The sequence below is a fragment of the Eretmochelys imbricata genome, chromosome 1 (genome assembly GCF_965152235.1).
Source record: "Eretmochelys imbricata isolate rEreImb1 chromosome 1, rEreImb1.hap1, whole genome shotgun sequence".
Taxonomy (NCBI): domain Eukaryota; kingdom Metazoa; phylum Chordata; order Testudines; family Cheloniidae; genus Eretmochelys; species Eretmochelys imbricata.
The window spans coordinates 17,785,795-18,017,612 of NC_135572.1; the positions used below are offsets into that span (position 1 = coordinate 17,785,795).

The 231,818-nt window shown below is 44.9% G+C and overlaps 7 protein-coding genes across 14 annotated transcripts; 2 read left to right on the forward strand and 5 right to left on the reverse strand.

Annotated features, from left to right (window-relative positions):
* Positions 1-5,245: 5,245 nt before the first annotated feature.
* INTS4 (integrator complex subunit 4) lies at positions 5,246-66,577 on the reverse strand. Of its 4 annotated transcripts, none has more exons than XM_077807276.1 (24): positions 66,247-66,576; positions 65,613-65,804; positions 54,265-54,382; positions 52,342-52,448; positions 50,125-50,310; positions 48,163-48,213; positions 47,031-47,119; positions 46,597-46,717; positions 45,936-46,007; positions 44,713-44,887; positions 41,934-42,139; positions 39,831-39,973; positions 33,641-33,756; positions 32,303-32,436; positions 31,349-31,506; positions 27,106-27,199; positions 22,724-22,804; positions 18,896-19,026; positions 17,591-17,650; positions 11,259-11,418; positions 10,850-10,993; positions 9,870-9,990; positions 8,202-8,391; positions 5,246-5,482 (listed from the first exon to the last, which is right to left on the reverse strand). In XM_077807276.1, exons 1-24 carry the CDS (start codon positions 66,298-66,300, stop codon positions 5,470-5,472), a joined length of 2,916 nt encoding a protein of 971 aa, XP_077663402.1. In that variant the 5' UTR covers positions 66,301-66,576; the 3' UTR covers positions 5,246-5,469. The 4 variants fall into 4 exon arrangements, with proteins under 4 accessions (XP_077663402.1, XP_077663397.1, XP_077663410.1 ...); XM_077807271.1 differs by having other exon boundaries at positions 65,613-65,807; XM_077807284.1 differs by having other exon boundaries at positions 5,246-8,391; positions 66,247-66,577.
* An 8,177-nt stretch (positions 66,578-74,754) lies between these two features.
* On the reverse strand, positions 74,755-78,440 carry KCTD14 (potassium channel tetramerization domain containing 14). The gene is made up of 2 exons (XM_077842050.1): positions 78,381-78,440; positions 74,755-75,426 (listed from the first exon to the last, which is right to left on the reverse strand). Exons 1-2 carry the CDS (start codon positions 78,438-78,440, stop codon positions 74,755-74,757), a joined length of 732 nt encoding a protein of 243 aa, XP_077698176.1.
* A 19,068-nt stretch (positions 78,441-97,508) lies between these two features.
* Positions 97,509-97,913, forward strand: THRSP (thyroid hormone responsive). Its single transcript, XM_077842062.1, has one exon. The coding sequence runs from the start codon at positions 97,521-97,523 to the stop codon at positions 97,911-97,913; it is 393 nt and encodes a 130-aa protein (XP_077698188.1). The 5' UTR covers positions 97,509-97,520.
* Positions 97,914-103,223: 5,310 nt separating this feature from the next.
* NDUFC2 (NADH:ubiquinone oxidoreductase subunit C2) lies at positions 103,224-114,254 on the reverse strand. Its single transcript, XM_077842073.1, has 3 exons — positions 114,057-114,254; positions 110,537-110,680; positions 103,224-103,442 (listed from the first exon to the last, which is right to left on the reverse strand). The coding sequence occupies exons 1-3, from the start codon at positions 114,193-114,195 to the stop codon at positions 103,393-103,395; spliced, it is 333 nt and encodes a 110-aa protein (XP_077698199.1). The 5' UTR covers positions 114,196-114,254; the 3' UTR covers positions 103,224-103,392.
* Positions 114,255-116,703: 2,449 nt separating this feature from the next.
* On the reverse strand, positions 116,704-157,508 carry ALG8 (ALG8 alpha-1,3-glucosyltransferase). 3 transcript variants are annotated; one of them, XM_077807372.1, is made up of 13 exons: positions 157,489-157,508; positions 136,222-136,300; positions 134,874-135,067; positions 133,527-133,636; positions 132,157-132,224; positions 131,404-131,530; positions 128,569-128,672; positions 128,050-128,170; positions 127,544-127,683; positions 126,267-126,406; positions 121,217-121,314; positions 119,000-119,072; positions 116,704-117,190 (listed from the first exon to the last, which is right to left on the reverse strand). In XM_077807372.1, exons 3-13 carry the CDS (start codon positions 134,975-134,977, stop codon positions 116,959-116,961), a joined length of 1,317 nt encoding a protein of 438 aa, XP_077663498.1. In that variant the 5' UTR covers positions 134,978-135,067; positions 136,222-136,300; positions 157,489-157,508; the 3' UTR covers positions 116,704-116,958. The 3 variants fall into 3 exon arrangements, with proteins under 3 accessions (XP_077663498.1, XP_077663490.1, XP_077663506.1); XM_077807364.1 differs by lacking the exon at positions 157,489-157,508 and adding an exon at positions 140,461-140,581; XM_077807380.1 differs by lacking the exons at positions 119,000-119,072; positions 157,489-157,508 and adding an exon at positions 140,461-140,581 and having other exon boundaries at positions 116,957-117,190.
* Positions 142,615-157,580, reverse strand: KCTD21 (potassium channel tetramerization domain containing 21). Of its 3 annotated transcripts, none has more exons than XM_077807398.1 (2): positions 157,489-157,580; positions 142,615-146,755 (listed from the first exon to the last, which is right to left on the reverse strand). In XM_077807398.1, exon 2 carries the CDS (start codon positions 146,723-146,725, stop codon positions 145,943-145,945), a length of 783 nt encoding a protein of 260 aa, XP_077663524.1. In that variant the 5' UTR covers positions 146,726-146,755; positions 157,489-157,580; the 3' UTR covers positions 142,615-145,942. The 3 variants fall into 3 exon arrangements, with proteins under 3 accessions (XP_077663524.1, XP_077663517.1, XP_077663532.1); XM_077807391.1 differs by lacking the exon at positions 157,489-157,580 and adding an exon at positions 157,252-157,480; XM_077807406.1 differs by lacking the exon at positions 157,489-157,580 and adding an exon at positions 154,865-154,923.
* A 256-nt stretch (positions 157,581-157,836) lies between these two features.
* Positions 157,837-222,662, forward strand: USP35 (ubiquitin specific peptidase 35). The gene is made up of 11 exons (XM_077807428.1): positions 157,837-157,903; positions 183,426-184,122; positions 186,734-186,869; positions 196,280-196,409; positions 201,963-202,064; positions 204,323-204,481; positions 204,959-205,152; positions 205,263-205,356; positions 216,399-216,505; positions 217,540-218,755; positions 221,463-222,662. The coding sequence occupies exons 2-11, from the start codon at positions 183,441-183,443 to the stop codon at positions 221,631-221,633; spliced, it is 2,991 nt and encodes a 996-aa protein (XP_077663554.1). The 5' UTR covers positions 157,837-157,903; positions 183,426-183,440; the 3' UTR covers positions 221,634-222,662.
* The last annotated feature ends 9,156 nt before the right edge of the window (positions 222,663-231,818 follow it).

Genomic DNA, 231,818 nt, shown 5'->3' on the forward strand with positions numbered 1-231,818 from the left:
CCGTTGCTGCCACGTCCCTCGCCCCCTCCACCTCTGGAGAAGGCCCCCAAGCCAGCGGGGAGGGCCCCACAAAAAAGACCAAGCCCTCCATGGCAGGGGCTGCCCCCCCTGCCGTTGCCCCACCACCGGCTGCGGCGTCCCTCCCCGCTGTTCCCTCCACCAGCTCTATGGGTGCCCCAGCCCCCAGGGCGTACGTCCAGGTGGCGACAGCCTCCCCGCCTGCCACTACTTCATCTCTCCCACCTGCCGCCTCCGCTACCATCTATAGCGGCCGGGGCCCCTTCCCGACCTTGACCAGGAAGCACGGCGTCCGTTGCCTCCTGGTGCCCGCCTCACCCCTGGGGGAGACCTGCGTGCGGGCCTTGGCGAGGGTGGTGGGGCCCACAGCCATCGTGGCGGCCTCCAAAATGTACGGAAAGGTCATCGTCTTAGCATGGGAGGCCGCCGCTCAGGATGCGGTAGAGAAGGGCCTGGCGGTGGGGGGCGTGTTCGTCCCCCTAGAGCCGCTAGAGGACCTGGGCGTCTGGTTAGTCCTGAGCTCTGTCCCTCCTTTTCTTCCCAATGTCGCCTTATTACCTGCTCTCTCCACCCTGGGGAAACCCATCTCTGTTGTCAGCCCTCTCCCGTTGGGCTGCAAAGACCCCGCCCGCCGTCACATCCTCTCGTTCCGCTGGCAGGTGCAGCTTCAACTGCCGCCGGCGGCGCGTGGCGGAGAGGCGCTCGAGGGGTCGTTCCTGGTCCCCTGCCAGGGGGCCCATTGCCGGGTGCACTACTCTACAGGGCACCTCCCCCCACTATACCCAGATGAGCGGGAGAGCCCCGCCTCCGCTGCGTGCAATCTGGCAGGGCCTGTGGAGGAGGGTGTGGTGGGGTATTGCTGGGCATAGGAGAGGGCCCACCCCAGGGGGAATCTTCTCTTCCCTTTGCTGCCCCACCGTTACCCCCTCCCGAGTCCCTGAGCCATCGCCTTTGCCCCCTGACACGACCTCTGCAAGCCAGCCCCCAGATGATGCCATGGAGGGCTGGGCCCTAGTACAGCGGAAGTGGGGCAAGCGGAAGGCTCGAGCTCCGCTCCTCCCATCTGATGCGGAGGCCTCCCGGAAAACCAGAAAGGGAAACATTGATGCCGAGCCTTCTGCCTTGCCCACAGGTGCGACCCACCCACCGGTGCCGGCTGGGGAAGACGTGGCAGCACCTCCTGCCCCTCCTGCCGCAGCATCATCTGAAGCCCCTGTGAGCCCCGAGGTGTCCGTCGCGTTGGGTGCTGGCGGGGAGAATCCCGGGGTGGCGGAAAGTGATCTCCCCTCCATTTACGAGGAAATCGAGGCCCTGGGTCTGACCCTGGTCACCCAGGGGGAGGATGACCCTTTGCCAGCAGGCCTCGATCTGGGCAACCTCACTCCAGCCCCCCTTTCCTCATGCTCCCTCCCCCTAACCGTTGCTTCCGCTCCCACCTCCGAGGAGCCCCTGGACTCCTCCACCAACCCGGCCGCAGAAGGCACCCTGCTGATGGCCGCCGAGCCTGTTAAGGCCACGGCCAGTGCCACGCGGCCAGGACCCAAGCCACAGGGGCACGCCTCGTTGGTGTGGAGCAATCGATCTCCTTTCCGGGTGGGGGCCCTACAGAAGACAGTCCACCTCCTGAGGCCGTGGCTGCCAAACCCACCATAGAGCCTGCGCCCGGCATTGCTGAGAGGCTCAAGAGTTTGGGGGGTGGAGAGGGGGCTGACTGGGAGGTGCCACCACCCAGCTGCTTGGCTTCTGGAGCCCAGACTCTCACCTCTGCCCCTGCCCTTGTCCCTAACCCCGGCCCTACCACGATGTCGACCCTGTCCCTATCCCCTATACCTTCTGCGATGTTATTGCCACTCCTGGGGCTGTCTCCTTCCCTTTTCCAGCAAATGACCCCCAGGGAGCGGCCTTTGTGTTTCTCTGTCCGGACCCACTAGGGGCTGCTATCTTCCCTCCGCCACCCCCTATTACCCCAGGGTTTGAGGTGGGCCGGGTTGCGCCAGCCCATCGAGCACCCCATTGGGGGTCCGCACCTTGCCTTCCCATCTCGATGGGCCACGGGGCTGTGTCAGAGACAATAATCCCACCCCCCACAAGAGCACAGTTCGAAAGTCACTCAGTTCAAAAGGCCCCTTCCACAGTGGTCTGCAGAGTCTCGAGGTGCTCCCCCCTGGTAGATGGTCCTCCTCTTCTCCTCCTTGGGGCTTCAGCAGCTCCAGGCAGCAGACTCCACAGCAGGAACTCCAGCTGGTGGTCCGAGCAGGCAGAAAGGACCCGTCTCAGGTGGTGGTGGTGTCCACGACAGCAACGGCTTGGGCTGGGGGCCTCACTTCCCTCCTCTAGGGAGCGGACCAGCAGGCTCCCCCCTCAAGGGGCTGCAGTTGGAGCAGTAGCAGCCCCAAGGGTGGGGGGTCCAGCAGCTGGCTAGCAACCAGGTAACGGAGAAGGGGAGGGGGGTGTCTGGCCCAGCCAGGGGAGCAGTAACAGCAGCAGTAGCAGCAGGGAGAGCCCAGGGCCTAGCAGCAGCACCAGCAGGAGCAGCAGCCCTCTCCCTCCAGGCCAGAGGGCTATAGGAGAGTGTAAGAAGGCAGATGTATTAGGCCCAGATTAAGCAGGTCCATTTTCCCTGGGTAAGGTAACAGGGGCAGTTCCAGAACAAGGAGGAACTTGCTGGAACAAATTCAGGCAAGCAGGCTAATTAGGACACCTGGAACCAATTAAGAAGCTGCTAGAATCAGTTAGGGCAGGCTGGCTAATCAGGGCACCTGAGTTTAAAAAGGACCTCACTTCAGTTTGTGGCGTGCATGCGAGGAGCTGGGAGCAAGAGGCACTAGGAGCTGAGAGCGAGAAGGCGTACTGCTGGAGGACTAAGGAGTAGAAGTATTATCAGACACCAGGAGGAAGATCCTGTGATGAGGATAAAGAAGGTGTTGCGAGGAGGCCATGGGGAAGTAGCCCAGGGAGTTGTAGCTGTCATGAAGCTGTTCCAGGAGGCACTCTAGACAGTGCAGTCCACAGGGCCCTGGGCTGGAACCTGGAGTAGAGGGCGGGCCTGGGTTCCACCCAAACCTTCCAAATCTTGATCAGACACAGGAGGAGTTGACCTGGACTGTGGGTTCCACCAGAGGGGAAGATCTCTGAGCTGTTCCCCCACACACAGGGTGGATCAGCAGAAACTGTGGGAATTGTTGTTCTTCCTTTTTCCAATGCTGGCCAGTGATGAAATTAGCTGAGTGAACGGCAGGTCTGAGCCACTAGCAAAAGTGGCCAAACTGAGGTCTGCCGTGAATCTCTGAGGCAAGCAAATCCGCCAATAAGCACAGGACCCACCAAGGCAGAGGAGGAACTTTGTCACCCCAGGAAAACCTTCTCCTGCTTGTCTAGCTCAGTGTTACTGTGATCTGAAACAAGTGCCCCTTCTTCCAGGAAGGAGCTAGAGCTCACTGAAAAGAAGGATCAGAGCTGCACACACGTGTGCATGCATGGCCTTTTTGGTTCTCTTTTCCCTCTTATGGGAAGGCTGCTCATCCCCAGAAGAGATCCATCTCTTTTCTTAGCCTGCACCAGGGTAGGGGTCCCTAAACTGAAAGGTCCACAAATAAGGTCGGAGAGCTGACATGACTCCAGAAGTGGTATGGCCAAGTCCCAATGCTTCATGGAAAAGTCTGAATTGTCTCCAGCATATCCCAGGATGAGAGCCTAAATGTCTCAGAGCTGAGGAGAAAAAGGATCCAGAAAAAATTTACCCTGAATAGTATCAAATACAAAAAAAGACATAGAGCCAATATCCTAAAAGAAAGAGTTTGATATGTTAAGTAAGTTAGCAGGAGTTAACCCATAAAATGAACACCCATAAAATGAAAGACATAGTAGGAGGACCTGGACAGCTCAGAAATCTGTGCAGAAAAGTGTAAGATAACATCTGGGTGAAAATAATCCTCAGAACAGGTTAACTAAGAGGGAAAAGCCTAGAAAAGCAACAGCACCAAAAGAAAACGAGGTCTGATAGCAAACTATAAAATAAGTGAGTGTGCAGTGCAAACAAGGCAGTAGGAGAGTCAAAAGTAAAATCACAGGCATGCTACAGTCCCTCCCGCTCTATGATAGGCGATACTCAGTTCTGTCAGCCTGATGCTAGGAAAGACATAGATGCTCTTTTCTAAATTCCAATGTAACAAAAAAGTGTTTGGAGCCACAGCAATTGAGTTGGGTTTTTAAAGGGTGATCTGTGTATAACCAGCCCTAGCTGAGCCAAACAATGACAGAAGGAGATTAGTTGCCATCTGTTTGAATGGCAGAAGACACCCAAGAGAGAGAATTCCTTAGGATTTTGCAATGAGGTGGAACTAGGAGTAATGAAATGAAAGAAAAATAGAAGATGAGCACCAGGAAGACTTTAAGGACTAATAAAGGAATAATCTCACAAGGACAGGGGAAGCCCCATTGGTCAAATCATTCAGAACTGGAGAACATACAGTGGGAAGCAAGGAAACAAACTATTGGATCTTAATTCTCCTTCTGAAGTTTTATGATTTTACAAATCTGTAGTTTTGCCAATGTCTTTCAGGGCCAGATTTTCAAAGATATTTAGGTGCTTAAAGAGACATATTCGGTGCGTTTTGTATATCCCACTAGGCACCTATCTGCATTCCTAGGTGCTTAAATACCTTTGAAAATCTGACCCTTGTTCCTTACCAAGATGGGCAAGGGAGGGAAGGAAAGGACACTTTGGTCTCATATTTTACATACCATGTAGCAGACTGTTAACATTAGCCCAACGTAAGAATAAGGGATTCTCCATCATGTCATTACCTTCCTTGAGTTAATCAGAACATTTTCATTACAATGCTTAGCGATAAGAAAAGGATGCCCAGCTCTCCATTTACAATATGACATTTCCAGAAGAGAGAACCTGATTAATCAATGGTCCTAAACCAGTTGGCTATCCATAGCTCAGAACAACAAAAGTAACGTTTTTTTTCCCCCTTTCTAAATACAGTACTCCTGCAAGGCATCTCACTAACAATGGAACACGATGGTTTATATGAAAGAGGCAGTAGCTGTCAAAAGCTTCCTTCTATTGCCCAACAACAGGCTTCACCCTTACATGGCAGGACAGCTTTTAAGGTTGATTGGGTAGTTCACTCTCCATGGCTCATTCAGTCCTTGGATTCTCAGCTCTGACTGCCAGAGAGGGTATCAATTGTGGTGGCTTTTATAATATGGACATAAATTGAATCCAATTTTTTTATTGGGATGACAAACTATACAAATATTGCCGAAGTGTAAAACAAGTGTAAGAACATCCGTAAGGAGGTAGCTCAATACATCAAGAATTTGCCCAGGATACAGCTTCATAATAAGAGATGTACATCAAACCCTGTCCGCTGGGAACTGAACTTAGGCCGCCATACAGCAGTTAGCTGGTAACTCTGTTGCTACAGACGCAGGCTGTTTTCAAACCAGGGCCCTAAAGGTGAAATATAAAAACAATTTGTAAGAGCAATAATGTTATGAAGTGAGGTTTAATTCAGGAATACCTAATACAGCTAAGTGGTTACAGGCATTTGGCTTTGTGCCTCAACTCCTGAAGCATGCCAATATCTTAGTCTAAACAAGTAGTGACCTCTCATCATTAGCACAAACCCCTACAACAATACATGTTAACTATTATAATAAATAGAAACTGGCTAGGTTGGGGTTTTCAGTTTTATTGTAGAAAAGCACGCTTAAAGGGTATTTTATGCAAAATTATTTATGTTAATTTGTATGCAAGTGAAAAAGCATCTCTTAACAATTCAGTTTACTTGCTACAAATGCACATTTTTACAAATAATTGATGAACACAGGCAACATTTGGCTATTGGGCTAAGTGCTTCCAGTAACTCCTATCCGACACAGCTGGAAATCACAGGAGGCACAGCCCTGTGTTACAGAGCAGTGCAGAGACACCTTCCCAACAGAAGCATCTCTCAGGCAGGTATAGCACCTCCCAGAGCATTGGGCAGTGGACACGAGCCAAGAACAATCCTCCTGCTCCTTGACTGAAGGGTTGCAAACTGTGCCTGTCCCTTAGGTAAATCTCCTTATGCCTTTGATTCCACCACTTGCGTACCTGCTCAAAGGATAGGCACAACGTAGCTCAATAGCACTTAACTGACTATGACCAGCTACTAAAGCAGATCTTAGAGTTCCTTTGTTGGATCATATTAAAAAAGTTCTGTATTAAAATCACAAATTAGTTTGATTCCCCATAGTTTAAATTCCAGGGTATTACTAATCAAGAGGTCTCTTGGTTTTTGGTACTGTTTCTCTGCCTCTATGTGTGAAACTTGCAAGCTACTAATTGTGTTAGTACATTCTAAGACAAAATCTGTTCTCAAAGCAATTCTTTGAAACAACAACTACTCACACAGAGAGAGACTCAAAGCAATACTCTGTAACAACAGAAACAGCACCCAGAGACTCCCCGTCCTTTTGTTGTATTCATCTTGCTTTGTTAACAATTGTGATTAAAATAGAGATAGAGGATGTATGTGGATGGATGCTTGGTGTGGATAATAACTGAATGATCAGGGAGGCACCAGCCTAAGAATCCAGTGTCCATCGGCTAAAGAAGGCGTCAAGTGGAAATAACCAGAGGACCCCCGGAGGGCAGACTGGAATCCACCCAGCAGCCTCAAGAATGGGAGAACCAAAGAACAAGATAACATCTGGCAGCACGGCACCATCAGGAATGTGCAATCTGCTGATTGATTCAGCAACAGCATGATGAAGCAATGCCCATAGACTGGCATAGGAAGAAATTCTTATAAAAATGGACTCTAGAAAGTGAGAACTTTGGGGTCTGATTCTGCAAACCAACTTCCAGGAGCATCAGACAAGGCCCTGCTCCCTCCTCATGTCCAGGCCCCCTGGCCAGTGGCTTGGCATGAGCAACTCTAAGGCTGGTAACTATGATAACAACCTTGCAGAGTGTGTATGTGTGTGTGAGAATAATTATGAAATTGAATGGAATGTTATAGCTATAACTAACTGCTTACTATGATTCTTTCTGTACTTACAATAAATGTGGCATTTTGCCTTTTCCCCTTTAATAAGATCCTGCTGGTTATTATTTTATTCGTATAACACCTTTGACTATCAACACTGATGCAGAGTTGCACAAACTAAAAGGCTAGTTATCTAACCATAGCAAGATAAGCTCAGCACAAGATTCCAGCAACAGTCTGCATTATACTGGAACAAAACAGCTATTAACTCTGAAGCCTGGGCCACTGGCACACATTCTTCATACGGAGAGACACAAAACAAAGTTGAGAAGAAGAGTTTAAGTTCACTGGGTAAATATATATTGCCTCCCTGTCATGTTAGGGAAAGGAAAGTAAGTCACTGATTTTACACGGCTGTTGCATTGCTAAGTTAGGTAACGAACCTAAGTATGCAAAATAAAGTCTCATTGTTGGTGACAGATTTTTTGTTTTAAAAACAGACAACACCCCAAACGTGGCATGGATTAATATTCCATGCAATGCCACTAACTTCAATACGGTGCACAATGTTTAAGCCAGCCCAAGTTATATAACTAAGTACCTCCTGCGCCAGGATGACAGCTCTTTAGAGAAGGATTTTTACTGGACATACAAGGACCAATGCACAAATACACATTCTAGACATTCCTAAAACTCTGCCTGATTTATCGTCATAAGACTGTAATACGCATCTACATCTTTACTATAGATTTGCATAATAAATATTGCCAGCTGTATCTACCACTCACTCAGGAAAAATCTCCCATGGAAGCCACTGGGTGTTTTGCCTAGGTAGGAACTAAGGACTGCAAAATTTGGCCCAGTGAGAATATTAATGGAGGGAATGCCAATCTTAATTAGGAATTGTCTTGTTTTTGTTGCTTTGATTTAGAAATGTCTGTGTATTGAATGTAACCATTTGTGTATTCAATGTAACCATTCACAACCATCTGCAAAATCTGGTACATTTTATAAAAATCAACCAGCTTTTTGATAGGGGATGCCATTCGTTATTTTGTCTTCTTCTGATATACCCTTTTTTTAAATTTATTTAAAAGGTAACACTGTTTTGGTCTGATTCACTATCTTGAACATAGCAATTTGTTTACATATAACCCAACAATCCCGCAAATAAAGTCTATTAGTGATTGACTTCACCGTCTGGCAGGTTTGGGCATTATATACACTTTGACAGGTTTGCTGAATGCTATGGTTCCCTCAATGCCACATTCAGACGGTGGAAGAGCCTCCATGCTGTCAATCCAGGTGGATTTTGAGAGTCTAGTGGACGCCTTGCTCCTACTGGAGTTGTATGCCAGTAGTAACCTCACTTCAATCTGACATGGCTCTGAAAAGAAAAAAACAAACTAACTCACTCATGCAATACACAGTCAGCAGATTACTGGACAACAAAATACCAAACAGAAAGTGAATTTTCATATGATTGATCTTGTATTGGTATCAGACATTGGACACATCCAACCTCTGTGCTGGTGGTCTAGACACTAGAGCCCCGTATTGCCAGTTGCTGAAGCACTTTGCAAATGAAAAGCCAAGTAATAGTGAACATTAATATCAAACTCGCAGATCTCATCAGGGATAAATGCCTTTTTATATGGCATAGAGTAGCAGTTCTCAACCAGGGTTCTGGGGGCCGCGAGCAGGTTTCAGGGGGTCCACCAAGCAGATCCAGTGTTAGACTCACTGGAGCCCAGGGCAGAAAGCCGAAGCCCCACTGTTCAGAGCTGAATCCCAGGGACCCGAGCCCTGCCACCTGGGGCTGATGTCAAAGTCCTAGCAACTTAGCTTTGTGGGGCCCGCTGTGGCATGGAGCCCCAAGCAATTGCCCTGCTTGTTACCCCCTTACGCCAGCCCTGGCTTTTATATGCAGAAAACCAGTTGTGGCGGCACTGGTGGGCCACGGAGTTTTTAATAGATGGGGGGGTGGGGGGGCTCAGAAAGAAAAAGGTTGAGAACCCCCGGGATAGAAAAGTGCAAACATAAATCAGCCGTACATTTACTACGTAGGGTACACACAGTTCCAGAAGTTGTCTGCCATGACCTCGACCAACGAATTACTAGGATCATTTTAACACAACTGCTTGCATTTAAATTAGAATAGGAGAATCCTAGAACCAAAGGGTGAAAAAGGACCACAAGGATCATCTAGTTTAATCCCCTGCCAAGATGCAGGATTTGTTGTGTCTAAACCATCCAAGACAGATGGCTCCAGCCTCCTTTTGAAAACCTCCAGTGAAGGAGCTTCCACAACTTCCCTAGGTGTCTGTCCTACTGTTCTTACAGTGAGGAGATTTTTCCTGAGATTTAATCTTCCCAGGTACTGAGGTCAGGCTGACTGTCTATAGTTCCCTGGCTCCTCCTTTTCCCCCTTTTACAGGCGCTACGTTAGCCCTTCTCCGGTCTTCCAGGATCTCAGTACATTCTGAGGTCTTGGGCCAATGCTCTGTGCTGAGAGGGGTGACCCCAGTTTAGCTTCTGGTGTCCCATTCTAAAGGCTACAAGGTCCGTGAAGGTGTTGTGTCAAACAGCAGCCCCTCTGGTTAATTAACAATAGTATCAGTCACCCAGAGGAGTGCAAGTACCTGCAGGGTCAAGCGGATACGAAGGAGATTCCTCTAGGATGTGGAAGCTCAGTGGGAGGAGGCAATGGCAATTGCAGAATCCACAGCAACCCCCCAGAAAGGTTCTCTCCTGTGTGTGAGCTACACTCTATGTACCAAACCACTGAGGCAGAACGAGATACATTCCTCTTTATAAAGATACAGCAACATTTAAGCATATGAACTCACACGGATTATTCCTTACCTGTCCAGGCAGTATGAGAAAGGTAAACCTGAGTTATCAATCTGTGCCTTCCAGGACCAGGATTTCGAAAGTCAGCTGGTTTAGGGTGGATTAACTGTGCCTGTCCATCTGGATATAATACCTATGGAAAAAGAGGCAAAACAATCCAACATTTACTGTACTTGGAATTTACACATTATGGGGGTACTTTTTGGCTACCACTAGGAAGGCAGGAATGCGTAGCATGCCTTGTTGATGAGATTCCATATCCTCTAGTTTAGCTGGCTGTACACCAGCCACTCAGGACCATGGTATACAAAAGATACAGTGAAGGTGGTACTCTCCCCTGCACCAAACACGGGGGTAACCGTCCAGTAGTGAACACTCTGTAGGGCTATATAATCTACTTAGTATCATTCCACACGCATCCTCTTGGTGACATTTAAAAAAATAAATTCCCTTCCTGCAGTTTAGTTACTTATCTCAAAGGAGAGCAATGGGCTTATATCTTTATATATACACACTTGAGAAGAGCATCTTCCGCTTCCATAATTTCATTCATCCCACTGGGATGTACAGATTTTTCTATTGGCGTTTATTAGTTGTTTCTGCTAATGTCCACAATGTGCTAGGTGCTTTTTGAATACAAAAGGTGGCACCATCTGAAGAGTCTGCAGTCTGAGAGTGGCATGACAGTGTTCCTGACAGACCCGTGTTGTGATCCAACATATCATACATATTTGTTATGTAAGAAGAGATGGGCTCAAACCAAACTCTTACCATCTCTGGGTAAGTGAAGATCTGGACTCTGTGGGTCAGGCCAGTCTCTAAATGTACTGTTGTGTTTAGCTACACAAAAAAATTCCTCACTGCTACTAAAGTACACAATTATTTATAATTTAGAAATACTAATATTGCTATGGTGCGCATCAGGGGAAAATGCAAACGTCTCTTCAAAGACTTTACTTTCTTGTTTCCCTTTAGGAAGGATCAGTCATTACCTGAACTTTAACTGTGCTCTGAGGGTCTTGCACGTGTTCCAGAGTTGCATCGACATCCAATGCCACCACTAGTCCTGACGTAAACCTCAAAGGGTTATCAGATTCACCAGCAGGTTCAATAATAGCTGCAGTAGCTCTGTGGATCTGGGAGGAAAAGGGAGGAGGGTGGAAAGGATAAGACAAACATCTAAGAAAACACGATGTAAACTTTTAAAAATTCCTGACACTATCTAAAAATTATTCAAGCTCCTTAACTTTTTGAGGACAGTCCTAGAAACACTGTGCAATATCTGAAGAAATATCCCTCATAACTAGCCAGCCGAATAGGCCATAAAAGCCTCCTGCTCCACCAGGACAGGGTTAACTCTAGAACCTGGGGCTGCTCTTCATTCCTCTATGGATTACTGACCTGCTCTGGGAGAGGAAGGTGAAGGAAGGTGCTCTGGCGTAGCGTTGTTTGCAGAATCTTCACCGCTTCTGAAGGCTTGGAGGTCACAAGTCTGGGCATTAAATCCAGCAGCTTATCCACAAAGCTGTCTTGCATATGGGGCAGTTCAGAAATAAAACATCTGTGCGTGTTAAAAATATATTGAACAAAAATCAAATGCTTATTACAGTCATTCAATGAGACTCTGCTGCTCAGTCAAACCACTTATTGCTTCAGCTTTATCTTATTACCTCTGTCGTGACAACAGAAACATTCTAAAAATATCAGAATAAATGGACAAGTTTCAAGCTCGGTTTCAGCATTAGAAAAAATTGGTATGCTTCTCAGAGAAGCTGCCTGGGCCCAAGCCCGAGTGGGCTCTAACCTGTCTGTGTGGATCTAATCTAGCTAAGTCATCGCATGACCTAATGCAACTAGATAGTCATTTAAACCAGTCGCTGGGTAGATACTGCCTGACATTTCACCCTATCAGCAAATGCTACAAATCTCTTAGGGGAGCTTCTGTGAATGGTCTTTTCTGTCAAGGTAATAGGAAATAACCCTAACTACATCAAGGGTGAGCAGTTTGGCTTCCCCTTGGTTGGCATGGGGTGTAAGAAAGAACATCTGATTCAAATGAAAAATCAAAGACGATTTTAATAAAAAACCTAGGATGAGGCTTAAGGGTCACTTTGTCTTTTGGACTGGACCAGCCATGAGGGCCTGAATTTCCTCTAGCCTTCAATCTGCTATTACAGCTGCTAAAAAGGCAATTTTCATAAATGGATATTAAACAGAACACATTTCTAGGGGGCTCAAAAGCAGGCTCCATTAACCAAACTAAGACTATATTAAGATTCCACGAAAGGAATGGGGGAGGGCAGGAAGAGACACATGAATATGGTCCTTAAAGAATCTAGTTATTGCAGGGTGGTGGGAAAAAATGGTGTGACTCTGAATAGGAGGATGTGCTGATACTGCTCTAAACGTATCCTTATAGAGTTAATGGATAGCTCTGAATGCTTTCGGGATAGCAAATAAATAGGAATTAGGATTTCTAAAGGAAACAGTGTTGTGCTGCCCAAATAGAGAACCTCTTCTGTTTTCCTGTGCAGGTCAGTTTAGTAGAGTCCTTTCTGCTACGCGCCAATATGTTCCAGACCTCAGCTGAGCAGCTTCTTTTAATAGTAGTTAACCACGCTATCAGATGCAACAATGCTAGGCCTGGATGTAAGAGCTGACCTCTGTTCTGAGAGATCACTATGTGGCAAGACAGGTAATGTTGTCGGGGGCTGAGTTAACAGGTTCATTCAGTCTGAATACTGAAACTGCCAGGGTCAAGTTAGTGGTAGCATGATTATTACTGTTGAATTGTTTGAGTTTCCTTAATCCTCTTGATAGTAACAGGATCTTGGAAGCCACAAGTTATCCCTGGAGTCCAGGAGATGAGTAAAGCATCTGACAGGGAGCCTGGCACAGACCGCACCATGAGCAGAATGTTTGGCATTTCTTGTTCCAGTCTGAAGCAAATGGGTCTACTGTTGGGTATCCCCACCTATGGAAGATGCTCTGCAGGATCAATTATATGATGATCCATTAGCAAGGAAGTTCTGCAAGCCTGGTAGATGCATACCTACTGGCATGATTTGGTGATGAATACACCAGTTCAAGAGATTAACCAGCTTCTTGGCAAAGCAGAGATGACCATGCTCCTCCTTGGCTGTTCACATAAAGCATTGCTATGTGTTATCTATCATCTGTACTGATCGTCCTTGTAGCATGGGTAGGAATGCCATGCACACTAGACAAATAGCTCTACATTCTGGAACACTTTTGTGCAGATGAGATTCTTTGGCAATCCAGAAGCCCTACCTCTGAAGGTGGTTTAAGGTGAGCTCCCAAAGACAGCACTGAGGCATCTGTAACCAGCATCCTGGTTGGCAGAGTTGGAGAAAATAGTACTCTTTTGCACAGCAGCAGAGAGTGTTTCCATCAACTGAATGAGAGGACTCCTTGGGGGAGTGATCTCTGCTGCGTAAATATAAAGATTTCAACTACCCTTTCATGAGAGGCATCTAGTATGCTATGTGATGTAAGTGCAGGAAGCCATGTGATGCAGGAGTCCGAGGCAAATTCTTACTGACATTTGGGGGTGAGCCTACAGCTGGTTGATGAGATCTTCCTTGGTCCTGAATCTCCCCTGTGACACAGAGAAGCCTTTGCCAACATGGAATCTAGCACTGCCCCCACAAACGCCATTCTCTTGGTCAGCAACAGTGACAACGTTTCTTTGTTGATCCTGAAATTCAGTGTGGTGAAAAGATGTAGGATCAGGTGAAAGGAATCAACCACCTGCTGTGGTGACCTTCCTTGAATGAGACAATTGTCAACGTGCGGATATATTGGGATCCCTTGTCTCCTGAGGTAAGCTGCCATGACTGCCAAGTGCTTGATGAATACCCCGGGTGTTGTTGAAAGACCAAAGGGCAGAACACTGTACTGGTAGTGGAAAGTGTCCACTTGGAATCTCAGGTATTTTCTGTGTGCTGGATGCACTGATATATGAAAGTATGTGTCTTGTAAATAGAGAGCAACGAACCAGTCTTGGGGATCCAAGGATGGGATTATGGAAACGACAGTTACTATCCTCAATTTGAAATGATGGACGAACTTGCTGAGACATCTTCAGTGTGGCATGGGATGACAGCCCACCTTCTTTGGGACTAGAAAATAATGTGCATAAAACCCATCTCCCCTCTGAATTCCAGAAGCAACTCTTTCCAGTGCTCTCAGATTTAGAAGGGGTGGCAGGTGGGAAAGGGTACAGATCCTCCAAAGCTCTGTAAAGCTCTTGACAGCAGCATCAATCTTGTTGCTGTAAGGGGGACATGCTGTGTGCAATAGCAGAGGAAGAGGCAGTAGGCCTTCTGCTTCTTCCTCAGTGGTTCTGATGATCTTTGTCAATTATACAGGAGAACCTCAGAATTACGAACACCTCGGGAATGGAAATTGTTCAGAACTCTGAAATGTTCGTAACGCTGAACAAAATATCTTGGCTGTTCTTTCAAAAGTTTACAACTGAACATTGACTTAATACAGCTTTGAACCTTTACTATGCAGAAGAAAAAGGCTGCCTTCCTTTTTTTTTTTTTTAAAGTAGTTTCCATTTAACACAGTACTGTACTTGCTTTTTTTGTTTTTGTTTTGGTCTCTTCTGCAGCTTGACTCTGTACTTCCGGTTCCAAATGAGGGGTGCAGTTGATTGGTCAGTTCGTAACTCTGTGGTTCGTAACTCTGAGGTTCTACTGTAACATGCGGAGGGCCTTTATCTAGAGAAGTTTTGTTACCCAATATGCTTAGGGGCAGCATGCAGACTCAAGGAATGGCTCTCAAATCTTTGAGACTCAGTGGCTCTCAAATCTTTCAGAGACCGCAGGACTTCATCAGTTCTAGCACTGAGCAGGTCACAGCCTTCAAATAAGAGGTCCTCAGCTGTTGTCTGGACCTCCCTCAGTATTCTAGAAGACTGTAACCATGAACTCTTGTGCATGGCAATGAAGGCGGCGATTGAGCATGCTGCAGTATCCGAAGTATCTAATGCTGCCTGCAGTGATACATGAGCCACCCGATGTCCCTCAACTACAAGAGATAACAGTTCCTCCCTATTTTCTTGAGGAAAGTGTTCAGTCAATTGTGATGCCTTGTCCCAATTAATGTAAATCTACTTTTGACAAGAACACCTGGTAATTTGCAGGCTCAATGGGGATTATTTTTTCTAACAGGTAAATCTGATTTTTTCAGATCCTTCTCTTTGAGTCACTTTTGGGGGTCCCTGCTATCTGGATTTTTCACGCACAGCTGCTACTACCAAGTCCCACAAACTGGGTGCACATAAAAATATTCAAGCCCACCTGAAGATATTTTATAGTGCATATCTGCCTTTTTTGAGGAAGGTGCTATAGATGCCAGGATCTACCATAATTTTTTTTTGCTGGTTCCGACATTAATTGGCAAGGCCAGCCTTCTGGGCATGGAGGAGAGTAGAATGTCAAGAAGCTTATGCTATTTCTCCTGCAATACCTCCACAGGCATTCCTACTCTACCTACCACATGACACACAAGTTTCTGAACTGTTTTGAAACCATCAGGTTTAGTGGAAGTAGAGAGGACTGACTCCTTCATCTGGTGAAGGAAAGGAAACCACTCCTTGGGGCAAGTGCTCCTCCACTTGCCGGTGTTCCTCCTAGAGCACTCACAGAGGAAGCCTGTTCAGGCCCAGTAGGCCCTTCTTCTCCATATCTGCAGCGGCGCTTGCTGAGCATCCAGGAGAAAAAGTTAAGATGAGCCTCTCTGACTTTCTGTATCATCTTGAAGGAACAGCAACAGGAGCAAGTTTTGAACCCAAAAGGCTTGATTGCAGCCATACAGGGAAGTCCATAACACTAATAAGAGGGGTTTTATTCATACTAGTGTAACATAATGTAGTGTCTTCTCCCCCCCCCCACCCATTATATGTACTCAGTAAAGTTGCACAGTGTGCAGAGAAGTGGACATTGCAGGGGATCTGTCTTGCAGCCATGGATGGTAACAAGGAACTGAGGGACAGTTGGGCTCATTCTGTTTTTATGCCCATGGGTGTGTGGTGAGCAAGGGCATCCAGGCACAACCCCAAGCTCCAAAAAATCTCATCTGGCACATGCACACCAGAAGTGGAATGCATATGGACAATCACAGATACCACAGTGATAGCCACATTAAAAAGTGGAGAAATCAACTGTCAGCCTATTAGAAGCCAAAAACTGCAGAAGATTTTTAAATCCGTTAGCTAATAATCTGAGATGATTATGATCTTGGGGCATTTGCTACAAGCCATAAGAATCATAGAATATCAGGGTTGGAAGGGACCTCAGGAGGTCATCTAGTCCAACCCCCTGCTCAAAGCAGGACCAATCCCCAATTAAATCATCCCAGCCAGGGTTTTGTCAAGCCTGACCTTAAAAACTTCTAAGGAAGGAGATTCTACCACCTCCCTAGGTAACGCATTCCAGTGTTTCACCACCCTCCTAGTGAAAAAGTTTTTCCTAATATCCAACCTAAACCTCCCACACTGCAACTTGAGACCATTACTCCTTGTCCTGTCATCTTCTACCACTGAGAATAGTCTAGAACCATCCTCTTTGGAACCACCTCTCAGGTAGTTGAAAGCAGCTATCAAATCACGCCCCCCCCCCCATTCTTCTCTTCTGCAGACTAAACAATCCCAGTTCCCTCAGCCTCTCCTCATAACTCATGTGTTCCAGACCCCTAATCATTTTTGTTGCCCTTCGCTGGACTCTCTCCAATTTATCCACATCCTTCTTGTAGTGCGGAGCCCAAAACTGGACACAGTACTCCAGATGAGGCCTCACCAATGTCGAATAGAGGGGAACGATCACGTCCCTCGATCTGCCGGCTATGCCCCTACTTATACATCCCAAAATGCCATTGGCCTTCTTGGCAACAAGGGCACACTGTTGACTCATATCCAGCTTCTCGTCCACTGTCACCCCAGGTCCTTTTCCGCAGAACTGCTGCCTAGCCATTCGGTCCCTAGTCTGTAGCGGTGCATTGGGTTCTTCTGTCCTAAGTGCAGGACCCTGCACTTATCCTTGTTGAACCTCATCAGATTTCTTTTGGCCCAATCCTCCAATTTGTCTAGGTCCCTCTGTATCCTATCCCTACCTGCCACCGTATCTACCACTCCTCCTAGTTTAGTATCATCCGCAAATTTGCTGAGAGTGCAATCCACACCATCCTCCAGATCATTTATGAAGATATGAAGAAAAGAATGAAGAATGAAGAAAAGAAGCTTTTCAATAATCTACATGGTGCATTCATTAATGAAAACGGGGAGGAAGGAGAGATTCTGTTTTTGGAACTGCCCAGTGATTCTCTCCTTACATGGTTCTTTTCTGTTTTTGCTAAAACCCCAATTCTACACAACTGATCTAATTGAGTTCAATAAGTGCAGGATCAGGCCCTATATGCACAGATCTCATTGGTGGCAATAAGAACTGCAAAGAAAGCCAGATATCAAAGACGAAACCCATTGTGTAGATCGAGAGCAGAATATTTCTATACTAGGCAACTTTGGATTTTTTTATTTTTTTAGAATTACATATATCTTAAAAGTTTAAGATTAGTTTGACAGTCTATTTGAGATTATTAATTACATATAACATGTTTATTTTCAGCTTTCTTGAGAAAGGATTTTGTATCAATGTTCTTGATATTATATATTTTAATAGAAAGGGAAAGAGCAATGGGACACTCACCTCTGAAAAGAATCCACTTCCTGTAAAAAATTTTCACACATTCCAAAAAGGGGTTCCACTCTGAAATGAAGATAAAAGGTTCCTTTTATTTTTCTCCCCCAATTAAAAAACTGGCTATAATCCTACCAGCATGATAAAAGTATCTAGAGATTTTGGAACATCTTGTGCTTGTGGAAAGTGAAAGATCTTAAAGATGAGAGGCCAGCATGACAGTTTCATAAAATTAATCTTTGCGTTTAAACAGATTCTTTACCTCTGTGAAGAAAGTATTAACTTCCCACTGTAACATGGGAAACTGAGAAGCAAATAGGTTAAGTGACTTCCCAAGGCAACTCTGTGTTACAGCTGGAAATAAAAACTAAAAACCCAGCCTCCTAATATTGTGCCCTAACCATGACAAACTAAGGCTATGTCTACAGTGCACCTGGAAGGTGTATATGCCAGCTTGAGGAGGCATATCCGCACTAGCTTTGATTGAGTTAGCACACTAAAAATCCAAGTGTAACCATGTCAGCCTGAGCAGTGGGAGGGACTAGCTGCCCAAGTACATAGTTAGCATCTTGAACATGTATGTACTTGGGATGGCTAGTCCCTTCCACCACTCATGCCATGATAGTTACACTTCCATTTTTAGTGCACCAGCTTGATCAGAGCTACTGCAGGTATGCCTCATACACCTTCCAGCTCCAGTACAGACGTAACATAAAGCTCTGATTCTGCAAACACTCAAACTCGTGTGTAACTTTATTCACTTGAATAATCAAATTGAACTAAACAAGGCCACTCATCTGATAAAAGTTATGTACATGCTTAAGTATTTGCAATACTAGTGCCTAAAACATCCACTGCAAAAATAAATCAGTCAAAAGATTTTTTTTTCTTTTCTAACAGAAAAGACTCATTAACAAGCTTATAGGGTAAGCCATTAATATAAACATGTGGGTATTTTTTTTTTTTTTTAATATGCATCTGACATTTTCCTATTTAAATAAACTCCAAATTTTCAGATCTAAAATGAATGATGCCCCATCAAATTAGAAGCGATTAGATATGTATTTCATATCCTTGTGTCAGAGGAAAAAACCCAAATGATTTGTACACTCCTAGCAAGTTCATAACTTGACTTTATGCTGTGTAGCTCAGCAGGTGCTTTGAAGATAAATGAAGAAACCATCTCATTCTCAACACACCCGTTATTTGCATGTGATTATGTAAGTTATCTTTGTCATTTGCAACCAAGCTTGAGAGAACTGGATTTTTACAGTTAACCCAATTCAAGAAGCCTCCCCTGCAGGTAATTCTTACCCTCTAGTAGTACGTGCAGTCACTATAAGTTGTAATGCTTTGGCTTGCAGTCTCATGTGGTGAATAATGACCACTTGTCTATTTTCCACGCCACTGTACATAAACTCCATTTTGTAAGTTTCTTCCATAATCTACAATATAAAAAACATGCGATTAACGGGGTCAGATTTTGTTCAGCTGCTGTGCGGGTGTGGTCACCAGAGTCAGAGACCTTTACTCATGCATCTCAGTCTCATAATTTCACTTGAGCCATTCATGGAATAAGGTAGTACCAAACATGTGTAAGGGGGATTAGAATCTAGCCCTAAATAAATTAAAAGAAATACAATGCATGAAACCTTCCAAAAACAAGGATGTTCACAGAAGGGGTCTATGTGCTGTTTACCCATCCCTCTCTCTTTCTTGATGTCATCTCTCCCTGCATCCGATCTCAAACCACCCACAATGTAAGCTTTTTGTGTCCACTAACCCACTCCTGTAATAACTGTCCTGATACCTCTTGTGCTATCCTACTGTAAGCAGAAAACAGCACCCGCAAAGACCCTGTTCGAGTTTAAGATCTAAATGGGCAGTTTCAGGTTTGTCTGGATTTTGATTTTTAAAAAGTGTCCAATCCTCTTGCAATCAACTTTACAGTCAGGAATGCTCCACGTTCAATTTCAAGCTTCAGCTACAAAACCAAATATACATGTCGTTCTGGATTCTCTAAAATATATAGTTCAAAGTTTAGGCAATAAGTTATCCCATTTGCGATGTTCTACTATAATCAAATAATGTAACATATAAAACGTTCACAAATAAATTGGAGAAGTGCTTAGATTATTAAAGAACGTTGTTAACTTCTCTGCAAGTAGCACTTCATATTGAACTCAAGTACCACCAAGTTACATTATAAGAAAGGTTGCCCTCTCCTCTCATTTTCTGGGAGTGAGCTGCATGTGCAATCAGACCAAGTATCTTAGCCGAGGGGTCTGTGTACTGCTGGGCAGAGCTGCCAGTAAAGTTATTGCCATTAGAAAAGGAGTACTTGTGGCACCTTAGAGACTAACCAATTTGTTTGAGCATAAGCTTTCGTAAGCTACAGCTCACTTCATCGGATGCAACGGATGCTGTAACTCACGAAAGCTTATTGTCAAATAAATTGGTTAGTCTCTAAGGTGCCACAAGTACTCCTTTTCTTTTTGCGAATACAGACTAACACGGCTGCTACTCTGAAAATTGCAATTAGAGAAAGCTATACAAGCCTAATAGACTTTTGTTTCCACCAGTCTCTGGAGACAGCTGTTTATAGCATAGTGGGCTCTGACAGACAGCGATAGCTGTCTCTTTACTACATTTTAATTAACTGGAGACTCAAATAATCAATATCTTCTCTCAACAGGACTAGACACTTGTTTCCGGCTTACGTTTGTTTCCAGGTTGCTGAATAGCTCTCTCTCTCCTCTATTTCTATTTGGAGTCTCCGGTTCTGGCTTTTCTGTGCATGCTCTCTGTCATTTTCAGGGTAGCAGCATCATGGGTCTTATCAAAATTAAACATGGGTAAAGCTTAGATTTGTATTTAGATTTTCAGAAAGCCTTTGACAAGCTCCCTCACCAAAGGCTCTTAAGCAAAGTAAGCTGTCATGGGATAAGAGGGAAGGCTCTCTCATAGATTGGTAACTGGTTAAAAGATAGGGAAAAAAGGGTAAGAATAAATGGTCAGTTTCAGAATGGAGAGAGGTAAATAGTGGTGTCTCCCAGAGGTCTATACTAGGCCCAGTCCTATTCAACAAATATTGAGATCATGATCTCAATAAAGGGGTACACAGTGAGGCGGCAAAATTTGCAGATGATACAGAACTACACAAGATACTGAAGTCCCAGGCAGACTGCAAAGAGCTACAAAGGATCTCTCAAAACTGGGTGACTGGGCAACAAGATGGCAGATGAAATTCAATGTTGAGAAATGCAAAGTAATGCACATTGGAAAACATAATCCCAACTATACATATAAAATGATGCGATCTGGATCAGCCGTTACCATCGAAGAAAGATCTTGGAGTCATTATGGTTAGTTCTCTGAAAACATTCACTCAATGTGCAGCGGCAGTCAAAAAAGTGAACAAAATGTTGGGAATCATTAAGAAAGGGATAGATAATAAGACAGAAAATATCATCTTGCCTCTATATAAATCCATGGTATGTCCACATCTTGAATACGGAGTGCAGAGGTGGTCACCCCATCTTAAAAAAATATATTGGACTTGGAAAAGGTTCAGAAAAGGGCAACAAAAATTATTGGGGTATGCAATGACTGCCGTATGAGGAGAGATTAGTAAAACTGGGACTTTTCAGCTTGGAAAATAGACGACTAAGGGGGGATATGATAGAGGACTATAAAATCATGACTGGTGTGGAGAAAGTAAATAAGGAAGTGTTATTTACTCCTTCTCATAACAGAAGAACTAGGGGCCACCAAATGAAATTAATAGGCAGCGGGTTTAAAACAGTGATACATATGGCCTATACATATTCAAGGCTATTTGAGCTCGACTTTGCTGACAACATCGCTCTTATCAGTGAAGATGCCAACGGACTACAAAAATGCACAAACCAAGTAAAAGAAGTAATGGAGAAGATAGGTTTGAGATAGACTGCAAAGAAATGTTAAGTCATGTTCATGGGGACTAAAGGGAGAGAAATCAAAATTGAAGCAGAGAAACTGGAGAAGGTGGGCAATTTTACGTATCTTGGAAGTACCGTCAGCCAAGATGGCACTAGATCTGAGGAAATAAGAAGACAGCAGGTAATTGCGTTGCTCTATTTGGCACTGGTGAGACCTCAGCTGGAGTGCTGTGTCCAGTTCTGGGCGCCATGCTTCAGGAAAGATGTGGACAAACTGGAGAAAGTCCAGAGGAGAGCAACAAAAATGATAAAAGGTTTAGAAAAACCTGACCAAAGAGGAATAGTTAAAAAAACTGGTCATGTTTAGTCTTGTAAAAAGACTGAGGGAGGACCTGATAACGGTCTTCAAATATGTTAAGGGCTGTGACAAAAAGGACAGCGATCAATTGTTCTCCATGTCCACGGAAGCTAGGAAAAGCAGTAATCGGCCTAATCTGCAGCAAGGGAAATTTAAGCTAAGTATTAGGAAAATCTTTCTAACTGTAAGGAAAGTAAGCACTGGAATAGGCTTCCAAGAGAGGTTGTGGAATCCCTGTCCTTGGAGCTTTTTAAGAACAGGTTAGACAAAACACCTGTCAGGGATGGTCTAGGTTTATCTGGTCATGCCTAAGGCAAGGGGGGGCAGGCTCTGAGGACCTCTCAAGGTCCCTTCCAGCCCTACATTTCTATGATTCTATGGTGACTTCAGCACAGCTGATCTTGTAAGCGACTGTCAGACCAGTTAGACTCAGTTGCAACAAAATCAGCCTACGTAGATCTTCATTTGAAGACGACATGCAGAGAGCTTTTAGTTTCCCACAGGCATTTAAATATGTTGAATGTGGAGTGCTACATAATCATAATATCTTCAATCAGATGGTTGACTCATAATTTAGATATCACCCAATTATCTGCTGTGTGTGTAGTTTTCTCTTTTAAAACAAACAAACAAACAGCATCCAAGCAATCCTGAGTATCTTCGGTACATGTGGAGTTACATACAAGTCAGCCTAGCATTCATCCCACACCTCACACACAATTCACATTGCTTTTGGAATCCAAGATTACTAAAATAGTCTATTTTACTTAAATAGTCGGAGACATATGGCACATCTAAACACATGAGGGAAGGTCCTTGCCCAGAGGACTTGCCCTCATGAAGACATGGATCCTACAATCTCACCTGTTTTGCAGCAGCTGATGCCAAAGCATTCTGTTTCAGGTAGAGAGGAGCTGCCACATTCCAGAGTTTTTCCTGAAGGGCCTACAAAAGAAACCCATGGAATACTGCTAAATGTCCAACCACGATAATTTGAGAGTGAAAATGAAGTTATATTCCTGTGCTAACAGGGCTTGGGAACAACACAGGAAGAGGGAGTGCTTTATGTCTCCCAGACAACCCCTCCTTGCTGCTCAAAAGACAGCATTCACAGTTTCTTCATTCCTGGTGAACGTGTCAGCCTGATGCAGGGGTGCTTTTAAAAATATGAGCAAAATAGAAAATGGAGGAATCTGAAAACTCCATAAAAATAAAATAAAGTAAACACATATGCCTTATCCCCACCATAGGTTTCACATGTAGAAAGCTATACTTCAAGTATGAATTTATTAACTATTTGCCGGAATATCTTTAGTATAAAGTATTCTTTAAAAGATACAGGATATGGATATTGAGAAAACTAGAAACACTCTCCTATCCTGGATGATTACCACTTTCTCAGACCGAGATCAGGAACCATCAGGTTTCAGGCAACCATAACAGCCTGTTCTCAGAAGGCCAGTAATATTCCAGGACACCTCTGTAGGCAGTTCCATCCCCACCAAAAAACAATGGAGAAGATTTGGTGAGTTACTAAGACTACTGGATAATCACAGCTACTGACACTGGAACCAAAGTATCTACTGTTTTCTGTTGATTTGTGACAGAATCAGCAAGGGAGATCCACTGCCATGCTCCACCCCCTACACTGTCCACCTCTCCCAACCCATCTTCCCTTCCATATGACTGCACAGCAACACTCCAGGAGCCAAAGTTCAGAACATGCAAGGTATCCACTATCTGGACCGGCTCTTAAAATCCTGGCCCACCAGCCCCATGCATGAGGGAACAGCTTTAGTTCTATGTCTGAGACCCCTTGATCCCAGAGAGGCTGAGAAGGGACAGGATTTGCTCCTAAGTGCTTCTATTCTGTCACAGGAAATACTTTAGTCGAGTGTTAATTTCCTAATGAAAGGAGCTGACGTGGCACTGGAAGGGTCACTTTCCAATCTGTTTAGGATTTTAAATTGTATGGTCTTTCCAGGTATTATGAAATCATGAGTAGTTTAGAAAGATCACTGCCTTTTCCACGTTGCTTTGCGATGGATCTTCTCACCTCGGCATGAGCATTTCCCTCACTTGAGACAACCTTCAAGTAGAGTCCATCCACCTCCTACAAAAAGGACTTATTTTTGCGAGGAGGACAAGGTAGCATATCCCCTTCTCCAATTTAAACAGGTTCACGCCAATCAACCCTCTGAAGGAGAGGAACTGTCAAGGTAACTCTCAAGCCCCGATACTCTGCATGGGCAGCACATACTGCTTCTGCAAAAAGCTGCTGTCCCAGCTACTGACTAGTGCATTGAGCTGTATCTGCTTATATGTAATACCGTCTTTGGGTTGCAAATTTACTTGAAGATTTGCCTGGCCTAACATTGAGAGAAGCCAAGTGGAAAATTCACACAGAGCAAAGAATGACATTTTTATAACCATCCTCTATTTTACTAGGCAATTTAGTTATTTTTCTGGAAGGGAATCACTCAAAAATCATTCATGCTTTGCACTTATACAGTAGATCTTCAAAGCCTGTACAAACACTAAATTAATCTTCACAACATCCCTGGAAGTTAGGTAAGTACAGTAGCTTAACATTGTAGTTATGTTCTTGAAAAATGCTACTTTAAGCAAAACAGTGTTAAGCAAATCCAATTTCCCCATAAGAATTAATGTAAATAGTGGGGGTTAGGTTCCAGGGAAAATTTTATCACCAGATAAAGACTATATATACACATATATACATATATGTATATATACACACACAGAGTATAAGTTTTAAACAAACAATTTAATACTGTACACAGCAATGATGGTTGTGAAGCTTGGTTGAAGTGGTGGAGTCAGAGGGTGGGATATTTCCCAGGGAACGCCTTGCTGCTGAATGATGCACTAGCACTCAGCTGAGCCCTCAAGGGTTAACACATTGTTGTTAATGTAGCCTCACACTCTACAAGGCAGCATGCATGGAGAGAGAGACACACGCACACTGTGCGAGAGAGAGTGAGAGAGAGAGAGAGAGAGACACACACACACAGCGACAGACACACACAATGTGTGACAGAGATGGATCCACATTGCCCCTTTAAGTACACTCACCCCATCTAAGTACACTGCCTTTTTAAGTAGATAAGCAAGTTCAGACAGCAGCTGCTGCCAGGAAGCTCCCTCCGTCTTGAGTCCTGTTGTATCCCCCCTCCTCTGTGGAGATGGGGGGCAGGTGTGGGAGGAGGGGGATACCCTGATATTAGCATCCCTCTTTCCCCACCCCTTTGCACAGCAAGCAGGAGGCTCCAGGGAGCAGTTCCAAGGCAGAGGGCAGGAGCAGCACACAGCAGTGGGGGGAGGGACACCGGAACTGCCCAGCAATGTATAGCCTGCTAGGTGGCTGCCGCACAGGAAACAGGGAGCTGATGCGGGGCTGCCAGTCCACCCTGGTTCCAAGCCCCCACCAGCTCGCTCCAACGGGATGCTCTTCCTGCAAGCAGTGGACAAAGCAGTCGACTGCAAAACATTATAAGGGAGCATTGCGCAACTTTAAAAGAGCATGTTCCCTAATTGATCAGCAACATAACAACGAAACAACATTAACCGAGACAACGTTAAGTGAGGAGTTATTGTATTATTTCTGTTTTATAGATGAAGAAATGAGGCAGAGAATTTAAGTTCCAGTCTATGCTAAGAAACTGACCTTCTGTTGACAACAGTTGTCCTAGTGGGTGAAAACAGTTTACTTGCTATTGTAAAATGTATGGAACTGTTTTCAATATGATAACAGAGAGCACATCTAAGAGTGCTCCAAGTCTTAGGAATCTTTTCTGTATAGTACTGAAAACAGCTTTGTTCCATCAGCAGGCAAACCACTTTCAGCACCAGTTTCGCTAGAACCATTACCAACGACCATCGTCAGCAAAGGGTCCATGATCTTGTCTCCACTGGGATTTCAAGCCAGTGTAGCTGCACTGTGCAAACCCCTTGTGTACACAAAGTTTCCCCTGGTGCATGGTTTATACCAGTGGAGCCACATTGGTGGCTAAAATCACAGTATAAACAAAGTCTAATTGATTTGCCCAAAGGCACAGAGGGGAAGTAGTGTCAGAGCTGGGCTAAAAACCTTAGCCCTTAGGGCCAGCTTAGCATTGATTTTATCTAGCAGTAACACAAGGAACCTACAGGCCTGCATCTTGTAAAACATTGGCTTAAGCAAATTAGCATAAATGAAGCATAGGCCTATGACCTTTTGCATAGATCAAGTGGCCCAACAGTCACCCTAGAGTTTGGGGAACTAGGAATAGCTTGCTTAAGAGAAAAGTTGGCATAAAATGAGACAAGGCAATCGCAGGAATACTGAACTGATACTAAGCTTGGATATTTTAGGATAGGATCGTTGATAGATGTTTAACCACAAACTTGCTTTAGCAATATAGTAATGAGCAAATAGGGATTAATATGCTAGCCTACCAGGTAAAGGAACCCCACTATTATGAGGGCGAGGAAGTTGGATATGGACAGAGGAGGCTAGGTACTTGTATGACGATTCATGGTGCTTCCCTGGCTCTATATAAGCAAGAACCCACATGAAGAGGAAGCTAGCCCTTCACCCTTCAATATTTTAGAGCTATTATCTATCACCTATCTTCAAGCATTAGGGATCAGGTCCATCAAACCCATTTGGCATGCCAGAAACAGGGCTGGTCCTTTGTCTTTTACCACTTTCTTGGAGATCTGGTGGTATGCGAATATAAGCCTGTGAATATATGCTATGCAAGAGATAACATTTAAGATCTCTTTAATACTCTATTAATGCTATTGGTTTGGGGCTTCCTTTTCTCTATTAACTGTATTAATAAAGATGGTTAAGGTTGCGTTTTGATTCTGTGTGTGAATGCCCTGGCCATACACCCCAGGGTTCCCTAAAAGATATTGACCTTGTCAATTTTGATTCTGTTGTGTCTGATTCTGGGGCAAGAACCATACTACACTCATCTCATTAAATGAGTCACACTGGCAACCATTATAGGATCAGGCTACAAAACTCAAGAGCCCTTTACTCCCCGTCTTATGCTCAGAGCACCATTGGATCCATGATTTCACCATAAATCACTTTTCCTAAAGCAGACTTTGTAAGTGGTTAGACTCACTAGCACACATGAAATATGGAAAGTGCAAGATCTGCCCAGCACTGTGCTGGCAAACCCACACAGCCAATTACAACATAATTCTAGGCCCTAGGAACACAGATGAAGCTTAACCTTGATGAGGAGCAGCTGACACCGAAGGTAAGTTGCGGAGAAGTCTGCCACCCCTGCCAGTTCTGACTGAAGTTCTCCAAGCCTCTGAAGATCACTGGAGCAAATAAGAGAAAATGCAAAATTCAGATACACTAAAACACCACCATAAAGCACTGTAAAAAAGAGACAGTTTGTCAATTGACATATGTCAATTTTAACACATTCCAAATCCTGCAGCAGTGGCAAGGCCAAAGATACCTATTTCTGTATTTTACCTCCGTCCACCCCTATAACCACCCCCATTAACAGCAGCAAAACATGCATGTCAGAGCAGCCTGCACCTGGGGACCTGTTAGCTTCTCTCCCCTTCTTGTAGGCTGACATGAGCAGCAGTTAGTCTGTCATCCTGCATTACTCTGCATCCCTATGGGAACCATACAGCATGGTGGCTCCAGATTTAATGCCAACACTCCAGATATTCGTAGAGCAGCAAACAACCAACTTGTATTAAACTGCTGGGAAATCTCTCTTTTGATGCTAGCTAGAAGAGATACCTTGGAACATATTGGATTCATGTAGCCAATTATATTTGGAACATAGCTGCATTTCTGAAATACAACTTATTTCGTAAGTCTGATGTATAGTTTACGAGAGCCGGTTACTTAATGCAACACACAACAGGTAATCGCTCAAACACCAATAGAACAATCAGCCACATCCACTGCCTAGATTATGCTGACAGGGCAAACTAAAGGCACATCTACAAACACATTTTGTTTAGATAAGCTGGGGTGTAAATTTACCCCATACAAGCCTGCCATGCATTAAATGTCAGTGTGGACACTGCTAATGTGCATAACAGTTCATTACTGCATGTTAATCTACTCCTGTTTCAAAGTGGGATAGATCAAAGCACATGAATGAACTTTCAGAGCGCGTCAGCAGGATCCTCAGGGACACTTAGTGTGTGGCGGATTCACACCCCAGCTTGCTGTGAATTAAATGTTTGTGTAAACAAACCCTAATTGAATATGCAGAGTTTTATTACTCCAGTTTGTGTGGAATTTTAAACAAAATCTGGGTTTCTACTAAAAAAGAAACCTTATCTTCAGCTCTGTAGAAATCAGAGATACAAAATGCAGAGTCCACCTTCTCATTTTTCACTCTGCATTTTGCTTTGTGATTTAGTCTTTCCAATTTTTTAAAAAATCATTGTGTTGTTTTCTTGCATCCCCCTGCTGTAGGTATGCTATAGAAATAAGAAATAACTTATTTGACTAAGAAAGCTTCATCTCTTGTATTTTAGCCAGGCTGCTCCTGTATTTCTGAAGTAGTTCCCAGATTAAAGCTCTACTGAACCTGAAATTTGCCTCAGCAGTCATCAGCCTACAAAGGGTCTGAGAGAATCCCAATCTCTGTACCCAGAGAAGCTACTTCCAAATCAGAGGGGCAGCTTCTTCCTTAGATGCAACTGCAATAAAGCCAGTCAAGTCCCCCCTTCTCCTTGGTAAGGGAGGGGTTAAAGGAGAAGAACTGCAGACTCCCTATTGTCCCGTCACCATGTCACACTCAATTTGTCCCCAACATCCTAATGGGAGGGAAGGGAGCTCTTCCCTGGCTAATAGTCAGCCAAATAACTAGAACACCATCTTCAAAGCTTCTGTGGTTGACAATTCTGTACTTATTTCTGTATAAACATTCTTAAGCCTCCACACCCTTGCAAGGTAAGCATGAGCCCCACTGTACACATAAGGAAACTGAGGAACATATCAGAGATGTTAAGTGACTGGCTAAAAAACCTGTGATACCTCCACTCTCAGTATTGTGCTCTAAGCATTAGGGAACACCACCTCACTGGCTTGAAAGGAAAATTACTTTCCCAGCTAAACGTAGTTACAAGAAAGGAGGAAGCCCACTGCCATGAACTCTTTCCACCCCCACCCCACCCAACAGTCAAGGTAGCAGCCTCTTGCCCACCCCAAAAAAACCCATGAACAGAACAAAGTCGTATCCATATATTTTAAAAAGCACAGAAGTCCCTCCCTCCCTCCCCCCGAAAAAAGCCAAAGGGCAAGGAGTTTAGTACAGTCCTAGGACTGCGGTACTGCCTGTAGTCGCATCAGAAAGGCAGATATGGAGATAATTCCCAATGCTGTCTCCTGATTAAGTTGTCTCTTTGTACAAGCTGCACATGTGGCCCTCTGCCACATACACACCAGAAGTGCATCTCGTCACCAGCTTAGGGAAGCATTCACAGCTCCTATGAGATTTCTATAGCTGTTTTGTGCTTCAGAGATTTCAGATGTTCTGCTAAGAAATCACCTACATACAGCTACAACATTCAATTCCTAAAACATTCCCTAGATAATTTTTATTCTGTGTGCAGTAGCTTCTGAACAGCTGGGGACCAGAAACGCATCATCCACCTTTCACACTCACGTTTTCAATAATGAATACCACTTTGTTTATTCCTTACAATGGGTAGCTGTAAAGGTGATTTATGGCTGCACAGCAAAGATAAGTTGGGAGAGAAAATAAACCTATATGGAAAGCTGCATCCACCTTTGAGATCTTTTTCATTGCATTGTCCAGTACTTTCCTGCCTTTCAACTAAGGATCCTTTTCCAGTCCAAGAGACAAGGCACATGGAAAAAAATTCTGAGTCTTTTGTTCATGCAAAACCAACCAATCAATCAGTAGATGAATTGGAAATGGAAAAGGCAGCACAAAACCTTCATTTAAAAGCCATACTGAATCCTTATCTATACCAAGGCAGACCGTGGTGCATAATAATGTTGCCTATTTGGGGAGAAATCTCTCCTGTGGATTTAGTATTGGTGAAAAGGACCAAACTATTTGATGATTAGGACTGGTGGGCAGAACCCACCAAGCAGCGGAAATCTGTACCCTCCAGTGAGTGAAGGACCACAGAACTCAGAAATCAATGGAGTAGAGGGGACAAAAATTGAATAAAAAGGGACAGGTATGCAGGTCACAGGGTCAAAATGAGTGACCCAGAGTGGGCCACTGAGCAGAGAACTCATGGATATTACTGACAGCCCTAGAGACTGAAGTCCTATTTATCCCCTGCCTGCAGGGCTGGATTAACACTCCTGTTGGCCCAGGGCTATTAGATTTTGTGAGGCCCCTGGGGGTTTAGAGTGGGGGAGTGGGCTCAGGGCTGGGGTGTGGGAGGGGTGCTGCTCCAGCTGGGGGGGTGAGCTCGGGATTGGGGCCAGGGATGGGACTGGAAGTTGGGGCGCAGCAGGAGGTTTGGGGTGCGGGATCTGGATGGGAGTTTGGGTGCAGGAGGGGGCTCAGGGCTGGGACAGGGGGTTGTGGTCAGAAGGTGGCTCCGGGCTGGGTTAGGGGTGCAGGGTGGATGCTCCGGCCAGGAGGCGCTTACCTCAGGCAGCTCCTGGTCGGCGATGCAGCAGGCTAAGGCAGGATTCCTGCTTGCCCTGGCTCCGCACTGCTCTGCTCCCTGAGGTTGCTGGCATGTCCGGCCCCTAGGCAGAGGGGCCAGGCTGCTCTGCACAGTGCCCGCGCCTGCAGGCGCTGCCCCCCACAGCTCCCATTGGCTAGCCAAAGGGAGTTGCGGAGCTGGTATTGAGGGCAGTGGGCAGAGATTCCCTGAATGCCCCTTGCCTAGGGGCCGCAGGGGCACATCAGTGAGATGGTGCTTGCGGCTCCAGCCCAGGGTGGTGAGGGGGGCGCGCTGAGGTTCGGGGACTGGTGTCCGGCTCACAGCACAGAGACTTGCTGCGGGACGAAGGAAAAGAAGCAGTGGGCTACATCCGGCACCTCCCTTAGCCCAAGACCCTGGGCTGCAGGCCCTAAAGCCCCTGCATTAATCCAGCCCTGCCTGTCTGTGCTGCTCCTGTTCTGTGAAGTGCAAGTTTCCCCAACGTTATCCTGTCCTGGAAGGACCTCCTCTCTAAATACAAGATGGTAGTTCACTCTACATGCCTGTTAAAGCTATGGCCCCTGTTGAGACTGTCAAAGGAGCCAGCTGCATCTGAGCAGAAATAGGTCTGGGACCACACATTTCACTTCATATAGGCCTAATCATGTTCACAACATTCTCTTCAGAAGGTTCAGTCTAAGAGCCCAAACTGGGAAATTAAACAACATCTAGAACCACAGTAGGCATTTCAGAGAGCTGGGAATTATAACAATTTTCCTGACAATGATTAGTAATAATAATACTTAGCTCTTATTTTCATCACTAGATCTCAAAATGCTTAAAAGTACACAGCCTTACCGAATGGTGAATTCAAGCAGCTCCTGTGTGCTCTGTGGGTCTAGGTGCTGAAGGTTGTAAACTCTCTCAAGACTCTGCTGCAGGAACTGCTGGGAAGGATCTTCATGAGGGGTAACACTGGGGGAAACAGGGGAGGATACTAGTTTTCTACCTGGCAACTGAGCAAAAGGGAAAACAACAAAAAACAAAAAAGCTAAATCCAGATGACAAAATTCACATGGTCACAATTTTGTGTCACCATTTAAACAAGACTCTACAAAGTGGGAACTACAACATACTTTTCTAGTTCAGAATTTGCATCAACGCCTTCAGTTTCACATCTTCAATATACAACAATTTGCAGTTCTAGAGACCCCTCCCCATCCAAGGATCTCAATGTACTCTACAATTAAACTTCAACCCCTGAGAGGGTGGCATTCTCCATCTATAAAACAGGGATACTGATGCACAGTGCTTGTTGAAGTGTCTTTGCCAAGTTCGCACACAGTGAAATTCTTCCCCATGTAGAGGGGGCACACTGGGGCATACAGCATGAAGGGGCAATCCTACCCGTAACTACAGGGCTTAAGTGGAACAGAAGTCAAGCATGGGCCTTGTTGCAGGTCCTCTGCAAAGGGGTGAATTTCACCCAGTTGCTGCAGAGCTGTGAAAAGAACTCAGGACTCCTGCCTCCTAGTCACCTTTTCTATCCAGTAGATTATACTCTTCTCTTTTGTATGGAAAAATAAGTTGATTATTCTCTCAGACACCCCAAAATATTACAAAATCCATACTGTAATGAGTTAATATTTCGTACACACACACACACACTTCACAGATACAGCAGCATTCACCCCACTGACGGAAAGCCAGTCTTCTGAAAACAAAAAGTTATACCAGTGGCAAGTGAACAATGTTCTCACTAAATATTCACAGCAACTGAGAGAATGATTGGTTACCCCAAAAACAACTTACTCTCAATGGAGGGACAAGATGAGAGAGACTGTCACGAAGATAGGCATAGTGTCTGAAAGTATGATCCGAGAACAATGCTGGCATTGTTGGGCAAGTTTTAGCAGCATTAAAAATGAGAACCAGAACAGCAATATCTATTGAAGTGGGATGTTATGGAAAAAATGGTCATTTTCAGTTTCCTCATGGTAGCAAGTTAAAGAAACATTGAACACTTCCTTTTCTGAAGATTTATAAAGTTCTGTACAACAGGAGAAAAATGCTGAGCAAAAAATCAAAACAGCTCTCTGCCTAGATACTAGGTACTATGTTACAGTATGCTCCACTGACAGGCTGGTGCAAGGAGAGTACCAGCATCAACCAGTTATAGTTAGAAGTAATGTGAAGATGATTTTGTAAATTAACCTATTTTGAACTGCAGTAAGAAACAATTTAACTCAAATGGAGTCCTCTTTACCCAACTTTCTCCAAGCCTTTACTCAAAAGGACAAATGTATTCAATTAATTGCATTAGCCATCTGGTTAGATATAAACCCCTCCTTGCATTCAATTCAGATTCTCTTCAATTCCTAAAAGGGTTATATTTGCACAGGAAGCTCTGGTGGATGGCGCACGAGACAGAAACTATACTTTGCAGAAGTAGAGGGGGAGAGAGAAGTTCCAGTTGAACTGTTGTCAGGCATTTCAAACAAAATTGTGTGTGTGTGTGATTACAGAGATGAGCAGTGAGGAGAATGAACAGAAGAAAAATAGAATTTTATATTTCTATTGCATCTTCCGTTGCCAAGGATGATGACGACAACAACACTTAGCACATACAGTGCTTTAGATGTCCCAGTGCAAACATTAACTTATTCAAGATTTATGAGAGAAACCGAAGTGCCCCACAAACTATAAACTTATAGTTCCACTATAATTTAGTCACCTCTGGAGTGAAAGACACCAGTCAACCGGAACTGCAGAACAGTGGAAGAAGGGGAAGTTTTAGTTAAATGCTCCATGGCAAACCCTCCACTTACTGAAAGGGCTGATGGATCTTTAAGGTTCATGCAGACTTTGGTCTTTAAAGGACTTATCTGACAGACCCATACACAACAAATTACAATGTACCCAGTTTACTCACCTCAGAAAGTTGGTCCTATAAAAGATATTACTATCATCCATCTTGTCTCTCTAATACACTGAGACAAGCATGGCTACACCAACACTGCATACTGAAATAGCTGTAAGAGTTTACTTTAATCTAAAGCAGTATAATGAATCTGATTATTAGAAAACTATGTATAATTATTCTACCAAGTCAGCAAGGACTTTTTGTCAGATAGCAAAAAAAAAGGATACAGGCTGGGTCATCCATGTCAGGTTCTGGGGTGTCAAAAAACGGATGTGTACTCAGCAGCTCTGGGACCAGTGGAAGCACCAGAGTAGGATGCCTGCATCCCAGGAACTTTAAGCACCTGAAAATGCACAGGTTAAGAACATCTCTGAATCAAGGAAGATTTAACAAAACAATGGTGTTATTAATACTATTTCACATTTATATTACAATAGCCCTGAGAGGCCCCAATCAGAATCAGGGCCCCAGAGAGTTAGGCACTGCGCATACACATCCAAAGACACAGTCTAAAGAACTAACAGTCGTAGTTTTGTTGGACCCCAAGTGTTCATGAAACAAAATATAACTTGAAAAACATAACTAGAAAAAAGAGGGAGCAACAATTAACATGGTCTGCTTAAATTGTAATCACTTTGGGAGTAGGAACGTGTCTTGCTACATGTCTGCAAAATACCAAACACTTTGGGGTGCTATGTTACAAAAATTAATAACCATGCCACCTTTACCAATCCTTTCCTTTTTTTCGTTAAATATTCAGAATATACTATAAGAGGCTTTTAGAAAAAGCCATTTAAAATAAATGCTTCTAAGGATAAAAATAGTTAAATTTGAATCCACATTTTCTATAGTATTAACTTGCTTGTTGCTTCCATTTTAAAAAGTGCAAAGCAACTCTCTTGTGTATTGTACATGAAAATCAATGTTTGCTACGGAACTCAAGCAGAACCCTCCCCACGCCCAAAAGCAAAGTGTGTCCATAAACAATATAGCTGTCAACTGGTATAACAGGATCCAAAAACCAAGGTAACAAAGCCAATATTTAGTGGAATCTTTTAACTAACCAGAAACATATGGTTTAGTAGAGGTTAGTTTTTAGGCTGAACTAAACTGTACTGGAAACCACGTGAATACTTTAAAGTGGCTGTTTATAATTTGGTCACTAGGATGGTCCTTAGTGAGGTTCTCCTTTATGCAAGCAGACAAGCACATATGCAGATAGAAAAAATGGCTACTCACCTTCTTGTAATTGTTGTTCTTTGAGATGTGTTGTTCACGTCCATTCCCATCAGGTGTGTGCACGCCACATGCACAGTCATCAGAAAGTTTTCCCTTAGCAGCTCCCGTTGGGTCGGCTGTGAAGCCCCCTGGAGTGGCTCCTTCATGGCGCTCAATATATGACCCTGCTGACCCGGCCCCTCCTCATTTTCTTCTTGCCGGCTACTCCGACAGCGGGGTAGGAGGGTGGATACCGGAATGGACACGAACAACACAACTCGAAGAACAGTTACGAGAAGCTGAGTAACCGTTTTTTCTTCTTCGAGTGCTTGCTTATGTCAATTCCAATCAGGTGACTCCCAAGCTCCACCCCAGAGATGGGGTCGGAGTTAAGGAAACGCAGATTGAAGCACTGCTCTGCCAAATGCTGCATCATTGCTGGCGTCTGGGTAACAGCATAATGAGAGGTGAATGTATGCACCGAAGACCATGTTGCTGCCCTGCAAATTTCTTGTATCAGGACTTAAGCCAGGAATGCTGCTGCTGAGGCCTGTGCCCTCGTGGAATGTGCCGTGAGTGCCAGGGCTGGGACCTTGGCCAGCTAATAGCATGTGCGGATGCAGGACTTGATCCAGGAAGATATTCTTTGAGATGAGACAGGGAGTCCTTTCATCCAGTCTGCTACTGCTACCAACAGCTGGTTTGACTTCCTGAACGGCTTAGTGTGTTGATGTAGAAGGCTAGCGCCCGCCAAGCATCCAGAAAGTACAGCCTCTGCTCATGGTTACTGGCATGAGGCTTAGGATAGAAGACAGGTAGAAAAAGGTCTTGGCTAGTATGAAAGAGTGACACTACCTTGGGAAGAAAGGCTGGGTGAGGCCTGAGTTGCACCTTTCCTTGAGGAAGATTGTGTAGGGTGGACTGGAGGTAAGGGCCTTTAGCTCTGACACCCTCCTAGCTGATGTGATGGCCACCAGGATGGTAGATAGAGAAGGGAGCAAGTCGCTACTGGCTTAAAAGGGGGCCCCATTAATTTGGAGAGGACCAGATTGAAGTCCCACGCTGGGACAGGCTGTCTGGTCTGAGGATGTAGGCATTCCAAACCCTTAAGGAAACTGCCTACCACGGGGTTAGCAAATACGGATCTGCCAGACGCTCCCGGGTGGAAGGCTTAGATAACAGCGATGTGTACTTTGATGGATGACGCTGCCAGTCCTTGTTGTTTCAGGTACAGAAGGTGCTCTAGAATGAGAGGTATAGACACCTGTAGTGGAGGTGTACGCTGCTGGGCACACCAGCAAGTGAATCTTTTCCACTTAGCTAGATAGATATAGGATAGAAGTCCTATTTGCCAAGAGGAAACTCTTACTGGTTCTGAGCACAGAAGCTCCATGGGGTTTAACCATGAACCTTCCAGGCCGTGAGATGGAGGGACAGGAAGTCTGGGTAGTGAAGACAGCTGTGGTCCTGAGTGATCAGATTAGGATGATCAGACTTGAGACTCTACCTGGAGTGCCCCCGTAGCAGCCAGGTGTCAAGGTAGGGATATACCGGAGGAAGGCTGCTACAACCGACATGCACTTGGTGAACACTCAGGGGTCTGTTGACAGGCCAAAGGGGAGGACCGTGAACTGATAATGTTTTTGGTTGACGACAAACCATAGAAATCGTCTGCGTGCAGGTCGAATAGCTATGTGAAAGTACGTGTCTTTCATGTTGAGGGCAGCGTACCAGTCTCCCGGATCCAGGGAAGGAATAATTGTATTGAGGGAGACCATGCAGAACTTCAACATCATCGTGAATCTCTTGAGTCTAGGATGGGTCTGAGACCCCCCCTTGGCTTTGGGGATTAGGAAATAACGGAAATAGAATCCCTTGCCCCTTAGGAACCTCCTCCACTGCCCCTGCTGCGAGAAGCGTCTGCACCTCCTGGATAAGGAGTTGCTCATGAGAAAGGCCCCTGAAGAGGGACGGGGAAGGGAGGTGGGAGGGTAGGGAGCAGCAGCAGAATTGGAGAGAATATCCACTTCTACCATGCAAAGGACCCAGCAGTCCGATGTTATTTGGGACCAAGCACGGTAGAAGTGGGACAGACGATTCATAAAACAGGGGGAAGGATCCAGTGTAACGGCAGGTGCATCGTCCTCGGGCGCACCTTCAAAAGGCCTTTTTAGAGCCTGATGAAGGTTGGTTGGGCCTTGGCCCTGCCCAGAAGGGAGACTGGAAGGTTTGTGCCTGCTCTTCCTGCCCCTACGCTTATAAAAATCCTGCCTCAGCTGAGGAGGATATAGGCGCTGCAGTTGCAGTTGGGGCTTGAAATATTGCCGGGGTGTGCATACCCAATGACTTCATAGTTGCCAGGGAGTCTTTGAGACTGTGCAGCTTGGAGTCTGTTCGCTCCAAAGATAACCCTGTGCCTTCAAATGGTAAGTCCTACAGGGTTTGCTGCAGCTCCGGGGGCAACCCAGACCCCTGTAGCCATGAGCTCCTCCTCATGGCTACTCCTGAGGAAAGGGTGCGGGCAGCTGAGTCCGCCGAGTCCAGTGAAGCCTGGAGGGAGGTTCACGCCACTGCCTTCCCTTCATCAATGATCACCGAGAACTCGGCTCTGGAGCCTGGTGGAATCAGCTCCTTAAACTTCAACATGGAGGCCCACAAGTTGAAGTTGTACCTGCTGAGAATAGCTTGCTGGTTAGCTATCCTCAGCTGCGGGCCCCCAGTTGCATAGATTTTCCAGTCAAAAAGGTCCATCCTTTCCAACACCTTGGATTTAGGGGGCCGGCCCTTGCTGCCCGGGTCTCTCTCTCTCTCTCATTCACCGCTGATACTACGAGAGAACATGATTACAGGTGACAGAACAGGTACTCATACCCCTTGGAGGGAACAAAGTACTTGCGCTCTACCCCCTTGGCGGTGGGCAGGATTGAGGCAGGAGTCTGCCAGAGTCTTAATATTGCTATGGATAGTTTTTATTCGTGGCAGAGCTACCTGAATGGTCGCTCTGGAGCAAGGCTGTTGACCATGGGGTCTTCGGACTCGACCACCTCCTCTGCCTGCAACCCCATGTTACGGGCAATCCTTTGTAGAAAGTCCTGGTGGGCCATGTGGTCAATTGGGGGAGGGCCCGAGGTTGAAGCTCCCATTACTGCCTCGTCCAGGGACGAAGATGAGGAGGCCAGGGGTGGTCCGGGGTCCTCCTGACCCTCCGGCTCCCTAAACTCCTCCTGTTCAGCATCTGTGGCCTCTGTGGCAACCGTAGCCAAAGTGGCAGTAGCCTGGCCTTGCAATGGGTCATGCCTCGGAGGTGACCTGGGCTGGCTGTGGGGCTTGCGCCAAGGTAGCCTCAGAACCACGGGGCGTAGGCCGGTCTCTGGCTATCTGGGGTGGTCGGTGCTTGAGGCCACCAAATGGGAGCCCCTGAAAAGGGAGCCCTGGGCCTGATGGTAAGCCCGGGGGCTCCAAAAGGGCCATTGTGCTGGAGGCTGCCACTGGGCTTGCCATGCCATTGGCACCTCCCTCCGTTGCTTGTTGGATCTATGCCTGCTGCGACGGGAATAGTGCGAGCCACCATCCAAGTCCGAAGACACGGATCTCAGCTGAGATGACCACGGTGGCGCCGCATAGTGCTGCGCTGGAGAACTGCGCCGTGTTGATGATGCAGGGGACAGGTGCCGAGATGTCTGGGCTGGGGACCCAAACTGGGAATCTGGCATCGGGGACCGGTGCCTTAGATCTGGTGCCGAGGACTGGTCCTGGTACGGTGCTGGTCCTCTCTTGGAGCTGGGGATTGCTGCTGCTCCCTCCTTGGTGCCGGGGAAACCTTTGGGGAGTCTGGTGCCGGAGAACGGTGCCTTGAGGATAGTGATCTGGAGTGGTGCTGAGGCAAACAGCACTGGGCCGGAGAGAGTGACTGCGGCATCATGGCCATCTTGCCTCTAGATGGCGTCAATTGCAACGGCACCAAGGGCTTATCTCTGATCACCGAGGGCTGAGGAGCAGTCATCCCTATCAAGTGTCTGGTGGCTCCAAAAAGTGTCTGTGGGGGATGGTAACTCCAACTCCTCCACTTGGCACTGCCCATCCCGGGAGTCGCTGTGCGCCGCACTCAACGGACCCCCGTGGGAACTGAAGTCGACGGTGCCGTCTCTTGTTGCCTAAATGCTGAGGGCTCCCCCACAGGATGCCCTGGTACCGCGCCTGCAGGTCCCGCTGTTTTCTGCACTGGGGAGCGGCCTCTGTCGGCTTGTCTATGCTGGTTGTACGGCATCGGTGAATGCGAGGGGTGCCGGGTTGTCTGTGCCTCCTGCGGTGCCAGACGTCAGTGCCAAGGGTCTCTTAGACTAGAGTCCTTCCTCAGCACCGTGTCATGTACTAATGCCGGGGAATTCCGTACGGACACAGTCGGTGCAGGGTCCTGACAGTCTGCAGCAGACTGGGGACAAAGTGGATTCCATGAACAACTGCTTCAGCCAGAAATCTTGCTCCTTTTCAGTTCTGGGGAGGAAAGCCCTGCAGATCTTGCACCTGTCTGTCTGGTGCGCCTCCCCCAGACACTTCAGACGCGAGTCGTGGGGGTCGCTCGTTGGCATAGGCTTGCTGCAGTTTCCACAGGGTTTAAAGCCTTGGGCTCACGGCATGCCCTGGGGCCCAAGGGGGAGAGGGGTTGGGAAAACCCCGCTCCCAAACGTCTATATTGTATAGACAATAACTAAGACTAACTACAACTAAACTAGGCTAAGCTAACTATATGAAAGAACGCTAAGGGAAGCATTTGTTAAGCAAGCGACGGCAGTTCCATCGACCGTCACTGGCGGTAAGAAGGAACTGAGGAGGGGCTGGGTCGGCAGGGTCATATATTGAGTGCCATGAAGGCACCACTCCAGGAGGCTCCACAGCTGACCCGAAGGAAACTGCTATGGGAAAACTTTCCAACAACTATGCATGCAGCGCGCCCACACCTGATTGGAATGGACATGAACAAGCACTCGAAGAAGAATCTCTATTTCAGGTGTCAGTGTGAAAAATGCTTAGTACCACTTCTGTTCAGAATATTTACAGGATAACAAGAAATCATATAAGTAGCAACTGTACCCCTCAGCTAAATAAAACATTTACTGGCTTTAAGACTTGGTCATTAGAATAAATATGAAAGCTAAAAAAAGTGGACAAGCAAGAAGCACGTAGAAAAGCAATACTTACTTCCATATGGACTCTCTGTCAGTAGGATATTTGGTTAGGTTTTTCAGCAGCTCCACCAGTGCAAGATGGATGCCTTCTTTAGTCGAGACATTGGTGCAGCACAGTAGTTCATGAAGTGCTTCCCGAATATCTCGGGAGGAATCCTAAAAACCAATCACTCTAACTATTAGCATATATATATACACACACACACACACACACACACACACTTTAAAGATTGTAGAATTATTCCCATAGGTTCCCTAAATCCAATGTCTATTTCTAGTAGGTTACAGCAAAACCCAGAGGAACATCAGTCCAGCCCGACTGCTGCAGGCTCTGTCTCTTTTGAACTCAGCCAAGCTGTCTCACTTACACATGTGCTTCCTTTCACGGATGAAAACTTTTCCACTCTTCACTCTCTCAAATGAAAATCACTAGGAGTGATAAATATATCAACTGGTATCCTCAGGCACAAAGGATCTGGTAGATATTTAGAGGTGCTGGGTAACTATTGCATGGCCAAGCAGATGATGGTTGAAAACTACATTTAGCCATTTAGGAAGAAGTGTTCCTTTATTCAGCATTTGAAGCTAGAGCCTGCAGGCCCTTAATCAGGCAAAATTCCCATTCAATTCAGTGGAAGAAGTTATGCCCCAGGCAGCCTTAAATGGGTTTGCAAAGGTGTCACTGAAGGCCATAATCTGGCCTGCAAAATCTATTACTGGAGATGATGTATGGGATGAACAGAGCCCAGCATGACTTAGTTCCTAGGTTGAGTTTGCCAGGCTGGCAGGCAGTGGGGGTATCTTTTTACTTTTGAAGTGCACAAAGCTTGATACTGGAATCCAGTGAGACAATAAATATGGAACCCCACAATGTCATTTTTGCAGTCACCGTTTAAGGCAGAAAAACACTTCAAGAGGCACCTTGCTGCCAGAGAAGTGTCACCTTTCACGTATACTGTAACATGGAGGTCCTATAGCTATTTGTACAAGTGTTTACTATGGTGCCATAACTGAACTCCAATTTGAAAAACTACATTCTACCTGCCTAAAATACACTCTGTAGTTTCAAATGCACACATTATTCTTCCTCTTTACCAGTACTTATGTAGTGTTACTGTGTGCTGTTAAAAAGCTTTTGTGTTCTGCTCCAGAGGTAGTTGCATTTCAGTGGCAGATTTTTTTTTTTTTAAATTTACGATTTGCAGAACACCAACACCATGAGAAGAAACAGAAGCCCTGTTGTTAAGAATCTCAGTCTAACTAAACAAATAAGATAGTGCAATGGGTGATCAAAGGGTGAAAGTATCACAGGGCTGTGCAGAATGTTGAGTGTTTTTTTTTAAATAAACACTGCTGAGTGGACAAATCTTCACAAAAGAAAGTGTGTTCTAAGGAGGGACTTGAGAGAGAGACAATGAAAGCATCGCATGCAAGGTCAGGCATAGGGATTGCAAGGAAGAAGGCATGGAAACAAAAGTGGGAGAAGATTATAAAGGGCTGGATAGGCGCGTGACTTGAGAAGAGGAAAGTCAAGTGTAAGAAGACATGAGAACCAGAGCAGAGTTGTGCAGAGACTTGAAAGCAAGTACAAGGAGTTTGCGTTTGATAACAAAAGCAGCCAGTAGAAGAAGAGACAGACATGGTAGGAGCAGCTGGCGAAAGCAGTGGGGTTAAAAAAGAAAATGGTAAAGGCAAAGGCCAACATTTTCAAACAAGGGTCCCTAAACGAAGTGGCATGATTTACAGAACACTTATTTTGGTGTCCAAGTAGGCATTTAGTTACCAAGTTAGAAAGTATTAGCCAAAGTGCTCAGAAATCCTTCAGGATCAAAGATGCTATATAAAGCATCAATTATCACGTTTCAGCTGACATAACATGAATGATCAATCATTGCAGAAATACAAACAACAAAAAAAGATGTAGGACTAAATTTTCAAACATGATTAGTGATTTTAGGTGCCTTGATTTTTGGGCATCCAACTTCAGCTTTTTTGAAAGTTTAGACCATACTCTGTATCAGCATATATCTTGACTTTTCATACAAAAAATCACAGGTAATAAATTCTAGATCAAAGATAGTGGCCATGGGAAGCTCTTTCCAAAGAGAACACTTGCCTCTAAGACAGCTAGCACGGTATCGAGCTGGTCCTCTCGCAGCGTTATGTTGTTGGAGATTTTTCTCATCGTGTGTATCGACTGCAATCTTACCTCCTCAATCTCATCATTAAACATGTCTACTAGAAAATCAAGACACTTCTCTGCAAAAGAAGGTGAAGATTGAGCCAGCATACAGAGGGCCTCAACTGCAGCAATCCGAACCTCTGAAAGAAAGAAAAAAGAATCTTATTTAGGGTTATTTTTAATACTAATCAAAAGCTATATCACCTAGTGGCCAGACCTCAAGCTATGCAAGAGTAAGAATTTTGATAGGAGACCCCTAAGGAAAATTTGGAATCACCAGAGCTGTCTCTGTTAGGTATCATTCACAGTTATCAGTTCTGAACAGCACAAGCTACCATTTGAAGTGACACTGGAGGTATTTTCAGGTGAGACAAAAAAAACAAGATTATTATTAGATTATTAGAGAGCCATGGCATATTTTGCAGGAGTAGGAGTTCAATAATTACATTCTGCCTGCCTGTACACTTCCTGCCATTTCAATTGTCGAGAGTGTTCTTCACATCCTTCCTTCACTTGCTGTGTAGTTCTCTATAAAAGTTACATTTCACCCCAGGGTAATTGTGTTTCAATAGCAGAAGTGAACCCTGCAGCAGTTCTCAAACTGTGGGTAAGGACCCCAAAGTGGGTCAGGACCCCATTTTAATGGGGTCACCAGGGCTGGCTTAAACTTGCTGGGGCCCAGGACCAAAGCCCAAGTCCGAGGGCTCAGGTTACAAGCCCCATGTCTGGGGCTGAAGCCCTTGGGCTTTGGCATCCCTGCCTGGGGAAATGGAGCTTTGACTTTGTCCCTCCCGCAGGGTGGTGGGGTTTGGGCGGTCTCAGGCTTCGGTCCCCCTCCTGGGGTCATGAAGTAATATTTGTTGTCAGAAGGGGGTTGCGGTGCAATGAAGTTTGAGAGCCCTTAGTTTAGAGCTATGCGATCCCTCAGAAAGGAAGAGGTACCATGGGAATGATTAATATGCATGTTATTGGAAAGACCAGAAGGGATAGCCAAGCAGCCCACATGTATTCATGCTGTAAAAAACACTGTAGGTATTTGAAGTACCTCCACATGTAATCCATTAAATGAAGGCAAAAGACTCTCTCATCCAGTTTCTGCAAGCTTTTCTGAATGGTGATCATAAAAACAACAGAACCAAATCTGGCATGTTATAAGATATTTCTATTTTTCATCCAAAAAAGTTTAGCTTGAAAACAGTGAATTAAAATTTGCAAATGTAGCATGTTAGGCTTATTGTTCTTGAACAACATGGTGTGATTCCAGATGTCTCTGATTAACTTGAAAAAATACAATCACGGTAAGACGCTGCTTATTTAGTTATAGATCCTTTCCCCTCATCCACCAACCTACTCACTCAGTTAAGGCAGCACAGATTAAAACACATTTCACTGACTGCTCTGACAAGGCAGACTAAGATACAGATTAAAAATTAGTACAAGGGAAGGCTGCAGTGCTGGGTATAAGGTGGAACTGTAGCCAGTAGCATTTAAAGTGCAGTAATGGTCAGAGGGGTGACTGTATAAATAATTTCCACATCAGTTCACCAGATCTGTGTGTATTCCGAGCCAATCGTTCTTCATTGATACAAATGCTACCTTTGGCACTGCAGAGCGAAAATTTATGTGACAGCAAGTTGGATATTATGGTATGGAAATCCGAATTGTTTCAAGTGAAAAATCTTTATTATTAAGCCAGAAAGAACCAAGGTTATTTTTCACATCCCAGAAGGATTTTGACAGAAAACACCATGTAATTTTAACTGCAAATTGAGCAAGCCTAATACAGAAGTCATAGAGCAACAAACCAATCTTTACAATGTGATTTTACAGAGCTACTTTTTAGAGCACACCCTGTACTTTCTAATGTTGCTCCATCCACGCTGTAAATTTTAAAAGCAACAATCAGCAATTACAGCTCATAGAAATGTTCATCTTCAAGGCACTTCACTAACATTAACACTCTCAATAGCCCCATGGAGATACAAGGGGTAAGAATTATCCCTATCCACAGATGGGGAAGCTGGGGCATAGAGGTGAAGTGACCTTGGTTAGTCCCATCAACAAGATCAGTGTCATAGCCAAGTTTAGAACTCCAGGGCTTGGGTCCCAATGTTGTGCTCCAAACTACTGCTGGCCAACTCTGTTAAAACTATTTACAGTGAGAGAGGACCAACATGCTTTAAACTGTTGTAAGATGAATGTAGGTTTCCCCTTTCTCTAGGCTCTAGAGAATCTGGCCATTTCCAGCAATAGCAACTAAAGTTTCCAATTTAGGATTCAATCTAGCTTATTGAAGTCAATGAAAACACATCCAGTGGGAGCTGGATCTGATCCTTGAACAGCAGAAGTAGACACTTTTCCCCACACACTTACCTAAATTAACTGTTTTAAAAAATTACTGATTTCCGGGTACCCTAATACAGAATGCTTTGCCTGTCCAAAGTGCTGAGCTAACATTAATTCAATCTTGCAAAATCATGAATATTTACCAACCAGGAACAAAATCTACTTGCTCACCCTCACCGAGATGGTAATGAAAAAAAAAAAAAAACCAACCTTGCAATATATGTCACTTTTTTTTTTTTTTTTTTTGGGAAAAAGGGGATCTGTTCCAGGCAACATGAATTTTGGAAAGCTACGCTATCCAGTATGTTAGGGACTTTACATTCAGATCCTCCTTTCTTTGGTTGCCACATACAAAGTTAACACTTACCATACATTTCATCTTCCAGGCCATGAACAAAAGCCCCACAAGCTCCCGATTCAATCAAGTTCACAGCGCCTGTGTCTATTTCCTCTTTGGGTGCATCGTCTCCCCATTTTCTGCCACTTGAAAACTCCCCAGAGCTGTAGAGCTCTTTGGCTCGTTCATGTGCAGTGCGCTTCCTCTGTGAAAATAAATATTATGTATCATAAAGGCTATTAAATTTTAAAGGAACTACTGGTGCATTAACTGACTTGCTCTGGTTCCATAATAAGGTTATAGCGAAAGACTTCAACAGTGATAGGAGGAAGAGATGTAATTGCTGAGAGACATGAAAGCTACCCTCCTCTTATGTGAAAAATCACTCAATATTTTGTGCTTTGTTTTCACTGGGAAAAGAATAATATCTAACATGTTTTAATTAACATATTGTTGAACACGATTCTGTAGTTACCCCTGTTAAACTGGGGTTAAGCCCTACCACTTTAACATGACTGTGTGTCTATATTAGATAATAACTGGCATTAAACCATGTGTTAATCAAAATGTCTCCACATTTCCTAACACACTTCATTTGCCCAGTGCAGACAAAGCCTTACATTCACTTTCCATCCAACCAAGGATCTCAATACACTTTAAAAAAATTAGCGAATTTAGCCCTATCATCCTTGTGAGACACAGATGAGTTATCCCATTTTGTAGATGGAAAAATTAAGCCAAAGAGAAGAAGGATTTTGCCCAAGGTCACTATGTGAATCAACTACAAAATCACGATAAAAAACAAACAAACAAACAAGAGTCCCAATTCTAAGCGTTAAGTGATTTGAAATGACTGCCAAGCAGATCCTGTAAGATCTTGTATTATAGCATGTTCCCAAAACTGGAACACAATCTTTCTGTTCACAATAAATAAGAGAGAAACTCTAAAACAAGATGGTGTCAAGATAGCATGCTAATCCCACTCTCTCCTCAATGAAACCTGAACAGCTTCAGGAGTGATTTATTACAAGAACACAAAAGCTAATGAAGCAGTTTAGCCTTTGTTTTCTGTTAGATTAAAGTCAACCTGTCACGATCAATCAACTCTCAATTGCCCTGAGGCATGGAAAAGATAAAGAAATATGTTAGACATTAACATACCTGTTGTGCAATTTTAGTGCTAGGTAAGGGGGGGGGGGGGGGGGGAGACGGAACGGGAGGGGACAAAATAATAAAAGATAAGGTTTATGTACCCTCAGATCTGACATCAGCTTCTTGTCAAGTGTCTGCTCCAAGAAATGGGAACTAACTTGCTGCATAGATCCCTGAAAAAAAAAACAAACAAAAAAACCCCACATTAGGTGAAGAACCAAGATGGTTATCAATGTAAGCCAATAGAATCTGCTGAGTGACACACCCTAGCACAGCTACCACTCATTTCTGTATTTCAAGGGGTTTATATAGTGCTCATCACTGCAGTATTTAGGAGCTTTTAAGAGTTTATGAGTGTCCGCATATAAATTCATCACAGCATCCCACTCTCTCCATATAGTTGGTCCTAGCTAGGGATCTAAAAACCTGGCCTTGAAGTTGGGGGCCATAAATGAGATTTTGGTTGTGCTGAGGAGTCCATTCCCCGCAGAGGAGAGAACAGCTGTGAATAGCTGGGAAGCTATTTTCTAATGGATCTGCATATACGCTAGCTCCACCTCTCCCCTCAAAACTGCCTTGAAATTTGGCAGAAATCAATTGATCTAGACACTGATATCATACACAGTATCAACTAGCAAATCCAGTAAACAAAAGTCAGAACATTAATGCTCTCTTCACATCCTTTCTTCCCAAATATAGGCAAAAAAGGCAACATACCGTGACCTTCTACCAAGAAGACATGAAAACAACAAGGAAACTCACCAACAGCTTAGCAGCTTGCACTCTAACAACCCATGAGCCATCACTGACCATATGACATATTTTTCCAAATGCATCATCAACTAAGCGAATTTCTTCATTGGAAGAAGGAATTGGGACAATGCTGAATAAGACAGAGGACACAATGTAAGTCACTGTGCTGAGACTTTGTATAAAACGTGTTATCCTTCGTGGCAAAGGCCAATGAAATAAACAGTGCTGTACTACTGCTATAACACATAAGGCATCTTAGGAACAAAAAAAAAAAATATCATCTAGTCCAACATGTCCACTTTTGGCTTAGGCTATAGGCATTTAATATACACAGCCTTTCAAACCACAATGTTTAAGACTTGTTTAAGACAAAAACCTTCAGAACTAGCATGCTTATTCCTATCCTGTATAACTTTTTGAATCAGTCTGCATACAGCACATACCTCTCAGGATACAGCTGACTGAGGACCCAGATCAACTGAACGGCAGCACTGCGTACCTGTTCATAATCATCTGAGAGCAATTTGCAAGCCTGAAATGAAGGTTTCCAAATATTAATCTTAAACCCCTGCACCAGGTTTACATTTAAGCTTCCATTAAACTCTATTATATGATAAAGTACAGATTCTATACCAGCTAGGTGAGATTATGAATCAAAATGTATTTGGTTATCTCAACCTAGTCCTACCAGACAAACCCAGTGCAGTACTTATCAGATTGGTTAGCCCTGCTCAGGTGAGCTCTAGGACTGGCTGAACTACACAGAGACATGAAGAATGTTGCACAGCACCTTTCCTCGCTACAACTGACTATGATCCATATTATTCTCACTTTCATAGGCCTTGATCCTGAAACCTTATCCATGAAGGTAAACCCCATACTCATGGGAACATCAATGAGACTATTTAATTCTATTCAGGTTCTTATGCTGCGCTCATCACCACAGTATGAGCACCTTCCAGTAGTACATTAAGCAATGCTACTACACACCTGTCACATGATGTTTGTTCACTCACCCTCTCTTCAAAAGGAGAAAGCATGTGCAGTGGAGTATCTTGTTTTGGTAGGGTTTATTTTTTTCCCCCTAATAAATATACCTGTTGCTATGAGTTTACATAATAGAAGGCAGATAAAAAAAATGCACTTTGCACTAGGAGCAGAAAGTGGAGGTGTTGTGATGGTCCTTAGCTCTTGGTGGAGCTCATTCCACAGTCTCAGACCCCAGGAGAAAGTTCTGTCTCCTGCACAGATGAGCTTTACTCTTAAAGTAGAGAGTTCCATTGTGCCAGAGGAGCATAGTTGTCAACCAGGTCTTTGTCCCAGAAATTTAGACAGTATTTTAGATATCCTGGGCCTAGGCCATGGAATGCTTGGAAGACTCTGCATGTGTGCAAGATTCCACTTGCCATAATTACTAAAATGCCTCACCTTTTCCCCAACCCTCTCCCTCCTCCAGTAAAAGTAAGCAAATTACATCTCCACAGCTTCACTGTCTTGAACATACTTCTTTTCCTATTGAACTAGTTTGTCACAGAAACTAAAAAAGAACTTGCACAATATTTAATAAGGCATTACCTGACTGTAAATAGTCTGCTGCAATTTTAATCCTCTTTCATGTAGCTGCAGCTATAAAAGGAGGAAAAAAACAAACAGATGTATCATCACATGGTTTTAAATAAGATAGTCAATTTTCATTACTATTGTCTCTACCATTTGATTACCATTGACATGAATCCCATAATAATTGCTTGCTACAGTAGTTGATTCTCTGCTACATTCAACCATTTCATGGCCTCTGCTGAATTAAATATTCTCATCTTATTATAATAAATAATTATCTAGACTTTGGTATAAAGTTTGTCTCCATCATACTTGGTTTTTACATTAGTGCTACCAATAACACCACCTTTCTCCAGTCTTCTGAAGAGTTGTGCTTCACAACATGAATTCTCAATAAAATCTTGTCCTAAAACATTCTCAACTACTGATCCAGCAAAGCTGTAGACCCTTCTCTAGCAACTACAGACAGTTTCTACACAGAATATGTAGCTCCATATGAGTTTCCGAAGTATAAATAGTAAGACAGAATTATATATGTTCCCTATACATGGGAAGACTATCCGGTAGGCTGTCATCTGAAAGAAAAGCATTTATCTTTTCTAGACAGGCCTCTGCAGACTACAATTTACAAATGAAGAAAAAATATTAGAACAGTAGCAAAGTAGTCATGGGCAAGGTTTTTTGGTGCCTCCAAAGAATGCTTTCTGGTTTCAAACTACAGAACGATGGAGGCTTTTGTGTTGTGATAGTATATTGTCCTGGCAATAAGAGTCTAGGTTTGGACATTCAATTTAACCATAAAAAGTCACATGAACACGTTTAAAAAAAAATATCTGTAAAGAGAGTCATTAAAATACAACAGAAGTGGATGGAAAGAGCAGAGGGAGATCCCAACCAGACCCTACTGAAATCCTGTATTAAATGCTGCCTCTTTTTCAGAAGTTTAACGAGTGTTAATTTGAATACCCTCCATCCCAACATGGAAATGGGTTTACCTTACTAGCAGTTGCTGAACACCCAATTAACATGATTACTGAGCCCTGCAGACATGCTATTTTTAAGCATAAACTTTCTCTTGGATTTTTCCAGTTACTGAAGTATTTCTTCTTCCTTCAGCAACTTCCTGATGCTACATCCCAACAAGCATTAGTTGGAGTGGTCAGTATTGACCATAACGAAAGCTAAAGCAAGGAAAGCATATTTATTGCTAATTGGAATGTGCCTGATTTTGTTATATATACACACACACCAAAAAATCTGAAGTCACTAAAATGATAGGTTTCAGAGTAACAGCCGTGTTAGTCTGTATTCGCAAAAAGAAAAGGAGTACTTGTGGCACCTTAGAGACTAACCAATTTATTTGAGCATGAGCTTTCGTGAGCTACAGCTCACTTCATCGGATGCATACCGTGGAAACTGCAGCAGACTTTATATATACACAGAGAATATGAAACAATACCTCCTCCCACCCCACTGTCCTGCTGGTAATAGCTTATCTAAAGTGATCATCAGGTTAGGCCATTTCCGCCTAACCTGATGATCACTTTAGATAAGCTATTACCAGCAGGACAGTGGGATGGGAGGAGGTATTGTTTCATATTCTCTGTGTATATATAAAGTCTGCTGCAGTTTCCACGGTATGCATCCGATGAAGTGAGCTGTAGCTCACGAAAGCTCATGCTCAAATAAATTGGTTAGTCTCTAAGGTGCCACAAGTACTTCTTTTCTTTTTACTAAAATGATAAACTTCCAAAATATATATTTATCCTCTATTAATCTATTGTACAAGAATCTGGATATTCCCCTCACACTTTTTCAAGGCCAATTTAATTGAAACTTGGGTAACTTTAATTTTCACATTTACCAAAATGACTTAATAAATCACCTTCCTGACTGAGTTTTTCTCGCTCAATTTACAACCACTTACAAGTCTTCTTGAGTGGCTCCTAATACATTTAAGAGTGCAGCAGCACTTACCATAGCTTTTATAGCTGCAGTCCTAACACGAGGGTCCTGATCAATAAAGTGGTCCCCTATTATCTTCTGGACATCTTTGGTAGCCAGGCTTTCAGCTTCTTTTGTGGCACCTTTTTCCACAGATCCAAGATAACCAATCAGTTGGAGGCACTTGTTTCTGACACCATGGGAGGAGTCCGTCAGATACTGCGTAATGGGATAGAATAAGAAATGTTTTTCTTGGTATTTTATCCTTTCAAGCAGCAGACTGTTTCACATGAGATGAAGCCTCCCAAAAGTTTGTGTTTTGTTTTAAAGTTATAACAGTTTTCAGGGATAAAGTCCAATAGTAGCTTTCCTTCAAATATTTGATGCTTACTTTATTCTATATATTATCAATCCTACAGAACAATAATTTCATGAAGTTTAATCAGAAATTTTACACACACATACATTACAGTTCTCTCCATAGAAAACAGCTTTTTCAGCAAAGAATTAAAATAAGCTTTCTCATGGGGCATAATTTTCAAAAACAGTTGCAGATGTAATTTAGGCAAAATACTGCACAGCCTAAGCAGCACACACAAAATGAGTAACTGCTCATGCAGCAAGGATATTTGGCACAACCATCCTCCCCATTTTGCAATTAAGAATAAAAGTATCCAAGTTGGAATTCAAGAGTTCCTAGTTCCCAGTCTTGTGCTCATACCAAAACTGCCTCAGAGTTTATATGACTTAAAAGATATCCTTAAATTTAGTAATCCTACCAAGGATTCCTATCCTGCAATAGATTGACACTGAAATCTCCTATTGATTTGGTACACACACAGAAAAACAATTGTGGATATAGCTTGCCTCTTAATACAATTTGTAGAAAGAAAATCCTCCTCTACAGGTATATTTTCAAGTGGTGAGTAAAATTAGGTAGCATTTCACCAATCAATGAATTACCAATCTTCTGTATCAATGAAACACACACTATTAAATCCCTCCCAAAAAAACATTTTAAAGATCTTTTAATATAATACAATTTCTTCTTATATATTCTCCAATCCTCTACTAAAGTGTTAGAGGAGATCATAAACCAAGGAAAAGCAGAATACTTTAAAATTAAATTTAAAGAAGGGGAGTGACTCACTGACTCAGATAATTTTTTCATTAAAATACCAAAAGAGAAATAGGTAATTATGGATAATTTATTAACTCACATGGCGATTCATTCTGTGATTTTTATTCAACGCTACTCCATGAACAGAATGTACTTTCGTTACCAACATAATTGTAACAAATTGAGAATGGGCAAAAGACTTATTGGTCAAATCAAGCATTAGAGTCAGTATATTTTCTCCCTTTAACAACAAGATTACCTTAGCTATAAACAGACACTGTTTTCTTGAGACTAGATGGGTGTGGTAATATTGTTTATTGGACCAACTTCTGCTGGTGAAAGACAAGCTTTCAAGCTTCCACAGAGCTCTTTATTTCTTTTAATAGGGCTCTTATGTGAGACATAAGTGCTGAGGAAAGAGTTAGCAGGTGTGGAAGTCAGATAACATTAATTACACAAGCTTCAAAAATAATACCCCCTAAATGCTGCAAACTAATGTCAGCTAACATTATCTATGAACTCTGAGCTTCATTTCCTTTGCTTTTTAAATATAAAAGGCAACTGTGGTCTACTGGATTGAGGACAAGCCTACAAATTAGGGAATCTGGATTTACATAGAACTATTGGGATGCTAGGTGAATTGCAGACAGGTAGAAAGACAATATCCATATCCAAATTTAACATCGTTCTATTCACCTGGCTTCTCCACGCACCAGTAATGCCATCAGGAAAACAGGAACAACTTTTAACCACATTTAACACGGCTGCTACTCTGAAACCATTTGTAAATCTGTACATGAACAGGGTTACGTAAGTGGAAAGTATGAAAACTGATATGAATACGATGTTAACAAGTACGTCATAGCTGCTATTTAGAGGCTGCAAGAGTCTCATTAATTCAGATTTAGAGATTTTGAGGGTTTCAGTATACTGGACACTTTTTGTTATGTAGATTTTTTGCATTGATGTTATCAGAATTTTTATGATTGGCATATTTAAAATTTAGAGTGAAACTCTCCTCCCAGATATGTGCAGGCAACTGCCTTTGATTTCAACACAAGCTACACGAGTATCTGGGAGCAGAATTTGGCCTCTAAAGCATATTTACTTCATCAATAAGACTATATTACCTTGCAGGCTACATCTAGCAGTCTCATTCTGACAGCTGGGTTCTCTGTGAGTTTCGTCCCAATCACCAACAGGGTATCCAGCAGTTGAGCAAGAACTTGGTGGGACTCTGTTAAACAAAACAGTGAAAGGTTTCATATCTCTTTACTAATTTCGTGAGCCTACAGAGATCTCACTGTCTACGTTGCAAGTAAACTGATAAACCACTGTGCATATTACATAAATGATGTTCTCATGGGATGGAATTTCCAAAAGTGCCTAAGTCCCACTAACTGTCAATTGAACTTGTGCTTCTAAATCCCACTGGTGACCTGCATCCCCACCTCCCAAGAAATGTTTTTTACATGAAGTGCTTGGAGGGATGAAATTCTTTTAAAATTAAAACAGACTTTGTTACAGCAAGAAATGGGGGATAGTTTGTCCTTCACCCTCTTATGAAAACAGTGCTCGTGGAATGATGTTTTTGTGCAAATTAAAAATAAACTTCTGCCATTATCCTGCAGCTGGGGTGAGGAAAGATTCCATTACAGTGTTCCACTTGCAAACAAGGCTGTCCCCCAACACAGAGCAGTTAAGAAACAATGTCTCTGCCTCTGTGATTTTACAGCAGGAACACATACTCTGTACCGTCTGCTGTTCTACAATGACATTATATAACAAACAGTGATGCTGAAAGATTTTTTTGCCTTGAGAATGTCATGATAGGATTTTACAATGGTCATAAAAATAGAGAATACGGTGGGGGGGAGGAAACAATGTTCCCTCTGAGCAATAATCCCCAATCTTATACTTAGGCTGTTTGTGTTCACATAGGAGTCTTGCCACAGTCCTTAGATCACTGGTCACCAACTCGTCGATGGCAACTGACTGGTTGATCCTGGAGCCTCTGCCAGTCAATCGCAATCTCCGGGGCCGACGGTGCAGCAGGGCTCAGGCAAGCTGCCTGCCTGCATGCCGTGGCCCCACTCCGCTCCCAGAAGCAGCTGGCTGCTGGCACGTCTCTACGGCCCCTGGGAGGAGGGGAGTCAGGGAGCTCTGTGTGCTGCCCCAGCCCCCAGCACTGCCCCTGCAGCTCCCATTGGCGGGAAACCAGCCAATGGGAGCTCCGGGGGTGGTGCTTACAGGAGCAGGCAACGCAAGGAGACCCACTGCCCCCATCCCACCCAGAGCCGACAGAGACGTGCCAGCAGCCAGCCACTTCTGGGAGCGGCATGGGGCCATGGCAGGCAGGCAGCCTGCTTGAGCCCTGCTGCGCTGCTGACCGGGAGCTGCCTGTGGCAAGCGCCTCCCAACCAGAACCTGCACCTCGCAACCCCTCTTACACCCCAACCCACAGCCCCCTCCTGCACCAACTCCCTCCCAGAGTCCGCACCCCTCACCCCCTCTCGCACCCCAATCCCCTGCACCAGCCTGGAGCCCCCTCCTGCACCCAAATTCCCTCCCAGAGCTTGCACCCCTCAGTCCTGCACCCCAACCTCCTGCCCCAGGCTCAACCAATACACTCCCCACAGTTGAGATTGTTACATTGATTTGTGACAATCCCTGAAGGATTTTGGATCTACAAACCACAAATGAGACTAATAAAAAGTAAAACTCATGAAATGTCCAGTGGATTCTATGAGATTAGGTGCAGTGCGACCGTATGACCCCTGCACACAAACTCCCTCCCAGGGCTAGCATGCCTCACTCCTGCACCCCAATCCCCTGCCCCAGACTCAGCCTGGAGCCCCTTCCCACACTCCCAGCCAGAGTAGGGAATGGAGTGAGCAGGGCGGGCCTCGGGGAAGGGGGCGGGGTAGATCCTGGGTTGATCTTAAATTCAAAAAGTGATCTTGTGCGTAAAAAGGTTAGAGACCACTGCCTTAGATGTACAAAGTCTGGAGGATTCTGCCTTGATTTCAAATTAGATCTGAAGCGTGACTTACTCTCATTTTGAAGCGTGTTAATTGCATCATCCATAATGCAGTCTGGAGAAAATCCTGCCGTCTTCGATAACAAACCTAGCAAGGAAGCAATCTTCAATCTCACAGAGGGATCGTTCTCCTAGGGATGAAAGAAATGATGGTCTCCTCTGCTCTCTTTTCGGCTTAAAGATCATAAAATAGTGAAACACAGGCCAGGACCCACATACAGCACAAAACCATGGACACTAAGACTGCAGCCACCCCCTCACCGGCCCTAATTACTGCAGCACAGCAACGCTAAATTCGATGGCATATTGAGATTCCCGTGGTAGCTCCCAGAACATTTCAAAAGAGTTCTTTCACTGAATATGAAATAAGTAATGCACTGAAAGTATTCCCTGTTATTTTGATACTAAATTCAGATGGCTCAAATGGTTTCAGTTTTACACTGTACATTTTCAGTTTTCAGCATGCAGGAGAGTTTTCTATTGACAACACAAATGTATTGTAACAATTATTGACGAGAAAGATGGAGGATTTTAGAAAGTGAGTAGAGGGAGTTGGGAGTTCTGGCACCCAGAACGTATCAAAAAGAAGTCTGGGGTTTAGCACAAAGGAAGCAGTTGAGCCTTTTCGCACTGGGAAGGATGTGCGTCTTGTGCGTCTGCCTACAAACAAAGGAGAAAGCTGCCTCACTGCAACCAAAGATAACGGTAAGTGTATTAGCTATGGATTTCTGCCAATTTATGCAATGGTGAAAGTTTCTGGTGATAATCATGTTGCCATCGTTAGGCATCAGAATCAACATTCCATTTAAATTAGTCCACATCTCTCAGAGTTACTGATTCAGGCTATCTGCAGCGTTAGGAAGACAACTATGTCTCAGGTCATACTTGGAAATTTTCCCTACCATAAGGGTGTAGGAGAAATCTAACTAAGGCCTAGTCTACACTGGCAACGTTAAAGCGCTGCTGTGTAACGCAATACTTGTATAGTCGCGGCAGAGCACTGGGAGAAAGTTCTCCCAGAGCTCTAAAAAAAACCCCCAGCTTCATGAGGGGAGCAGCTACCAGCGCTGGAGCACTCTCTACCCTGGCGCTTTACAGTGCTGAAACTTGCTGCCCTCAGGGGGTGTTTTTTCACTCCCCTGAGCAAGAAAGTTGCAGCGCTGTAAAGTGCCAGTGTAGACAAGCCCTTAGACTGTGGAGACAAGATCTGTAAGAAATAAGGTCACATTATGTGGCCAAGCAATCATGGGGCCCTGAATATCAGAACTGCAATAATATCACACCTTAATGGTGTGACATTCTATACCTTGGGGGAGTGCCCCATATTCATCATTTATATATAATTGTGATTTTTCATATAAAGCACACCATGTGAGGTATCAGGGGAAACGTTATAATCCACTAAAAGCCATGGTTCTATCTAAATATGTGTATCATTAGGGCATATGAAGTTATGAGAATTATGTTGTATGGCTGTCACTAAAATATGCAGTGGATTTGAGAAATGCCCAGATACTAGCTCTCCAGAGACAATGACAAGGGAGGTAATCAATGCCCAGGTGGGTGCTGAACAGACATCACCAGCCATTGTCCAGCAGAAGAGTTACAATTCAATGACTCACTCACAGGAGACACTATGAACTGCAATATCCAGTAGGGTGAGAACAACTGCTTGATCTAGATGTTTCCCAGTCTAATAGGGTTGAGTTTAGATTGCGTGCTTATTAGGGCTGTCAAATGATTAAAAATATTAATCGCAATTAATCGCACTGTTAAGCAATAATAGAATACCATTTATTTAAATATTTTTGGATATTTTCTTCCTTTTCAAATATATTGATTTCAGTTGCAACACAGAAAAAGTATACAGTGCTCACTTAATATTTATTTTTGATTACAAGTATTTGCACTGTAAAAAAAGTAGTATTTTTCAGTTCACCTAATACAAATACTGTAGTGCAATCTCTTTATCATGAAAGTTGAACTTACAAGTGTGGAATTGTGTACAAAAAAACTGCATTCAAAAATAAACCAATGTAAAATTTTAGAGCCTGCAAGTCCACTCAGTCCTACTTCTTGTTCAGCCAATCACTCAGACAAATGAGTTTGTTTACATTTGCAGGAGATAATGCTGCCCGTTTCTTGTTTACAATGTCACCTGAAAGCAAGAATAGGTGTTCTTATGGCACTGTTATAGCCAGTGTTGCAAGATATTTATGTGCCAGATGCACTAAAGATTTATATGTCCCTTCATGCTTCAACCACCATTTCAGGGGACATGCATCCATGCTCAGGACGGGTTCTGCTCGATTACAATCCAAAGCAATGCAGACCGACACATGTTAATTTTCATTATCTGAGTCATCCCACCAGCAGAAGGTTGATTTTCTTTTTTGGTGGTTTGGGTTCTGTAGTTTCCACATCGGAGTGTTGCTCTTTTAAGACTTCTGAAAGCATGCTCCACACCTCAGCCCTCTCAGATTTTGGAAGGCACTTCAGATTCTTAAACCTTGGGTCAAGTGCTGTAGCTATCTTTAGAAATCTCACATTGGTACCTTCTTTGCGTTTTGTGAAAGTGTTCTTAAAATGAACTACATGTGCTGGGTCATCATCCGAGACTGCCATAACATGAAATATATGGCAGTATGTGGATAAAACACAGAGCAGGAGACATACAATTCTCCCCCAAGGAGTTCAGTCACAAATTTAATTAACACATTTTTTTAACAAGCGTCATCAGCAAGGAAGCATGTCCCCTGGAATGGTGCCGAAGCATGAAGGGGCATATGGATGTTTAGCATATCTGGAAATTAAATACCTTGCAATGCCAGCTACAAAAAAAGTCATGCAAATGCCTGTTCTCACTTTCTGGTTACATTGTAAATAAAAAGAGGACAGCATTATCTCATGTAAATGTAAACAATCTTGTTTGTCTTAGCGATTGGCTGAACAAGAAGTAGGAGTGAGTGGACTTGTGCACTTACGTCTGCAAATTTGCCCCAGCTGTGAATCTGGCATGGGATCATGATCTGCACTACAGGGTCCTGCGGAAGCCACTTTACATTGTTTTGGTTTTGAGTGCAGTTATGTAACAAAAGAAAATATCTACATTTGTAAGTTGCACTTTCACGACAAAGATATTGCACTATAGTACTTGTATGAGGTGAATTGAAAAATACTATTTCTTTTATCATTTTACAGTGCAAATATTTGTAATAAAAATATACTTTGATTTCAATTACAACACAGAATACAAAATCTTTGAAAATGTAGAAAAACATCCAAAATATTTAATAAATTTATAAATGGTATTCTATTGTTTAACAGTGCGATTAAACTGTGATTAATTGTAATTAATTTTTTTTTAGTTAATCGCGTGAGTTAACTGCGACTAATCAACAATCCAAGTGCTTGTATTTTATTTTCTTTTGGTAACTAACTCCGACTTTTGGCCTATCACTTAAAATCTATTTTTTGTAGTTAGTAAACTTGTTTAACTGTTTATCTTTACCAGTGAGTTTGCCCAAAGTGTTTGCTAAGGGTGTTTGCTCAGGTTTACAAAGGCTGGTGTATATCCACTTTCCATCGATGAAGTGGTCAACCAATTAATAAATTTGCACTGCTCGCCTTGAGCAGTACAAAATGGTATACTCCTGAGGTACAAGGCTAGGAGCTGGGGTGGGGATTTGGCTGGTGCCTTTCTCAGTGTGATTCATAGAATTATAGGACTGGAAGAAGCCTTGAGAGGTTATCTAGTCCAGTCCCCTGCACTCATGGCAGGACTAAATATTATCTAGACCATCCCTGACACATCTTTGTCTAACCTGCTCTTAAAAATCTCCAATGATGGAGATTCCACAACCTCCCTAAGCAATTTATTCCAGTGCTTAACCACCCTGACAGTTAGGAATTTTTTCCTAATGTCCAACCTAAATCTCCCTTGCTGCAATTTAAGCCCATTGCTTCTTGTCCTATGCTTAGAGGTTAAAAACACATTTTTTCTCCCTCCTCCTTGTAACAACCTTTTACGTATTTGAAAACGTATTTGATCATGCGTGGCTCTGGGAGCATTCATGCAATCTAGCTGAGTGTGGGGCTCCACATGCAGTTGTACTGAGTGATAACAGTGTCTGGAGGGGTTTGCTGCTTGTCACTAGCAAAGCATTATGAGAGAGAGCCCAAGCTGGAGAGTTAAGGGGGCACAGCAGTCCCACGGTCCCAGGCTGCACCCTGGGGATTCCATCACAAATGGTTCACATGGTTTAATGTTCTGCCTGAAACAGTGGCCAATGTCAGAGGCATCCACTCCATAATGCAATAGGCCAATGAAGAGCAATTTCTTCATAATTCTAGCTGGAGAGCAACCTATGCCCTGAAGAATGAAGACTTAGTGCTCTTGCAATATTACTCCTCGGGGAATTCTGCGCTGTTGTGTGCATTCATAATTAATGAGCCATGCATATTTTTAATATTTTGCACTGAAAAAGGCTTCCGCCAAAATGTTGCTGTAGTTCCGCCTTTTGCCCACCAGAGGGCGCTGTGGAGAAAGAACACAGCAGCAACTCCCGGCCAGTAAGGGAAGACAAAGAGCCTGCAGAGCCTTCTTCGCAGCGCCTGTCAGGCCAGGTCAGGAGACAGGGGCTATGGGGAGACAGAGTCTCATAAAGGCTAGTGGGGGAGGCGCTAAATGGGAGTGGAGGCACAGGGCCACGGCGGGAGGGAGGTGCAGGACCACATGGTGATGCGGGAGGGGGTGAAAAGTTACATAGGGACAGAGGGTAGCAGGGCCACATGGGGATGTGGGAGTGGGTGTCTGAGTGGTGGTGGAGGAACACATGGAGACAGGAGCAGATGTGCCTGACTGAATGGGAGAGGCTAGGGGTCAGCCAGGGTCTGCATGGGGGAAAGCTTCCTAACAATCCCACCTTGCGCCCCCAAAAAACTTGTTCCATACTTTTCCCACCCACACCCAACAACCTTCCAAGTTCACACCCAGCAATTTACTCCCCTCTCCCTCAGCTCCTCTGTTACCCCTGACTTCCCCAAGCCTTTGCACTGCTTTTGAGGGGTGCGGGAAATAAAGTTGTGTATTGTAGTTTAAATGAATTATTACTCCGAGTTCTATATTAATATGCCTAGTAAGGAACCTATTTGTCAAAAAACGTTTCCTGAATCTTTTTTGTTGTCATCTGTATTGTTACAGACATACTTGGTGACAGGTATTTTGAAATAAATGACTAAAAATAATTGAAACTGGTGTGATTATATTGTGTTATTTTGACAAATAAAATATGCAGAATTTTGCAGAATTTTAAAATATTGTGTGCCGAATTTTTAATTTTTTGTTGCAGAATTCTCCCAGGAGTACTATATGCAGTACAACTAAACTATTTACCTGAATAACGTGAGGCACAGATTTCCACAGAATACATTATGTGCTTACACAAATTTCCAATGCCTCTGATGTTCTTATATTAAAAGGATATATTAACCTAGATTTAAATGAAATTAACTATTTCTAATAAAGGTATTTTTTTAATCCTACATGAATGAGTCTTGCAGTTTTATTTTAAACAAGTTTAAAAGATTATTGAGGTGTCTCTCTCTCTCTCCCACTTCTTGGCCGTGAGCAGTGGATTAGGGAAACTGACCTTAGCTTCCAGGTCTCGTCATTACCTCATGGACCAGTATAGAGGAGGAACCTCCAGTTCCCTACTCCTGGCCAAGTGGACAAGTCAGGAAAAGGCTCCAAGGATCAGCTCAGCTGTAAATGACTCTGAGTTCTTAAAGACCAAATTTTCTAAAGATTACAATTCCCATTTATGCACTTATTTAAATGACAGGATTCTCAGAAGAGCACACCATGTTGGGCACTCAGCTCTTTGGAAAATCTGGCCAGAAAATCACAATGAAAGCTGTTGGGTCTGAACACTTTTGAAAATCTGGCCCCAATTGTGACAGTGGAGCACTTGAAATATGAGGCTTATATGTAGATTTAACCATGTATGTTATCTTGTATTGTCTTCACAGAATTTCATCTCTGTCTTTTTGTTGTCCAATTATAATTAGATGTTGCCTTGTGGCTCCTATCAAGTTGTCAGTATGACCCTCAGTTGGACAATGCATGGGTAAGACCCTGAAGTATGATATCCAACCCTATTCTAAAGAATGATAATTATTCTTCCCAGACATATTTTCATGCAATTGTTGCCTCTGAGAGATGAGCAAAAGAAATTCACATTATGGGAAATCTGTCCCAACGGCTTTTCTGGGACATGGCCAGGATACGTTAGGTTTCTTATGTTACGTAGTCCTTCAGTTTGCTGGAAAGTCATATTTGGAAAAGAAGTTTCCATCAAGATTTTAGTGAAGAGTAAGGAGAAAGCCACCAAATAGTCTCAATTGGCATGGCAATGCAGGAAAAGTGTAGAAATAAATCTATATGTCTTTAAAATCTTAGATTGAGTTCAATATGGGATAGACTCAAAGATAAAATATAAGAGAATACAGAAAAAAGCATGTTGAGATTAACCACCTAAGTATTCATGAAGCAGTTACCACCTTGGTACGATTGCTAATGTTTTTGAGGACACTGTAGGAACAAGCTAACTCTCAGCTTGTGCACATACACAAAAAGAGGGCAAGAAATAGTCTTCAACCAAGCACTTTGGAAAGGGAGTAACAGCCATTATAACAGGGAACTCCCACATAATTTGATAAAACAGGATGGGATTCACAAAATTAAATCTTAGAAGGATTGTTCTGAATTTCATACCTTGGCAGATATCAGGTTAGTTGGCTGAAAATGACCAAAGCAATTCCCCTTGTGACTTCATCAACAGGGGAAGTAATGATTGCTTAAAAAGAGAACCATCATGAGGATGTTCAGAAGCAAAGTTTCAGTGTGCAGTGCAGATCTATTATTCACAATGAGGTCTGGATGTATAGAACAGACCTGGAAGAGGATTAAGGGGAGGACTATTACCTAGATGCCAAAAAAGTATACATTGTTTCATTATTCATTTATTAGTTAGCTGAGAGCTGGTGACATGGATCAAACTGACAGCCTAGAGTCTAAACTAAAATGTCCACAGACCAGGTACAGCGGGGCAACAGAGCAGCTTTACAGGCTTCCTGCACACTGCCCTGCTTGTATGACACAACCATGACCCTTAAGTAGAGTCCCGTGAACTTGCGGATATCTGCAGACCATGTTTGCGGATGGACGCAGATCCTATTTTACAGCTAAAGCCCTGCAAATCTGCAGATATCCACTTTATATCCACAGACCATGTTTGCGGATTGGATACGGATACCAATTTTGTACCCGCACAGGGCTCTACCCTTAGGGACAATCTGCAGAAACAACATACAGTAGACCCCCGTTTATCCGACCCTCTGTTATCCAGCTCTCCATATTAACTGAACAACCAGCGCACACAGGTCCAGAAGTAAGCAATCTCATCTGTGGCCACTAGACGGTGCTGCAGCCTCGCACCTTCCCATTCTCCGGATTATCCGAATATTGGATTATCCGATCTGGACCCGGTCCCAATTAGATCAGATAAACGGGGTTCTGCTGTAGTTCATCCTGCATGCCAACTTGCTCCTTGGCCTGTCTGCTGAAATTGCCAACCAGAGTGCTAATTAACCACAAATCTGGGATGATGGTTTTATGGGGCTTAGATCAGTGGCTCTCAAACTTTCCAGACTACTGTACTTCTTTCAGGAGTTTGATTTGTCTTGCGTACCTCAAGTTTCACCTCACTTAAAAACCACTTGCTTACAAAATCAGACATAAAAATAAAAAAAAAAGTGTCACAGCATGCTATTACTTAAAAATTGCTTACTTTCTCATTTCAAATTATTCATATAATTTAAAAAAAATCAATTGCCGTATAAATATTGTACTTACATTTCAGTGTATAGTATATAGAGCAGTATAAACAAGTCATTGTCTGTATGAAATTGTAGTTTGTACTGACTTCACTAGTGCTTATGTAGCCAGCTGTAAAGCTAGGCAAATATCTAGATGAGTTGGTGTAACCCTGGAAGACTTCTGCGTACCCCTGGTTGAGAACCAGTGGCTTAGACCACCAACTCTTTTCACATAGGACACCGAGCAGCCCAAAGGAGCAGCAAACAGGAGAGTTTTACAAGGGAGTTCTCCAGGTGAAGGAGGAGCAACTACGCGAACCTTGGGGTGAGTTTGTTGTCTGTCGTTGTGTGCATGCTTGCTTGCTGTGTGCTGATTCATTGAAGTTTATAAGGTGGTGTGTTTGGGGGGCTCTGTGCTGAGCCTAGCTGCCTGCTAGGCCAAGCTGAGAACTTCCTAACAAGGCTCTAGCCTGCCATCCTTTCATCCCTAATCCCTTTAGGATGCCCTGACAAAGGAGTGGGGCTAACGCAGAGACCAGGGGTTTAAAAAGCCAGCTTATAAGTGACCAGAGGAGCTAGCAAACAGGAGGCTTTTGCATGGGAGTTTAGAGAGCAAGCATGGAGAGCCAAATACACCTAACAAATTCTCTAAATTTAGGCCAATAAACACTCTCTCCCCACCCGACTCTTCCAAAAAACCACACACACAAACCCCCCCAGAAACCATACAAACAATGCAGCCAGAAGTCCAGTAACAGAGTGGGGGCTATCCAGTTTACTGCACTGAATACATCATGTATGAGTACCTGCCTTGTGGGCAGGTGGAATGCATATGCATTTGGTGCAAGCAGCTCATGGCCCTCAGATACAGAGTACAGGGTCTTGAGACCAGAGTGGCTGAACTGGAGGAGCTAAAGGAGACAAAGAGGAATCTAGACAAGACTTTCCAGGACACAATAGAGAGAGATCCCACTCCCATTCAAACAACCTCTGTGCCACTGAGGAGGAGGAGGAAAGTCTCAGGGAAGGAGATCATCAATCTAGAGCAGACAGAAACAATCCCATAGTCGGAACCTTCCTTCCAGATGATGTAATGGCATCCTCGCACACTGAAGATAGCACTCTGGGAGAGGGGACCCCTGTTATTGGGAAGCGACCGGTAATAGTAATGGGGGGGATTTGATTATTAGAAATACCGATAGTTGCGTTTGTGATGACCGAAAGAACTGCACGGTGAATTGCCTGCCAGGTGCGAAGGTTGAGGACCTCTCGAGACATAGACAGAGTGACTTATGTGCAATGCTGGGGAGGAGCCAACGGTCGTGGTACATGTAGGTACCCATGGCATGGGGGAAGGGAGGTGAGAGGTCCTGGAGGCCAAGTTTAGGCTGCTAAGTAATAGATTAAAGTCCAGAACCTCAATGGTAGCATTCTCTGAAATGCTTCTAGTTACACGCACAGGCCAGTTAGACAGGAAAAACTGCAGGGTCTCAATGTGTGGATGAGCTGATGGTGTTTGGAGGAAAGATTCCATTTATTAGGAATGGGGAAACTTTTGGGAAAGGAAGAACCTATACAGGAGGGATGGGCTCCACCTAAACCAAAACAGAACCAGACTGCTGGCATATAAAATTAAAGAGGTAGTAGAGTAGTTTTTAAACCAAGGGCTAGGGGAAAGTCAACAGGTGCAGAGGAAAAACACGGTTTGGACAACCACATCCATTGGGGAGGATTAAAAGGGATACTCTATAATCTTAGTAAGGAGAAGAGGATAGAAGTTGATAGAGTACAGATAAGAACTAAAGAGAAACAGTCAAATGAAAAAGAGTTCCATTCAGTTACATCACGTGAAGGCAGATAACTAAATATTGACAGATTTTATAAGTGCTTGTATACAAACACAGGTTTCAGAGTAGCAGCCGTGTTAATCTGTATTCGCAAAAAGGAAAGGAGTACTTGTGGCACCTTAGAGACTAACAAATTTATTTGAGTATATGCTTTCGTGAGCTACAGCTCACTTCATCGGATGCATTCAGTGGAAAATACAGTGGGGAGATTTATATACACAGAGAACATGGGTGTTATCATACACGTTGTAAGGAGAGTGATCACTTAAGATGAGCTAATACCAGCAGGAGAGCGGGGGGCAGGACGGGACATCTGATTTGTGTCCATTTATTCTTTTACATAGAGACTGTCCAGTTTGACCAATGTACATGGCAGAGGGGCATTGCTGGCACATGATGGCATATATCACATTGGTAGATGTGCAGGTGAACGAGCCTCTGATAGTGTGGCTGGTGTGATTAGGTAAAAGAATAAATGGACACAAATCAGATGTCAAGAATTATAACATTCAGAAACCAGTCAGAGAACACTTCAATCTCTCTGGTCACTTGATTACAGACCTAAAAGTTTCAATATTACAACAAAAAGACTTCAAAAACGGACTCCAACGAGAGACTGCTGAATTGGAATTAATCTGCAAATAGAGACTGAGAGTGGATTGGTCATTACACAAAGTAAAACTTTCCTCATGTTTATTCCCCCCGCCTCCCCACTGTTCCTCAGACGTTCTTGTCAACTGCTGGAAATGGCCCACCTTGATTGTCACTAAAAAAGGTTTTCTCCCCCCTCCCCCGCTCTCCTGCTGGTAACAGCTCACCTTACCTGATCACTCTCCTTACAGTGTGTAGGATAACACCCATCATTTCATGTTCTCTGTGTATATAAATCTCCCCACTGTATTTTCCACTGAATGCGTCCGATGAAGTGAGCTGTAGCTCACAAAAACTTAGGCTCAAATAAATTTGTTAGTCTCTAAAGTGCCACAAGTACTCCTTTTCTTTATACCAACACAAGAAGTTTAAATACTAAGGTGTGTGTGTGAACTTGAGTGCCTGGTATTAAATGACAGGTTTCAGAGTAACAGCCGTGTTAGTCTGTATTCGCAAAAAGAAAAGGAGTACTTGTAGCACCTTAGAGACTAACCAATTTATTTGAGCATAAGCTTTCGTGAGCTACAGCTCAGCTCTCGAAAGCTTATGCTCAAATAAATTGGTTAGTCTCTAAGGTGCCACAAGTACTCCTTTTCTTTTTGGTACTAAATGAGGATATTGATATAATAGGCATCATAGAAACTTGGTGGATTGACGAGAATCAATGGGACACAGTAGTACCAAGGGTGCTCTAAAGTTCATCCACCTCCCTACACTTCAGATCCCAAGCAGCAACTTCAAAGCACTATCTATACAGTTATTTTATTAGCAGGAGCCCGGCTAACCCAAGTCTGTCAACCCAGCCTGGGGAAGTTCGCTCCAAAACCCTGTGTCCTCTTAGGGACTCCACATGCTATCTTCAAATGTGTGAGCCACACATCCCTCCAACAAGAGCCATGTCAGGAAATATAACCGTACAAATGGGCTTCCACTTCCCGCTGCTTCGCCTGTCATGCAGGTTGCTCCCCAGACCCTATTTCCCTACCTTGTAGTAATGCTCCAGCAAGATCCTGACAACTCCTTCCACGCTTTCCGCCTCCACTGGTTTCCTGGCAAACTGAAGCAGATACTGCAGAGCATCTGCCGGCGAAGTGGCCTTACACAGATCTACGTGGAGCGCCGCCGATTTACTGGGCTTGGTCAGCCGCAGCTTCTTGGCGGAGATCTCTTCGTGCTGCTGCTGCGGAGCATGACACGGCGTGAGGCGGGACGCCAGAACAGCGGGGAGCCGCCGGGTCTGCGCGGCTAACCCCAGCCCCCGCCGCCCTCTGCCAGTAGGCCCACCGCTTGGAGGGGTCCCTTGGGCCCTCACGGGGGGACCCCCCCACACACACCCACACCCCGAAGGGGTCCCCGGCGGGGCTGGCAGCTGCCCGGCTCCCTTGTGCGGCCCTCCCAGCAAGAGAGGCTCCAGGGGAGCAGTAGCCACCTGCGGGCCCTGAGGCCTCTCCCGGATCCAGGGTTGGGACCGGGAGGCCCTTCAGTGCTAGGCCTCAGGCTTCCAGCGGGCTTTCCTGCAACCCCAGGCCGCCCAGGGGTCGCCCTGCTCGGGCAGGGGCCCGGCCCCGGCCCCCTCCCCCGGGGAGTCCCCCTTCCGTGCTCCAGACTTCGCCCTTTACCTGGACGACCTTAGTGAACTCCTCATACACCCGCTTCTTCAGGTGCGCCGCCATGCTGAGCCCCGCCACCCCCGCCGCCGTTCGCCTTCAGCAGGGCGTGAGCCGCCTCAGCCACCGTACCGTGCCGTGCCCTCCTTCTCCTTTCCCCCTCACCCGGAAACGAAACCATAGAGATGCTGAAGATGACGGGGAAGGGAAACTGTCCTTCCTAGACAACCTGGAGGTCTCCTCTCTATGGCCAGGGACTCTCAGGCTGGGGAGAGCTCCTCCAGTGGCCTTGGTGGGTGCATCTGAAGAAGTGGGTTTTTCACCCAAGAAAGCTTGTGCCCAAATAAATCTGTTACTCCTTAAGGTGCCGCCAGACTCCTCGGGGTTACAGTGGCCTTAAGTCAGTGGGGCAGGCTCAGGCCAGCCCAAGGAGGCGGTGCCCTGAGCTGGCCCCACCCCGGGGGCTGCCCTTCACTGGGAGTGCCTGGAGCTAGGAAGGCCACCCTGCTAGTGGGAGGGTGCACAGTCCCTGGGCTAAAGCACTGGGCCGGGAGCCAGGAGAGCCGGGTGCCAGTCCCAGCGCGGCCACGTGCGGCTCACGCGCGCGGCTGGATGCGACTCACACTGCTCGGAAGCGTGAGCCCCAGGAAAAACAAAGCGACCCCAGCAGGGCTGAATCAGCAGGGGCCAGGGAAGTGGTGACTCCAGCTCAGCAAAGGGAATCATACCAAGCCACCCTTCAATTTCTAAACTAGTAGTTCTCAAACTTTTTTTTTTCCGCGGACCACTTGAAAATTGCTGAGGGTCTCGGCAGACCACTAAATGATCTTTCCAAATGTTTGTACCATGAGCTAACTATTGTAAAGTGCTTTCGATAAAAGCACTGTATTAAAAATAATTAACTTTTTTCTTCTACAAGTAAAAGCACAAAACTCATATTTTAATATCAGTAGTCTTACCTTTCTAATGTGATGGATGTGCCCTCTCCCCCCTGCCATTGCAGCCCCCGAGCTGGGGCTAGGAAGGAGGGCCGTCTCTTCCCGGCAGCCACAGCCCTGGAGCTGGGGAAAGTCATCTCTTTCTCTGGCTGCCACAGCCCTGCACATCCCAAATTCCCCCCACCCTGTCTTCTCACCCCACTGCCCTGTCCCACCTACTCCCTATTCCCCCCAAGGCCACCATCTTACCTTACCTGTGCATCTTTTTCAGGGTCCAAGCATCTAGTTAGTGGAACCCCGCCTGCTCGGCTCCACTAATTAGGTGGGTGACCATTCTTTCATGTGCAGCCTCCCAGGCACACACCTTAGAGGGAACTATCCACGGACCACCTGAATGGAGCTCACAGACCACTGGTGGTGGTCCATGGACCACAGTTTGAGAACCTCTATTCTAGACTATTCGGTGCATCAGTTTTGATAAGTGGCTTCCGTGGGCCCCTGTAGTGCAGATCAGGATCCCATGCCAGATTCTCAGCTGGGGCAAATCAGTAGCACTTAGGATTGGGGGGCGGAGGGAGGGATAGCTCAATGGTTAGAGCATTGGTATGCTAAACCCAGGGTTGTGAGTTTAATCTTGAGGAGGCCATTTAGGGATCTGGGGCAAAAATAAGGGACAGTACTTGGTCCTGATGTAAAGGCAGGGGACTGGACACAATGACCTTCAAGATTCCTTCCAGCTCTATGAGATAAAAAAAAAAATCTAACTTCACATTCACATTTTTAATTTTCTGAAAGATTTTTTTTTTAATTCATTGGGTCTTTTGTTACCACACAAATAGATTTCTATATCTACCCCTTTTAATGTATTGGGTGCTGTGTATGTGTCAGTAACAAATTTATTCCCTTGATGGTCCAAGAGGGGCCCGAATTGTTATTTCCTTCCAGACATTTCTTCAGGCTGTTGCCTTAGTGACATGACCACATAAAGCACTGTCCCCAAACTTTTGAGGAAAGGAGTGGGGCTGTGACTCGGGGGGGCGGGCAGGGAAAGAGGTAAGAGGGCTGAGGCTGGGGCTGCAGTTGGTGGTGAGTCTGGGGCCAGGGAAGGAGCCATGGCCAGGGACCAAGGCTGGGAGTGGGAGCGGAGCCAGGAGCAGAGCTGCAGCAGGGCCACATTCAGGCCATGTGCAGAGCCGTGCCGAGGCTGGGGACAGGGTCAGGCACGGGGTTGGGAGCCAGGGCTGCGACTGGGAACGGGGCTGGAGCAGAGCTGGGGGCTGGGTGGCACTCCCTCCCCACCCCCTGTGGGCACTAGCCCAGCTTTCGCACCACCCCCAAGTGTTCCTCTGCTGCCCCCCAAGGGGTTACACCCCACAGTTTGGGGACCTCTGTCACAGAGTCATAGATTCCAAGGCCAGAAAGGACCATTGTGATCATCTGATCTGACCTCCTGTGTAACACAGGGTGTAGGACGTCCCACAAATAATTCCTGTTTGAATTGAGCAGATCTTTTAGAAAAAACATCCAATTGTGATTTAAACTTTGCCAATGATGGAGGATCCACCACAACCTTTGATAAATTATTCCAGTTGCTGATTATGCTTACTATTAAAATTGACCGGTTTCAGAGGGGTAGCCGTGTTAGTCAGTATCAGCAAAAACAACAAGGTTTCACAAGGACTCCTAGTTGTTTTTACAATTAAAAATGTAAGCCTTATTTCCAGGCTGAATTTCTCTGTAGGGAGAGTATTTCAGTTCAATTTAGTGATATAGAAGGGAAATTCACTCATGTTATTGTTCTCAATAACATGTTTTCATAAGTACCTGCAAATGTACTCTGAGAGTAGCCAGAAGGTGCAGTTAAAAATGCTAAAATATATAAAAAACTGCCTTGCTTCATGCCAAGACTGGTTTTACTGATTTCTTTATACAATATGCCTTTCAAATTCTAGGATAGCAGTCTATGAGATTTACTATTATACTGTGGCAGGAGAACTATCTTTAATTGTGTTTCTTAAGTATTTGATGTAGGTTAGGTAAATAAGGGTGAAACTTATTTGCTTGAGTTGTCCTGGCCTTGCCCATCTGCGAAGGTTCAGGCAGCAATTAGACATACTTAACTATCCGGAGTTTACCCTTTTTTCCCCCAAACGGAAAGATTTGAAGTTATATAAAGTGACTCAAACTTTCCAGAAAAATTCTATCCTGGTCTGAGATGTGGCATGCAAAATGTCATGGGGATGCATTTGGTTTGGCTGAAGTCAGGAGGGGGTGGAAAAAGCTTCCCATTGAAGTTTGATATCTTTAACTGTAGCCTTTTGTGAATACAAGAACTAAAAAGGGACCCAGACTTCAAGTCCCCTGCCTCCCAAAGAAATAGGGGTCAGACATTAGTTCTGGATCTGAGTACGGATTCTGAACCCATTTCTTCCACAAAGTTTGGAGGTGTTCAGTTCTGAGAGGTTGATTCAGGCTCATATCTCTCTCTCTTTCTTTGAAGAGATTAGATTTCTATACACTAGTCATTCCTGTGTGAACCCACTGAAGTCAGTAGAGTTGCACCAGCGATATGTGAATTTGGCCCAATAATGTCTAGAAATAATTTTTCCCCCAAAAAAGCAGTTTTAATTCTGTGTTTGGGATGTGTTATCCCCCAACCTGAGCTGTGTTTTAAGTTTGTAATCAGACCCCAAACTGAGTATGTTTCATGTGCTTTTGGCTTTGGTTTGCAAACGTTTTACTAGCACTGAGCTAGAACCAGAACCAGAGAAGGGTTGAGTGCCCTCAACTCCCATTGACTACAGTGGGAGTTGAAGGAGGGTGGTACATCTCAGGATCGGGTTCTTTGACCATTGAAGTCAAGGGAGGCTGTTATTTCAATGGGCATTGGAACAGGCCTTGGGTACGGAACTCCCCGAGAACTAAATGCATAAGGCAGAGCATAGTGGATCAGGGCAGAAATTTTCAAAAGTGACCAGTGATAGTGGGTGCTCAGCACTTTCTGAGAATCAGGCCCCTTTAAGTGATTTTGGGCACACAAAATCATTAGTCACTTTTAAAAATCTTGCCCAAGCCTTCAGAATTTTAGGGGGCTGAAGCTTCCCACACTTACACCAGTTTTACACAGTGTAACTTCAGTGAAGTCAGTCCTGATTTACACCACTGGAAGAGCAATAACCAGGATGTAGGCCTTTTATACTACATTTCATGAAGATAGATTCTAACCCAGTAGTGTATAAGGAAAGCTTTGTGGGTTTTTAAGGGGATAATAAAGAAGGTAAATTTATACTATGCAAAGAGGCTTTTAAAAGTGTATTTAATTAGTATCCCAAAACACATATTGTCCTTTATAGGAGGCAACCCATATTTCAAGAGCAAAAGTAAACATAACCATGATCTAGAATAACCAATATGATTTTCAGATATCCCTGGAGTAGTAAATAATTGAAAATCATCAGCTGTCTTGAGTATAAAAATGAATAAAAAATAAATTTGTGAATATTAAGGTTTTAAAAAACAATAGAGGACCCAATCCAGCACCCCCTACTCAGGCAAAATTTTACGGAAGTTGAAGGGAGTTTTGCTTTAGTAGCGACTGTAGGAACTGGGCTGTAGTTTGTACTATTGGAAGTACCTTATGAGACTCTTCCATCTAATAATCATTGTGGGGTTTCATTATGTCTCCTGATGCATATATTCATTGGTAGCACTCAAAGAGATGTAACTGATGGCACAAAAAATAGCTAAACACTGCTGCATTAAGAAGTAGAACACCTTCAACTTAAACTGGAAAACCTTTGGGGCAGACACCATCTTTTTGGTCTGTGTTTGTACAACACCTAGCTCAATGGGGACCTGGTTCATGACTGGGGCTCCTAGTGCTACCACAATACAAATAAATAATAATAATAATTAATATTTGCTAGAGAATGGATTGTCAACCTGGGCATTGACACCCTTTTTCTTTACAGCTAGAGGAGAGGTAGGGGTCCTGAAACCTTATCTGTTTTAACACAAGGTCCTGGTATGGACCAGGTTAAGAACCACTGTCCTAGAGCATTGGTTTTCTCAGCAGAGGGCCAAATTTTGCCTTGGCATGAGCGAGCGCAGCTCCCAGTGGGTTCAGTGGCAGCTCATGTATAGAGGGCGTCAGGGCACTGCCCCACCCCCACCAAAGGCTTCAGAGCACTCTGCAGTTATTCAGAGATGGGCAGTGAATTCAGCACCACAAACCCCACTTAAAATCCCCACCACTTTCTTCCTCTCAGATCTTGACTGCACAGTCTGTTGGAGAGAAGCGGCAGGAGAATTTGACAAGGAGCTGTGGGAGGCCCCAGAAAATCAAGAAGAAAGGCAAGAGGCTCAGGAGAAGATCCACTCTGGTGAGTGGGTAAATCTTGTCAGTCACTCCAGGCCTAGGAGGTGAAGAAGCCTCAGGGGCTTGGGACTAATGGGGAAGTGTGGCTGGGGGAGTAAGGAGGAATTCAGGTGAAGGGAGGGAGCAGGGAGGAGACTTAAGAGGCCAGGGCTAAGCAAGGTGGGAATGACGGGGAAGAGAAGAGCACCCAGAGTTCTGGGACTAAGTCGGGGGAGGGGGTGTGGGGGAGCCCTGGGGGTTTCTGCTATGCCCCACTTGCCCCAAAGTTCACCATCAGTCACTGAGTTGCATGTGCTTATATAACTCCTTCAACTGAAGTCATATAATTGATCATACGCAGATGTAGCTGAGAGACCAGTGAGTATGTCTGCCCTGGCAGCTGGGGCTGTGTGATTCCCCCCTCGAGGAGTCATACCTGTGTGAACTCCCACTGAGCTAGTCCACTAAAAACAGAAGGTAGCCATGGCAAGGCAAGCTGCGGGATGGGTTAGCCGCCCTGAGAATGTTTCTAGGGCCTCAGAGGGGCATGTCCTCAGGGCAGTTAGCCCCTTCTGCCATTCTCACTACATTGTACTTCGAGCATGCTAGTTCAATCAGAGCTGGCATGGGTATTCTCCTCGAGCTGGGAATCACACACCCCGTCCCTATCTCCAAGAGCAGAAGTACCCTTAAGAGTGAAGCTATATTCAGACTAAGGACTTGGTGTACTCCCATATTTATTCCTCTCTCAATGACACTTCCAGACCTGATTTGCTGCTTTACAAAGATGGGTTTCAGAGTAACAGCCGTGTTAGTCTGTATTCGCAAAAAGAAAAGGAGTACTTGTGGTACCTTAGAGACTAACCAATTTATTTGAGCATAAGCTTTCGTGAGCTACAGCTCACTTCATCGGATGCATACTGTGGAAAGTGTATAAGATCTTTTTATACACATAAAGCATGAAAAAATACCTCCTCCCAACCCACTCTCCTGCTGGTAATAGCTTATCTAAAGTGGGGGGTGAGAATACCTGGATTTGTGCTGGAAATGGCCCAACTTGATTATCATACACATTGTAAGGAGAGTGATCACGTTAGATAAGCTATTACCAGCAGGAGAGTGAGGTGGGAGGAGGTATTTTTTCATGCTTTGTGTGTATATAAAAAGATCTTCTACACTTTCCACAGTATGCATCCGATGAAGTGAGCTGTAGCTCACGAAAGCTTATGCTCAACCTCAGCCTGGTCCAGTCCACACAAGAGATCCACTTCCTGGACACTACAGTGCTAATAAACGATGGTCACATAAACACCACCCTATACCGGAAACCTACTGACCGCTATTCCTACTTACATGCCTCCAGCTTTCACCCTGACCACACCACACGATCCATCGTCTACAGCCAAGCTCTGCGACACAACCGCATTTGCTCCAACCCCTCAGACAGAGACAAACACCTACAAGATCTCTATCAAGCATTCTTACAACTACAATACCCACCTGCGGAAGTGAAGAAACAGATTGATAGAGCCAGAAGAGTTCCCAGAAGTCACCTACTACAGGACAGGCCTAACAAAGAAAATAACAGAACGCCACTAGCTGTCACCTTCAGCCCCCAACTAAAACCCCTCCAACGCATTATTAAGGATCTACAACCTATCCTGAGGGATGACCCAACACTCTCACAAATCTTGGGAGACAGGCCAGTCCTTGCCTACAGACAACCCCCCAACCTGAAACAAATACTCACCAGCAACCACATACAACACAACAGAACCACTAATCCAGGAACCTATCCTTGCAACAAAGCCCGTTGCCAACTGTGCCCACATATCTATTCAGGGGACACCATCACAGGGCCTAATAACATCAGCCACACTATCAGAGGCTCGTTCACCTGCACATCCACCAATGTGATATATGCCGTCATGTGCCAGCAATGCCCCTCTGCCATGTACATTGGTCAAACTGGACAGTCTCTACGTAAAAGAATAAATGGACACAAAACAGATGTCAAGAATTATAACATTCATAAACCAGTCGGAGAACACTTCAATCTCTCTGGTCACGCGATTACAGACATGAAAGTTGCTATATTACAACAAAAAAACTTCAAATCCAGACTCCAGCGAGAAACTGTTGAATTGGAATTTATTTGCAAATTGGATACAATTAACTTAGGCTTGAATAGAGACTGGGAGTGGCTAAGTCATTATGCAAGGTAGCCTATTTCCCCTTGTTTTTTCCTACCCCCCCCCCCCCAACGTTCTTGTTAATCCCTGGATTTGTGCTGGAAATGGCCCACCTTGATTATCATACACATTGTAAGGAGAGTGGTCACTTTAGATAAGCTATTACCAGCAGGAGAGTGGGTTTGTGGGGGGGGGAAGGGGGGCAAGAAAACCTGGATTTGTGCTGGAAATGGCCCAACTTGATTATCATACACATTGTAAGGAGAGTGATCACTTTAGATAAGCTATTACCAGCAGGAGAGTGGGGTGGGAGGAGGTATTTTTTCATGCTTTGTGTGTATATAAAAAGATTTTCTACACTTTCCACTTTATGCATCCGATGAAGTGAGCTGTAGCTCACGAAAGCTCATGCTCAAATAAGCTGGTTAGTCTCTAAGGTGCCACAAGTCCTCCTTTTCTTTTTACAAAGATGATTTCCCCCCAGTACTGCAAACATGACCTGGGATCTGGAAGCCAAGCAAAGTTCGTTCTGCCTATTATTGTATATGTGTAGCAACCGTAAAAATTCTGTACCAGATCCTCCAATGTGGCTACTTTGCACTGCACTGACAGCTGCTTCTGGCTGTAAAACTGGTTAACTCAGTCCCAGGACGATTGCCCCAGAGCTGTGTAGAGACTACACTACCCGCAGCTCTGGCTGTTTACACAGAATGAGGTCAGAGTAAAGAGGATGACACCCTCTACTGCTCTGGTCCCCTGAATGTGGTTTCAGCCCCTGGGGGCTGTTAGCAATCAGTCTACGGCTGCTCTGACTTACACTGGAAGACCAGGCCTGTACACGATAGACTCAGTTTTGGAATAGCATGGGGGCGGGGAGGATTTACACTCCCGTTGCACACACATCTCAACTTGTGAGGTGTGCCGTTTGGCTAGATTCCAGAATCTGATCTCTGAGAGATTTTCTATATTAAAACAACAGAAGTCTATTTATTTTAATAGCCATTTAAAAACCACTGCCAACCCTTCCCTTTTGCTACCACCAGGTGAACAGGAATTTGTAGAAGAAGACGTAGGATTTGATCCGGAAGCCTTTCTCCGTGACGTGGGGCTGGAAGGAAATCTTGTATCCTTTGGCTTCAATGTCCATTTTAATGCAATCCAACAGGTCAGAAATGCTCGGCGTTGCCTTCCAAGGGCCAAACTTCACCACAGATTTCTTATCCATGTCCAAGCTGTTCAGGGTGTCGTGACACTTGGCTGCATCCTCCTCGGTCCTGACCACACACACTGTGACGCTGGACTGGCGGGAGGCTACCGCCTCTGCCCTGGCAATGCGAATCATCAGCTCAATGTTCTCGCTGTAGTTGGGCACATGGGCCAGAAACTGCTTCCTTGCCACCACCTCCCCAAAAATCTGAGGGGAGTCCTCCAGCTGCTTGACCAGAGGCTCAATGTCATAGAACAATGCCTCTTTATACACATCCTGGATGCACTGGGTGGGCACCTGGTTACTGCGGAGGTATTCCAAGATGTACTTAAAATAGGTGCCTGGCCTGTCAATGAAGAACCTCCCCTCTGAGTCAGTCCTGAGCTTGGGCTGGCCAGTAAACATCTCTGCCAGCTTGGAGCCAGGGTGTTTCTTCAGGGTGCTTAGCGTTGTTGTGTACACCTCCCCGCCAATGTTTAACTCCACGATCGGTGACAGCTGCAATCACAGTGGAAAATACCACACCCATTACATGTCAGAGCAGTGGGGAATTGGAATTAACTGGCTAGTGTGTCACTGCCCCCGAGTGGATGGGCTCAGAACTGCTCACCCCTGCATCTGAGTTCATATCCTGCTAATAGCTAACAAAGAGTCTGTCTAAGATACTTATATGATTCCCATTGCCATAATATCTAAGCAGCTCACATTCTGTAATGCATTTCTCCACATAACACCCCTGTGAGGTAGGGAAGTGCCATTATCCTCATTTTAGAGTTAGGAAGATGAGGCACAGAGAGAGTAAGTGACTTGGCCAAGGTCACACAGGGACTTGAACTTGGATTTCAGATGAGTGCCCTAACTGCTGGACCATTCTGTCTCTGCATTTCCCATTAGCTCACGTGATAGAGGCCTATGCCTTGGGAACAGAAAGTGCTGAGGTCGCTCCCTGCTATTGTGAAGTTTCACTGAGGTGATAGCAACAAGCATGAGGACAACCAAGGATTTGTTACAGTATTAATAACTGAAGTTTTATTTTCCTCTCCCCTTAATTTGGGTTTTTCCTTAAGAGCAGGGACAAGAGCTGTGTGAAATTTTAGTAACAAAACCCCAAATTAGTTTTACCTATTTTGGGGCATTGTTATAAATCCCAAAACTGGACCAGATTAGCTGATCATGCACCACTGAAATGCCGCCATTTCTGGGGTGAAAGATAACAGCTGTTTATCAAGGCAGCCTAAACCTTTCCCATAGCGTTTAGGCCATGAAGTGAAGAAGAATATGGCAACCTAACACTACAGGGGAACTTACTCAAATTTGAATTTCTGCAAGCCATAATGTCATCACTTTTGTGAAAAATGCCATGGGATCCTTGAATGCCCAGAGAGGTCACAATCTTAGGCCTGGTCTACACCGGCAAAAACACCCTGAGCGCAGCAAATTTCCGCGCTGTAAAGCACCAGCGTAGACAGTGCACCAGCACGGGGAGCCGTGCCCCTCGGGGAGATGGTTTTTTCAGAGCGCTGGGAGAGCTCTCTCCCGGTGCTGCGCTGCGACCACACACGCCACGTTAAAGTGCTGCCGTGGCAGTCCTTTAGCGTTGCCAGTGTAGACTAGTTACTTCTGATGGCTCCTCCAGCAGCACAATATCCCCAGTGCTGAGTGATGAAAAAGTGACACCTCCCCCCTTTCTGCAGAGCCACTTTATTCAGTGCTCAGTGCAGCAAAGCGTGTGTGGGGGGAAGGATGGTTTTCTTGTTTATTTAAAAGTCAGGAATGAAGCAGGTTTGTGTTCTCTAACACAATTATTCCTGGAATGCAAGTCATGTGCTCTAAACTGCTACAACCACACCTAGCTGCTGGGAAAGCATCAGGCACAAAACTGATTTCCTGTTGTAGCTCATCTGCTCTTTTTCGTCCACATAGGGCTTGATCATGTAAGGATCAACTCCAGCAGAACTAACTGCAAGCTTAAAGTGCTTTGCTAGGTCAGGGCCCAGGTGCTCAGGATTGAGCCTGTAGCCAGAAAATGTAGGGGGAACATGAAGGTTACATATAAGCTTAGGTCCAAGGAACAGTGAAATAAAAAGGGCCTGATTCTCCATTGCCCTGCACCTTGCACAGTCATTTACACCAAAGCAAAGTGGGTGTACAATGGTGTCATTCACATTGGGAATTATTTTCACCCACCTGACAGAGGTGTAAATGACTGTGCCAGGTGCAGGAAAAGGAGACCAAGACCCAACAATACTTATATAGTGGAACCTCACTTAATGTTTTTACACTAGCCCACAAACTCAATAAGTCCCACCTGAAAACTAGCAATTTCACCCCACTTCCCAGCAAAGATCAAACAGCAGGGCTGGGAAGCGAGGTCTTGTACTGCTGAGCCTTCGCTCTTTTTACAGAAACCTTTACAAAGGGTTGTCATCAATGACTAACAGCAAACTACTCTGTCAAAGGAAATGAACACGTTTTACAACTCACTAATTAGTAACCCTTGGTAATGTGGTCTAGTGGCTAGAGCATTGGCTTTGGACTCAGGAGACCTAGGTTGTAGTCCTGCTTCTGCCACTGGCCTGCTGGTTGGCCTTGGACAAGTCACGTCCCAGCTCCGTGCCTCAGTTTCCTAATCTATAAAATGGGGATTGTGATACTGACTTCCTTTGTAAAGCACTTGGAAATCTCCTGATGACAAGCGTTATATACCAGCTGGGTATTATTATTGGGGACTCTCACTAAGGGCAAGTCTACACTTAAAACACTCCAGCTATGCCACTGTAGCACTTCAGTGAAGAGGCTACCTATGCTGTGCACGTAGGTACTCTGCCTCCCCGAGAGGTGAATTCTCCTGCTGACTTAGCGCTGTCCACACCAGGGGTTAGGTCGATTTAACTGTGTCACTCAAGGATGTGGATTTTTCATACCCTGAGCAATGTAGGTATACCAAGCTAATTTCCTAGTGTAGACCTGACCTAGGTGTCCTTAACATTAGCGTGAATTAGCAAACCTGCTGTTCTAGTCTGGTGTCAATGTTCTGCAAATCTAAAATGCTAGGATAACTTCCTTGCAATTGTCAACTATATAATACCCCATCGAGCAAGAAAAGCTTGCGTTTTTGTTTTTTTAAAATTTTCCAACAAATACAAGTTAAACCCTTCAGTTCAGGAGCAGAAATCACTGCCGAGTGCAGGCCGTGTCATTGCCAGAACTCTTGAGTCTAAGTTGGAGGCACCATTATGCTCAGAATGGACAATGTGATCAAACTGGAACTAAAGGCTTTTCATACAGTCACCTCTGGGTCATATCTCTGGGTGCTGGCTGACCCCTGCGTCTCAGAAATGGCAAGCAGGCTAAAAGCAGCATAACATCCAGAATGGGGCAAAGGAGGATGCTGTTCCCACCCCCAAACTGCTGAGACCCCCACCAGGCAGAAGATTGCCAAGCCCCCTCACCGTTTGTAGACTGCTCGTGACTTGTTTCCCCAGGGATCGGTGCTCAGATGAAATGCTCATCTCCCCCAGGCCTGCAGGGCAAAGGAAGGGAGCGGGAGGCTCAGAGGTACAAGAAGAACTTGCTGCTTGGCACTCAGATCAGGGCTTCTCTCTGACTCTCCCGGCCTCTGCCAAGGGGTACAGGATAGCTCCAGGCTCCCTTCTCTAATTCTCCCTCAGCTTCTGTGCAGTGGCTCAGGTCTGTTCTCGGCTCCTGTGTGTGACTCCAGCCCAGCTGCTGTCCTAAGGGCGCAAGTGTGCTCAGGTGCTGCTGTGCGACAGCTTACAGGTGTGACAGAGCGGGGGGCTGAGCCTGTAAGCGGAAGTGTGTATTCATCAGCCCTCTGGCAAGTCGCACACAACACCTTGTGAGGGGCAGGGTGGACCTGGGCTGAGTGCCCAGTGCATCCGCCTGTGATACAGTGCAGTGACTAAACCCCAGACAATCCCTCCCAATGCACAGAGCCTGTCCGGGAGCACTGCCATGTGTGACAACTCTCTGGCTGAACTGGTTACTCCCTGCTGTCCCTGCCCTTTGGCCTCCTCACTCTGTTTAAAGACACAGTACGTGGGTTAGTCTGAACCTTACAGCCCATAGTTCACATGCGCTTTGGCCAACGTGTCCAGACTCGGATGCCCATACGTGCCTGTGTTTTTCTGGGGTGCTCAGACATTCATTAATTGGTGCAGGTAAAATAAGATCAGAGCCGAAGCTCCATTCAACCCTGAACCTTTTTTGATAGTTCACAAACGTTTGGTTAACAGCCTCGCCTCACCGCATTTTTCATACACCTGGATTCACCTGGGATCAAAGGTGGAAAGTACCAGAAATTCCTTGGTTGTGGTATTGCCAGCCTAGCTGGAGTCAGGCAGCATCAGAAAACTTGGGGGGGGGGAGGGGAGGAGAATCTATGCTAATGAGATTTCCAGCCAGATTTTTAAACCACAGAGGTTCAAATAAGAGTGAATATAAACAGGAACTCTAAAGGAGATAGGGTGACCAGATCTCCTGCTATTATCGGGACTGTCCTACTATTAGGGACTTTGTCTTTTATATGCAACTATTTGCCCTCTATCCTCTGGAAAAAAAAAGTATCCCAATTTTTCCCACTTGCTATCTGGTCACCCTAAAAGGAAGGAGAGTGCTGAATCCAAGACCTGACCCAAAAACGATGCTGAAATTCAGATCCATAGCAGAATCTTGCAATACAGCCTCATCTCTGCTCCAGATTTTTTGAGGTTCACCTGTTACGTCAGAGGCCAGTATATCCTCTCCTTAGTCTGTCTGTCTTTCTCTCTTTGCACCTCATTCCCACAGCTGGACTGTGTCAGTTTGCAAATGTTCATGCCAACTCTTTTTTGGTTTTGCTTTGTGTGGGTTTGCATCCCTCTCCCCCGGCAAGAACCAGGCTTTAAGGTTTGATCCAGAAAGAAGCTTGCAGCACAAAGTGAAAGAGATTTGAATTTGACTCGTGTCACTAGTTTTTGAAATTAAACCCATCATCAGCCAAGGCTTGATCAAAGCTAGGCCAAGATTCCACTGAATGACTCATGCACCTGAATGAACCTTTCAGTGAACTTGGCCCAAGTCTTGATTTTATGATGCAACCCAGACCAGACGAGTGTGACATCCTGTTAGGTTATGTTCAGAGCTTCCTGCACAGCTGTAACCATTTCTCCCCAGAGATCCTCACAAATAATCCATGTCTGAGTTACTATGCATTCTTTTTAGTGCGGTGCTTGGATTTTCTCTTGCCAGGCCTAAAGAGTTAACAGAGCTGAGTGCAGTGAAACCTGAGACGTCCTTGGAGGTAGGAGGTTGTGTGAGCCTCTTAACACATAAACAATCAAGACTCACTGGAAAACAGTGAGGGTTGGCAGGTCTGAATTTTCTAGGTCACTGATTTTTGCAAATCCCATTCTTACATGGGGACAACTCACTTATGCCTTTCGAACATCCTGGATTTAATTCACTTGTAAACCTGAAGCTGTTGACTGATATAAATTCAAAGTTCGTTCTGTACAGTGAGTTTTTGTTACTGGAGTCACCAGCCTCTGTTCCTGCAGTTGCAGGATTGGATGGATGGAACCTCACCTCTCTACCCTTGCAAACTTTTAACTAGAGCAGTGGTTCTCAACCAGGAGTCCGGGAGCCCCAGGAGGGCCTTGAGCAGATTTCAGGGGGTCAATCAAAATAAACCAGAGAGGGGCCGGTGTTAGACTTGCTGGGGCCCAGGGCAGAAAGCCAAAGCCCGAGCCCCACCACTGGGGGCTGAAATCAAAGCCCGAGCAGCTTAGCTTTGTGGGGCCCCTGTGGCGTGGGGCCCTGGTAGGCAACTGCCCTGCTTGCTACCCCCGAACCCTGGTCCTGGCTTTTAATCTACTGGATATGCAGAAAACGTTGTGGCACAGGTGGGGCATGAAATTTTTATAGCATGTTAGGGGCCCCCCAAAAAAAAGGTTGAAAACCCCTGAACTAGAGCATGGCAAATAAAGAGGGGAGAGGTTAGCTTTGTTAAAGCTCATCAATAGGATTTTCCAAAACCAAAATCAGGGGTGCTTATGGCTGCCTCAGGATCTGAACACAGGCCCTTCAACAACACAGCACAGATCTCCCCCACTTAAGCAAAGGTGGTAGCAGTAGTAGGCTATTTCCTCTGGTGGACCAGCCTCTTGAACGGGTTACAGTTCCTGGGCCTCAGCCTCCATTCTCTTACCCCTGCTTTATGCTGGGGTCACTTACACCAGCATGTGACCCTGAAGAATCAAGGCCAGTGTTTGTGAAGCATTTTGAGTTGACTGACTGAAAGGTGCCATGTCTGTGAGCTGTAGGATCGTTGTTGCTCTGCTGCTGAGCTTGCAGAACCCTGCTGACAGCATGGCTAGTTTTAAGACGCTGTTTCACGGTCCTAGTATATGAGCTTCTCCCAGTTGGATTTTTTTTGTTATGGGTTTTTGATTTCCAACTGCCAAATCACTCCTGTTTGAAATGGGTTTAAGAACCCCTTCCCCCCACCCTTTCTCCCCAGGGGGCACGTCACTGCAGAGTTGTGGGCATTGTACACCTGCCTCTGAAGCTGCTAGAACTGGCCCCGGTAGAGACAGCGGGCCCACTGGTCTGGCCTGTTTGGCTGTAGCCCTCCACCCTGTGGGGCTGCAATTGACTCCTGCAAGTAGCTTTGAACTGTCAGTGTCTGACTCCGGAACAAAGTCCTCTGTACTAGCACTGCATGGAAACAGTTGCTCTTGCAGCCTGGTGCTCTTCTCTTTTCCTCCCGTCGAAGGGAGGCTACTGGGGAAGGTGTGGGGAGAGCAAACAATGCCCTGGAAGAGCACAGTCAATGATTTCGGGGGGATGAGAGCGGCGGAGCTGAGAGAGGGCTCTCATCCCCCCCAAAACACTGACTGTGCTCTTCCATAGCTCCCCACAGCCTGCTGGTTTGCGTCTCACTCTCCCTTGGGAAAGGGAAAAAAGGCAGAGAGCTTGAAAGGCTCCATAGTCTAGAGTGACAAGGTTCATGGGTTTCCCACCATCGGCATCTTCATTGTCGCTGCTGTTCTATGTGCCCCAGGAAAAGCCACGGCGACCATTGTTAGGGCAGTTAGTTAGGCTCCTCCTTTAGGGGAAGTATAGCCTAGAAGCCTAGATTTTACCTTGTATTGGACTGCAACGTCAGCCCGGATCTCAGTGTTGGGCTGTGTCTTGGCAAGAAGCACTCGGAAAATCATTGAAAGCTGCTCCTGCACTTCCCCAACCGCCCTGTCCACCAGCCTGAAGGAGAGGAGAATTCTTAGAACTGTTAACTGAGCAGGCCCAATCTATGAGGACCACAAAGGTCACAGCCCAAGCCTCGACAATGATAAATGATCTGGAGAAAGGGATAAAGAGTGAGGTGGCAAAGTTTGCAGATTACACTAAACTGCTCAAGATAGTTAAGACCAAAACTGACTGTGAAGAACGTCAGAAAGATCTTACAAAACTAAGAAATTGGGCAACAAAATGGCAAATGCAATTTAATGTGGATAAATGTAAAGTAATGCACTTTGGAAAAAATAACCCCAACTATACATACAATATGATGGGGGCTAATTTAGCTACAACTGATCATAGAATCATAGAATATCAGGGTTGGAAGGGACCTCGGGAGGTCATCTAGTCCAACCCCCTGCTCAAAGCAGGACCAATCCCCAATTAAATCATCCCAGCCAGGGCTTTGTCAAGCCTGACCTTAAAAACTTCTAAGGAAGGAGATTCTACCACCTCCCTAGGTAACGCATTCCAGTGTTTCACCACCCTCCTAGTGAAAAAGTTTTTCCTAATATCCAACCTAAACCTCCCCCACTGCAACTTGAGACCATTACTCCTTGTCCTGTCATCTTACCACTGAGAATAGTCTAGAACCATCCCCTTTGGAACCACCTCTCAGGTAGTTGAAAGCAGCTATCAAATCTCCTCTCATTCTTCCCTTCTGCAGACTAAACAATCCCAGTTGCCTCAGCCTCTCCTCATAAGTCATGTGTTCCAGACCCCTAATCATTTTTGTTGCCCTTCACTGGACTCTCTCCAATTTATCCACATCCTTCTTGTAATGTGGGGCCCAAAACTGGACACAGTACTCCAGATGAGGCCTCACCAATGTCGAATAGAGGGGAACGATCACGTCCCTCGATCTGCTGGCTATGCCCTTACTTATACATCCCAAAATGCCATTGGCCTTCTTGGCAACAAGGGCACACTGCTGACTCATATCCAGCTTCTCGTCCACTGTCACCCCAGGTCCTTTTCTGCAGAACTGCTGCCTAGCCATTCGGTCCCTAGTTTGTAGCGGTGCATTGGATTCTTCCATCCTAAGTGCAGGACCCTGCACTTATCCTTGTTGAACCTCATCAGATTTCTTTTAGCCCAATCATCCAATTTGTCTAGGTCCCTCTGTATCCTATCCCTACCTGCCACCGTATCTACCACTCCTCCCAGTTTTGTATCATCCGCAAATTTGCTGAGAGTGCAATCCACACCATCCTCCAGATCATTTATGAAGATATTGAACAAAACCGGCCCCAGGACCGACCCTTGGGGCACTCCACTTGATACCGGCTGCCATCTAGACATGGAGCCATTGATCACTACCCGTTGAGCCCGACAATCTAGCCAACTTTCTACCCACCTTATAGCGCATTCATCCAGCCCATACTTCTTTAACTTGCTGACAAGAATACTGTGGGAGACCATGTCAAAAGCTTTGCTAAAGTCAAGAAACAATACATCCACTGCTTTCCTTTCATCCACAGAACCAGTAATCTCATCATAGAAGGCCATTAGATTAGTCAGGCATGACCTTCCCTTGGTGAATCCATGCTGACTGTTTCTGATTACTTTCCTCTCATGTAAGTGCTTCAGGATTGATTCCTTGAGGACCTCCTCCGTGATTTTTCCGGGGACTGAGGTGAGGCTGACTGGCCTGTAGTTCCCAGGATCCTCCTTCTTCTCTTTTTTAAAGATGGGCACTACATTAGCCTTTTTCCAGTTGTCCGGGACTTCCCCCGATCGCCATGAGTTTTCAAAGATCATGTCCAATGGCTCTGCAATCACAGCCGCCAACTCCTTTAGCACTCTCGGATGCAACGCATCCGGCTCCATGGACTTGTGCACGTCCAGCTTTTCTAAATAGTCCCTAACCACTTCTTTCTTCACAGAGGGCTAGCCACCTACTCCCTATGCTGTGTTGCCCAGCGCAGCAGTCTGGGAGCTGACCTTGTTCGTGAAGACAGAGGCAAAAAAAGCATTGAGTACATTAGCTTTTTCCACATCCTCTGTCACTAGGTTGCCTCCCTCATTCAGTAAGGGGCCCACACTTTCCTTGGCTTTCTTCTTGCTGCCAACATACCTGAAGAAACCCTTCTCGTTACTCTTAACATCTCTTGCTAGCGGCAGCTCCAGGTGCGATTTGGCCCTCCTGATTTCATTCCTACATGCCCGAGCAACATTTTTATACTCTTCCCTGGTCATTTGTCCAATCTTCCACATCTTGTAAGCTTCTTTTTTATGTTTAAGATCCGCAAGGATTTCACTGTTAAGCCAAGCTGGTTGCCTGCCATATTTACTACTCTTTCGACACATCGGGATGGTTTGTCCCTGTAACCTCAATAGAGATTCTTTGAAATACAGCCAGCTCTCCTGGACTCCTTTCCCCCTCATGTTATTCTACCCATCAGTTCCCTGAGGGAGTCGAAGTCTGCTTTCCAGAAGTCCAGGGTCCGTATTCTGCTGCTTCCCTTTCTTCCCTGTGTCAGGATCCTGAACTCGACCAACTCATGGTCACTGCCTCCCAGATTCCCATCCACTTTTGCTTCCCCCACTAATTCTTCCCAGTTTGTGAGCAGCAGGTCAAGAAAAGCTCCCCCCCAGTTGGCTCCTCCAGCACTTGCACCAGGAAATTGTCCCCTACATTTTCCAAAACTTCCTGGATTGTCTGTGCACCGCTGTAGTGCTCTCCCAGCAGATATCAGGAAAATTAGTCACCCATGAGAGCCAGGGTGTGCGATCTAGTAGCTTCTGCGAGTTGCTGGAAGAAAGCCTCATCCACCTCATCCCGCTGGTCCGGTGGTCTATAGCAGACTCCCACCACGACATCACTCTTGTTGCTCACACTTCTAAACTTAATCCAGAGACACTCAGGTTTCTCTGCAGTTTCGTACCGGAGCTCTGAGCAGTCATACTGCTCCCTTACATACAGTGCTACTCCCCCACCTTTTCTGCCCTGCCTGTCCTTCCTGAACAGTTTATAACCATCCATGACAGTACTCCAGTCATGTGAGTTATCCCACCAAGTCTCTGTTATTCCAATCACGTCATAATTCCTTGCCTTCACCAGGACCTCCAGTTCTCCCTGCTTGTTTCCAAGGCTTTGTGCATTTGTATGTAGGCACTTGAGATAACCTGCTGATCGCCCCTCATTCTCAGTATGAGGTAGGAGCCCTCCCCTCACAGACATTCCTGCCTGATCAGGAAAGAGATCTTGGAGTCATCATGGATAGTTCTCTGAAGACGTCCATGCAGTGTGCAGCAGCAGTCAAAAAAGCAAACGGGATGTTAGGAATCATTAAAAAAGGGATAGAGAATAAGATGAAGAATATCTTATTGCCCTTATATAAATCCATGGTACGCCCACATCTTGAATACTGCGTACAGATGTGGTCCCCTCATCTCAAAAAAGATATACTTGCATTAGAAAAGGTTCAGAAAAGGGCAACTAAAATGATTAGGGGTTTGGAACGGGTCCCATATGAGGAGAAATTAAAGAGGCTAGGACTTTTCAGTTTGGAAAATAGGAGACTAAGGGGGGATCTGATAGAGGTCTATAAAATCATGAGTGGTGTGGAGAAAGTGAATAAGGAAAAGTTATTTACTTGTTCCCATAATATATGAACTAGGGGCCACCAAATGAAATTAATGGGGAGCAGGTTTAAAACAAATAAAAGGAAGTTCTTCTTCACTCAGCGCACAGTCAACCTGTGGAACTCCTTGCCTGAGGAGGTTGTGAAGGCTAGGACTATAACAGGGTTTAAAAGAGAACTGGATAAATTCATGGAGGTTAAGTCCATTAATGGCTATTAGCCAGGATGGGTAAGGAATGGTGTTCCTAGCCTCTGTTTGTCAGAGGGTGGAGATAGATGGCAGGAGAGAGATTACTAGATCGTTACCTGTTAGATTCACTCCCTCTGGGGCACCTGGCATTGGCCACTGTTAGTAGACAGGATACTGGGCTGGATGGACCTTTGGTCTGATCCAGTATGGCCATTCTTATGTTCTTATGGGAACCTGAGGATGTGGCCAGCTGTTGATGGGTAAAACCGAGTGATCCTTGATAGACTATTGCTTTTGCCTTCTCCCTCCCACAAACTTAGCCCCCTTTGTGCCAGTGTTTGTGTCCTGGCTGGTTCCTTGTCTCTGCACAGAACCGTGAGTATTGTGTGCTAGAACTGTTCTCGGCAGCCAGGTGAGGCCCATTGTGTACATGTCCTCAGGAGACCTGATGGTGCCATGCTGACACCACTAGTCAATTAAGCCAATTCCACTTGCTTTTAAACAGATGACGCCACAAACGAGATCAACTCTATCTTGACTTAGGAACTCAGCCCCCACCTCTCCCCCGGACATTCAGCCAGCTTTTTGTAGGGGAGCAGGAGTTACACAGCGCTGCCTTTGTTTCTATGACCATTGTGTATGTAAAAAACCCACATCATCAACTATCTTGGAGAAGAGGTTAGTGTGTAGCCAGATGGGGAGTAGCCAAAGACTTATGAGGGAACTTTGCTGCTCAGGAGGGTCACAGAGCAGTGAGGCGGAGAAGGGCTGAGATCTCTAGGTTGTGCCCCACTTTCCCCATAGCTCCTTGGAATCCATGGTGCTCATGATGCTTGGAATCATCTGCTCCATGGAGCTGTAAACCCCTTCCCTCATGGACTTTTCACTAGTAGCTTTTCTCTTTTCCAAGGCAGAGGAATAGTACTTAGATTGTAAGTTCTTTGGGGCAGGGAATGTCTTTTTGTTCTGTGTTGTACAGTGCCTAGCACAATGGGGGTTCCTTTTATGACTGAGGCTCCTAGGCACTACCGCAATATTAGAGTAGTATGGCCTAGTGGACAGAGCACTAGATTGATACTCGGGAGAGCTGGGTTGCGTTCCTGCCTCTGGTGTGCTGAGTGACCTTTGGCCTGGGTTTCCCCACTCATAAAACAGGGATAATGATATTCACCGCCTTTGTAAAGTGCTTTCAGATCTTCTGATGAAAACAGATGGGATCCTGGTGCCTATCCAGCGATAAATAACTTGGCAATGCCTTTTATTGTGAATAAATAGGTGGTTTTTATATTGTATAAAATATGCACTTAACAATAAACTGGAACAGCTCCAAGCTGTTATTGTGGGTCTGCTAGGAAAATAACATCAGCTGTAAAAGTGTTTGTTTTTTTTAAAGCAGATGTATTTTTCCAATAGATTGCCTCTTCTGTTCCGGATTTTAACATAAACAATACAGTACAGTAGATGAGTATTTTATAGCTCTTTCTAAAAATAAAATAAGACCTGGTAAAAATTAAATACTTACAGAAAGCTGATGCTGTGACATAAAGTGAAATAAGAAAATTAAAGTATAGAAGAGTGGGTAAACTAGAACTAGGGGGAATTCCTCTCTCTCTCTCTGTAACCACCTGTTGTCTCTTATCTTGTACTTAGATTGTCAGCTCTTTGGGGCCAGAGGACTGGCTTTTTGCCCTGCGTGTATAGTGCCTAGCACAATGGAATCCTGATCCATGGCTGAGGCTCTCAGGCCCTACCGCAGTAGAAATAATAATAATAATAATATATAATAAGACAGCAAAGGAAAACTTGTAGACACCGAATACCAGGAAACATCTTCTACCAGGGAGATCTGTTCGGCTGTACACTCCCCTGAAAAGCCCAGCAGGAGCCCTGTTGCTTGGGTTGTTTTAAGTCGGACTGGACAATAAAATGGACTCTAGGGGAAAAGCAAGGGGACTAGATTACAAGTCTAGCATCCATAATTCTATGGAGGTTATACCTGTTTTTGACTCCTGCTGCTTTGTCTTTTATTTTGACAGGGTGTTCACTAAGACCCCAATTCAGCAGAGCTCCCCAGCTAAACCCAATTCGGATCACAACTCCCCACTTCCTCGGGCCATTTCTAACTTCTTTGAGGCCCCAGCATGTAAATTCAGGGTCAGATTTAAGTCCAGTGGGTCAGAGCGGTGCATACAGCCCCTCCTTGTGTCTGCAGGGGTAGCTGTGCTGGAGTTGGGATTCACCCTGGGGATGGTGGTTTTACATGCTAGCTGGGACTCTGCCATCAAGACTGCCTGGGAGATCCACTGAATCTGCTTATCTCTGGCTGGGCTGCACCTCTTTGACTTTTTCTAAGGACTGCAGGATGGAGCCTTGTCAGGAGGGCACAGTAGAATCGTATTAGTCTTCACTAATGACTGTAAGATAGCTAATGTAACACCAATATTTAAGAACGGCTCTAGAGGTGATCCTTGCAATTACAGACCGGTAAGTCTAACGTCAGTACCGGGCAAATTAGTTTAAACAACAGTAAAGAATAAAATTGTCAGACACACAGAAGAACATAAATTGTTGGGCAAAAGTCAACATGGTTTCTGTAAAGGGAGATCATGTCTTACTAATCTATTAGAGTTCTTTGAGGGGGTCAACAAACATGTGGACAAGGGGGATCCAGTGGACATACTGTACTTAGATTTCCAGAAAGCCTTTGACAAGGTCACTGAACAAAGGCTCTTACGTAAATTAAGTTGTCATGGGATAAGAGGGAAGATGCTTTTATGGATTGAGATCTGGTTAAAAGACAGGGAACAAAGGGTAGGACTAAATGGTAAATTTTCAGAACAGAGAGAGGTAACTAGTGGTGTTCCGCAAGGGTCAGTCCTAGGACCGATCCTATTCAACTTATTCATAAATGATCTGGAGAGAGGGGTAAACAGTGAGGTGGAAAAATTTGCAGATGATACTAAACTGCTCAAGACAGTTAAGACCAAAGCAGACTGTGAAGAACTTCAAAAAGATCTCACAAAACTTAGTGATTGGGCAACAAAATGGCAAATGAAATTTAATATGGATAAATGTAAAGTAATGCACATTGGAAAAAATAACCCTAATTATACATACAATATGATGGGGGCTAATTTAGCTACAACTAATCAGGAGAAAGATCTTGGAGTCATCATGGACAGTTCTCTGAAGATGTCCACGCAGTGTGCAGCAGCAGTCAAAAAAGCAAACAGGATGTTAGGAATCATTAAAAAAGGGATAGCGAATAAGACGGAGAATGTCTAATTGCCCTTATATAAATCCGTTGTACACCCACATCTTGAATACTGCATACAGATGTGGTCCCCCTCATCTCAAAAAAGATATACTTGCATTAGAAAAGGTTCAGAAAAGGGCAACTAAAATGATTAGGGGTTTGGAACAGGTCCCATATGAGGAGAGATTAAAGAGGCGAGGACTTTTCAGTTTGGAAAATAGGAGACTAAGGGGGGATCTGATAGAGGTCTATAAAATCATGAGTGGTGTGGAGAAAGTGAATAAGGAAAAGTTATTTACTTGTTCCCATAATATAAGAATGAGGGGCCACCAAAGGAAATTAATGGGCAGGAGGTTTAAAACAAATAAAAGGAAGTTCTTCACTCAGTGCACAGTCAACCTGTGGAACTCCTAACAGCATTTAAAAGAGAATGGGGGATCTGATAGAGGTCTATAAAATCATGAGTGGTGTGGAGAAAGTGAATAAGGAAAAGTTATTTACTTGTTCCCATAATATATGAACTAGGGGCCACCAAATGAAATTAATGGGGAGCAGGTTTAAAACAAATAAAAGGAAGTTCTTCACTCAGCGCACAGTCAACCTGTGGAACTCCTTGCCTGAGGAGGTTGTGAAGGCTAGGACTATAACAGGGTTTAAAAGAGAACTGGATAAATTCATGTAGGTTAGTCCATTAATGGCTATTAGCCAGGATGGGTAAGGAATGGTGTCCCTAGCCTCTGTTTGTCAGAGGGTGGAGATGGATGGCAGGAGAGAGATCACTAGATCATTACCTGTTAGGTTCACTTCCTCTGGGGCACCTGGCATTGGCCATTGTAGGATACTGAGCTGGATGGACCTTTGGTCTGACCCAGTATGGCCATTCTTATGTTCTTAGTGCCTGGGAGACCTAGTCCAATTTACTGACATCTGCAAATTTCCAGGTCAGCAATAGCAATAGGAGGCCCCCCTACACTGACCCCACTGCAGTTAATTGTCTCCTCAATTAAGGGTCATGCCCTGAGCCATCATCAGTCACCACTGGTAGCTCCTAATCACTCCTGCGAGGTGCTGGCCACACTCAACTCCCACTGACTGCAGCAGTTAGTGAAGGATGCTGGATCAGCACCTTGCATGGTCTGATCCTCAGTGAAACACTCCTAAATTAAACAGAAGCTGCCTCAGCCTGCACAAACATTGCTGTGGGTTCCACCCTTTGCTTCCCAGCCATTTATCAGCGCCACCCTGTAGGTACACAAATCCCATTTGAGGAATGCAAATCCACCCCAAGCAGGTTCTGTGATGGATGCCCTGGAATGTAGGGACTTCACTCCCACAATGGAAATTGCTTATCAGCATCTCCTTGCCAGAGGTCACTGCTTGGTGACCCTAATACAAAGTGCATTATGGTTTCTGATCACCCTTTCGGAGCCGGCTCACCCAGCACCTCCCTTAGCACTTCCAAAATTCTCACCCTTGCCCTGAAGCCCATGGGAGGGGAAGAGAGCATACAAAACTAACTCCTGAGATCAATTATAAATAGCCCCGCTGAGCTATCAAGATGTTCCTGTGCCTGAGAAAACCAGATGAGTTTATTATTGTCTCCAAGTCCTTTCCTGTACCTGCTTCTCCACATGCCCCCTCACTTGTCTCACGTTAAACGTAGTTTGTAGGCGCAGGGTAGTTTATAGTAGTGGTGCAGGGCCCATATCTTTACAACAGATGTGGGGCATTTAGTGTGTATTATCAGGAGTATGCTCTCCTCTGGATTATCTGCTAGGATCTGATGGGATCCCTGACTAGACAGACCATCAGTCTGTTCTGGTCTTGCATTTTCTAGTCTCCTTTGTTTCAACTTTTCCTTCCTTCCCACGCTCTTTCCATTAGTCTGACATACACCATTTTCTAGCAGCTGTAGCTGTGTGGGTGTCATTATTTATAACTCCCCCTAGCACAGCAGCCCTGTTAACTGTGTTGACATGAGCCAACTCGGCTGCTGAAAGAGATCTGTCTCCCTGCCAGCCTCTTTAGGAAAAGCAGGAGTATTCTAACACCCTGGGCTGCCTCCAGTCCCACGTCAGAATCATGTTAATGCTGCCAATCTGGACAGGACTGGGAAAACCCACAGCATAGGGAATAGTGTGCGCCTCAAAATGGTTCAGTCCAAACAGGGGTTCAGCCTGCAGCACAATCCCTGACTCCCTCCAGACCCAATGCAGGCCACTCTGCATTGAATCATAGAATCATAGAATATCAGGGTTGGAAGGGACCTCAGGAGGTCATCTAGTCCAACCCCCTGCTCAAAGCAGGACCAATCCCCAATTAAATCATCCCAGCCAGGGCTTTGTCAAGCCTGACCTTAAAAACTTCTAAGGAAGGAGATTCTACCACCTCCCTAGGTAACGCATTCCAGTGTTTCACCACCCTCCTAGTGAAAAAGTTTTTCCTAATATCCAACCTAAACCTCCCCCACTGCAACTTGAGACCATTACTCCTTGTCCTGTCCTCTTCTACCACTGAGAATAGTCTAGAACCATCCTCTCTGGAACCACCTCTCAGGTAGTTGAAAGCAGCTATCAAATCCCCCCTCATTCTTCTCTTCTGCAGACTAAACAATCCCAGTTCCCTCAGCCTCTCCTCATAAGTCATGTGTTCCAGACCCCTAATCATTTTTGTTGCCCTTCGCTGGACTCTCTCCAATTTATCCACATCCTTCTTGTAGTGTGGGGCCCAAAACGGGACACAGTACTCCAGATGAGGCCTCACCAATGTCGAATAGAGGGGAACGATCACGTCTCTCGATCTGCTGGCTATGCCCCTACTTATACATCCCAAAATGCCATTGGCCTTCTTGGCAACAAGGGCACACTGTTGACTCATATCCAGCTTCTCGTCCACTGTCATCCCTAGGTCCTTTTCCGCAGAACTGCTGCCTAGCCATTCGGTCCCTAGTCTGTAGCTGTGCATTGGGTTCTTCCATCCTAAGTGCAGGACCCTACACTTATCCTTATTGAACCTCATCAGATTTCTTTTGGCCCAATCCTCCAATTTGTCTAGGTCCCTCTGTATCCTATCCCTGCCCTCCAGCGTATCTACCACTCCTCCCAGTTTAGTATCATCCGCAAATTTGCTGAGAGTGCAATCCACACCATCCTCCAGATCATTTATGAAGATATTGAACAAAACTGGCCCCAGGACCGACCCCTGGGGCACTCCACTTGACACCGGCTGCCAACTAGACATGGAGCCATTGATCACTACCTGTTGAGCCCGACAATCTAGCCAACTTTCTACCCACCTTATAGTGCATTCATCCAGCCCATACTTCTTTAACTTGCTGACAAGAATACTGTGGGAGACCGTGTCAAAAGCTTTGCTAAAGTCAAGAAACAATACATCCACTGCTTTCCCTTCATCCACAGAACCAGTAATCTCATCATAGAAGGCCATTAGATTAGTCAGGCATGACCTTCCCTTGGTGAATCCATGCTGACTGTTCCTGATCACTTTCCTCTCGTGTAAGTGCTTCAGGATTGATTCTTTGAGGACCTGCTCCATGATTTTTCCATTGGCTGGGGTCCATTTTGGAGGAGAGTACTGGAGACTGGGTGGGCCAGAGGATGGGCTGAGAGGAAGGGCCCCATCCAGCCCCATGGCAATGAGGTGGAAAGATAATACAGTTCTTCCTGGAGTCCGGGGGGAGCGGGCTATTGCAGCCCAAGGGAGACCCTTGTAGAGCTCCAATGGAGCTGTGCCTCTGTGAAGCTAGGGCCTTCTCACTGATAGCCCTGGGGTCCTCTGTGGAGCAGAGTATCGCAGGCTGGACCAGCCCCCGCTGTGCTCTCTCACTGACTTATGCAGAAAAATACCCAGAAGGATGAAGCAGCTACCAAACCCCACCCAGTTTATTGTGTACGTTCACTGCTCACCCTGTGTGGGGCTCATTGCTATATGAAGGCTTTACACACCTCAGTCCCATTAGCGCTTAGTCCACAGCAGCACAGACATTCCCTATCTGTGCCCATCATCGGGAGAATGTCTTTATGTAACTCTTCCTTGGCCCTGGGCACCTTACATTACCCTCTAACCAGTGGAATAATCCCATACCGGAATATAGAGTGTTAACACATTCCCATGTTAATCCTGTTCCCTTCAGAACTAAATCTTTAAAGGAGCCAGCTATCCCACATACCTGGGACAGGCTCTGCTGAAGGGAATGAGCAACCCAGATCCGCCTGGGGATAGGTTAACTGCTGAGGCAGCTGGAAGACAGTTAGTTAAGCAAGGAGCACCTGAACCTGATAAAAGGCACAAGAGAGCTTAGGTGGAAGCTCCTGAGGAGAAAGGGGAGCTCCCAGGAGCCTGAACTAGGAAGAAGGGATGCCCCTAAAGGCAGGGAGATAGGAGCACCACTTCCGCCTGACTCAAGGGCAGAGAGAGAAAGGATTGCAGAGCTCTCCAGGCAGGGAGGCCAGGGAGAGAGCCTGAGCAAGCAGGGGAAACACTACAGAGCTGCCCAGCCCGCAGGGAAGCCTGTGGCCTTACAACAGAAGGAACTGTTGCTGTCACTCAGGGACTTCTGGTTTGGAACTTAAGTTTTATCTGTGCTCTGGCTTAAAAGGGGCTCCTTTCAGAAGGCTTTATTAAAGGGACATCTGTGTAGAGTATTTGACTTCTTAATCAGGCTGTTAAAGGGACCTCATTGTTACCTCATTGACACAGCACCCGAGCTTTGGTTTCTATTGCAAAGCTGCCCTGTTTCCCTTACCATGTCTGCACCAGACATTAACAGTTGATTTAAAAACTACAGCTGCTCTATGAGTCTTAATGGGCTGCAGAGCAGGCAGCCGAGAGCCAGTTGCTGAGAGCAGGGCTACACTTAACACCCTGTAGCTGTAAGCGCTGTAATAAAGATGCTCCTACACCGGCAGGACAGAACTCGGCCACTGGCACTGCTAATGTACCGCCGTGAGAGGCTGTAACTATGTTGAGGGGAGATGCTCTCTTGCCGACATAATGCTGTCTACACGTGGTGGTAAGGTCAGTATAACTATGTTGCTCAGAGATGTGGATTTTTCACACCCCCAAGTGACAGTTATCCCATTGTTAAGTCTGTAGTGGAGGCAGACTTGAAAGGCACTGAGGCCCAGATTCCCCCATTGAATTCTGTAGGAGTTAGATGCCGAAACACCTTGGTCCGAGTGCCTCCTTGTGAGTGGTCTACACCCTGCAGGCTTGAGCCATTAGTGCATCAAACTGAAAAGTCACCTTGTTTAGTCTTTTGCACCTTTCTTGGGAGGATCTCAAATCACTTGAATATTAGTTATCACCCCACTTTTTCCACAGAAGGACAAATGGAGACACAGAACATCAAGGGGCTTGGCAGTGGCCACACAGCAAAGGAGTGGCAGAGTCAAGAATTGTGCCTCAAAGTCCTGACCCCCACCCCCCTTAAGTGTTGCCAACCCCAAATATTCAACAGCTGTGAGTCAGGCCCCCCCACATCATGAGATTTTAAAATAAATACATGGATGTGTGTGTGTGGTACTTGCCTTCTGCTTTTTGAATTATTAGGGAGCACTTGGGTCCTTTTTTCAAGCTTTTCTTCACAGTTTCGAGGACTGGATATTTATTTTTTAAATGAACGATGAGATTGTTCACCTAATCACATGACTCCAGGGGCTTTAGAAAAGACACCAAGTATCACAAGACTCAAAGCCACAGGAACTGGGAATGCTGCATTCTTGGGCTCTAACCAGCAGACCACACTCCAACAGATCCAATGACCGAGCCTAAGTTACTAAACCTGTGCTGTAGCCAACACCAGTTCATCGCAGGTACGCTTTCCGCAGAGTTCAGTGTGCCTGTGAGGGCCCAGGCCCATCTCTAGTTCCTCTGACAATCAGGATCAGGCCTTCACTTCTGTCAACAGCTGAGCTTTTAAAATTCTGAGGCTTTAGGGACCCCTAGTGGATGGAGTGAGGCCTCAGAACCTCTGAGAATTAGGCCACTTTTATTTAGGAGCCTAACTAGAGACTATGGGGACAGATTCTCAACTAGTGTAAATTAACATAGCTCATTGATTTCACGGGAGGGACAGCAATTTACATCAGTTAAAGATTTGGCCCTTAGTTGCCTAACTTTAGGCTCTCAAGTTTGAAACCGTGGGCTAGAGGACAAGCCTGTCCTGGCAAGAAGGAGTGGGTGACTTGGTAGATCTTTGCATTCTTTAACCTCAGTCTATACGACTATTAAAAAATATTTTTTTATGGCATCTACAACTGGATGGATCCTGTTTTTCCTTTTAAACTGGCATATTTTAAAATCTTTGAGTGCTGGTAATCAGTAAGCATATTTATTTAAGAATACTGGGCCAGATCTTCAGCGGATATAAATTGGCATAGATAGCACCAGTGAAATCGATGGCATTATGCTGATTTATACTAGCTGAGGATCTGGCCCATGAAGAGCACCTGTGCTAGGAAATCACAGGGAAGATTGCTTTGAGAAGAGCACTGTGTCTTTAAATAACTGAGAAAACCTCAAAAGAATGGATGTAATAAAAATTCCAAGAGAATCCTTGCAGGAGATATTTTGGGGACTTGCTGGAGTCATTCATGTAGTGGTTTTGTTATTGTCAGTGAGACCAATCCAATCCAATGCACACAATTCATGTTCATCTGTAAAATTCTTTCCCAGATTAGGACTAAATTTATTAGCCCACTCTTAACACCACAAAGAGAAGGGAGTAACTAATGAGTCAAGCGAAAACAGGATACTGGGATACCATAAGTAAAGAAGAGGCTGTCCATTATGAAAAGGATACCCTTCAAATACAGGACACCATAGAATGCCTCCTAGCACTCCTGTGAAGTGTTGTTATTCCCATTTCACAGATGGGGAAATAAAGACAAAGAAATTCAGTGACTTGCCCAAGGAAGCACTGAATCAAGAATAGTACATACCCAGCCTTCTGCTCTAAACACTACACAACACTTTATTTTCCATTTGTTTCAGTGGGTTTAATTAATGGAGTCCAGGTGGGGCTCATTTCTCCCATGAATTTGGTATCCATATTTTCAAGTTCGTTAGCTCCACTGGGCTGCTTCCCTTTCATCTGCCACTTAAAGATCATTTGGAGGGTTTTTTGGATAGCAACTTAATCTATTGGCTAAGGCACCGCATTGGGAGTCAGGGGACACAAGTTCTATTCCTGGCTCTGATCACAGGCATTTCACCTCTTTGTGCCTCTGTTTCCTTCCCACCCCTCATCTGCCTGCTCTATTTAGACTGTAACTCTTTAAGGCAGGGATTGTCTGATAGCGTATATTTGAACAGGGGCTAGCACCATAGGGCTCCAATCTCAGCTAGGCCCTCACCACACTACTGTAATACAATCCTCAAAAAGTGAGAGTCTCTTCAAGATGGCTAAAAATAAATCCTCTTCACCAGCTGAAAATATGGTTTGCCAGTGTCTGTTCTAACACAGTGAAGTCTAGGACCACCTGCTAATACAGATTTTGACTAGATATATTATTCTCATCTCATCATTCCCCCCCCCGAATCTAGACAAACTTCCAACTCTCTCTCGGCCTCAGCTTAATAAAATGTATCTGGTTTGCTGATCACTTGTGAGACACATCTTTGTTGAGTCTCAAGTTCTAGATATGCATATGGGTTTCAAGGTTACTCAACTCTGCCGTTGCTGGCAAGCTATGTGCAAATGTAATGAATTAGGACAAAAGGGGAAATCATTACTCTATGCAGCCTTCACGTCTTGCATCAGCTTTTCAGACACCAGCTTTTCCAGTTTTTTTTTTTTTTGGGGGTGGGGGGGGAAGGGGGCAGGAAAACTCAGTTCCAAACAGCAGTTATCCTCATGGCCATTTTCTTATCTGGTCATTGAAAGATAATGTGACCTATGAAATTCCTGCTTTAAGGTCAAGTTCTGAAATTTAGTTAAGGATCATTTTGGGGGAGGTCCAGTTTGCAAATACAGACCCAGTGCTGACTCTGAACAGATTATTAAACAGATTTTGAGACCTGCAGAGGCTCAGTGGTGTGATTAGCTGGAAATAGAGGAGTGTCTTTAGCTGGTAATACACACCCCTTCTTTCCACTGTTAAAAACCACCTGTCACCTGTGCTCCTTTCACTCTCATAACAATCAAGCAGCCTGAAAGGCTTCAGCGCCATCAGCCAGCATCCCTGTTAAGACCTGCAGAAGCCAGATTCAGAGCCGGAGAAGCTGTCTGACCACAGCCATGGAAGAGTACTTCTCTGCCATCCACAAGATGGAACAAGCGGTTATGTTTCCCAGCCTCCTCAGAGGCGTCTACATGGAACAGCAGGATGACACATCCACTGGTGATTTTGGCAACAGGGACCTGTATGAGTATTACATCCAACTGAAATCCATCAAACTTACAGTGGAGGGTAGACTGGAGCCTCTAAATGAAAGCAAACACCAAATCACCAGCAGAGAGGAAGTACAAGAGAACGAAGAAGAGGCCGATCTTGAAGAACTGCTTTATCATCACTTTACAGGCTTGTATCGTGTCCTGACCCATCTGACCAGAAAAGCCAATGCCCTGACCAGAAAATACAATGAAATTATAGGACAGATCAACCAGAGTGAAATGACGCATACCTGGTGAAACATCCACCAATAACTTCAAAAGGTGAGACCTCATATGTTACATCTCTGTTGAAGTTTTCTGAGATGCCAAATAGTGTCCACTCCCCTTTCTCCAAAATCTAAGTGATTATCAGTCTAGTTTAACTGATAATTATGTGATCAGCACCTAGAAACAGCAGGACCCACAGGTTCAAATCCTAGCAGGGGGGGATTAATCACTTTCTTCCAGGTAGATAAATTGCGCTGAATCCATTTTACTAAATGGGGGTCTTTTACTTGCCTCTTAAAAATCATTTTAAAGAGGGATTTACTTATTTGTTTTAAGGCAGACACTTCACATTGTCCACCAACTTTCAGATGAGACCTTAATAACTACGGTTCTCTCTCTGTGTGCAGAGAAGAGAGCACAGAACACTTGTAGTAAGACTAGTCTTTTGGCTGAGGATCCTTGGGAGTGCCATATATTGGGGACCCTACTGGCTACTGTATAGTGCTGCTATACATCCTGTAGTTAGCAGAGTGCTTTGGGGTGAAAGCTGCTCTATAAAGATGACAATTTTTCTGACATTAGAAAAATACAAGTACTTGAAATTCTGCTTCAAGTTTGAAATTAACTGATCAGTGAAAAGTTCAAATGCTTCCTTCAATGACAAGCTCTTGGAGGCAGGGACTGTATTTTGTGCATGTGTGCGCATGCTCTTGTACAGCACTAGTACAAAGATTTTGATTCAGGCCTCTAGGGACTCTCACAATGTATGTGGTTAATAGGAACAGAGCTATGCTCCAGCGGGAAACCTCATCTCCTGTACTTCTTGTAATAAATGGAGGGTTAATGGGGGTTAGTATGTGGCAAAGACTTAAGAAAAACAGTACTTTGTACTTTAAAAAGTTAGGTATGATTCAAGCACTGGAACCTAGAAATGCCCTCCTGTGTTGGCTATTTTGAATGACAATACATGCAGTACCAAAATCAGTACTTCCTCAAACACGTACATCAAAGAGAACGTGCCAAAATTGCTAACTATTTTGTGATTATCCCACAGGACAAACTACCACCCCTGTGCTGCATATAGTTGACGTCGTGCGGCAAGTACTGCTGGTGAATTACTTGACTGACACCAAAGATGCTGGCCATCTGATAGCCAATGGTTTTGTAATAAGCAGAATAAATGTGATCATTCCTTGCTGTAACATGAACTCATTGTCCATCTCAAATACATCACGTGCATGTTAATTTCCAACTACCTGGGCAAAAATCATTGTATTATGCTGCTGCTGCTGTGTGAGGTGAAAATCATGGGTAAGGTAATCCTCTTTTCTTACCTGTAACTGTACTTTTAAAAGAGGGCTGCTTCCACCCACTACTTGGTAATAAAACATCACAAACTGAAATGACCTTTTAAGTTTGTTTGGTTTCTTAAAAAACCTGGCCTAATAAAGCCAATTCTTGAGCAATATCAAACCTATCTTCCGCTTGCTATGCTAGCTGCCCATTGAATACCATGTCAAAGTCAAGATTTTGGTCCTTATCTTCAAGGCATCACTGGTTCAGGCCCAGGATACCTGAAAGATCAGAGAGAGTTCAAAGATGAGGAACTAAGTCCATAGTTCCACTCCTCAGGCACATGTAACTTTGTACCTCAAGCATAAAGGCTGTTGGTGAAGGAGACAGGGTTTTCTCAAGGGCTGGTCCAAGGCTATGGAATGAACTCCCCAAGGAACTAAAAACTTCACCAACCTCACCATGTTCCACTCCAAGCATAAAGGTGCATGTTTTCAATCTGCTTCTCTAACACCCACAGAGCACAGGGGATGTAACACATTAAATTACTTATTAAAAAACTCACTCAATTTCTCCTTTTAGAGAAGAGGAGGGAAAGAAAAAATGACATGTGATGGTTGCTAGTCATGACTTCAAGGGGGTCAGCATTTTACTCATGGGAGTTTTTCCTCTCCCTACACCAGTGAAGTCATGGGCAGCCAATGACCCAGCCACTGGGGGAGGCTAGCCCCTGGCCCCTCCCCTTCTACCTGAGGCCTGCCCCTCCTGTACCCCCTCTTCCCACAGGAGCCCAGAGCACCCCACTGTGGCTCCCAGCCCCAGTGCACCGGGCAGCGCAGCAGCCCCAGCCCCAGTGCACCGGGCAGCGCAGCAGCAGTGCCCCCAGTCCCGGAGTGCCAGATGGCCGGCGTGACCCCAGTGCCAGCTGCCCCAAGTCCCTGCGGCAGGCTGGCCAGCCCCAGCCACATCCAGGGCAGAGCACTGGGAACTGCAGCAGGGCTCCTGGGGCAGAGCATGGGCAGGACCACGCCAGGCTGTGTAGGGAGGCACAGCCTCCCGCATCCTATGATACCCGCCACCCATTAGTGAAGGTCAGGTTGTCTGGGAATGAGGCAGGAGGAGAAACACTTTAGCTCTTGGGAAGGAAGGTGATGACTGCTTCCAGCAGAAAGCACAGTGCTAGTTGATTCAGATAAGTGTTACTGGCAGATCTACTACAGGATATTTTTCAGAGTAACAGCCGTGTTAGTCTGTATTCGCAAAAAGAAAAGGAATACTTGTGGCACCTTAGAGACTAACCAATTTATTTGAGCATGAGCTTTCGTGAGCTCACGAAAGCTCATGCTCAAATAAATTGGTTAGTCTCTAAGGTGCCACAAGTATTCCTTTTCTTTTTACAGGATATTTGTCCACTCTCTTGGGTGCAGGATAAACCTATTGTTCACTAACAGCTTTAGCTGGCTGCTTGTACAAAACATACCACAACAGACAAATGGGATAGTCAAAGGAAGGGAATAAAAATAAGGGGCTTCAATCACTTAACAAAAAGTATGCCCCTTCCCTTTCCCCTGCCATGTTTTAAACAGAGCACAATGTACGCCTTGCTGATTTCACCATTTGTTAATTGTCAGTTGGTTTGCTTCTATAAACTCCCAAACTACTGTACATTGCACTGTATACCCCGGCTTTTGGGTTGTGCATCATAATTGTCTGATCTCAACACAGCTCTGGGAATGTTGTTTGTTCACTGCTAGGGCAGAGGCACAACAATTGTTGCAGATCACATGGAAGAAAGTGGTTCTGCTCTCCCATTAGGTGGTCACTGCACGGTAGTTATTATACAATAACCCATATTCCTTCTTACCCAGCATATTTATCATTCAAAATATTCCGCCCTCAAAGTAATGTTTAGAAGGTAAAGAAAATGAACAAAGTATTTTAGTCTCAAAATTTAAAGGTCACTTTTAAGCAGAAACAGTGATGGAGGCAACCTGATTAAGGAAGGTTAATCAAGTCTCTGCCACGTGTCCTCTGGAGGCAGGAAAGATTACTGACATGTTACACTGGAGCTAAGCGACAAAAGCAGAGGGCATGCTACCTCAGCAGAGATCAAACTGTAATGGCTCCTCTAGGCAAGAGGCATTCTGAAGATTAATTTCAGACACTGCAGGAAGTAAAGGCAGTGCCTTAGATAAGATTGCTGTACGTTGGGATTTAGTAGCATTGGAGTAATTTGTTAACAGCACATCTTGGGAAACCAATTTGAGAGATTAGTTTATCAAGTGGTGTTCCCACCAAATCTTTCCTAGATCAGGCATTATTCAGTATTTTCATTAACTATGTGGCTGATGGAGTGGACAGTACACTTATAAAATCTGCAGGTGACACCACACTGGGAAGGGTTACATGTGCTTTCGAAGACAGGATTAGAATTCAAAATGATCTTGATAAATTGGAGAGTGGGTCTGATATCAATAAGCGGAAAGTCAATAAAGACAAGTGCAAAATACTACACTTAGGAAGGAAAAATGGGGAATAACGGGCTTTGCAGCAGTACTGCAGAAAAGGATCTGGGGGTTCTAGTGATCACAAATGGAACATGAGTCAACAGTGTGATGCTGTTGAGAAAAAGGCAAATGTCATTCTGGGCTGTATTAACAGGAAGACTTGGGAGGTAACTGTCCCACTGTACTTGGCACTGGTGGGGTCCAGGTGAGAGCAACAAAAATGATAAGAGGTTTAGAAAACATGATCTATGAGGAAAGGCAGAAAGAATTTGGAATGTTTAGTCTAGAGAAGGATGAGAGGGGACCTGATAACAGTCTTCAAATATGTAGAAGGTTGTTATAAAGAGGATCGTGACCAATTGCTTTCCACATACAAGGGAAGGACAAGAAGTAATCAGCTTAATTTGCAGAAAGGAAGATTTAGGTTAGATATTAAGATAATCGTTCTAATGATTAGGATAGTTACCTAGGGAGGCTACGAAATCCCCATCTCTGGAGGTTTTAGAGAACAGATTAGACAAACACCTGTCAGGGATGGTGTAGGTATACTTAATCCTGCTTCAGTGCGAGGAGATGGACTAGAACAGACAACCACTTGAGGTCCCTTCCAGTCCAACATTTCCAGGATTCTATACATGGATGAAGAAAAGTTGGAACAGTAACAGCAGCAAAATAAAAGGTTTAAATACAGCAACAAATTCTGCACCAAACAAGGGTCATGAGCTTAAAGCATGGCCCAAAAGTTATAAACCAGGATGTGTGCCAAGGGCATGAGAGAGCAGTTTGTGCAAACTTGGAAAAGCTTATTCAGGAGTTAAACTTTAACTAATTTTTCAGATATTTGTCTTGGATCTCAACTCAATAATGAGGAAAGAGACTGGGTCACACCACCCTATAGGTCAACAACTTTGTTTCAATGTCTAATTTTAGAGACATCTGTATTTAGGCATTTAAATAAGTGGCCTGATCTTCAGAGATGCTGAGCCCCTGCAATTCCCACTGAAGCTGAGAAATTGTGGATACTCAGCATCTCTGGGGAAAAGAAAAAACAACAAACGTTGGTGCCTAGATATGGATTTGTGGGCCTAACTTTAGGCACCAAAGCTGGAAAAATTTGGATCCAAGTAATAACAACAGAGAGAAAGCAAGTGGAGAATAGGATCCTAAAGGGGATCAAGTACGGATGCCTTGTCAATACTGCGTTCTCTCTCAGCCAGTATGGAAACCCTTCCTAGCAAGGCTAACTTGGCCCCAATCCTGCAATGAGCTCCGCATAGGCAAGGCCACAGTGTGACCAAGACTCAAAGAATGCGTTAACAATAACAGAAGGCAGGGATTAAATTTCGCTCTCAGGAAGAAGGGGACCTGTATTTTCCTCTACATCAACAGACTAGTAACTGACCTCCACGATTTTCTTTGGTACAGTAGTTCTCATTTCACAATAGTTCACAGGCAACTCAAAACTAACATTTAAATAGAATAAAAGAGCTAAATGCATTGCAAAATACTGAGATAAATATTAACAACAAATGGAACACACTAATTATTCATAGTTTTAATTATAAGAATACAGTAAGTGTGGTTTTTTTGTTTTGTTTTTCAACCAGTGGCATTTGAACAATAACTGACATACAGTCTGCACAAATATATTTGGGAGTGGTCTCACGAAACACGATCTGGTGAACAAGTCTGTAGCTCTTGAGAAGTTTTCAGCGAATTGGATGGAAGTCCTCCAGTACCTCAGCTAGGATTTTCTTATCTACAAAAGGTAATCAAGTACAATTACGAAAGCTTATTCAGCATTTAGAGAGGGTTTGTTATTGATCAATAATCAGTAAATCAGAACATTTGCTACAGGCCAGATCCAAAGTCATCTGAAGTTAATGGGATCCTGTCTTTCATTAACTCCAGTGGGTTTTGGATCAGGCTTTACTACAGTAGCACTTTGCTTCACAAACTAAACATTCCTCTCTCCCCTTCCCAGTGAAGGTTTAGTAGCAGAGCCCTGTAAAGAGGTCTCACTATCAAGAACTTCATTACTTCTACAGAATATTTACTGGCACATAATGGAAAAGCATAACTAAACTCCACTTAACCAAATATATTTTGCTAGGCAGTAAACTTGAGTCCCTCTTCCTATCATTGCTAATTTTCTAAAATTCAGTCACCATGGCTCTCTCAGGCAAAGCTAGTTAGCAAGATTCTATTGTACTATGGAGCCATAACGTTTCTACTAAGGCTTATTTCACCTGGCATGTTTGTCGATAAAGTGAACGTTGCAATCTAGGTAAATTGAGGATTACTGCTCCTGGCCAAATGAAGAATGTTGCACTGAATTCAATGGACTTTGAATCAGGCTTTTAATACCCAGAGATTGGGGAGGAAGTAATCAGGCTAAACTCCACTTAATATCTGATTCGGCTGGGAAATGAAGAAACCCTCTGAAGTGGCAGTTTTCCCCTCTGCTTGACAGGCAGGTTTTGGTGAACATGGCTAGCAGAAGATGGGGTTGTGTTAAGTGGGAAGGGAAATAAAACTATGGCAAAAGGTAGGTCTTGAAAAAGTTACAGGAGGAGTTAAAACACCCCTATCGTCTCCATGACCCTTCAGAAAGGAGAAAACTCAGAATAGGTCTGTCACTAGCTTGATACCTTTTACTTTTGTCTCACACACACACACACACAATGGCACCCTAGTGACTAATCAAGAGCTAAGTTTCCATTCTTGCAAACAAATGTAATTCACCGGGAAAAAGGAGAAGTCTGCTGCTTGCCAGGGGCTAAGATTTGCGATGTGACGGAGAGACTGCCGAGACTCATCAAGCCCTCGGATCGCTACCCCTTCCTGCTTCTCCATGTGGGCACCAATGATACTGCCAAGAATGACCTTGAGCGGATCACTGCGGACTACGTGGCTCTGGGAAGAAGGATAAAGGAGTTTGAGGCGCAAGTGGTGTTCTCGTCCATCCTCCCCGTGGAAGGAAAAGGCCTGGGTAGGGACCGTCGAATCGTGGAAGTCAACGAATGGCTACGCAGGTGGTGTCGGAGAGAAGGCTTTGGATTCTCTGACCATGGGATGGTGTTCCATGAAGGAGGAGCGCTGGGCAGAGACGGCCTCCATCTTACGAAGAGGGGGAAGAGCATCTTCGCGAGCAGGCTGGCTAACCTAGTGAGGAGGGCTTTAAACTAGGTTCATCGGGGGAAGGAGACCAAAGCCCTGAGGTAAGTGGGAAAACGGGATACCGGGAGGAAGCACAGGCAGGAACGTCTGTGAGGGGAGGGCTCCTGCCTCATACTGAGAATGAGGGGCGATCAGCAGGTTATCTCAAGTGCTTATATACGAATGCACAAAGCCTTGGAAACAAGCAGGGAGAACTGGAGGTCCTGGTGATGTCAAGGAATTATGACATGATTGGAATAACAGAGACTTGGTGGGATAACTCACATGACTGGAGTACTGTCATGGATGGTTATAAACTGTTCAGGAAGGACAGGCAGGGCAGAAAAGGTGGGGGAGTAGCACTGTATGTAAGGGAGCAGTATGACTGCTCAGAGCTCTGGTACAAAACTGCAGAAAAACCTGAGTGTCTCAAGTTTAGTAGTGTGAGCAACAAGAGTGATGTCGTGGTGGGAGTCTGCTATAGACCACCGGACCAGGGGGATGAGGTGGATGAGGCCTTCTTCCGGCAACTCGCAGAAGCAATTAGATCACATGACCTGGTTCTCATGGGTGACTTTAATTTTCCTGATATCTGCTGGGAGAGCAATACAGCGGTGCATAGACAATCCAGGAAATTTTTGGAAAGCGTAGGGGACAATTTCCTGGTGCAAGTGCTAGAGGAGCCAACTAGAGGGGGAGATTTTCTTGACCTGCTGCTCACAAAGTGGGAAGAATTAGTGGGGGAAGCAAAGCGGATGGGAATCTGGGAGGCAGTGACCATGAGTAGGTTGAGTTCAGGATCCTGACACAGGGAAGAAAGGGTAGCAGCAGGATACGGACCCTGGACTTCAGGAAAGCAAACTTCGACTCCCTCAGGGAACGAATGGGTAGGATCCCCTGGGGGAATAACATGAGGGGGAAAGGAGTCCAGGAGAGCTGGCTGTATTTCAAGGAATCCCTGTTGAGGTTACAGGGACAAACCATCCCGATGAGTCGAAAGAATAGTAAATATGGCAGGCAACCAGCTTGGCTTGACGGTGAAATCCTTGCGGATCTTAAACATAAAAAAGAAGCTTACAAGAAGTGGAAGGTTGGATATATGACCAGGGAAGAGTATAAAAATATTGCTCGGGCATGTAGGAATAAAATCAGGAGGGCCAAATCGCACCTGGAGCTGCAGCTAGCAACAGATGTTAAGAGTAACAAGAAGGGTTTCTTCAGGTATGTTGGCAGCAAGAAGAAAGCCAAGGAAAGTGTGGGCCCCTTACTGAATGAGGGAGGCAACCTAGTGACAGAGGATGTGGAAAAAGCTAATGTACTCAATGCTTTTTTTGCCTCTGTCTTCACGAACAAGGTCAGCTCCCAGACTGCTGCGCTGGGCATCACAGCATGGGGAGTAGATGGCCAGCCCTCTGTGGAGAAAGAGGTGGTTAGGGACTATTTAGAAAAGCTGGACGTGCACAAGTCCATGGGGCTGGACGAGTTGCATCCGAGAGTGCTAAAGGAATTGGCGGCTGTGATTGCAGAGCTGTTGACCATTATCTTTGAAAACTCGTGGCGAATGGGGGAAGTCCCAGATAACTGGAAAAAGGCTAATGTAGTGCCCATCTTTAAAAAAGGGAAGAAGGAGGATCCTGGGAACTACAGGCCAGTCCGCCTCACCTCAGTCCCCGGAAAAATCATGGAGCAGGTCCTCAAAGAATCAATCCTGAAGCACTTACATGAGAGGAAAGTGATCAGGAACAGTCAGGATTCACCAAGGGAAGGTCATGCCTGACTAATCTAATCACCTTCTATGATGAGATTAATGGTTCTGTGGATGAAGGGAAAGCAGTGGATGTATTGTTTCTTGACTTTAGCAAAGCTTTTGACACGGTCTCCCACAGTATTCTTGTCAGCAAGTTAAAGAAATATGGGCTGGATGAATGCACTATAAGGTTGGTAGAAAGTTGGCTAGATTGTCGGGCTCAACGGGTAGTGATCAATGGCTCCATGTCTAGTTGGCAGCCGGTGTCAAGTGGAGTGCCCCAGGGGTTGGTCCTGGGGCCGGTTTTGTTCCATATCTTCATAAATGATCTGGAGGATGGTGTGGATTGCACTCTCAGCAAATTTGTGGATGATATTAAACTAGGAGGAGTGGTAGATATGCTGGAGGGCAGGGATAGGATACAGAGGGACCTAGACAAATTGGAGGATTGGGCCAAAAGAAATCTGATGAGGTTCAATAAGGATAAGTGTAGGGTCCTGCACTTAGGATGGAAGAACCCAATGCACAGCTACAGACTAGGGACCGAATGGCTAGGCAGCAGTTCTGCGGAAAAGGACCTAGGGGTGACAGTGGACGAGAAGCTGGATATGAGTCAGCAGTGTGCCCTTGTTGCCAAGAAGGCCAATAGCATTTTGGGATGTATAAGTAGGGGCATAGCCAGCAGATCAAGGGACGTGATCGTTCCCCTCTATTCGACATTGGTGAGGCCTCATCTGGAGTACTGTGTCCAGTTTTGGGCCCCACATTACAAGAAGGATGTGGATAAATTGGAGAGAGTCCAGCGAAGGGCAACAAAAATGATTAGGGGTCTGGAACACATGACTTATGAGGAGAGGCTGAGGGAACTGGGATTGTTTAGTCTGCAGAAGAGAAGAATGAGGGGAGATTTGATAGCTGCTTTCAACTACCTGAGAGGAGGTTCCAGAGAGGATGGTTCTAGACTATTCTCAGTGGTAGAAGAGGACAGGACAAGGAGTAATGGTCTCAAGTTGCAGTGGGGGAGGTTTAGGTTGGATATTAGGAAAAACTTTTTCACTAGGAGGGTGGTGAAACACTGGAATGCGTTACCTAGGGAGGTGGTAGAATCTCCTTCCTTAGAAGTTTTTAAGGTCAGGCTTGACAAAGCCCTGGCTGGGATGATTTAATTGGGGATTAGTCCTGCTTTGAGCAGGGGGTTGGACTAGATGACCTCCTGAGGTCCCTTCCAACCCTGATATTCTATGATTCTAATCTATAATGAGTGCACACAAAGCCTGAATCACAGAGAAGTAGTCTATGGTTCACTATGTTAATCTAAGTACAATTTCCAGCCTGCCTCTAATGGGATCACAGTGGGTTCATTAGCCATTTCTCATCAGTTTCTGAAAAGAATGGTCACAGCTGCACACTAACTGCCCTCCTTTCCTACCTCTATGCCAACGGTTTTAGACTGCATGAGGAGACAATATTCCAGAACTATTAAAATTATAGCAGTGGAACAAAGTTGAAGCCATGGGACGATCAAGATGCTAAAAGAGTACTTGAGGGGGATAAGGCCATTGTGGAGAAACTGAATGAATTCTTTGCATCAGTATTCATAGCTGAAGATGTGAGGGAGAATCCTCATCCTGAGCCATTCTTTTTAGGTGACAAATCTGAGGAACTGTGAGACTGAGGTGTCAGAGGAGGTTTTGGAACAAACTGATAAATTAAAAAGTCTCCAGGGCCAGATGGTATTCACCCAAGAGGTCTGAAGGAACTCAATGAGGAATTGCAGAACTACTAACTGGTAGTCTGTAACCTATCATTTAAATCAGCTTCTGCACCAAATGACTGGAGGATAGCTAAAGTGATGCCAATTTTTAAAAAAAGCCTCCAGAGACAATCCTGGCAATTACAGGCCAGTGAGCCTAACTTTGGTACCGGGCAAATTGGTTGAAACTATAACAAAGAACAGAATTATCAGACACGTAGATGAACACAATTTGTTGGGAAAGAGTCAACATGATTTCTGTAAAAGGAAATCATGCCTCACCAATCTACTAAAATTCTTTGAGGGGGTACACGAGCATGTGGACAAGGGGGATCCAGTGGATATAGTGTACTTAGATTTTCAGAAAAGCATGGTAAATATTCATGGTAAATAAGCTCAATGGCCTGTGATGGGATGTTAGATAGGGTAGGATCTGAGTTACTACAGAGAATTGTTTCCTGGGTATCTGGCTGGTGAGTCTTGCCCACATGCTCATGGTTCAGCTGATCACCATATTTGGGGTCGGGAAGGAATTTTCCTCCAGGGCAGACTGGAAGAGGCCCTGGGGTTTTTTCGCCTTTCTCTGTAGCATGGGGCACAGGTCACTTGCCGGAGGATTCTCTGCACCTTGAAGTCTTTAAACCATGATTTGGGGACTTCAATAGCTCTGACATAGGTAAGAGGTTTATTGCAGGAGTGGGTGGGTGAGATTCTGTGGCCCGCATTGTGCAGGAGGTCAGACTAGATGATCTTAATGGTCCCTTCTGACCTTAATGTCTATGAGTCTATGTACACAAGAGTGATCCAGTGGATACATTGTACTTAGACTTTCAGAAATCCTGCGACAAGTTCTCTCAACAAAGGCTTTTAAGCAAAGTAATGTGTCATGGGATAAGAGGAAAAGTCCTCTAATGGGTCGGTAACTGGTTAAAAGATCAGAAACAAAGGGCAGGAATAAATGGTCAGTTTTCAGAATCGAGAGAGATAAATAGTGGTGCCCCCAGAGGTCTGTACTGGGACAAGTGCTGTTCAACATACTCATAAATGACCTGGAAAAGAGGATAAACAGTGAGGTGGCAAAATTTGCAGATGATACAAAACTACTCAAGATAGTTAAGTCCCATGCAGACTGCAAAGAGTTACACAGGGATCTCACAAAACTGGGTGACAAGGCAACAAAATGGCAAAATGAAATTCAATGTTGATAAATGCAAAATAATGCACATTGGAAAACATAAATCCAACTATACATATAAAATGATGGAGTCTAAATTAGCTGTTATGACTCAAGAAAGAGATCTTGGAATCATTGTGGATAGTTCTCTGAAAAATTGGCCAAAGGATGCTGTTGATGCAAACACTGCAGTTCATGGAGATTTAAGTTGAAGTGTGATTCTGTACAAAGGCCTCTGGAGGGAGGCAGGGTCCACATTCGTTCTCTCAATTATTCCAGAACAAAATATACAAAGTCATTTCCCCCTACCTAGTTCCCAGCTGACAAAGTGGATCTGAAAAACAAGCTGGGTTTGGTCTGCCTCATATCATCACCACAAGAGCTGTAGTGGGAATTTAATAGACAGTTCCTACTGGTATCAGATAAGATCAGAGAATCTAGTAAAACCTTTGAAGCAATGGAACAGCCTCCAGAGGAGGTGGTAGATGCCAATTAAATGGGATGTTTAAACCCAGAAACACAAGGGACAACACATATTGTGGAGAACAGCCCCACAATGGATAACCTACTATCATTTAGATGGTAAGCTGTTTGGGTCAGGGGCCATCTCTCACCATAAGTTAGCAAAGTGCGTAGCAAAGAAGGGCCCCAGTCTTGGTTACCAAAATACAAAAAATCATAAACTAGGTCTCCGATATCTCTAACATCTATAATTCAGTTTGCTCCTCCACAGCTATATTGCCTCTGCAGTGCTTACTTTTAAAAGCTTATTTCCTCAGTGAAGTAAATGGAAACAACAGAAAACCACCAAGGCAGCAGATCTGTTGAGTAAGAAAGGTTCATTTCTCTATCATAACTTTCCTGACTTTCTAGATCACTTTAAATTGTGACTCAGTCAAAGAGGTGATACTAGCCAGTTGTGGCCTGTTCTGAAAGACTGTATTCTGACTTGGGCATACCAGAATTTATCACCTATTAACTAGTTTGCAATGTCTTTCTTAAAACAACAACTCAGTATACCTTTTTCCTTAAAATCTTCCGGATGTTGCCTAATGTATTCCATCAGATCTCTGTCCAGTTTAGCATGAATATAGTCTGCACGTTTACTGATATAATATCCAACACACCAGCCCACAGTGGCATACAGGACCTGACGGTGTACTCCTGCAACGTGGAAAAAAAATCCAGAGAAAACGATAATGTTATAGATATCATTGCTACACATGGAAGTTATGATTTTTCTTTCCCCCTGCTTTCAACATGTGTTTGTTAAAAATTCAGACCCACAAAAATAGCAGCCTTAGTCTCATCGGTACTAGGGATGCATTCTGAAGGTATCAGCCTTCAACATGAAGGCTGCAACAGTCACTATATTTAAGATTCCAACTTAAACTAAAGCCACCCAGATTGCTGAATATTTATTACAGGTGACTTCGCACAATCTGATTTTATTATTATTAGAGCCATGGTCTGGAGATTAGTAACTTGGATACAGGAAGAATCCCCAAGAAAAAGACAAATGATTACTTAGGCTCTCAGGATATTGATGGAAGTAGATGCCTAACTAGGATTAGGACAATGCTTGCTCACATGCACAGAACGGATCACCAGGAATGGGGGTGGAGGGAAGGAATTTTCCCATGTACCATCAGGGACTGGGCAGTGGAAATGACGGTGTTACACCTTCATCTGAAACCTCAGTCAAGATCGATAGACATACACCTAGATCCCTAGGACTACAGAGAAGGAGGTCTTGACGGGCTCTGAGTCTGATCACATTCATCTTCCAGAATAAAACCAGGGGTACATGATACAGATGAGACTGTCACTATCAAGTGTTCAGAATAAGCAAAGTGGAAAATGGAAAGATTCCCATCAGAGTCCACACCTGTCAGCTGACAGTAGTTGTGGAAAAAGCCCCCCACACGAAATGGGGAGAGATAGAGGCATTATTGGTAAGAGTCTCACATCTGCCTTGTAGGCCCAGGGGCACTGTCAGGGCTGGGGGTGTATGGGGATTAGATACCTCAATGAGGTGTAGATTCACCCCATCACAGGCATTGGCTTCCTCAAGGCCCCGGGGGTGCTCAACCCCCCAGCTCCGCTCCAGGCCCTGCTCCAACCTGACTCGTTCCTCCAAGTCCCCGCTCCAGCCCCTTCCCACTCCTGCTCTGCTCAAGGCCCCGCCCACACCCAACTCCTTCCTCCAAGTCCCCACCCCTGCCCTGCCTCTTCCCGCCCCCGCTCTGCCCCAGGCCCTGCCCCACCTCCCTTCTCCCAAGCCCCCACTCTGCCTCTTCCCACCCCATCCCACCTCTTCCCACCCAGTTCTGCCCCCTCCCCTGAGCACACCCCATCCCTGCTGGGACACTCTGTACCTCGGATGAACACCCAGCACCCCCATGTTCATCCTTGTAAAATGATTGTGTGGTATCCAACGCAAAGTTTGTCATGTCGGGTGTCTTCAGAAGGCTCACGATACACTGAACACTGTTGGTATAGTGATATTATAATAACTGTTACAGTAATGTTATAGGTTATAATTTCATGTATATAGTTATGAGGCTGAAAATGTATCCTCATGGCTTAAAATGAGCGCAGGCAAAAACTCTCCAAGAGCAGAGAGGCAGTTCACACCTGATCAGGGCAGGTATGAAACAAACCCAGCCCAGCCTCACAGGAACAAAGGACGCTAGCCTAGGCAACAACAAAAGAATCTGTTTGAATGAGTCACCCCCCTTCCTTTGGTCAGTATGGGACTGTGATGAGGTAATGCTCACTTGACTCTGAAGAGGGCAGGGGGGGCAGAGAAGAGAGCAAAGCCAAGAGGGAAGAAAAGACATGATAAAAGGAAGAGATGTTTGCCATGCTCTTCCTCTCTCTTCCACCTACACCTACAGACACCACACCAAGCGACTGAAGCACTGATCAAAGGGGAGAGAGCCTGGCTGAAGAGCAACCAGCCAGCCGGTGGTGAGAAGCATCTAAGTTTGTAAGGGCATTGAAAGTGTGAAGATCAGCTTAGAATGCGTTTTGCTTTTATTTCATTTGACCAAATCCTACTTGTTACACTTTGACTTATAATCACTTAAAATGTATCTTTCTAGTTAATAAAGATGTTTGTTTATTCTACCTGAAGCAGTGCGTTTGGTTTGAGGTGTGTCAGAGTCTCCCCTTGGGATAACAAGCCTGGTAGATATCAATTTCTTTGTTAAGTTGATGAACTCATATAAGCTTGCAGAGTCCAGCGGGCATAACTGGACACTACAAGATGGAGGTTCCTAGGCTTGTGTCTGTGACCAGAAATATTGGCTAATGTCATTCGGTTGCACAATCCAAGGAACAGCTTACATACCAAATGCTGGACGTGAACAGCCCAGCATTGGGGGTTCGCAAAGCAGAGCGGGGTCAGGCTGGCTCCCAAAGTCAAGGATTGGAGTGACCTAACAGATCACCAGTCCAGATAACACCAGAGGGGAACGTCACACTCGCTCCTTCCCCTCACTGCCTCATGCAAGCTGTGGAAAAGCTGTTTGCGGTGGACAGGAGGTGCTGGGATGGAGGGGAAGAGTTGGCTGCCAGTGGGTGCTAAGCACCCACTAATTTTTTTCTGTGGGTGCTCCAGCCCTGGGGCAGGGACAATCTTTTTGTTGTGCGTTTGTACCATGCCTTGCACAATGGAGCCCTGGTGCACAACTGGGGGTCCTAGAACCTACCACAATAAATAAAATAATAATAAATCCCTTCTTCCACAAGGAGTTATTCACTGGTCCCTCCTAGATCACTGCCTACAGAATCCCCTTCCACACACACAATCCCCAGCAGCTCACCCCAGGCATCTTCTCCCTACTGCCTCCCAAACAGTCTCTCCTAAAGCCCAACAGACAATGTCAGTCCTGTCCCCCCCGGCCCCCGCAGCCTCCCTCCAACAGCCTCCCAGCCCCCCCTGCAGCCTCCCTCCTCCCCGCAGCCACCCTGCAACAGCCTCTCAGCCCCCCTCCTGTCCCTCCCTCCAACAGCCTCCCAGCCCCCCCACAGCCTCCCTCCTGCCCCACCCTCCAACAGCCTCTCAAGCCCCCCCCCGCAGCCTCCCTCCTGCCCCACCCTCCAACAGCCTCTCAGCCCCCCCCGCAGCCTCCCTCCTGCCCCACCCTCCAACAGCCTCTCAGCCCCCCCCGCAGCCTCCCTCCTGCCCCACCCTCCAACAGCCTCTCAGCCCCCCCCGCAGCCTCCCTCCTGCCCCACCCTCCAACAGCCTCTCAGCCCCCCCCGCAGCCTCCCTCCTGCCCCACCCTCCAACAGCCTCTCAGCCCCCCCCGCAGCCTCCCTCCTGCCCCTCCCTCCAACAGCCTCTCAGCCCCCCCAGCCTCCCAGTCTCCCTCCAACAGCCTCCCAGCCCCCCCGCAGCCTCCCTTCCTCTACTAGCCTCTCATCCCCCCCACCCCGCAGCCTCCCTCCTGCCCCTGCCGGCTCTCCAGTCCGAGTCCCAGCCCCACCGCAGGCCCTGTTCGCCAGCTTCCCTCCTTCCTTCCTCCCTCACCAGCTCGTATGACCGGGCGCCGGTTGAAGGCGTTGTCCACGAGCGCCGACACCCAGCCCACCAGGCCCATCCACACCGAGTTCCTGTTCACGATGGGCGGCGGGGGCAACCCCCGCGACTCGTCGGGCAAGAACACCATGGTGCCCGGACCGCGCGCAGCGACGCACCCGGCCCCGCCAGCTCAAGGACAACAGCTAGTACCGCCCCGAAAAACAACCCGCCAGCCCGCGGCAGCCGCGACACCAAGGTTCCGCCGCGCTGACAGTCCCCCAGGCAGAGTGGCGCCCTGCACGGGGAGAGAGCGGGGTGCAGTGGAAGGGAGGGAATGGGGTTGACTAGGGTGGGTCCTCGTTTGGGGCCCCATTGCAGGGGAGGGTGTTTCTAAGTCCCCCGAGATTTACTACATGAATCTTCAAACTTCAAGTACCCAGACCAGAAACATCCTCCCCTTCCAATCGCCTTAGCGGTTCAATCCGTGTCCAGATCGCACCTGATCCCGCAGAAATGCAGCCACGGGTCGCTGGATGCCCCACCCAGCTGAAACAGAAGGGGGCGCGGACCAGATACGGTTTAGCTGAATCCCCTACTCCAAAGCATGGCGATTCCGCTAAACTACACAATAATCCCTACAGATCGTGCTCAAATTCCTGAATGTAACCCCCCTTTCCTAAGGCATCAACTTTACCTTTTCTGAGCTGTTTCTGGCCCAACAACTTTTTAATGATCAGTATTAACTGTTTGAGTCATTGGGCAGAGAATTAGTCTGTAACCCAGTGATTAGGGTACGTATCTAGGAGGCAGGAGACTCAAGGTCATCTACTTCACTGGCTATGTATCCACAATGGAACAGCTTCATCAGGAGACTGAAGGGGCCTGTATCAGAATATCCCATAGCTCAGTAATCAGAACACTCTCCTGAAAGCTAGATCCCTGTTCAAATCCTTTCTCCTCCCCCACTCCTGCTGTGGGGAACATTGAACCTCACTCCCACATCCCGAGTGCTCTAACCACTGAGCAAGAAGTTTTAAGGCAGACACCTCCACTTCCAGCCATTTTGTGTGGCATGCAACCCATGCTTAACTCATCACAAGAAATGACTTAGGTGCTTAAACCACCTGACTTCAGAAGCAATTGCTAGTTGTTTGTGAGTTGCTAGCAGAGATAGGCACTTCCCTGCAACCTGGATGAAGGAACGGGTCTAGGGACTTAAGTGACATACAGCTCTTAACAGCATCTCCCATTGGCTAGTTTAGGCAGCTCTCCACCTACCATGGTAGTTTCTGTGGTTCACATACCACTTCCCCCCACCCTGATGCATTGTTTATGGAGCCTAGGTACCCAACGCAGGCCCTATCACAATGCTAGTCCTGTGATTTTTTCCTAACACCTAGCAGGTGTTGTGACAATGAGCATCACAAAGCCTAAACCCTTTTGGGAATCTAGCCTTAAGTGTTAAAAACATTTCAAGACCTATATATAAAAGTGAAGTATTTATTCTCTCATCATATATTAAGATGTGTGTGCTTCTAGTGACTGCTCTGACGTCCTTCCACCTTTATAAAACACACACACACTTTTAGCGATAGCTGAAAAATATCACCTTTACTTACCACATCAGCTACTAACTTAGGTTTCCACTCTAAATAAGGGCCAGAGTCCTCTTCCAGGCTAATTGAAGAACTAGAAATCGGCTTGCACATCCCCAAATCAGGGATTAGGAGATTACAAAGTTTGGTGCAGGGGGACTCTGGTACTAAAATTAGGGTATTTTAGGGAAGGAATAATCTCCTTCCAAGTACTGAGGACAAGCATCATGAGTTAAAAAAAAAAAAAAAAAAGGGGACTGTTTGGCACAGTCCATCACCTGTTTACATACTAGCATCTTCAAGGATGTGAACATATCAGGTTAGATAAACCTGTGCTCTACTACTGCAGAACCACCAGACATCATAAATGCCTTTTCTTTAGGGCAGTACACTGGAGACATTCACATTGTGTGGATACACGTAATCCCATATCTAACATTTTAAAAATTTTCATTTTTATTTTATAACAAGTCACGCAAAATCATGCAACAGCAATAAAGAAACCCAATATTCCCAACAGCATGTTCCTTGTGCTTTTATTGGGATTATGACAACTCTGTCAGAAGAATTGGCTACCATTTGGTGCCTATCATTCTCCAAGATGGTTAAGAATAGCCAGAATGCTGGAAATTACTTGGGAGGCAGGGGTATAAAATGGAGAAAATCAGCGCAGCAGAAACAGACAAGTCAGATAGTGGCGCAACTAGAAGTATCTGATCTTCATAAGATTTCAGCACTGGGTTTCACAAATGTGTCTAGCAAAAAAACCTGATCAGCATACGAATTGCACACTGTATATTAGTTTTACTCCTCGTTTGTACAGATGCCCCTCCAGCTCAAAAGACAGCCAGAAAGAGGTTTTAATGCAGAAATATAAAAAAGTATTTTATTTACATTTTCCACAGTACATGATTATCATTATGTTCTCTTCTATACAGCAGTGATCCCTTATTATAAGTAGCCATACTGGTTTCTGGCAAAATCACTCATTAACAAGGAAACCATACACATTCTCTTCAGAGAAGTAATCTAGACATTTTAAAAAGAATTTTAATACAATATTCTTTTCAATTAAATTTCACAATTTATTCAGGGCAAGTGGCATCTCACCATGTGCTGTGCAATATTTCAAAGAGCTATTGTGATGAGAGGGACAATAGTTGACAGTACAGAGATGCTGAAAAGCAGCATACATAGAGATGAACCGTACACAGTAACACTGCCTTTTCAAAATGTGCATGATCTTAGAAGACAACTCCCCCTAGTGCTGGATAATCCTCCTAAAGGATTTACTTGGAATTGGTCCCAATGCTGCTTTATTCTGCCTTCTGTCTGACAGTTACCGATTCAGTCAAGACAGAGACATACAGTTTGAGCCAAGCATATGTGATGCCTAGAGCACAGTATACAGAAGTAAGCAACAAAGGGATAAAAGGGAACTTCAGTTTCCAAGGGGTCAAAGGAAACACAATTTCACAAAAGATTTCCAGAGGCACCAGTTCAATGAGGTAGATAGTTTCCAGCCAGTTAAGCAGAGGCCCCTCTTTTCTGTGGGGGGAGGAGGGAGAAGAAAAAGAAAAAGATATTAAGTGTGATTTCAATTCAGAGTTTTCTCTTTTTTTCAGTGAACATGAGGCATGTTGCCCTTGTCAAGTCTTTGTCTTGCCCATCTGCTATACACCAAGTCACAACATGTTTTTAAACAGCACAATGAGCCAGTTAGAACTTCAGATATAGCCCCTTACTGAAATACAGTGCTTGATAGCATGTAATTAGCATAACATAAAAACTAATTTCTTTATAATCCTGGATTATAAAACTCAAATACAAGATTCCATGTTTTAGCAGCCTTGAATCTAGACCAGAAATCGCATCAGTAATTATTTCACTTCACTTTGCCCCACACCCGTCCTGCCAACATAAATGAGCCATGAGACCTTCCACAGCCTTTGATGCACATTCACTGCATGCCAGTTCTTCCACATTCAGATAGTGGACATGTCAGGTCATTATTTCTGGCTAGATATTTCCAGATATTGTTGGATCACCATAACAGAAAGAAAGCTTTATGATGGTTCATAATTCCTACATAAAGAGATATTTCCACTGTAAATATTCTTTAAAATATGTTTCTTACTACAGGTAAACCTTTATTTGGGGAGGGAGGTCTCAGGGGACACCATCTTTCTTGAACAAATCAAGGTTTCAGATGATCAGGAGCATCAGCCCCACAAAACTCAAATTAAGCTCTAGCAGAGGCCCTAAATTGTATAGGCACAGAACTTCAGCCCTGAAGAGCTTTGCAGAAGTGGATATTCAGTTAGTACTGTCCTGGAGGGCATACAAACCATCAGTTAACTGCAACTTAGAAAAAATCAAGGTGCTGCTGTGCTCTGTTGAAAAAGGTTACCTCTGGCAACAAGCTCAGTTTTGTACCTCCATACTCCTACAAATGCTGCTTCATCCCATCTGCTAAGGGGATTTCATTAGAACTAAGCATTGTCATTGAGATTATAACAGTTGCCTCTGCTGAAGAGGGTCCCTTGCTACCCAAGACACTACTTCCCCCATAAATCACAGCTTTCCCCTTGGGCCAGAGACTGAATGAAATCTCTCCTCTTCAAAGCATTTCAAAACAAAACAAAAACAAAAAACAAGAACAGAAGAAAGCCTGGCAGAGCATTCAAAGGGTAGAAACCAAAGAGTAAGATGGAGAACTGATTGCCTTTTCCACACAGATTCTTCTGTTTTCTACAGCCCATGTACATCCCTAGACTGTATAGAGATATGCACATTAGAATTGCTAAGAGATATGTTAGTGGCTTGGGAGATACTCTATAGTGGGGTCTTCAAGAAATTAATGTTGATCTCTCTTTGCTGGTATTTGTCAAAACATTCAGCACTTTGACAAGTTATACTGTATTGTTAATAAAGTACCACATCCAAATTCAGTGATTATGAAAGCTGCCATATGACAGCTTTGGAGACTGAAATCCTAATTCTCTAGCTATATAACAGGTACACCTTAGAAGGTGTATTACAATTTTGTACCTGACAACGCATTAACCCCCAATGTGGATGGACTGTTTCCAGGACCAAGTGGATAGTTTTGTTTCTGTGCCCATTAAAACTTTGGCTTCTCTTGCAACAGGAGTGTTAATTTTTGATGTGGACACCTGCCTACTGGGAAAGGGACTGACACCTCACAGTTTGGCCATTACTGACTTGGATCTGAACTAGTAGTATCTCAGTTCCACCCTCCTAAACCATCCAGCCCCACCACTACAGTACAGTACCCTCCAGTAATACAAAAAGTGTTTCAATAGCCTAAACATAAAATATTTGCTTAGTTATTACCTGAACAGAGCCCTCAGTGAAGAGAAGCTATAAACTGTGAACAGCAGCATGAGCAGTATTTTAGTTGTGATTTCTGAAATAAGGAACATTTTTAAAAATTCAACAAACTTGCAATGTTTTTGATTATTATTTTATAAGTTTCAGCATCCTTAAATTACAGATACAATAATTTAAACTACTTAGTACTAAATTTGCATTTTTTATTAAAGGTAATAAGAATCACTCTCTCCAAAGGGGAGTAGCAGAAGTCCCATTTCTTGGAACATCTAAAATTAGACTAGTGAATGTACTATTTGTTAAGGAACAAACTTGCATAGTCAGCATGATGATCAGTGACACAATAGGTCCTTCCCATTCATAACATCTATTGTACAAATTTCTTCATATTGAATCATTAGTTTCAGTGATTAGTGCAATATATATTAGAACCATATAATATAGTGGATTGATACTTAGATCCTGCCTTGTTTGACTAAGAAAAAACAAGTCTACTGGAAAACAAACTATACAAACCCATCCCGCACCCTCCATAAAACCAATAGTGCCCAATTATCTGATTAACTAGGAAAAAAAGTATGTAAAAGGCAAAGTAATAAATAGAAGTAAGAGTGCAAAGGAAATTTCTCACTTCTCAACACAGCAACCCCTCCATTTTAAAGAGCAGCATCACCAGATGTCAAAGGGAGTCCAAATCCAGACCCCACCCCCAGTAGAAGGATGCTTATCATTATGTGGAAACTTGAAGGCATAGAACCTCTGGAATGTGGCAGAACCAGGATCGGATAGCAAAGACAGGCTACATGATTCTATGAGAATTTTCCATACCCATCTTTATTAAAATACTGTAGTAGTCTGATCACTGAAATTTTTGCCCTTTGAAGTAATTCCCCAATTCTCTTGAGGCTTGGGGATTTTAGATTTGAGGAAAGATCACACTTGTTCAGGGTAGATAAAAATCCATGATTTTTTAAAAAGATAAATCAGATTTGATTTAAACTGGATTTTCTAATTTAAATTAAATATAGGTTTAGTTTTGAAAAATAAACCTATTTAAAATTAAATTTAACAGACAGCTTGTGTTAAGACCTAAAACTTATAATTTTTACAATTATTTAAATTAAATACAAAAATATTAAGCAGCATATGTTTGCTGTCATGGCTTAAAGAAAGTCAAAAAACTGAATTGGTGGAAGACACTGGCTAAACACCTGGACCAGAGTTCAATGAAGTGCTAAACCAGCTTTTGACAGCAGTAGTCTCCTCTGCAATTGCAGAGAGCATATTTCAATTTCATTTTCTTCAACTATTTCAGTTAAATGACTAGTTCATTCATAGTTAAGAAACCAAGCAGAAGTTGAAAAAAGCAGGAAAGATTGTTTTCCTCTTCCAATCTATGAATAAAAACTGGGGTGAGAGGATGAGATCTATTAGTTTGAAAATTTTGAAGGACATGGTAACCAGAAACAATTAATTAACAACAGATAATACCGCCTTTACTTAATCAATTGTTTTACATTTAAAACATGTTTTGATAAACTTTTTGATAATTTTTTTTCCTCATGTATCCAGTACATTTAAGATGCTGGTTTTGAGCATTTTTAATTGAATTTCCATCCAAATAGAGCTGGATGCCAATCACAAGTAAAAAATTAATCTAGTAAATAAATGCATTATTCACCATTTTCTAATATAATAAAAAATGGAAAAAAATAAGATTCTGAATAAATGTAAGCTAAGCTATATAATTGCTTAAATAAATGCGTATAGCTACAGTGTATACTCCAGGTTAGCAAAAAGCACCAAATGTATTGTAAAGGTTATATTTAGTTGCAAATCAACATGTTTTAATGGTTATCAACGAATGAGAATTGGCCTCTGTTTAGGAAAATAACTAAAAAGTACAAACATTATTTAAATTAATGATTCCTACCTGCTGATTTAAATCAGCAATTTAAATCATCCATCCTGCACTTATGTGCACAGCCCAAACCTTACACTTTGCTCTTTAGTGTGTTTTTGTTACTGCCCAAAACCCAGTTTCTCCTCCTTCACATGGCACCTTTCTGAAAGTGGCTCTTGGACACACAGTATAATGCCCAACACTGTGTACTTAGACTGTTTCTGGCAGCAGAGCTATCACTGAAAAAATGGAAATAAAATTAAATGAAGTAGGGGAGGAGGGAGAGAGAGAGAAGCAGCAGAAGCATGGGACTTTACCTGGTGGAGTAAACAGCAATGGGAAGAGTGAAAAATGTCCTGTAGTTGTCAGAGTCAGATAAATGCCAGCATGTTTTGGGCTCTCCACAGACAACAAGCTAAAATACAAGAACTTTGATTTACTTTTTGCCTCTTAGAAACCAAGCCTAATTTTACCAAAGTACACAAGTCATAGTTGACAGACTGAAGTCACCACAGCAACACGAGCAGTTTAAGCAGCTACTGCTGTACTAGCGGTAGAGGAAGTAAAATGGTACCCAGCAGGGGCCATTTCTTATACTCGGCAACCCCTAGACCCGAAACTGTGTAAGGGAGACACGCTCCTCCACAGAATTCATATTGCATCTTTCCCCCAAAGCATGTGGGTTTGGGGAAATAAACCACAGGAAGCAGCCAGCCAGAGGCTGAAGCTGCTGAGTAGCTGTATAAAGTAGTTCAAGGACGGACATTCAGGCATTGATGTCAGACTTCACTGAGAGTTCTTTCCTGTGCCAAGTGGTTGTTCATGCCAATCACCTCCTGCCCTCAACTTTGTTTTTCCAGTTACGCAATCTCCACCTAACCCAACCTCACTAAATGGATTTAAACTAGGGCTGTCAAGCAATTAAAAAAAATAATCACGATTAATCACGCTGTTAAACAATAACAGAATACATTTAAACATTTTTGGACGTTTTCTACATTTTCAAATACACCACAGAACACAAAGTGTACAGTGCTCACTTTATATTTAATTATAAATATTTGCACAGTAAAAATCAAAAATTGTATTTTTCAATTCACTTAATACAAGTATTCTAGTGCAATCTTTATAATGAAAGTTGAACTTACAAATGTAGAATTAAGTACAAAAAACATTGCATTGAAAATAAAACTATAAAATTTTAGAGCCTGCTAGTCCACTCAGTCCTACTTCTTGTTCAGCCAATCCTCAGAAAAACAAGTTTGTTTACATTTGCAGGAAATAATGCTGCCCACTTCTTGTTTACAATGTTACCTGAAAGTGAGAAAAGGCATTCTCATGGCACTGTTGTAGCCAGCGTTGCAAGATATTTACATGCCAGATGCACGGAAGATTCATATGTCCCTTCATGCTTCACCACCATTCCAGAGGACATACATCTATGCTGATGATGGGTTCTGCTTGATAACAGTCCAAAGCAGTGCGGACCGAGGCATTTTCATTATCCGAGTCAGATGCCACCAGCAGAAAGTTGATTTTCTTTTTTGGTGGTTCAGGTTCTCTGCATTGGAGTGTTGCTCTTTTAAGACTTCTGAAAGCACGCTCCACCCCTCATCCCTCGCAGATTTTGGAAAGCACTTCAGATTCTTAAACCTTGGGTTGAGTGCTGTAGCTATCTTTAGAAATCTCAAGTTGGTAACTTCTTTGCATTTTGTCAGATCTGCAGTGAAAGTGTTCTTAAAATGAACAACATGTGCTGGTCATTTGTGACACTGCACTCCATAATGCTTTATATAAATACGCTTATGAGTGTAAATATGACTTACCCGAAATATGTTTTATGCTAGATATGCCATGTAACATTTCTTTGCAAAGGTTATAATCTACTGAATATATTCATCCTATTTGTATGCATGTATCGTTTTTATATCTGAAGTTGTGAGCGTTGGCTCTGTGCTTGTATTTAAAGTGTTTGCTGCAGGAAACACATAAGGCAGATTTGGCCAACATAGGGTGAAAGGATCATTCAAGTAACTGGGAGTACTTAACTAACAATGGACTTTGGGAGAGACGCCAATCCACATTTGAGCTTTCCTGGGAACATTCAAACTAACATGTAAACAATGGCGTAGGCCTGCAAAAAGCTGAATCATTCATGGACATGTGACTTGCCCAGGTGGCTACAAACTCCATCTTGTTGCTGTGACTTTGCACAAAAGAACAAAGGGGTTTCCGCTCACTAGAAAGAAAATATAAAAGGCCCCGGAAGCCTCTCCATTTTGTCTTCAGCTGGCTCAAGAGACAGCCTTTCCACCCCAAAGAGATGCGTGAAAGAAACTGGAACAAAGGACTGTAATTACGGGGGTGAGAGTGATTGCTGGACCCAGGCCATAAACTACAACATTGGTCTGAAAAGGATCGGGCCCAGACTAGGAAGAAGTCTAGTCTGTGAAAGAAGCTTATTAGAACATCTCTGAGGGGGAGATTTACCTGTATTCAGTTTCTTAATGTGTTAGGCTTAGACTTGTGTGTTTTGTTTTATTTTGCTTGGAAACTTACTTTGTTCTGTCTGTTATTACTTGGAACCACTTAAATCCTATTTTATACTTCATAAAACCATTTTTTTTATTAATTAACCCAAAGTAATTAATACCTGAGCATCTCTCTATCACTGTTATAGAGGGTGGTCAATTTATGATTTTACCCTATATAAGTTTTATATAGAGTAAAATGGATGGATTCGGGGTTTAGGATCCCAGAAAGACTGAATACTACGTGCTGGGAAAGTCCCTGTTACCTGAGAAGCCCCTGGGCTAAATAAATCTTAGTTTCTGTGAACTGCAGGGGTGTGTGGCCCAACCTCTTGGTCTGTGCTGGAGCAGACTGGTGTGTTTAGCTCAGCAAGACGGGAGTGGAGGGAAGCCTTTTCTGGCGGGGGCGGGGCGGGGGGGAGTTTGTTCTCAGTGGTATCCCAGCATATCTAGTGACAGTCTTGAGGGAGTTTCTATGACTCAACCCATCACATCGTTATCTGAGACTGCTATAATATGAAATATATGTCAGAATGCAGGTAAAACAGAACAGGAGACATACAATTCTCCCCCAAGGAGTTCAGTCACAAATTTAATTAACGCTTTTTTTTTTTTTTTTTTAAACTAGCATCATCAGCATGGAAGCATGTCCCCTAGAATGGTGGCCGAAGCATGAAGGGGCGTATGAATGTTTAGCGTACCTGGCATGTAAATACCTTGCAATGCTGGCTACAAAAGTGCCATGCAAATGCCTGTTCTCACTTTCTGGTGACACTGTAAATAAGAAGAGGGCAGCATTATCTTCTGTAAATGCGAACAAACGTGTTTGTCTTAGTGACTGGCTGAACAAGAAGTAGGACGGACTGCACTTGCAGACTCTGAAATTTTACATTGTTTTGTTTTTGAGTGCAGTTATGTAACAAAACAATATCTACATTTGTAAATTGCACTTTCATGACAAAGATTGCACTACTTACTTGTATGAGGTGAACTGAAACATATTTTTCTTCATCATTTTTACACTGCAAATATTTATAAGCCAAAGTAATATACACTTTGATTTCAGTTACAATACAGAATACAATATATATGAAAATGTAGAAAAACATCCAAAATATTTAATAAATTTCAATTGGTATTCTATTGTTTAACAGTGTGATTAAAACTGCCATTAATCGCAATTCATTTTTTAAATCAATTAATTTTTTTGAGTTAATCAGGTGAGTTAACTGAGATTAATCGACAGCCCTAATTTAAACAGAACCAAAAAACTGAGGAACTAACTGAAGTTTGCAGCCATCATGTTGTTCACTCTGCTTGTATGTTCTATCCTTCTCCCTTACCCTTTACCTTATGCATTTAGTTGTAAGCTCTTTGGGGTCAGATTGTCTCTGTCTGTACAGGGCCTAGCACAATGGGGCCCTGACTCCAATTGGCCTCAAGGCACTGTCCTAACAAACAAAATGATGGTAAACAGCAAACTGCTGTTTCATCTGTCAAGTGACAGTGAGGCTCAGAAGCCAAAAGACTGGCCTTCACAAATATAGCATACTACGAAGTGAATCTCAAATCTTAGCAATTTAAAGAGAAGATCTGCTTAATCAACTACTAATGCTTATGGATAGGGATCCCTGTATTTCATAGCTACAGAATCCACTCCAGGCCACAGAGTTGTGCTACAGAATTTAAACTTTGTAAAAATGAATGTTCAAATCCTGTTTGTGAAGCAAACATGGAAGTAAGTGTAATCCAATGCAGTGATGCATGTCTGAATTTGCAGGCATCCTGAAACAACTGTTCAGAAGTGTGAGCTATCCCAGTCATCTTAATGCATTAATTCTAAAACTTGAAGGTGACAGGCCAAATGTTAATTTCGTTCCTGGTCATGCTTATTCAATAATCCTAAATCACTGACCATGCCTTCTTGGATACCAGAAGTCCCAAATATCCCTGTTTCCAGCTACCAAGATTTCCCCATAACAGTTTCTATGATGCAGGTATGTGTGAATATAAAAACCTGTAGCACACAATGAATGTTATGTTGTGGCTGTAGTATTGATTTTCAGATTTAATCCAACTAAAAGCTCCATTTTAAATTTAATGGAAACTGCCACAGGATTTCCAGTTGAATGCACAAGAGTGCCACTGAATTTAGGTTCAGTTTGCCAGCTAGCATTGCTTTTGGCAACCTGGTTAATTTTTTGTTAACCTACACAAAGTTTACTAAGTATCTGAAGCTAAACAAGTTAATTTATTGTCATGCTATGTACAATACACATGCCCCCAATGTTCAAATGGAAAGAAAGATAGGAAAGCATGTAGTAGTTCTATCTAGGAGTCATGACTCCTGGATTCCACTCTTGACTTAAGCAATTTGTTGAAAGCCATGCAGCTTCTTTGTGCCTCTATGCCCATTTGTAAAGTTAGTATAGTCCTTACCTCAAAGGGCTATTGTGAGGATAAGCTACCATTAGTAAAGCATGATGAAGTCCTTGGATAACAGGTTTTCCATGAATGCAAGGTATCTTTTAAAAGGAGATGAATTGCTAGGAGCACCTGAAAAGTAATGCTACCTTTTAGAGCAGGTGTGTGTTATTTTGCACCCTCGATCAGTTAATATGTTCCACCTCAGAGGGGGCTATATTTAAATGGTGGATGAAATGATTCTTATATGTAAAGTGAATTAGGATGCTTTAGTTTGAGAGGTTTTACATAAGATATGAATTCTCTGAATTATCATACTGAAAACAAAGTGACAATCCTCCTTTGAAAAGCTCCTCAATCATAGCCTGCAACCACATGAATCTGAGCAACTACCACTTAACAGGTCACTTACCTCAAAGGAAGAATAGTGAGGAGTATTGCTTTTTCATGCACATGCCAGCCAAACATGAACGAGCTCAGTGCACAAAGTATCAGGCATTGAAGAAAGCCTCTGGGCCCTTGGGGTTTAAACCAAAGACAGAAAACAGAGGGCTAGAAACAACAGGCAAAAATAAGACTTCAGTGTACAATTTCACAATCCTGTATATAAGCTATTGCACCCATATGAAGCTTTATGATGTTATTATTGAAATACACAAATGAGCATCCAGCTCCTGCTTTTACCACAGCACTGCTTTGCAGCATCCCAGGAAGGTATATATTTCTGGTGTGTATATGTAGTGCTGAAGGAAGCTGTCAAATAGACAACACTGGAGATTGAAGTCTTCCATCTATATAACAGTAACAACATGAGCAGCAGAAATGCAAACTTCACTCACACTGCCAAACAAATGGTGTTTTTCTGATTGTGGGGATCTGCCTCTGGGAATTTAACTGGAACCACCAACCCACTTCACATAAATGAACATCTAATGGCCGTTCAGTATATTGGTGGCCAAAGGATACTAATTGACAGTCTAGGATGAAAGGATTCTATATCCTTTCTACTTTGGTGGAGGGATAGCTCAGTGGTCTGAGCATTGGCCTCCCAAATCCAGGGTTGTGAGTTCAATCCTTGAGGGGGCCATTTAGGGATCTGGGGCAAAAACTGGGGATTGGTCCTGCTCTAAGCAGGGGTTGGACTAGATAGCCTCCTGAGGTCCCTTCCAACCCTGATATTCTATGATCCAGTTACCAGTCACCTGAGCCTTCTGCTCCTCACTCCATTAAAAAAGGTGGGGTGTTGAAAAGTGAGGGACCAACGCCATTATTCCTGTCTCCAGATAATGCTATTAGGAGCTCAGCAAGTTTTCCAAAGAGCTCTGACAATGCATCTCAGTCCAGTCTTGATACATCCCTTGAATTTTACTCAAATCACTATCTACAGAATTACTTCCAGCACAGTAATCAAAGTGGTTTTGACAGAGTTCGTGCTATAGGTCTGTCTGTTTCTGGAATACTCTATAGCTGACAGAGACTATGGATTCTAGGAATACTCAGAGAATGCTTTGTTATGCAAAATTACTACTACCTCAACATCCACCCTAACTGCTCTTTTCCAATACAAAGATACTTACCTAGTTCCAGAGCAAAAGTATATGAATTGGGTACACTTATGTTATTCAATCAAGGGAAAAGGGGACACAGAAATTAAAAACATATCAAAGACTATCATTTTTTTGAAGTTACCAATACGGAGATGAAGGTAAAAATTAGTGTTGCTAGTGGAGTCACAGAAGGAAGGACGGTGTGCTGGAATTCTTGAACCAATCCACCCGTCATTGAGGCTTTAGGAATCTTTTCAGGATCAAGGAATTTATATTTTATACCTGCAAGTGAACAGAATGTTTGTCAAATTGCAAAGGTACATTTTCAGCTATAGATACGTATTATAACTTTTCATAAAAATTAAGTATGTATATAACAACATTTAAATCAATATAAACGGCAACAGTTATGTGAACACAAAGATATGGCAGAGATTTCATGCAAGTTTCAATAATCAAGCTATTCTTCTACAGCAATTGGGAACCTAACACTATGCAATGCATAGAGCTGAAAAGCAAATGATTAAATGAATCTTAAAAACAAGCAACAAAATTTCATTCATTACATGAATTCAGAAAGGGAATTTGAGTACCACAGGGGCATTATATGCAAGTAAGCACTGAAAATACAGAACTAGTTTACTGTACCAACAACTGCTAATGTTTTGTCCACTGCATTGTACAAAGCCCAAAAATTAGGGGCCCAATAAGCATGGCAGAGGCCTCTCTTGAAAGGGAAAAGCCGTGAAATGACTTGAGGCAGTTGGCCCTGTAGGGAACAAAAAGAATAGAAGAGGACCCTCGTTTAGAGACTCTTCACAATTTTTTAAAATTGTTCAACTTTGTTTCTAAGGGCTTATCTACACTATCATTTAAGTCAATGTAACTTATGTCGCTCAGGGGTGTTAAAAAGCCACCCTCCCCACGAGTGACGCAAGTTACATCGACCTAAGCACTGTCCACCAGCATTAAGTCGGCAGGAGACACTCTCCCGTAGACATAGCTTCCACCTCTCATTAAGGTGGAGTAATTATGCTGATGGGAGAGTGCTCTCCCGTTGGCATAATGTGTCTTTACCAGATGTGCTACAGCTGTGCCAGTGTAGCAAAGTAGTGTAGACTAGCCCTAAAAGAAAGGTTAGAGGGCTAGGGAATAAGAAGACATTACCAGAACTGCAAAGGGTCCCAATGAAAGAGCAGAAACAAGGCAGACAATCAATCCCAGCAAAGTAATGCGAAGAAAACTGAAGCTGCTCCACTGGAGGGATCCATCTACAGAAAATTAACATTCGTATTAATAGAGATATTTGGGGAGGTAGAAGAGGAATGGGAAGCAAACAAATTGACTTGAGTAGTAAAGAAGCTAGTGCGAGTATCACCCTTAAGTGAATATCTTCAGTGAGTAATCAGTGTTTTGTTCAACAACTAGGTTTACAAATCTCAAAGTTATACCCATTTCTCAACTGCCAGAGAGCTCTACTTTAATTTGCTAGTTTATTATTTGTATTATAACAACACCTAGGAGTCTCAGTCTTGGACCAGGACCCCACTGTACTAGGCGCTGTACAAACATGGAACAAAAAGACAGCCCCCGCCCCAAAGAACTTACAAGCTTAATATAGGACAAACAGATGGATACAGACAAAGGAATAAAAGGAAATAAAAAGAAAAGGAGTACTTGTGGCACCTTAGAGACTAACCAATTTATTTGAGCATAAGCTTTCGTGAGCTACAGCTCACTTCATCGGATGCATAAAGTGGAAAACCCAGTGAGGAGATTTATATACACACAGACCATGAAAAAATGAGTGTTTATCATACACATTGTAAGGAGAGTGATCACTTAAGATGAGCTATTACCAGCAGGAGAGTGAGGTGGGGGGAGAGAAAACCTTTTGAAGTGATAATCATGGTGGGCCATTTCCAGCACATTTCCAGGAGTTAACAAGAACATCTGAGGAACAGTGGCGAGGAATAAACAAGGGGAAAGAGTTTTACTTTGTATAATGACTCAACTACTCCCAGTCTCTATTCAAGCCTAAGTTAATTGTATCCAATTTGCAAATTAATTCCAATTCAGCAGTCTCTCGTTGGAGTCTGTTTTTGAAGTTTTTTTGTTGAAGTATAGTCACTATTAGATCAGAAATCGAGTGACCAGAGAGATTGAAGTGTTCTCCGACTGGTTTATGAATGTTATAATTCTTGACATCTGATTTGTGTCCATTTATTCTTTTATGTGTCTCTACGTAAATGTTATCCAGTTTAGAACAGATCGTGAAATATATAGATTTGCTATATTTATAGAAAATCTTAGGCAGCTATGGTTTAGAATTAGAATGCCATTACTTTCAGCTTAAAATGCTTACATTTTTTTACACACCACTTATGAAATACTGCTCTAACTGCTGCCACTTTATGAGCTTGCATCTTCAACAGAATAGAAGGAACAGAGATAGTCCTTAGCACTATTTAGTGTATGCATGAGGAAAAGAACACTTATTGCCATGATAAATTCAAATGGACCATTATTTCAAAGTAGGTCTTAGCAGGAAAAATTAAATTCAGTCTACCTACATCTATTCTTTCTGATAACTAACTTGAACTTTATCATCATTGACTTTATTCTGGTAATGCAATATAAATGTCATTTTGCCAGTGAAATGTAAATCTATGACCATTAGTTAGAGGCCAGTGTCAGAATATCTCCTTTTAAACATTTAGACTGTACTTTTTACCAACTGGTTCCAAATAGGCTATTTGATGAAAAAAAAGTCAAGTCTGCAGCAGTTTGGGAAGACAACCAATCTTCATTTTGCTGGTAAAACAGCTCCAACTAAACAAGGCATGTTGTGCATTGACATGGATTTAATGACTTCTTATTGGTTTATTCACTTTTCATTCCTTCTTCTCTCTTCTGAATTTATAGACATCTGCAAAATACAATTAGTCTGTGGATGCCTTAACTCTCCTAGCGCATGGACGCAGTTGCTTTCAAATAAGTCCCATTAACTTGAGGAATTCTGGAGATTAAAGTGAAGAACATTCTTTGCAAGGTTTATATCCTTGTACTTGCTGTTCACTATGCATGAAGCATTCACCCTATTCCAATCTGCGTAGCCAGTACCGTCTCATTTAGATCTTGAAAACTCACCTCTTTGTTACGCCCACAATAAGTGGGTTTATATTTGTTCTCCTGGATCTTTTTTCTCCCCTTATTTTCACTTGCATGAGGAAATATCTTCAATGAGATGCCAGGATATAAAATCATATTGCTTCTAATCTTGTCTCTTACCGCATCCCCGCTCTATTATTTGTAACCTTCATTTGTTGTATAGTATTTAAACTGTAGATAGTCTTCTCTTTGGCACAGGGACTAGTGTCTTTCCTTTTCTTCTGAAAAAGATCTAGCATATCTTTGAACACTATAAAGTGAACAGTAATCCATAGAAATAGGGTTCGAAGGGACCAGCTGGGTCATCTAGCCCAGTGGTTCTCAACCTTTTTTCATTTGCGGACCTCTAAAAAATGTCAAACGACAGTGCGGACCCCTTTGGAAATCTTATACATAGTCTGCAGACCCCCCAGGATCCACGGACCACAAGTTGAAAACCACTGATCTAGCCATCCTACATCTCTCCAAAATAGCTTTCTGTAACACTCAAATTGTTCCTAGTCTTGGCTTGACTTGAGTCGTTAGAAGTACGGAAATGACATGAAGAAAGAGAAGCTTCTACAAGAGCAACTTAAAAAACAGTCTCCAATAAAATACTTTAAGTCAAAGCTTCTATTTCATTTGCATCCACTGAATAAATGTGGACTTATCGCTACCCCATCACCATTCTGCTTCATGCCAAGGTAATATGTCAGACTTATAAAAGAGAATTTCAAGGACAGTAATGACAGGTTAGCACTGAATGTAAATGTCATGTCTTTCTATACCTTCTGGGCCCTCTTCCCACACATCATTAATACAAAACACATTAAGGAAGGATCAGTAACTTACCTGCCTTATTTGCAGTGAAACAATAGGATCGTAGCAAATATACACAATAGGCTGGGGCTACATAGATGTAGATGTGTTTGAAATGCAGGAGAACAGCAAAAAGAAGAGCACCCTCCAAATGCCTTTTCTAAATGAAAAAAAAAAAAAAAAAAAAGTTGTAGAGGTGGAAACCCCACAAGAGCTACATTTAAACTCACCCTACCTTGACACTAGCAGTTTCAAAGACGGCCTTCCTCCATTGCCTAAAGCATCAAAACATTTCATGTATGAATGCAAAGATGGGTATTTTTTCCATTTGCTTAGAATAAACAACTAGGCCAGAGCAGGGTAGATTCAGGTCACAAGATAGTTTCTTGACCTTAAGGGGTGTTTGGAGCCCAGGGGATCCCTCATATCTCCCCAGCCTCAGAGATAAACCCCCTTCCTCAGGGTAATCTTTCCTGCCAAAGGACTGGTAGCTCCCTCCAAAACAGCTGAGTTCCCTCCTGTAACAACTAGGAAGAAGCTGTGTATTTAAACAGCAATACATGGAGCTCATTCCCTCACCGGGTGGGCAGATATGCTGTCTCCACAGCACAGCTAATATTTTATGGCCAAGTGAACTAAAAACTGGAACAAATACTAAGAGATCCAATTCTAGCGGGCAGCAGTTCAGAACTGCTCCCACTTATTACAACAGGAGCAGGACCATGATTAAGGTAAAAGGTTATGTCACAGAACAACAAAAACATTGCAACTTGATTTTATGGTTACCTGAAATAATCGAGCAACAGAAAGAAGCATCAATCCAAATAAAAAGCCATTGTACTGAAAGTGAATATCTGAACTTGTGTCAAGGAAGAAGCTTTTTTTTACCATTGGTTTGCTTGGACAGAATCTGAAGTCCACAATCAGCAAACAGATCAAATGGAACTATAATCAAGGAAACATTCCTAAATTATTACTCCAAGTTGGCTCTAAAATTACCTTTTTGTTATCAGTTCTAATTAGCAAATATAAAAGCTGCAGAGCTTAACCTCACTGAGAAATTCTTGGTTACACGCAGGTAATATAGCAAAGTGTTATGTGTATTATGGAACTCAACAAAAAACGCTATAAACAAGGTTATTATGCTAAATGGATTCAATTATAATCCACTATCCACTTCCACCACCATTTTCACTTGATGAAAAATCCCCCCTTTTTGCTGAAGTTTTAAATGCTAGTCTTTTCAGAAGTGACTTAAATGTTTGAAGCAGACATATTCAGGTGTTTGAGCTGCCTATGGAGACGGCTGGGGGAAAACTGTCACAAATGGTTATTTTCTGCTGTAAAAATAATTACTCCTTCTATATTTCCTCACTACACATATAACTGAAAAAATGGTAATGGCATGTCAGAAACATGGCATGGAAATGGACCTCACTGATGAGTACATATTCATGGTGAAGGGTGGAAAATATCACTTTAATCTAAAGTCATGGATGTTCAAATACTGCAGCTAAAAATATAATGACAGAGTTCATACTTCTCAAGATGCACTGGATTTTCATAAAGCTGCTGAAGTGCTCATTTTTTAATGTATATTAACTGCCACTAACAAGTGCTCCTAGCTAGATCAGTGCACATTTTGCCAAGACTGACTGATGCCTGCTAGATCTGTTAGTTAGCATTATCATTTTCTACTTCCTCTTTTCTTTTAAATGAAATGTTGAAAATTAAAGGCAAAGAAAGTTAATTCAAGTTCTAGGTTGCACACTAACAAATCAAAGTCAAAGAGAGTTTGCTACGCTGACTGCTCCAGAGTTGTGGACCCTCTGAACCCCGGAGAAGTTTAACCGTCTCTGTGAAACACTTTAGGTTTGCCAAACCAGTAAATTCCAACCACCTCTAGCTGTAATCCAACTCTTTGGAGCTATATTATCATGATCACAGAACTTTTACAAATAAACTTTGAATATATTGTTAAAATGAAACTTTACTCAGCTGAGACCCTCCTGAAACCCAAACAGTAACACAAAGGTTGCAATCAAGAGTAATATTAGTTCTGACTAAGATATTAGATAGTGCCAGTGGTTTTTGTGTATATTGTATTTGATTTGTTTAAAGTCTTGCTAGATTTTGATAACTAACTGAAAGGATACGATCCACAATTAATAAGCCAAAGTTCCATAAGAGCAAAACAGCAAGAACAAACTTTGGTTTCTCCAGAAGTTCTTTTCCAGGTCGTTTCCCATTTACACATCTGCAGCATCTGAATGAAGGAAATCAAACAGTAATACAGAATTATTTATTTTAGCACCTATTTATATTAACAACACGGAAAATGATCTCTACAGGGAAGTTCTGCCATATGCCAGTTACTAAAAGTGATAGCAAATTTCTGATAATTCATTCAAATTATCAAAGAAAAAATTAATTTGCAATGACATATTGTATAACTGGAAATATGTTTTTCCTAAAATAGGAACAGTTGTTTTATTTTTCAAACACAAAACTCTGAAGGTCTGACTAATTTCCCAAGAAGAAAGTATCAAACAGAATTTAGAAAATTATAAGGGCTTTAAGGTTAAGAATGATAATTTTTGAAGATTTTTTCCTTGTCTACATTACAATCATAACATTTTGTTATTAAATCAAGGAATTTTTAAAATCTAATTTGTTTTTTGCATTCTCTCACCTTGGAGAAGGAAAATATAATAGTCAGCATAACTTTTATTTACTTTACAGTCAATAAGTTTCATTACCAGATTCTCATGCATTAGCATGTTTGGAATGCAACATGCAAGGTAGTATTTATTTAAAAGTTATTTCTATTGTACTTTAAAAAATACAGAACCTATGACCATACTTTTACTGAGTGGAGTGTTGTTGCAAGACTTCGCTATTTCTAAATCACTCTGGTGGGCAACAGATTTTTCTTCAAAATACATGCTCTCACACCCCGCCCCCAACATGAGAGATTACACACACTCTTTGCCCTCCCCCAAATCCACGGTATATTTAAATATGCTATGAACTTTTATTAAGACTGCTTAACTAATTGCCAATAAAAAGTTAAATTTGGAAGACAAGACCAATAGACAAGAACGGTTTAATATGTGACAAGATGTCAAAATTACATGAATGAGATTCTTTCATGTTTAGAATCATAACAGGGTGAAAAAAGATTTAGGTCATCCAGTCTGAGCTCTGAATTCCTTCAGAATTCTTAAACTGCCAAGTACATTACATATGACAGAAGGTAACTAATGTCTAAAATAAATTTAATTGTGCCCACAACATTAGACTCCCCAGATAAAAGAGGAAAAAAGGTCTCTTAGCTACACCCCCCCCACTTGTTCCTTGAATAGGTTTAGCCAACTGTGTTCTTTCAGACATTTACAAGTCTCTATGTAGACACCTTTGTGATTACCATCTGCCCATTTCTGAAACTCAATACTTTAAACAGACACCCCATTGTCCCCAAAGAACAGAACACTGAGACTTACTCATGGGCTGCATACACAAAGAGAATATCTGTAAAAATGACAGAAAGTCTTTGGAAGAAGACTGTTGCATGACTGGAGTAGTTCAAATTTTGGATAACCAGCATTTCCTGGTCAAAGTATTTGGCAACGTGTGAAAGTGCATATTCAAACCAAGCAAAGAACGGAGGATAATCCAAGGTCCACTCAGAAGTTGCCTAAAAACAAAATAAGATTTACCAATTCAGAACTGAAGATCAAGACAGCTGCTCACAGAGATTTTTATATAGAAAAGTTTGTCATATGGGATTAATTGGTATGTTCACTCCAGCAGCCAGTATCAAACAAACTTTGATTTCAGTCCTACTTCACAATGGAACTGAACATGCTGAATGCTGAAAATGTACAATGCTGAAAATGACTTCAGCAGCTCTCCTATGAGATAGTAGTGTTTATGGAGGAACTGGAAGTCTTTTGGGGTTGGCAATGGGTAGGTGTGGCAGAATTCGCATTTTGTTTTATTTTTTTACAACTGACTGATAATATCATTGTTCATTTTAAAGCATTTTTTTCAATTTTTATCCATTTAAATAACAAAAAAATATTGGGGCGGGGTTGTCAGACAATCTAGTGACAGTAGGCATTGAGATTCAAAAAGTTAAAGCTTTATAACTTAAAACACAAGTTATCAACATCAAATGTCAAAATATACAAAGTAAATATTGTTAAAACAAACTAAAGTTCTCAAGCAGCATTTTTCTTATTTTGCTTACCTGTAAATTTTTATTATCATTGATACTACAGTGATGGCGGTATAAGAACCCATAACAGAACAAAACAACTCTCTCTTCACAAGGGTGCCAATTATTTTTCTGATGTGGACTGATGTTCACTGTGAACTGCTTCATTCAGGTTCTTTCATACTGTTCGTGTCTCTGTTACTCTTGCTTTGTATCACTTAAATCTACACACTTTAGTAATGACCTTATTCTTAGTTTGACTACAAGCCACCTCAGCATATATATCAAAATGAAGCGTGTCCCCTCAGCTAAGCTAACAGACTGGCATGGCAGGTAGCTGACACAGTTTAAGCTTTAGTAAAGCTCTCCCAAAATTTCTGAGACAGAGAGTAACACACTAGCTTATGGTTCTGGGTGCCCTGAGGAGAGAATCACACTAACACAATGGAGTCCTGATCCATGATTGGTATCCCTGGGCATTACTGCAAAACAACCACGAACTACTGACCATCAGTATCCATGATGTATATTTTCTGTAAGAAAGGACTTCATTCGGAATGTCAGACTGGTGTCTCTAATAAGTACAAAACTCACACACAATTAAAAAGCAAATGAACAGAACAAGAACTTACTTCATAGTACCACTGAGAAACTGGTAAATTGTGAGTGATGGCAAGCCAGTTTCTATGTACTTCAAAATCTGTGGAATGACTGCAAAGAATATGGACATTAATAATAAGGCATGTACAGATTTAAAGATTAAAAAAAATCTTTTTCAAAATATTCAACCATTTACAGGTACCACAGAAAAGAATCCGAAAGAAACTATTTGCGTTGCTAGTCCAGTGAATTTAGCTGCATCAAAGCCGTAACGGTAACTAGACAATTCTAAAAAAGCAGCCTGAGTACAGTAGTAACTATAAGAGAGCACGAGTCATCTTGGTTTCTACAAATTGCTAACAAGCAGGAATATTAGGATCCAGTATAGTTCTCAGTTTTGCTTGGCATCAGGAGCTGAAGTTCCTATTTTTAAGTAAAGCAATTTAAAAGTAATAGAATCATAGAAATATAGGGCTGGAAGGGACCTCGACAAGTCAAGTCCAGCTTCCTGTGATGTGGCAGAACCAAGTAAACTTAGATCATCCCTGACAGGTGTTTGTTCAACCTGTTTTTTTTTTTTTTAAACTTTGAATTATAAGGATTTCACACCCGCTGGAAGCCTATTCCAGATCTTAGCTACCCTTATAGTTAGAAAGTTTTTCCTAATATTTAACCTAAATTTATCTCGTAGAAATCTTGCAGATTAAGACCATTACTTCTTGGCCTACTTTCAGATGACATGAAGAACAATTGATCATTGTCCTCTCTACCACAACTCTTAACATATTTGAAGACTTATCAGGTCCTCCATCTTCTTTTCTCAAGACTAAATAAACCCTAAACCTTTAATCCAAATGAGGCCTCACCAGTGCCGAGTAGAGCACAACAATTACCTCCCATATCTTGTACACGACACTCGTGTTAATATACCCCAGAATATTAGCCTTTTTCGCAACTTCCATCACATTGTTGACTCATTCAGTTTGTGATCCACTATAACCCACAGATCTTTTTCAGTAGTACTACCACCTAGGCAGTTATTCTCCATTTAATAGTTGTGCATTTCATTTTTCCTTCCTAAGGGAAGTACTTTGCACTTGTCTGTATTGAATTTCATCTTGTTGAATTCAGACCAATTCCCCAATTTGTCAGGGTTGTTTTGAATTTTAATCCTGTCTTCCAAAGTGCTTGCAACCCCTCCCAGCTTGTCATCATCTGAAAATTTTATAAGTGCACTCTCCATTCCACTACCCAAGTAATTAATGAAAATATTAAAAAGTACTGGACTCAGGACCACTAGATACACCCTGCCAGTTTCACAGCAAACCACTGACACTTTTGGAGTACTGCTTTCACCCCACTGTGCTCCCACCTAATAGTAATTTCATATAGACCACATTTCCCTAGTTTACTTATGAGAAGGTCATGTGGCACTGTGTCAAAATCCTTATTAATATTAACATATATCATATCTACTGCTTCCCCCTATCCACTAGACCAGTAACCCTGTCAAAGAAAGAAATTAGGGTGGTTTGGAATGATTTGTTCTAGACAAATGCATGCTGGCCATTCCTTTATAATCTTGTTATCCTCCAGGTCATATAACAATTGTTAGAAATATAGACAGAAAACAATGGAGAACATACAAAGCTAAAAAAGATCTCCTTTGCATAGGGCTTATTTTAGTTTATAATATTCTACCATTAGCATTAGTACTTATTACAAACTTTACTCTAGTTGCTAGGCAACAGAATCTATTACAAACAAACAATTAGTACTACCAGATTACTTGAATGTGTAAAGAACTTTTTAAAATTAAGTATTGGCATCAGATTTAACCATTTCGATAACACCATTCTTACCTTAACGACACCCATTGCAAAGACTCACTGCAGAGAGTATTCAGAGTAACAGCCGTGTTAGTCTGTATTTGCAAAAAGAAAAGGAGTACTTGTGGCACCTTAGAGACTAACCAATTTATTTGAGCATAAGCTTTTGTGAGCTACATCCAATGAAGTGAGCTATAGCTCACGAAAGCTTATGCTCAAATAAATTGGTTAGTCTCTTAAGGTGCCACAAGTACTCCTTTTCTTTTTGCAGAGAGTATTCTTATTGTACAGGGAGCCTGACCTACTGAAAACCGTCCCAATTTATAGAAAAGCTGACTCCTGTTACTCAGAAATATAAAAGCTATTACAGAGAATATTGGAAGATTCATGTCTAATGTTGTTCTGATCTGATCTGACACAGCTATCTGCCAAATTATTAAAGTTGCATTATAAATATGTAATGCTTTTGGTTACCTCAAGGGTAAATTGTTTTAAAGTTCTGGCTGGGATGATTTAATTGGGGATGGGTCCTGCTTTTGAGCAGGGGGTTGGACTAGATGACCTCCTGAGGTCCCTTCCAACCCTGATATTCTATGATTCTATGATTCCAGTGCTGTTATAAAAAGGTCAGTTTTTAGTACTTTGCTCACGTTACAAAATTAACGAGACGTGTTTAAAAAAAATCAAACCATTCTGCTTTATAATTGCAGAATCAAACCTCATATGAGCATGAGAAAGATTTTATGTAATATGAAAACAGATCTAAGCATCAAACAGCATTAATAATGAGCTACTCCAACAAATACTTATGAACATACTAAGGAAATGAATATGCTCATATTTAGCAAATGACAGTGTTCATACTTAAGTTTTAAGTTTGAGTTAGAAGCACCTGTGCTCCAGTCATTTATAAACTTTTGAAAATCCCACTCTGTAAACATCTGAAACAACTATAAAAAGAAAAGGAGTACTCACGAAAGCTTATGCTCAAATAAATTTGTTAGTCTCTAAGGTGCCACAAGTACTCCTTTTCTTTTTGTGGATACAGACTAACATGGCTGCTATTCTGAAACCTGAAACTATGTAATTTAACAGTAGAAGCATCTTTTGTTTACTGTTAAACTTTTCACAGAAAGTAAGAGACTTCACACTGCATCTTTAAAACAAATTTCTTATTTTGAGAGAGTTAAAAAAACACACCCATAAATGGCCACAGACGGCCTTGAGCAAAACCTTTATTTTGCTCTTCTTTGAGGAAAGCAGACATCATACTTTGATCCTCTAGCACAGATCTGAAGTGAGATTTTTTAAGAGGTGAGAACATCAATCAGGTTGCTTAGGAACATTCTTAATACTCTCTACAGAAGGTGCCAGATAACATTGCTTTCAACTCTCCATCATCATTACAACCCCAAATTTATTCCCAATCAGGACAAAGAAAGAAGATGGATTCTCACTTTCAAAATTTATCAATTCTGAGACAAATTATGATAACTGAGGTACAGTATTAGAAAAACAAACACACCCACAATGCCACATCACATAAGTGCGCAGTCCTATTAAATAGCCTTCCTCCATCTGGGGGCTTGGTAGCTTAGCTGGAGTCATCAGTATCTGTGCTAAAAGCCTAGACATTTTGAAACTCATATGCAAAATTCAGCATCACTTTCATGGGTGACAGATAAGGCCACTAGTGTCAAGCACAAAGTAAACCAAAGCAAAGGTGGGCGTTGGAAAAGATTTTTGACTCTCAGATGACCTGATGCCCTGCCCCTCCAGCAGCACGAAAAGAGGGCGGCGGGGGGTGAGGGGGGGAATCTGCAGCTCAAACCAGCAAAAGCTCGTACAAGATGTAACTCTTTAGGGGTTGCTTTGGCGGGGGTGGGATGGGGGGGGGCCTCACTGCCAGCTGACTTCATAAACCCCGGGGCACCGTTCTCTGGGTGTGAGGCAGCTGCGCTCGACGGCGAAGAGCCATTGCACTAACGCAGGACCCCCGGCAGGAGCCCCTTAGCGGCCCCCACGCGCCAGGACAGCGCCGCGTGGGGAGGCTCGGCGGCCGCCCTGCAAGGCCGCGCCGGGAGGCAGCGGGGCTCCCGCTTGCCCACCTGACGCCACGGCGCCGCCGCGGGGCACCCCGGGGCGTTAGGGCCGCGCGACACTGCGCGGCTGGTACCAAGGCAACCTGGGGCGGCCCGCCTGACCCCTGAGGCGCCACAGCTCCCCCCGCCCAGGGAGTGCAGGTCGGCGGGGCGGGCGGGTCGGGGGACCCGCTGGCCCCCGCGCAGGGGATGGGCCGGGGCTGTCAGCGCGGCTCCCCGGGGACTGGGCGGGCGGGAGGGAGGAGGAGGCGGCGGCGGCGCTGGGCAGGACACGGACACACAGAGAGACGTGGCGGGGGGGGGAAGGGGGGCTGTACCGGCCCGGTTCCGCGGCCCTTACTAGGTCGGTATGAGGAGACATTTGAGAAGGGAAACCCCGAGCGCCAGAGCCAGGAACCAGCGCCCGCCGATTCCGCCCGCCGCCATGACACGCCGCTCACGGACAGCGCCGGTACCACCGCTGCGCACGCGCAGAAAGTGACCCCGCCAGCCCGCCGAGATGGTCTTAAAAAAAAATAACCTTGCGACCACATCGCGCATGCGCCACCGGTCCCCCCTGCTGGCGTGTTCCCAGGACACTTGCAGACTTCGCCCTACGCGTACGTTAGCTCTTGAGTTCCCTCGGTCTCGCGCTGAACGCTCCCTGGGGACAGGTCTACTGCGCAGGCGCTAATGTGTATCTGTAGTGTGGGTTGTGCTTCAGTCTTGAATGAATGGACAGTAGTATCAGGCTGGGGTATTGGTTCAGGCGGGAGTAATAGCTCAGTGGTAAACCCAGGGTTGCAAGTTCAATCCTTGAGGGGGCCATTTAGGGATATGGGGCAAAAATTGGGGACTGGTCCTGCTTTGAGCAGGGGGTTGGGCTAAATGACCAGTATGCATGGAAGGGGAGTGTAAGCAGCACTCTTCAACAGCACGCGGATTTTACCTGGTCTCCCACCCAAGGAATGGTGAGCTGGAGCCAGTTGTTAAAATTTGAAGCTGGTTTAGAACCGGGTGGCCCGGGGGCCTGTCCTGTCCGGCCTGCCTGAGCTGTTGACTGGGGAGGCTCCCCTGAGAATCCCTTTGTAATTTTTACTCACCCCGCGGCACTCCGGGGGCGGGTCCCTCACTTGCTCCTCGTCTTCGGCGGCACTTCGACAGCAGGTCATTCAGTGCTGCCAAAGACCCCGAGCAACTGAAGGACCTGCCCCCGAAGTGCTGCCGAAGACCGGGAGCGACTGAAGGAACTGGTTCTTCAACTTTTGGCAGTTCATCACTGCACCCAAGTACTGTCTTGACTTAGATGAGGATGAGATAGGAAAGGATTTCAGCCATGAAACGTTAGGCCTGCAACCGTTAGAGGTGGGCAGCAGCTATGTAGTCTAACCACACCCATAAACACATCCTGCTGTGATTAGGGCATCTTGTAAGTGCTAATAATTATTACACCTTTGCAAAATTCTACTTGTCTATTGGATTAAAAACTAATTAGTTTTCTCTTCCCCTATTATAATCACTCTCCCTGGGAAAGGAAGAGAATCAATCATATTTTACCGGCTGCCAGTATACTTTAAGGACAATTTTGCAAGGCTGCATTAATAATGATTAATATGCAGCTGCCTCCAGAATTCCAGTGATTGCCCTTCCCAGCAGCAGTGCAGGCTCTGGAGGATAATGATGAGCTGAACTGGGCAGGAGAGCAGCAGGCTCCTTCCCCCGAGCTGGTGGAAAAAACAGCACTTTTCCAACCCAGATAATATCCTATGTGCCCAGAACCATTTACGTGTGAACTCACTGCAGCTGCAATGCTTACAGCTTCCTGTCATCGTTAGAAAGAAACCACTAAGGAATACAACTGTTCAGTTGGACCTGAGCTAAAGAACTTATTCCCAGGAGTTGCAACTAATTGGTACAACTAAAACCCTAGGTGGCTGTGAGATGTTTTTTAATAGGTTTGGAGGCCTACAAGAAATTGCCAACTGTTACAGGGCTGGGTGTGTTTGTGTGAAGGTGACACTTGCATGTCATCTCGTGAGCTCTCTGGAGCAGGGAACCATTTTATTACACATTTAGAAAGCATCTAGTGGGTGCAAATCATATAAATAGTATTTAAATTGACTTCTTTTCCTTCAATGCAACCGCTACATCAAAATAATATAGGTGGTTGTTCAAATTTAGAGACTGTGAAGAGCCATGGGTTGAATAGCAGTGTTGCAGTATCTTTGCAAGAATCAGTGCTAGAGGACAGAATTGTTCACAGTATAATGGATCAAACCTTAGAGGGTCAAATACATCCATACTTGCGTAGATTATAGCCTATGGTTTAAAATGGCTTGTGCTTCTGCTTCATGTCCACACTAGGATTATGCTAAACCAGTTTGGTTGCATTGCCTTCTGGGTAGGTATTGCAGAATTCCTAGTGCAGCTCTCAGAACTAGTGATTCCTGGGTGGTAGTATTATGATAATGTACTATGTAAAGTCCTAGAGAGGGGGAAAAAAACAACAACTTCAGAAAATACCATTACATTTTAATTTGCTAACAAATTTATGTCCCTCACTGAATTTGGTGCACCACTTGTTACATTTTATTTACTTATTTTTAAAATACACTTTTAGTAACATTATTCAGAACATAGCTATAGTCAGAAAAAAGTGAAACAAATTTAAAATTAAAATGCACAATAAACTCTGTAAGAGTTAGAGGAAATAAAACAGATTATGATATTTTTCCGAAAGCAGTAAGTCAAAAGCATAGCTCTCTTAACAAATCTGGGACAAATTCTGGCCAACTAGAAAATCCTAAAGCCAGAAGCAAGAAAATAGGGGAGAGGGTGCCCAGCAGCCCATTCCTAGACTCATAGCTTCCTTTAGAATCCATGGATATATCACACCACTCCACTCCTAATGTTATCTAGCATAGGAGCCATCAGGGAGTTCTTCCCAAGGAGCAGAGGGGTAGCTGTGTTAATCTGTATCCAAAAAAATAATGGGGAGTCCGGTGGCACCTTAAAGACTAACAGATTTATTTGGGCATAAGCTTTCGTGGGTAAAAAACCCACTTCTTCAGATGCATGGAGTGAAAATTACAGATGCAGGTGTAAATATACTGACACATGAAGAGAAGGGAGCTACCTTACAAGTGGAGAACCAGTGCTGACAGGGCCAATTCAATCAGGGTGGACCAGTCCACACAAGAGATCCACTTCCTGGACACTACAGTGCAAATAAGTGATGGTCACATAAACACCACCCTATACCAGAAACCTACTGACTGCTATACTTACCTACATGCCTCCAGCTTCTATCCAGGACACATCACAAGATACACAGTCTACAGCCAAGCCCTAAGATACAACCGATTTTGCTCTAATCCGTCAGACAGAGACAAACACCTACAAGATCTTTATCAAGCATTCTTAAAACTATAATACCCACCTGTGGAAGTGAGGAAACAGACTGACAGAGCGAGATGGGTACCCAGAAGTCACCTACTATAAGACAGGCCCAACAAGGAAAACAGAATCATAGAATATCAGGGTTGGACGGGACCTCAGGAGGTCATCTAGTCCAACCCCCTGCTCAAAGCAGGACCAATCCCCAACTAAATCATCCCAGCCAGGGCTTTGTCAAGCCTGACCTTAAAAACTTCTAAGGAAGGAGATTCCACCACCTCCCTAAGTAACCCATTCCAGTGTTTCACCACCCTCCTAGTGAAAAAGTTTTTCCTAATATCCAACCTAAACCTCCCAACTTGAGACCATTACTCCTCGTTCTGTCATCTGCTACCACTGAGAACAGTCTAGATCCATCCTCTTTGGAACCGCCTTTCAGGTATTGAAAGCAGCTATCAAATCCCCCCTCATTCTTCTCTTCCGCAGACTAAACAATCCCAGTTCCCTCAGCCTCACCTCATAAGTCATGTGTTTCAGTCCCCTAATCGTTTTTGTTGCCCTCCGCTGGACGTTTTCCAATTTTTCCACATCCTTCTTGTAGTGTGGGGCCCAAAACTGGACACAGTACTCCAGATGAGGCCTCACCAATGTTGAATAGAGGGGAACAATCACGTCCCTCAATCTGCTGGCAATGCCCCTACTTATACATCCCAAAATGCCATTGGCTTTGTTGGCAACAAGGGCATACTGTTGACTCATATCCAGCTTCTCGTCCACTGTCACCCCTAGGTCCTTTTCTGCAGAACTGCTGCCGAGCAATTCGGTCCCTAGTCTGTAGCGGTGCATGGGATTCTTCCGTCCTAAGTGCAGGACTCTGCACTTGTCCTTGTTGAACCTCAACAGATTTCTTTTGGCCCAGTCTTCTATTTTGTCTAGGTCCCTCTGTATCCTATCCCTACCCTCCAGCGTATCTACCTCTCCTCCCAGTTTAGTGTCATCTGCAAACTTGCTGAGGGTGCAATCCACACCACCCTCCAGATCATTTATGAAGATATTGAACAAAACCGGCCCGAGGACCGACCCTTGGGGCCCTCCACTTGATACCAGCTGCCAACTAGACATGGAGCCATTGATCACTACCTATTGAGCCCGACAATCTAGCCAACTTTCTATCCACATTATAGTCCATTCATCCAGCCCATACTTCTTTAACTTACTGGCAAGAATACTGTGGGAGACCGTGTCAAAAGCTTTGCTAAAGTCAAGGAACAAGGCGTCCACTGCTTTCCTCTCATCCACAAGGTGCAAAGCAAAGGAGAATCAGGCCCCTGGTCTTTATTGAAGAAAAGTAATTAGAAAACATCATGCATAATCTTATAGAAGTGATGGTTTATATTCCAAAAGGCAAACTATGTTTCGTTCAGCCCTTAATGCTTCATTACCCATCTCCCCTGGGGAGCATGTGCCAAAAGAGAAGCTGTGAGGTATGGGTAGATGTGGTTCAAACTATTTAGAAGACATTTGGGGCTGACACTCTCTATCCTCTTAATTGTCTCCAGAACAAAAAATGTTTTCAACAGTATCCTCCGGACACACACACCATTATGAGAAAGACCAAATCTAGTTATCTTTAATGCATTAGAGCATAATTGGTAAGGGTTTAAGTGTATCCACAGCATGTTTAAACAAAACCCACGTATACAGCACTATTCTGTTTGCCATGGCATCCTTTGTCATTTGTGATACAAATTGCCCCGTGGAAACATGGCTACTCCAACAGAAGAATAGGACTGAGGCTTCATTACAGGGAAAAGAAGACTTCAGTTTAAACACTCTAAGCCAGATTCTCCGCTTCCTTTCATGGTCATTTATACCTGTGTAAAATGTGTGTGAATCCTCTATCCTGCTGACCTGGTAGCATTCTACATCCACTCTGGCCAGGTATAATTGGCGACACAATGTGCAACATGGTGGAGAATCAAATCCACTGCACTTACTACAACTCTGCAGCTCTATAACAGTGCACTGGATAATCTCAAGGCGATCTGTAAACCTCATTAGTTAAGCCTCACGGAATTCTTTTGAAGTAGGTTAAGTATTATTATCCCTGTTTTCCAGTGGGAAAACGGAGTCAGAGAGAAGTTAGTGACCTGCCCACAATCACACAGCGAGTCAGTGGCGGAGGCAGAAATGGAACCCAGGACTCCTTAATTCCTAGACCCTGCTCAAGCCAATAGACAGCATTCCATCCATCTAGACTATAGACATATTCTGAAAGGTCACTGGTAAATTCAGTATAGGAAAATCAGCTCACAGTTAGTGAGTCTTAGTACACATTATCACATGATTTTATATTAGGCTGTTTGTTACAGTGTCTTGAAGCGGGTCTTAAAATGAAACACTGTGTTTGGTTACGTCTATCCTGATATCATAATAACAGGCTATTTCTACTTGTACCGAATTAGTCGAATAATCTTATTATTCATGAAATCAGAGGCATGCGGGTGGGAGGAATCCACACAAAATCCATCACTCATGGCTATTTTTAGCACCTCTTCTACAAATACCTGGAAGCTATTAATTTGCTTATTAGCTGGTACCACCCAAAGTCTCTTTAAGTTCTGTCTAGTGTACTCCTCTTCTGGCAGGCCTTCCACAGTCGCGACCCAATCCAAGGTCAAGTGATTGGGGTCCTGCAGGTAGCTGGATATTGAAGACAGGTTGCCATTGAAGCAATAGTAAAGTCTGGAACCCAGCAGCTTCAAGAACAGAGATGACGTGCTGAATATGTGGGCGCTAAATACTTCCATGTTGGAGGAAGACAGGCTGTAGATCTGGGGCGCTTCCCGAACAGTGAAATGAACTGTCTGTGTCCTCTGATCCAAGGTGATGTTGAGCATGGCGTTCTTCTCAGCTTTGGAGAGCTCCACCTCCTTCTCTTGCAACGCTTCAATCAGTGGCTGGACCTGATAAAAATCTGCCTCCCGTCGTAGCAAGCCCATTTCCTGGAAGTCTTCAGGGAGGTCCAGGTGGGAAGTTCTCAAGAAGTTCAGGATGTAGCGGAACACTTTGCCATCTCTGTCAATGAAGCAGTTGCCTTGGCTATCCCTCTTGGTTGGCATCTTTCCACTGAACATGGCACCCAGCATGGAGTCTGGAAAACTAGTCAGGGTAGACAGGGAAGTGGTGTACAGTTTTCCTCCAACATTGAGAGTTATAGGTTCTGACATGATGAAAAAGTCACGATGCTGGGAATAATACTGGGAGGGAAAAACAAGACAACATGTTTAGGGGTTCAGAACAGCCACTTTGGGGAATATCCTTGATTTACAAGGATATACATCTATTTCTATGTCTATATCATTATGAAAACCACAGAAGCTAGAGATGGGTAAAGTTTTAGAGGTCATCTTGGACATATGGGAGAGAAAGACAATTTTGTTCTGGCTCCCAACAGATATTCACAACGGCTTTGTCCAGTTCATTTTAATAATGGTCTTAAGTGAGGTACTTCCATCACTTCCCATCCAAAATGAGGGTAAAATCCTGGCCCCACTGACTTCAGTAGGGCCAGGTTTTCATCCTGGGTCCACCCAATCCCATATCCCTCATGCACCCAAAACTTCCACTGAGCCACACAGAAGTTTGGGGTGCATAAGAAATAAGAGATCAGGAAACTTGCATATCTTTGGTGTTCCCTGCATGTGCTCCATTTAGAGCGCAAGGGTGTTACCAGAACCACAGAAGTTACCATAGCAGAACATCACAACACTGCTTTGTGTTGTCTTCACCATGTTACACAAGTGTGCGACGGTGACAAGTCCTAATCACACAAACGTCGCAATGCACAGTCAGGATGTTGTGCTGCCAAACATATATGGCTCCATGCAATAATTAAGTTGCTCTCCAGTTCTTCAAGGTTCATTACAATCCCAGTCTAAGAGGTTTCATCGTTCAGAAACATTCCGGACCATGTCTCCAACTAATTTAACCCAGCGTAATACCACTGCAGTCAATGAGGATTTTCAGCAGCTGAGGATCTGGTGCTCAATCTACTGTTTCCTTTCCTCAGCTTCATGTTCCTTCTAGCTGGGGGTTCCCAGTCCAGTCTAATCAATGGCTCCGCCTCCCATCCAGAGATACAAGGTAACTGTCTTCTACAAGCTCATGCTGCAATACGTATGTTCATTCCATAGACAGCTGCCACATTGCTCCCTGTAGAATACACTTTGAGTGGAGGCATTTCAGTAATTAAATATGGAATAATGAGAGATACTGTGCCACCATTATTGGCTCTGTAGTCATATTAATACACATAGCGACAACATGATCTTACACTGTAAACTCAATTCTCCACTGGCTAATACCAAAGACAGTAACTGTGCTCCTCTCTCCTTTCCTCCAAGGATCTCCAAGCACCTGCAGACATTTGTAAGTTAAGGTTCACAATACCCTTGTGAGACAGGTGATTGTGATCTCCATTTTACAGAGGAGGAAACAGAGGCACAGAGCAACTAAAGCCTCGATTTTAAAATGTGTGTGCACTCAACTCAAGACTCAGCCTGGTTTTGGAGAGCCACTGTGCATGCATTACTTCAACAGGGGCAGCCGGCATTCAGCACCTCTGATTAAGATAAGGTGTTAGGGATCTGAAGCTGAGCACCCAAGAAGGGAGACACCCCTCATTAATGGACACTTACATTTTGATCTAAGCAACTTACCGAAGGTCACAGAGGAAGCCATTGCAAAAGCCCAGATCCAATTCCCAGCCTTTTGTCTAAACCACAAGTACAGCCTTCCTCCTCATACCTGACATTCCATTAACCCGTGATGTACATTAACCCATTAATGGGTGGAAGGAATCAGATCTGCTTGAGCACATAGCAGCTCTCTGAGCCTGCGGAGCTCTTTGCGTATAAGATCACTGGTTAGATGCCTGTGTATAGCTCGTAATGAAGGCCTTGAGCTTTAGTACCAGCCCCACACGTATTTAATAAAGTTGGGCAAGAACTCTGGCATATAGACAGACGCAGTTCACTACAAACCCCACAGTACCTGTGGCACATTCCCATTATTAGCTACAATGGAATGTTTCGTGAAAAAAAAATTAGTTCCTAGGATAAAACTATTTTTTCCCCAACCTTAAACCCTGCTCTCCACTGAAGTGTCAGCATATTCCACTGCTCATGAAGAATTCTATCTACAGCTTTCTGCTTATGTAGAGCAAGGAGATGAGTCAAAATTATGAGGGGGTGGCCTGCCCTGGCTCTGCAGTTCAATTGACAGCTCTGAGTTTTCCCAAGAACTGATACTCTGGCTGTAAAAAATTGTTATGAATGAAATGTGACATTCCAGAGATCTGCCCAGGATGAATTTTTTTTTTTTTTAAAGTTTAATCAAAGAATAAAATCACCATATCCTACTATATGGAACACAGAGAACAAGCCCATTCCTTTGTGTTATTACCACATTTCTCACCCTCTTTGCTGATCCTGACTAGTTGGAAAGAGAAAAGTGTGATGTTTTCACTCAGTTTGTGGGACAATCTTCACTTTGGCACCATTGAGTGTCAAGGATTATAAAGTGAAGGTGGCTGGTTCAGATAATTAGCGATAGGATATAGATCCTTTTCTCTCTAGGTCCTGGTTCAAATCCAACCCATGTTTATACTGACACAAAGGCTGTTTGGTACCCTATATAATATGAGGTTTGGGGAGGGTCTCTCAGTCCAGTTCCAATGGACATAACGTAACTGGCCCCTTTGTTGTTAGTCTGAGTGGAAGGGGCCAAAGATTGAATGGAAACTAACCTGCTCTTTCATCCCTGAAGGTAGTTACTTCCAAGTCCACATGAAGAACAGCTATATCCCAAATAGAGCATGTCGGTCTCCCAGGATATTCTAATTTTTGCACACACTGGATTCATTTAAAAAAGATTTCTGGATTGACTAAGACATGAAAATATTTTAAAAACCCCAAAGCGGATTAAGTTTTCAGATTTTTTTTTTTTTGCACTCTGTAGCCAGTTGTCTTGTAAAATTGAATTTGCATACAATAGGCCCAATGTCTGCTTTTGTTTCCACTTTTCATTTCATTTATAAAGCTTCCTATCTTTGCAATGCTGTACAAACAAGACAAATCTGATTATCTGGCAGCCCAGGACAACCAAAAACCCCAGTGCAAATGACATTTAATTAGTTGCTAGCTGCTGGACACACCACTGACTTGACCTTATTGACCAACACATCTGACCCTAGGCTGAGAATGAAAATGGGCCTCTTGCTTCACTTTCCCTGTAAACATTAACTAAAGGCAGATGAAATGGATGACTTGGCAGTCTAGCCTGCTGCTTTGCTGAATTCCTCACCCGGGCATGATGTGTGGGCCCCATCCTGTACTATCAGGATCATGCATGTAGCTAATGTAATAATAAATAATAGCTAGCTCTTATATAGTACTTCTAATGCAGGACTTAACTGCCATTCAGTAGCATTTATGAAGGAAGTGAGGTGGGCAGATGGCACTCAGTCTTGGATCAGCAGCAATTCTCAGCAGATGCACCCAGGATAACTAAGTGCAGATAACTAAGTGACATGCATGCAACGAAGGGGGTATTCATCCATGAAAGCTTATGCTCCAATACGTCTGTTAGTCTATACAGTGCCACAGACTCTTTGCCGCTTAGATTCTCTTCGAGTCAGAGACTTACCACATCACAACTTGGGGCTTGACTATATGGCCACATTGTGCAGGAAGCTGGTATGTAAATCTACAGTGTCATAACCAGCCACACACTCACTGTCCACGTGGACCCTGGTGACACACACTAAAAATTCCATACTGTGCTTTGATCTACTGTGGTTTCAAACAGCAGCAGATTAAAGTACACTACAAAACTTTTAGTACACAGAGTCAATTATTGCATGGCAGGCTAGTGCGCTTTAGAACTATACCTCATCTTGCCATACACTAACTCTCAATGTAGACAAACCCTTAGAAACAGCAACAATTAATTTTAGCAATGACAAAAGAAAATATTCAGTCCAGTCATGTATTTTTGCAGACAATGAAATATGGAACCCAGGTTACCGTGGGACAAGTCACCTTAATAAAGAACTCCCTGCCTGTCCAACTGGATTGAGAAAGGGGCTCAAGATTTCTAGATAAAAACGTAGAGAGAGATTGTCCCCACTGTCTATACACCGCTTTGGCCCCTTAGCCAGGTGGGGGAGCATTCCATCAGGACAGGCATGACAGAGAACAGCTGTTGGCCATCCTGGACAAGGCCCAGAACATGTGGTGTATCAAGTAGAGGGGAATCTCCATAGCAGAGACCATGGAGCAGCCACAGCTAACCTAGGCAAGACTGCTGAAATTTAGAGCAGCTCTCTAGGCTGCCTAGGTCACACCAGCCCAGAACTGGGAAGGTGCAAAGGTGTCTTAAAGCACCTTTGTCTCCTCTTCTCTATGTACCTCAGCAGGTGCAGCACAAAATGTGAGAACAGCTGTCTTGGCTGACATGCTGGGGATGGAGCCTGAGACCTCCAGACCTAAAGTATGAGTCTCTATAGCTTGAGCTAAAGAGCCAGGCTTGGTAGCTGGGGGCTGTGACAGACTCACTATCCTCTGTGGATGGGGGCCAAAAGAGTGGGGTGGGGACACGTAACACACACTGAACAGTGGGTTACACCAGTACAGAATCTCACTTCAGTATATTTAGCCCTTCTATAGCCCCCTGCCATTCAAGGATCTCGAAGCTCTTCACAGTACAATCAGTAACTACCCTCAGGAAGGCAAGTAAATAGCATTATCTTCACTTGGGTGACCAGATGTCCTGCTGTTAGGGGCTTTGTCTTATATATGCCACTACATCTCCTCTCCACTCCCTCCCTCCCCCTAAAAAAGTGTCCTGATTTTTCAGACTTGCTATTTGGACAGCGAGGCAGAGAAAGTTTAAGTTGTGTGACCTTGGGCATGCAGCATTTCAGTAGCAGAAATCTCTCTCTCCCAACTCCTAGTCCTGTGCTCAAGTCACTAGACAGCTTGTCTCTTGGAACAGAATGACTGAGACATGCACTGGATCTGTAGTGCCCATTGTAGGCTGTAATACCGAACTGCAGCCTCTTTGCTGAACAGAGCCAGGACATACGGTATGCATGATCTGCTAATACAAAAAAACCATAGAAGCTCACTCCAGTTCTGCTAGCTCTGATGAGTTTTGAAACGGCATCTTTGATGGGTTTTTATGAGCACTCTTCAGAACACTGACCTCCTTTAGCAAAAACAAATCAAAGTCAAAATCTGTTTGTGGGAAAAGCTTATTAGATAGAAAATGGCCTGAATGTCTCTGTTTTGATATCGTGGAGTTTTCTTCTAGTCCTACTGCTTTTGACTTGGCAATAGTGTTTACAAATGTTGCAGAGGAAAGAGTTTATTTCCCAGATTCCTTTGACTATAATCAGTGCAGTATCAGTTTAATACCCAATACATTCTCCATCAAAGGCCTAAGTCCTGTACTTGCAGGGGGACAGACTCCTTGATCCCATCTTTCCCCTAAAAGTAAGCTGTTTCATTATTTTTCTCAGTGTTTTCTGTGTTGGAGTTTCTTCCCATTCCTTGTGTATGTTTTTTTTCCACTCCTCCCAAAAAATATCCTTTTTATTTCTGTCAGTTGTCCTTTCCTCCCTTCCTCCGCCCCATCCCATCTCTTTTCCCTCTTCCAAAGGTCATGTGACCCTCCCTTCGGTCAAGGTGGGCTTGTCATGGATAGTGGAGCTCCCTCTGCTGCTCCTGCAGTTGGCCTGAGGTAGCTGCAAAAAGGCCCATCTCTTCCTCTCCCCAGCCCTTGCAGTGGTCACAGTCCTTACTGGCACAGGGAGCAAGCTTGGTCTTGAATATGGAAGTGCTGTCATAGACCACCAGGCCAGCCCCACTCTGTACAAGTCTCACATCCCATGCCAGCTATCTTCTATCCTTGATCCTCACTGCTTATCCTTCTGTCTTTTTGCTCCCCATATCTTTGTGTGCTCCCATCTCCACCCCTTCCCTGTATCTCACTTCCCCTCTCTACTCTTGGATCACATCATCACTAACAGGAGCAGAGTGAAACTCATGTGACACTGATGAATATCATTCTACTGCTTGGGAAACAGCAGGGTGCTGAGCCAGTGGAAGATGCACATTAGCTCATCTCTTCTCTCCCAACTGTGTAACTCAGATTGCTCTGTGGGTGGATCACCCCACTGCTCTTTTACTACACTATCCAGCAGGAGCAACAGAGTGAAAATGCCTAGTCTTGCATCAGTTTTACTCCGCTGTTGCCAGCCCCAGTGTGGAAATGCACAGATGGGATGGCTGCCATATTACACCGTGTTCAACCCCCTAGATACTAGCAGACAGCAAATCAAAATGGTTTAAAGCAATTGCATGTAGGATGGGCTTACAAAAAGTACATACTGCCAGACGAATCTGACTGCATTATTGGAGCTTAATTCTAGCAAGAAAAGCATCCTGATCAATGCAGCCAGAGTCTCACTGAATTCAGTAGGACACCTCATTAGCACAAGGGCCTTCTTACATGGGTCAGATTGCACCTTAATGCAGAAAGGGAAAGTGGCACATGCAATCTCGTTGGATTCTGGTAAAGCATTTTATACAGTGTCAGTGGACCACAAAATCTTACTCAAAATTCATTCAAATTAGCTTTGGTAGAACACAGTGATATGGCTTAAAACTAGGTAAAGGACCAGCAAAGGACAATAGTAAAACAGCATGTTATCAAGTGAGAGAAGGTGCCTAGTCAGATACCACAAGATACAAGTCTGGTCCTGTTGAACATCTTCATTGATGCTATGGAGAAAGGTGTCTAGAGAACGTTAATGAAATCTGCATGATACCAGATAGGGAGGAATTGCAAATACCAGTGAGGAGAGACAGAGGCAACCAAACAGATTAGAAAGTATCAAAGTGAGGTTTCAGTCTGGAAAAAAATGCAAATCAGTACCTCTGAGAACAAATATGAGTGTTCACTGGGAGAGAGACCCATGAAAAGCAGTCATGCTAAGAGAGACAAAGGGGGTGATAACATTAGACATGAATTTTCAATGTGTTATGGCAGAGGGAAAAAAGACCACTAGCATTTTGGGCTGCAGAGGCATTGTCTCATAGAACAGAGAAGTAACAGGCTGTGGGCGTCTTCTCACCAGGAGGAGTTTAACACAACTGGAAGAAATTTAGAGCAGTAAAGTAACAGGCATCTGTGAACTGGTGGTATTGGATGATAATGAAAAGTTAAGAGAGCTAAATATGGGTAGTTTAAGAGAAATCTCAGGGTACCAGACAGTCTGCAATGTATACACCAGCAAGGGAAATGAATTATTTAGGGTGGTACAATGGAGTATATAACTAGCGGTTATAAAATGAAAGTAAGAAATGGAACATTTATGCTAAGTATCAGGACAAACATCCGGACTAAGATCTATTAGCCTTTGGAATAATGCTCAAGAGGTGGAATCCCAATCTCCTGGGTCATTTTAAAGAAGAAAAGCGAAGAAATGTATTACAGGGAATAATTCTGCAGTAGCAAGGAATGGATTGGCTCCATCTAATAGGTAGCTGTGGAAAAAATTCTGACCATCTGTTCATGGGCAGCTAAGACTTTAAATGTGGTGGTTTTACAAGAAAACATGGTTGTTCCAATTATTAGGCTCTGGTCTCATTCTCATACTAGAGTACGTTAAAATGAAATATTAGGGCTGTTGCGATTGTTCAAAGGCAATAATTAGAGGCATTATGCTTGTTCTGTTTTGGGCTGTGTGCCAACGTTTCTCATGTTTAGAATGCATTGCTCTCACTTGGTCTTATATGCTTTATTTTGTTGCTTTAGTATTCATTAATTAAAATGTCACTTGCCAACAGAGCTCTAAAACTGTGCATCAGAACTGAGACCATGTAACACCCTATTTCAAATTCAGGTAAAAATTCCCATACTTACAAAATACCTAGATACTATGATCAACAGCGCCCTGCTTTGAAATCTAGATCTGGTTGCTCAGTCTAACCTGTCATTCATGCTCTCTGCTGTTGAGCACTCACCATGACTGTGTCCATCTATGTGCTTTGTTCCCCATCTCCATTCAAAACAGTATTATTATTAGCAATGCCTAGAATCCCCAGTGAAGGATCAGGGCCCCATTGCGCTAGGCGCGCATCAGACAAACACCACAAAAGACAATCCCAGTCCCTAAAGACTTACAGTTTAGGTGCGAGGCAGGGTGTGACAGGTAGACAAGACCAACAAGGTAGGAGTGGGAGAAGTACTCAAATGAGCAGAGTTTAGCTGAAGAATAGAAGTGTCAGCTCACCACTTACCTAACCAATGCCAGCTGGCAGTGATCTGTAGGTATCACAGCAGAGGTAGGTTTTAAGCAAGGATTTAAAACAGCATCTGCAGAGAATAGCTTAATGGGGATGGCAGGCAACTATAGTTGGCCATTCACTCATATCTGCCTCAAGTCCTGAAGTGAAGGCTTTCCCGTATATATTTGCGTGGGCTTAGTTTGATTGAGCTCATTGTGGAAGACTCATGCTCACCCACACCAGTGATGGAGGACAATACGAGCACTATTTCCACCAAGAGCTATCTATCTTGAAAGACAGAGGGTCCCAGTAGTTAACTGCTTCGCTAAACCTGCATGTGCCCTGTCTTTGCTATAGGTCTGATTTTGTGCAAGAGGAATTTTCAAGGCAGTCACTAATTCAGGGCCTTCACCTCTTTCCTTGCTCACTCTGTATCTGGGTGAAATGGCCTAGCCTAGCACATGGGATCTTGACTGGGGGAGGGGAGGAGGAGATCAGAAGATCCCAGCAGGTCCAGGGCTGGTCATGACCATCCTCCCTTTCTTTATGGCCAGACGAAAGGGATGTCCTCAAATTCTATTTTGTTGTTACATAGCGTCACGATTTGGAAAAGGTTGAGATCACTGGTCTAAGAGACTGGAGAGCTTAGAGGAAAATATGGTGGGTATTATCAGGGCCTCATCTTGGAAAGCCCTTTCCCCAAGTAGACATGGAGAAATTTCTCTGCAAAACAGACACACAAGCAACATAAGCACGAATGTTCATTTCATCACATTCCCCAACTTCCTTGCCTTTAGCAGTCAGCTTTGCACCATTCCTCAATCCCTCATCAATGTAACACTGAGGAGTGGCTCAGCATTATCAAGTGCCAAAGAAGTGCATAGAAAACTGCTTTAAAGCATCATAAGCGGTCAGAAGCAGCGCTTGGTTCTCGCCACAGTGCTGGCACTTGTTGCTTAGAGGTAGAGCTAAAGGTAAAGGGATAAAGGTTGTGGATACTGAAACCAAGCAGAGGGTTGCCCTGGGTGGGGGACAAAGGAGAGGAAGACAGGGTTGGAGCCCACTGGGAGTGCGGGGGGGAAGAGGACAGAGGTAAAATAATGGGTCAAATTGAGGCAGAGGAGTGAAATAATCAGTATATGGGGGAGAAGAGGAGAAAGAAATGAAGCTCAGGAATTGCTGAGGGTGTTGGGAGGAGGGCAGGGAGAAGAGATCATGGAGGAGAGAGAAAAGAACCAATTGCAAAGTGATCCGAGGATCAGGGCAAAAGCCGAGTTGTAACTCAGAGCTCTGATGTGACCCACCTCTCAGAAATGGGCTCAGGGGACCATTCCATTTGGTTTGTAAAGTCACATATTTAGGGAGGAAGCAGCCAACTGCCAAACTGAATCTTCGATATATTCAAGAAGCTAAAGCAACCCCCCCCCCCGAATCAACTTAAGCATACTCTTAATAAAGCATTTCACATGCTCTTCAAAGTCCTGGCCAAATTTCCCATGGGGAACTGCATTCCACCCATCTAAAATCCTCCGGGTAGCTACAATGGGATACTATATTATCTCCTGTGCTGAATTGCTCGGTAGACAATTGAGTGTAGGTAGACATATTAAGTTTGTACACCTACTAATTGAGTGGTTACTTAGTTCCTTCCTACCCCAATCATTTCCAGAGGCAGCCCTGCCATCATAGATAAGATTATCACTGACACAATGAATGCAGTTAGAGAGAGAGATGCAGTTTTGTGTTAACTGATGACCAAACAAAAAACAAAACTAACCTGCCAGTTGTCATCAGAAACTAAACCTTACCAACAAAAAGTGCACTTGGTTCTATACATGGACAACATCTCTCTGCCTGTACCTATATGTTATTAACCACCAAAGGTGGGCACAGTCCAGTACTAAGCAAAGCAAACTGAGCCCTGTATAAAGAAAAGGAGTACTTGTGGCACCTTAGAGACTAACCAAGGTGTGAGTCTCCTCACAGACTGGTGTAAATCAAGAGTAATTCAAATGGTGTTACACTGGTTACAAATGGTGTTTACAACTGGTGTGGGTGGAGAATCAGGTCCATAGCTTGGTATATGGAGGCAGCTGCTGCTAACGAACCCCAATCATCATTTCAGTCCACACTGGGTAGTCAGTCACTGAGAAGGGAGATGTGTATAAGGACCCCAAAGCACTAGCGTTATTAGGGAATTAGGGGGTCCCTAGTGCCTTAAGGCTTCCTTCCCACATTACAAACTGCTACTATTACCCAGCAGCAATGCTGTCTGCTTGTTTGCAGAAGGGGCTGGGAGTCGGGCTCGACTCCCCGCTCTGCCACTGGCCCTGGGCGAGTCGCTCCACCGCTCCGCACCTCAGTTTCCCCTTCTGCGAGAGCGGGGTGAGGACACTCACCTGGGGGCGGGGGGAGCGCAGGCCGGCACGGGGCTGTGGCGATCCCAAGGGCTAGTCCAGGGCTGCGGGGCGCCGCCGTCCCCAACGACGCACAGCACCAGCCTGGGACCTCGAGCCCCCAGTCAGTCCCCGCGGGGGCAGAGCCCAGGGCCGGGAGGGGGCCCCGGGACTCACCAGCCCCGCAAGCATCCCGCTCCTCGGGGACACCCCAGCCCGCGGCGGGACTGCGGCACCCACCTTGGCCCCCGCGCTCCGCGGGCCCCTGTCCCCGGCGCGGGCTGGGGGAAGCGGGACGAGCCCAGCGAGGGTCGGCACGGCAGAGGGAGAAAAGCTGGCAGGCAGGATCTGGAGGCCCCGCAGCCCTCCCTGGGACTTGTAGTTCTCAGGATGCCAGGTCTCCAGCCAGGCCACTGGAGCGGGGAACTACAACTCCCAGCAGGCCCCGGGGCAGAGCCGGCAACTCGCCAGCTGGTGTTAAAGGAGACGCGGGCTGTTATTATTGCCTCCGAGCCGCTCCGGCGGCGCCAGAGGCTGCGCGTGGGGTAAGTGTTGGTTGCCGCAGCTGCAGCAGCCCTGGCGCTCTGGACTCTGCTGCTGCTACTGCAGCCGCCGCCGCCTCCCCTTCTTTGCGGATCGTTTGCGGTGCAGCAAGGTATTTATTTGCACGGCAGGCAGGACTGCGGAGGGTGGGGGAATAAGGATGCTGAGAAATATTTCGACTGTGGCGTTGGAAGGGTGGGCGAGCGCGCGTGTGTGTGTGTGTTTTCTAATGATTGCCTTGCATGGCACTGACAGTAGGCAAGGCAGCAGCCAGCTTGAAGTGGGTGGCTAACTTGGGCAAAGGTTTTCATCAGGACAAAGCTTGGGGGGCGAAAGAGGTTGTCTTGCATCCTTTGAGCGAAAGGGGATTGTGGGGAGAGAGAGAGATGGGTGATAGTCCCATTCTGTGGGGTGACACTGGACTCTCTAATACAGTATGTGACAAGTACCCCCTAATGAGCTCTGTAACAACAGCATTATTGGTCCAGATCCAATCTATACTCAGGCTGAACTCTCCTTGGCTTTGATAGGAGTTTTGATGGAGAAATAAAAGCAGGCGTTGGCAAGTAATTTGTTCGCCAGTTTATGAAGGATCTCAAAATGCTTTATGAATTTAGGGATGTACGATGGTTTGTATGTAAACATCTGGAGCCTTTGTAGAGTCCTTTGGGAGAGATGAAGTGAGCTGTAGCTCAGGAAAGCTTATGCTCAAATAAATTGGTTAGTCTCTAAGGTGCCACAAGTACTCCTTTTCTTTTTGTGAGAGATAGAAAAGGCCAAATAGACCATCAGATCTACCACCTTGCCAGGGCTGAAGCTAAAGGGATGTATCAAATATTAATCTGTTATTTTATGTTTTGTCATAGGGGGAACATGATATAGATCTTTTCTGTAGTCTTTATAAAGTTGGCTATGGTCTCCATGTGCACATCTGACTTCTATTGTGAGAGAGAACCCCAGGGTTTGTGTAGGATGGAGGTGAATCTGGGTCTAAAATGAATGACGTAAGTCATTGTTATAAATGCACAGTTTACAGGTGTGTCTCCTCCTCTCAGCCAAAACATTGGAGGCACCTACATCTTAGAGTTTTATACAGATAAAGGAAGACAGAGATTTTAAAGGAAAGGAGAGATGTTTGGTCTATAAATACCTTAAAGAAACGACAAGCATGACAAAGGGGAATTATTTATATTCTCCAAGGACAGTAACAGAGGGCATGTCAGTGTGAAGGTCAGGGCAAAGTAAGGCAGCATCCAGTGACACAAAGGGGTCCTGGGCACGGCAGCCAATCAGAGCAGTTTGATTGGTGCCACTGTTTTGCTTGGATGGGAAGCAAATTATGACTTGGGAATCAAAGGAAAATTAGCCTATCTGGGTGATGTGAGAAAGAGAGACTATGCCAGGAAAGCATAGTCGAGTGGTTAGATCACATTCTGTTCTATATTCTCTACTCAGCCACTGATTTTCTCTGAGACCTTGGGCAAGTCACTTTTGTGCTTTAGTTTTCCTATCTGTAAAATGGGATAATAATCTCTCATAGGGGTTTTGGGAAACTAACTCCATCAACATTTGTAATGGTCCTTTATGAAAAGGTGTGTAAATGCAGAATATTATGTATTATGCGGGGGTTAAACTGAGAGGACATATCCAGGGAGCGAGAGGATGAAATGCTGGTGGATCTGCACTTTATTTAATGTTATCACACCCATGTGGATGAAAGAAAAAGTTTCAGCTAGATGTTAGAACAAAGTTCATAACATCAAGAACTGTAAAGCAATGGGCTAGACTCCAGGTGAGTCACAGTATCAAGGATTCATGGCACCATCACTGCAGAGATGTGAGGTCAGGTTAGCTAAAACATTAGTGGGCCTAATGTAGAGTGAGGTCCTGCAAAATGTTGAAAGTCAGTGTGGATGATAATAATGATGTAACAAATCTCTGACCACCAGGGCCTTTACAATGGCTACTGTGCTGCTGCCCCTGGCATTTTGGAACTTCATGGCACTCAGAGGCTCCTGCTGCTAAAGCTGCACACCCCTGTCGCTAAAAGAAAATCTCCACCAGCTCTTTGCAGTATAGGGCTTATGCTGCACAAGAGCCATTCTCATATAATGCAGCAGAGGGCAGTAAAACATATAAACAATAGCCAGTTCACCACAGCAGTTAGCACTTCATTAGGGCCTTTCATCCAAGGATCTCGAAGAGCTTTGCAAACCTGGATTAATTAAGCCTAGCACCCTGTAAAATAAGTAAAGGCTATATAGGTATTATTTTGCCACCCCACCCCTCCCACTTGAAATGCAGCCATTGTTTGGCATACAACTTTTTAACAGTGCCTGTCATCTCTACACAGACGTTTAGGATGGCAAGTGAAGAATATTGCTGTATCCAACTGAAATTCAAAGGTGAATTTAACAAGGCAGAATGTAATTACATGGGGCAGAATCTGTCCTCTTCTTTTATGTAAAACTACCACTGGATCTTTAATGGCCAGGAACATCAGTTTTATGTCTCACCCAAAGGGTGACCCAGCTGGTCTCTTATAGGCTTACTAACGCTGACTTTCAGCTCAGAAATCTCATAATAATGGGCCTGATTTTCCACCCTGTTTACAACACTTTATGCTGGTCAACGCCCATGAAGTTAATGCATAAAACTTGTGTAGCAAGATGGCTCATCCAGGTTAATTCAGTGGGTCTCAGGGTGGAAAAAAAATCATGATTTAAAAAAATCAATTTTTTAACATTTAAATTCAGGTTTATTTTTAAAAAATCTAATTGAAATTGACAACCTATGTTAAGGTCTAGGCTTATTATGTCTATTAAAATCATTTACGTTAAATACAAAAAATAATATTAAGAAGTACATGTTTGCTGCCAACATTTAAAGAAAGGCAGACCACAGAAACGGTGGCAGCCACTAGCTAAGCACCTGGAAGCAGAGTTAGCTGAAGTATGAACCCAGCTTTTCACAGCAGTAGCATCTTCTGCAGTTGCAGAGAGAATATTTTCTTAATTTAATTTTATTCAACTAGTTCAGATTAATATCTAGTTCATTCAAAGTTAAGAAACTTACTGGAAGTTGAGAAAGAAAGCAAGCTCATTTTCTTTTCCATTCTATGAATAAAAACTAGGTAGGGGCGAGAGGATGAGATTTACTAGTTCTAAAATCTTGAAGGACTTGGTGGTCAGGGATAATCAGTTCAATTCACTACGTAGAGGTAAAGTTCATTTGTTTAATAAATCAGTTAGTTTTAAATGCCTAATGTGTTATGATAAACTTTTTTCTCTGATGTATCCAGCACATTTAAGATAATTTTATTTAATAAAAAAATTAAATGCTGTTGTGACCCAAAGTGCCTAAGGTATCCCACAATGAAAATGTCAAGGTCAAGGCAGGCTACAAAAAGCAGAGCAGATTCTCCCAAAACTGGTGGTTAACACTGTAGTTAGATTCGCCAACCAGTCACAAATTGTGCACTTGATCCCCCACACTGGTTATCAAGAAGCTTGAAAAAAAGAAATCACACAGCCCCCTTTATTGCATTCCAGTCTCTGGCTCTCAATCAGCAAAAAGGTCCAGTAAAATGAGAAGTTATTTAAAACTCTGTTCAATATACAAAACATTCTTCTGATCCCCAAAGGGCCAGCCACATAACCAAATCAATACTAGTTTGGATCTTACCCAAAATACCACACTGCCAACCAAGCCTTAGTATCTAAAACTAAAGGTTTTATTATAAAAGAAAAGAAAGAGAAGAGAGCTGTGAAATGATCAAAGCAATCAGATACATACATGTGACTTCAGAGTCCATATATCAGGTTCTTAGCAGCATTGGTGAGATTGTTGACTTGTAAAGTCCCTCTGGAACACATCCAAACCTTGGATGGGTCTATCAATCCTTTGTTCAGAGCTTCAGTTTGTAGAGAAGTTACTCCAGAGGTGAGAAGAAGGATTGAAGAAAAATGGAAAAGATACAGCTCCCTTTTTATATCGTTAGCCATGTGGCTTGTACATCCTCTGTCCCAAACACAAGCTCACAGCACATGAGTATGGGAAAGCACTTAGAGTAGTCCCCTGTCCAGAGGCATCTCCCTACATGTCCTGCTGACTCATAGACTGTTAAGGAAAAGTTAGCACATGTGACTCCATTTTGGTTTGGGGCCCACCATTGTCTAAAAGCAAGCACATCATGCACCAGGAGGAGTGTTCCTTAGATACTGCATTCCTGTGAAAATCCTCCTCAATGTCTCCAGCCTGTCTTGACTCCTGGTATCTGTTCTTTGTCAGTCCCTAAACTCCCTATCTCCTGGCCTTTGATGTGAGGCCTCCCATCCTGATAATAAAAGTTACTGATGCATGGCTTTAGGACCATGCTGTGTAATTAACATACTAGTTTAGCACGAGAAATGCACCAAGCAGGGATACGTGGTAGATAAGAAAAGGGTTTGTTTACTGGCTAAGGTTTCCAATGCACGAGGGCAACATGCTTTGCTAAAAAGTATATAACCTTTGTATAATCTGTATTCGGGGTCCCCTCCTGGCTAGCAGGGGGGCACCACACTTGAGCGTAATAAACTTGGTGTTTTTTGGGAACTCGGCAGTTGTGGACTTTGTTTATGTGCCTCAGCCTAGATTCGAATTGTGCGTGACCTACCAGGTGTAATTTGTAGCATTTGTGTGCGTGTCCTACCAGGTGTAATTCGTAGCATTTGTGTGCGTGTCCTATCAGGTATAATTCGTAACAAGACATAGCCTGTGGCAGGGTGGATTTGATTTAAATCAAATTGATTTAAATTACTAGTCAGGAAGACTCGATTTAATCATGGATTTCTACATAAAAGTGCATTCTTGTTGGTTGTTATAACCTTAATACATATTCTTCACAACTCAGAGATAGATGTAGGTTTCATTTTTAGAAGGTACACACTACACATTTTTAAAGTGATTTATTTTGAAAACTTTTCAGATTCGTTTTACAGCTATATCAGAAAATGAATGATTGTTTGGTTATTTCATTTACAAAAGGTAATTGAAGCAGATATTTATGAAGTCATTGGGAGATGAACTATCTCCAATTCAACAGGTTAATCATTAATATTTGAAGGATTTTCTTGCCATGCTGTATTAGGAGGAGAACATCACCAGACAGACATTTAAATTGTTTTATTTAACTAAAACAACAACGTTATGTATTCTGGATTTTTTTCTTCAACAGGAAAACATATAATATTTTAACAAAACAAGCATATGCATTTTTGAATTTAGTTAAACATTCAAGTTTTTTAAAATCAGGTTTGTTTTTGTTAAAATTGTTTTTAACTAAAGCAGTTAAATGAAATATTAAAAAAAAATTAAATTGACTATGTCAGCCAGGTCAACATGAGAAACTTAAAATATTGGCTTCTGCAGGTAACTCAGTCGTCTTCACCTTCATTTTCCTGTTTGTTCATAATCTGGAAAAGAAAAACAAGCTTTCCTGCTTTTTCAGGTCCCAAACAATTTCTCAATTTGGAATGAATTAGTCCAAAGGAAGAAAATATTCTTTCTACACCAGCAGAAGAAGCTACTGCTGTTAAAAGTGAGATTATCACTTCAACAGTCTCTGAATCCAAGCGCTTAAGTGACTTCCACCAGTTCACTGGTGTGACTTTCTTTAAAACATCATCAGCAAACATATTTCTTGAATGGTCCACCCTTAGTTCTGAAGTATATTATAGTTGGCATTATGGAGGGATGATTGCCGGATGTCCATATCATAGCCAGCTCCTCTTCTTCAGCAGTTAAGGTTTGACCCTAGTACTGAGTATTGAGAATATTTGCAAGAAAATGAGCTGGAGATAGTGCTTGTCCCACTTGTTTTTTTAATGCTTGTAATTTAACTCTGTCATTGCATATTTCTCTTTTTAAGATCTCACTCAGTTCCTTCCAAATTTCAACAGCATTGTCAATAAAACAGCTCTTTCCCTGCATTTTGTTCAAGGCTACAGAAATAGGCTTCAGGGTCCTCAGCATGTGCTCAACATTCTCTTCAGCCCAATGTTGAGAACTTTGACTGTGACAGTGCCATCTATTTATTTTTTCACGATTTTGCTCACAAACTGTCATCAGATTAGGCCAGTTCTTGATATAGTGCTCAAAACCGTCCACTGCTGCGTTCCATCACACGTCTTGTGGGAGAGTTAGCTTGGTTCCTCCCACTTTTTTCAGAGCAGCTGCTGCGAAGTGGTTGTTATGGAAGTATTTTGCAATTTCAACAACATTTCTGGAACACTGAAGTCTTTGGCTAGGAGGTGCATCAAATGAGCACTGCAACCATATATTATTAGTTTGGGACTCTCTTCGCTTTCTTCTAAATAATTTCTTCTCATCTTGGATGCATTTGTAACCAAGCTGCATACTAGACATTTGCATTTTTTTTCACAGTTTGTTATAGCTTTTACTGCTACTTCTTGTAAGTATTCTGCTGTGTGTGCATTTCCTGATGTATCAATTGTTTCTGTAAGGAAGACATTCCCTTCTTCTGTTGTCACACAAGCATATACAACAGGATCATTGTGGACATTGCTCCACCCATCAAGACTCAGGTTAACAATTTCACCCTCTAGAACAGCGGTTCTTAACCTGGGGTGCACAAACCCCCTGGGGGTGCGAGACATGCCAGATTTTTTTAGAAGGTAAATCATAGAAAACACAAATTAAGCACAGGCACTTAAGTACAACTACTTTGTTTCATCAAACCTATATACTTATTAACATTATACATTTTGAAATGATTACTGTAATATACAAACAGGTTTAAAGAACTGACCTACTTCAACGATTTTTGATAAGGGGTGTGAGAACATATTTTGATTATTGATAAGGGGTGCGAGGACATATTTTGAGAACCAGAGGTGTGCAGGCTGCAGTAAAGGTTAAGAACCACTGCTCTAGACTTTTTGCACACTGCTCAGTTTCTCTTTCAACACTTTATTTAGCAATTTGCCTGTGACATCTGCTCTGTTGGGTGGACTGTATCCTGATCTTAATGACTGAACCATGTTAATGAAGCGTGGGTTCTCAATCATACGGAAAGGACAGTTTGTTGCATAAACAAACAGGGAAATTTTTTCATCAATTACCTCTTTTTGTAATCTGGTGGTTCTTATCACAAACTTATCTATGGTTGTTTTTGGATGATTGGAGTTTTTTTTTCCTTTTTGCTACAGGTGATATACTGTGGCTATGTGACATACATGATGTGACTGAAACACTATCATTGGCAGATAACTCTGAAACTATAGAAAATAATGGTGATCTTGAAAGTGGATAGTCTTCAGAATCCTGTATGTTGAGGACAGATTCTCCTAAAATAAGTCAATGCAGTTATTTAATTATTATTACCATACTGCTCATTTAGTCTTACTCATTGCATTCACTGACACTCTGTACTACTTTAAAGGTGAAATTGTAAAAGGAAGATCTGCCTATTTCAGCTGTTTATTTTTTATCACAACTGTATCTAAAATGATAGCACCATAGAGTAACAACTATGTTTTTTGCTCAAACATGAGGATTCAAGAATAGTCAAGAAGGAAGACAGGCAGTCCTTAAGAAAGAAGTATGAAATAAAAAAAAGTTTACCAACCTGAAGATCCTGAATGTTCAGACATGTTCCTTTCATCATCTTCAACGCAGCTTCCTCCTGAGAAGGAACGCTTCTCCTGATGTTGTTTAATTCTGGCAACCAGGCCTTGTATTTCTTTGTTGCACTGTTTGCATTTTGTGCACATGCCTGTCTTACCCACAGGTAGAGGAACTTCATTAAAATATTCCCAAACTGGGTCTCTTTTACGGCCTGTTGCCATTATAGGTTTTCCCTTCTAGTGAGAGAATGGTATGGTAGATCTCAAACCAATGAAGACTACACTCAGAAAAACCTCAAGGCTTCTGGAATATGCTGCTCAAACAGTTTCACTTTTGTTTGTACTGCCTGTCCCTCCCTTCTCACATTTATCTCCAGACTTCTTCTCCTGTCCAGCTATTCCGCCCCCAACAATTTTCTAATCATTGAACTTTTTGAAACTTTGCACTTTTAGAGAGAGGTAGGGGATTGACTCTGTGTACACAAATTTGCAGAGGGAAAATAGGAGTGAGGTCTGTTATTTCTCCTCTCTATGTTATGTATTTATTTAAAAACATTTTTGTTGTTAACAAGCATGTTATCTCTGGAGATATAAATCCATAGTCTGAGAACTGCAAAACTAAGCATCTCTGATGGTATCTTCTAGACTGAGCACTGAGTCCCATTGGGTAGATAGAAAGATTAACCTAAATAATCTATACAGAAGCCCCTGGAATCCCATAAGATTGGGTTCCTAATCCGTGAACTATTGGAACTCATTTACAACACTTTTCTTAAACATTACATGAATATATTGTCTCATACTAAAGAATTAGAATTTATAATCCCTATTCCATGATGAGATATCTTTGAGCTATAAAGTGTCTTAATTAAAACTATCTTTAGATAGGTTTTTTCCTCAAAAAGCATTTTATCAAAAAAATCTGATGTAAATTAAAAAATCCAATTTTTATCCACCCTGGCCCGTGGCTTCTCTCAATGGGTTCATTGTACAGCTGATTGCCCTTGATGGGTACGACCCTACCAAATTCATGGCTGTGAAAAAAGTGTCACGGACCGTGAAATCTAGTCTCCCTTGTGAAATCTGCTCTCGTCCATGAAATCTGGCTATTGTAGGAGGGGGTCAAGGTGTTGCCATCCTTACTTCTGTGCTGCCTTCAGAGCTGGGTGGCCAAAGAGCGGAACGGTGCAGCTGCTGGCCGTGCGCCCAGCTTTGAAGGCAGTGTCACCGCCAGCAGCAGCACAGACGTGAGGGTGGCATCATATGGGAGGAGTCGTCACTTTTTGCAGGGAGTAGGGCCGGCCTTAATGGTGGGTGATGTGGGCAACCGCTCAGGGCGCTGTGGTCACGCCACCCCGCCCCCCAGCCAGCCCAAGGCCCCTTAACCTCCCAGTGCTGGGCCCAGAACTGGGGAGGGCCAGAGCTGGGACACCCCAGCCAGGGGCTCCTAACCGGTGTCGGGCTCCAGCTGCTAGTTCCGGCTGGGCTGGGGAGGAACGGGATTCCTCTTTTTCTGCATGGGCCACTCCCAGGGCCAGGTCAGACACACTTCCAGGAACCTCCCCCGGCTGCAGGAAGCTCTGTAGCTGCTGGTTGGGAGCCCAGCTCTGAAGGCAATGCCACCACTACCAGCAGCACAGAAGTAAGGGTGACAATTCCGCATCTCCCCTACAGGAGCCTTGCGACCACCCCCTACAACCCACTTTTGGATAGGACCCACATGGTTACAACATCGTGAAATTTAAGATTTTAAAATCATAGAATCATAGAATATCAGGGTTGGAAGGGACCTCAGGAGGTCATCTAGTCCAACCCCCTGCTCAAAGCAGGACCAACCCCAACTAAATCATCCTAGCCAGGGCTTTGTCAAGCCGGGCCTTAAAAACTTCTAAGGAAGGAGATTCCACCACCTCCCTAGGTAACACGTTCCAGTGTTTCACCACCTTCCTAGTGAAAAAGTTTTTCCTAATATCCAACCTAAACCTCCCCCACTGCAACTTGAGACCATTACTCCTCGTTCTGTCATCTGCTACCACTGAGAACAGTCTAGAGCCATCCTCTTTGGAACCCCCTTTCAGGTAGTTGAAAGCAGCTATCAAATCCCCCCTCATTCTTCTCTTCTGCAGACTAAACAATCCCAGTTCCCTCAGCCTCTCCTCATAAGTTGTGTTCCAGTCCCCTAATAGTTTTTGTTGCCCTCCGCTGGATGTTTTCCAATTTTTCCACATCCTTCTTGTAGTGTGGGGCCCAAAACTGGACACAATACTCCAGATGAGGCCTCACCAATGTCGAACAGAGGGGAACGATCACGTCCTTTGATCTGCTGGCAATGCCCCTACTTATACATCTCAAAATGCCATTGGCCTTGTTGGCAACAAGGGCACACTGTTGACTCATATCCATCTTCTTGTCCACTGTAACCCCTAGGTCATTTTCTGCAGAACTGCTGCCGAGCCATTCGGTCCCTAGTCTGTAGTGGTGCATTGGATTCTTCCGTCCTAAGTGCAGGACTCTGCACTTGTCCTTGTTGAACCTCATCAGATTTCTTTTGGCCCAATCTTCTATTTTGTCTAGGTCCCTCTGTATCCTATCCCTACCCTCCAGCGTATCTACCTCTCCTCCCAGTTTAGTGTCATCTGCAAACTTGCTGAGGGTGCAATCCACACCATCCTCCAGATCATTTATGAAGATATTGAACGAAACCGGCCCGAGGACCGACCCTTGGGGCACTCCGCTTGATACCGGCTGCCAACTAGACATGGAGCCATTGATCAGTACCTGTTGAGCCCGACAATCTAGCCAACTTTCTGTTCACCTTATAGTCCATTCATCCAGTCCATACTTCTTTAACTTGCTGGCAAAAATACTGTGGGAGGTTTTCTTCCCCCGTCCCTCCCCCCCGCTCTCCTGCTGGTAGTAGCTCATCTTAAGTGATCACTCTCCTTACAATGTGTATGCTAACACCCATTTTTTCATGTTCTGTGTCTATATAAATCTCCTCACTGTATTTTCCACTGAATGCATCCGATGAAATGAGCTGTAGTTTGTGAAAGCTTATGCTCAGATAAATTGGTTAGTCTCTAAGGTGCCACTAGTACTCCTTTTCTTTTTGCGAATACAGACTAACACAGCTGCTACTCGGAAACCTGTGGGAGACCGTGTCAAAAGCTTTGCTAAAGTCAAGGAACAACACATCCACTGCTTTCCCCTCATCCACACAGCCAGTTATCTCGTCATAGAAGGCAATTAGATTAGTCAGGCATGACTTGCCCTTGATGAATCCATGCTGACTGTTCCTGATCACTTTCCTCTCCTCTAAGCGCTTCAGAATTGATTCCTTAAGGACCCGCTCCATGATTTTTCCAGGGACTGAGGTGAGGCTGACTGGCCTGTAGTTCTCAGGATCTTCCTTCTTCCCTTTTTTAAAGATGGGCACTACATTAGCATTTTTCCAGTCGCCTGGGACTTCCCCCGATCGCCATGAGTTTTCAGAAATAATGGCCAATGGCTCTGCAATCACATCTGCCAAACTCTCGGATGCAGCGCATCCGGCCCCATGGACTTGTGCTCGTCCAGCTTTTCTAAATAGTCCCGAACCACTTCTTTCTCCACAGAGGGTTGGTCACCTCCTCCCCATGCTGTGCTGCCCAGTGCAGTAGTCTGGGAGCTGACCTTGTTCGTGAAGATAGAGGTAAAAAAAGCATTGAGTACATTAGCTTTTTCCACATCCTCTGTCACTAGGTTGCCTCCCTAATTCAGTAAGGGGCCCACACTTTCCTTGACTTTTCTTCTTGTTGCTAACATACCTGAAGAAACCCTTCTTGTTACTCTTAACATCCCTTGCTAGTTGCAACTCCAGGTGTTATTTGGCCGTCCTAATTTCACTCCTGCATGCCCGAGCAATATTTTTATACTCTTCCCTGGTGATTGGTCCAATCTTCCACTTCTTGTAAGCTTCTTTTTTGTGTTTAAGATCAGCAAGGATTTCACTGTTAAGCCAAGCTGGTTGCCTGCCATATTTACTATTCTTTCTACACGTCGGGATGGTTTGTCCCTGTCACCTCAATAAGGATTCTTTAAAATACAGCCAACTCTCCTGGATTCCTTTCCCCCTCATGTTATTCTCCCAGGGGATCCTGCCCATCAGTTCCCTGAGGGCTGGAATTTTCAAAGGTGCCTAAGGAAGGTAGGTGCCTCTCTTTGATTCTTGCTTGCTGTTTGGCTGCACTCATGAACGTTATGATGGTGAAATTTACCAAAAGGGACCATGAATTTGGTAAGACCCTATTGATGGGCCATGAAGCAGGCTGGATAGTGTTGATGCCAATCTGCCTGACGGTGTCACCCAGATACACACCACAAGTTGGAGATATCAATATATCACACATATTTATAACTCACAATAAAAAGATGATACATACATATAAATAAACTTATCATATTTAGCATATCATAACTTTTCCACTGATACCTTACATGGCATATCTTGTATGACTCATTGCAATTTTGTAATGTTGTTATCCATAACATTATAAATGGTGACTCATAGTCCATACAGCGTTACAGCTGTTTTTGTGCATTTTTAATTGAATTTGAATTTCTATTCAAGTAGCACTTGACACGGATTGCAAGTAAAAAATGAATAATTTAGTAAATAAGACATGCATCTTTCACCATTTTCTAACATAATAAAAATTTAAATATTAAAAAATTGCTTAAATAAATATACCGATATAATGTATCCTCCTGGCTAGCAAAAGATTTAGTGTAAAGGGTACATTTAGTTGCAATTCAACATGTTTTAATGATTATAAGCTAGAGAGAATCAACCTCCTTGATGTTTATTCTGTGATTTTTGAGAGCAATCATATCCCCATTCAGCTTTCGTTTTGCTAGGCTTAAAGTACACCTGCAAAATACAATTAAAAGTGATTATTTATATCAAGGTTTCCTGCTTGCTGATTTAAATCACTTTGATTAAAATCAATCCACCTGATGAGTCTTAGGGTCAAGGCACTGGATCGAAACTCAAAAGATCTGGAGTCAATTCCTGACTCTGCAGCAGACTGTCTGTATGACCAGGGCCAAATCACTTCATCTTGCTGTTTCCGATCTGTGTAACAGGGATAATGATATTTCTGTTGTTTGTTTGTCCATTTAGAGTGCAAGTTCTTTGGGGTAGGAACTTTCTTTTCCTATGTGTGTAAACAGTTCCTAGCACAATGGGGCAGGGGCAATGCGCAGAGCTCCCTTCGCCATCCCTCCACCTAGGAGCTGGAGGGACATGTCACTGCTTCTGCGACCCAGGTGGAGCCAGGCAGGGAGCCTGCCAGCCCCGCTGTGCCACCAACCGGACTTTTAACAGCCTGGTCAGTGATGCTGAGCGGAGCTGCCAGGCAGGGGACTGGTGTGCGGGAGGGTGTGAGGGCTCTGGCTGGGGGAGTGGACACCTGGCAATCCTAGTCATAACCTTGTTATATTTGAAGTAGGAGAGCTGATACTGAAACACTGCAAAGTGGTCTAAGGAAACTTTACTGAAAAGCTACTGCTAGAAAGTGGGGGATGGGATGAATATATTTAAAAACAGTCGGAGGGACTTCAGTTGAAATTAATCCCAGTTAAAGAAACACTGCCATTGTGAAAAATCATACACTAAGAGAATCCCTTACCTACGTTAAAAAGATCACCTTGGGTTATTAAAAATAAAGCTGGTCGGGGGGGGGGGCAGTGAGGCTGGGCAAAGAATCCAAGCTTCCTATTCACCACTGATGTTGGTTAGTTACATTATTTTGTTGACAGTCAATTCACCTTTCTAGTTCTGGCATACTATTAAGGTGCAGAGGTGCAGTATTTGTATGTGTCCAGCATTGCAGAGACACATTTTAAGGTAAACAAAGTACATATTTTAAATGTTGGTGAAAACATGTCTATTCATATTAGGTTTCATATAAACCCTATGTTTAGGTCCTAAACCAGGGGTGGGCAAACTATGGCCTGGGAGCCTCATCCAGCCCTCCAGACATTTTAATCCGGCCCTTGAGTTCCTGCCGGGGAGCGGGGTCCACGGCTTGCCCCGCTCTGGCACTCCAGGCGGGGAGTGGGGTCAGGGGCTTGACTTGCTCTGCGTGGCTCTTGGAAGCAGCGGCATGTCCCCTCTCCAGCTCCTAGATGTAGGAGCATCCAGGGGGCTCCGCACGCTGGAGGAACTGCAGCCAATGGGAGCTACAGGGGCGGCGTCTGCAGACAGGGCAGTGCTCAGAGGGGGAACATGCCACTGCTTCTGGGAGCTGCTTGAGGTAAGCATCACCTGGAGCCTGCACCCCTGACCCCGCACCCCGCCCCAGCCCTGATCCCCCTCCTGCTCTCTGAACCCCTTGGTCCCATCCTGGAGCACCCTCCTGCACCTCCAACCCCACCCCAGAGCCTGCACCTCCAGTCAGAGCCCGAACCCCCTGCTGAACCCCAACCCCCAATTTCATGAGAATTCATGGCCTGCCATACAATTTCCATACCTAGATGTTGCCCTAGGGCCAAAAATTTTGCGCACCCCTGTCCTAAACTATGCCCCTTAACAATCTTTTTTTTTAAGGGGGCAGATGTGGGAGTACAACAGACCCCAGTGTGGCTAAATGGGAACATAGGTCTCCAAGCTGCATGGTGCTGAGTGCCCTCAACTCCTACTGATGTCAGAGAAAGTTCAGTGTTTGGCATCTCCCAGGAGTCCCTGAGTAAAGGCTGCATAAAATGTTTAGAATTTGGCTTGCGATCATCTTGATTTGGAGATACATAATTAAACAACATTTCAGGAGCATGTTGGCTGGAGAGATACAGTACAAGGGCTGGAATTTTCAAAGGTGCCTAAGGGAAGTAGGTGCCTCTCTTTGATTCTTGCTTGCTGTTTGGCTGCACTCATGGATGTTCTTGGCTTTTGATCATGCCACCATAAAGAGGGTGGATGGCCAGAGGCATAATTTAGAGCCACCTGGGGCAGACATCTTAGAAATCTGTTTTCCAGGCGTTAGTACAGTGAGTTCTGGGGAGAGCAGGAAGCACAGAAAACATTTTGCAGGCCGTGCCTACCTCGTCCATGGAACATTCTCTATGCACGTCACACCTGTGCTGCTCTTTGCACATTGCCGCTCGCCTGGGGAGCAGACCGGCAGTTCCTATTTTATGTGACTTTTGCTGCAGAGTTTGCATCATGCCCTTTCTCCCTGATGTTGGAGCCGCCTAGCGGAAGGGAACCTCCGGCCCCTATTCTAATAATCATTAATACTTTGTACCTCTGTAGCATCTTCCTTCCACCCCAGGAACTCCACGCTCTCTGCGGCCATGAGTAAACTAATCCTCACAACACTCCTGTTACCACTCCCAGATTACTGAGCAGGAAAGTGAGTATAGAGAATTCAAGAGCCACATTTTCAAGTGTAGCCACTGACTTTGAGCACCTTGTTTTTTGAATACTCAGCTTGAGCGTGCCTCTGAAAATTAGGCCCCAATTATGAGAAGCAGGACATCCTAAAATTGAGACACTCAAAATCAATGGCTAGTTTTTCCCAAAATGACTTGCCTAAGATCATACAGTGAATCAATGGCAGAGCTGGGCCTGAAACCCAGGACTCCAGGCCATCAAAACCACTGTTCTCATTTACCACATCAAAAATCTACATTAAAAGAATGTTGAGGTTGCAAAGTCAAGCACTCAAAAGTTAGGAAATGCCAGAGTTCAGGTTGCCTGTGCAATATTATTTCAACCTCTTGAGCATATGCATTATGATACAGGCTTTAATCGCATGATCACCTGGCCTCTTTCACTGCACAAGAAGGATGGTGCTCCCTGAAAGAGTAGCTGTTTATTATTTATTTTAACCTCCGATGTGTAGCCCCAGGCATTGTTTACTGTACACCATCCAAACTCTATACTGTGTACAGAATTATTAATGTTGTCACGGGCTTGTCTGTGGCACTGATCAGTATTGCATCTGAGTGCTTCACACACATTAACAAATTTATCTTCACAAAACCCCAGGGAGGTCAGAGTGTAGTGTTATGTCCACCGTTGCATTATACAGCGCTTTATAAGTGCAGAGCATGGCTCCCACTGACTTCAGTTGCAGCCGTAAGGGCTCAGTGCTTCTACAGATCAATTTGGGCACCCAGAAAATTAGGAACAGACTATTAGTGACCATGTGGGAAAAGTTTGGTGTAAGTGACTTGCCCAGTATCACATAGGTGCTCAGTGGCATAGGCAGGGAGATAATTCAGTTCTTCAGGGCAGCATTCAACTGCCTTAATTTTGAGATCATCCCTTTCTGTTCCTGCAGGCCCTTTCCCTCATTCACTGCATTGCACACCTTCCAAATGCTGCAATAAATGAGGCAGGGGCCTTGCAGACAACGGCCTCCTTCAGTACGTAACCCTGATTCTTCCCCAGAGCAAGTCCGTTCTGTGCACTGAATGGAGCAGGGGTCCTGTGGGACAAATAGCGCCTGATCATGTAATTAAAGACGACCAAAAGTAGATGCATGAGGGGGGCGAATTAAGTTAGCATAAGCAGCCTTAATTCTGGCATTTCCTATCTTTTGATTGCTTGACATTGCTGCCTGGATAGTCTTTTAACGTAGGCTTTTTTTGGGTGTAATACACAGATAAATATAAACTATTTAAGGACATTTTTAGGTGTTTTCCTGGCTCCCTCTGAGCCCTGTTTTCTTAGCACTCCTGCCCCACCTCTCCTTCCAATATTATCCTTAATAATAATAAGCAATACTCACCTACATTTGCCAGGGGTCTTTCTTGCTGCTTTTTGTTACACTCAGCAATTCCTGACCTTGTTATATAGAGATTGAAAAAATAAGGGACGTCCCTTGTAATAAGGAACTGTTGGCAACCCTAGCTTCAGTTGGACACTAAGGCAATGCTTGTCCATGCTGACTAAAGCGAGTGTTGACAGAGCAGCCCCCAAGGCCAAATACCCTCTCTTCTCTTCCCTTCCCTTGACCAGCAATTCAGCTTGTGATTCCAAGCTGTATCCAAATCTGCCAGCTCCCCTTGCCAACAAACTGAGGCAGAAGGCACCTAATCTGGAGCCTCTGCTCTTGCCCACTATTTTGGCTGTCACAGATTCCAGTGAGTGATAAATCAAACAAACTTTAATGCATCCTGCGCTTCCTTTAGAGCTTGCCAAAGGCAGCATCACCTACCACAGGAACACTTTGTTTCAATCCATTACTCCCTTCCCTCCATCCTCCGCTTCCACCAGCCAATCTCTCCAACCACACTACCAGCAACTTAGGTGGGGGGAGGGAAGCCCCTTACAGTATTTCCCACTAAGCTTGTTCTGAGGAATGGCAGAACTGTTTTAGCTGAAATTTTCCAGAACTGTTCAGTGTGAGGCAGACTCCTGGCATGGAAAATTTCAGCCCAGATGGTTAAAGTCTGGCAAAGGTTTATAAACAACTGAAAATAGGGACTTAGAATGGAAAGTGTTGGATAACCTTAACGACAGGTGTCTGCATTGCTTATAAGAGTTTATATTTCAATAGAGGTTTCAATCCATTTGGGGCCCCATTGTGCCGGGCTCTGTACAAATATACAGTAAATGCTCCAGTGGTGATAATGGTAAACAAAAGTGAGTAAACTAACCTTAGCTGGGGAACATGGAGTTTAGTTTGCCCTTGAGTGCACTCCTGAAATGCTCCAGGGCGCTTATAGTCTAAAGAGTAGACAGGTAGATGAAACAAACAGTCAGGGGACAGGAAGGATGGTGAAAATAGGCGGTTTAGCAGCAGGATCATTCCTCCCTGCTTTTAGTCTCTCTTACCACGAGATGGTCCGTTCCGTCGTCAGAGCCAGTCCTTGGTCTCTGCATCTCTTCCTCTCACTGTAATACTTTCTGTTGAAACACCATCACTTGTGGATTTCTTACTTTCTACTGTTACCCTGTCCCCATTTCCTACAAACTGAATGCATGCTTGATCCATGGACGTGATTCAGTCGCTGAAGGCATTTAAACTAGGAGCAACAGCTACCTGTCTCTTGTTTAGAGTGTGGACTTAGTGGCAAAACAGTACTGGTGCACTAGGGGGAAAAAATCCAGTGTATTTGCAGAGGACAGTATAAAGCAACTAGCACAAAACAGAAAGGCCATGATCACGGCTCAGTGGCCACATTGTAGGGCCAAGCACATTTAGGAATGACACAGTCATGCGCGTGCTGGGACTGCCTTGTATGATTTCACAGAGCAAAACAGCCAGCTTCCAGCAGAAGGGAACCGAATGAGCATGGAGATGTTTCCCGGCGTTTGTGCAGTCATGGGGGTAGGTAATAATTTGGATAAGTGGAATGGTTTGGTTGTTAGTTTGCTGGTTAAGAATTCTGGAGACAGGGTTTTGTGTGTGTGTGTCTTTGAGTTTTGGCTTGGCATTTTCCCACTAGTAAGCAGTCACTCTATATTTAGGAGAAAACATTCTCTAGCTCGACCACAAGATATAGGCTGATGCAGGAATTACTGGGTGGAATTCTCTGGACCGTGTTATACAGCAGGTCAGACTAGGTGATCATAATGGTCTCTTCTGGCTGGAAAAATCTATGAAAAAAATGGCTGTCGTCCAGAAAAAATCCACCGTTCTAATCTGATTCTGTAATATGGCCAGAAAAGATCACTTGGGTCAAACAGTCTGACACCTTTTCTGTGCAATATATAAAAGTTAGAGATGGAAAAGACCTGTTACGTCATCTAACCCTGCCATTGCAGTGCTGTCTTCTAGTCTTCTGTGGCAGAGGTGCTAAACCCTTTTTTTGAATCACACCCCACTTTCGGATTTTTTTTAACTTGGAAGCCCCCTCTCTTCCCCTCTCCCTCCACCAATAGTGAGAAGGACACTGCAAAGATCTGTGCCAGGTTGCAAGACCACTGACTCGAAGGCTCACCGTGCCCTCTGAGGAGATTTGACGTGACCCCTCTCTTCAGAACCTTTGTCCTCTGGTATATATCTGTGCCATTCCCACTCATGTTTTGCACTGTTATAGCATCATTCATTTTAGGAGCTTAAATGCTTTACAAACATTAATGAATTAAGTCTTGCAATAGACCTGTGAGGTAGGTAGTTATTATTATCCCCATTTTACAAATGAGGAAACAGAGGCACAGAGAGGTTAGGTGTCTTCCTCAGGGTCACACAGGAAGGCTGAGGCAGCACCAGGAACAGACTCCGCTTCTTGCTCCCAGATCTATGCTTTGACCAGTAGAAAACGGTTTAACTCGGCTGTGTCATGTAGACCTGTAGTGCTGGGTAAAAGTTGAAAGGAGGGGTGATCTTCCAGTTAGGGGTGGGGTGGGCTGGGCTGGGATGTAAACAATCTAGATTCAGTTCCCAGCTCTGCTACAGATTTCCTTTGTGACCTTGGGCAAGTCGGTTTCTCTACCCTGCGCCTTCAGTTCCTCATTTGTGAAATGAGGATAATTCTTCCTTTCTCCCACCCAGTGTCTGTCTTGTCTGTCTAGACTTATCTCTGCAGGTTGGGGACCGGCTCTTACTGTGTTTGTACAGGTAGCAGCAAGGCACTGTAATAGATTTGTCTTAAAAGACACAGTTATTTCTATCTGTTTGATTAAATAATATTATTCATGGGTTTTCCTGCTCAGTGTTTTCATCCCATGCCTGGCTACAAATCTGACTTTAATGTGGTTCTGAACTGTTCCAGTGAAATCCTTGTTCTTTCAGCAGGTCTCCCTTCTAATCCCATATATGGTGAGTTCAGGCAGTGACAAATGGCAAACTCCACCTGACTCTGCAGTCTCCATCTCTCGCTCTCTGTCTCCCCGTCACTTTGACTGTATAACACAAAAATGCAGCGTTTCCCTGATGAGCAGCCAGGATTTGCATTATTCTCTTCCAGTAAAGGCTGGCTGGCAGCACTATGGAAAACAGAGAATCCACACAAGCTGGGCAGAATCCCATCATAGGCTGCTGTACCTCAGCGGGAGTATATCCAGCGAGAGCTAGAGAGGGCTCTAAACATTGAAGGTAGGGAGAGAGGAAGCCAAAGAAGCTAAACGTAAACAGAGCTGAACTCAAAAACCTCAGACACCTTGTTCTGTAGTTAGGGCGATGATAAATTATTAGGGAGGGGTTGTTTCTAAGTAAGTTTGTTCATGGTAGGTGCTGCACTGACAGCCCAGGAGACTGAAGTCCCCTCCATCCAAGTACCAGGGCTGCAGCCATGTATCTATTTATCTTAGATACTTATACCCCCCTGTCATAGGGCACACCTGCCCTGTAGCACCCCCTGCTGGCCAAGGATGGTGCTGCAGGCACTCCCTGTCTCAGTTTTCCCTCCCCACATAGGTGGGAGCTGGTGCTATGGCTTAATCCTCTGGTCAAACTTAACCCTTTCCAGCATAGCAAAAGTCCAACTAAAAAATCCCAACAAACAAGAGGGTTCTTCTGCCCTTCCACGGCATCTTTAAGTTCAACCCACCCTCTGCACCCTGTTCCCAGCCCTTTTCTGGGCTTTCCGCTACTCAGGTATAGAGTACTGGTTCCCCCTGGAGCACCATTCTCCTGCAGCTCCAATTCAGGACTTTCCACACCAGACTGATGCCCTTTTATTGGTGCAGCTGCCTATTATATCACCAGAGCCCCCATGGTCCTGCCCTTTCAGGCTGGGAAGCAGCTAATTAATTATGCCAGAGGTGGTACTGGCCCCACCTCTCTTTAAAGGGACCAGTCACTCTCTGACACCCCATCACCATAGTATCTGAGCAGAGACATCTGTTAGTCCTGTGTTGATAAGAGGCTGAGTCCACAGAGTTGTTTCCAAATCCCATATTTATAACCGCCCCCCACGAGTTCTGATCAAATGTGCAGAAACTGCAAGACTGCTTGCCTTCAATGGAAATCCTCTGCCTAGTTTCAGAGACAGCTACAGAACATGTCCAGTAACTACTACACCCCTCCTCTCGGTATCTCTGGGCTCCTCTGAGTTTCCCTGCATGTGTGCAGAGACATGGATTTTAGTTGACTCCTCTGTCTTTCTCCCCACTGCTTGTCTCCCTTTTTTTGGACTTACAAAATGAGCATCAAACGGTGCAGTATAACGTCCACGCAGCGATGCCAATTTACACCAATTGTGGATCTGGCTCAGTCTCTCCATCCCATAATCCACCATGGAGTGTCTTGGTGTGTATGCATCTGTCTGTCTCTCGGTGCCTCATGCAAAGTGTTAAGCACCCTCAAGGTCTATTGAACTTTGGGAGTTGATGGCGCTCAGCCCCTCTTAGGATCAGGCTCTAAGTATTTTATCTTGCATTTATTCAAAGGACAAATACATGACCATTCGTAGGAAGCTCTGTTTATTCTAGGTGTTTATTTTAGTTGGATGGTTTTTAAATCTTACAGCCCACCTATTGGTGTCATGCTTGGAATGGAAGATCAAATCCCTCTCCATCTTTCAAAATGCCAGCTTGCTCAGTTTTTTTTTAAATGAGGACAGGGAAGTTGTTTTTAAAGCTACAGCAGCAATCATAGAATATCAGGGTTGGACGAGACCTCAGGAGGTCATCTAGTCCAACCCCCTGCTCAAAGCAGGACCAATCTCCAATTTTTGCCCCAGATCCCAAATGGCCCCCTCAAGGATTGAACTCACAACCCTGGGTTTAGCAGGCCAATGCTCAAACCACTGAGCTGTTTCTTTAGCATGTCTCGCCCTGTCCAGTATGGATGGCGGGTGGCATAGGCAGGGAAAGGCTATGCCTCCCCAAACAGCCTGTCATGGCCAGGGCCGGCTCGACAGTTTTTGCCGCCCCAAGCAGTGGAAAAAACTGCCGCCGTGGATGGCAAAAGGGAGGAGCTGCCGCCAAATTGCTGCGGCCACGGAAACGCTGCCGCCCCTTTCTGACTGCCACCCCACGCACTTGCTTGGAACACTGGTGCCTGGAGCTGGCTCTGGTCATGGCCCTGTCCACATTCCACCCCTGGGAATTCCCCTGCCTGCTTCCAGTTCCCCGCCCTTTGAGACTGGGGTAGGCAGGCTGGGGCCGGTGCACACAAGGCCTGGGGCTGGGGGCTCTGGGGCCAGCCTCCCCCAATGGCGTGTTCACCCGCCGCCCATGCTGTTCAGTCTTGTGTCTTGCTGCCGTCTCCCATTGGATGGCTGGCCATGCTCTCAAACTTCACACGGCCAAAGCTGAACTCCTCAACTTCCCTTCCATGACCTCCTCCTCCATTACTGCGGACAACACCTCTGTTCTTCCCCTCATCCAAGCCTGCAGCCATGGGCTGTGTTTGATTGCTCCCGCTTCTTTTCCTCTGCGTAGCCAGGACAGAACCAAGTCCTGTGGTTTCATCCCTCACAATGGATAGCTGAGCTACAACCTAGTCACCCCCCACCTCGAATACTGCAGTGTCCTCCTTTCGGGTCCATCTAACACTCTGTCCCTCGCACCTCCATCCATCCAACATGCTGTTGTCACAAAACCAGTTCACTTCAACTATGCCACCTTGCCCTTGGACCTGTTATGGCCTGGGATGTAGGCAGTCTGCCCTAGTAGTCAGAACAAGAGTCAGGTCTAGTGGGTGGAGCAGGCGTCCAGGTTGGGGAAACAAAGCCAAGGGTCAGCCCCAGAGTCAACTGCCAATTACCAGAGCCAGGGGTCAAGCCAGAGTCAGAACCAGGCATTGAAGCTGAGAGTCAGAGCCTAGGTCAGATGCCAAATGCAGGAGCCAAGGGCCAAGCTGGAGGCAGGGTCAGAGAGCACCGATCACTGAGGATTGGAGGCAAGGTGTAAGGGCAGGAGGAGATGCAAGGATCAAGAACAGAGCAGGAGCACAGTGGGAACAGGAGCCAGGAGCAGAGCAGGAGGCAGGCACAAGCAGGGTCCAATGCAGCTACAAGAGGCAAACACCTTGTTGCTCAGACAAGCAGCCAGTTTCTTCTTCTGGCTTAAGGAGCGAGGTTGGACCAATTAGTGGATCGGGTGATCCTCCCATCAGAGCTTCCATGGGTGGTGCCTTGGCTGAGGTTATAGCCCTAGTGGCTTCTCAGCCCGCTCAGTTCCAGTATCCATTGGATGTTGCAGCTGCCTGGTGACTCCTGGGCCTGGGTTCGAGACCCAGAACATCACAGAGTCACTCTCTCCACATTGCACTGCCTCTCAGATTCAAATATCTTGGCCTCACTTTTCAGGCCCTACATCAATGCAGGCCACGCATAGGCTTCAGAGCAGGTCTCCTTTCGTGCCACTCCACCAGCAAGGTGGGTTAGTCTGTGTTTTCTCTCTGCAAAAACTTACTAACACTCCTAAATCATTAACTGCTGATCTGTTAGACGGGGGTAGGGAGGGAGTCTCTCTTTGGAGCAGAGGTACCAGCCTCCCTCTCCTGGTAGCTCCTCTGGCTGGTGACCGTGACCTCTCTCTGGTGTACTGGCTGGGAGACACAAAGGAGGAAGCTCCTCACGCAGTCAGAGGGCTGAGGAAGAGGCAGGGATCCATGGAAGGCACCCATAGATGTTTTCCCCACAGGATCAGGGGAACAGTGGGTGGCACGGGAGGCAGCTGGTGGGGGAATGGCACATATCCCGCAATGGGGGGAGGGTAGTTCTGAGAGTGCAGGGCTTGAATATCCATATTGCCCCTCAGGGTACACCAACAGTCCCTGAAATGCTTGCGCTTACGTGGGACAGGTTAACATCCTCAGCATGGATGCCATTGTACTATTTCTTCTGAGGGTCATATCTAGGGTTGCCAGGCATCTGGTTTTTGACCAGAACACGTGGTCGAAAAGGGACCCTGTCAGCTCTGGTCAGCACTGCTGACCAGGCCATTAAAAGTCCAGTTGGTGGGGCTGGCAGGCTCCATACCTGGCTTCGGGCAGCTCCCGGAAGTGGCGACATGTCCCTGCGGTTCTTAGGTGCAGGGGCAGCCAAGGGGGCTCCACGCACTGCCCCTGCCCTGTGCACCAGCTCCGCACTCCCATTGGCTGGGAACCGCAGCCAATGGAAGCTATGGGGGCAGCACCTATCCATGGAGGGAGCGCATACCACGCAGAGCCACCTGGCCACCCCTATGCCTAGGAGATGAGGGACATGTCTCTGCTTCTGGGGAGCCCCCCAAGGTAAGTGCCACCTGGAGGCTACACCCCTCATCTCCTCCTGCAGCCAAACTCCCTCCCACAGCCTGCACCCCCTCCCACACCCCTGCCCTAGCCCTGAGCCCCCTCCCGCACCAAAAATCCCTCCCAGAGCCTGCACACCCCCCGCCCCCGCAACCCTGCCTCAGCTTGGATCCCCCTCTCACATCCTGAAACCCTCATTTCTGGCCCCACCCCAGAGCCCACACCCCCAGCTGGAGCCCTCACCCCACCTGCATCTCAAACACCTGCCCCAGCTCGGTAAAAATGAGCGAATGAGTAAGAATAGGGGACAGTGAGCAACAGAGGGGGGATGGAGTGAGCAGGGAGTGGGGCCCCAGAGAAGGGGTAGGGCTTTGGAGAAGGGGCAGGGCAAGGGTGTTCTGTTTTCTGCGATTACACACTTGGCAACTCTAGTCACCCCCGTGCGTCAGCCACTGCTAAAGCCCCAGGACTGGCTACAATGGGAACTGTTTGTCAGCATCTCTTGGACCCTGTACTGCAGAGAGCGAAAGAAGCTTCATCTTAGTTCAGGTGGTAGAGGCCCATATTTCCGGAGCAGGGAGATCTGGGTTCTTTCCCTGCTGTGACGCTCCAAGTGGCCGCAGTGCCTGGCACAGAGACAACAAGTAGCCATGGATTTGTTATGGTATTATTCCTAACAAAACAAATGGGAGGAAATGAGATCGCAGAATCCAAGCCCAAGCGCAGAATCACATGTGACAGATCTGCAGCTAACAGGCCCTCGCTCAGTCTTGTGCTGAGATTTTCCCAGGCTGACAGCTAGAGACGGGGAGTGAGTCACTGCAAGCTGTACAGGGGAGTTGCGATGATGATCTGGAACAGTCGGTCTGCAGGAATGAATAGAAAATGGCCTCCAATTGTGGGGGCTGGGAGGCTGTGTGAACTCAAAAAGAGTATAAGAGTCTCTAAAATTGGGAGTGTTTTCACCTCTGTCATCCCAGGCCGCTCCTTAAAATTCATATCTGGCAATTTAATCATCTGACACACCCAAAAAGACCGACAGATATCTTTAGCCACAATAAAGACACTTCAGCACAATAACCAGAGCCAGGCACCTCTAGGGGGTAGAAATGACACGAGATCGTCCGTGTTGTCCAGGGAGTAGATGTCGATAGTCATGCAGATTACAGCAGTGTAAATTGTTTGCAGAGCTCTCCAATTCTTGGATCTGGCCGAGCTGTGCTTGCTGCAGGACCCAGGTCACTTTCACAGCTGCCTGATCTTGGGGCCAACTTGGCTCCTGGTAAGAGACACCTCAAGGCTGCTCTTAGTTGCAGCTGGCTGTCCACAGCCCAAAGGGGCTGTTACAGCACCCACGGATTGCTGAAGTGCAGTGGTGCTCTGGCCATGCCCCTTTCCCCAAACCAAACCCCCTTACACCAGGAGCAGGGGAAGGTTTACATAGTGCCAGTTTTACACTCTGCCAGAGGAATCCGCAGGGAACTGATTAAGCCAGCTTTATGGCCCTGCTCTAGTGATACAAATGGGCCCTGTCTAATCTGAGGATCATCCCTGTATCTCAGAATCAGATCTGAGTTGTGTCTTTATTGCTTGATTGTCACCCTGCCTACTGTAGTCCTCTAATAGGACTCTCAACATGTAATATTAAAGATTAACATGGGAGGGAGAGGAGTGGGAGCCAGGGAAGGCACACAGGCTCAGATTTTACAATCTGGCAACGCTGCTCCAAAATTGAGAATTAGGCACCTAAATAAAAGTAGCTGGATTTTCAGAAGTGCTGAGCACCCAATCCCATCCCCGCTGAAGCCAGCAGGAGCCATGGGTGCTCAGAAGCTTTGGGTGGTAAAGTAAAACTGGACTAACATGCTGCTGTTTCACACTGTTTCAGAGTCTAAAAGGTGAAATGGACAAGATACTAGAAGCTGTGATGATGTCTTCCTACCCCAACAATGTGAAACAAGGGCTAGTGAGACGCGTCATAGAGGCAATAAAGCAGCCCATGGACAGCGAACAGTGCTGGTCCATGCTAGAACTCTCCACCAAGCTGTACCTCATGGGTGACACCAAGTTTAAGAGAGAGATCGGCAAAGAGGTTTTGGAAGTTTACGGCCACTACCACCCGGAGGAGTTTGAGGAGTTCTTCAATGTCCGATTCCTCCTGAGTCTCCTCCAGGAAGGTTACGGGCCTGCGGGGAAAAGGAGCCTTTACGTATTAGATTATATCCACCTGGGACTGCAGTTCATCTTGGAGAGCCCGTCAGCTAGTGACATTTTCAGCTTGCTGAGGATTGAAGTGCTCCGCAAAGTCTGCGAGCGGCCTGGGCCCAAGCAGTGTGCTAAGATCAGTAAGCTCTTATCCCAGCATCCTCAGTGTGTTCCCACAGGCAAACACCAGACTTTGTTTTGCCAGCAGCTAATACGGTGCATTGGGCAGTTCCAGTGCATCTCAGAAGGAGAAGATGACATCATGGAGTTTCTAGACCACGTGAACAAAGTGAGCGGACTGTTACAGAAGATCTGGAGAGCTCAGACTTCCTCCATTCTGCCATCCTTGAAGGAGCTTTTTACTATCATTTCTTCGACAGGTAAAAACAGTACAGTGTGTTTTCAGCCGTGTGCTACTAATGAAATAGAATGTCTTACATCAGGGGCTGGCAACCTTCAGCACGCTTCCTGCAGCTCCCATTGGCCAGGAACAGCGAATCGTGGTGACTGGGAGCTGTGGGCGGCTGTGTCTGTGGACGGTCAACATAAACAAAATGTCTCGTGGCCCACCAGCGGATTACCCTGATGGGCTGCGTGCCGAAGGTTGCTGACCCCTATCTTACATTTTACACTGTCCGAAAAGATCTGGCATTTCAGGAACTTAATAAAACAGATTCATAGTTGCACAGGCGATAATAAATAGGAAAGGGATCATCTGCTACTGAAATGCAACAGTAAGTCCACAGCAACCCTACCCAATCGTTTAGGCCAGGAAGTGAAGAATATATTATACAGTTGAGACTGCAGAGGAAACTTAGGCAGAATTTTAATTACGCAAGCTGAAATTTGACCAGCGTGCTGATGTAAACCAGTGATATAGCGTCCAACTCAACTGCAGGCAAAGCCAGTGGAAAGATTGCCATTGACTACAGTGGGAGGTAGAGTGAGTCTTTAAAACATTTGATGATGTCTCCCTCTAGTGGCCAGCCTCAGTGGGTCTGCTACTTACTGATGGCTAACGATGTTACTCCTTCAGTTCAAGTGGGAAGGGCTTGTGCTTTCAGTGCTGAAGCTGTCTGGCTTTAGCCCTAAATTCCATCTCCAGTGTTCTCTGTGATGTCCATTAAGCCATGCTATGTGGTAGAAGTGATTGCTCCAGTGCTTGTGGCCCCCACTGAGTTGTTACAAAAGCACTTGGGGGAGAATTTCAAAGGGTAGTGGGGCTCCCAATTCCCTGTTGGCAGTAAATGCCCATTCTCCACTCCCACAAACTCCAGTGCGAGCTGGGCATCTCTCTGCCCTGGGTGCTTTGGAACCTCACCCTTGGCCTTGTGCCTTGAAGCATGCCCCAGGGGTGTATATATCCTGGATCATCCTGTGATGGGCCCCCCTGGGGTGCAACCTGGAACTGGGGTACTGCTGAGCCCTCTGTCTTACCAATCTCTGTTCCCTCTCACACTGTGACATTGTAACAAGCTACAAAGCCCCGCAAGCTTGCCCTCACACAAACATTCACAGGCAGGGGGCACACCCAGCTGTGTTCATGAATGCTCTGCCAGTCACTGCATGAACCAACAATAGAGAGGCTCCAGCCAAAATACCCCCAGCTCCCCAGCCTAAGACCCCAGAGCTGTACCGTCCTGCCCTGGTCAAAAGCCTGACCAGTATGAATTTATTACCCAGTCTGCCCCACCCTTGATGTGAAGAGGACTATGCACAAGCTTTTGTTAATTGCGGGTTTTCCCTACACTTCAAGCAAACCACACTGTTTTGGGTAAAAAATATAAAATAGATGTATTAACTACAGAAAGATAGATTTCAAGTGCTTATAAGTGATAGCAAACAGATCAAAGACGGTTACCTAAGAAATAAACACTAGATGGGATTTCAATCAAGCAGTGTCTTACCCTGTTAGATAGTATAAACAATCCAGTAAGCTTCCATGCACAGGCAGGCTTCCTTCTTCCCTGCCTGGGACCCTCCTTCCCCAGTTCAGTCTTTGTTCCACAGATGTTTCCAGGTGTTCTCTGGTGTGGGAATTGAGGCCCCGTGGTGATGTCACTTCCTCCTTTTATAGTTTCTTCCATATCACGGGAACCCCTTTGTTCCAAGCCAAGTTCCCAGCCAGTTTGTGGAAAAATACATGTACGAAAATTGCGTTCAGTATCATGTGATCTGGTCACAAGCCCTTGCGTGCTCCCGATGAGTTATGGCGGCCATTGTTCACAGGATGACTGAAGCGTCCCCAGGACAGTTCATCAGATGAAGATTAGCTTTTCTCATGGCTCATTGTCTTTGTTGGTGGGCCGTTCAACTTGAATAGGCCATTCACAGTGTGCTCACAGACTGTATGTAAAGCTTTATGAGTATTACCCAGGTACAACCACATTTAAAACACAAATACATAGCTAATATTCATAACGCCAGATAAAAAAATGATACATTATATAAATATGGTTTGCTGAATATCATTATCCTAACTTTTCCATAGACACCTCACAAGGCATATCTTGTACAAGATGCATCATAATCATATTACTACGGTGAATATGAGGTGCAGAGTGTCACACGTCCCACTGGAGGTTATAGAGAACGAGTAGTGTAAAGCAAGCATAGAAAGAGAATTTGCTTGCATAGGGATCTAGGGGTCGGGACCATATAGCCAGCTGTTAGAAAAGCAATAGCACACTCCAGGGGCTAGCATTCATTTGCATGTGATACCTGCCCCTCTTTCAGCTATGTGCCTCACAAAGCACCCAGGGTGTCTGCCACAACCGCGTGCCTTGTGTGCCGTTAAGAACATAGGAACTGCCATCCCAGAACAGATCAGTGTTGAGTCGATGGAGCTATGCTGATTTAGACTAGCTGATGAGCTAGCCCTTTGTGTAGCTAGAAAGGATCCGACCTTTGCCATAGAGACAGGATAATGTAAATCGGATTTCCCAGCGACTACCAGCTTTAATGCTGTCCGTTCTTACTAATATCTTGCAGAGGAGCAGGAAGCTCCATCGAATGCCTTGGCCAGCGTGGTCCAATACGTTCCACTAGAGCTCATGGATGGTGTCATAAGAAACCTAACCAACGATGACAGCATAACAGATATGCAGATGATGACGGCGATCAGTAGGTAGGAGATGTGGGGAGGTACCGGTTGCTGAACATCCTGGAAGGATTCTTGCTGTGCCTCAGGCCAGAGAAAGACCTGCCCAATAGCTACATTCAACCCTTCCTAGCAATTTCATCCCAGGACTCAGGTTTAGGAGCAGAATGCTCTTTGCTGGTATCCTAGTGTGGTACAGCCCTAGTGTGGAGGTTTGAGGGGTTTGGGGACAGGAGAATTTTGCTATCCCTCCTCACTACCCTCCAAGCATGCAGGACTCTGGGAGTAAGACCAAGATTTTCACCAGGGACTTGTGATTTTTAGGTTCCCCACTTGAGACCCCTTAAAAGGGCCTGATTTTCAGAAAGTGCTGAGAACCTGCCCTCTGAAAATCATGTCCCTTTAAGGTGTGTCAAGCTGGGCACCTGAAGTGGAGTCCCTCAAAATCACTAGGCACTTCTGAAAATCTTGGCTAAGGTGAGTGCAACTGCCGGTGCTTTGGATCTTTATTTAACTGCGTGACATATCCCTTGAACGCCTGGCTGTGAAAATGGCTTCAGCCTGACCTCAGAGCTGCTGTTTTCCCTACGGGGGCTATCAGGAGGGTCTGGGCAGCACAGCTGGCACTTCTGGAGCAGCAGTTCCCTTCTACCCAAGCTCCTGCGAAAGTCACAGCTATAGAACAGGGAGCTCCACATGCTTGGAAAGCCTGGAGCACGGAGGAACTACAGAAGGTGGTGGGCTGGTTAGTGATCAGTTGGTGACATAGCTCAGATACTGTGTAGCACCCAGATCCCACCCCGATGGATGCATTAGAACTACCTAGCTTGAGAGAGGTTATAAAGGAAAACCAAAGTTGTACTGTCTCCCATTTCCTGCCTGCAGTTGAGCTCCTGCTGACCCCGGCCTGCATACAAGAGTGCTTGTCTGGTCTGTCAGATTCTCTCTCTAATTGATGTCCAGCATTCACTCAGTGTCCCAGCTTTGCAGTATCTGGCTATATGGTATCTGCCTATATCCGGGCAAGTTGACTAAATAGCAGTTGCACAAGGGGGGAAAAAAATCAATCTTCCTAGCTGTGTTTATTCCTGAAATGGATTCCAGGCTCCCTTCAGCCAAAGTCTGTATGTAGCATAAGGCTTACAGCAGCCAAGGCTGAAAAGAACAAAGGGTAGAACTTCCCTGTATGTTGCCTGGACATGCTTTTAACTCTAGTTTGCAGATTACATGGTAGGATTTAGCAGAGCTATCTCTTTTGGTTGATCCAGTAGTGGAATGAAGAGGGGCTGGATGGGTAAAATGCCAGAGGACCTTTTTCTCCTGCAGGACAGTGGTACGGATGTGTCCTAATTTGGTGAAATGGAAATTAGCTGTAATCTAATGGTGCTTGGCTGCCGTCTAATGGTGATCGGTGGTGGTCTCAGTGCAGATTTTGGCATCACACAAGAGGTAGCCACCTTGTTAACAGACTCAGTGGAGATGCCAAGGAGTGAATGAGCTGTGGAGGCTTTGATCCCTAATCGCTTCAGCACCCGTTAACCCGGGGGCGGGGCTACTCAGGGAGAACAAGGGTTTAAAGAGCCAGCTCCTAAGTGACCAGAGGAGGTAGAGAACAGGGGCAGCTAACAGGGCTGAATGAACATCAGGCATTCTAGAGGTGGTCCTTCAAGGTCAGGCTTGGGATAGAGTCTCCTCTCTGAGGTCACCAGCCTCCTCTGCAGGCCTGTGTCCAAGTCCCAAAACTCCTCCCTCTCCCAGGTTCCTTGAGCAGGCTTGGCCTAGGAGAGTCTTCATCCTCTGGGCTCCTCAGAGAGGCCACTTCCTGCTTTCCTTTGATACCCACATTCACCTTGTCCTTCAGGTTGCGTGTGTGCTCTCATGAGTCCAAGTACAAACAATCCTCCATAAAGGGCAGGCTGAGCCGGTTCCCTTAAGTGGAGCTGGTCTTCTCCCTGGCTCCCTATGCAGAGCATGAATCCCTTCCCTACCTGTTTTAGTGCTGCGTGCATCCATCCCATCCCAGGCTACATGTTGGGAGCTAGCACCGTTCACTGGCATAGCCGTTATACCTGGACTGTGGAGAAATAAGAGGCTTCCGCATATACGTCCCTTCCACCAGCACAAAATTATCTTTGACTTGCTGGGGTGGGGTTTGTTTTCATAAAATCTAAAGTGATCCGAGTCAAAGCGCGTCTGTATTTCAGTGCCGTTTCCAACCTCCATGGTCTTTTCTTTCTTTTCATGGGGAGCTAATCCCAGATGCCGCTGTGGACTCTAATCGATAATTCCACTAAGAGCATCTGCTTCCAAAAATAGCCATCGCAAAGTCAATTGCCTCTTTCCTTTAAAATCCTCTGTTACGATGAATGATTACTCATTGCTACCGAAGCATTAAGCAGAGCTTGTGAAATGTCATTAGGCTCACTTAGGAGCCAGCGGAAGTTTTGGTGGACTGTTTATAAATTGATGGCACTCCAGAGAGCTACATTAACATCATTCTTTCTTCAAAGTGGAATTACTTTGAAAGTCACATAGAGGGATTTTATTTTTGTGCATGGAACCATCTAGCTCAACACATAGCAAATATAGTAATAGTTTACATGTGTATACAGCCCCTTTCATCTCAGAATGCTCTAGAAACTACATACATAGCAAAATCTTTCCGTGATGGGTGAAGGCAGCCACCTCTGGGGTGGGAAGGTTGTAGCTAGAGGATAATCAGCACACAGTACAACAGCAAAGTGGGGAGTGAGGAATGGGATATTTTGGCCAAGGACATTGGAGAGAAATGCCTCTTACAAAAATTGTCCTTGGATCTTCAGTGCCTGTAAGGACTTTTGCTCCTCCGGTTATACAGTGCAGTTCAGTGGATCATTTCTATCTCTGTCCACATAAGTGTTTCTGTGTGGCTGCCTTTCAGTGGCATTATATTTATTCCATCTGTAAAATGCGGTTCACGATACTGACTTCCTCTGTAAAGTACTTTGAGATCTACTGATGAAAAGTGCTGTCTAAGGGTATGTCTACACTACGAAATTAGGTCGAATTTATAGAAGTCCGTTTTATAGAAAGCGTTTTTATACAGTCAATTGTGTGTGTCCCCACACAAATGCTCTAAGTGCATGTAGTCGGCGGAGTGTGTCCACAGTACCGAGGCAACCGTTGACTTCTGGAGCATTGCACTGTGGGTAGCTATCCCACAGTTCCCACAGTCTCCACCGCCCATTTGAATTCTGGGTAGAAATTCCAATGCCTGATGGGGCAAAAACATTGTTGCGGGTGGTTCTGGGTACATATCGTCAGGCCCCCCCTTCCCTCCCTCCCTCCATGAAAGCAACGGCAGACAAATCGTTTTGTTCCTTTTTTCCTGGGTTACCCATGCAGACGCCATACCATGGCAAGCATGGAGCCTGATCAGCTCACCGTCACCATATGTCTCCTGGGTGCTGGCAGACACGGTACTGCATTGCTACACAGCAGCAGCTCATTGCCTTTTGGCAGCAGACGGTGCAGTATGACTTGTAGCCATCATCACCGTACTCCTGGGTGCTCTTTTAGCCGACCTCGGTGAGGTCAGTCAGGGGCACCTGGGCAGACATGGGAGTGACTCAGCCAGATCATTTCCCTTTTTAAGTTTCGTCTCATGGAGATTCAGTCCTGCCGGCAGTCGTACTGCACCGTCTTCTGGTGAGCAGCCAGGAGTCGACTATGTCCAGCAGTCATACTGCACCGTCTTCTGCCGAGCACCCAGGAGAAGACGATGGCTAGCAGTCGTACTTCACCATCTGCTGCCAGCAAGATGTATAAAGATAGATGAAGTGGATCAAAACAAGAAATAGACCAGATTTGTTTTGTATTCATTTGTATTCATTTTCTCCCCCCTCCCTCCCTCCCTCCGTGAAATCAACGGCCTGCTAAACCCAGGGTTTTGAGTTCTATCCTTGAGGGGGCTGTTCCGTTTCTCCTTGGTGCAAAGCCACCCCCTTTGTTGATTTTAATTCCCTGTAAGCCAACCCTGTAAGCCATGTCGTCAGTCGCCCCTCCCTCCGTCAGAGCAACGGCAGACAATCGTTTTGTGCCTTTTTTTCAGCGCAGACGCCATAGCACGGGGAACATGGAGCCCGCTCAGATCACCGCGGCAGTTATGAGCACTATAAACACTGTGCGCATTATCCAGCAGGATATGCAGCACTACAACCTGCAAGAAAAGTGAAACCAGGCGAGGAGGAGGCGACTGCAGCGTGGTGACGAGAGTGATGAGGACATGGACACAGACTTCTCATAAAGTACGGGCCCCTGCAATGTGCACATCATGGTGTCAGTTGGGCAGGTTCATGGCGTGGAACACTGATTCTGGGCCCGGGAAACAAGCACAGACTGGTGGGACCGCATCGTGTTGCAGGTCTGGGACGATTCCCAGTGGCTGCGAAACTTTCGCATGTGTAAGGGCACTTCAATGGAACTTTGTGACTTGCTTTCCCCTGCCCTGAAGCGCATGAATACCAAGATGAGAGCAGCCCTCACAGTTGAGAAGCGAGTGGCAATAGCCCTGTGGAAGCTTGCAACGCCAGACAGCTACTGGTCAGTTGGGAATCAATTTGGAGTGGGCAAATCTACCATGAGGGCTGCTGTGATGCAAGTAGCCAACGCAATCACTGAGCTGCTGATATCAAAGGTAGTGACTCTGGGAAATGTGCAGGTCATAGTGGATGGCTTTGCTGCAATGGGATTCCCTAACTGTGGTGGGGCCATAGACGGAACCCATATCCCTGTCTTGGCACCAGAGCACCAAGCCAGCGAGTACATAAACCGCAAGGGGTACTTTTCAATAGTGCTGCAAGGACTGGTGGATCACAAGGGACGTTTCACCAACATCAACGTGGGATAGCTGGGAAAGGTACATGACGCTCACATCTTCAGGAACTCTGGTCTGTTTCAACAGCTGCAGTAAGGGACTTACTTTCCAGACCAGAAAATAACCGTTGGGGATGTTGAAATGCTTATAGAAAAGGAGTACTTGTGGCACCTTAGAGACTAACCAGTTTATTTGAGCATAAGCTTTCATGACCTACAGCTCACAGACTAACACGGCTGTTACTCTGAAACCTGTCGAAATGCTTATATTATCCTTGGGGACCCAGCCTACCCCTTAACGCTAGGGCTCATGAAGCCATACACAGGCAGCCTGGACAGTAGTCAGGAGCTGTTCAACTACAGGCTGAGCAAGTGCAGAATGGTGGTAGAATGTGCATTTGGACGTTTAAAAGCACGCTGGTGCAGTTTACTGAGTCATTTAGACCTCAGCGAAACGAATATTCCCATTGTTATTACTGCTTGCTATGCGCTCCATAATATCTGTGAGAGTAAGGGGGAGACATTTATGGCAGGGTGGGAGGTTGAGGCAAATCACCTGGCCGCTGGTTATGCGCAGCCAGACACCAGGGCGGTTAGAAGAGCACAGGAGGGCGTGGTACGCATCAGAGAAGCTTTGAAAAACCAGTTTCATGACTGGCCAGGCTACTGTGTGAAAATTTTGTTTGTTTCTCCTTGATGAAACCCCCCGCCCCTTGGTTCACTCTACTTCCCTGTAAGCTAACCACCCTCCCCTCCTCCCTTCGATCAGAGGCAATAAAGTAATTGTTGCTTCACATTCATGCATTCTTTATTTATTCATCACACAGATAGGGGGATAACTGCCAAGGTAGCCCGGTAGGGATGGTGGAGGAGGGAAGCACCAGGTGGGGTGGTGAAGGAGGGAAGAACAAGGCCACATAGCACTTTAAAACTTATTGAATGCCAGCCTTCTGTTGCTTGGGCAATCCTCTGGGGTAGAGTGGCTGGAGGCCCCCCCCACCGCGTTCTTGGGCGTCTGGGTGAGGAGGCTATGGAACTTGGGGAGGAGGCGGTTGGTTACCCAGGGGCTGTAGCGGTGGTCTGTGGTCCTGCTGCCTTTCCTGCGGCTCAACCATACGCTGGAGCATATGAGTTTGATCCTCCAGCAGCCTGAGCATTGACTCCTGCCTTCTTGCAGCAAGCTGATGCCACCTACCATCTTCAGCCCACCACCTCTCCTCACGGTCATATTGTGTTTTCCTGCACTCTGAGATTGTCTGTTTCCACATATTTTGCTGTGCTCTGTCAGTGTGGGAGGACAGCATGAGGTCAGAGAACATTTCATCGCGAGTGCTTTTTTTTCGCCTTCTAATCTTCGCTAGCCTCTGGGAAGGAGATAATAGTGGGAGCGTTGAAACATTTGCGGAAGGAAAAAAAGGGAGAGTAGTATTTAAAAAGACACATTTTATAGAACAATGGGTACACTCTTTCACGGTAAACCTTACTGTTAACATTACATAGCACATGTGCTTTCATTACAAGGTCGCATTTTGCCTCTTACTGAGGATATGCCGGTTTGGTGTGAGAGATCACTCACGCAGGGCCGGGCAACAGAATTCGGCTTGCAGGCAGCCATGGTAAGCCACAGTCTTTTGGCTTCTTTAACTTTCACAACATGTGGGAATGGCTTCAAACAGCAGCGCCCTCATTTCCCATACGAAGTAGCCATTGCGTTAGCCATTTAAAATGGGTTGGCAATTTAAAAGGAGGGGCTGTGATTTCCGGGTTAACGTGCAGCAGAAACCCAACTAGCCCCCCCCCCCCCCACATGCACACAACCAATTCTCTGGGATGATGGCTTCACCCCTCTCACCACCGCGTGGCTAACAGCGGGGAAGATTTCTGTTTAGCCACAGGCAAACAGCCCATCAGGAACGGGCACCTCTGAATGTCCGCTTACTAAAACCACCCTATTTCAATCAAGTGACCATGAATGATATTACTCTCCTGAGATAAAGAGATAAAGAATGGATGTTGTTTGAATGCCAGCAAACACTGGGACCATACACTGCAATGCTTTGTTCTGCAATGATTCCCAACTATGTGCTACTGGCCTGGCGTGGTAAAGTGTCCTACCATGGAGGACGGAATAAGGCTGACCTCCCCAGAAACCTTTTGCAAAGGCTTTGGGAGTACATCCAGGAGAGCTTTATGGAGATGTCCCTGGAGGATTTCCGCTCCATTCCCAGACACGTTAACAGACTTTTCCAGTAGCTGTACTGGCCGCGAATGCCAGAGCAAATTAATCATTAAACACGCTTGCTTTTAAACCATGTATAATATTTACAAAGGTACACTCACCAGAGGTCCCTTCTCCGCCTTCAGGGTCCGGGAGCCCACCTTGGGTGGGTTCGGGGGGTACTGGCTCTAGGTCCAGGGTGATAAACAGATCCTGGCTGTTGGGGAAACCGGTTTCTCCGCTTCCTTGCTGTGAGCTATCTACAACCTCCTCATCATCATCATCTCGCTCGCCCCAAAACCCACTTCCATGTTGCCTCCAACTCCTTGGATGGAGTCAAAGCACAGGGTTCGGGTAGTGGTGGCTGCACCCCCTAGAATGGCATGCAGCTCATCATAGAAGTGGCATGTCTGGGGCTCTGAACTGGAGCGTCTGTTTGCCTCTGTTTTTTTGGTAGGCTTGCCTGAGCTCCTTAATTTTCACGCAGCACTGCTGCGGGTCCCTGTTATAACCTCTGTCCCCTTCATGCCATTGGAGATTTTTTCAAATATTTTGGCATTTCGTCTTTTCGAACGGAGTTCTGCCAGCACGGATTCGTCTCCCTGTACAGCGATCAGATCCCCTACCTCCCATTTGGTCCATGCTGGAGCTCTTCGGCAATTCTGGGACTGCATGGTTTCCTGTGCTGATGGGCTCTGCATGGTGACCTGTGCAGGTGAGCTCGCCATGCTGGCCAAACAGGAAATGAGATGCAAAAGTTCACTGGCCTTTTCCTGTCTACCTGGCCAGTGCATCTGAGTTGAGAACGCTGTCCAGAGGGGTCACAACTGAGCACTCTGGGATAGCTCCTGGAGATCAATACTGTCGAATTGCATCCACGGTACCCCAAATTCGACCCGACAAGGCCAATTTCAGCGCTAATCCCCTCGTTGGGGGAGGAGTAAAGAAATCAATTTTAAGAGCCCTTTAAGTCGAAAAAAAGGCTTCGTCATGTGTACGGGTGCAGGGTTAAATGGAGGTAACGCTGCTAAATTCGACCTAAACTCGTATTGTAGACCAGGCCTAAGAGCTAGGTGGAGTTCTATGTAGAGCTGGCTGAAACTTAGAATTTCTAGTTGGCGGGAAATTTCAAAAAATTTCATTTCAGAACCACAGACACATGGTGTTCTGAGACAAAATGTGTTCCTGTGGGACCTGTGGCCGCTGACTGAAATTTACATGATTCTGCTCCCTTTCACCGCTGCTCAAGTGGGGTCTCTCAGGGTTTTTTTGGCTCCAGGTTGTGACTATGGGGACAGAGCCCAGTTAGAGCTGGGGCTTCTGTGCTCCTCAGCTCCATGGCAGGAAGCCAGGAAACTCTGCCATGGTGGGGCTGCCCCAGAGCTGTGAAACCTACAAACCTGGACTCCCCATCACCTGCCAGGAACCTATGCAGGGTTCCATCGGAAACCTGCCTGTGATTGGATGAAAGCTCATTGAACCCAAGATGGTTTCACGAACACACACAAATGATGATAAAATATTTCCATTGATAATAATCTAAATTTACAAATAGGCAAAGCAAGAAAAATGCTTCCTGAGAATTTATTAGTTTGATTTAACGATATTTGTACTGTATACTTCGACACGTGATATTGACCATTGATGTTTTAATACTAACAATTGTAAAGCTTCAACATTTTGAATCTTAACAGATACTGTCATTAAATAATTAGTCTGTGCCGCACATAATTTTCTGCAACTATACAAAATTAAATAGATAAAAATAGAAAAAAATGCTTCAAGAAAAACATCAATATTATCTGTCGACGTTATAATAAAAAATAATGAAATTCCGCCAAGCCCAACTGTAAGCTGATCCTAAACTCATTGAAACCCAGCACAGGAAAAATGTCCTTACTGTAAGAACAGTAGGACAGTGGAACAGACGCCGAGGGAGGTTGTGGACGCTCCTTCATTAGAGGTTTTCAAAAGGAGGCTGGAGAGCCATCTGTCTGGATGGTTTAGACACAACGAATCCTGCATCTTGGCAGGGGATTAAACTAGATGATCCTTGCGGTCCTTTCTCACCCTGCGGTTCTATGATTCTATACGATCACCACTGTAAAGACTCCCCATCCACTTTAATAGGTTTTGGATCAGGCCTTCTTACCAGCTATGTAGTGCTGACTGAATTACCAAAATCCTAATCCAGCAGTCACTGGTCTTGGTGTAAAACATGGGATGATTTATTTGGGGCAGTTTCTTCTTGGGTTGTCCCAAGCTCCTGGATAGGATTTTGGAGGGGACGGGGTTGTCCGAGACATCATGGATTTTATAATGCATATTTTAAGTCATTATTCCACATATTTGTTTTCCATTGTAGGATGATTGACTGGGTCTCTTGGCCCCTAGGGAAGAACATAGACAAATGGATCATCGCTCTACTGAAGGGTTTGGCTGCAGTGAAAAAGTTCAGCATCTTGATTGAAGTCACTCTTTTGAAAATTGAAAAGGTCAGTGTGCCCTTCAGACATGGCTGCAGTCAGAGTCTCTCCTTCCCCTTTAGTACTGGAGCTTCTCTGTCCTGCCTTTTGATCAAATTTGACTGAGACCTATATTGACATTAGTGCTGCAACCAGGTGATTAAAGGGGTCATCGTAGAATTGGATATTTGGTGCATTGGAGCTGTGCTAGTGGCTTGTACCCACTGGAGTTTGCACCCACCTTATCTTACTATCTACAGAACTGGTAGACTGGAGTCTGCCTTGTAAGGCTTTCTAGCTAGCAGTTCTTCCCTCCATATACAACGGATCTATAGAACTGCGAGGCAGAGCTGCCTAGTCATTAGAGCAGGAGACTGCGAGTCAGAAGCTCGTTGTCTGATTCTCATTGGCTCAACGTGTTTCCTCAGACAAGACAATTACAGCCACCTCTAAAGTGACTATGGATTTTGGATACCTCATTGTTGGAGGGCCCAACTTGAGACACTTAAGACCTGATTTTCAGAAGTGCCAAGCATCCGTATTTGCTATTGATGTTAACTGTTGTGGTGGATGCCCAGCGCAGTATGAAAATCAAGCCCTGGGTGTCTCAAGTTGGGTACCCAAAATCAATGGCCACTTTATAAAATATTACCCCTGCATCTCTCTGCCTCAGTCTCCCCATTTGTATGATGGGGGACTGTGACGGGCTTGGTCACAGAGACCCCCTTGGAACTGTCACCTGATGTGCTGAGACTACCTTTGTAACTCCCTTTTCCCTGCCAGCTTGGGTCTTCAGAACCCTGTCTTGTTGAGCCAGACATGCTAGCCTGATGCAAATACAGACCCAGGGTCTGAACCACATCCTCAAAGCTGCAGACTTAACTGAAAATGTCTTAGTAAGTACTCCTGTCTTCAGCACCCAGACACCCAGCTTCCAATGGGATGCAAACCCCAAATAAATCTGTTTTACTCTGTATAAAGCGTATACATGGTAAACTTATAAATTGTTCGCCCTCTATAATACTGATGGAGAGATATGCACAGCTGTTTGCTCCCCCAGCTATTAATCACTTACTCTGGATTAATTAACAAACAAAAGTGAGTTTATTAAGTATAAAAAGTAGAATTTAAGTTGTTTCAAGTAATAACAGACAGAACAAAGCAAGTTACCACGCAAAATAAAAGAAAACACGCAAGTCTAAGCCTAATACATTAAGAAACTGAGTACAAGTAAATCTCACCCTCAGAGATGTTCCAATAAGTTTCTTTCACAGACTAGACTCCTTCCTAGTCTGGGCCCAATCCTTTCCCCAGTACAGACCTTGTTAGTTCCAGCAGGTAGTTTACATGAAAAGCAGGGGTCCACATGACTGGGTATGTTCCACCCCCTTTTATAGCTTTGGGACAAGGCAGGAATCGTTTGTTTCTTTCTGGGTTCCCACCCCTCCTTCTAAATGCAAAATCACCAGGTTTAAGATGGATTCCAGTATCATTTGACATGGTCATATGTCCTGTGAAACCCGTAGTCTCCATTCTTCCAAGGCTGGCCAGCACGTACCCAGGAAGTTTTGCAAGTAAACAGAGCCATTTACAACCAATTGTCCTAGTTGATGGGAGCCATCAAGATTCTGAGCCACCATTAATGGCCCACACTTTGCATAATTACAATAGGACTTCAGAGTAATACTTCATATTTCTAGTTTTAGGATACAAGAATGATACATACATACAAATAGGATGACCATACTCAGTAGATTATAAGCTTTGTAATGATACTTTACAAGAGACCTTTGCATAAAGCATACTCCAGTTACATCATATTCACACTCTCATAAGCATATTTCCATAAACATATGGAGTGCAACGTCAGAGGGACAATACTTACCTACCTTGGAGAATCAGCCATGGAAGGCACTTTTCAAGTGTAAAGTGTTATTGTTAACTGCAAATACTTCTTGAATGAACCAAACTGAGAGTGGCAGGGGCATATTATTTCTCCTGCTGCTGCTTTTGTTCTTTCCTTCCAATGTCAATCCATTAGAAACTGACCTGACAGCCATTTAAAATTGGCTTGTGTTAAGCTTCCTTCCCCACTCTGAACTCTAGGGTACAGATGTGGGGACCTGCATGAAAACCCCCCTGAGATTATTTTTACCAGTTTAGGTTAAAACTTCCCCAAGGTACAAACTATTTTACCTTTTGTCCCTGGACCTTACTGCTGCCACCACCAAGCGTCTAACAAAAATAACAGGGAAAGAGCCCCCTTGGAAACGTCTTTCTCCCCAAAATCCCCCCAAGCCCTACACCCCCTTTCCTGGGGAAGGCTTGATAAAAATCCTCACCAATTTGCATAGGTGAACACAGACCCAAACCCTTGGCTCTTAAGAACAATGAAAAAGCAATCAGGTTCTTAAAAGAAGAATTTTAATTAAAGAAAAAGTAAAAGAATCACCTCTGTAAAATCAGGATGGTAAATACCTTACAGGGTAATCAGATTCAAAACATAGAGAATCCCTCTAGGCAAAACCTTAAGTTATAAAAAGACACAGAACCAGGAATATACATTCCAGTCAGCACAACTGATTTTATCAGCCATTTAAACAAAACAGAATCTAACGCATATCTAACTAGATTGCTTATTAACTCTTTACAGGAGTTCTGACCTGCATTCCTGCTCTGGTCCCAGCAAAAAACAACACAGACAGAGGGAACCCTTTGTACCCCCCCACCCCCTCCCGCTCCAGTTTTGAAAGTCTCTTGTCTCCTCATTGGTCATTTTGGTCAGGTGCGAGCGAGGTTATCTTAGCTTCTTAACTCTTTACAGGTGAAAGGATTTTTCCTCTGGCCAGGAGGGATTTAAAGGTGTTTACTCTTCCCTTTATATTTATGACAGCTTGTGATGCATTTAGCTGCTGGGATTATGGTAGCGATGGGTTATAGATTAGCTTCGGGAGTGTTGGCATTTTTTGCCCGTTACCTTGTGAGATGCCGATCTTGAAAGAGGAGGATATGGTTGCTAGCCCTCTGCTTTCAACGCACAGCTTCCAGTGATTTGTCTGAGGGGCTGAAGACGTTGGAAACGTCATGGCAAAGAAAGTGAAGACTAATTTAGAAACGGTAACATGGCTTTACACTTGTTTAGCGCCTCCCATCTGAGGAGCTCAACTCATCTTGGCCTTGTGGCAGCACTTCCAGCCCTGATGAGGGATTGGGCGAGGCACACTACACGTGTGCAACAGGGAGTCTCTGCCCCAAAGAGCTCACGGTCATGGTGGGTGGAGAGACCCAGCAGGTGCACGCAACTGGCCACGGGGGGCAGGGCAATGTGCAAGCGAAACAGTTATGTTTGGCATCCTGAGTAGCAGCACCAGCACCTTGTGGAGTGGTGAGCCTCCAAACACTCCTGTGAGCTGGGAAGCTGTTATCCTCCCCTTACAGAGAGGGAAATTCCTGGCCCAGAAAGGTCCGATGACTTGCCAGGGTTCAAGCTTCGAGTCCATGGCAGAGCCAGGAGTAGAAGGTGGATCTCCTCACTCTCACGCATGTGCTGTAACCACAGGCTCATTGTGTTCTCTTTTTGCGAGAGACTCCTCACCACAGTATGAAAACCTCTCAAAGAGCTTTCTGTGCCCCTGCCCTGACCTGTCCATCAAATCTATTTTTGCGGAGCCTCCCACATGGCAATCCCAGGAACAGGGGATTCTTGTCTCAGGAGTATCCCTTCCCACTAAGCCTATCCAGTCTAGGTCCTGATGACAGGAAGCCCCGCCACCCAGACCTTCCCTTTCTCTTGCCTTGTACCTCTCTCCTCTCCGTCATCTTCAGCATTGAAGGTGTCTTTCCCTGCCATGCCCAGGGCCAATACATGCTCCTCCTTCCCCGCTTCGCCTGCCTGCCAAGTGAGCCATTCCCTGTCTGGTACTGGAGAGAGACAGGGTGCTCTGGAGATGTGTTGGCTCAGCAGCAGCCACCGCTTCAGGGTTGGCAGGGCAGCCAGGAAAGGAAGCCAGGGCACTCCCTGTCCTCTGGGGTTGCTGAAGCTTGGGGATGCGGGATTCAGCATCTGTCTCGTGGAGAGGAGGATAAAGAGACCGGCCACACCCCGCTGCTCTGTGTGCCTTGCTTTGCTGCCACTGAGCGGAGAGAGCAGCCTCTATCTCATCTCACCCAGCCGCCGTCAGCCGACGCACCTAGAATCACAGCACTTGGGACTAAGTCGGGTGTGCTGGCAAGGCTGCTTCTGCCATAAATACACTTGAACTTGACTTCAAGAATTGCTCCAGTCCAGCAGTAGGAATCTGGAGGGTGCAGGGAACAGAAGCTGTTTCCTCTTGGAGCAGCTCTTAATTACTGTGCCCAGGGAGCTGGCGAGACGTTAATGGGATCCCTTTTAGTCCAGCTGTGCTGTAGTCACCATTTGTGCCTTTGTCTCCCCTCACGGTCTCCCCGGCGCTCGGCTCCCCATGCTGCTGCCCCACACTGGCTCAATGCAGAGAGGTCTCCACGTCAGGACGGCTGTCTTGATTTTTAAAACTCTCCAGTCTCCCTCCGGGGCCTTGTCTCTGTTTTCATCACTCCCCTAATAATGACTTCTGCTGGTCCAAGAGCCTTGTGTTCGTGGCTCTGCCACAGATTCCCTATGACATTATTTCCCAAACAGTGGGTCCTGACCCACCATTGGGTCGCAGGACAGTTGCCAGGTCCAGGGCTGGATTAACCCATCACAGGGCACTGGCCTAGGCAAACGTACACTTCTGGCCCAGTACACAGGGGAGGCTGTGGGGTGAGAGGTGGGGTTTGGACAGCGAGCCTGCCCTGCACTCAGCTGACCGCGATGGCTTCTGTTTCATGGGGTTGAGCCCCACTCTCCTCTCCAGACACTGTGGCCAGGTGCTCAGGGTCACAGCATCACACAGGTCTGGCCCAGCCAGAAGTTGGTGTCTGGTCGCAATACCACTCACTCAAATTTGGCCCTGCCTCCCTCCTGTTAGTTTGGAGGGTTGGCCAGGCCGAACCTGAGTGGCTCTGCGATCCCATCATGCACCTGGTCGTAGGGAGCCTGCCTGGCTCTGTAAGACAGAAGCTGTCCCTGCAGGGTGCATGCAGGGTGGGCCCACTCTCCAAGACTCCAGTCGTCCTCCCGCAACTCTCCTCCACACCGGGATTAGCTGGGATTAGGCTTGCAATACTGGGGTGGCACGTACATATCGTGTCTGTTTAGAATGTAAGCTCTTCAGGGCGGGGATTGTCTCTCAGCCTCAACTAGCCCAAGGAGTCTGGGTTATGGTCCTTCATCATCCCAAACTGGAATTATCCCTAATCTTCCTGGCCTGCGCCTCCAGAACATCCCTCTATCTCTGCTGTTATTAGACGCTGTACAGTCTGAAGTTGTATTCCATGGCACTCTCCCCATCCATGCACCAACCAAGCCTCACCCTACTTGTCTTAAAAGAGCAGATCAGAGAGCTTCCTGAGTCATGCAGAGGTGTTTCCACTAATCTTAATAAGACGTGAGGCCACCATGTTTAATGTGGTGCCTTGGTAGTGTGTGCACCTTGCCTTTCTGTGCTTTTCCCTCCATAGGTCTTTTCCAAGTTGCTGTACCCCATTGTGAGGGAGGGAGCGCTGTCCGTTCTGCTGTACATGCTGCTGAGTTTCCAGCACTCGCATGAAGCATTCCACTTGGTAAGGCTAAATCCAGACTTAAACAAGTGTGTCATACGGAACGTATCATACCTCAGTTCAGTACGATGAATGTAATAGCTAAGGTAGCTAAAAAAGAGCCTGGAAGCAAAGACACTAGAGCAGTGGTCTCCAACCTTTTTATGCCCATGATCAGTTTTTTAATTTAAGGCCAACCCAGGATCTACCCCACCCCTTCCCCAAAGCCCCGTCCTGCTCACTCTATCCCCCACCCTCCATCACTCGCTCTCCCCCACCCTCACTCACTTTCACCGGGCTGGGGTAGTGGGCTGGGGTTCGGGAGGGGGTGCAGGCTCTGGGCTGGGGCAGAGGGGTTCGCAGTGTGGGAGGGGGCTCTGGGCTGAGCCTGGGGCAGAGGGTTGGGGTGCAGAAGGGGGTGCAAGCTCTGGGAGGGAGTTTGAGTGCAGGAGGGGACTCTGGACTGGGGCAGGGGGTTGGAGTGCAGGAGGGGGTGGTGGTGCTGGTTCTGGGAGGGGGATCGGGCTGCTGCTTGGGGTGCAAGAGGGGGTTCAGGGTGCGGGAGGGGAGAAGGGGCCAACGTGCCCCCTGGGGAGCGGGGGGGGGGTGGCACATGGCTCTGCGCACTGCCCCTCTCCGCAAGCACCACCCCTGCAGCTCCCATTGGCCACTGCTCCCTGTTCCCGGCCAATGGGAGCTGCGGGGCGGTGCTTGCAGGCAGGAGCAGCGTGCAGAGGGCGACCTCTGCCCACCCTCCCTCCCCCGGGGCTGCGGGGCTGTGCTGGCCACTTCCAGGAGTGGCGTGGGACCGAGGCAGGCAGGGAGCCTGTCTTAGCGGCAGCCTCGCTATGCCGCCAGAGATTGCGATCAGCTAGGAGATCCTCTAGGATCGACCAGTTGATTGCGATCGACTGGTTGGTGACCACTGCACTAGAGAATTGTCTTCCATGGCCAGAGGGTCTCAAGATTATTTTCATGGCTTGCCACAAATCTGTCCCCAGTCCTTCCTCAGCTGCTCCGCAGAACTTTTTGCATCCATCTCTACAGCAGATTGATGGTGGCACTAGGGGAACCAGAGCTGGTGTATTTGGGGTGCTCTGAGCCTAAGAAGGAGTTGATTGCAAGGGACCAAGCAAACATGCTACAGCAGGAGACCAGGGATGAAGACTGGAAGGCGGTTCCTACCTTCTCCCTGACAACTCCTCCTGGCCTTGATTTCCCTTCTTTTGCTTGACAAATATAGGAGGCAAAAATGTCTGGCTTCCTATCTGTTTATATTGGCATGTATGTCTTTCAATGAGGTCTGAGAAATGTTCATACCAGAGCTTAGGAAACTATTGATTGCAAAAAGGTGTTTGGTTCCCTCCCCAACAACATTTCCCATTTTTCTCAATTAATGAAATCGCCACAGATTAGCAAAAAAGATTCAAGCTTGAAATGAAAGAAACATGCACCTGGTTTCCAAGGCAGAGGCGGCATTAGAGATCATTTCATTCAAACGCAGTAATTCAGGACAGATGAGGTGAAATCACAGGAAACAAATTAGTGAGACATGTTGCATGAATTTGCATGGGAATTTTAAAACCAGGGTCTAGCACATTTATACCTTTTGGAACGATATATTAATTCCGTTCTGCTACCGACCCAGCAGGGGGCACTTGTGTACAATTCTTTTGGGTTTGGAGTCTGTAACGTAAGAGTGGCTTTAATTTCCTCTATAAAGAGTGGATTTAAAACAAAATAATCAATTTGGCTATTTGGACATCTCTTCCCACCCATCCGGCCATAACAACTGTAGTGTAGTTTATAGAGATTGCAATAAAATGATACAAATCACAGATTAGTCAAGATAGGTTCAGTTAGCAATATATGTAGCTCATAGTTTAAGGTTAAGCTACTTAGTGCTCCATTCCCGCACACAACATTCCATTCCCTAGTAAGTGTGTATGAACAGATCGCACAGACTAATAGTGTGAAATTCACTCTTGCTCAAAGGGCTAACACAGGGCCTAGGTAACACACTTAAGCCCCAATTAAGCCCTCAAAATAAGGGTTAAGACCCTGATCCTGCACCACTGAAGACCAGGGGGCTTTGCTGTTGACTTCAATAGATTTAAGGTCAAGCCCGAAGTGGGATTTAAGTGATGCACAGGTCTTGTGTGCTGGCCCTCTGGAAGGGGTGAAATTTCACACAGATATCTTAATCCAGGGTGCTGTGCGGGGTGTAGTAGATGCATAACTAGTCTGAGCCTTATGTCAGTGAATTTACTTTGCTTTTTTAGCTTCTTCCCCACATTCCCAGACTGGTGGCCTCTCTGAACAAGGAAGACTCCAACTCAGCAACAAGTTGCCTGGAACAGCTGGCCGAGCTGATCCACTCTATGTTCTTCCGGTTTTCAGGATTTCCAGATCTCTATGAGCCGGTCATGGAAGCAGTCAAAGTAAGGCATGCAGTTCTAATCTCGTCCTCTGAACCGCATATAAACTATCTTTAGTTTGCTGTTCAATACAGATCGACCTTGTCATCATTAGAGATGGGCCTGAATCATATCTGAGCTCTCCTCACTCTGCGGGGAAGGGGATGCTTCAGATTCTGAATCTGGATCTTATTTGAAAAGCTTGGCCCTGTCTTTGGGGGAGGGACCATCTCTTACTATGTGTCTGTGCAGTGCCTTGCACTGTGGGGTCCTGATCACAAGTGTTGCTTCTAGCCACTCTAATCCAAATAAAATAGAATAAATTATACTATGCTTAAACAAGTCATAGTGGGGAGTCGATACTGCCCCCTATGAGTTTCCAGTGACTTGAATTTCCCACTGAAGCTTTGCCGATGAGGTTCACTGGTACCTCTCAGTGATTCTTTATTACATCATAGGAAGTAAAATTGATTTTGACAAAGATCTCTGGTTGTTTCTAAGGCTCTTCCAATTCCAAATGAAGACCGAATTAAACATTTATTGGGACAAAATGCTTGGACCTCCCAGAAGAATGAGCTGGCCTGTTTCTACCCACGTCTAGCTTCCAAATCTGACACAGGGAAGATTGGGTTAATTAACCTGGGGAACACCTGCTACATGAACAGCATCATTCAGGCTCTTTTCATGGCCTCTGAGTAGGTTTCCTTTCCCTCTCCTCTATCAATAGTGCTGTGAGTTTGTCTGTTACAGAAACTGGGTTTCCCCAATGGCTAATTTTCTCTGTGTTTTTGATTTGCTTTTAAAGCTTTAGGCACTCAGTGCTGAATTTAACCGAAAGCAATTCTCAGCCCTTGATGACAAAGCTCCAGTGGCTCTTTGCATTTCTGGAGCACAGTCAGGTAATTATTGCACATTCTTGTTTGTACCGTTGGCGTCAGAAAGGCTCATCTAGGTGCTACACCCTGCCTGGTTCAATTGCTGATAAGAGGCCTATGTGTCTTGGTGCAGTTTATAAAGTGCCAAATTCTGTTTCTATTATGTACTCCTGGAGGAATTCTGCGCCACTGCGCAATGCAGAATTAATGTTCTGTGCAGAATTTCATGTTTCCCCTGGAGACCTGGGACTGCAGAGTTGCTGGCTGCCATTAGGGGCTGCTGTACTCTGCAGAGCCCATCTCTCCAGCTCACAGTGAGCGGCGTGCCCAGCCTGGTGGGGATGGAAACTCTGCATGCTCTGGCTGCCTGGCTTGATCCTCATCTGCCTGGGATGGGAGAAGGCATGGGAGACCTGGCTCTGATAAAGGGTGTGGAAGGGCAGGGCCGCACTGCACTGTTTCCCCCGGCAGGACAGTAAAGAAGTGGTGGGGAGTAAAGGCTCTGGGAGGGATGGGGTGCAGGTGTCTCGGGCAGGGGTGCCCTATGGCTGGACTTTGGGGGGAGGGAGGTGCAGGTGTTTGGGCTCTGGGGGGCTCCGTGCAGCCCTCTCCAGTACCCCGCAACTGGAACAGGGTTGTCATAGGGGTTTTTTTAAATTTTCTGCTCCTGGGGGAATCTTTTTTCTTGGGTCTGTATTGTTGACATACTTGTTGACAGGTATTTTGAAAAAAAATTACCCATATAATTGAAACTGGAGTGATTATATTGTGTTATTTTGACAAATAAATATGCAGAATTTTAAAATATTGTGCACAGAATTTTTAATATTTTGGTGCAGATTTTTCCCAGGAGTAATTATGGGTTCAGATTTGGAAAAATATAAGTGTTGGTCTCTCCCAAGCTTCTCACTCATGAGAATGGGCAGTCTTCAGATTATAATCTCCCCTGGCATGGTCAGTGTAATAGTTAATATTAACATTTAAATATTCATTCGATTCAGTGGGCTTAGAGATGAATGCGTTGGCAGCTTTTGGAACTCTTGTTTCAGGCTGCCTGTAGACTCAGGCAAACGTGGGGGAGGGATAGCTCAGTGGTCTGAGCATTGGCCTGCTAAACCCAGCGTTGTGAGTTCAATCCTTGAGGGGGCCATTTAGGAATCTGGGGCAAAATTTGGGAATTGGTCCTGCTTTGAGCAGGGGGTTAGACTAGATGACCTCCTGATGACCCCCTTCCAACCCTGATATTCTATGATTCTGTGATCATAATAGTGGTGATACATGGCTCATAGTTTGAAGGTTATTTTCACAACCATAAAAGATCAAGGCCAAGATTTTCAAAAGTGACTGATCAGTGATTTTGGGTGCTTCCATTTTGGATGGCCAATTTGAAGCCTCTTAGAGAGGCCACTGAAGGGTGATGGGTAGTAATTCCCAAGCCATGGTCAGTAGAGAGCTGGCTCTTCCTCATTTCTAGATGCATTGAAAGAAGATGAGAATGCATCAGTACTTTTCTGCTGTTGCTTTTCCATGCTAGCAACTGCTGTGGTTGCCACAAGGGGGTTACTCAACGGCTAGTGGGAGAGGAGGTGGTCTTCACAGTTATGAATAGAAGGGCATGGGCTCCACACCATTGCATGGATAGGGTGGTGTCCACAAACCAATGGATATAAAGATGTGGTCATACTTTGAAAACACTTGAACGTCCAGCATTGGGGATAACTCCGGATGTACTGTCAATGCTGGATAAGAGCTAATGTTGTCACACTTTGCCTGAGAGCTTGCTGCTTCATACTGTCTTCCTTCTCATTCAATCAGCTGCATTCCTACTGACTAAAATACGTGGTTACTCTTATTATCCATCTGACCCTGGGGCCCCGGGGGCATAACATGCGGCAGTGCTTCTATGGTCAATCACACTGTCTCCCTGTCAGGGTTCCCTCCCCACTCTGAACTCTAGGGTACAGATGTGGGGACCATCTATGAAAGACCCCCGAAGCTTATTTCTACCAGCTTAGGTTAAAAACTTCCCCAAGGCACAAATCCTTCCTTGTCCTTGGATGGGTACTGCTGCCACCACCAAGTGAGTTGGACAAAGGTTCAGGAAAAGGACAACTTGGAGTTTCTGTTCCCTAAAATATCTCCCCAAGCCCCTTCACCCCCTTTCCTGGGGAGGCTTGAGAATAATCTACCAACCAAATAGGTAAACCAGATTCTTAAAAAGCAGAACTTTATTATAAAGAAAAAAAAAATAAAAGAAGCACCTCTGTAAAATCAGGATGGAAGGTAACTTCACAGGGTAAGCAGATTCAAAACACAGATTCCCCTCTCGGCAAAACTTTAAAGTTACAAAAACCAGGGATAAACCTCCCTCTTAGCACAGGGAAAATTCACAAGTTGAAAAGAAAAGGTAATCTAACGCGCCCTGCCTTATTTACTTCCTCTTTTTGCAATATTGAGACTCATTTTAGGATGATTTTAGGAGAAGGAGTTTTCTGACCTGATGCTTCTCTGCTTCCCCAGAGAACACACAAACAAAGCCTCCCCCCAACCCCCGATTTGAAAGTATCTTCTTTCCTCATTGGTCCTTTTGGGCAGGTGCCAACCAGGTTATTTGAGCTTCTTAACCCCATACAGGTAAGGAGGAATTCTAGGCTACCCTTAGCTGTATGATTATGACACTCCCTAACAGCTTCTACCTATTGTCTCTTCTCATGTTGATCTTCTTTCAGCTCTTAATATCTCTTCTCATGCAGAGCTGTGTCCCCATCCATATTAATTAGATAGCCGCTTCCTCAAGGCATTAGTTACATTGCTCAGTAATATAGTACCTGCCTACAGTGATCAGATAACGGGTGGAAGTTGTTTTATTTTTATAAAAGGATTTGGATCAAATTTAATGGAGGATCAAATGAACTGGTGAATGAATTAAGTGGAAGTCTCTGTACTAGTATATAAATAGTTTAAACATGGAAGGCGGAGATGAATAAAAGGGGACATGAAGAAAATATATAAAATAATGAGTGGGCTAGAGAAGGTAGATCAGTTAAATTGATGCTCCCAAGAGGAAGGAAACATTCAAGGAAATTGAAAGGTAGCCAGTTCAAAACTGATAAAAGAAAATACTTTTCCATGTAATATGCAATTAGCCTGTGGAACTCACTACCACAAAGTACCATAAGGGCAAGAGCTTAGAAGGATTTGGAAAGGGGTTTGTTTAAGCATTTATATGGACAACAGAAATATCCAGAGTTACCCTCGTACGTCATAGTATAAACAATTAGATCATAGAATCATAGAATATCAGGGTTGGAAGGGACCCCTGAAGGTCATCTAGTCCAACCCCCTGCTCGAAGCAGGACCAATTCCCAGTTAAATCATCCCAGCCAGGGCTTTGTCAAGCCTGACCTTAAAAACTTCCAAGGAAGGAGATTCCACCACCTCCCTAGGCAACGCATTCCAGTGTTTCACCACCCTCTTAGTGAAAAAGTTTTTCCTAATATCCAATCTAAACCTCCCCCACTGCAACTTGAGACCATTACTCCTCGTTCTGTCATCTGCTACCATTGAGAACAGTCTAGAGCCATCCTCTTTGGAACCCCCTTTCAGGTAGTTGAAAGCAGCTATCAAATCCCCCCTCATTCTTCTCTTCTGCAGGCTAAACAATCCCAGCTCCCTCAGCCTCTCCTCATAAGTCATGTGTTCTAGACCCCTAATCATTTTTGTTGCCCTTCGCTGGACTCTCTCCAATTTATCCACATCCTTCTTGTAGTGTGGGGCCCAAAACTGGACACAGTACTCCAGATGAGGCCTCACCAATGTCGAATAGAGGGGGACGATCACGTCCCTCGATCTGCTGGCTATGCCCCTACTTATACATCCCAAAATGCCATTGGCCTTCTTGGCAACAAGGGCACACTGCTGACTCATATCCAGCTTCTCGTCCACTGTCACCCCTAGGTCCTTTTCCGCAGAACTGCTGCCTAGCCATTCGGTCCCTAGTCTGTAGCGGTACATTGGATTCTTCCGTCCTAAGTGCAGGACCCTGCACTTATCCTTATTGAACCTCATCAGATTTCTTTTGGCCCAATCCTCCAATTTGTCTAGGTCCTTCTGTATCCTATCCCTCCCCTCCAGCGTATCTACTACTCCTCCCAGTTTAGTATCGTCCGCAAATTTGCTGAGAGTGCAATCCACACCATCCTCCAGATCATTTATGAAGATATTGAACAAAACCGGCCCCAGGACCGACCCCTGGGGCACTCCACTTGACACCGGCTGCCAACTAGACATGGAGCCATTGATCACTACCCGTTGAGCCCGACAATCTAGCCAGCTTTCTACCCACCTTATAGTGCATTCATCCAGCCCATACTTCCTTAACTTGCTGACAAGAATACTGTGGGAGACCGTGTCAAAAGCTTTGCTAAAGTCAAGAAACAATACATCCACTGCTTTCCCTTCATCCACAGAACCAGTAATCTCATGATAAAAGGCGATTAGATTAGTCAGGCATGACCTTCCCTTGGTGAATCCATGCTGGCTGTTCCTGATCACTTTCCTCTCAAGCAAGTACTTCAAGATTGATTCTTTGAGGACCTGCTCCATGATTTTTCCAGGGACTGAGGTGAGGCTGACTGGCCTGTAGTTCCCAGGATCCTCCTTCTTCCCTTTTTTAAAGATTGGCACTACATTAGCCTTTTTCCAGTCATCCGGGACTTCCCCGGTTCGCCATGAGTTTTCAAAGATAATGGCCAATGGCTCTGCAATCACAGCCGCCAATTCCTTCAGCACTCTCGGATGCAACTCGTCCGGCCCCATGGACTTGTGCACGTCCAGCTTTTCTAAATAGTCCCTAACCACCTCTATCTCCACAGAGGGCTGGCCATCTCTTCCCCATTTTGTGATGCCCAGCGCAGCAGTCTGGGAGCTGACCTTGTTAGTGAAAACAGAGGCAAAAAAAGCATTGAGTACATTAGCTTTTTCCACATCCTCTGTCACTAGGTTGGGGATTAGAAGTAAACTTCCCTCGGGGCAGGTTATCCTGTAATCTCCTTCAGCAGGGTTTCTTCCTCTGAAGCAGTGGGTACTGGCCATTGTGGGAGATGAGATACAGGACTAGATGGACCCACTGGCCTGATCCATTACAACAACTCCTATGCTCCTAAGAATGAAGAGGAGGCTGAGTTGAAATGTGAAGAATTACCACTTCCATATGAGCCCTCAGAGAGGCAGAATAACATTATCCAAGACGAAATGTAGCCAGGAGTCTGCTGTTAAGATGCTCCTGCTTATGCAAAATGTGCTGTGAGATTTTAAGGCATGTATGTGGCTGAAACCTTCATTTCAAGTCTCATTTGAAAGAGTATATAACACAAATAGAGCATGCACTTATATAGCACCTTTCCCTTGAGGATCTCAAAGCACTTTACAAATGTAGGCCCATTTCAATGACTCTGCTTTACAGGTGGGAAAATTGAGGCACGGAAAGGTTAAGCGACTTGCCTGAGGTCACACAGCAAGACAGTGGCAGAGGTGGGACTAGAAAACATGTTTTCTGAGGCCTATTCCCTTACTCTAACCCCTGAATGCTCCCTAATTGCAATGCACCAATGAAGTTTGCCCTGGTTCCTGAGTAGGGAGGCCATTCGTCTGGTTTAAAACGGGACTGTCCTAGTTTTGTCACTCTCTGCTAGTGATTAAAACCAGACATGGCTTTGTCTGGTGGAAATCTGTCTCTGGAGGAGGACGCCAGTGGGGGCGGTGCCTCTGCGGCGTGGCCGGGGAGGGCCCATGGCGTTCTGCTGTTCAGTCGGCGCAGCTGGGCCAGCTGCAGCAGCTGCCCTCTCCTCTCCTTGGCTGCTAGACGCTGCACACCAGGCAGCCAGCCGATACGTTGACGGGGCTAACAGCTGGTTAGACGCTGCAGGAAGGGGGCCAAACTGGCCTCTGTGCTGTCCCCTGTCAGGCATCAGGAAGCCAGCAAAAAGGAGGTTACAGTAGTCAACGTTTTGAGATTATGAGGAGGGACCAGAGTTTATGCAGGGTGCACAGGATGAAAAAGGTCAGATTTTAGAAACAGCAGAGAGGAAAACACAGCTGGATGTGGCGGCACGGGAGAGGGAAGAATCAAAGAGGACTCACAAGTTAATGGTCTGAGTGGCGGATAGGGAAGATGGTGATATTTCAACAGCGAGTGCAGGAAGGAGTTCCATTTTTTTGATCAGGTTAAATTTAAGATGAAGGGAAGACAACGAGGGGGGATGTCAGAGAGAGATCGAGAGGGCAGGGCTGAAGTACAGGATTGAAACTGAATGGATTGGAAAGGTAACTTTGTGCATCAAGGCCAAGGACCGGGGCCTGGTGGCTAAGGGGGAGGTTGACAGGCTGTTAGAATGGAGGGCCTGATATTAAAAGTAACCTCGGGCTCTAGCAGGAACTCATGTGTGTTCCCTGGTAGTGCACCAGTAACTCATGTCTGTGTGTCTGTCCCTGGTGGTGCACCAGTAAACGGTGTGAACAGAACTGTGAGAGACAGTGTGCTTAAAAGGCTCTTGAACCCAGACTCCAGAGCCTGCCACATTGACTCTCCCAAGCAGAACATGTGACTCCATCATGGTCGCGTCACTGCCTTGTGTTTATCGAATACATCGGTGATGCTCATGCTCCAAACAGAGGAGAATCATATATGCTTTACAGCCAACTTCTGGTCTGGATAAGCAGCCAGGAATGAAACAGTCTCTCTCTAACGGTGCCCTGGGGGCTTGTCTGAAAACGGTGGGAGAAAACCCTTTCTAGCAGAACTGCTGCATCTGCTATCAGCACTTGTGTGGCACCAGGGGCAGGGGTGGAAGCAGCATATGGCTGTATCTCAGAATAACCCGCTTACCTTAAATGCATATCACTGAGGCCATTCAAAAGCAGCTGGAATGTCTGGCTCGTGTTACGATCACCTCAGTGGGTCCCACATGTAGCTACTTCGTTGCAGAAAAGGGTAGCAAGTAGCAACATAACCAAAGGACTGTGGGATTCTAGGTTTGCTAACATCTGCTCCTTCACTTAGAGCAGAGGGTCAGATTCAGGTTTAGGGGAAGCAGGTGTGAACTTCACTGAAGCCAGTATTTTGCATATAAGAGTCAAAAAGAAGCTTTTTTACTGTACCCTGCTGGGCCTTTTGGTATTGGGCTCTTTGGGTTCTTATACTGTGCCTGTCCCATCACCATAGTAGGGGAACACATGGCAGTCTATCTGAACCATGGGAATTCTCTGAGTCTTTTAAAAAATCCTGGTCCCTGGTGGAAAATTAATAATCTCCATGATCAGGGTGACTACACCACTGCCCATACAGATAGCTTGTTCTCTCAAACTCTGATTCACAAGCAGTTCTCAGCTGTAGTCAATAAAGTCAACATCGTCTCTGAGTTTTTTTATAGTCACCGCGCTGAAACGCAAGACGTCTTTTAATCCCGAATGGCCGAAAGAATATGAGTTCATTGCTGAAAGCAGGAACGGAGAGCATCGCGCATCTTGCAGCCTGTATAGGAGTGATGTAGCTGTCAGCAATCATCGAAAAGGAGACTTGAATCAACACATTTTTTCTGAAAAGTACAAACAGAACTCGTTCAGTGCAGCTACTTCTGCTAATATGCAGAACTTCTTCAAAGCAAGCGTGTCACCTCATGCCGATAATGTGACTGCTGCTGAACTTTGCAAAGTGGTCCATGCTGTTATGCGTCACCATTCATAACGAAGCATCAACGGTAGCGTAAAATTTAATAAAACTATTTACCATGACTTGTCTGTGGCTGAAGACTTGACTTGTGGAAAAAGGCAAGGCAAAAAGCATTGAGCAAGAACATTTTAGCCCCATATTCAATTCAGAAGCATTTAGACTATATTAAGAGTAATGATCTATATTTCTATTTGACCACTGATTCTTTAAATAAGGGAGCAGCAAAGTGTTTTTCTTTAGTCTTAACGTATTTCAGTTTTGAAAAAGGGATTCAAACTTTCTCCTGGATTTAACAGTGATAGTCAGGAAACTGCGCAAGCCATTGTCACAGAAACATGTGGCTTTTGACCTCAGTTTGCAGAAGCTGTCAGCTTATGCAGCAGATAATGCCAGTGTAAATTACAGGAAGCATAACAAGGTTTACCCAAAACTAGGGCTGTCAATTAATCACAGTTAACTCAAGCAATTAACTGAAAACAAATTAACTTGATTAAAAAAATGAATTGTGATTAATTGGAGTTTTAATCCCACGGTTAAACAATAATAGAATACCAATTTAAATTTATTATAAATATTTTTGGATGTTTTTCTACATTTTCAAATATATTGATTTCAATTACAACACAGAATACAAAGTGCTCACTTTATATTATTATTTTTGATTACAAATATTTACACTGTAAAAAAGATAAACTAAAGAAATAGTATTTGTCAGTTCACCTCAGACAAGTCCTGTAGTGGAATCTCTTTATCATGAAAGTACAACTTAGAAATGTAGAATTATTTTTTTACATAACTGCACTCAAAAACAAAACAACGTAAAACTTTAGAGCCTACTAGTCCATTCAGTCCTACTTCTTGTTCAGCCAATCGCTAAGACAAACAAGTTTTTGTTTACATTTACGGGAGATAATGCTGCCTGCTTCTTATTTACAATGTCACCTGAGAGTGAGAACAGGCATTCGTATGGCACTGTTGTAGTCAGTGTTCCATGCTATTTACGTGCCAGATATGCTGAACGTTCATATACCCCTTCATGCTTTGACTTGTAGATTGCAATTCTTATCTCTTTTTACAGTGCAAATATTTGTAATAAAAATAATAATATAAACAGTACAAAGTATAAAATATTTGTAATAAAAATAATGTATATGTATATATAATATCCGTATGTCTATAATATAAGAATGTATATATAATACACAAATAATATATTTGTAATAAAATAATATAAATAGTATAAAGTATAAAATATTTGTAATCAAAAATAATAATATAAAGTGAGCACTCTACCTTTTGTATTCTGTGTGGTAGCTGAAATCAATATATTTGAAAGTGTAGAAAAACATCCCAAACTATTTATAATAAATTGAAATTGGTATTCTATTATTGTTTAACAGTGGGATTAAAACTGCGATTAATCGTGATTAATTTTTTAAATCATTTGATAACCCTACCAGAAACTGAAAAATGCCAACAGGGACACTTTAGCAGCCAGTTGCTTAGCACACATTCTTCATAGCACAACAGAGTAGGCTGCAAAAAAACGTTGTCAGTGTAGAACATTTAATTCTAAAGGTTTATTCTCACTTCAGCGTTTCTGCTCCTGGAACAGAACAATGAAAGGCGATTTGTGACCGTGAGGTGGAAGAGTGCAATCTATTGAGACACGTTACCAGGTAGCTGTCTCTTTTGCTGGCAGTCAATAGATTATTGAAGTGCTGGAACCCGCTACCCAGTGATTTCTAGGGTCTAGGAGAGGAGGAGTGTCCCAAAGTAATCTGGAAATGCTTGGGTAACAAGGGGGCTACCAGTGAGGTTGCTGAACTATATTTGCTCTTTGTGAGCCATGCTCTGAAGCTATTCACAGATTGTATTGATGCTTTAGAAGCCAAGTGCTTTAGTGTTCTTTTAGTGCATGAGCTCACGAAGGGACTGAATATGAAACTGGAGGGAAGGATTAGGGACAAATTCTTTGGATACATGTGAATTCTATGCTCCAGGGATTTACTCAAAATATTCCTGGAAGGTGTAAAAAGGGCTTCATGACCTTTATGAAAGAGCAAAGAAGTATCTGCATGACAGGTATGACTTCCCTTTGCTTTCACAGCAAAGTGTTCCGGCTAGCTCTTGAAAAACCCATCAGCTTTGAAGAATTTTTCTGAAGCTGTATGCGCTTGTAGCATGAAAGAATGAAGAATCTGGCATGGTAGAAAGTCTAATCTCTTCTCTTGCATTAAAGGATTGCCTGCCTCATGAAGAGAGGTACCCAAAAAATTTCACCAGAGCACAGGGCAACTTCAAGAACTTGAAGAAAATCCAGCTGTTACATCTCTTCAGTACCACATGGCAATGCTTACACGGAGAGGGTTTTCTTTTTGATGATCACATCTTGGAGAAATGAAAAGATACAGAGATCATGAAAGTAGAGCTCCATATATGTGTCAGTTCAACAGAGGAATGCAAGAATATGTACACTGAACAAGAACAAAGAACTTCTGAAGGCCTGGGATGGGCACCGATAAAAGACTATGGTATTCTGTGAATTTTGGCACACCACACAATCTGCTTCTCACTAGCAAGCCTAACTGCCTTTACATTGTCACATTGTTCCCTACACACAAATGAACACCGTCTTTTATTGAGAAAGTTCTGAGTGACGTTGTAATATTTCATGCCATTCTGTGTAATCATAAACAGAATTGAATGCAGGGTTTGCAGGCTGTTGCACTGTCGAGCTTGCCAAAAAATCAGGACTAGTCTTTTACAATAATACTCAGGAATGAGCTGGGCATTTTAAATGTGGCAGTGTTTTCGTACAGGTTTCATTTGCTAACATTTCCACATGTGGGGTCACGCCGGCGGGAGTGGGGATGCCCTATATTCTGGGGATGCGTCAGCGGCCACCCTACTCCCTGAGTTTGCAGTGTACCAGCAAATAAAAAGAAATCTTTTTATTGTCCTGCTAATGTTACACTTCAGGGACAGTTTTAAACCTGGAGTTTTATTGAACTTAGTATCAACTCCCCGCCCTCCAAGCAAACATAGTTTGCACAAGCCCCGCTCAGTTCTTTCAGAGCACATACCACTTTGCTGCAACCAGAGCTGTCTGCTTTGGACTCCTCAGCAGACCTTCAATCCTTAAAGGGACAAGGCACAGGTACCTCTATTCCCGACGTTCGCTGATGTGTGCTACACTGCCTCCCGACAGGTCTTCGTAACTGACTGTGTCTGCAAGGGCCTGACCCAACTCTCATTGAAGTGAATGCAAAGTGATGCCCAATGGGAGTGGGACCAGCCTTAAATGCTTCTCTTCCTCTCATTTTGTTGTTGCCAGCGACCTGCTATCTCACCTGAAGGCTTCCTCTCAGCCTCCTGGCCTCCTTGGTTTAGCCCTGGAGCTCAGCAGGACTGTTCTGAATACCTGAAGTACCTGCTGGATCGGTAAGTGGCAGCCTTTGTACACGTTTAGAGTGTAAAGTCTTTGGGGCAGCAGGCAGGTCTCTCTCTGTTCTGGGTTTGTACAAGGCAGAGCCTCCTAAACACAACATGATAAATGATAACAGAGATGCAAACAGCTGTTCATCTGGGTCACTGTGCTCATCCCCTGCCAATGTGGGATTGTTCCCTAGAGAGAAAGTTGGACAACTAATATCAGTGATCATTTCCAAGGCTTTCTAAACATTGTATTGACTCACAGGTGAGTAATGCAATGGGGGTCTGAGTGAGTGAGGTTACCCTGGACTAGCTGGGCCCACCGAGGGGATAAGGAAGCTAGTAATGTCAGCTAGGGCCCAAGGGGGTTCTTTAGTTCACAGGCTGGAGCACTGTGTGTTTGGAGCTGAAGGAGAAGGGTTCTAGTCGCAGCTTCAATTATAAAGCCCTACTTTAGGCTCTCCTATGTATAAACTTTGGCTTGGAAAAATCAGTTTGGCCTGAAAATTGCCACATACACCCTGAAGGCAAAGGGGATTGTCTCTGCCGAGTGTGTGGGAAAATCTGACTATTTCTGAATGACAAGCATTTAAAAAAAACGCACCCCTGTTTGAAATTTTGACTTTTGTCTAAAATTTCTGTCTCTCTCTGTAGCTCAAAAGCCACAGATCCTCTTCAAATCCCAGCTGCAGGTGGGCACGCAAAGGAGTTCTGGCAGAAATGGGGTGTGTGGCACATGTAAAGTGTATGCGCCCCAAATCCCATCCCCTCACCCCCACTCAGGCAGAAGAACCGCATCAGGCAGGATCCTCCAGGCCAAGCTTTACCGTGTGGGGAGTCGCCAGCCATAAGGAGAGGAAACTCCATAAAGTGATAGTCTTTGGCTGAAAGTGTTGAGAAGTTGAAAGTACATCAACCTCCTAGGGAGTTGGGCGTGAAAAAATAAGTAGTGAGGAGAGGCTGTCTGTGGATGAGGGACCACACGTTGGAGGTTACTGGTCTGTTGTGTGATTTCTAATGTAGGTGTTTTTCCTCTGCCAAAGGCTACATGAAGAAGAGAAAACTGGGAAAAGAATTTACCAAAAGCTCAAAGAGTCCAACTTGATGCCTCAGGCTGAGGAGTGCCACTACTTAAACAAGACATTAATTGAGAAAATGTTTGGGGGTAAGATGATGACAAAAATCCGCTGTCTGAAGTGTCTAAATGTCTCCTCCCGAGAAGAAGCCTTTACAGACCTGTCCTTGGCTTTCCCACCGTCCAACAGACACATGCGTCTGCAGAGCTACACAGCAGTTTTACCAGTGGAAGAAATCAGCCCACAGATTATTGAGCCACCCATAAAACCACAGAGTCAGGCAATGGAATCTCCACGGAGGCAAAGGAAGCACCCCGTGTCTGGAGAACCTCCCGTCCGGCTCTTGCCCGTAGAAACAGTAGGGTTCCAGGAAGCAGAGGGACAAGCGACTCCTTTCATCCTGAGATCCGACAGAGATCACGTCAGTCTGGAGGCAGTGAAAGATCCACTGTTGGCTTTTGGAGAGCAGACCTGTGGCTCCGAGGACTCCAGATCTGTCCCGGACTTGATCAACTATTTCTTATCGCCGGAGGTGCTGACATCCGAGAATAAATATCACTGTGAGAAGTGCGCTTCCCTGCAAGATGCGGAGAAAGTGGCCGAGCTGACGGAGGGGCCACACTACCTTGTCCTCACCCTGCTGAGGTTCTCCTTTGACTTGAGGACCATGAAGAGGAAGAAGATCCTGGATAATGTCTCAATTCCATTGGTGCTGAAGCTGCCGGTCCTGGTTGCCTCTGAGGACTCCGGTGAAGTTTGCCAGAACAGGAATGGATTTGTGTCCATGGTGTATGATCTCTGCAGCGTGGTGGTCCATTCTGGAGTCTCCTCAGAGAGTGGCCATTACTATTGTTATGCCAGAGAGTGTACCAGTACTAGTGCCAGCAGTCAGCCAGGGGACGGGGCGCAGAAAAGCACGTCAGACAAGCAGATGGACTTTGAAATCCAGTGGTACCTCTTCAACGACACCAGGGTATCCTTTTCCTCCTTCGAATCGGTCAGCAACGTGACCTCTTTCTTCCCCAAAGACACGGCCTACGTGCTCTTCTATAGGCAGCGGCCTTGCAAGCAGAGCTGGGCCGTGCATGAGGCCGTTTCAGACGCCGTCCGGCTACATGGGGATCCTTCTCCCAGTAAAGACTTGATGGAAGCCATTTCCAAAGATAACATCCTGTATTTGCAGGTAACTCCATTTACCTTCTGCACCACGTTTTAGGGGACTGATTCTGCTTCCATCGAAATCAGTGCCAGCTTTTCTCTTCGCTTCAGTGGGAGCAGGCCTGTAGGTTACACTCATGGTTCCCAAAAGTTGAATCTCATCTCCCTTTTAAATCCAAATGTAAAGAGTTTCATTATTATTTGTATAACAGTAGCTCCAACTGAGATCAGGCAATGCACAAACATGGAGTGAGACACTCCCTGCCCTGAAGAGCTTACAGTCTAAATCAGTGTTGGGCCCGCGGGCCGCAGGTTGCCCACCACTGGTCTAAATAGATAGGTCGAAGTGTGGTAGGGGGAAAACAGGCCCAGAGGGGGAAGTGACTTGCCCAAGATCACACAGCAAGTTGCTGGCAGAGACATAATTAGAACCCAGATCTCCTAAATCCTAACCCAGGGGCCTAGTTTATGTGTTGCTTTCAACTGGTCTTGGTACAGTAAGCACCTGGGACTGTTGAGAAGGATGCTATATACATGTATGCTGACAAGCATTTTCATTCACCATCATCAAATCTAAGTGCATTGCCCACCACGGCAAAATAAACCCCTTAACACACTAGTAAAGTAAGGTTTATTCTTATTCAAAGATAGGGAAATTTAGGCACAGAGAGGTGAAGTGACTTGCCCAAGGTCACATAAGAAGTCTGTGGCAGAGAACACCCATTTCCTGCCTCCTAGTCTTATTCCTTAAGTACATTCCACCCATTGCTGTTGTGTGTGTTGTGTTTTTTATACCAGACAGAAAGTAGGCATAAGGACTTATTGGCTTAGTGTGGCTATAGCCCCATGACTGTTTGGGGAGAATCATCCCAACCAGCTACATGTTCATTGCTCCCTCTCATGCCTGCCTTGTTTGAGTTTTCTGGTTTCCTATGAGCATGGTCTGTGCATTTGTAGCCGGACTTCAGCTGGTTTCTGGGACTAACAGTAGGTTTCCTCCTGACTGCACTGCCTAGAGTGCTGCTGACCTGGCCTGAATTGTACAGAAGGTTTTGGCATGGCTTCGTTTAGGTGTTTGAGTGACTTTAGTCCTCAGACGAGGTGCTACACTGCCAGCCCTTCAGCCAGAACACCTTCCTCATACACGCAATGGCTACAGCGGGGTAACGGCTGCATAAAGCTTCCTGCCGTAATAATAATGCCTCAGGGCTGATCCCTCCAGATCAAGGCTAAGGATGGGAGGGGAGCTCAGTCTCCTGGCTCACTCGGGTGGAATGGTCCGCAGAAAGGTTGAGTGGTAGGCAGGGTTGCATGCTGGCCCCCTCCACACTACAGTGCGGTCAGTCACCCTCCTTCCAAGGGTCTCTCTGCTGTGACTGCCTTTACAAAGGCGGTGTGATGGTTTTTTGGGGCTGTGAGCCCTTGTCCATAGACCAATTCAATGAGACTTTACTGCCAGGGCAAGGCAGACAAGGGTTGCCACAGGGCAAGAAAAAGGGGGGTCTCCTGTCAGAGGTGGGTATGACCCACCCAGGACAGGGTGAGGTTTGATCCCCAATGTCCATTTGTCATTCATGCCCACTCCTGTGTAATGGCAGGTCTGTACATTACATGACCCTTCCCCCAGGGTCAGCAACAGCTTTTCCTCATTGCTTTGTAGTGTGACATAAAGAGAGGAATTTAGCCCCATCGAGGGAACAGTGGCGACTTTACTGAGAATATGTAACAGGAGAGTGGGCTTATGCTGTTAGGACCAGTTCCTCAGCGGGTGTCAGATCTGTTAGTTTGATTGAAATCAGCTGCGCCAACTTACAGCAGCAGAGGGTCTGACCCTCATGTTCTCCAAGAAGGCTGGAAAGCAGGAAGAAGATGTGAGACCTCAGAATAGAAACAGGACAAACATTTTGAGTTTAAACTTCCATAAGCAGCAGGGGTATCCCATCAGAAGTCACAGGACCCGTTCCAAAGAGAAGAACCCAAAGAAAGGGAATTCTTCCCTCTACTCACTTAGACAGTTGGCATCGGCTAGCAATTGTCCCCCTTGTTACTTGTTCTCTGTCTGCTATTGCGATATGAAATAATCACTGCTTTTCATTTACGCTCCTCTGTCTGGGTTCTTCCCCCTCTCGCTGCTGTCTGTGCTTCACACACTGAGATAGCTGAGCCACGATCGCTCAAACAGTCAGAAGAAAGGACATATCTTTCTTATGTATCTCGGAGGTGCAGACTCACGCACAGGAGATCTTGGTTGGGGTATGTCCCCAAGGACTTCATACCTTTTACAGGCTTCTAAAGCAGAGTCAGGTTTCTAGGCAAGCCTGCCAGACACTGAGCATCCTCAGCTCCTGTTGACTTTAAACAAGTGTTTGAGGACCGTGGCACCTTGCATGATCAGCGAGGGTGTTTGTTTCCCTTCTGCCTACCGTAACGGGCATTGATGGTGGCCAGGGCCACCTTGCCACCTCAATCAGAGCTTCTACTAGAAATATCAGCCGTCACTTCCCCCTGTCACGCAGAACCTAGGAGTTCCACTTCCATGTTTCATGCCTTATCTGCTAGACCACATGTTCTTTTTTGGTTTAGGGCCAGCAGCTCAGTCTCAAGAGCCAGCCTCTCTACTTCGAGAGAATCTGGGAGCACCTTTCTCACATGCATTCCTTTGATGTGCGAGAATCACGAGACTTCAGATAAACAGGACTGGCTTGTTTTTGTTTCTTTTTCCTTTCTCCCAGGAACAAGAAAAGGAAGCAAGGAACAGAGCTGCCTACATTTCAACCTTGCCCAAATCCCCTCTGTGGTGGAGAGATTTTGACAGGGACAAGGATGACGAAGGCTCCTCTGGGGGCTGCGGTCCAGCTGCTGGAGGTGGAGGCTCTGGCTCGTTTCATGGACTAGTCTTCTAAAGGTGCCACTGAACACGAACACTAACTATAAACAACAAGCAAGAAGCCCCGCTTCAACTTCATTTCTAACCAAGCCGCAGGGCCCACGGAGGCCAGAGTCTCCTCTCACCTCCTTTAAAGTCAGTGTTACCAAGGAGAGGAGTTTGGCCCTGAATCCTGTCTAAGTAGAAGGACTTGCTGCTGATTCAGGGAACACATTGCTGGCTGGAGTTAAATCACCAGCACATGGAGATTCCCGTTGCTTTCTATGCACTTGGTCTGAACGCCTTAAATAATATTACTAGCTTCTGAGCTCTGCGGTGATGAGCTACTGACTGATAACTGAGCGAAGTGCCACTTTCTTAACTGTAGCATCATCTTGCCTGCTGGGTACACCGTTGATCAAGACTGGGGCAGGGAAACAGGACTCTTTTGGAAGAGACCAAGTGCAGCACCAGTGACCGAAATGCAGAGCCCCAAATCTTCCACATGGAAATGGAATCTATGGCCAAGGTCTTCCAGAAGGGCCTAGAGATTTTCAGATGCCTCAGGTTTTGGGTGCCCAACTTGCCGTGCCCCTTAAAGGAGCCTGATTTTCAGAAAGTGCTGAGTATCTGCCCTCAGAAAATCAGGGCCCCTTTAAGGCATCCCACATTGGGCACCCAAAATCTGAGACGCCTTAAAATTGCTCGTCACTTCTGGAAATCTTGCCTTGTTGAGATCACAGCAGCCACAGCTCCATCTTAATCCTAGCAGGCATGGATTCAAGCATCAGGCATCTTGATTCAAGCATTCAGGCATCTTGATTCAAGATGGAGTATGGGATGCCAGTAGAGTACATTGGCATGGTGCCTGTGATCACAACTCTTGCTAGCGGCTGGTCCCCAACAGCTCTTATAGTCTGCCGCTTCCTCACTCCCTGCAGGGCCGACTCCTCTGGTGTGAGTGGGATGGAGTTGTGCTGTTTATGCCCAAGGGGCTGGGTTCAATTCCTACTGCTGACTGTGGTGTGTGTGTGTGAATATTGTGTATCCATAGAATAAAAAAAAAAACCCAAATCCTGAATTAAATTCAAATGACAAAAACAGGAAATCTATTAGAGAGGCTAAATGCAGCAGACCAATTAGGGAATGAGAGTTGTTTGTTCCGTTCTAATTAGTACTATCCAACCCTTTTGAGGTTTGCCCACCACTAGCACAATTTCCTCTCACTTCTAATCATTCTAGCCCTCATTGGGTTTTTCCTGAAGGATCAGCAGATGCACAATCCCACTCCAGGGCTCTTATTCAGGCAAAACTCCCATTAAAGTTAGGATGTCGCACCTTTCTGGAGTGAAGTGTGCGCATCTTTGTTCCACCATGAGGGAATTGCACTACAAGAGAAGAGGGCCTGTCTGGCAAAGTCTCTCCTCCCTTTCACCTTGTGTAGCGCTGGCAGGCCCGCTCCATCTCTGCAGTAGCAAGGGGGCTCTGGAAACTGCAGGATGCCTCTGAAATCCCGCCCCATATTATAGCTAGATAAATATATATAGCATACATATGCTAATTCCCAGGAAAAGAAATCTGTAGTAAGATCAGCTCCTCTTCATTTCCAGCTGGGAGCAAGATTTAGCTGGCTCCTCTTTACACAGACTGGAAGAGCAAGAACCCAGAATTCCTCCTTAGTCTTTCCTCAGCGGTGACTCTCACTGAAGGCAGAGTTTAGTGAGTGTTTGACCTCAGGCAAAGGAACTTAAAGTTGAGTAAAACGATGGTCACAATTTTCATTTTGGGTGCCCAACTGTGGGCCTGATGTTCAGAGCTGCTGAGCATGCACCAGCCCAGCTGAAATCAATGGGAGCTGTGGATGCTCAGGACTTCTAAAAAAAAAAAAATCTGGTTTTAAGATGGGCACCTAAACAAACCAAGACACCCAAAACCAGTCGCCACTTTTGAAAATATTTGAAAAGCGGGGAAATGGCTGATAAAGGGAAGGAAAATCTCAAGCTTCCTAGAAACCATTCAGGACTTTCACACCTATTTAACTATATCAGAGTTCATGGTATTAGGGAGGTAATAGCAGGAAATAATGGGAAGACAATCAAGCTTTAGTCGTGAAACTCTTAGATTTGGGGTGGCATTTTCAAAAGTGGTGCCTGCGGTCACTGGGCATTAGACAGCTGACCCACTCAGGCAGGTTTGAATTTTCCAGTGGCAGCTAGATCCACAAAGGGGTCTTAAACTCAGCATTGCAACACCTAACCTTTAGGTACCTTTAAAGGGGGTTCCACTTGCCACAGGTCCACCTCCTTGGAGGTAGGTCTGGAAATTAGCTCTCTCCCCATCCGGCTCCTCCTGCCATTACTCATGTTGTGACTCATCTCTCTCTTCACAACTCAAGGTGCGCTCTCTCTTTGTGGCTCAGCTCCCCGGCCAGGTCACTATATGGTTCCTCCTCTTCCTGCGTAACAAAGTCCCACTGGAGAAGCTGTCTGGATGCTGTCTCAGATGGTCTCTGTTCCACATCTCTGGGTCTGTGCCACTTTGCCAGTGGCTGGTAGGGGAACCCAGTCCTCCCTCTATGCTTCATTCCAGCCCAGGGGCCCTGTGACTAGCAGCCAAGGTCTGCACTGTCCCATTCCTTGCTACTGTTTCCCTGGGCTTCTTCCCAACCTTTCTTAGGCTGGTTCTCCTCCAGGTGCAGCATCTAAGGATAACTGGCCCTTCCTGGCCCATGTTAACACACTCAAGGCTTGTGTGGGTTACACACCCCATCACAGTACCCTGCCATTGAGTGGAATCTGTGGCCCTTTGTTAGGAGCCCAGACTTCCTATACAACGCATGGCGAGAGTTAGGCACCTAGGACTGGAATCCACAAAGCCAGCCACCAACCCTCTTGTGGAGTTAGGCACCTAAGCCTTGTCTCATATGAGGAGGGGGAGGTAGTGGTAGCGGTCCCTGCCCCTCTGTTCAGCCCACTGTTTGAGCACTCGCCCCGCCTGTGGGAGGCCTGTGTTCCAATCCCCCTGCTCCAATGCATATTTAATTAGTTATACACAGTGGAGCAGCTTAAACAGAAGAGATTGAGAGAGATTTTCCCCAGACTACCCCACCACCTCTGGGCTCTAGCATTGTTTTGTAGAAGGCCCAGTCAGGTGGCTTCTGAGCATGCCCACCCAATCACATCCCAAAGGCGAGCTAGGCAGGGGCATGCCTAGTCTGAGAACCCTGTTGGAGCTTAGATGTGAGCTTGGTGCCCAGGCATGTAGATTGCTGCATGCCTAGAGGTGGATTTTTTAGGCGTTTGGGGGCTTTCCAGCAGAAATGTAGGCATCTAGGGACTGTAGGTGCCTAGAGAGTTAGGCAACAGCTGAGCAGGGCTTCTGAGAAGCTCTGTTTTGGATTTAAGTGCTTAAATGTCAGTTATGCTCCTAAATCCCTTGGTGGAGCTAACTCTAGGGCCTGCCTGCATCTTTATATGCCTAAATACCTTTGTAAATCTAGCTGTAGGTGACTTAGGAGTCCATGTCCCATTTAAGCTGTTGACTTTCAATGACGCTTCGTTACACAACACACTGTCAGCCAGTGCAATTCATTGTCAGGGGATGTTGTGAAGGCCAAAACTATATCTGGGTTCAAAACAGAGTTCAAACCCTATGCTTTGGGTTCAAACCCCATGCTCTGGGCATCCCTAGCCTCTGACTGCCAGAATCTGGGAGTGGGTGACAGGGAATGGATCACTCAATAATTACCCTGTTCTGTTCATTCCCTCTGAAGCACTTGGTACTAGACACTGTCAGAAGACAGGATACTGGGCTAGAGGAACCTCTGGTCTGAGCAGTATGGCTGCTCGTATGGGACTATATCGTTTTGTGTTTTTAGTGCTGCAACTGGGCCACTGGAGCGCTTCAGCGTAGATCCCACCTCCGCTGACAGGGGGGTTCTCCTCTTGGCATAGATAATCCACCTTTCCAAGAGGTGATAGCTAGCTTGACAGAAGAATTCTTCCATTCACCTACTGCTGTCTACACTGGGGTTAAATTGGTTTAATTACGACGCTTAGGGGTGTGGTTCTTTCAAACCTCTGAGTGATGTAGCTGGGTTGACCTAACTTTGCAGTGAAGACTTCTAACAACTTAGCGACCACCTCTTGGGGAAATGGATTAGCTACACCAGTGGGAGAACCCCCTCCTGTTGGCATTGCTACTGTGCACAGGGGCTACACAAGGCCCCTCATGCTCCTTGCACACATGTTAGGCCAGAGTCTTGGGAATAATCATCAGGGTCCTGATTAGGCAGGTGCAATCAGTGGCTGTGTGAGATGGGTATTGTGGGCTAGGAGTGTGGTTTCTGCCCACTGAAGCAGGGCCTGCTTACGGCAGTTGGGGGTCTATGGAGGTGTCATTTTGTTGGGGGAGGGACAGGAAGTGGGGGTGTCTGAGGGCTTGCTCTACACTAGCATTTGATACCTCAGTGCAGAACAAGCTGATTACATTGCCCTAAGAGTTAATCTGAATCTGCTTTTAATTTCCTAGCTGGGGTTCCCTTCCAGTAATGCTTCATCAGCCTGCCCTGGCCTGCTGGTATGCTGCACTACAATAGCATCGGAGCCATGGATGAGGGCTGTACTCCCAAAACAACTCTGGGCACTCATTTGATCAATTAGCAACATGGCGGATGAGTGGGCAGGCAGGGAGGAACAGAGATGGCACACGACTCAAGGCAGTTTGCAGTCTTAGGAGGACAGATGCATCTCATCCTTTGAAACTCCAGGGCACAAAGGAAAGATCATTATTAAACCCAGGCTGTATTGTAAAATACTGAGCATCTACGGTCAGTTTCTTTTCTTTTTATGTATATCTATATCAATATAGATAAAAAACAAAAAAAGACAAAGAATGCAGGACTATGACCACTATCCCCACAATTCTGCTACAGCCTCACTGGATCATTTCTGTGGGATTATTGCTGCTATTTGACGGTGTCATCTATTTCTTTCAAATCATTATGTAGACAGCTATGTCTATTGAGTGATTTTAAGGAATTAACCATTTTCCTTGCTCTTTACAGTTATTTATAGCAAGCAATAGGGCAAAGGGGGGAAGAGGTTTAAATAAACTGCTCTAAATGATACACAAATTGAAAAAAGGATCTCTGTTCCCCTGCTTTTATATATATCATAACAGAAATAAAGGACTTGCAAAAATAAGAATTGTATTCATACTAAGTTATTAGCTGCGCCATGTTAAATCCAGTAGAAAAATTCTGCTCTGAATTACACTGTTGTAAATGACAGGTTTCAGAGTAACAGCCATGTTAGTCTGTATTCGCAAAAAGAAAAGGAGTACTTGTGGCACCTTAGAGACTAACCAATTTATTTGAGCATAAGCTTTCGTGAGCTACAGCTCACTTCATCAGATGCATCATCATCATCCGATGAAGTGAGCTGTAGCTCACGAAAGCTTATGCTCAAATAAATTGGTTAGTCTCTAAGGTGCCACAAGTACTCCTTTTCTTTTTACTGTTGTAAATCTAGTGTATAGCCCCATTAAGGCCACTGGCTAAGAGCAACCATTTTAGTGGAGTTACGCCATTACAAATGAGAGCAGAATATGGCCCAAGCTCTGTAATTATATAGTTTAAAAGTAACACTATTAAAAAGTACAGTGATACCCGCTATTATCCGTCTATTGTGTAACCCTTCTGTCCAGGGGGGATTCCAAATGTTTGACTTCTACTAAACTTCACTTTATTATTTGTCTTACAGTAGCACTAGAGGTGTCATCTGAGATCCAGGCCCCCATTGTGCTGGGTGCTGTACATAAACATTGTAAGAGACAGTCTCTGCCCTGAAGAGCCTACAATTTAAATAGACAAGAGGGATAACAGGGTGGAAGAAATGAAGTATTATCATCCACATTAACAGATGGGAAACAGAGACAGAGATTAAGGGCTGGTTTACACTTAAAACTGCTATGGTGGCATGGCTGCGCTTCTGTAGTGCTTCAGTGTAGACAGTACCTGCGCTGACGGAAGGGATTCTCCTGTTATATATGTAACCCACACACCTCCTGGGTGTGGTGTTCTGTCCCATCTAGTGGCACTGAGACCAGTTAGAGAGGGAGACTGTGTCTGCTCTACAGCCTTAGCTAACAGCCAGTTGACTTTTACCTCATGCAGTAGAGGTTCATGCACTAAGCTTTATAGGCCCCAGGTTCGATCCTACCTGCCCACAACTGTCTTATTATCTATCCCTTTCTTAATGATGCCCAACATTCTCTTCGCTTTTTTGACTGCCGCTGCACATTGAGTGGATGTTTTCAGAGAACTCTCCACAATGACTGCAAGATCTTTCTTGAGTGGTAACAGCTGATCTAGACCCCATCGTTTTATCTGTATAGTTGGGATTATGTTTTTCAATGTGCATTATTTTGCATTTATCAACATTGAATTTCATCTGCCATTTTGTTGCCCAATCACCCAGGTTTGAGAGATCCTTTTGTAGCTCTTCGCAGTTTGCCTGGACCATAACTATCTTGAGTAAAAAGAAAAGGAGTACTTGTGGCACCTTAGAGACTAACCAATTTATTTGAGCATGAGCTTTCGTGAGCTACAGCTCACTTCATCGGATGCATACCGTGGAAACTGCAGCAGACTTTATATACACACAGAGAATATGAAACAATACCTCCTTCCACCCCACTGTCCTGCTGGTAATAGCTTATCTAAAGTGATCATCAAGTTGGGCCATTTCCAGCACAAATCCAGGTTTTCTCACCCTCCACCGCCCCACACAAATTCACTCTCCTGCTGGTGATAGCCCATCCAAAGTGACAACTCTCTACACAATGTGCATGATAATCAGGAAATGGCCCACCTTGATTATCATGCACATTGTAGGGAGAGTGGTCACTTTGGATGAGCTATTACCAGCAGGATAGTGAGTTTGTGTGTGTGGTTTTTGGGAGGGGGGTGAGGGGGTGAGAGAACCTGGATTTGTGCAGGAAATGGCCCAACTTGATTATCATGCACATTGTGTAGAGAGTTGTCACTTTGGATGGGCTATCACCAGCAGGAGAGTGAATTTGTGTGGGGGGGTGGAGGGTGAGAAAACCTGGATTTGTGCTGGAAATGGCCCAACTTGATGATCACTTTAGATAAGCTATTACCAGCAGGACAGTGGGGTGGGAGGAGGTATTGTTTCATATTCTCTGTGTATATATAAAGTCTGCTGCAGTTTCCACGGTATGCATCCGATGAAGTGAGCTGTAGCTCACGAAAGCTCATGCTCAAATAAATTGGTTAGTCTCTAAGGTGCTACAAGTACTCCTTTTCTTTTTGCGAATACAGACTAACACGGCTGTTACTCTGAAACCTATCTTGAGTAGTTTTGTATCAGCTACAAATTTTGCCACTTCATCGTTTACCCCTTTTTCCAGATAATTTATTAATATGTTAAATAGGAATGGGCCCAGTACAGACCCTGGGGGACACACTATTTACCTCTCTCCATTTGAAACAGGTATCACGCGGATGTATGCGTAGTGTGTTTAAATATTCGCAAGGCATCTGCTAAGTTCTTGCATTTCACTTGTTTGTGTCTGACTAAAGAAGAAATTATTCATATTTGATTTAATCATTCCACGTGTGATTGTAAACCCAGAGGAACTTTAGTATTCCTTATATATAGGTATAGTAGAAAGAGATAGGGTTGCCAATTTTATACTTGCGCAAATCTGAACACCCTTGCCCCTTCTCCAGGGTCCTGCCCCTGCTTGCTCCATCCCCCCTCCCTCTGTCGCTTGCTCGCCCCACCCTCACTCACTCATTTTCACCAGGCTGGCTCAGGGGGTTGGAGGGCTTGGACTGGGGAGTGCGGGCTCTGGGGTGGGGCTAGGGATGAGGGATTTGGGGTGCAGGAGGGTGCTCCAGGCTGGGACTGAGGGATTTGGAGAGCGGGAGGGGGATCAGGGCTGGGACATGGGGTTGGGGCGCTGGGGTGTGTGTGTGAGGGCTTCGGTTGGGGGTGCAGGCTCTGGGGTGGGGATGGGTATGAGGGGTTTGGGGTGTGGGAGAGGGCTCCGGGCTAGGATAGGGGGTTGGGGTTCAGGGATGGGTTCTGGGTGGGTCCAGAAATTAGGGGTTCAGGATGCAGGAGAGGGCTCCAGGCTGGGGATTGGTATGCGGGCGGGGGGGAGTGCATACTCTGGGGTGGGGCTGGGGATGAGGGATTTGGGTTGCGGGAGGGAGTGCTGGGCTGGGGCAGATGGTTGGGGGTGTGTGGGTGGAGGAGTGCAGCTCTGGGAAGGAGTTTGGGTGCAGGAGGGGACTCTGGGCTGAGGCAGGGGGTTGGAGTACAGGAGGGGATTTGGGGGTGCGGGGTCCCAGTGACGCTTACCACAGCTCCCAGAAAGTGGCCTCCAGGTCCCTGCAGCCCCTAGGCGCGTGGGCAGTTCCCAGCCAATGGGAGCTGCAGCACCGGCACTCAGGGCGTGGGCAGCGCATGGATCCTCCCTGGCTGCCCATGCTCCGAGGGGCCGCAGGGACCTGGCAGCTGCTTCCAAGACCCATGGAGAGCCAGGGCAGGCAGGGAGCCTGCCTTAGCCCCAGGTCTCCGCTGTGCCACCAACTGGACTTTTAACAACCTGGTTGCTGATGCTGATCGGAGCCGCCAGTGTCCCTTTTCGACCGGGCATTCCTTTAGAAAACCGGACGCCTGGCAACCCTAGTTCCAGCTCCCTCCCACGTTCTCTCTGGCCTTATCCTCACTACTAAAAAGTTGTGTTTTTACCTCAAACTAACGAACATGCCTGAGCTATTCTGAAGTAAAAATACAGAGCAGACCAGGCACTGTAGCTTTACTGCGAGGTAACTAGGTGATGTGAGTCACAAATAGTGCTGGCTGCACCCTATAGTTACTTCACAGTAAACCTAAAGTGTCTTGTTTTTACCTCAGAAGCGCTGCCCTGTGTTAGCTACCCACCACATAAAAAACACACATTTTTTAGTTGTGAAGACAAGGCTAGTGATGGGAAGGGTTTCTTACATAGCGTCTCTTTCTCTCTCTCTCTCTCTCTCTCTCTGCACTGTCCCATTCTGCTTAGAGGGTCATTCCCACAAAAAGATAAAAGGGCCTGATTTTCAGAAGTGTCAGTTGAAGTCAGTGGGACCTGTAGGCCTTGACGCTGCACTGCATTGCACCTTGTGTTTCTATTTACCTTTGTACCAAGTCAATGTAAAATGTTACCCAATCCAAATGGTATTTGGCAGTCATGGTAGCAAGCCCAAAAGACTAAACCCAATTGTATTATGAAGCTCTGCACTAATCTGCTGTGGGTGGCATGTCATCAATAGATTGGCTTTAAAATCATGGGATTTATCCACAGCCACTAGGGCTAGAAACTTAATTTTTCTTTAAGAATGAAGGCTGAAATCATAACATATCCACTTGACTCCAGGAGCTGGGGCTTTAAGGAAAACATTAATTATCATGAGCCTCATGGTAATATCACTAGAGTTGGCAACACTGTTTCATTTTGGGATGAAAAGCAGTCAGAGGTTTGGCGAATACCGCCGCGCCTGCATCCCCATTTCAACTCTTATTCTATTCCTAAGAACAGGGGTTTGCCCTGCTGCGCTCGGCCAAAATATCCCTCCCCACAAACATGGGCTGAGCTCAGTTTAATAGGAATGAGACAGAAGGGAAAAGCACAAACAAACTGAGAAGGAAAAACGTCTCCATGGGAGGAAATAAGTGTGAAAAACTGTTTGTGGCAGAGAGAACCTGATTAACATGCTGACGAGATCTTCTAAAAATGCAGCATGAAGGAGAGTGAAGAAAAGACATATTAACCCATAGGCCAATGGCCAGTCCCGTGTTCTTTATTACTCTGAGGCGAGGTCTTCCAGATGGGCTGCCGTGGCAGGCACCAGGCAGGGTTTTAGCATGCTGGGAAGCAGGGTAGGTTGGGCCCCATTGCACCTTTCCCCTGTTGAGAATCCTTTTGTACAATAACCTGTGCTCCCAGTGCAACCCACTTTACCTCATACCATGAGATAAATGTGAGCCTCATTTTACACCCAGTCCTGGTGTATATCTCCTGTCATAAATATAAAGGGAAGGGTAACCACCTTTCTGTATACAGTGCTATAAAATCCTTCCTGGCCAGAGGCAACATCCTGTTACCTGTAAAGGGTTAAGAAGCTCAGCTAACCTGGCTGGCATTT

Excerpts from the sequence above, each read along its gene's own strand:
- INTS4 (XM_077807271.1), bottom strand. The coding sequence starts at position 66,300 with ATGGCGGCGCACCTGAAGAAGCGGGTGTATGAGGAGTTCACTAAGGTC. Across the intron at positions 46,008-46,596 it reads TGCAAGCTGCTAAGCTGTTG|GGATCTATGCAGCAAGTTAG; the intron begins GTGAGTTTCCTT and ends TTTTTTTTTCAG. Across the intron at positions 39,974-41,933 it reads CCGTGCTAGCTGTCTTAGAG|GATTCCTCCCGAGATATTCG; the intron begins GCAAGTGTTCTC and ends ATTGGTTTTTAG.
- ALG8 (XM_077807364.1), bottom strand. The coding sequence starts at position 140,546 with ATGGCGGCGGGCGGAATCGGCGGGCGCTGGTTCCTGGCTCTGGCGCTC. Across the intron at positions 132,225-133,526 it reads TGGCTTATTAATTGTGGATC|ATATTCACTTTCAGTACAAT; the intron begins GTATCCTTTCAG and ends ACACAAGTTCAG. Across the intron at positions 127,684-128,049 it reads CAAAACATTAGCAGTTGTTG|GTATAAAATATAAATTCCTT; the intron begins GTACAGTAAACT and ends GTTCACTTGCAG.
- THRSP (XM_077842062.1), top strand. The coding sequence starts at position 97,521 with ATGGAAGAGTACTTCTCTGCCATCCACAAGATGGAACAAGCGGTTATG.
- KCTD14 (XM_077842050.1), bottom strand. The coding sequence starts at position 78,440 with ATGAGCATTTCATCTGAGCACCGATCCCTGGGGAAACAAGTCACGAGC. Across the intron at positions 75,427-78,380 it reads TCACGAGCAGTCTACAAACG|CTGTCACCGATCGTGGAGTT; the intron begins GTGAGGGGGCTT and ends CTGTGATTGCAG.
- NDUFC2 (XM_077842073.1), bottom strand. The coding sequence starts at position 114,195 with ATGGTGTTCTTGCCCGACGAGTCGCGGGGGTTGCCCCCGCCGCCCATC. Across the intron at positions 110,681-114,056 it reads GCGCCCGGTCATACGAGCTG|GAGTACACCGTCAGGTCCTG; the intron begins GTGAGGGAGGAA and ends TCCACGTTGCAG. Across the intron at positions 103,443-110,536 it reads GGAAGATTTTAAGGAAAAAG|ATAAGAAAATCCTAGCTGAG; the intron begins GTATACTGAGTT and ends TACCTTTTGTAG.
- USP35 (XM_077807428.1), top strand. The coding sequence starts at position 183,441 with ATGGACAAGATACTAGAAGCTGTGATGATGTCTTCCTACCCCAACAAT. Across the intron at positions 205,153-205,262 it reads GCTCTTTTCATGGCCTCTGA|CTTTAGGCACTCAGTGCTGA; the intron begins GTAGGTTTCCTT and ends TTGCTTTTAAAG. Across the intron at positions 205,357-216,398 it reads CATTTCTGGAGCACAGTCAG|CGACCTGCTATCTCACCTGA; the intron begins GTAATTATTGCA and ends TGTTGTTGCCAG.
- KCTD21 (XM_077807398.1), bottom strand. The coding sequence starts at position 146,725 with ATGTCAGAACCTATAACTCTCAATGTTGGAGGAAAACTGTACACCACT.